The sequence below is a fragment of the Heterodontus francisci genome, chromosome 4 (assembly GCF_036365525.1).
Source record: "Heterodontus francisci isolate sHetFra1 chromosome 4, sHetFra1.hap1, whole genome shotgun sequence".
NCBI lineage: Eukaryota > Metazoa > Chordata > Chondrichthyes > Heterodontiformes > Heterodontidae > Heterodontus > Heterodontus francisci.
In genome coordinates this window covers 202,220,959-202,509,316 of record NC_090374.1, presented here as the reverse complement: position 1 = coordinate 202,509,316, position 288,358 = coordinate 202,220,959, and the positions used below count along the sequence as shown (strand labels likewise).

The 288,358-nt window shown below is 44.2% G+C and overlaps 2 protein-coding genes across 4 annotated transcripts in view; both read left to right on the top strand.

Annotated features, from left to right (window-relative positions):
- The window catches only part of frem1a (Fras1 related extracellular matrix 1a), a 356,873-nt gene extending 344,795 nt beyond the window's left edge, over nucleotides 1–12,078 (top strand). Inside the window, exon 36 of the mRNA XM_068030756.1 lies at nucleotides 11,879–12,078. Coding sequence (XP_067886857.1) covers nucleotides 11,879–12,078 — 200 coding nt within the window. The remainder of the gene's footprint in view (nucleotides 1–11,878) is intronic.
- A 40,146-nt stretch (nucleotides 12,079–52,224) lies between these two features.
- On the top strand, nucleotides 52,225–281,303 carry zdhhc21 (zinc finger DHHC-type palmitoyltransferase 21). Of its 3 annotated transcripts, none has more exons than XM_068028972.1 (8): nucleotides 52,225–52,305; nucleotides 77,198–77,415; nucleotides 79,382–79,480; nucleotides 155,753–155,864; nucleotides 174,517–174,655; nucleotides 200,012–200,128; nucleotides 251,218–251,261; nucleotides 278,510–281,302. In XM_068028972.1, the coding sequence occupies exons 2-8, from the start codon at nucleotides 77,262–77,264 to the stop codon at nucleotides 278,640–278,642; spliced, it is 798 nt and encodes a 265-aa protein (XP_067885073.1). In that variant the 5' UTR covers nucleotides 52,225–52,305; nucleotides 77,198–77,261; the 3' UTR covers nucleotides 278,643–281,302. The 3 variants fall into 3 exon arrangements, with proteins under 3 accessions (XP_067885073.1, XP_067885075.1, XP_067885076.1); XM_068028974.1 differs by lacking the exon at nucleotides 52,225–52,305 and adding an exon at nucleotides 57,698–57,787; XM_068028975.1 differs by lacking the exons at nucleotides 52,225–52,305; nucleotides 77,198–77,415 and having other exon boundaries at nucleotides 79,392–79,480; nucleotides 155,757–155,864; nucleotides 278,510–281,303.
- Nucleotides 281,304–288,358: the final 7,055 nt, after the last annotated feature.

Below are 288,358 nucleotides of genomic sequence, written 5' to 3'. Positions count from 1 at the left end.
GACTTGTCTTCTGTGCCTAGTGCCCAGCTTATCCACTTGCTGTGGCACATCTGAGACACTTACCAAAGGAGGGTTGTGCATATACTGGTAGCCCAATAAGGGAGCAAGGGGGAAGGCAACATCTCATAATACAGGCATGAAAGAATAGCGTAAACTGCAATATTAATTGTGAAATAGATGTGAACTGCAATAATGATAGAACTTCATAACACAAAACAAATGGCAAATGTAAAACACCTGTGAAACCCTAAGTGTGTCTGTGCTTTTCTTCACACATTTTCAAGTGATTGTATGAGGTCTGACCCCAGCACTAGCAGCTGTGCTGGAGGTAGGTTGCTGATCAGGCTGACCCTTGGCCTGTGATGACTTTGGCAGGTGTCCTCTATCTGCTTGAGGCCTGGAAGGCCCCGGCTACCTAAGGGTGTGCTGCATTGGTCAGGCGTCGCAGCTACTGGAGCTGGGCTCACAGGCAAAGGGGCTGAGGAGCCGGTGTCCACACTCAGGGTGCCCTGAGGGGAGTCCCCAGATGTGGAGGTCAGTCTTTCCTCCTCCCTTTCAAGGCTCACTTGAACCTCCCTGCTGATCAGACTCCAGGCCTTGCCACTGCTACATTGAGCTCATGGCCAGGGCGATGGTGTGCAGCTCTGTACACATCTGTGGGATCTAGTTCTCCATGAGAGTTGCCAACCTCTCAATAGAGGAGCTATATGCTCACACCCTGAGACATACATCAGTCATGGCATCAATGGACTGCTCCATTGTCCGCTCATGTCTGCACATGGCCTCTGGCATCTCTGCCAGATGTTGCTTTACCTCTCTTTACAACTAGTGCTGTCAACACCAGAGGCTCATCATCACTTTGGGGCTCAGCATGGGCCTGGCTACCCACAGTTCTATGCCTGTCAAAGGCCTCAGCTGTCTCAGCCTCAGTCAGCTGCTTGGTGCTCTCACCAGCTTGTGACCCTGATTCTGAAAGTGAGTGGAATCCCATCGAGGTGAGAGTATCTGCGCTGGTAGAAGGTACAGGAGAGTCATGTGATGGTGCATACTCTGACTGTGGTTCCTCCTCAGAGATTGACAGCTGCCCCCCTTCTGTTGAAGATGCCAACCTGCATGAGAGAACATAAACATCTGTGCGTAAAGCAGTGCAGATCTTGTCATACCACCCATGTGTTATGAGGATATCCAGAAGTGCTGTGGATGTCGAATGATGACAGTCGGCACTCCAGCCTCACAATCCAATATTGAGCGGCTGCCCTGGGTCCCCACTAACTCCAGAGCCTCCTCCTCAGCCTTTGGCAGAGGCCGTATGTTTGGAATTCCTCCACCAGTCCGTGAGGTCTCCGTGTCGTTATGTGCCCACTTGTCCTGCAAGTGGAAAGAGGGAAATAGTAAGAGCAAGAGAACAGTTCTGCTAGTGGCAGCCCCTCATCCCCTGCTGGGGTTTCCTGTATGGCTTTTCCCCACGTTTGCTCTCAGGGAGCGTAACGGGGGTGAAGTGTGAACGAAGGTGGCCTGTGGTGAGATGCAGCCATGCATCTGGCAGGATGTAGGGATGCCTAGCCAGTGCTTTTGTTGTCACTCCCTCCCCATGTCACACTGTCCCCCCCCCCCCACCCCGGCATATTCACATGCAAGCTCCAAAGAGATATGGAGCACTCACCTTGACAGTCTGAAAGAGGTTGTTGACTCTCTTCCTGCACTGCACCCATGTTTGGGGGGTGGGGGGGATGGGGGATTACGGGCTGACCCTCATGGTTGCTGACCTCCTCTGCGATCTCCTTCGAGATTGCTTGGTCAGGTGAGTGATCCTTTTGTTGCCAGTGCTGGGGAGGAGGACCTCCCGCCTTTCCCTTGCAGTCTGGAGGAGAATCTCCAGGGAGGCATCACTAAAATATGGGGCCACCCGGAGTCTTGCTCTGTCATAGTGCCCCCTTCTTCTCTGGGTGGGGTGTTCCAACCGTTTCTACCACAGCGGGTCCAACAACAATCGGCAAACAGGCAATCTCTCAAAGGCCACAATGCCTGCAGAGATTTAAATATGGCAGCAGCATCTGCTCTGGAATCATCTGATGCCACAATCAGCACCTCAGTGCTTGCCCCCATCGCATAATTGGATAGGCCTGCACTTCCAATATGGTAAGTGCCCCTCCCCCCCCCCACCGCCGCATATTCATGGTTGGCCAGCCGCAAACATGATGGGAGCACTAAGTTCAGCCCAGAGCTTCTCATAGATTGGTAGACTAACTGTTCCTGTCACTGTCTGGCTGCTGTGTCATTAAATACTGAATCCAGTAAATTCAGCTCATCAGATATTTATGGGGAGGTGGGGAGGGAGAGGGTGAGACTGAAAGCAGCCAAAGAATCCATTAGGCTGGCGACATGGAGCTCCTGCCGAATTTAACAGCAGGATCTTTTTATCATTTCTTTCATCTGACCGGCTGTCCAGCTGACAGAAAAAACAGCAGCAGTAGGCTGTTGCCGGGGAATCTTGAGCAGGGACCCTGACAATTGAGAGAGGAGCAGGCTGCAGAACAGGGCTTTGGGTGGGGTGTCAGTGTCAAATGTGATCACAGGAGGAGATCAGGCTGCAGATTGGGGCTGGTGAAAGTGGATGGGAGGTCAGTAATCACGGTATTCTACATTGTGCATCCATTCTTCTGGTGGCTGAAGCCCAGTGGAGGCAGGGTCATTGAATATTTTTAAGGCTGCGTTAGATAGATTCTCCGAGAAATACAATGTTCCTCGGACTGCTATTCTAGCCGCATCCTGAGATCCACACTCAGTGCTATGCGCCGCTACATGTACACACTGAACCTCTCTCTCCAGCAGCACCGCCTCACCTTATCTCAAAGCTGTTCTACTCCGCAGTTTCATTTCATCCTTCTTCTTATCCGACACATTAACAAAAAACATTTTTTCTTCCTTTCAGGTATTAAGGAACGTGAGCTCTCGCGGCTGTTGGTGACTAATGCCCCTCCAGATCCTTCGTCCCCTTCACTTCCCTCTGACCTCACCACTTCTGATCTGACCCCTTGCCGTGTATTCACTATACCCTCTGACCTTCCCATTTCTGACGCTGAACGATCTGTACTTAACAAAGGACTCAGTTTTATCTCTTTATGCCCCCACCTCAATGAATTTTGCACTCGGCATGACGTTGAGCTCTTCTTCCGTCGCCTCCGCCTCTGGGCTCACTTCTTTGACCAGGAGTCCTCCCCCTGACCAGCGGACCCATTCACCTGCCTCCAGCATTCTCCGTCTACCTGGACCCCTCCCTCTGGCCTCTTACCCACTCTTGATCTTTTCACTGAAAACTGTCAGCGAGACATTGATCATCTCAATTTCTCTGCCCCCCTCACTCACTCTAACCTGTCCCGCTCTGAACTTGATGCACTCCGTACTCTCAGGTCTAACCCCGACATTGTGATCAAACCTGCAGACAAGGGTGGTGCTGTTGTTGTATGGCGTACCGACCTCTACCTTGCAGAGGCTCAGTGCCAACTCTCAGACACTTCTTCCTACCTCCACCTGGACCATGACCCCACCATCGAACATCAAGCTACTGTCCACAGAAATGTCAATGACCTCATCTGCTCTGGAGATCCTCCCTCTACAGCTTCCAACTTCATAGTCCCACAACCCCAGACAGACCACTTCTATCTCATTCCTAAAATCCACAAACAGGACTGTCCTGTTTCAGCCTGTTCCTGCCCCACTGAATTGATTTCTTCCTATCTTGACTCTTATCTTTTCTCCCCTGGTCCAGTCTCTTCCCACCTACATCTGTGACTCTTCTGACACCCTACGTCATTTTGACAATTTCCAGTTTCCTGGCCCCAACCGCCTCCTCTTCACTATGGACATCCAATCTCTCTACACCTCCATCCCCCACCAGGACAGTTTGAGGGCTCTCCGCTTCTTCCTTGAACAGAGGCCCAACCAGTCCCCATCCACCACCACCCTCCTCCGCCTGGCTGAACTTGTTCTCACATTGAACAACTTCTCCTTCAACTCCACTCACCTCCTTAAAATAAAAGGTGTTGCTCTGGGTACCCGCATGGGACTTAGTTATGCCTGTCTGTTTGTGGGATATGTTGGACATTCCTTGTTCCAGTCCTACTCAGGCCCCCTCCCCCAACTCTTTTTCTGGTACATTGATGACTGTATCAGTGCCGTTTCCTGCTCCCGCCCTGAACTGGAAAACTTTATCAACTTTGCTTCTAATTTCCACCCTTCTCTCACCTTTACATGCTCCATCTCTGACACTTCCCTTCCCTTCCTCGACTTCTCTGTCTCCATCTCTGGGGATAGGCTGTCTACTAATATTCAACGACACCCATAGCTACCCCGACTACACTTCACACCCTGCCTCCTGTAAGGACTCCATTCCATTCTCCCAGTTTCTCTGTCTCTGATGCATCTTCTCTGATGATACAACCTTCCATGACAACGCTTCTGAAATGTCTTCTTTTTTCCTCAACCGAGGATTCCCCCCCACTGTGGTTGACAGGGCCCTCAACCGTGTCCGGCCCATTTCCCGCACCTCTACCCTCACCCCTTCCCCTCCCTCCCAGAACCATGACAGGCTACCCCTGGTCCTCACTTTCCACCCCATCAGTCTCCATATCCAAAGGATCATCCTCCGCCATTTCTGCCGCATCTAGCGTGATGCCACTACCAAACGCATCTTCCCCTCCCTTTCCCTGTCAGCATTCCGAAGGGATCATTCCCTCTGTGACACCCTGGTCCACTCCTCCATTACCCCCACCACCTCATCCCCTTCCCACGGCACCTCCCCTTGCAATCGCAGGAAGTATAATACCTGCCCATTTACCTCCTCTTTCCTTACTATCCAAGGCCCCAAACACTCCTTTCAGGTGAAGCAGCGATTTACTTGTACTTCTTTCAATGTAGTATACTGTATTCGCTGCTCACAGTGTGGTCTCCTCTACATTGGGGAGACCAAACGCAGACTGGGTGATCACTTTGCGGAACACCTCCGCTCAGTCCGAAAGCCTGACCCCGAGCTTCCGGTTGCTTGCCATTGCAACACTCCGCCCTGCTCTCATGCTCACATATCTGTCCTGAGCATCAACGCAAGCTCGAGGAACAGCATCTCATTTATAGCTTGCCGGATTGAACATTGAGATCAATAATTTCAGAGCTTGACGAGTGCCCTTTTTATTTTTAGTTATTCTTTTTTTTTAATTTTTATTTTATTTTGTTTCATCATTCATTTTTATTTACCATGCACCTGCCTTCCCACTGTTTTTATTCATGTTTGTGCTTTGGGCCAGGGCTGTTCGTTTTTCTGTCAATTAACACCCTCTCTGCACTAACGCTTTGTCTTTCAGCACACCATTAACACACCCTTTGCCTTTGCTCCATGAACTTCGGGTCAGTTATTCTCTGTGACACTCTGTCCTATCAACACCTTCACTTTTGTTATGTCTTGCCCCACCCCTGCTTTATTTGCTTAAAACCTATTACATTTCTAACCTTTGCCAGTTCTGATGAAAGGTCACTGACCTGAAACTTTGGGCTGAATTTTACGCCGACCCAGTGGGTCAGATGGTGGCGTGGGGGTGCCGCAAAATTGAGTGGGAGGCTCCGTTGGCCTACCCGCCCTGCTCCCACCTCCGGTCAAGTTTACAGCGTCGGCCAGTGGGGGGAAACAGCCCGCCTGCCTGAGGCCAATCAAGGCCCTTAAGTGGCCACTGAAGGGCCCTCGCCCACCTCCACGGGTATTTTACCCATGATAAGCAGGCATGCTGGGGACGTGAAAGGCTGTCCAACGATAGCTGCCAGCCGTTCTGCATGCTGGGGGGTGGGGTGGGGGGGGGGTGCCATGGCAGTCAGGCACAGGCTGCCCCCGCCTCCCAACCCACCCCTGGGCCAAATTAAAAAGCAGAACCACAAAGGTGGTAATCTCCGGATTACTACCTGAGCCACGTGCAAATTGGCATAGGATAAATAAGATTAGAGAGGTAAATGTGTGGGTCAAAGATTGGCGTGGGAGAAATGGGTTATGATTCATGGGGCACTGGCACCAGTACTGGGGAAAGAGAGAGCTGTTCCATTGGGATGGGCTTCACTTGAACCATGCTGGGACCAGTGTCCTGGCGAATTGTATAACTAGGGTTGTAGACAAGGCTTTAAATTAAATAGTGGGGAGTGGGTTCAATTAAAGGGAAGTTTAAAAAGTCGAATAGTAACAAGAGAGCAAAGGTGCAGGATAGTGAAGCAGCATACATTAATCAGAAAGTGACAGGAAGGGACAGAGAATACAAGCACAAGAGTACAGCCGAATTTAGAACCAGAGTAGGTTAAAAAGTCAAAGCTTAAGGCTCTTTATCTGAATGCACGTAGCATTTGTAACAAGATAGATGAGTTGACGGCATAGATAGAAATAAATGAATATGACTTGATAGCTATCACTGAGACATAGTTGCAGGATGACCAGGACTGGAAACTCAATGTTCAAGGATATTCAATATTCCAGAAGAATAGGCAGAAAGGAAAAGGAGGTGGGGTAGCTTTGTTATTAAAGGAAGGGATCAGTGCAGTTGTGAGTAATGATATAGGTGTAATAGATCGTGATGTAGAATCAGTTTGGGTGGAAATAAGGAATAGCAAGGGAAAGAAATCACGGGTGGGAGCGGTCTATAGGCCCCCGAAGAGTAGCCTCTCTGTCGGACAAGATATTAATCAGGAAATAATGGAAGAGCGTAAGAAGGGCACTGCAATTATCATGGGTGATTTTAATCTGCATATAGACTGGACAAATCAAATTGGCAAGGGTAACATGGAAGACAAATTTGTAGAGTGCCTCAGGGATTGTTACTTACAGCAATACGTTGCAGAACCTACCAGGGAACAGGCTGTTTTAGATTTGGTATTGTGTAATGAGGTAGGATTAATAAGTGATCTCATAGTTAAGGATCCTTTAGGGGGAAGCGATCATAACATGGTAGAATTTCAAATTCAGTTTTAGGGAGAGCAACATGGGTCTCAAACCAGTGTCTTCAACTTAAACAAGGGCAATTACAGAGGTATGAAGAAAGAGTTGTCGAATGTGAGCTGGGAAAATAAACGACAGGGAAGTCAGTGGATGAGCAGTGGCAGACTATTAAGCAGATATTTCATAATACTCAGCAAAGATTTATTCCAGTCAGAAGGAAGGACTCAAAGAGAATGATGAACCACCCAAGGATAACAAAGGAAGTTAAGGAGAGTATCAAATCAAAAACAAAGGCGTACAATGCTGTGAAAATGAACGGTAGGCCAGAGGACTGGGAATTTTTTCGAAACCAGCAGCGGATGACTAAAAAAGTAATAAATAGGGAGAAAATTGATGATGAGAGTAAATTGGCAAGAAATACAAAAACAAACAGTAAGAGCTTCTACAGGTATATTAAAAAGGACGAGAGTAGCTAAAGTAAGTGTGGGACCCTTCAAGGATGAGACTGGGAAATTAATAACAGGAAATCGGGAAATAGCGGATAATTTAAACCAATATTTTGCATCGGTCTTCACGGTGGAGGACACTATAAACATCCCAACAATAATAGATGAGCAAGGTGTAAATGGGAGGAACTTGTAACAATCAATCACGAGGGAAAAGGTGCTGGACAAACTGATGGGACTAAAGGCAGACAAGTCGCCAGGACCTGATGGCCTGCATCCAAGGGTTTTAAAAGCAGAGATAGTGGAGGCATTGGTCATGATATACCAAAACTCACTGGATTCCAGTAGGATACCAGCGGATTGGAAAACCGCTAATGTGACACCCCTATTCAAGAAAGGAGGGAGACAGAAAGCAGGAAACTTTAGACCAGTTAACTTAACATCAGTCATTGTGAAAATGCTAGAGTCCATTATTAAGGAAGAAATAGCAGGACATTTAGAAAAACATAACGCAATCAAATAGAATCAACATGATTTTATGAAAGGGAAATCATGTTTGACAAATTTGTTAGAGTTCTTTGAGGATATAACAAGCAGAGTGGAGAAAGGGGAAGAATCGGTAGATGTGGTGTATTTGGATTTTCAGAAGGCGTTTGATAAGGTGCAACATAAAAGGTTATTGCACAAAATAAGAACTCAGGGTATTGGGGGTAATGTGTTGGCATGGATTGAGGATTGGCTAACACTCAGAAGGCAGAGAGTCAGGATAATTGGGTCCTTTTCAGGTTGGAAAGCTGTAACTAGTGGGGTGCCACAAGGATCGATCCTAGGGCCTCAACTATTTACTATCCATATTAATGACTTAGAGGAAAGGACAGAGTGTAGTGTATCCAAATTTGCTGACAATACAAAAATAGGTGGGAAGGACACAAAGAATCTGCAAAGGGATATAGATAGGTTAAGTGAGTGGGCAAAAACTTGGCAGATGGTGTTCAATGTGGGAAAGTGTGAGGTCATCCACTTTGGTAGGAAGAATAAAAAAGCAGATTATTATTTAGATGGAGAAAGACTACAAAATACGGCAGTACAGAGGGATCTGGGTGTTCTTGTACATGAAACACAAAAGGTTAGCATGCAGGTGCAGCAAGTAATTATGAAGGCAAATGGAATTTTGGCCTTTATTGCTAGGGGGTTAGAGTTTAGAAATAGGGAAGTCTTGTTACAACTGTACAGCATGTTGGTGAGGCCACACCTGGAGTACTGCGTACAGTTTTGGTCCCCGTATTTAAAGAAGGATATACTAGCATTGGAGACAGTTCAGAAAAGGCTGATTCCTGGGATGAAGGGGTTGTCTTATCAAGAACAGCTAACCAGGTTAGGCCTTTATTCATTGGAGTTTAGAAGAATGAGAGGTGATCTTATTGAAACATATCAGATTCTGAGGGGGCTTGACAGCGTAGATGTTGAGAAGATGCTTCCACAAGTGGGGGAATCTCAAACTAAGGGACATAGTTACAGAATAAGGGGCACACATTTAAAACTGAGATGTGAAGGAATTTCCTCTCTCAGAGGGTGGTGAATCTCTGGAATTCTCTGCGTCAGAGAGTTGTGGAAGCTGAGTCACTAAATGTACTTAAGGATGAGGTAGATAGATTTTTGAAATCTCGGGGAGTCGAGGGTTAGGCATAGCAGGCCCGAAAGAGGAGTTGAGGCCTGAGACAGATCGGCCATGATCTTATTGAATGGTGGGGCAGAACTGAGGGGCTGAATGGCCTACTCCTGCTCCTATTTCTTATGTTCCCCCAAACGGCCACTCCAGCCTCACCAGGGAAGGACCGATCCCCCTGGTGAGGCAAGCCCAACTTACCTAGACTCCTGACTCCATCAGGTGGGCTGGACTGCAGTCCCAGCAGCAGTGGCGCTGATTGGCCGGCAGCTCAATGAGGCAGGACTTCCTCTCTCAAGTGGGTGGAAGTCCCGCCTTGGGACAATTTAAGCCCGGGACTCGTAAAATGCGGGATGGATCCCTGGGCACGGTGGAAGCAGATTCCCGTCCGCCTAAGGTAAAATCCAGCCCGTTAACTCTGCTTTTCTCTCCACAGATGCTGCCAGACCTGTTGAGTATTTCCAGCTTTTTTTGTTTTTATTTCAGATTTCCAGCATCTGCAGTATTTTGCTTTTATTATATTAGATAGATTCTTGATAGACAAGGGAGTCAAAGGGTACAGGGGGCAGGCACGAATGTAGAGGTGTGGCCACAATCAGATCAGCCATGATCTTATCAAATGGTGGAACAGACTCAAGGAGCTAAATGGATTACTGCTGCTTCTAATATGTATGTTCATATGCTGAAATAAATCTGCAATGGAGCCATTGTGACCCCTGTCAGCTCCTGTTAAATCGAGATCCTTCTATTGACAGTTGCAGGATATCTTTCCCACCCTCACTCTGTGACTGGTCAGAAAACCCATTAAACAGCCAGAGCAAAGCCCCCTCCATTCGAAATCAGGTTCCCAACCTGCTGCCCGCCCTCAATCCCCTGCTGCAAGCAGGTCAGTTCCATTAAAATTCTGCCCGTCATGAGGCCCTGTTAATGTTTTGTGTTAGAGACACACTGTATGTTGTTCCTTTTCTGTCAGTGTTGAATTTATGTGGTAAGGTATTGCTCTTGCAAAAGGAATTGTAAGTGCCTTCTGCGAGAACAGTGACAAGTATACCTGAAATGATTATTCCAGAAGAGGTTTAGGAACTATTTGTTCAGGTGACATTCATAGCCTATTTGGGTTTCACTCTTATAGTTTACCCTCCCTTCATAACCCTTCAATATTTAACTGTCTTTCCACAAGCATCAATTATCCTATCATTTATTCTGAAAGCTGACTTGGACATCACTCACCTGATACCAAAGGTCTATACTGGTTTTGAGTGCACAATGAGAATGTGGATGAGAATGTGGATGTGGATGCACTCCGAAGTGATATCAAGCACTCTTCCACAGAACTCCCAATGTCTCTTTGGGACTTTAGGAAAGATGTGAGGGCGTTGGAGAGAGTACAGGAAAGATTCACAAGAATGGTTCCAGGGATGAGGAACTTCAGTTATGAAGATAGATTGGAGAAGTTGGGAGTGTTTTCCTTGGAGAAGAGAAGGCTGAGAGGTGATTTGATAGAGGTATTCAAAATCATGAGGGGTCTGGACAGAGTAGATAGAGAGAAACTGTTCCCATTGTGAAAGGATCGAGAACAAGAGGACACAGAGAAAAAGTATTTGGGGAGAGACAAAAAAGTAACATGAGGAAAAACATTTTCATGCAGCGAGTGGTTAAGGTGTGGAATGTACTGCCTGGGAACGTGGTGGAGGCAGGTTCAAGGAGGAAGCATTCAAAAAGGAACTATACTGTTATATGAAAAGGAAGAATGTGCAGGGTTACGGAGAGAAGGCGGGGGAATGGAACTGAGTGAATTGCTCTTTCGGAGAGCTGGTGCAGAAACGATGGGCAAAATGGCCTCCTTCTGCACTGTAATGATTCTGTGATGCTTGTTTACTGCAGTGTGATTCCAGCACAGTCTGACTGAATAATTCCGGCACAGTCTGACTGACTGATTCCGGCACAGTCTGACTGACTGATTCCGGCACAGTCTGACTGACTGATTCCGGCACAGTCTGACTGACTGATTCCGGCACAGTCTGACTGACTGATTCCGGCACAGTCTGACTGAGTGATTCCGGCACAGTCTGACTGAGTGATTCCGGCACAGTCTGACTGAGTGATTCCATCACAGTCTGACTGAGTGATTCCATCACAGTCTAAATGAGTGATTCCATCACAGTCTGACTGAGTGATTCCATCACAGTCTGACTGAGTGATTCCGGCACAGTCTGACTGAGTGATTCCATCACAGTCTGACTGAGTGATTCCAGCACAGTCTGACTGCTGCACAATACAGGTCTGTCTGGTATTTAGCTGCGTGTCAATGTGGTTGAATGCTGTCCGCCACACTCTGGCTGAAGACATGACACGTTCATGTTCCTCTACTGTTCCATTGCAACTTTTTTAATGTCCTGCGTAAGGGTTTTGATATTTACAGAAAAACAAATTGAACTGCAGAATGTGTTCCCAAAGCACTCATAAAAATGTTGACATCCATAAGTTAATCTTGAAGCAGTAACTTTAATTAAATCAAGGCTGTTAGTTGTACATTGCTTTTAATTAACAGCTTTTTTGAAGCTGTTTGTGGTCCATGTGACCACAGTTCAGTTCAAAAAGTCAATTCATTGCATGAAGCATTTTGAGGTATTTTGACAATGTGATAAGTCTGCATATAAATGTATTTCTTTCATTATTTGTGTATAATGTATACATTATATGTGTCTAATGTGTGCATTTTACGCATTTAATAGGAATTGGTCTATCAGGATGTGTACAACCTGTTCACTGTGAGTTGCTTGGTTTCCTTCAAACACTCAGGCCTCAACGATAGGATCAGTCCGGGAAAGTGGGATTGGGCTGGAGGAGAAAATGTGTCCTTCACAAATTGGAAGCGAGGCCCCCCTCCTGCTTCGAGGAAGAAAGGCAAGAACTGCGTTCTGGTGAGGAGAAGAGGAAAGTGGCAGGTGAAAAATTGCAAGCGGGGCAAGCCACACTTTTACATGTGCTCCATTCGTTAATAAATACAAGAATATTCACATTGATGTCAACGTGTACATGTTGTAGTACTGCAATATTTCTTTACAATATTTGGAAGTGCACCGATACACTTTTTATGTTTTTTTGCCCACTCTTACTGGTCACTGCATGGATCTTTGTGAAGTTGTGGCATGATGCAGAAGTGGACTTCTCCAAATAGGTGGAAGAGATTCAGATAGTCATAACCAATCAAAATGCACTATACTGTGAATCTCACAGCAATAATCAACTGTTTGAAATATTTCTAAATCAAAGGTGACATTTATCAAGAGAACGCCTTAAATATTTGTTGACGTTCAAACACTATTTTATACTCATTTAGGCAAGATGTACTTAAGTGTCTAAAATAAAGAGCAGAACTCTCATGGATTGTAAAAGACACCAGGAGAGAAATTTGGGAATACCCCTTTATGGGTGTCTCATCCACACAGTTAACAGCCTGCGCTCAAATCAAAAGGTCAGGAAAGCCCGTGATTTGGGGCCTCAGATCTCCTCATGATGTAGACATGGCTGAGATAAAAGCCCACACAGGTTAGTGCTTCAATTCCCAGGTAAGAGATTGGGTTGGATCGTGGGTGTCTGGAGGAGGAATGGGTGGGCCTCAGAGTGCTTGATTGGGATACGATAGTGGATTGAGTAGGAATGTTGCAAGCCTCAGGGTACTATTACGGGGTCAGGAGTACTGTTGAGGGGCTAGGACATCAATGCTGGGGTGGGGGGGAGATGGTGGGGTGTCTGGTGATTGGGTTCGGGATGGGGATCGGAGATCTCAGGAACAGGAGCAACGGTGATTATAGGAAGTGTTTGCCTTTCTTACTAACGTGGTGTTTAGAGCTAGTTTTCCTGTGGGCAGACAGCGCTGGCACAATGGACTAGCTGCCTCAGGGTCAACCAAATTTGCAGCAGGGACCAGAAACATGCTGTAGGCCCTTTCTTTGCATATGCAAATGATTGCTTCAGATGTGCGTGAAGGACACCTGTTGTTTGTCACTTACCAAAGTGGTGTCCTGTGCATTCCCATTGGAAGTGTGTGCAAACATCTGGATTACATTTTCAACATGACCTTACATGACTCATAGCACCGAAAATACAGGTGCTGCATGACCCAATTTAGCCCCTACTGTCTTTTTATCTTTTATTTATTTAGAGATACAGCACTGAAACAGGCCCTTCGGCCCACCGTCTGTGCCGACCAAGAACCACCCATTTTTATACTAACCCTACAGTAATCCCATATTCCCTACCACCTACCTATACTAGGGGCAATTTACAATGGCCAATTTACCTATCCCCTACAAGTCTTTGGCTGTGGGAGGAAACCGGAGCACCCGGCGAAAACCCACATGGTCACAGGGAGAACTTGCAAACTCCGTACAGGCAGTACCCAGAATCGAACCCGGGTCACTGGAGCTGTGAGGCTGCGGTGCTAGCCATTGTGCCACTGTGAAGAACGTTTGGCAAATTTGTTTTTGGTTTGCCAAATAATGAGGTGAAACAATTGGCAGGAAAGCACAATAAGAAAAACATGCCTTTTTTAACAAATACTTTTTTACATTGCCAATTTGCATGCTGGGCTGTTTTCATCTCCATAATAATGTTTTTGGAAAATCCTTCTATTGTGTTTCTCAATTAAGAGCCAAGGATAGAGTTCACTTTTCTGTATGTCTGGCATCGTGACTGTGTCCGTGAGACTGTGGGATCCATTTTCATTTTCACTGCCTGGGCGCTAATCAGGTGGAGTGAATAAGCTGTTGGTTTCAACAAGTTCTGTAGATGGTCACCTCCACTAGATTACCACTCAGGAGGTAAGGACATAAATTTATCCTGGTGACTCAACCTCCATCTCCCCCAGTAATGATTGCATTCAGCTTTCTTTTGAAGGAGTGATCACGCATGATCCAGCACAGATGGGGAGCTACTTCCTTCCTGTGGTTGGAAAAGAAATTACCAACGATTTTGTTTTCTTAGAGCGTATTGATTCAACCTCTGAATAAACCATCCAATTCTTCATCGTGTTTCACCAACATGCCACCCTTTAATAACAATAACAACTTGCATTTAAATAGCATATTTAATGTAGGCCCAAGGCACTTCACAGCTGTGTTATCAAACAAAATTTGATACCAAGCCACATAAGGAGATATTAGGACAGGTGACCAAAAACATGGTCAAAGAGGTAGGTTTAAAAATAGAAAGAGAAGAAAAGAGGCAGGAGAGCCTTTCAGAGCTCAGGCCATAGGCAGCTGAAAACACGGCCACTAATTCAGCGATTAAAATCAGGGATGTGCAGAAGGCCAGAAGTGGAGGAGTACAGAGATCTCGGAAGGTTATAGGACTGGAGGGGGTTGCAGGGGCAAGGCCATGGAGGGATCGGAAAACAATGATAGGAATTTTAATATCTTCCAATGAAAAGACTATGGGGTAATTTGGGTCAGGTGGGTAGTACACATTCTTAAAGTACAAAAGCAAGGAAATTACGATGGACCTGTACAAAACACTGGTTTGACCTCAACTGGAGTATTGTGTCTTCAGTTAAGCAGATGAGATGAGAGAAGTTGGGACTGTTTTCCTTGGAGAACACAAGGCTGAGAGGTGATTTGATAGAGGTATTCAAAATCATGAGAGGTCTGGACAGAGTAGATGGAGAGAAACTATTCCCACTTGTGAAAGGATCGAGAATGAGAGGGCACAGATTTAAAGTAATTGGCAAAAAGAAACAATGGTGACATGAGGAAAAACCTTTTCACACAGTGAGTGGTTAGAATCTGGAATGCACTGCCTGAGAGTGTGGTGCAGGCAGATTCAATTGAGGCATTGAAGAAAGAATTGGATTATTATCTGAAAATAAAGAATGTGCAAGGCTATGGGGAGAAGGCAGGGGAATGGCACTAAGTAAACTGCTCCTTCGGAGAGCCAGTGCTGACACAATGGACCAAATGGCCTCCTCCTGTTCTGTAACAATTCTGTGATTTTGTGAATTGTGGGCACCACACCTTAGGAAGGATGTGAAGGCATTGGAGAGGATGCAGAAAAGATTGATGGGCATGGGAGACATCAGTAGATTGGCAAAGCTGGAGCTGTTCTCAGAGAAGATTGAGAAGAGATTTGAGAGAGATATTCAAAATCATGAGGGCACTGGACTGAGCGGATAGGGAGAAACTGTTCCCGTTGGTGGAAGGGTCGCGAACGAGAGGACACAGATTTAAAGTAATTGGTAAATAAAGCAATGGCAGCATGAGAAAAAAACTTTTTCATACAGCGAGTGGTTAGGAGCTGGAATGCACTGCCTGAGAGTGTGGTGGAGGCAGGTTCAATCATGGCTTTCAAAAGGGAATTGGATAAGCACCTGGAAAGAAAGAAAATGCAGCCTATGGGGAAAGGGTGGGAGAGTGGGATTAACTTGAGTTGCTCTTGCAGAGAGCCGGCACAGACGTGAGAGGCTGAATGGCCTCGTCTGTACTCTAACCATTCTATGATCCCTGCTTGGAACATTGTGGCTCGGAGACATTAATGTTGACCCTCTGTTTGAGATATGAATGAGTTATCCATCAAGCATAATCACAGAATCATAGAATAACACAGCATAGAAGGAGGTCAGCACCCCTGCAATTTCTAGACACATAACGGCATATAAGGAGCAATCCAGCCCATCGAGTCCATGCCAGCTCTCTGTGGAGCAATCCAGTCAGTTCCATTGCCCATCTCTATCCCCACAGCCCTGTAACTTTATTTCCCTCAAGTGCCCATCCAATTTCCTTTTGAAGTCATTCATTGTCTCCGCTTGCACCACCCTCGTAGGCATCGAGTTCCAGGTCATTACCACTGGCTGATTAAAAAGTTTTCTTCACATCCCCCCTGCATCTCTTGCCCAAAACTTCAAATCTGTGTCCCCTAGTCCTTGTACCATCAGTTAATGGGAATAACTTTTCTTTCTCTACCCTATCTAAACCTGCCAGAAATTGTACACCTCTATCAAATCTCTCCTCAATCTCCATTACTCCAAAGAGAACAACCCCAGCTTCTCCAACCTAACCTTGTCGCTAAAATCCCTCATCCCTGGAACCATTCTGGTAAATCTTCTCTGCAACCTCTCAAGGACCCTCACATCTTTCCTAAAGTGTGGTGACCAAAACTGGACGCAATACTCTAATTGTGGCCTAGCCAGCGCTTTATAAAAGTTCAGCATAACTTCCCTGCTTTTGTACTCAATACAGCTATATATGAAGTTCAAGATCCCATATGCTTTGCTAACTACTCTCTCAATATGTCCTGCCACCTTCAAAGATCTATGCGCATGAACACCCAGGTCCCTCTGTCTCTGTATACTCTTTAGAACTGTACCATTCAGTCTATATTACCTATCCCTTTTGCTAAAATACATTACCTCACATTTCTTTATTTTAAATACTATCTGCCACTTGTCTGCCCATTCTGCTAGCCTATCTATGGTTGACACAGCAGCAAAGTGGTTAGCACTGCCGCCTCAGAGCTCCAGCGACCTGGGTTCTGGGTACTGCCTGTGCGGAGTTTGCAAGTTCTCCCTGTGACCGTGTGGGTTTCCGCTGGGTGGTCTGGTTTTGTCCCACAGCCAAAAGACTTGCAGGTTGATATGTAAATTGGCCATTGTAAATTGCCCCTAGTGTAGGTAGGCAGTAGGAGAATTGAGGGAAGGTGGCGATGTGGTAGGGAATATGGGATCAATTAAGGATTAGTATAAATGGGGTGGTTGTTGGTCAGCACTGATTCAGTGGGCCGAAGGGCCTGTTTCAGTGCTTTATCACTCTATGTTCTGTTGCAGTCAATTGGTATCATTGTTTGCCACATCTCTAAGTTTAGTATCATCAGCAAATTTTGAAATTTTACTCTGTATTCCAATATCCAAATCATTTATAGATTTCAAAAAAGCAGTGGTCCTAGCACTGAACCTTGGGGAACACCACTGTCTACCATCCTCCAGTCTGAAAAACAACCATTTACCACGACTCGCTGTTTTCTTTCCTTAAGCCTAGGATGCATCATATCTGGACAGGATGACTTATCCACTTTAGGTACTGCCAGCCTTTAGTACGTTGCCGTTAACACTAAAAGTGTAAGTTTGTCCAATAGCCTTCTATGTGGTTCTTTATCATATGTTTTGGATGACATGGTAAAAATGTTAATAGGAATATCATCATTCCCATAGTGCAGCAAAGAGACAGGGACATCATAGATCCTTCTATTTGCGTTATGGCCAAATGCATTTGTTGAACAAAATGTATCACAAATACATTTCTCCTAGAGGCACATGAAGTAGAAGTCAGTCTAGAAAATTTCCTTAGATCTCACATTTCAATTCATTTGGTGGCTGCATATTTGACCCTGTAGAACCTCAAGTGTTCAAATGACTTGAGGCCTTGAGTTCACCTCGAAGGCAACTCTACCTGGCCTACTTCAGTCGGTGAATACTGTACGTTTAAGGCTGGTCTATTTATCAAAGTGCCACAGCCAAGTATGGTCCTGTATATTGAAAGGAAGAAAAACTGAATATTGAATAAATCAAAATCTGATTATGGCCACTTTTCCCAAATTTACAGCCCAGCGTTCCGCTTAGAAGACACAAAGTGGCAATTAACCAATCACAGAAGAAAGTAGGAGAAAAAATAAACTTAAAAGCAAACCTCAAACTGTTAATAATTTTGTTGTAATAGATCCTGTTTCCACACAGGGTGTCTTAATGCCATCTGACATGTGAGGCAGTGCTACAAGGAAAACCTGTAAAATCAGATTGCAGAGACAGGATGTAATGAGACCAGTAAAATTGCATCACTTTTATTTCCCTTTGGTTCCAAATAAGTGACAAAAAGTGGAACTTTTTATTACGTGACTGAAAGGAATTTATGATGTTATACAATGCAATCAATTTTTTTGTTTGTTTCACTGCACTACTGAATTGTATTTTCATGCTGTAATAGGCTTTGATCACCTAATTTGGTAACCTGCACCATTGAAACAGAGTGTCTGTAATTACTAATGCAGCAACTGAAATACGCAATAGATCGCTTACATTTCAGAACAGCAGTATTTTTGTTTAATGTGATATTCTCAGATGTTCAATGAAGCAGAAATTCTACATAGTGCATAAATTAGAACCTAAGAATAAAGCCTCCTCCTGCTTTACAATTTAGTAGTGCAGCAAAACAAACAAAATAATTGATTGCATTGTATAACATCACAAATTCCTTTCAGTCACGTAATAAAAAGACTTCTTAGGAACTCACAACTCTGAAGCTGAGAAATATTCAATATTTCATACCATGTCATATATTTTTGATTTCTAAGCTGTTGGTATTTGGAAATCAAGCTACAGTAATCTTGTTTAATGGTTATGTTAATGAACATGTTTAATAGTTAACGTAAATCACCTAGAGAACAGGGAAACACAATGATGAGACTATGATATAAAAAGAAAATGGAAAGCACATCAGGGAGCATCTAAATGAAGATCTATTAGCAATTCAGGTGGCTCTCTTTACAGATGTTCACATTTAAGGTAGAACCCCATCATTTTCTGAAAGAAAGCAAAGAGTAGATTTATGTCCTCAGTCTCTGTGCATTGTGATGCATGAGAACAGCGTAAATGAAAAATGTGCTGGTAACAGAACCCATCTGATTTTCCTTCCATTAAAGCTAAAATCAGGCTGGTTCTATAACAGGCGTATGATTCTCCTCCCCAGTGGAATTTTCTTCTACACCCTGCTGAAGCGATGGTAAAGGTGGAAATACACCCCCAACTGTTACATTTTTATAATCTAGAATGCACTGCTTGAAAGGGTGGAGTAAGCAGATTTTATTGTAACCTTCAAAAAGGAATGGGATAAATACTTGACAAGGAAACATTTGCAGGGCTGTGGAAATGGGGAGTGGAACTAATTGGATATCTAGCGTGATGCCCTGAAAGGCCTCCTTCTGCACTGTATGATTCTATGAACTGACTGACTGCACAATCCCAGCAGTTTCTGGAAGGTTGATCATATCAGTGCACTAAGGATGATTGCCAGAGAAGGAACTCATACTTCAGGAACTAAGTTTGAGAAGCTATAATAACACACAAGCAATTTGACTAATATGTTTGTTAGTTACTGTGATTGGTAATTGACTGGCAGAGTGTTGGTGTTTCTCAACGACTTCTTGTATCTGGCACCAAGTTGTGATGCATTCCCATCCCATCACTAGCTGGGCTGGTGCCAAGAGTACATTCCACAAAACAATTACAATACAGGGATTAGCAATGAGGCGTATGTTCTGATAAAGGAAACTGATTCTCCAAACTATTTTCTGAGAGTGCCTGTTCTCTGACTACAATGAGTATCTATGTTGTGCTGTTAACAGTCTCCACGTTTTTAAGCAAAATGGTTTTAATCTGTATACTTATGCCAATGTGATCAGATTTGATTCTGTTATTATTTTAATATTTCCCTTTATGCTATCAGCTATATTTAAATAAAAATTTAATGAACATTACAGTGTCTTTCTGAGGTAACTCAGTATTGTTGAATCTGTTACTAACCATTTTTATGGAAATTTAGGATTTTGGGTGGGGCTACTTGGATTAAAATCTCCTGTGTAGAGTTGTCAACTCTGGAGGTATTACTGGAGGTTCGATCCCATGATGTCTGATCAACATGATGCCTGCAAATATTATTGCAGTTACCTTATAAAGATTGTATCCTGTGCAGTTGAGTCCTTGAGTTATACAGGACAGAAACAAACCCTTTGGCCCATCGTGACCGTGCCAGCCATCAAGCACCTATCGAGTATTTTTCCTTGTGGTTTCATAGCAGCTGCTGTTGTGAAAGTAGTTCTGAGATACACAGATGACACAGATTAATAAGGCCATAAACAAAGCACTGGAGTTCACTTCCAGAGGGATAGAACTGAAAGGTAGAGAAGTTATGTTAAACTTATATAGATTTTTTTTTTGATGGGTGGCACAGTGGTTAGCACCGCAGCCTCACAGCTCCAGCAACCCAGGTTCGGTTCTGGGTACTGCCTGTGCGGAGTTTGCAAGTTCTCCCTGTGATCGTGTGGGTTTCCGCCAGGTGCTCCAGTTTCCTCCCATGGACAAAGACTTGCAGGTTGATAGGTAAATTGCCCCTAGTGTAGGTAGGTGGTAGGAGAATTGAGGGAAGGTGGGGATGTGGTAGGGCATATGGGATTAGTATAAATGGGTGGTTGATGGTCAGCACAGTCTCGGTGGGCCGAAGGGCCTGTTTCAGTGCTGTATCTCTCTATGATGTAAGTTGAACCTTGGTGAGACTAGATTTGGAGTACTTTGAACCATTCTGGTTTATATATTATAAAAAGATGCACTGGACAAGGTGCAAAAAAAAAGCTAGAATGATCCTAGAATTGAGAGGTTGTAGCTATCAGGAAAAATTGATCAGGCTGTTTTCTCCAGAAAAGAGAAGACTGAATGGTCTTCAAGTTTATGAAAGAGTTTGATAGGGTAGGTGTAGGGAGGATATTTCTATTTGCGGGTGAGACCAGAATTAGGGACAATAAATATTAGATAATCAGTATAAGTCCAATAAGGAGAAACTTCTTTATCCAAAGAGTAGTTAGAATGTGGAACTCACTACCACAGGAGTGGTTGAGGTGAATAGTATTGATGCATTCAAGGGGAAGCTGGATAAGCACATGAAGATGAAAGGTTTGGAAGAGTGTGCTGATAGGGTCAGATGAAGAGGGGTGTGAGGAGGCTCATGTGTAGCATAAACACTGACATGGCCCAGTTGGGTTGAATGGCCTATTTCTGTTCTGTAAATACTTTGTAGCTTTATAATACTTTGTAATCAGAAGGCCACCTGTAAGCAGTGGCTGAGGGGAAACCGAGAGTAAGAGATTCGCTAGCAGGAGGAGCTTTGATTCGACCAATAACTAAAAGTAATTCACTTAACTTGTACCAACAAATAATGGTAACAGACAGAATTTGCTTGTAACCAACAGTGTGCAATAACTTACTGATAATCTGTATGTAATTGGTAATAATAGGTATAATGCCCCATTATCCTATCTGTAACCAGCAGTAATCCTATAAATTATTGATACCCTGAAACAACAGCCAGAATCTCCCTGCACAGCACAGACTCCCCAGCCTATACCACTTTTAACAGGCCCCATTGCTCTCCCTATCTTCTTGGATTCTGACTTGGACTCAGTTTGTGTGTGAAGATGACAATGCTGAACTGGGAGAGCCCAGACAGAGCCTAAATGTGTACCTTGACTTCACACATCAAAACCAGGTGGCACAGACTGACCTGCACTAAACTGAGGGATCGTTCAAAGGGCAGTGCGCTCAATGTTTGGGAAATTCTCACACGGGACATCCTCCTAAACTCAGCTCAGTGCCAACATTTCTAGGCAGGGGGGCAGGTGATGCCACCAATGTGGAGGTTTGCATGAGGCTGCAACCACCGCCAGGAGCCAGGGCAGGGAGGTGGGGGATTGAGCAGGGGATAGGATAGCGCAGGTTCCAACCCACTGGAGGTCACACACTAATTCTGCTGCAGAGGAGTCAGGTGAGGATTTGATGGGCCAGGCTACAGAAGAAGGCTGATAGGAATACAGAACAAAGTGCTTGGTGCACTATAAAGCGTTCCAGAAAGCCTGTGCTCAATGTCAAGGAACATGGAGGTGTCCAGCATTAACTAGGCACACGCCCATGTGCAGAGCTTGGAGCCCATCTTTTTCAACCTGTAGAACCCACCATGATGCAGCATTCAGTATTTAGGAAGAACAGACAAAAAGCAAAAGGCAGTGGAGTTGCATTGCTGGTTAAAGAGGAAATTAATGCAATAGTGAGGAAATATTTTAGCTCTGATGATGTGGAATCTGTATGGGTAGAGCTGAGAAACACTAAGGGGCAAAAAACGTCAGTGGGGATTGTATATAGACTGTAGTGGTGATGTTAGGAATGGCATTAAACAGGAAATTAGAGACGCATGCGATAAAGGAATCTGCATGTAGATTGGACAAATCAAATTAGTCACAATACCATAGAGGAGGAATTCTTGGATTGTATTTGGGATGTTTTTTCTGGACCAATATATTGAGGAACCAACTAGAGAACAGACCATCCCAGACTGGGTATTGTGTAATGAGAGAGGAATAATTGACAATCGAGTTGTGCGAGACCCCAAGGGGATGAAAGACCATAATATGATAGAATTCTTCATGAAGATGGAGAGTGACGTTGATTCTGAGACTAGGATCCTGAATCTCAGTAAAGGAAACTACGAAGGTATGAAGCGCGAGTTGGCTATGACAGATTGGGAAACGTTTCCATGGATGAACTGCAACAATTGTTTATCCCTGTCTGGCGCAAAAGTAAAATTGTGAAGGTAGCCAAACCATGGCTTACAAGGGAAATTAGAGATAGCATTAGATCCAAGGAAGAGGCATATAAATCTACCAGAAAAAAACAACAGACCTGAGGATTGGGAGCAGTTTAGAATTCAGCAAAGGAGGACCTAGGGATTGATTAGTAAGGGGAAAATAGAGTACGAGAGTAAGCTTGCGGGGAACATAAAAACTGACTGTAAAAGTTTCTATAGGTTTGTGAAGAGAAAAAGATTGGTGAAGACAAATGTAGGTCCCTTACAGTCAGAAACAGGGGAATTTATTATGGGGAACAAAGAACTGGCTGACCAACTAAATGCATACTTTGGTTCTGTCTTCACAAAGGAGGACACAAATATCATACCAGAAATGTTGGGGAACACAGGGCTTAGTGAGATAGAGGAACTGAAAGAAATCAGTATTAGTAGAGAAATGGTGTTGGGGAAATTGATGGGATTGAAGGCTAATAAATCCCCAGGGCCTGATGGTATGCATCCCAGAGTACTTAAGGGCGTGGCCCTAGAAATAGTGGATGCATTGGTGGTCATCTTCCAAGATTCTATAGTCTCTGGAACAGTTCCTACAGATTGGAGGGTAGCTAATGTAACCCCACTATTTAAAAAGGGAGGTAGAGAGAAAGCAGGGAATTATAGACCAGTCAGCCTGACGTCGGTAGGGGGGGAAGATTCTAGAGTCCATTATCAAAGATTTTATAGCAGAGCACTTGGAGAACAGTGGTAGAATTGGGCAGAGTCAGCACAGATTTATGAAAGGGAAATCATGCTATACAAATCTACTAGAATTCTTCGAGGATGTAACTAGTAGAGTTGATGAGGGGGAGCCAGTGGATGTGGTTTATTTGGACTTTCAGAATGCTTTCGACAAAGTCCCACATAAGAGATTAGCGTGTAAAATTAAAGTGCATGGGATTGGGGGTAGTGTATTGCGATGGATAGAAAATTGGTTGGTGGACAGGAAACAAAGAGTAGGGATAAATGGGTCTTTTTCCGAATGGCAGGCAGTGACTAGTGGGGTACCACAGGGATCGGTGCTAGGACCCCAGCTATTCACAATATATATTAATGATTTAGATAAGGGAACTAAATGAAATATGTCCAAATTTGCAGATGACACAAAATTGGGTGGGAGGGTGAGTTGTGAGGAGGATGCAGAGAGGCTTCAGGGTGATTTGGACAAGTTGAGTGAGTGGGCAAATGCATGGTAGATGCAGTATAATATGGATAAATGTGAGGTTATCCACTTTGGTAGCAAAAACAGAAAGGCAGATTATTATCTGAATGGCTATAAACTGAGAGAGGGGAATGTGCAGCGAGACCTGGGTGTTCTCATACACCAGTCGCTGAAGGTAAGCATGCAGGTCCAACAGGTGGTAAAAAGGGCAAATGGTATGATGGCCTTCATAGTGAGAGGATTCGAGTACAGGAGCAGGGATGTCTTGCTGCAATTATAAAAGGCCTTGGTGAGGCCACACCTGGAATATTGTGTGCAGTTTTGGTCTCCTTATCTGAGGAAGGATGTTCTTGCTATAGAGGGAGTGCAGCGAAGGTTTACCAGACTGATTCCTGGGATGGCGGGACTGACATATGAGGCGAGATTGAGTCGGTTAGGATTATTTTCGCTGGAGTTCAGAAGAGTGAGGGGAGATCTCATAGAAACCTATAAAATTCTAACAGGACATGACAGGGTAGATGCAGGAAGGATGTTCCCAATGGTGGGGGAATCCAGTACCGGGGGTCATAGTCTAAGGATATGCGTAAACCTTTCAGGACTGAGATGAGGAGAAATTTCTTCACCCAGAGAGTGGTGATCCTGTGGAATTCGTTACCACAGAAAGTAGTTGAGGCCAAAACATTGTATGTTTTCAAAAAGGAGTTAGATATTGCTCCTGGGTCTAAAGGGATCAAAGGGTATGGGGCGAAAGCAGGAACAGGTTACTTAGTTGGATGATCAGCCATGATCATAATGAATGGCGGAGCAGGCTCAAAGGGACGAATGACCTACTCCTGCTCCTATTTTCTATGTTTCTATGTTTCTATCTGATGGCCAATGTCACAGCTTCCATTGCAGCATAAACAGCTTCTATTACAGGTCTGAGTTCTGCAGCGGAAGCTCAAACTGCTGCCATCTTGGCTCTCAATACCTTTATTCAATGAGGCCACCAAGGCATTACAGCAGTCCATCGATCTGTTCTCCAACAGTTTGAGGGGATTGCTGAGGTATTGTTTCCAAGAGAGTGGCAGCAGCAAAGCTTCTTGCTTTCATCTCACTGGAGTGCTTATGTTGTTGCTTGCTGTAGTCCAGGCTAAGATGTTGCAGTCTGAATCTGGTCATTCTTGACCCAAAACCCCTCAAGTTCACCCTCCTCTTCAATTGAATTTCAGTAGCCTTTCACCACTCATGCTGTAGCCACTGGAAAGCATCTTTTTTTTATTCATTCATGAGATGTAGGTGTCACTGGCAAGGTCAGCATTTTGTTGCCCATCCGTAATTGCCCTTTACACCTGAATGGCTTGTTCAGCCATTTCAGAGGCCATTTAAGAGTCAACCACATTGCTGTGGGTCTGGAGTCACATGTAGGCCAGACCAAGTAAGGACAGCAGATTTCCTTCTCTAAAGGACATTAGTGAACCAGAGGAGTTTTTCCAACAATTGACTAGCTTTTAATTCCATATTTTTATTAATTAATTGAATTTAAATTCCACCAGCTGCTGTGGTCCGATTTGAACCTGTGTCCCCAGAGCATTAGCCTGGGCCTCTCAATTACTGGTTCAGTGACATTGTCACTGTCACTATGCCACTGTCTCCCCCAAATCGCAAGGGTACTTGGATTAACAAGGCACATGGAAGACAGGCACTTCAAGACTGCACAAGGGTGGTTCATTTAATTTTGTACACATTCTGTAAAGATTAAATTCATTAAAGTGGATTGGATTGTGCATTTTCTCGTGGTTTTATTTTTATGTTGTTGGAAAGAGGATGATGTGATGGTCAGTGATAAAGGAAAGGTAAGTTTCATGGGACTGTTGGTGAATGGGAACTGGTATCGCCCATGAATAGCTTATCATGGGAAGAAAGGAGCTCTCCACATTGTAGCCTCACTTACTCTTCCTGATTCCCCACTTCCTGTTATACTTTCTCCTTCTCCAATTCCTCCTCCTCAACGTTATGCTTGATATACAACAGCAAGGGCTAATCCCTCATAATGGCAATGTTCTGCAGCATACTACTACAAATGGTGATACTTGCTCAGCTGAATACTACAGGGCTCCTTCAGAGTGGTCTAGACATAGAAGCTTTGCTTGAGGATAGCAATGGTGTTTGCTATATAAGTTTGGTAGCATGGCTTCATTGTAGGTCTGCTGTGCATGTGTGTGTGAGTTCCAGACTGGTGTTGTGAGCCTTGTCGTGAGTGGATGACCCACATCGCTGAGTAACCAGACTTTCACTTGTGATGGTGGGTCAAATGCAGGTGCCACAGAGGACGACCATAGAATGAAGGAATTGTGACTGCTGCCAGGATTACAGGCATTCACCTTCATGATGCACTGCCTGTGGTCACACACGAGCTGCATATCGAGGGAGTATCCTCAAAATGGAAGAATTCACATAGAAACAGAAAATTTATAACATAGATAATGTCAGGCAAACCCCACCTGCCAAGACTGAGGCACACATTATTTCACCACATAAGCATTAGAACTTTAAAATTTGCAATGTCTGACTGGAAGGACATTTGCATAGTACCAGACAATGTGGAAAGTGAGCCAATCCCTGTTCCTCCAATACACAGAAGTGGTCAAACCAGTTTTAGTCACATGACTGACTGGCTGTTACAAAGTTTTTGAACTCCCAACAAAGGATTAGAACAGAGACAAAGCTGTGTGCTCATGGACTGAAGACTTGCTCCTGGGATTGAGAAGATCTCGTCTGCCTGCCTGTCTCCTGTCTGCCTGCCTTCATCTTTTCCCACGGAAGTGAATCTTGTGAAAACACGTTAAACTCAAAGAGAGAAAGATTTCGTACATGAACAAGGTTTAAGACTAATACTGAGCCTCAATGAACCGTAAAACCATATCTTCAATCAAGGAATACAGCAAGCTCGAGAAACAGTAACAAGATATTGCCTCAAACTGTTCTACTTATCTTTTCTTCTATTCTTTTCTATGACTATCTGTATGTTTATATCACGTGTGCATGCTAGTGTGAGCATGTTGTATATCCGTAAGCGTGAACCCTATTAAAGTTTAAGTTTTAAGGTTTTAATAAATTTAATATTTCTGCTTTAAACCAAAGAAAGCCTGTTTGTGCTCAGTTATTTGCCTGATAACTGGAAACTGTGAACAAGGATTCACAAAGGGGAGCTCAAAACACAGTGTGTTTAAAATTAAACCCTGTTACAATAAGACCAGATAAAGACAGCAAAAGACCCCTAGATATTGCTTACCTGGTCATAACAATGGCCATTCACCCCATTGTATTGATGGTAGCTGAAAAACAGCTACCAGCCTAATCCCGCCTTCCAGCTCTTGGTCTGTAGCCCTGCAGGTTATAGCACCTCAAGCATTTAAGCAATATCTAAGCATTTTTAAATGCAATGAGGATTTCTGCCTCTACTACCCTTTAGGACAGTGAGTTCCAGACCCCCACCAGCTGAAAATAAATTCTCCTCAGCTCCCCTATAATCCTTCTCCAATTACTGTAAATAGGTGCCCTGTGGTTATTGATTTCTCCACTAAGAGAAATAGGTCCCTCCTATACATTATATCTCAGCCTCTCAGAAACTTGTACACCTCAATTAAATCTCCCCTCCGCCTCCAGTGTTCCAAGGAAAACACCTCCAGCCTATCCAATATTTCCTTAAAGCTAAAATTCTCTAGTGCTGGCAACATCCTCATAAATCTCCTCTTTATCTACTGTGATCACAGCCCTCCTGCAATGTGATGACCAGAACTATATGCAGTACTCAGCTGTGTTTTATACAGTTCCTGCAGTCTACGGGTTTTTCCTCACTATTAACTACTCAGCCAATATTTTGTATCATCTGCAAACTTCTTAATTATGCCCCCTACATGCAAGTCTAAATCATTGATATAAACCATGAAAAGCAAGGGACCCACTAGAAACAGACTTCAAGTCATAAAAGCACCCATGTTACGATCAGATGAGAAAGGTGTCCAGGGTTCCCTCTCAGCCTTCACCTGGGCTTACCATAACAAGGTTTAATTTTTAAAACACCGTGTGTTTTTAGCTCCCCCTTGGTGAATCCTTGTTCACCACTTTCCAATTATAAGGCAAAGAAACCCACACAAACAGCCTTTCCTAGGATTAAAGAAGAAAGGTGAAATTTTATTAAACTTAAACTCTAATTCGGTTGACACCTACGGATGCACGACACACCCACGCTACCATGCAAAAGCGATATACACATGCAAATAGAGACAGAAAAGAGCAGAAGAAAAATAAAGTGGACAGTATTGAGGCAATATCCGAAGAGTTTTTGTTACGGGTCTTCGAGCTCACTGTAGAGTCCTTGATTGGAGGTGGATCTTGCTTTTTATTGGGGCCCAGTATTCATCTTAAACCTTGTTCGCTGTAGGAGACTTTTCTCTCTTGGATTCATGTGTCTTCAGTGGATTCGGAAGATTGTGAGAAAGAGATGGGAACAGGCAAACAGGAGAGGCTGTGGCAAGCCAGTCGGGAGAGAATTTCTTAGTCCAGGAGCAAACAGACTTTCTGCCCAAACTGTTGGTACAAATTCAAAAAACTCAGGTTGCCCAGCAGGTTAGTCATGTGACTAGCTGGTTTGACCAGGTCCGTTTGTGTATTCGGCCATCTTAGCAGTCAACCTGGAATGCAAGCTCCCCCACCTTCAATGTCTGGTGATCAAAAGTCCATTGTGGGTTGAATGTCAGGAAATGGCTGCTTCATCCTTCCAAACACTGTCTGTTAATATGCAAATGTCATTTCAGCCATGACTGATCTGTTCAACAATTCCTTTCTTCACTTCAGTAACAGTTTAAAATCAATGTTAATGACAAAATTAATGTGCCTCATTCTTGGCAGGTGTGGGCCTAGCATGACACCCATCAACCATGATCCTTTGCTTCCTGCCACTGAGACACATTTGGTTCCAATTTTCCATTGCCCTTCCCCATGAGCATTTAATTTCCTGGCCAGTCTGCAATGTGGGACATTGCCAAAAGCCTTCTTCAAATTCATGTAGGCTACATTGAATGAACTACCCTCATTAACCCTCCATGTTACTTCCTCAAAAAATTCAATGAAGTTAGTCAGACACCCTTAGCAAATCCATGCTGACTTTCCTTGAGTAATTAGTGCTTTTCTAAATGGCAACTTACACTCTCTATCAGAAGCTTTTCTAATAATTTTTCTACCACCGACATCAGGCTGACTAGTCTGTAATTATTCAGTCTACCCCTCTCACCCTTTTTTAAACAGTGGTATTTTAGCAGTCCTCCAATCCTCTGGCACCATGCCTGCAGCCAGAGAGGACTGGAAAATGATGGTCAGAGACTCAAGTATTTCCTCCCCTGCTTCCCTTAGCAGCCTGGGATATATTTCATCTGGGCCTGGTAGTTAATCTTCATTCATAGATGCTAAACACTTTCACTACATTTATCCGATCAAATATTTCACACTCCTCCTCCTTAACAGCAATATCTGCATCGTCCTCCACTTTTGTGAAGACCAACGCAGAGGAAGGAATTTTATTCTCTCCCCTGCGGCGGGTTTGGAAATGAGGAGGGCATAAAATGGGGCGGGATAGTGGCGGGGGGTGGGGTGCTGCCACCATCCCGCCTCCACTAATATTTAGTCCAGAGTGGGAAGGCCTGGCCTTCCTGCCCCGCCACCAATTGAGGCCTTTAATTGGGTGATTAACTGAAAGTAAGGGCCCCCTTCCTATTATAGCTGCAATTACCTGGGCGGCAGGTGGCCCTGTCACCGCACAGGAAGCATGGTAGGAAAAATCATGCCAGCTGCTTCTTGGCTCCGTGGGGGTTGGGTCCCTGATTCAAAGGCGCTTAGTGCCTGAACAAGGGACCCAGCATTGGGAAGAGAGGACCAGCTGAGTGCCATCCCCTGCCCTTTTTGCCAACACCCCTCCCACAAGCCCCCTTCCTGCAAGGCCCCTCCCACCCTGACCTACTTGAGGCCTGGCTCCAGGGACACACCTGGTGGTGTAGTGATAATGTCCTGGACTAGTAATCTAGAGATGCAGGCCAGTACTCTGGGAACATGGGTTCAAATGGCAGCTGGTGAAATTTAAATAAGCTTAATTAATAAATTCAATTTATAGGGCGGCACAGTGGCGCAGTGGTTAGCACCGCAGCCTCACAGCTCCAGCGACCCGGGTTCAATTCTGGGTACTGCCTGTGCAGAGTTTGCAAGTTCTCCCTGTGTCTGCATGGGTTTCCTCCGGGTGCTCCGGTTTCTTCCCACATGCCAAAGACTTGCAGGTTGATAGGTAAATTGGCTGTTATAAATTGCCCCTAGTATAGGTAGGTGGTAGGGAAATATAGGGGGATGTGGTAGGAATATGGAATTAGTGTAGGATTAGTATAAATGGGTAGTTGATGGTTGGCACAGACTCGGTGGGCCGAAGGGCCTGTTTCAGTGCTGTATCTCTAAAACTAAAAAAACTAAAACCTCGGCGTCCGGTAGGTGCAGCAATGGCAGCTGCCACTGCCTCCTCAGTGGCACTGCAGCTGCCTGTCTCTGATTGGCCAGCAGCTCTCCAAGAGCAGGAATTCCAGCGACAGGGTCCTAAATTCTATGGAAGGCCTGTTGCTTTCCACCTAAGTGCCTGATTGGCACTAGGTTCGGCAGGCCTTCTGGAAAAGAGGCGACATGGGAATCTTGGCATTGGTTTCTCCCAATGTCAAGTCCCCTGCCGCCAGCATAAAATTTCCCCCCATAGTATTCATTGAGAAGCCCATGTCTTCTGCCTCCACACACTTGTACTTTTGGTCTCCAATTGGCCCTACACTTTCCTTAGTTTTCCTAGTCATAGAGTCATGATGGCACAGAAGGAGGCCATTCAGCCGGCGAGTGTCTGTCAAGCAATCCAGTCAGTCCTATTGCACTACTCTATCCCGGTAGCCCTGCAAGTGTATTTCTCTCAAGTGCCCATCCCATTGCCTTTTGAAATCATTCATTGTCTCCGCTTCCACCACCCTTGTAAGCAGCAAGTTCCAGGTCATTACCATTTGCTGTGCAAAAAAGTTCTTACTCACTGCGCCCCTGCATCTCTTATCCAAATCCTTAAATCTGTGTCCCTAGTCCTTGTACCATCAATGAATGGGAACAACTATTCTTTGTCTACCTTATCTAAACCTGCCATAATTTTGTACACCTCTATCAAATCTCCCCTTCGATCTCCTTTGCTGAAGGAGAACAGCATTCGCTTCTCCAACGTAACCTTGAAGCTAAAATCCTCCATCTCTGGAGCCATTCTGGTAAATCTCCTCTGCACCCTCTCAAGGACCCAAAGTGTGAAGACTAGGACTAGATGCAATGCTCCAGTTGTGGCCTAACCAGAACTTTATAACAGTTCTACGTAACTTCTTTGTTTTTGTACTCAATACCTCCATTTATGAAGCCAATGATCTCATATGTTTTTCTAACCACTCTCTCAATACATCCTGCCACCTTCAAAGATCTATGCACATGAACCCCAAGGTCCCTCTGTTCCTGCACACTCTTTAGAATGGTACCATTTAGTCTATGTTGCCTCATCCTATCCCTTCTGCCAAAATGCATCACCACACATTTCTCTATTAAATTTCATCTGCCACTTCTCTGCCCATTCTGCTAGTCTGTTTATGTTCTGTTGGAGTTGATTGGCATCACCCTCACTCTCTACCACATCTCCAAGTTGAATATCAAAGAAACATTTTGAAATTTTACTCTGTTTTCCAATATCCAAGTCACTTATATATAATTCAAAAAAGTAGTGGCTCCAGCACAGAACCTTGGGGAACACCACAGTCCACCATCCTCCAATCTGTAAAACAGCCATTTACTCACTGTTTTCTGTCCTTAAGTCAACTTTTTATCCAAGCTGACGCCGAACCTGATATTCCATGAGCTCAATTTTATTAACAATTTTGTTTCTTTATGTGGTACTTTGTCATAAGCTTTCTTAAAATCCATTTCGATAACATCCATTGTCTTTCCTTCATCAACCTTCCGTTACTTCAGCAAAAAATTCAATTAGATTAGTCAAGTGTGAATTGCCTTTTACAAATCCATGCTGGCTCTCCTTAATTAACTCAAACCTCTCCAAGTGCCTGTTGATTTTTTCCGTGATTACTGTTTCTAAAACTTTACCCACCACTGATGTTAAACTGATCTGCCTGTGTAATTACTAGAAATGTCCTTCCTCCCTTTATTAAATAAGGAAACTCTCCAATCCTTTGGCATCTCCCCCATATCTAGAGAAGATTAGAAGATTATGGCAAGCTGTTCGGTTATCTCCACTCCCATTTTCTTTAGCATCCTGGGATGCAAGCCATCCAGACTAGCTGAGGTATCCACTCTAAGTATAGCCAACCTTTCCAGGACATCTTTCCTATCAAGGTTCACCCCATCCATCTCGGCTTCTATTGATATTTTGTCAGCATTCTCTTCTTTAGTAAACACCAATGCAAAGTACTCATTAAGTATCCTTGAATATTAAACACCCAGTCCTCACCATTTTTAAGTCTGAAAAGGTGTCGGAAAGCTGGCCTTCGCACCAGCCCCACCCCCCACCCACCACGAGAGTGATCCTCCGGTCTTTTTAAAATCAATGTTTCAGGAGGCGGGATTCCCGGCCTTAAAGGACCAATCAGAGGGGCAGCAGCTCAACAGTATCGGCAGACCCACTGGGAGCGTGGCCACTGTCGGTACTGCAGAGGCCTTGGAGCCAAGCCCAGTGCTGGAGACCCGGACCCAAGGCAATTGAGACAGGGTCACCGGGCCAGTCCAGAAGACTCTGGCAAGGGGGATGGGGGAATGGTCATGCAGTCCAGGGGGAGGGGTGTCCTGGGGGGTAAACTGGTTCCTGGTGGGGGTCTTCCGTGGGCCACAAATTACCCATGGATGAGGGCCCCCTCCCTCAAGCCCGCAGGGAGGGTGCCTCATTTTACAAGGCATTCTCCCCATGTGGCAGAGGCACCCCCCGCCACTGATAAGATCCCAGCATCAGCGGGAAGAGGCTCTTAATTGGCTGTTAATAGGCCACTTAAGGGCCACAATTGGCCTCTGGGCGGGAAGGCCGTCTGGACCTAGTCTGTTTGTATCTAATATGGGACTACGTCCTTCTCTTGTACAATCCAAAACTCTCACTCCCTTACGCACCATAGCCTGAAAGTGTTTTTTCACCATGTCTTTTTTTGTCTTTAATGAAAACAGCTTGTAGCTGTTAACAGGTTACTTTAACTCAAAAACCCTTTTGGCCTTTGCAATGCATGCTGGTCAGGTTCAGTCAGTTTTCTCTCCACCGACACACAGCATCCTGTATTTCATTTAAAGTATCCATGCTCCTGGGTTGGATAGACTTACAAGCCTCAACCACAAATTTTATTTTGATTGAAGATAATATGACCATTTCTTACAGTCCCCTCAAAATGGCCGTGCATCCCAAAAATTACTGGCACCAAACACTTATCCTGAGGTATGGTCATCCTTGTCGTGTATCTCCGGTAGTAGTTTAATCCGTTTTCACTGCTTGCACTACCTGTTGAGATGGCAGTTTATCATTAATAATGACAGTACAATCACTAGTTGAACAATGATCAGAATATGGGAGACAATCCTTATCCATGGATGGATCTCAAGATTCATATCAAAAACCGACCAGGATGAATCATTCCCAACCTTGTGTATTTCTTTCCTCATTTTACAATTCCATTGATCCAGAATATAATAGTTCTTCTGAGACAGATTAATATGCTTCATTAATTCTACCAGGTGCTTGGGCAATGGTGATGTGTTATACCCAAAACTTGTAGCGTATTTGTGCAACTGCTCTTTTAACTCATCCTCTACATCAATACTCACTTGCTTGGCCAGTGAGGTTACATTTGTGACCTTCCAATCTGCAGGACCTGTTCTAGAATCTATACAATTTTGGAAGATGACCACCAATGCATTCATGATCTCTACAGCCATCTCTTTCAACACTCTAGGATGTAGATCATCATCAGGTCCACAGGATTTATCAACTTTCAGTTCCATTAATTTCTCCAGTACAACTTTCTTACTAATACTAAATTCTTTCAGTTCCTTATTCTCGCCAGTCCCTTTTTCCCACAGTATTCCTGGGAGGTTTTTTATGTCTTCCTCTGTGAAGTATTTGTTTAGTTTCTCTACCATTTCCCTATTCCCCATTATAGATTCTCCTGTCTCTGACTGTAGTGGGCCCACATTTATCTTTGCTAATCTTTTCCTTTTTACATACCCACAGAAGCTTTTACAGTCTGTTTTCATGTTTCCCACTAGTTTACTTTCATATTCTATTTTCTCATTCTTTATCAGTTTCTTGGTCCTCCTTTGCTGAATTCTGAAATGCTCCCAATCCTCAGGCTTACTATTTTTTTTTGACAACTTTATAAGCCTCTTCCTTTGATCTAATATAATCTTTAACTTCTCATAGCTATGGTTGGATCATCTTTCCTGCTGGGTTTTTGTGCCTCAAAGGAATGTAAATGATGTAGCGAGGCAGAGATTTCAGATAGACGTCCATCTTTTAAAAGTGATCATGATCTTTCTCTCTTCCCCTCTATCTGTATCCATTTCCCTCCCACCTCTCTGTGTCCAACCCCCTCTCCCGCCTCTCTGAGTCCACCCCCTATTCCCACCTCTGTGTCCATTCCCCTTTCCAACTCTCATATCCAACCCCCTCTCCATTTCCCCCCCGCCGTGCCCATCCTCCCCACCCCCCGTGTCTGTCCCCCTCTCCCCGTCCCCCTCTCTCTGGGCTGATGCTTGTTTAAAAGGCTGCCTGACTCTCAGCATGCTTCCACTGCACCACACCTCTGGCTGTGTGGCTGGCTCGCTTCCTGCTCTCCTCTCAGCCTCTCTCTCCATCTCCCCCCCACAGTAGCCATTCCCACTCACTCCCTGAACTGCAAAATAATGGCAGGAGCAGCCGATCCCAGCATGTGGCGAATCACCAATCAGCGCTATTCCTGCCCAGTGACCAATCACAGACTGGCATCTGCCGTCCGTCAGACGCAGGTCTTGCCTCCACCTGACATACACTTTAATAGGAGAGCCATCAATCAAAGCTGAGCCACAGGCAACCAGATGTCCATCAGAGGATTGGTGGGCCGGTTGGAAACCAAAGACCCTACAATTTTTTACCACTGACACTGGTGTTCATGTATGGACATGTTGCTGACCCCTACTTACAACATACTAAGTGACTAACTCATCCACAGGTTTCCTTTTGGGATTTGGGTATGTCCTTATTCTCATTCATGTTGCACGTTCAAGCACCAATTAATGTAGGATGTAACATTTTACTCTTGATTGGTTCCGCTAACGTTCGAACGCAAGAATTATGGGAAATAAGGAGTACACAGAACACAAGAAATAGGAGCAGGAGTAGATCATATGACCCATCGAGCCTGCTCTGACATTCAATGGCTGATCCTCGGCCTCAACTCCACTTTCCCGCCTGCTCACCATATGCCTTGATTCCCTGAGAGATCAAAAATCTGTCTAACCCAGCTGTCACGAAGACCCCACCTGCCAAGAATGAGGCATATTAATTTTGTCATAGGAAATGTTAATTTTAAACTGTTGCTGGCCTGAAGAGATCAGCAATGTCTGGAAAAATTTGCATACTAAGATACAGTTGCTTGGAGAGACAATAGAATGGCTCCCTGCTCCAATTAACCCAAATGGATTTTGATCACCAGACATTGAATGTGGAACAAGCCAGCATTCCATTCTCCCCACCACCATCACCACCCCCCCCACCCAACATCACTGCGGGAGTCTACTAAGCTGAAAGGAATCCACAGAAACGCAGGTGAGTTTGTTAAAAAAAACAGCTAGTCGCATGACTAATCTGCTGGCCCAGGTTTGGTTTTGAACTGCTCACAGAACAGTTTGGGTCAGACTGCAACTGGACTTGAAGAAAGATCCTCTCTCCTGCCTGGCTCTCTCTCTCTCTCTCTCTTTCATGAATTTCCAGATCTACTGAAGACACTTCACAGAATTATTACAGTGCAGAAGGAGGCCATTCAGCCCATCATGTCCGCACCGGCTCTCTGAAAGAGCAATTCCCTCAGTTCCATTCCCCTGCCTTCTCCCCATAACCCTGCACATTCTTTCTTTCCATATAACTGTCGAATTCCTTTTTGAACGCTTGAACCTCAATAGAAAAGATTTCAACATCGAAACAAGTTTAGAAACATAGAAACATAGAAAATAGGTCCAGGAGTAGGCCATTCGGCCCTTCGAGCCTGCTCCGCCATTCATTATGATCATGGCTGATCATCCAACTCAGTAACCTGTTCCCGCTTTTGCCCCATGTCCTTTGATACCTTTAAACCCAAGAGCTAAATCTAACTCCTTCTTGAAAACATACAATGTTTTGGCCTCAACTGCTTTCTGTGGTAGCGAATTCCACAGGCTCACCACTCTCTGGGTGAAGAAATTTCTCCTCATCTCAGTCCTGAAAGGTTTACCCCATATCCTTAGACCATGACCCCTGGTTTTGGACTCCCCCACCATCGGGAACATCCTTCCTGCATTTACCCTGTCAAGCCCTGTTAGAATTTTATAGGTTTCTATGAGATCCCCCCTCACTCTTCTGAACTACAGTGAATATAATACTAACCGACTCAATCTCTCCTCATACGTCAGTCTTGCCATCCCAGGAATCAGTCTGGTGAACCTTCTCTGCACTCCCTCTCTAGCAAGAACATCCTTCCTCAGATAAGGAGACCAAAACTGCACACAATATTCCAGGTGTGGCCTCACCAAGGCCCTGTATAATTGCAGCAAGATATCCCTGCGCCTGTACTTGAATTCTCTCGCTATGAAGGACAACATACCATTTTCCTTTTTTACCGCCTGTTGGACCTGCATGCTTACCTTCAGCGACTGGTGTACGAGAACACCCAGGTCTCGTTGCATATTCCCCTCTCTCAGTTTATAGCCGTTCAGATAATAATCTGCCTTCCTGTTTTTGCTACAAAGTGGATAACCTCACATTTATCCACATTATACTGCATCTGCCATGCATTAGCCCACTCACTCAACTTGTCCAAATCATCCTGAAGCCTCTCTGCATCCTCCTCACAACTCACCCTCCCACCCAGTATTGTGTCATCTGCAAATTTGGAGATATTACATTTAGTTCCCTCATCTAAATCATTAATATATATAGTAAATAGCTGGGGTCCTAGCACCGATCCCTGCGGTACCCCACTAGTCACTGCCTGCCATTCGGAAAAAGACCCATTTATCCCTACAGTTTTTTTCCTGTCTGCCAGACAATTTTCTATCCATCGCAATACACTATCCCAATCCCATGCGCTTTAATTTTACATGCTAATCTCTTATGTGGGACTTTGTCGTAAGCCTTCTGAAAGTTCAAATCATCCGCTGGTTCCCCCTCACCAACTCTACTAGTTACATCCTTGAAGAATTCTAGTAGATTTCCCTTTCGTAAATCCAAGCTGACTCTGTCTGATTCTACCACTGTTCTCTCAGTGCTCTGCTATAAAATCTTTGATAATGGACTCTCAAATCTTCCTCACTGCCGACATCAGGCTGACTGGTTTATAATTCCCTGCTTTCTCTCTCCCTCCCTTTTTAAAGAGTGGGGTTACATTAGCTACCCTCCAATCTGTAGGAACTGTTCCAGAGTCTATAGAATCTTGGATGATGACCACCAATTTTTAGGGCCACTTCCTTAAGTACTCTGGTATGCAGACCATCATTCCCTGGGGATTTATTTGCTTTCAATCCCATAAATTTCTCCAACACCATTTCTCTACCAATACTAATTTCCTTCAGTTCTTCTCTCTCACTAAACCCTGTGTTCCCCAACATTTCTGGTATGATAGGCCTGCCCGTGGTGGGCCGAAGGACCTGTCTCTATGCTGTACAACTCTATGACTCTATTTGTGTCATTCTTTGTGAAGACAGAAGCAAAGTATGTACTTAGTTGGTCAGCCATTTCTTTATTCCCCATAATAAATTCCCCTGTTTCTGACTGTCAGGGACCTACATTTGTCTTCACTAATCTTTTTCTCTTTACATACCTATAGAAACTTTTACAGTCAGTTTTTATGTTCCCCGCAACTTGCTCTCGTACTCGATTTTCCCCTTCTTAATCAATCCCTTGGTCCTCCTTTGCTGAATTCTAAACTGCTCCCAATCCTCAGGTCTGTTGTTTTTTCTGGCGAATTTATATGCCTCTTCTTTGGATCTAATGCTATCTCTAATTGCCCTTGTAAGCCATGGTTTGGCTACTTTTCCCATTTTACTTTTGCTCCAGAGAGGAATAAACAATTGTTGCAGTTCATCCATGCGCTCTTTGAATATTTGTCATTGTCTTTGCACCATCATCCCTTTAAGTAACATTTCCCAATCTGTCATAGCCAACTCGTGCCTCACACTGTCGTAGTTTCCTTTACTAAGATTCAGGATCCTTGTCTCAGAATCAACTACGTCACTCTGCATCTTGATGAAGAATTTTATCATATTATGGTCGCTCATCCCCAAGAGGTCTCGCACTACTAGATTGTCAATTATTCCTCTCTCATTACACAATACCCAGTCTAGGATGGCCTGTTCTCTAGTTGGTTCCTCAATGTACTGGTCCAGAAAACCATCCCATATACACTCCAAGAATTCCTCCTCTACGGTATTGTGACTAATTTGATTTGCCCAATCTATATGCAGATTAAAATCACCCATAATTACAGATGTTCCTTTATCGCATGTATCTCTAATTTCCTGTTTAATGCCACTCCCAACATCACCACTACAGTTTGGGGGTTTATATACAACCCCTACTAATGTTTTTGCCCCTTAGTGTTTCTCAGCTCTACCCATACAGATTCCACATCTTCAGAGCTAAAATCTTTTCCTGGTCTGGAAACGTGACTGGAAAATTTTAGTAATACAACATGGGAATCAAACCATAAAAGCACATTGTTCGTGGGTAATAGGGATGCATTATGAATTTTCGAACACAGGAGAAGGTGATTATCATGAGGCACTATGTACATCGCATACCCATGCTTTCTGAGATTTTTTGAACCAGAGAGGCAGGATCTGAGATCAAGAAATAGATATCGATACATGTACTTTTCAGCAAGAACAAAAAGAAGTCATCTCCTCCAATTCTGCACCCTCAATTTTTTTTATCCTTATCTCTGGCGATAGCTCTTCAGTCGCCCAAAGTCGGTTCCTGGGTTGTGTACTGACCAGCAGGGTCTGATAACTGGAGGGAGGCTATGATAGTTGGGCGAGCAGGGAAGTCTACAGGCAAATACAAAAACTGGTTAAATGCCCAAGAAGTGAAGGCCATGGATTGGCAAACACGAGTTCAAGAATGGAGAATGAGAAAACGTAGCTCGGTTCAGATAATGATTCAGGAGATGCGTCTGGGAGGAGGAAAAGATTGCATACAGTGGAAAGGACCTCTAGTAAACATTTTGACGGATAGTCCAGAGAGCTCAACGTGAGGCGATGGTGTAGCCCGGATAGTGGAGAACCTTCTCTGGATAAGGTCAGAAGCAGAAGTCCCTGTGATCGGGAAGCGTTTGTAGCAACTAACGGGTTAGAAGATAGGGCGATAAGAGAGGCTAAACTGAGAGAGTTAGAGTTGGAAAGAATTTGAGGTATATTCAGAGGTTGTGGATGGGGGAGCAACCTGCTCAATCACACAGATGGATCTGTACAGAAAATGTCCTGCCAGATGGGACCTATAAGACCAAGGCTCTGTTGGTGGCCAGAGGTTTTGAGGAGTGCTTGGAGGATAAAGATATCTGGGTAGACTCTCTCACAATGGGAAAGGAGATTTTTGAGTCTTTCTGGCTATTTTAGCAACCTAATCTAGGAGGTGAAAGTCCATAGATATCAAAGCGGCTTTCCTTCAGGGTGACTTGCTTCAGAGGGAAGTGTTTCTCCAGCTTCCAAAGGAGGCATCAGACATAGAAGGGAAACTCTGGAAGTTAAATAAATGTGTTTATGGGTTGAATGACTCTTCCCGGGTATGGTATTTTTCGGTGAGGGCAGTTCTGTTCGTTAGGGTGTTCACAACTGCAGGTGGACCCTGCAATGTTTTATTGGCACTATAATGGAAAACGTTTGGGTATTTTATGATGTATGTAGATGATTTTTTTTTGTGTGGGGTGGCACTAATGAGTTTGAAAAGAATGTTATTCATCAAATTATGGAAGAATTTAAAATTTCCAGTCAAACTTCTGGGGCTTTTAAATATGAGAAAGACACAGCTGCATGTAAGGATGAAATGGAATTTCCGAAGAGTTTTGTCAGACAGCTCAATTGGTTAGCCTCACAGATGAGACCAGATGCAAGTTTTGATGTGATAGAACTTCGTCTTGTGATGAAACATCCTGAGGAAGAACAAAACTTTAAAAAAATTAAAAATAGAGAAGTGTATGCTGAAGTTCCCTGCTTTTGGTGATCCCAAAACTGTGAAATTAATCGTTTTTAGTGATGCCTTGCATGCAAACCTTGGTGATGGATTTTCCAGTGCAGGAGAGTTTGTGATATACCTTGGAGAGAATGGGGAAAGTTACCTATTGACATGGGAGGCCAAGAAAGTAAGAGTGGTGAAGAGCATACTAGCTGCTGAAACTCTTGCACTCGTGGATGCTGTTGATATGGTGTTATATATGTCCAAGATCTTGGAAGAAATGTTATATAAAAGAGAGACTGAAAAGACAATACAAATTGAATGTTACATAATCTATCTCTGTGGAATAATATACTGAAACTGAACTGGAGTAGTCATATAAATATCGTGGCTACAAGAGCAGGTCAGAGGCTAGGAATCCTGCGGCGAGTAACTCACCTCCTGACTCCCCAAAGCCTGTCCACCATCTACGAGGCACAAGTCAGGAGTGTGATGGAATACTCTCCACTTGCCTGGGTGGGTGCAGCTCCAACAACACTCAAGAAGCTTGACACCATCCAGAACAAAGCAGCCCACTTGATTGGCACCCCATCCACAAACATTCACTCCCTCCACCACCGACGCACAGTGTGTACCATCTACAAGATGCACTGTAGCAATGTACCAAGGCTCCTTCGACAGCACCTTCCAAACCCACGACCTCTACCACCTCGAAGGACAAGAGCAGCAGATACATGGGAACATCACCACCTGCAAGTTCCCGTCCTGACTTCCCACACACCATCCTGACTTGGAACTATATCGTCGTTCCTTCACTGTCGCTGGGTCAAAATCCTGAACTCCCTTCCTAACAGCACTGTGGGTGTACCTATACCACATTGACTGCAGCGGTTCAAGAAGGCAGCTCACCACCACCTTCTCAAGGGCAATTAGGGATGGGCAATAAATGCTGGCATATCCCATAAATTAATTTTTAAAAATTCGACTCAAAGCATAAATTAAAGGCTAAGGATAGACATAGCCAGTTTAAAGTTGATGTTGGAAAGGAAAGAAATCTCGAAGCTAAGATGGATAAATTCTAGTCACCAGCTATCAGACTGTTTCACAAAGAGGAATGCCTCTACTGAAAATTTGTTGACGGTTCTAGAAGGAAGATATCTCGCTATGTAACGTTTGGGAATCTAATTTTTTTTATTTTATTTATATATTATATCTATATTAACTATAATTTTATTTCTACTTATCTGTAAATGTTTTTTTTCTTTTTAGGAAGGGAATCTGACAATATTGAAAATGCTGGTCCCTTTAATTGAACAGAACTCATTTCAATGTTAATAGAAAGCAGGTGATGCTCATGATGTTTTGTATTTAAGGGCTGAATAGAGCTGGGGCTTGTTCATAGTAGAACCCATTGAAAATCAATAACTTTAAACCTTACAGGTTAGTGACTGCCATTCTCAGGGGGTCTCCTTTTAATCTGGCAGCTATATTGCAGTTGGTAGCACTCTTGCCTCTGAATCAAGAAGATTGTGGGTTCAAGTCCCACTTGAGCACAAAAATCTCAGCTGACACTCCAGTGTTGTTATGAATGCTGGACTTTGTAGCATGATTTATGCTTTAAAAACATTTTTTTTAAACTGTAGTATAAGAAGGATCTTTTGATGCAGTGACCTCACACCAAGTCTGCCCAGAAACAAGACAGGAATCTTGGTTACCAGGACAACAAGGTACCCAGATCAAAGACCCTTTTGAAAAGCAGAATGCAAGGTAGCAACACCTGATGGACAATGGGTTTTGCTTTCCCAGACTCTTAAATCGTAAACAAGGAGCCAGTGGCTCTGAAAATGCAAATGCGTGTCACAATTGTTAATGCCTAGAAACAAAGGAAGGCCTGGGTGGTTCTGCTGTGGCCAGATTTGTGGGCTCTGCAAATTGTTAAAGCAAATGACTTTTGACCTTTTTAATTCTGGATAAATTCTACAGACTGAGGAGTCTGGCAGGAGGTAAAGAAGACTGAATGACAAAGACCAGTGCTGGCAACCTCAGAAGAGAGAGGGAACAATTACTGTCAGAACACTGATACAGCAAAAGGCTGCAAAGATTTAAATCTGATTTGAAAGTTGAGGTTTGCAGAGGAGAAAAAAGACCAACCTGGTCTCCGAAAAGTGCCTTATCACGGACGTCCAGGTCGAAAGTGCTTAGACGTGAGCAAAAAGGACATTGACTTTGAGAAAGGGCTGGGCCATTAATCCCATTGCAACTGAGAGGTGCTTGGGACTTTTAGCTGCAATGATTTCACTTCGAGGAGGACTGTAACGTATAAATGTGGTGAGGTTTTTCAAGTATTTTAATAAGTGAAGGAAAATACCTTTTTTTGTAACTTGCAGTAGTAGTTACTTACGAAGTACTGCTTAGTTAATAGAGATTTTTTGATTTAGTAATAAGTCTTAAATTGTGAAATATTGTCATGTAATCTTATGAATTGATAGATGGAGTTCATATTTTGTGTTTGAATGTTGACAGCCTCACTGAGATAGTAACTTGGGTGGATGTAAAAGATCCAATGGCACTGTTCTGAAGAAGAGCAGGGGAGTTATTCCTGGTGTCTTAGCTAATATTTATCCTGCAATCAACATCACAAACAGGTCATTATCATCTGGTCATTATCACAATGCTGTTTGTGGGAATTTGCTGTTTGCTATATTTTAACAGAAACACTTCATTGGCTGTAAAGCATTTTGGGATGTCTTGTGGTCATGAAAGGTGCTGTATAAATGCAAGTCTTTTTCTGGTTGTTGGATGATCTAGGCAGAGGCAGACCTACTTCCCTGAAGGGGCTTGTGATTCTTTAGGATTCCGGTGGAAAGTAGAGGGAAGTGTAGATAACATTGTGCTATGGAAGTGTTCACAGCACCATTCAGGAGATCTCCCAATTTCCTATATGGCCAGTACACCCCTGAATACAGGAAACTTCAATTGGCCAATGCTAAAATGTTTGGCTGTGATTAAAGGTATTGGTTTAAATGTAAAGTCATCAAATTAATCAGAATTTGCTGATTTTCTGCTTTTATATTTTGTGCAACTTTAATCTGCATAATGTTGCTAAAGGAGATGGTGAGTGTGGGGGAAATACATTTTGTTCAAAACATTCTTTGTTTATTAAAAAAAAAAGTGTATGAATTCTCCTTGATATTTTTGATACCATATCAACTTTATGGTCCTCTGGAGTTCTTTGAGTCAGATCCCCATACCATCGTTCTTGCACATTTTTTTCCCCAATGAACCATTATGTGAAGACCCCTTCTCTCGTTTAGTCTTTAAAGCACACTTGGCCCCAATATTTGAGCTGGTGCTTGAGAAATTGAGTGAAACTGCATCATCAGGCTTCTTCTTGCAGAGGTATGTCTGTATCTGTAGCACATGAACTGAAAGACAGGAACAAGGAGCATTTACTGTGAAGGGACAGCAAAGTGGTTGATGAAGCCATCTGTAGTTTGTCATACAGAATGTGTTGGGTGAGATAAAATAAGGGGAAAAAAAGAGGATAAGCTGTGAAGAACCTGATGTGACATGTCCTCCCAGTATTTCCAGTCATCACATCCATGAATCTGGCTCTGTCCTTGACAGCCAGTGTGCTTTCTTCAAGGAGGGACAGGGAGTGCAGGCAGGCTTTGTCTTCTCAGTTTGCAGACTGTCTGGAAATTTGGCAATCTTTTCCTGCAAGTAGGGAGTGTATTAGTGACAGCCTTGTGAGTTGTTTACAGAATTTCTTTCTTTTGGGCCTCCTTATCTCGAGAGACAATGGATACGCGCCTGGAGGTGGTCAGTGGTTTGTGAAGCAGCGCCTGGAGTGGCTATAAAGGCCAATTCTGGAGTGACAGGCTCTTCCACAGGTGCTGCAGAGAAATTTGTTTGTTGGGGCTGTTGCACAGTTGGCTCTCCCCTTGCGCCTCTGTCTTTTTTCCTGCCAACTACTAAGTCTCTTCGACTCGCCACAATTTAGCCCTGTCTTTATGGCTGCCCGCCAGCTCTGGCGAATGCTGGCAACTGACTCCCACGACTTGTGATCAATGTCACACGATTTCATGTCGCGTTTGCAGACGTCTTTATAACGGAGACATGGACGGCCGGTGGGTCTGATACCAGTGGCGAGCTCGCTGTACAATGTGTCTTTGGGGATCCTGCCATCTTCCATGCGGCTCACATGGCCAAGCCATGTTTACAGAATATGTCTATCATAATGGAATAACGCCTATATCAGATATGAAATGTGGGAAAGTGAGGGTGGAAAAAGTGGTGAGTCTGAGGAGGGTGTCGTGAAGTGCAGTGATTATAGGAGAGGGAATGGAGGTGTGGTAGGTGAGTACTGTTGTGTATGATTGCCTTTTAAGAGTGATGCCCCTTTAAGATTTTAGGATGCTGATGAGCTAAGTGCCAGGACATCGGCATGTGACTTGAAGCCTGAATAACTCTAACTGTAACACTAAGGTTCTGTACTGTAAAATTGTTTAGCTGTAATAAACATGTTTGAGATCTTCAACCAACTGGACTCAACACATCTCATTTATGTTGCATCAGACAACATAAAAGAACCCATTACATGGTGGCAGTTGTGGTGAGAAGACAAATTGCAAGTTGAAGACAATGGGCAAAACAGTTTTAAAAACTACCCTTCCTACGAGAGTGAAAGTTTAAAAAAAAAAATGGCTCAAACAGTTGTGAGTGCTTCTATTTTTCTTTGCAAAAAGTGCTTTAAGAGCTGATATTTGAATTGTGGACTGAGTGAGGTGTGCACAGACTGCAAGGCACCTGTTTTCACGCAGCTGAACAGGGAAATGATAGGAAGATTTATGACTGTCACATGACTTGATTGTGGGTTTAAGTTTCACTTTGCATTGTGAAAGAACTGTAGGCTGGACTAGCAGCATGCAGTGAGACCTGGCTGGGACCTTTTTGCAGACAACAGAAAAAGACCTACATACACTCTGTAAACGGAGACTTGCTTCTCTTGGGGGGCGGAAATCCTACATTTGAGGTGTGGCTGTGATCTGCCTGGTGAGAGAAAAGACCCAGTAAAAGAGGAAGCCCTGCATTTTTTTGTAAAGGTAGCAGATTCTTATTGCCTTCAGTCTCTGAGGAATCCCTGCCTCGAGAGTGATTCCTATTGCCTCTTGTGTTTTGGGAGATCCAGAAATCTCAAAGCTTCTATTGCTAGACCGAAGCAGACCTGTTAGACCCTTTGCTGAAAGACTGGTACGATACTTGCTGCAGACAAATTACTTTGAAAGTTTACCCATCACAGACTGTTCATCAACCTTGTCTGGAGAGACATCAAGTGGCATCTGATTATTTGACTCCAGGACACCTTGCCAACCTGGAACTATCCTAACAAACTGACAACCCAATTATTTTATTACTAAAAAGTTGTAAACCAAAAAAGCCTTCTCCTCCTCTTCCCCCTCCCCCCCACCCCCCGCCCCCCAGTTAACCAGTTTTTTTTAATGTATGTGTGTATGCATGAGGGTTAGGAAGAATAAGTTTTAATATCTTTTTCATATGTAGGTTAATTTCATTATTTAAGATTTGGCTTATTCACAAATTTTTAGTTTTTTAAAGAAAACTAGTTTGATGTGCTTTATTTTGGGTGACAAATGTTTAATTTGGCTACTTTCCAGTAGGTGGGAAACTTTTTACTAAAATGTTGTGACCTGTGGAGTAGTGAGACTGAATTAACAGTGCACTAACTCCTGCCTTGGTCATAATTGAGGTAATTTTTTTTTTAACTGTAGCAGAGCTCAGATCAACAGGCTGCAAGTAAATCGGGTGAGTCAGTGTGCTGATGGTCAAGGGATACTGTTTTTAAAAAAAAAAAAAAGAGCCTTGAAGTGCTTAAAGGATTGATCTTTTCCTGAAGGCTCTATGGAAAAAAGAAAGAGGAAGACCCAACTCCTTTCTCGGACTGATTTGAGGTCAGTGACAATACAGGAGGCATCCAATAGCAAAAAGCATGGAAAAACCCTGATCACTGCAGAATATCATCCATGTAGCCAAAGTTTAAAAAATACATTAAACCACTCAAGTGTGAATCCGCTTCCATTTGGGAAACCACAGTAAAAAGACTCATAAAACTACTCGAGCATGAACATAAACTCTAGCAAAAAAAACCCCACTGAACTGCTATTGAACAGGTGTGTAAACAGAACAAACTTCAGTGCTGGAAGCAAGATAAACACAGCACCAGCAAACTCCTGTTCCTATCAATCAAAGCAGCTAGTTGCAGAGCCACAGAACAAGACTTAAAGCAAATTTTAAGCAAAGGAACATGGATACCAAATTTTCCAGCATGAACTGGAAAGCCTTAGATATCCTATCTGAGTTCCAACTGCTCAAACAAAGAATGGGTTATGCTTTACAGACCAAGTGATTACTGAACCAGAAAAACAGGCTGTAAAAATACTAATAGCAATTGGAAATAAGGGATTACAAAGAATCAATACCTCAGGCTTATCTGAAGAGGACTAGAAAAATCTCAAAGATACGGAAAGTGCTCGAAGATCAACTCTGATTAAGAGTGAATTTTAGAATTCACCACCAGGAATCAATAAACCAGATCGTCAGTAGATGCTGTAGAAGGGCAATGAATGTGATTTCTCAGAAACTGAGAGGTCAGAGCACCTAATGGAGCTGATGATTGTATCAACACCCATTGAAGCATTTCAGAAAGACCTCTGAGCGGGGGGCGGGGCGGGGGGTGGGGGGCAGAAGGTCACTGCATTGGCGCACTGCTTGAAGATGGCAGGAAGTATAAAGCCATTGTAGCTGGACAACAGTGCCTGCAAGCACTAAGTGCAGCCAAAAGTATCAGCACGATAAGCAGGTCGAAAAGCGAACACAAGCTGTGTGGTAGGTATGGTTTGCTCCACTCACAGCCAAGTTGTCCTGCATTTCGAGACCTGCACAAGGCATGCAATGCAAAAGAACACTGGGCCCGCCTATACAAGAAAGTAGCTGAGCCTTTGGAGCCAGAAGTTACAGAAGGACACAAACAAATGGACGACCGGTGCAGCAAGGAAAGCACCAGAGACCTGCATAAATGCAAGCCAATGCACTAAGTCCACAGCAAAATATACCTGAGGCAAAGCTCAAATATTTCTCAGACAGAATACAAACCAATATTCCACATTGTGAACCTGACACATCATTTTGGTGAAGACAAACAACTTGAAGCTTTCGCCACTATTAACGTGCCCAAAGAAAACTGACAAATAAACACTCAGTTAAGACTGGCACCGGTGATAGTGCAAATATCCTACCAGTCCGAATTCTGAAAGAGATGTACCGGAGTCACTGGAAATAAATGATACAACTGACAAACTATCTGCATACAACGGATCACTTATTCCTTGCAGTGGCACATTAACAATATAATGCAGCTATGGCAAGTCGGCATGGAAACCACAAACGTCCCACTTAGTAGACATGAGCGGACCAGCAATAGCAGGAATACCAGCGTGTAAGGACCTCAACATCATAACCATCCACGAGGTTACCAAGGTTCCCATTACAGCAGGTCCACGACCTATAAAAACTGTACCTGGACAGGTTTGATACCATAGATTTCAAAGGCAATGCTGCATTGCACCTCCTGAGAGAATGCAATTCCATCCGTCGACCCTCATAGAAAGTGCAGCATGCACATACAAGATAAGCCTAAGTGCGAGTTGGATGACATGGAATGCAATCGCATCATCCGTCGTATGCGTCACACAGACTGGTGCAGCTCAATTACATGCATACTGAAGAAGGATGGAGCAATCAGGGTATGTCTAGATCCGAGGCGTCTAAACCTTTCCCTAAACCGATCCACGAGATTTCAATATTAGAGGAGTTGAATCCCAAGTTTGCAGCATCCAAATTCTTCAAGTTGGATGCTAAAGACAGATATTGGTCAATACACCTAGCTAAGCAATCTCAAGAAGTCACCACCTTCAGGATCTCAGTAGTTCTGGTTTAGAGAGTATCAGCCCTTTCTCAAACACCAGCACCTGAGTTTGGATCTTCATTCTCTTGGTGTGAACATCCTTTGTCAACAAGCAGTGTTTCCTCATGCTTCAGCGACTCAGGCATTGATCTTACCAATGAGAAGCAAAGGCTGACAGTGGGGAACATTGCTAAGGGGAAATCTTCAAGCACTGGAGCCTGCTTGCAGACTCCAGCCAGCATCAAATGGTGCAGTCTGGAAATCCAGCAACAGCACAACTGTACTGTGCCTTCACTTCTGTTCTCTAGAACACTACCAGCACCACAAGGAGCCAACAGGTACCATCATGAGGCCAAGTACTCTACTTTGAGTTTCAGGCATGGAGGATGAGGAGAGGTGACGGACATGTAATGCCCTGAGGAGGAATGAGTTGAAGCATTTTCTGTTGGTTTTTCGAGATGAGGTGCCAGAACTTTCCAAGAATGACGAGACCTCAAACGTGGTCATCTTGAGAAAAGCAACAGAGTATGTTAGCAGGCTGAAGGCAGAGCAACATAAACTGAATGCTGAGAGGGAGAAACTTCAGAAAGAACAGCAACAGCTGAGATACAATCTCTCTGAGCAAGAGTTGTCAAACCACCAAAACGATTATATGGACTTTTAAACCTATTCATGTGTAAAGTTCATATCTATCCCTGTGTAAATTTTTTATATTTAATTGTATGTATTTTTACTTTGTGTACGAGACTTCCCTTTGGAAAGAGGGGGATGTTGTGTGATTGCCTTTAAGAGTGATGTGCCATTTAAGATCTTGGTATGCTAATGAGCTAAGTGCCAGGACATAGTCATGTGACTCAAAGTCTGCATCACTCTGCAACTGTAATACCCAGAGTAAGGTTCTGTAAATAGTTAGCCCTGCACTGTACAATAGTTTAGCTGTAATAAAACTGTTTGAGATCTTCAACCAACTGGACTCCATGCATCTCATTTATGTTGTCTGATGCAACATAAATAACTCATTACAAGTACTGTCAGACTGGAGGTGAAGGTATGAGAAGAAAGTAAGTGAGCAGTATTTTTACTTTGAGGGCTCTTATGAGAATATAAGCTTCTTTCAGCATTGCAGCCATGTGCTGTGGGCTAAGCTCCTGACATTGGCCTCCTCTGTGATGTCTACCCACAAAAGGGATAATTAGAGGGCTTTCTTTTCTGGAGTCCGATTGTTGGTGAGGGGGAGGGGTGCTCCCTCCCTCTCTTGGCCAGTGACTGGGCCCAGGCTCCAAAGCAGTGTCATGATCTGGCAGCTATCTTCCTCCTCAAGTGTTTCTTTGGTGTCTGCAGTCAGAATATACCTCACCTTAGCAGTGTTGGCTGTCTTTTTAAGTGGTTTCAGAGACGTCTGATTTCCAGCCTGCATGCAGCCAATTGAATAGTGTGACTGGCACAGGCCAAATACCTGAGTCAGAATGATGTGCACGCAACAGGAATATTGTGTGCTGCCTTCGACAGCGCAGAGAGACGCGAGGAGTGTGCGCCCGCTTTTTTTGGCATGATTGAATTTCTCTTTGTGTCGGCTAGTTTTAATGTCATTAAGATATAACAAAAAATTTTACATATTTCCTTCAGCTGTATTAATAACACAAAGCGGAGTGACAGACAGACTTCCAACTACAAATTTTGTTTTGTAAAGCACAATTGCTGGTGTCCAAGCCCATAGTAAAACTGCCTTAGAACAATTGAATGGAAATAAAAAGGGAGAGATGAGAAACGGATGGCGGAGTTCGCCAGTCCCGGTGTAAAGGGATGCTAATTACATTTTAATAAGACCTATCTTTGTCAAAGAACGTTAAGGGCTCAGGAAGGAAACATTGGCAAATGCTGAAGAGGCATTTCCAGCAGTCCTTGTCCGCGATTCCAACATCTCCATATTTCTACAACTATCCTAATGTATGTGTGTGTGATTGTCGGTGTACATCAATACCTGGAGGAAGGCAAGTAAACTAGAATAGTGCTGACCATAAAATAACCGCACGTCTCATCGCCATCTCAGAATATTCTTTTCCCTCCAAGTAAATGAGCACGTACAATCACAAAAATCTCTGGATTTGGAGAGCCGAATACCCCGCTGGGTTTTCGCTTTACTCTGTAATACCCCCCTGGGGTATTTTGCCCTCCGCAATGCCCCGCTGGGGTATTTTGCCCTCCGCAATGCCCCGCTGGGGTATTTTGCCCTCCGCAATGCCCCGCTGGGGTATTTTGCCCTCCGCAATGCCCCGCTGGGGTATTTTGCCCTCCGCAATGCCCCGCTGGGGTATTTTGCCCTCCGCAATGCCCCGCTGGGGTATTTTGCCCTCCGCAATGCCCCGCTGGGGTATTTTGCCCTCCGCAATGCCCCGCTGGGGTATTTTGTCCTCCGCAATGCCCCGCTGGGGTATTTTGCCCTCCGCAATGCCCCGCTGGGGTATTTTGCCCTCCGCAAAGCCCCGCTGGGGTATTTTGTCCTCCGCAATGCCCCGCTGGGGCATTTTGTCCTCCGCAATGCCCCGCTGGGGCATTTTGTCCTCCGCAATGCCCCGCTGGGGTATTTTGTCCTCCGCAATGCCCCGCTGGGGTATTTTGTCCTCTGCAATGCCCCGCTGGGGTATTTTGTCCTCTGCAATGCCCCGCTGGGGTATTTTGTCCTCCGCAATGCCCCGCTGGGGTAATCTGTCCTCCGCAATGCCCCGCTGGGGTATTTTGTCCTCCGCAATGCCCCGCTGGGGTATTTTGTCCTCCGCAATGCCCCGCTGGGGTATTTTGCCCTCCGCAATGCCCCGCTGGGGTATTTTGTCCTCCGCAATGCCCCGCTGGGGTATTTTGTCCTCCGCAATGTCCCGCTGGGGTATTTTGTCCTCCGCAATGCCCCGCTGGGGTATTTTGTCCTCCGCAATGCCCCGCTGGGGTATTTTGCCCTCCGCAATGCCCCGCTGGGGTATTTTGTCCTCCGCAATGCCCCTCTGGGGTATTTTGCCCTCCGCAATGCCCCGCTGGGGTATTTTGTCCTCTGCAATGCCCTGCTGGGGTATTTTGTCCTCTGCAATGCCCCGCTGGGGTATTTTGTCCTCCGCAATGCCCCGCTGGGGCATTTTGTCCTCCGCAATGCCCCGCTGGGGCATTTTGTCCTCCGCAATGCCCCGCTGGGGTATTTTGCCCTCCGCAATGCCCCGCTGGGGTATTTTGTCCTCCGCAATGCCCCGCTGGGGTATTTTGCCCTCCGCAATGCCCCGCTGGGGTAATTTGTCCTCCGCAATGCCCCGCTGGGGTAATTTGTCCTCCGCAATGCCCCGCTGGGGTATTTTGTCCTCCGCAATGCCCCGCTGGGGTATTTTGTCCTCCGCAATGCCCCGCTGGGGTATTTTGTCCTCCGCAATGCCCCGCTGGGGTAATCTGTCCTCCGCAATGCCCCGCTGGGGTATTTTGTCCTCCGCAATGCCCCGCTGGGGTATTTTGTCCTCCGCAATGCCCCGCTGGGGTATTTTGCCCTCCGCAATGCCCCGCTGGGGTATTTTGCCCTCCGCAATGCCCCTCTGGGGTATTTTGCCCTCCGCAATGCCCCGCTGGGGTATTTTGTCCTCTGCAATGCCCCGCTGGGGTATTTTGTCCTCTGCAATGCCCCGCTGGGGTATTTTGTCCTCCGCAATGCCCCGCTGGGGTATTTTGCCCTCCGCAATGCCCCGCTGGGGTATTTTGTCCTCTGCAATGCCCCGATGGGGTATTTTGTCCTCTGCAATGCCCCGCTGGGGTATTTTGTCCTCTGCAATGCCCCGCTGGGGTATTTTGTCCTCTGCAATGCCCCGCTGGGGTATTTTGTCCTCTGCAATGCCCCGCTGGGGTATTTTGCCCTCCGCAATGCCCCGCTGGGGTATTTTGTCCTCTGCAATGCCCCGCTGGGGTATTTTGTCCTCTGCAATGCCCCGCTGGGGTATTTTGTCCTCTGCAATGCCCCGCTGGGGTATTTTGCCCTCTGCAATGCCCCGCTGGGGTATTTTGCCCACAGTATTGGTCCTGGTTGTGTTTGGGGTCTGGGTGAGAGCCGTGCGCCTCCTGCCGGGGCTTTGGCCGCCGCTGCTGACACTCAGTTTTATTGTTGAGTTCCGATCCCGGAAGCGGTGTGTGTGCGATGTGGCGCCGGGCGCGCTGAGGAGAGGGTAGGAGGTAAGAGGGGGATGAGGCAGAGACGGGGGGATGAGGATGAGGGGAGAGGGTCTCTGCGGGCAGGGATATCTGCTACTGTGTGCGGTGTTGCTGAGTGAGTGAGAGAAGCTGGGAAGCGGTGCCTGCACCGACAATGCTGCAGTGGCTCCCGGCCACAGAGCCCCATCGCCTGAGACTGCAGCCGGTTGTCGCTCGGTATTGGGATCAGGGCCGGCCACCAGCAGCCGTTCCCGGTCCCCAGCTCCCACCCTCTCAAGTCTGAGAACAGCAGCTCCATTGAGCCGCTTCATTGAGCAAGGAGCTCCCAGCCAGAGCCATGGAAGGCGGAAGCAGGACAGACTGAGGTGGAGCAGCTCTGAGTGTCACTATCAGTCAGTCTGTGTGTGTCAACAGTCAATGGAAAGCATTGCACTATCCTGTGTCAGCACTCATCTACTGACACTGGCTGTGTTGTCCGGGTTATTCTATAGGCGCAGTTTTTCAATGGTTAATCTGTACAGAAAAGACACAATGATATTGGGTGATCGGGCCCGATTTTAATCTGTGAAAGTGAATGGATTTTTGAACGGGTTAAAATCGGGCCCGAGCTCATTTTTTCGCTGTTTAATGCGCTGTCCATTTTCCATAAACGGCTAGAACCAAATCCATATCCTGCACATTCTTTAAATCAGTTTAGTTAAATGTTATTATGTCATTTTTGAATACTCTGAAAATCAGCAGTTGAATGGGGAACTTTTTTTTAAATGAATAGGGCAGATTGTGCCTTAGATTACATTTCGAGGGGAGAGTTTGGGTTTCAGATCTCAGAATAAACAATAGAGTTATATGTGATTCTAATGTGAATGCAGAAGCATTAGTTGAATAATGTTTCAGTGAATGTACTAGAGAAGATTAAATTCACATATCCAGTCTGGCCGCAGAACTCCTTTAAAACCAAAGAGGCTGTTTTGAAATTATTGCAAGAAATAAATTCAAATAAAGCTCTGGGTCTAGATGAACCACCTCACTGGATCTTAAAGTTAGCAGCTGATGCACTGGCTCCAATATTGACCAATCAACATTGGCTAGTTACCAGGCCGATGGAGACGAGTTAACATTAATGGCATATTCAAAAAAGGGGATAGAAACATTGAAAATGGGAGCAGGAGTAGGCCATTCGGCCCTTCGAGCCTGCTGCACTATTCATTTAAGGTCATGGCTGATCATCCAACTCAGTAACCTGTTCCTGCTTTCCCCCCATCTTCTTTGACCCCTTTCGCCCCAAGAGCTATATCTAACTCCTTCTTGAAAACATACAATGTTTTGGCCTCAACTGCTTTCTGTGGTAACGAATTCCACAGGCTCACCACTCTCTGGGTGAAGAAATTTCTCCTCATCTCAGTCCTGAAAGGTTTACCCTGTATCCTTAGACTATGACCCCTGGTTTTGGACTCCCCCACCATCAGGAACATCCTTCCTGCATCTACCCTGTCAAGTCCTGTTATAATTTTATAGGTTTCTATGAGATCTCCCCTCACTCTTCTGAACTCCAGTGAATATAATCCTAACCGACTCAATCTCTCCTCATACATCAGTCCCACCATCCCAGGAATCAGTCTGGTAAACCTTCACTGCACTCCCTCTATAGCAAGAACATCCTTCCTCAGATAAGGAGACCAAAACTGCACACAATATTCCAGGTGTGGCCTCACCAAGGCCTTGTATAATTGCAGCAAGACATCCCTGCTCCTGTACTCAAATCCTCTTGCTATGAAGGTCAAAATATCATTTGCCCTTTTTACCACCTGTTGGATCTGCATGCTTACCTTCAGCAACTGGTGTACGGGAACACCCAGGTCTCGCTGCACATTCCCCTCTCTCAGTTTATAGCCGTTCAGATAATAATCTTCCTAACTGGTTTTGCTACCAAAGTGGAAAACCTCACATTTATCTACATTATATTGCATCTGTCATGCATTTGCCCACTCACTCAACTTGTCCAAATCACCCCGAAGCCTCTTTGCATCCTCCTCACAACTTACCCTCCCACCCAGTTTTGTGTCATCTTCTTCAAATTTGGAGATATTACATTTAGTTCCCTCATCTAAATCATTAATATATATTGTGAATAGCTGGGGTCCTAGCACCAATCGCTGCCGTACCCAACTAGTCACTGCCTGCCATTCAGAAAAAGACCCATTTATTCCTACTCTTTGTTTCCTGTCTGCCAATCAATTTTCTATCCATCACAATACACTACCCCCAATCCCATGCGCTTTAATTTTACTCTTTGCTAATCTCTTATGTGGGACTTTGTCGAAAGCCTTCTGTCCAAATAAACCACATCCACTGGCTCCCCCTCATCAACTCTGCTAGTTACATCCTTGAAGAATTCTAGTAGATTTGTCAAGCATAATTTCCCTTTCGTAAATCCATGCTGACTCTGTCTGATTCTACCACTGTTTTCTAAGTGCTCTGCTATAAAATCTTTTATAAGAAGTCAGCCAGGAACATACAGATCAGTATTTCTCACCAGCATGTTTGCAAATTGCTTGAGCATATCGTTCATTCTCATGTCATGAAGCATTTTGAAGCTCACAATATCCTGGTATAGATAGTCAGCATGATTTTCAGTCAAAAAGATCTACTGAAACACGGCTTTTACAAACTGTCAATGACCTAGCTTCACATCTCGAAAGAGATTGAATTACTCACATGGCAGTGCTGGATTTCTCAAAAGCCTTTGACAAAGTTCCTCATGAAAAGCTCTTGATTAACTTCACGACTATGGAGTCAGAGACATTACAAAATTGGATTCGGCACTTCCTAACCAACAGAAGACAGAGTGGTGTGGCCTGGAGATGTGCTCTCCAGAGTGCCCCAGGGAACAGTGTTGGGACCCTTACTCTTCCTGACAGACATAAACAATCTTCCCAACAGCTTTCAAAAACAGGGTGCAGATGACAGCATGATCTATGCATCAGGGAAAACTCAAGATCGTATCAACTCAGTGCAAAAATGGCATAACCAATGGTAGATGGCATTCAAAGCCAAAATCATACTATGTCATGTGCATCACCAACACAAAGGACCCACCAACAGACAGCTTTATGTTCTGTAATCAAATTCTCCAACAGGTTGCTACATAACCATATCTGGGAGCTCATCTTCAATAGGGATTCCAGATTCAGCAGATAACATCCAAAGCAAACAGGGTCCTTGGATTTCTGAGGTGGAATCTTTTGGTATTGCAACAAAAATATTAGAGTTACAGTTCATCCAATCCTGGAGTATGCAAGTTCTGTGTGGGATCCTTTATATGGCAAGAGATATAAATAAGCTTGAAGTGATCCAAAGACATGCGGCACAATTCTGCATGAATCTGTCTGGGAAATACACCAGTGCCACATCTTTGATCAAAGATTTAGAATGGGAATGACTAGAGCAAAGGAGGGAAAAAAGTAGACTGGCCATAAAATATGGAATGAACTGGTGGGAATTGACAGAAACTAGTACCAGTGCCCTCTGTCAATGACAAAACATGAGGTAGCCATCCACATCAACTACAAAGACCATTTGTTTCCAAGACAGTGTATCAACAATCTTTCTTTCCAAGGATAATCCCACCGTGGAACAAGCTGCTAAAGGAAATAGTCACAGCCCCATTACTTGAAATCTTCAAGTCTCATCTTTAAATCACCTCCATTTATAAGTTTTCCATTATCATGCCTACTTTAGCAGTGGGTCATGTCTGGTTTAGCTAGCACTAACCACATACATAATGTTGGCGGAATATGGATCTGTGATGCCGACACAACCAAAGCAGAAACAGAAGTAAGAGAAGTTCTGAGTGAAGGTGACTGATACAATAGGGGGATATTTTATCATGGAAGAGCATATGGAATTGGCTGCGGATTGGAGGGTTAAATGGGCATGTGTGACAGTAAACGGCTCCAACCTTCTGACTTCTAGGGTTTACTGAGGCGGGACAAGAGGCAGGCTGTCAATCTTCTCCCAGGAGTTGGTTTGGTATTTTAATTACATTAATGAGGCATTGAGGATGAATTCCTCTGATTTAACCTGCTTTGCAGGTTTAACAGGCCAGCTCACTGGCTGGATTTTCCCAAGCCTCAGGCGGCCTGGCAGCTGCGGTGAGGTGAAGAGAGCCTCAGGGCACTCAAAGCACTCCTCATGGACCAGGAAGAGCAGGAGTGTTTCCTTCCACCTCCCCCCACCATCAGACCACCCCCCTTTCAACCCTGTCCACCCTGGGATTGGACCCCCGGGTTGGGGACCATAACCACCCCCCCCCCCCCCACCCCCATACAAACCCTCCCACCAAGGTGGGGGTTGGACAGCCTCCATCTTGGATTGAAGCTGGGAATCTGACCTACCTGGTCTTGTGGCCTCTTTTGGTGTTCCCCCTGCCCTACTGGATACCAATCGGACCATTTAGCCCATCGCACCTGTGCCGGCTTTGTGAAAGAGCTATCCAATTAGTTTCATTCCCCTGCCTTTTCCTACAGCCCTTCAAGTATTTATCCAATTCCCTTTTGAAAGTTATTATTGAATCTGCTTCCACTGCCCTCTCAGGCAGCGCATTCCAGATCATAACAACCCGGAGCATTAAAAAAAAACTCTCTGCCTCTCCTCTGGTTCATTTGACAATTAACTTAAATCTGTGCTGTCTGGTTACTGACCCTTTTGCCACAGGAAACATTTTCTGCTTGGTTACTTTACCAAAATCCTTCATGATTTTGAACATCTCTATGAAATCTCCTCTTAATCTTTTCTGCTCTAAGGAGAACAATCCCAGCTTCTGTAGTCTCTTTATGCAGCTGAAGTTCTGCATCCCTGGTACCATTTGGCCAAATCTCCTCTGCACTGACTCTAAAACATTGTCATTCTTACTAAAGTGTGCCCAGAATTGGGCACAATACCCCTGCTGGGGCCTAACTGGTGTTTTATAAAGATTTTGCACTCTATGCCTCTGTTTATAAAGCTAAGCATTCTGGATGCACTTTTAACAGCTTTCTCAACTGCTCCGCCCCCTCTCTCTTCCTGTACCCACTTTAAAATTGCATCATTTAGTTTATATCGTCTCTCCTCACTTTTCCTACCAATACACATCACTTCACACTTTGCATCTGCCAAGTGTCTGTCCATATCAAAGATTAATAGTTATTAAAAAGGAGAGGTGGTGATGGGGGAGTTGTTCTGTACAATCTATAATACAAGCTGTTTTGAGTAGCATCATCTTTTTCACTGGTCCCAAGGGTTCAGTTGTCGTTTCCTTTGTGCAGCTGGAGTCCTGTAAGTCTTGTACTTATCTGTCACAGGCCTGTAATGTTGATTGGCAATTCAGTGAGCCAACCCCCCTCATCATCCTCCACTCACAGATTTAAAGCAGAGGGCAGAGATCTCCCTCTCTGTCTCTCATGCAGATACCTACTGCTTGCACTGCTTGGAGGCAGCAACAGAAAATTACCTGCATTTTAAAAAGGTTTGAATCAGCTCACTTTCAGTAGCTTGGCTGGCGAAGTGAACCTTTATTTCTTTAAAGCGTCGGTATGTTGGATCTTTGCAGAGACGAGGAGTGCAGAAATGTAATTGTTTTTATTGTGAAAACTGTATATTTTTCATTGAATTTTATACAAAAAGGTCTGCAGTTGTGCATGTCTCAATATCATGCTTTTCAGTTGATCTTCTGTAATGAGAGGCAAACATACATTGTGGCATGTGTGATATTTCAGTCGTTGATATATGCAGTAAATATTCTGTTAACAATCTTTGGCTTGTGCTATTTTTAACTGGATATTGGCCAGCAAAAGGTAATTTTTGATTCAGTGGATGTGAAGTCCAATTATGGTGATGCTCGAGAGAATATCTAGATGAAAATCTTTAAAAAATCTATCCTTTTTATTTACACACACACACACACACACACACACGGAATGCAGTGCATTTGGTGAGGATGGCAGTTGGGTGGATGCATCATCAGTGTGGCACTGGCATGTATTTGAGGAATGTGTTGATGCCAGTTGAGGATGTTTGGTGAGAATCAGGGGAGCTGAATGTGCTGGTATTCAAATACATGTCGATTGGGGTGACTGGCAGTAATTGTGGGAGGTGAGGATGAGAGAATTTAACCAGGGCATTAGGTATTGATGAACGTGGGTCTGAGGTGTGCTGTGAATGCAGTACACTTGACAAGACAGCGTGAGAGGGGGTGCACTACAAATATAGATGCATTTCGGACCTTGCTCACCTTTCCTGTGTTCCAACCCACAAACCTTATCCACTCACCCCTGAACTGGTCCTTTAAATGGTTGAGAGAAAATCGTTTCATGTGGTTCTGTGTGAGTCACGCTCACTTACACGCAGTGGAGGCCTGAAACCCAGAAGTAAACTGATAAAGCAACTCTGTTGAAATCGGACATTCCTACCTATTCAATGAAGTTGCACATCAGTTGCCTGCTTTTGGCTATTCTCCGATATTGGGCCAGTGTGTTTACACTGTGGATGTGTTTTTCAGGTCTTAACATATTGGGGCAAGTTTGAATGTTTATAGCGTTTAGTGTGTTATGTTTATTATAAAATTCTAAACAAATAAATATTCATTTTTTGGCAAGCCTCTCTCCTCCTTTTCATGGCCACAGACCTGAGCCCTGATTATAACCTAGCCCTCACCCCACTCCCCCTGCAGAAATGAGGGAGATTTAGAGCGGACACCCATTTTACACCCACCTGATTACCATTGTAGTTGGAGCTTTGGATTTGCAAATATCATCTTTTGGCAACTATCAATATACAAATTTGTGCAGTGGCAGTAGTTTCAGTTCTGCTGCAGATAGTCTGAAATCTGCTTAGCAATGTGAGCTGTATAAATTCAAGAAGACCAGATTGTTTCTAGTGGATGTGAGTCAATGAAGTAATTGGCCGGGGGGTCCAAATGTGCAGGTGATCTGTCAGAACGCAAGTGTGTAAGGGAAGCAGAGAATAGGAATGAACTGGTCATTTTCTGGTTTGTAAGTGGTTGATATTGGGGTGCTACAGCTACTTGCAATCTATGTTCATGTCTTAGATGAAGGAACCGAAAGTAATGTTTCCACGTTTGCTGATGATACAAAACTAGATGGGAAAGTAAACTGTGAAGAGGGCACAAGGAGTCTGCAATGGGATAAGACAGGTCAAGTGACAAGAAGGTGGCAGGTGCACTATAATGTGCAGAAATGTGAGCTTATTCACTTTGGTAGGAAGAATAGACAACAACTTGTATTTATATAGCACCTTTTAACATAATAAATAGCCCAAGGTGGCTAAAGAATAGAATATTTTTAAATGGTGAGAAGCTATTAGATGTTAGTGTTCAGAGGGATTTGGGTATCTTTGTACACAAAACACAGAAAGTGAACATTCAAGCTTAGAAAGTCAAATGGTATGTTGGCCTTTATTGCAGGAGGGTTGCAGTACAAAAGTAGGGGCTTTAGTGTGACCACTCGTGAAATGATGTGTACAGTTTTGGTCTCCTTTATCTAAGGAAGGATGTCTTTGCTTTGGAGGCAGTGCAGCAGCATTCACAAGATTGATTCCTGGAATGACAGGCTTGTGCTGTGGGAGAGATTGAGTAGAGTGGGCCTCTATTCTCTCGAGTTTAGAAGAATGAGAGATGATCTCATTGAAACATAAAGGATTCTAAGAGGGCTTGACCGGGTACACATGGAGGGGCTGTTTCCCCTGACTGAGTGTAGGGCATAACCTCATAATTGGGGTAGGCAATTTAGGAGTGAGATGAGAATTTCTTTTCACTGAGGTTTGTGAATCTTTGGAATTTTCTACTCCAGAGGGCTGTGGATGCTCAATTGTTAAATATATTCAAGGCTGAGATCAATAAACTTTTGGACTCTAAGGGATATGGAGATTGGACAGAAAAGTGGAGTTGAAGTCAAAGATCAGCCACAATCCTATTGAATGAAGAAGCAGACTCAAAGGTGCATATAGCCTACTCCTCTTCCTATTTCTCATGTTTGTTATATTATTTTCAGATAATAAAGGAGATAAATTAATTTCCAGAAAATTTACCAAACGACAGCAGGTGCATTTATATAGTGCCTTTACTGCAGTAAAACCTCCCAAAGCGTTTCACAGGAGTGCTTTCTGAAAGAATTTGACACCCAGCCACATAAGGAGATATTAGGACAGGCAACTAAAAGCTTGGTCGTAGTGGTTGGCTTTAAGGAGTATCTTAAAGGAGGAGAGAGAGGTAGAGAGGTGAGAAATTTAGGGAGGGAATTCCAGAACTTCCAGCTTTGACAGCTGAAAACATGGCTGTCAATGATGGGGGCAAAGGAAACTGAGGAGACACAAGAGACCAGAATTGGAGGAATGCAGAGTTCTCAGGGTTGTTGGGCTGGAGGAATTTAGAGATGGGGAGGGGTCAGGTCAAGGAGGGATTTGAACTCAAGGATGAGAATTTTAAATTTGTAGGTTTGCTCAATGTAGATCAGTGAGTACAGGGGTGATGGGTGAACTGTACTTGGTGATATGGGAAGTGGGCCAGGTGAGCATTCAAATAATTGAGTCCAGAGCAATATTCACTCTAACTTCTCTCTCTACCGTGCTCTGCCTGTTTGTTCTACTGCACAGTACCTTTCAGAAGATAGATTGGAGAAGTTGGGACTGTTTTCCTTGGACAAGAGAAGGCTGAGAGGTGATTTGATAGAGGTATTCAAAATCATGAGGGATCTGGACAGAGTAGCTACAGAGAAACTGTTCCCATTCGTGAAAGGATCAAGAACGAGAGGGCACAGATTTAAAATAATTGGCAACAGAAGTAATGGTGACATGAGGAAAAACTTTTTCACACAGCGAGTGGTTAAGGTCTGGAATGCACTGCCTGAGAATGTGGTGGAGGCAGGTTCAATCCACACATTCAGAAGAGAATTGGATAGTTACCTGAAAAGGAAGAATGTGCAGGGTTTTGGGGAGGAGGCTGGGGAGTGGCACTAGGTGAATTGCTCATTCGGCGAGCCTGTGCAGACATAATGGGCTGAATGGCCTCCTTCTGCACTGTAAAATTCTGTGATGCGCAGTTGTGCATCTTAAAGGGAGCTTTGGTTGTGCAAAGCCTATTTGCTCCCTGCATGGTAAGTTCTAGACTGCTGCATGGCTGCACACTCATGCAGCTAAGAGTGAACATTGGTCCAGAAATAACAAAAGCATGGATACTGGATTCAACAGCTGATGGGCTGTGCTGGGGGACGGGAGGGGGGGGTGGGTGGGGTGCGGGTGGAGAGGGGCGATATTACTGAAGTGGAAGTAGGTGGTCTTGGTGATGGAGGGCATATTGGGACAGAAGCTCAGCTTAGGGTCAAATTGGGTGCTGAGGTTGTGATCAACCTGGTTCGGCCTCCAATGGTGGCCAGCGAGGGGGATGGAAGGGAACGGAGTTGATGGCAGAGACTAAAGGCAATGGCTTCAGTCTTCTCGTTATTCAATTAGAGGAAGTTTCTGCTCATTCAATACAGGATGTCAGACAATCAGTGTAACAAGTCATAGGCAGTAGAGGGGTCGAGAGAGGTGCTGGTGATGTAGAGCTGGGTGTTGTCAGCATGTACGTGAAGTCTGATATATTTTCAGGTAATGCTGCTGAGGGACAGCATGTAGATGGAAAATAGGTGGGGGCCTGAGCAGGTGCAGCAGAGTTTACATTGTATCTTTCATGACCTTGTGTTGTCCAAAACACTTTATAGCCAATTAGATACTTTTGAAGTGTACTCACTACTGTAATGTAGGAAGCAGCAGCTAATTTGCACACAACAAGGTCTTACAAACAGCAATGTGATAACCACTAGATAATCTGTTTAGTAATATAGATTGGAAGATAAATATTGGCAGGACACCAGCAGAATTTGCCCAGCTCCTCTTCAGATAGTGTCATGTCCACATGAGAGGGCAGATGAACTTTGGTTTGATGTCTAATCTGAAAGATAGCACCTCTGACCATGCAGCAGTCCCTCTGTGCTGCACTGTAGTATCAGCCTAGATTATGTGTTCGATTCTCTTGGAACGGGTCTTGAACTTACAACCTACCACCTCAGAGGCAGGAGTGCTGCCAAATTGGCCAGACACAATGCCCAAATTTCCCGCATGTCCTCACCCCTCCCTATCTCTGTCATCTCCAGCCCTTTTTAAATAGAAGTTGCTGTTGGCTGAGACTGTTAGTCCTGGGAAAAAACCCAAGATAAGGTTATTAAACTGTTCTATTTCTGTTCTTCAGATTGAATAAAATGTCCCACTGTATTGAGACTGTCTAAACTTTTGGAAAACTGGGTAATGGAGTCAGGAATATAATCTATATCTTAGGCAATTTTGTACTATTTTCCAAATCTGAGCTTGTGTTGCATGTAAACTATATGGGATTGGATAGTACTTTTGTGAAAATGATTTAAAGAAAAGTTAGATGTTTGGAGTTGGCATTTTATCTTCATGAATTGCACAGTCAGGGCAGAATTTTATGGACCCCCCGGATATGAGAAGGGAGGTGGGGGGGCCCCATAAAATAGCTACCGAAGGCAGCGGTCGGAATGTCTGTCACCTTCCCATCACCTTAGGATTAAGTCGGGGTGGGAAAGGCTGAAGACTGCCTTCCGGCCCAGAGTCCCAGTGGGGCCGGTTAGTAGCTACTTAAGGGCCCCTTCCCGCCACCGCTGGAATTGCAAACAAGTGGGCCTCCCTGCGGGCTTGGGGAGGGCAGGGTGGGGGTGGGGATGGGGGGTGGGGTGGGGCCATGGAGGGCCCCATTGGTATCGGCCGCCCCTCTGCGAACATCCCTCCTCTGCCCCCCTTGCCAGGGCCTGCCCAACTGGCCCTGGCGACACCGCCACATTTACCTGGAGTCCAGGGCTCCAGCGATGTGCCTGGTCCCAGGCCTGGTGTAGTACTGGCAGTGGTCACCGCTCTTCAATTGGCCAGCAGCTCTTGGCGACAGGATCCCTGTCCTTAAAGGGACAAGGACCCTGGTGCCAGGCAGTTAACTGCCCGAGTGCCATTAAATTGTGCCATGGAGGCTCCAAAGGGCCAAGTTGGGGTTCCCCTTGCCTTTTTGGCCCTGCATTGGGACCTCCACCGGGTCCACTAAATTCAGCCCTCAGTCAAACCACACAGAGCTGAAGGTACTCCCATGTAGTTTTAACGTGTGCTTGAGTTCGATGATCTCATGGTAGAAGTGTCCATGGAGGGACTAAAACAGTTGGGTTGCTGCAGTTGTCTTTGATGCTTCTAGAGTAGAGAAAATTCAGCTAGGTTCACATTTCTGGTGACGATCCAGATACTGCTGCAGAAGTGTGTATGTGTGGACTTCAGATCAGATTCCGGATTCAGTTCAGTAGAATTTAGGTACATGTGAAAAAATGGCCACTTGTCCAAAGTACTGTTGGTTCCCACCCCCTCCCCACTGTCACACTTTCTGTTAAAACCGTAAGTGGGCAGGTTGGAGGTGGGTTGAGCTCAAGTTGGAGATTTTTAAAAATATTAGCATCCCGCCTGACCCCCTTGGTGTCCACATGAATGGCGTTCCAAAAGAATGGGCCCAAGATTAGCACCAGAAATCGGAAATCCAAACAGCAGAAATATGTCAGTAACCCAGTTCTGACCATGGAATCTTTCCTAAAACATTTTTGATGACCAATCTGCTGCGTATTTTCAACATTTTCGTTTTTTTTTTTAATTGTAGGTTGAAATTCATGATATGCTTTTTTTCAGATGGTCCTTTTTTATGCCATGCTCAATATCAGTATATTACTGTTCCCCTCTCTCAGCATCATTTCTTGCCACAAACGTACGGAAGCAGGCTGCTTTATTGTTCACTGTGGGTAAAGCATACGATCAGCACTTGCCCCACATGACACTGCCAATGGTGTGAACATTTGAAAGTTGAAGAGTTACTCTCAGATGATGAAAGTTACAATACTTCATGCAGTTCAGCCTCACTCTGGTTAGTTGCACTGGAGCATAAGTTTGATAACTTCAGTTTGTGTGAGACTTGCAGATTGCAACTGAAAAGTATCTAAAATAAAAGTTCTGTTCTTTTTCCCTATCCGTTTCCCTTTGACCTTTCGTATTACAGGACATTCTGTTTAATTTTGTAATTAAATGGAATTAGTTGGCTTGGTCTGTTTTGAGAAGTTGTGCCTTGTGCAAAACTGCCTGTGTTCACATAATGGAAACTGCTTCTGTAAACTCATCACACTGTAGTTACACAATTGTGCAAGTGGTGACACAGCGCTGCCTCAAATTTGTGTCTCCCATTCCTCAGCCTCGACTGTAGAGAAATCCCTGTCATCCAACCAACTCTACTACTATGCTTCCCACATTGCCTTCTATTTTGGGATTTAATATTTGAATTTTATATCATTTACAGTGAGACAAAAATAGTCGAATATACAGGGGAATTTTAACCTCCCCAGGACAGACGAGAGAGGGATAAGAACATAGAAATAGGAACAGGAGTAGAGCTTACGGTCCTTTTGAGACTGCTGAACCATTCAATATGATCATGGCTGATCTGCCTCAACTCCACTTTCCCACCTGCTCCCCATATCCCTCCATTCCCTGAGAGACCAAAAATCTGTATCTCGCTCTTAAATATATTCGTGATGGAGCAACCTAAAGATTCACAGCCCTTTGAGTGAACAAGTTTCTCCTCATCTCAGTCCTAAGTGTTTGGCCCCTTATCCTGAGACTTGCCCCAGTGTTTTAAATTCCTCAGCAAAGGGAAACAACCTCTGTGTCTAACCTGTCAAGTCCCTTCAGAATCTTGCATGCTTCAATGAGATCACTTATTATTCTAAACGCCAGAGTATATAGGCCCTATTTACGCAACCTTTCATCATAGGATAACCCTCTCATTCAGGAACTAATCCAGTGAACCTTCACTGTACTGCCTCCAATGCAAGTATATCCTTCCTTAAATATGGAGACCTGAACTGTACACAGTACTCCAGGTGTGATTTCATGAAAGACCTGTATAAGACCTCTTTATTCCTGTACTCCAATCCCCTTGCAATAAAGGTCAACATGCCATTCGCCTTCTTAGTTGCTTGCTGTACCTGCATGCTAACTTCCTGTGTTCCTTGAATGAGTACACCTCAGTGACTCTGACCATCAACATTTATTAATTTTATTTTTATTTAGAGATACAGCACTGAAACAGGCCCTTCGGCCCACCGAGTCTGTGCCGACCATCAACCACCCATTTATACTAATCCCATATTCCTACCACATCCCCACCTGTCCCTATATTCTCCTACCACCTACCTATACTAGGGGCAATTTATAATGGCCAATTTACCTATCAACATGCAAGTCTTTTGGTTGTGGGAGGAAACCGGAGTACCCGGCGAAAACCCACGCAGACACAGGGAGAACTTGCAAACTCCACACAGGCAGTACCCAGAACTGAACCCGGGTCGCTGGAGCTGTGAGGTTGCGGTGCTAACCACCGCGCCACTGTGCCGCCATTATAGTGGAAGTTTAACGCCTTTTGAAAAATGTTCTTCTTCTCTATTCTTACTACCAAAGTGAATAACCTCACACTTCCCCACATTATACTCCATCTGCCACATTGTTATCCACTTACTTAACCTGCCGATATCTCTTTGTATCCTCTCTGTGTCTTCCTCACAGCTTACATTCCCGTAGTTTACTATTGTCAGCAAACTTAGATACATTTTCTCTGTCTGTTCGTCTAAGTTGTTAATGTGGATTGCAAATAGCTGAGATCCCAGCACTGATCCTTGTGGCACTCCACTAGTCACGGCCTGCCAACTTGAAATTGCCCTGTATATCCTTACTCTTTGCTTCCTGTCCGTTAACCAATTCACTACACGTGCTGATGTATTACCCCAACTCCATGAGTCCTGATCTTGTATATTAGCCTTTTGTGTGGCACCTTATCAAATGCCTTTTGGAAATCCAAGTAAACTACATCCACTGGTTCCCCTTTACCTACCCGACTAGTTACACCCTCAAAACAAACTAATAAATTTGTCAAACACAATTTCCCTTTCATAAAACCATGCTGACTTTGTTTTGCCATACTGTGATTTTCTAAGTGCATTGTTAAGACTTCCTGAATAATAAATCCCAGCATTTTTCCGATGACTCACAGGCTAACTGGCCTGTAGCTCCCTGTTTTCGCTCTTCTTCCTTTCTTGAATAGTGGTGGGTAGGGGGTTAACTTCTGAAACCTGACCCCAACCTGGTGCCAAAGTGCCTACTTCGGTTTAACCAAGGCAGATTGGGGGTGGGCGAGTATCCTGGTCCGATTTTAGCAGCATTTTAGATTCCAGAGCAATGTAACATAGAAACAGGAATGTGCTACTCAGCACCTTGAACCTGTTCTGCCATTCAGTGAGATTATGACTGATCTTGATCCAAACTCCATCCACCTGCTTTGACTCTATAACCCTCAATACCCTTGGCTAGCAAATATTTATTGATCTCATTTTATTGTTATTAATGAAACAAGCATCTACTGTTTTTTCTGGGAAATAATTCCATACTTTTACCACCCTTTGCATAAAGAACTCTTTCCTAACTTTCCTCCTCAATGACCAGTCTCTGATCTTAAGGTTATGGCCCCTTGTTTTAGACCTTCCTGAACAGCGGTTAAGGTTGCTTTCTAACCATCCTCTAAATTCCTTACAAATTCCTAAAAGCCTCAAAGTTTTAACCTTCTATATTCTAGGGAATATACATTTAGTTTATGAAATATTTCCCCACAATAAACCCAAACTTGAAGGACCTGGCTGGTGCGGCCTCCTACCGCAGAGCTGGTTTCAAGATGATGAGGCTCAATATTCGGTGACCCTTGGACATGATCATGGGGAAGTAACGCTACACGGTGGAGGAACTCCGAAATTAACCCCTTGTTGCAATAGGAATTGTGGGTCCAATTAACAAATCGCAGTTCCACTATCATGGGTGGAATGTGGAAGGGAGTGGATGAATGAATGAAGTGGTGGACTGACTAATCAATAAGACTGAGCAGAAGGTTGGGCTGTGGGTAAGTTGGGTGTTGTGGAACTGGATTTGCGATGGATAAGGAAGTGGGCGGTGGGGGCGGGGTGGATGTGGACTCGGACAGCGGAGAGAGATGCAATGGTGTGTAAGTCTGAGGCTGTGAAGAACCTGGGGAGACAGGTGAATCTGAGCAGTGAGGGAAGTCGAGTGGGTTTGCAGAGTCTGGGAGAAGTGGGTTTGGGATTGGGGGCGGGGGTGGGGGGGTTGGTGCCCCTGATAGAATTGATGTGCTTTTGCAAAAGTTAAAATAAGAAATAAAGTGCTTCAGAAGCTGTTGCTTTGGAGATTACGGGTTGGATTTTACTAGCAGCCCCCCCGGGATGTTGGGGTTCGTGGTGGGGGAACCCGGAAAATACCTCCAGGAAAGGCCTGCCACGACTCCCGACACTGGGAAGGCCCCGCCACTTTGTACTGGCGATGGCGAGGCCTTGGTGTGGTGGGCCTTCATTTCAATATACAAATAAGATTAAAATTAAAGAATAATTACCTACCTGGTAACGACGGCTGTCCCACACCGATATTCCGGCCACTAGCTGAAACTTCCACGCCATCGGAACTCTATTTGGTTGTAACTATTGTAATTGGTTGTGGGAATGATGGGAAGGGGTTGATGGTCAAAGATTCTGAAGTTAGGAGGGAAAGTTCATGAAATGAAAAGGTGCTTTTTTAGGAGGATATATCATTGTAATAAGTGAGAACTCTGTGGGGGAGGGGGTGGGGGAGGTGCTGTTAGTGTGGGAGAGGGGAATCGAAGTTGAAATAAAAGTGTTTGGCAGGTTCTGGTGAAGCGGCACCTTTAATTATTGAAATGAGATTGAAGGGCCTGAAGCCTTTTAAAAATGGCGCCCATGCGCAAAATATCACGGGTGCTCAGCAATGGCCCATCCACATGGAAAGGCCACCGAGATTACAGCACATGCTGCAATTTGCGTCACACTCAAATTTCAGCCCTACATTTCTGGAAAAGGGAAAAGACCAATTAGTGTCAAAAATTAAATATGATGCATGAAATGAGAAGATTTGAGGTACAGGAAATGCATATGTGTGGGGCATTACTTTGCTGGAAGCTGATCAGTGACGTCGTCCTGTGTGGTAAAGCGATGGGAAGTGAGGTTAGGCATTTGGAGGAACAGCGGCAGAGATTAGAATAAGAGCCATTCAATTGGGTGAGATGGATTGAGAGGTGGTAGGAGCTGATACCTGAGAGTGAGAGGAGTTGCTGGGAGCATTTGAGTAGAGCTGCAGTGCTACATTGAATTTGTTTTAATCAAGGTCACCCATGGCAATGTTGCCAGCAAAGTGCTGGTGGGGAGCAGAGGCAAGAATAGAGAGTAGAAATTTAGGGGTTGGTGGAAATGGGAAGAATCAGGCCAGAGTTTCAGGCTCGCTGTGGGAAGTAACAAAGTTGAGGCTGCGTGCAGAGTGGGAAAGTTGCTAATGAAGTAAGGAGGTCGGAGTTGAGCATGGAGTAGCAGAGGTGGGAACTCATCAGCTGCTCGATGATTGCCTAGAAGAAAACATGACAAAAGTAGTGTAACAATAATGTGTGATGTGCTATTTTCAAATGCATTATACTCAGACATCTTTTAGGATTTTGCTCACGGTAAACGGGATGATTTTTATAATAACAAGAGTAATATACAATATAATGCACAATGCTTCTGCTACTGTAGTGGATCTGTGTTTTTAATGGCAGGTTCTCTTCATACCATAAAGTCCAATTGAAAATGATAAACATAAGCTGAGCAACACTACGTTTAATTGTTTTGTCAAAAAACTTTTCATATTGACACGTGATTATCATTTTCAGGCTGTAGGTCAAACACCATGCCTTTTAAGATTTTCTTTGCATCTGTAGGAGGACATAGGTAAATTAGGAGAATGGGTAAGTAGGTGGCAGTTGCAATTCACTGTGGGGAAAATGTGAAATTATACATTTTGGAGAGATTTCAAATAAAGTAGAGGAGCGGATGGACTTGTGCAGATACACAGGTCGGTAAAGGTTGCCGTTCAGGTAGGTCAGGCAATAAAAATGGTGTGGATTGTGAGTTAATAAAAACAAGATGGTATAAGAAATTATACGACATTTGGAATATTGTGCAGACTATAGTTTTGGGTACCACATTATGGGAAGGATGTAAAATGAATGGAAAGGGTGAGGTGAGAGTGACTGCCCTTGACATCAAGGCAGCATTTGACCGAGTATGCCATCAAGGAGCCCTAGCAAACTGGAGTCAATGGGAATCGGGGAAAGCTCTCTGCTAGCTGGAGTCCTACCTAGCACAAAGGAAGATGGAGGTCAATCATCTCCGCTCTAGGACATCACTGCAGGAGTTCCTCAGGTCTTAGGCCCAACCATCTTCAGCTGCTTCAGCAATGACCTTCCTTCAATCGTAAGGTCAGAAGTAGAATGTTCACTGATGATTGCACAATGTTCAGCACCATTTGTGACTCCTCAGATACTGAAGCAGTCCATGTAGAAATGCAGCAAGACCTGGACAATATCCAGGCTTGGGCTGAGAAGTGGCAAGTAACATACACGCCACACAAGTGCCAGGCAATGACCATCTCCAACAAGAGAGAATCTAACCATCTCCCCTTCACATTCAATGGCATTACCATCGCTGAATACCCCACCATCAACAACCTGGGGGTTACCATTGAGCAGAAACTGAACTGGAGAAATCATATAAATATTGTGGCTACAACAGCAGGTCGGAGGCTAGGAATCCTGTGGCGGGTAACTCACCTCCTGACTCCCCAAAGTCTGTCCACCATCTATAAGGCACAAGTAAGGAATGTGATGGAATACTCTCCACTTGCCTGGATGGGTGCAGCTCCAACAACACAAGAAGCTCAACACCATCCATGACAAAGCAGCCCGCTTGATTGGCACCCCATCCACCAGCATCCACTCCCTCCACCACCGACGCACAGTTGCAGCAGTATGTACCATCTACAAGATGCACTGTAGCAACGCTCCAAGGCTCCTTAGACAACATCTTCCAAACCCGCGACCTCTACCAACTAAAAGGACAAGGGCAGCAGATGCGTGGGAACACCACCACCTGCAAATTCCCCTTCAAGTCACACACCATCCTGACTTGGAACTGTATCGCCGTTCCTTCACTGTCGCTGGATCAAAATCCTGGAACTCCCTTCCTAACAGCACTGTGGGTGTACCTACCTCACATGGACTGCAGCGGTTCAAGAAGGCAGCTCATCACCACCTTCTCAAGGGGAATCCGGGAAGGGCAATAAATGCTGGCCTGGCCAGTGATGCCCACATCCCGTGAACGAATAAAAAAAAAAACTTGGATTCCTAGGATGTCACCAATTACAAGAGATTTGAGAAGTTAGAGCTGAGAAAGATATAATGTCAGACTTTCAGACTGAAGGGTATGATCAAGAAAATAGTTGTAGATTGTGTTCCAGGTCAGCAAAATCACAATGAGAGGACAGAAGATTAAGAGGATTTGAAAAAAAGGGAGATTTGAAAAAAAATTGCAAGTGGGTGGTTCAAGTGTACAACAGCTTTTTGAAGGAGATTCTATAAATCCTACTAGAAAGGAGCTAGTTTGAAAAAGAGTGACATTAAAGGGTATGGGGAGTGAACAGGAAAGTGGAATTAGACTCATAGGCTGCAAAATTGGATAACCCCTGAAAACTGCCGTGGGGATCGTGATGCAAGATTAACTTGTGCCCTTTGCAGCATGCAAAGCTCATGCAATCTGCAAGTTTAAAAATTATTGTAGCGTGCAGCCAGTCCAAACACCACTGTCAAGTGGTTGCACACCTGAGCAAGGTGTGCAAAATTGTGATAGGCTAGCACGAGTTAAAGACAGCTTAAGTTACTTAAAACCAGTCTGCCTCTCTAAAGGAGAGATACATTTTGGCTGCAGCAAGTGCTGGAATTCATTCTAAAAATTATTTTGAGGTGGGAAAGGCACAAAAGTGGTACAACACGGCAGAGAGTGAGCTGCAGGATTTTCCAATGCTGCACTGGAAGCCTTGGTGCAGGAGGAGGAGAGATGTCATGTATCTACAGGAGGCCTTGAGACAAACTTTGTGAAGGCAATGGGAGCAGATAGCCATGGTGGTCATTGTGAAGAGTCCAGCCATGAGGACCTGGATGCAGTTCTGCAAAAAGCTCAATGACCTCACCTTGAGTAGTCAAGGTCAGTGAATGTATCTTCGAATGTTGTATCCTACCAATCCCACCAATCACTAGCCTCACACATTGTTCAATGTATCACAGCCCCATCACTCACCAAAAGTCTGCAGTAAACATGACTCATACTTTACATTGATAGCTTCAGTGTTCAGCACCATTCGCAACTCCATGTAGAAATGCAGCAAGAACTGGACAATATCCAGGCTTGGGCTGATAAGTGGCAAGTAACATTCATGCCACACAAGTGCCAGGCAATGATGATCTCCAACAAGAGTGAATCTAACCATCTCCGCTTGATATTCAATGGCATTACCATCGCTGAATCCCCCACTATCAACATCCTAGGGGCTACCATTGACCAGAAACAGGAGTAGCCATATAAATACCGTGGCTACAAGAGCAGGTCAGAGGCTAGGAATCCTGAGGCAAGTAACTCACCTCCTGACTCCGCAAAACCTGTCCACCATGTACAAAGCACAAGTCAGGAGTGTGATGGAATACTCTCCACTTGCCTGGATGGGTGCAGCTCCAACAACACTCAAGAAGCTCGCCACCATCCAGGACAAAGTAGCCCGCTTGATTGACATCCCATCCACAAACATTCACTCCCTCCACCACCAATGCACAGTGGCAGCAGTGTGTACCATCTGCAAGATGCACTACGGCAATGCACCAAGGCTCATTAGACAGCACCTTCCAAACCCGCGACCTCTACCAACTAGAAGGACAAGGGCAGCAGATGCATGGGAACATCACAACCTGCAAGTTCCCCTCCAAGTCACACACCATCCTGACTTGGAACTATATCGCCGTTCCTTCACTGTCGTTGGGTCAAAATCCTGGAACTCCCTTCCTAACAGCACTGTGGGCGTACTTACCCCGAATGGACTGCAGCGGTTCAAGAAGGCAGCTCACCACCACCTTCTGAAGGGCAATTAGGGATGGGCAATAAGTGGGTGTCACTGGCCTGGCCAGTGACACCCACATCCCATGAATGAATAAAAACAAAAAAATTAAATGGTACAAGGACTAGGGGACACACATTGAAAGTTTTGAGTAAAAGATGCAGGGGAAATATGAGGAAGGAATTTTTTACACAGTGGGTGCTAATGACCTGGAACTCACTGCTCACAAGGGTAGTGGAAGCAGAGATGATCAATAACTTCAAGAGGAAGTTGGATGGCCGCCTGAGAGAAATAGACTTGCAGGGCTACAGGGATCGAGCCGGGGAGTGAGAGCGACAGCGTAGCTCTGTGGAGAGCTGGTATGGACTTGATGGGCCGAATGGCCTCCTTCTGTGCCATAAATGACTGGCTGGAATTTTATGCCCCTCAAAAGAGCGAGGGGGGCGGGCCTCCTCATCGGGCACTCTGTGCCCCATGCAGGGCCGTCCTGAAGCCCCAACAGCCCCAAATGCACAACTCGCCCCCACCCCACCCTGCCAAGTGACCCCCCCCCCCCCCTTGCCTTGTCGGGGCCCGACCGATTTGTCCCTGGCAAGGCCCTAAAACTTACCTTATATCTGGAGCCATCCGTCATCTTCCTCCTGTAGCTGGGTGTCGTCCCAGCAGTGGCCACCGCTCCCAGTGGTGCTGCTGGAACTAAGAGCTGCCGGCCAATCAGCGGGTCTTAAAGGTGGAAGCCCCCTCAAGACCAATTAAGAGCCTGGGGAGCGTAAAATCAGGCCTGGATCGCCAGGCCCGACAGAGGTGGGATCACCACCGACCTTTGAGCTGGTGGATGGATCTCCACCCCCACCCACCATAAAATTCCAGCCTATAACTCGCTAATTGAGGATTGGGGTTGTATTTACTGATATCGAGTCAGATTAGGCAGTCAAACAGACATACAGACAGCTGGTGGAAAGAGGCAGTGTTGGTTGCCTCCTCCTCTTCTTCATCTTCCTTCTCTTTTTCCTCCTCCTCTTTCACCTTCTCTTCACTTTATTCTTTCATGGGATGTGAGCAACCTGGCAAGGTTAGCGTTCGTTGCCCTTGAGAAGTTGGTGAGCTACCATCTTGAACTGCTGCAGTCCTCATCTTCCTCTTGCTCTTCCTCCTCCTTATCTAGTTATCATATAGTTGGTGCAAGGGCTGCGCCCTCATGATGGCAAAGTTTTTTGCTGCATGCAGCAGACCATCACAGATGTTGACATCTGCTCTGCTGAATTCTACAGGGCTTGTCGAGGGTGATGCAGGCAACAGAAGCATTGTTTAAACACTAAAGTGGTCTGCTGCATCACACTTCATGTAACAGGATGACTTTAGTTATATATTGCTGCTCATGTGTGTATGGGTTGCGCGTCAAAGTCATGAGCCATGTCTCCCAGTGACCGCCCTCTTGTTTGTTGTGGATCAAATGCAGATGTACTGCCGCAGAATGAAGCCATCATGACTGCTGCCAGGATACTGGGCATTCACCTGCATGAAACACTGCATGTGGTGGATGTTGAGGGAGTGCAATCCCTTTTGGTGTGATACTTCTCAAAGTTGACATGCCCCACCCACAAAGCAATGTGTGTGCAGTCAGTGGCACCCTACATCATGGGGAAGTCTGCAATCTTCACAAGGCTACGTGCTCACAAGAGCACAAGAAATAGGAGCAGGAGTGGACCATATGGCCCATCGAGCCTGCTCCGCCATTTAATATGATCATGGCTGATCTTAGTCTTCAACTTCACTTTGCCACCCACTCCCATATCCCTTGATTCTAAGAGACCAAAAATCTATCTATCCCAACCTTAAATATATTCAATGATGGAGCATCCACAACCCTCTGGGGTAAAGAATTCCAAAGATTCACAACCCTTTGAGTGAAGTAATTTCCCCTCATCTCAGTCCTGAATGATCGGCCCCTTATCTCATTCTGCCTGCAAGAGAGAATGAAATTCACTCTTGGAATACAGAGCCTCAGTAAACTTCCTTATGCAACAGTGGACTGCAACTTTGATATGTTGCAAATATTATCTGCTCCAGCCTGGAAGGAGCTCGATGTATAAAAGTTCATAGCCACTGTCACTTTCACAGCCACCATCCTTGCCCTACTTGGAGGCTACAGTTGTGGCTGCAACAGGTGGTAGATTTCAGAGACGTTGCCCTTAGTAAAGCAGAGATATCTGACACAGTCTTCCTCACTGAGGTACAGGTCGGAGGGTTGCTCCCTGAGTTGATGTGGCCTCCTACGCAGAGCACTTCTCTCCCTCCTCCTCCTCCCCCCTCTTCTGTCAGCTTGCCATGTTCTGTCACCTCTGCTCATACTCTGTCATGCTGTCGGCCAAAGGAGATGCATACTACTGCACTCGTGTGAGAGCAAGTAGTTTATTCAGAATTCTTCAAGTCAGGACCAAGTCCTGCAGCATGTGCCACACCACTCCCTGTAGACCACAGAAACTTTAAGGAACTCTGGAAACCACCGAACACTCTTACAATTGCAGCAAGAGCCAGTAGAAATCAATCAGCAATTAACCTGAAAGCAGTTGATGATCCGTTTAAATAGTGCTGGGTAGGGTTCTCCTTGCTGCTGAATGTGTGTTTGAGACAGCATTATCTGGTGCACTGAGCTCCAAAATGGCAGCGCTGATGTCAAATCAGCATTACACACTGACGTCACAATCTCCCTATTCTGCATACTTTTGGCGGACACTCCCTGCGGCATGCTAACGACTTCATCAACATGACATCTGATACATTTGGCATCAAAAGTGTATGTATGTGCTATTTTGGAGGCAAAACAGCACTCATACCTCTGGAAGAAAAAGGATGCTATGAAGCCAAATTTTGCAGTCATAAACATGTGGACTAAAATAGTGATGCAGACTTAATGGGCTGAATGACTGGTTTCTGTTCTGGAACATTCTATAACTGTATCATCTGTTTATTAAAAAGAAGCACGGTGACTGGTTAGATATCTCTTGGTAATGAAAAATGGACACGAGACTGAATTTCATTAAAATTGTTTCTGAAATATTTTCAACCTAATGCACTTGAATTTTAAGGCTAAGTACTAAAGTTGATTTTGTAGCTGTTGTGCGGAAGAATTTTCGTAATTTTTTTTCCCCGTTATGCAGATGTCAGTTATAGAGTCATGGGGTTTGATTTTCAGCCACTTCCCGGGCTGGGAACCGAGGCCAGCGGGCGATAAAAATAGCCCTGACCGTCTCCATGCTGCTTAACCAAGTTCCATCCAATTTTCCCGGAGATGGGATTGGGAGTGGGGGGTTTGGGGTGGGGAGTGATTGTGGCAGGGCTACCCGCTCGCACATGGCTAATTAAGGGCCTATTAAAGTCTGTTAACAGAGGATGACAAATTTCTCTGTTGGCAGCTAGTTTCCCGTGGACGAGGGGGCTAGTTTAACTGACTGGAGGCAACCTTGCACTGATAAACCAGGACTGGGGGTGTGGGGGCGGGGGTGGGGGTAGGGGGTGGAAATGCTCCAGACACGCTTAGAGGCCCTCTCTGCCTGGGTGGAGCAGCAGCCACAGGCCACCCTGTAGAGGGGTTTCCCTCTCACACCCCTTCCCCCACAGTGGTAGCCTGGCCGCAGAAGCCATTTTTTATTTTAAGCATTGGAGAGAGATCACCTCCATTTTGATGCACCCTCTCCCTCACTTGCAATGACATTCTGTTGCTGAATTCAAGCTGGAAAGCCTCTGGCCGTCCAGCATTGAGAGCCCACCCACTGTCCTTAACTGGATGGTGAGCGCCCTCTGGCCATTAATTGACTGCTCTGGGGAAAATCACATTGAGCGACTGCTTCCCACACACTGGGCTGGATTTTGTTCTCTTACACTCATTCTTAAACAAGGGTGTCACATTATCATTTTCCAATCCTGTATCTAGGGAAGATGATGGTAACCCTTCCACTATCTCCACCCTCACCTCCCTTAGATTCAAGCCATCCAAGCCAGCTCACTTATCTACCCTCAGCATAGTCAGCCTTTCCAGTACATCCTGCCTATCAAATTTTACGCCATCCATTACCTCTTAGGTAATTTGAGATTGCGGGGGGTGGTCGTCCCTGCCCTTTTGCGCGTCACCCCAGGCCCAGGTAAGGGTCCTATGCTCAGGGTTATGAGCCATGACCAATGGCAGAACCAGTGAATTTTCTGTGGTGATGACAGAAGAGCTTAGAACCCCAAGGGACAACAGCTGCTGACAGGCGGAGGAGAATCCTTCGGGAAGAGGACTTGTTTCCTTTAAAGCACCATTGATGAAGGCAATGGGAAACCATTTCGTGTACTTTTTCCTTAGTCATATTGCTCATTTCTCATGGATGTTAAAAAATGAGAGGCCCTTACTAGCAACTGAAAAGGAAAGTGCCAGACCGTGAGGTGTGGGGAAATGAGCAGAGGACCTGCCCTCGGGCAGATTACCAATACTATGACATTATCTCTATCATCTCCCCTTCAACCAATACTGTCAGCATCCTCTACCTTCATAAACACCAATACAAAATACTCAGTAAAAACATTCTAGCCTTGCCCTGCGCCTGTAAGCATATATTCCTTCTCTGTCTGCTCTTTGTGCCCGTAATGAAAGGACCAGGTATAAGAGATATCTCATGCTGAGTAATGAGAATCTTCGTGCAAATAAATTAGCATTCATTTCTGTGCAGTTAGCAAATGTTTTGATTTATTTTTACATTTTTTTTTCTAGGACCAGGGCACAAAATATAATTCATGAAATTTGAACTGGCAGCCACTGAGGCAACCTTTCGGAGATGGGGCTTCACATTCACTTAGTCTATGACCCTCAGGGCTGGTTTTGTGTCAGCATTATCACCTTCGTTTGGCTTTATAATACTTTCTACATTCCCAAACTTATACTCTTCCCTCACTATGAAGAGGAACATATTCCAGCTGCAATGATCATGCGTAAGTAACAATGGTTTCTTTTTCCCCTGTATATCACTAGTATTGCAGTTTAATTAGAAACTTACAGGATAACAGTAAATGTTAAACAGAAGTAAGTTACAATATGGCATCCTTCTATTGAGGTAGGTCCTGTGTATGGGGCTTATTCATTTTTAAGCATCTGTATTAGAAATGACCGGACCCAGTTTCTGGGGAGAATTGACTTGGATTATTTATCTTTTTAATTTTTTTTTAATTTTAGAGATACAGCACTGAAACAGGCCCTTTGGCCCACCGACTCTGTGCCGTCCATCAACCACCCATTTATACTAATCCTACATTAATCCCATATTCCTACCACATCCCCAACTTTCCTCAATTACCCTACCACCTACCTACACTCGGGGTAATTTACAATGGCCAATTTACCTATCAACCTGCAAATCTTTGGCTGTGGGAGGAAACCGGAGCACCTGGCGAAAACCCACATGGTCACAGGGAGAACTTGCAAACTCTGCACAGGCAGTACCAAGAATCGAACCCGGGCCCCTGGAGCCGTCAGACTGCAGTGCTAACCACTTTTTTGATTAGCTGATTTTCAAGTGTGATTAATCTCTAGGAGAAAGTACATATCTGTTTGGTAATGCAGCAGGTTTCTGACCACATTGGAGCATTGGTGAAATGCAACCTAGAATGTTGAGTTTTTTTCTTGCCTCTTTGCTAATCATTTTTCAAGAAAAGCCACACTAATGGGGATAAACTACATTAAAATTAAAATTTTAAAGAAGCAGCCTTTTACTTAGCATTAATTGCTTGCTTTTGGATCTTTGCCAGCTCAGGAACACTAAATCAGCACAATTCTGTTGCCTTGCACTGTCATCATCTTGCCAAAGATATGGGACAGAACTGATAGTCTAGTCACTGTGACTGTGCCAGGGCTGTGTAAATGCCAGGGTAAATTGACAAACTTGGGTACTTTTTTTTTTAAAGACACACGCTGTCAGAGCTTTTCATCTTGCACTTATCAGGTCAGGTGCAAGAATGCCAAATTTCAAAGGCAGCGACTAATTTTACTGCATGAGAAAAGGGTGCTTATTGGTTGATAATTCAACTCTGGTCGAGGCGTTGACAGAAAGAATACATCAGGGAACTATTATCTCCCACACTTTTGTTTAGTTCAAAAAAGGCACAATGATTGGACATGTTCCCTTTGCCTGCAGAGGACAGGTCCCTGCATAGGAATATATGTAGCTTCTAGCAAGCGCAAGTGAGCCACATTGCAGACCCGACTGATAATCTTAAATTGGTTGTTAGTGTAATTCTTAGCATTCTCGGGATTGTTCAGCAAGTACTGTTCAATCGCGGAATCACATCCAAGTTTTGCAAGTACGGACTGCTTGAGTACGGTCAGTACACTGCCTATTGTGAACAGCGAAAGAGCGTGCTGTTTGATACGATCAGTCAGATGTTGGGACGTATTAGGTACATAGGCCATACGCAGGAACCTGTCCTCTGCAGGCAAAAGGAACATGTCCAATCATTGTGCCTTTTTTGAACTAAACAAAAGTATGGGGACAGTAGTTCCCTGGTGCATTCTTCATGGCAATGCCTTGACCAATCAGCACCCTTTTCTCATGCAGTATAAATTGTTGCTCCCTTTGAAATTTGGCATTCCTGTGTCTGGCCTGATGAGTGCAAGATGAAAAGCTTTGACAACATGTCTCTTTTTTTCAGCAATACTCAAATCCTGTATTACCAAACAACTATTTATATGCCAGAAAGAAGTAGCAATGTATATTCTATCTCTAATAACTTCCACAGTCATGTTTTTACAAAATAATTTTTTAAAATAGCTGTGATTGTCAATGGGAAGAGTCTTATCTATAAGAGGGATGTGACCAGTTCAGAGTTAAAATGTCTCACCTAATATGTAAAAAAAAAAGCATTGTACTTGAAACAATTTTGAAATGGGTAACTTTGTTTTTAGTTTATTACTTGGTGTCACTCTGCTGTGTAACATCTCTGGTGAGAGCCTCCATTGCTGACCCAGGGCAGCTGCCACAGAACCCAGAAATACCACATTCAGGTAGGACATGTAATGTAGTTTTTATAGTAAGCACACTTATCTAATGAGGTAGTATGCATTTTACACAATGTACCATGATCCTTGTGAGAATATTGCTTTGAACCCACTGCATGTTGCTCATGTATAATTCACATTGCTTCTATAATGTTGCTTCCATCTTTTTCGCCTCCCCATCCCCTCCCACTGCCCTAGAAAAGTGGTTTGAGATATTTTTAGTTACCTTGCAGTTTTATTCTTTCTCTGATCATTTGACAGTGAGTGGCAGCACAGCTAACTTCTGACATGTGTTGTGAAAAATGTGCTATATGATGTGCTGTAGATTGTGTAGATACGAGGTACACGCACAGAATTTAATGTGCATTTATTTTACGTACTTGTGTCTTAAGCTGTTCCCAGTTTTAACAAAACTGCAGTGATTTACTAAAATCAAATTGTTAGTAATCACATAAATTGAACAAAAACTATGAACAATTTTTGACAATGACACAAAGTGAGCAATTTGACCTTGGGAAAGATTGGAACAAGAGTACGTGATCATCTTAGTCTGTTCTCCTTATTGATCTCTAGTCTTGTTCCCATTCAGATAATTATCCAACTTCTTTTTGAAGAAATGATTGAACTCCACCCAACTGGTTTTGCTGGGATGCTGTTCTGTGGAGGCGGTGGCGTAGTGGTAATGTCACTGGACTGGTAATCCAGAGACCAGGTTACTGCTGTGGGGACGTGGGTTTGAATCCCACCATGGCAGATGGTGAAATCTGAATGCAATTAATCTAGGCATTAAAAAGCGAGTCTAATGGTGACCATGAAACCATTGTCGATTGTTATAAAACCCATCTGGTTCACTATTGTCCTTTAGGGAAGGAAATATGCCGTCCTTAACTGATCTGGCCTACAATGTGACTCCCCATGCAGGTTGGCTCTTAAAAATGGCCTAGCAAGCCACTCAGTTCAAGGTCAATTAGGGATGGGCAATAAATGCTGGCCTAGCCAGCAACACCCACATCCCATTAAATAAATATATACACTGCTCTGGGCATTGAGGAGTGGAAAAATATGGGCCCCTAATCCTTCTGTCAGTTTTACAAATTTGACATCTGTGCCCTCTAGTTCCTTGTTTCAGTCCAAGTCTTTGGCTGACATTAGCCATGCTTCTCATTTTATACATCAGAATCTATTTTTACCACCTGGATCTTTTCTTCTCCAATGTAAGCTGGTACATTTTCTAAAATTTTCACATAGCTTAGAGCTGTAAATCTCAAATCATCCCAGACCCTCTGAGCCCTCACTACTGTCCTTCTGAAGGTAGGTGCCAGGAATTGCACATTATTCCACATGTGGGCTTGAATTTCTACTTCGGCTGCCGATTGGGGCAGCGGATGAAAACAACAGGGTCCGGCTGCGCAGGCTGCACTTCGCGGAGCCACTGCAATATTAAGCGCGGCGGCTCAATTAAATAGCCCGGGCAGACTGCCCACTCCGATGACGTGGAGGGGGCGGGTGGTCCATCCCTGGCAATGGTACCAGTCGCCTTTGCGCAGTCTCTGACATCATTTTTAAAGGGCTTTGAGCCCTACATTTCAATTTAAATATTTAAAGACAGAGTGATCTGAAAAAATTAAATAAAGTGATCTGGCCCCTCTCCCACTCACCCCAAATAACCATAGGTTTAATTACCTGCCTTCTCCCCCCTCAAAACACTTACTTTGTGCACCTGACCTTCCCCCCTACAAAGGGCATCAACTTTACACTTTACCCCTTCCCACCATCCCCTACACCACTGAGATGACTGTGACCCTCCTCCCCCACCTCACCTCCCCCAAAGATACATACCTGCTCCCCACCTCCCCAGCAGTATTCCACTTCAGTACCCCATATAGGGATCCGAAGGAGCACGTGTGTCGGCCACCGGCACCAATGAGAGTCTTTTTCCTCGGATGATGATGGCAAACACGAGGGGACATAGCTTTAAGTTGAGGGGTGATAGATATAGGACAGATGTCAGAGGTAGTTTCTTTACGCAGAGAGTAGTAGGGGCGTGGAACGCCCTGCCTGCAACAGTAGTAGACTCGCCAACTTTAAGGGCATTTAAGTGGTCATTGGATAGACATATGGATGAAAATGGAATAGTGTAGGTCAGATGGTCGGCGCAACATCGAGGGCCGAAGGGCCTGTACTGCGCTGTAATGTTCTAATTCTAATGTCACACTGGGACAGATGGCGGGAGTGAGAAGGTAATTTATTTGTTTATTTAAATTGGGCTCCCATTGCCAAGTGGCTGGGGGCAGGGGGTGGTGGGTGGGGGTTGCCGCCACTGGCAATATCGGGCTGGGCCTTCCCGGCATTGCGTTCTGTGGTGGGCCTCTTCCAGAAGCATTTCTGACCCCCGATGTTGGGGGTCTGTAAAATTCAACCCGTGGTCTCACCCCATGATTTATACAAAGTTCGAGTAACCAATTTTGGTTAAGCAGGGATTGTAGTGTTTGATTAGCTTTGAGAGACACTACACATTGACTTGAATATAGTATAAAAGGTAAGTGGAGATAAATATTCTATTGAATATGATGGTTTCTATGCTGATGCTGTATTTTTGGAAAGCTCACATTAGGAAAGTGTCTGCTTTTTAAAAATTCGTTCATGGGATGTGGGTGTCGCTGGCCAGGCCAGCATTTATTGCCCATCCCTAATTGCCCTTGAGAAGGTGGTGCTGAGCTGCCTTCTTGAACCGCTGCAGTCCATTTGGGGTAGGTAGACCCACAGTGCTGTTAGGAAGGGAGTTCCAGGATTTTGACCCAGCAACAGTGAAGGAACGGCGATATAGTTCCAAGTCAGGATGGTGTGTGACTTGGAGGGAACTTGCAGGTGGTGATGTTCCCATGCATTTGCTGCCCTTGTCCTTCTTGTTGGTAGAGGTCACGGGTTTGGAAGGTGCTGCCTGAGGAGCCTTGGTACATTGCTGCAGTGCATCTTATAGATGGTACACACTGCTGCCACTGTGCGTCGGTGGTGGAGGGAGTGAATGTTTGTAGATGGTGTGCCATTCAAGCGGGCTGCTTTGTCCTGGATGGTGTCGAGCTTCTTGAGTGTTGTTGGAGCTGCACCCATCCAGGCAAGTGGAGAGTATTCCATCACACTCCTGACTTGTGCCTTGTAGATGGTGGACAGGCTTTGGGGAGTCAGGAGGCGGGTTACTCACCTCAGGATTCCTAGCCTCTGATCTGCTCTTGTAGCCACAGTATTTATGTGGCTACTCCAGTTCAGTTTCTGCTCAATGGTAGCCCCTAGGATGTTGATAGGGGGGATTCAGCGATGGTAATGCCATTGAATGTCAAGGGGAGATGGTTAGATTCTCTCTTGTTGGAGATGGTCATTGCCTGGCACTTGTGTGGCACGAATGTTACTTGCCACTTATCAGCCCAAGCCTGGATATTGTCCAGGTCAACATCCCCACTTCTGACCTTATGACTGAAGGAAGGTCATTGATGAAGCAGCTGAAGATTGATGGGCCGAGGACACTACCTCGAGTAACTCCTGCCGTGATGTCCTGGAGCTCAGCTGATTGACCTCCAACAACCACAACCATCTTCCTTTGTGCTAGGTATGACTCCAGCCAGCGGAGGGTTTTCCCCATAATTCCCATTGACCTCAGTTTTGCTAGGGCTCCTTGATGCCATACTCGGTCAAATGCTGCCTTGATGTCAAGGGCAGTCACTCTCACCTCACCTCTTGAGTTCAGCTCTTTTGTCCATGTTTGAACCAAGGCTGTAATGAGATCAGGAGCTGAGTGGCCCTGGCGGAACCCAAACTGAGTATCACTGAGCAGGTTATTGCTGAGCAAGTGCTGCTTGATGGCACTGTTGATGACACCTTCCATCACTTTACTGATGATTGAGAGTAGGCTGATGCTTCAGCTAGTTGAGGCTCAGGCATGGGGGGCCTATTAATCAGCCCCCATGCAGTGTTGCTCGTGTCCGCATAGTTCCAGTCAGGACAGGAATGAACTGATCTTGCCCAATAACAAGGCCAACCTATTTATGTATTGGTAGTTGGGGCTGGATTTTGAAATGCTGAAAATTTGCCTTGCCAAGGAAAGAGGGAATTAAATGGGGAGGGGATGGAGAAGACCACTGGAATAAAAATAATCACTACTTGCATGTCCGCCACCAAGCCCATGTCACAGTGGGACTGGGCAGCTGGAACACCTCTTAGATGTTCCTGTTAAATTGTGGGGAGGTCTCCATCTCTCAGTATATTTTGGTGCCTCAAAGAACCTTTGGATACAGATTTTACACTTGGTCTCAGCATAGGTTCTAAGCATCCTTCTGCTTTGGTTGCCTACAATTGGGATAGGTTGTGTGTCTCTGGTGTTATGATTCTTAGGCCTCCATTATTTGCTGTGCCCACAATCAATTCATGGTCCTGGACAAAAACAGCATAAAAATCTGGCTGATGATATCCATGTTTTCATGGGGTCCATCCTACCTTCATTAGGTCATTGCGACAGAAATTCTCATGATTTTGGAAGATTACAACCAAAACCTCTACTCTCTCTGCGCCACTTCTTTTAAGACCCGAGGATACAAGCCATCTGATCCTGGGGACTTGTCAGCCTTCAGGTGTAATAGTTTTCCCAGCACCTTTTACCTCGTGCTGGTGATTGTTACCCAGTAAAGTCTCCACCTCCAGAATCTCCTCCCCCTACCATCCCACCACTGATCTCTCACCAACCTTCCCGTGAACATCGCCACCACACTCTGATCAGAGAGTCATTTATGACAAAGAAGGAGGCCATTCAGTCCTTTGAGTCGATGCTGGCTTTCTGTAGAGCAGTCAGTCCCATTCCCTCTCTCTATCCCCAAAGCCCTGCAAGTTTATTTCCTTCAAGTGCCATCCAATTTCCTTTTGAAATCATTTGATGTTCTCCGCTTCCACCACCCTCATAAGCAGTGAGTTCCAGGTCATTACCACTTGCTGCGTAAAAAAAGTTCTTCCTCATATCCCCCTGCATCTCTTGCCCAAAACCTTAAATCTGTGTCTCCATATAGTCCTTGTACCTTCGGCTAATGGGAACTTTTCTTTGTCTACCTTATCTAAACCTGTCATTATCTTGTACACCTTTATCAAATTTTCCCTCAATCTCCTTTGCTTCAAGGAGAACAATCCCAGTTTCTCCAACCTAACCTTGTAGCTAAAATCCCTCATCCCTGTAACTACTCCGGTAAACCTTCTCTGTACCCTCTCAAAGACCCTCACATCCTTTCTAAAATGTGGTGACTAGAACTGGACACCATACTCTAGTTATGGCCTAACCAGAGCTTTTTAAAGGTTCAGAATAACTTGCCCGCTTTTGTACTCAATGCCTCTATTTATGAATCCCAGGATCCATGGGCTTTACTGACTAGTCTCTCAATATGTCCTGTAACCTTCAAAGATCTATGCACATGCATCCCCAGATCCCTGTGCCTCTGCACACTATTTAGAACTGTGCCATTAACTTACCTTCCGGGAGAGCAGCGGAGATGAGCGGACCTGCGGGAAGAACATAAATAAAGCCCAAGGATCATAACCTAGAGCACTTGCCTTCCGGGAGAGCAGCGGAGAGGAGTGGACCTGCAGGAAGAACAAGGAGCGGATGGATAGAGCCAGAGGATCACAGCCTACAGCACTTGCCTTCTGGGAGAGCAGTGGAGATGAGTCCAGGCGCACAAAAGTTTGAAAACAAAGTGAACAATGACATCACAGGAAAGCTGCAAGATAATTGGTTGGTGAGTAACTGCTCTTAGGGAACAACTCTAAATAGCTGGGTTAGTACATTACTGTCAGGGTGAGTGTATAAATAGCTTAATAAGGAACAAGTGAGTAGCTGGTATTTTTTTGAGTAAGGTTTATTTTAACCAGTGAACTGTACTGATTTTAGTAGGATTTATCAGTACTAGTAAGGCGTTATTAATAATTCTAAGCTGTTGTAGTATTGGTAAGTTTTTTTTAAGCAGTAGCAAAGGGTCAACTAATAAATAGAGATATGGCAGGGTTGCTTCAACCTCAGGAGTGAACCTCCTGTGCTATGTGGGAACTCCAAGATACTTCCTGCATTCTGGAGAACCATTTTTGCAGGAAGTGTTGTCAATTGCAGCAGCTTAAGCTCCGGACTTTGGAGCCTGAGCAGCAGCTGGCGACACTGCAGTGCATTCATGAGGATGAGAGCTATGTAGATAGCATGTTTATAGATGTGGTCACCTCACAGTTTAATGGTATTTAGGGACAGAGGGAATGGGTGACTACCAGATAGTCAAAAGGAATCAGGCAGGTAGTGCAGGAGACCCTAGAGTGCATCTCGCTCTCCAACAGGTATTCAGTTCTGAATACTGAGGAAAGTGATGCTTCACCTGGGGAGTGCAGCCAGAGCCAAGTCCATGGCATCGGGGGTGGCACAGCTGCACAGAGGGGTACAGGGAAGACTGGAAGAGCCATAGTGATAGGTGATTCAATAGTCAGGGGAACAGACAGGCATTTCTGTGGCCGTAGGCGTGAATCCAGGATAGTGAGTTTCCTCCCTGGTGCCTAGGCCAAGGATATCACTGAGTGGCTGCAGTGCATCCGGAAGGGGGAGGGTGAACAGCCAGCAGTCGTGGTCTATATCGGAACCAATGACATAGGTAGAAAGAGAGATGTGGTCTTGCGGTCAGAATTTAGGGAGCAAGGTAAGAAATTATCAAGCAGCACCTCAAAAATAGAAATCTCCGGATTACTCCCAATGCCACGCGCAAGTGAGTTTAGAAATAGAAGGATAAGACAGATGAATGTGTGGCTGGAAAGATGGTGCAGGAGGGAGGGCTTCATATTCCTGGGACATTGGGACCAGCTCTGGGAGAGATGGAACCTGTACAGACCGGACGGGTTGCACCTGAACAGAGCCGGGACTGAGTTCCTTGCGGAACGTTTTGCTAGTGTTGTTGGGCAGGGTTTAAACTAGTTTGGCAGGGGGATGGGGACCTGAGGGTAGACTTAGCTGGGACAACATCAGAAAGTAAAATGGAAGGTGGAAAATTAATGGATGAGTCTGGAAGACAGAGGAAACAAAGGTTAGAAAATAAAAAAAGGTTTGGCAGTGCTCAAGGGTATCTATTTCAATGTAAGCAGTATAGTAAATAAAGCAGGTGAGCTGAGGGCACAGATAGATACATGGCAGTATGATATCATAGCTATTACAGAGAAGTGGCAGTTCAACGTTCCTGGTTACAGGGTTTTCAGACATGATAGGGAGGGGGATAAGGGGGGTGGGGAGGGAGTGGCAATTTTGGTCAAGGAAACTATTATAGCTGTGAGGAGGGATGATATGTTGGAAGGTTCATATCAAATGAGGCCATATGGATTGAGCTAAGGAACAAAAAAGGGGCAATCACACTGCTGGGAGTGTACTACAGACCCCCAAACAGTCAGAGGGAGATAGAAGAGCAGATATGTAGGCAAATCTCTGAGAAGTGCAAGAACAATACGGCAGTAATAGTAGGGGATTTTAACTACCCCAATATTAACTGGGATAGTTTTAGTGTGAAAGGAATTGAGGGAGCAGAATTCTTGAGGTGCATTCAGGAGAACCTTTTTGCCCAGTATGTAGCAAGTCCAACAAGAGAGGGTGCAGTTTTGGACTTAGTTTTAGGAAATGAAGATGGGCAGGTGGAAGGAGAGCAGTTTGGTGGTAGTGATCATAATTCAGTCAGTTTTAACATAATTATGGAAGAGAACAGTGATAGAACAGGAGTTAGAGTTCTTCCCCTTCCCACGGCACCTTCCCCTGCGATCGCAGGAGGTGTAATACCTGCCCATTTACCTCCACTCTCCTCACTATCCCAGGCCCCACACACTCATTTCAGGTGAAGCAGTGATTTACTTGTACTTTCAATGTAGTATACTGTATTTCCTGCTCACAATGTGGTCTCCTCTACATTGGGGAGACCAAACGCAGACTGGGTGACCGCTTTGTGGAACACCTCCGTTCAGTCCGATAGCATGACCCCCGAGCTTCCAGTTGCTGGCCATTTCAACACCCCCCCCCGCCCCCATTCTCATGCTCACATCTCTGTCCTGGGATTGCTGCAGTGTTATAGTGAACATCAACGCAAGCTCGAGGAATAGCACCTCTTTTACCGATTAGGCACACTACAGCCTGCCGGACTGAACATTGAGTTCAATAATTTCAGCGCATGACAGGCCCCCCCCCTTTATATTTTTAGTTATTTTTTCTTTGTGTTCATTTTATTTTAGTTTGTTTAGTTTGTTTCTACTGTGCTTACCCACTTTTTTCATGTTTGTGCTTGGGGCCAGGGCTGTTCAATTTTCTATCAATTAACATCCTCTCTGTACTAATGCTTTGTCTTTCACCACACCATTAACATACCGGTTGCCTTTGCTCCATGATCTTCTGGTCAGTTATCCTGTGACCTTGTCCTATCAACACCTCCTCTTGTTATCTCTTGCCCCACCCCCGCTTTACTTGCTTAAAACCTATTACATTTCTAGCCTCTGTCAGTTCTGATGAAGGGTCACTGATCTAAAATGTTAATTCTGCTTCTCTCTCCACAGATGCTGCCAGACCTGCTGAGTATTTTATTTGAAGTTAGAGCTCTCAATTGGGGAAAGGCTAATTTTGCTAAACTGAGGAGTACTTTAGCAAAGGTGGATTGGAAACAGCTACTTGAAGGTTAATCAATGTCAGAACAGTGGGAGGCATTCAAAGGGGTTCAGAGTAAACATGTTCCCACAAAGGAAAAGGGTGAGGCAGCCAAATCTAGAGCCACATGGCTGTCGAGGAGCCTACAGTGTAAGATAAGGCAAAAAAGGAAAGCTTATGTCCGACACAGAGAACTCAATACTACAGAAAGCCGAGAGGAGTATAGAAAGTGGAGGGTGAAATCAAAAAGGAAATTGGGAAAGCAAAGAGGGCATAAAAGAATAATTGTCCAGCAAAATCAAGGTGAACCCAAAGATGTTTTATCAATACATTAAGAGTAAGAAGATAACTAAGGAGAGAGTAGGGCCCCATAAAAGATCAAAAAGGTAACCTACGTGTAGGAGCGGAAGATATTGGTATGGTTCTTAATGAATACTTTGTGTCTGTCTTCACAAAAGCGGGGGACGATGCAGATATTGTAATTGAGGAAGAGTGTGAAGTATTGGATGTGATAAACATAGGGAGAGAGGCAGTATTAATGGGATTAGCATCCTTGAAAGTTGATACATCAGCAGGGGCAGATGAAATGTATCTTGGTTCTTAAAAGAAGCAAGAGAGGAAATAGCAGGGGGTCTGACCATCATTTTTCAGAACTCACTGGATACATGTGTGGTGCCAGAGGATTGGAGAATTGCTAACATTGTATCTCTGTTTAAAAAGGGAGCGAAGGATAGACCGAATAATTACAGGCCAGTCAGTCTAACCTCACTAGTGGGCAAATTATTGGAATCTATTCTGAGAGACAGGATAAACTGTCACTTAGAAAGGCACAGCTTAATCAAGGATAGTTTTTTTTTTATTCATTCATGGGATGTGGGCATCACTGGCTATGCCAGCATTTATTGCCCATCCCTAATTGCCCTTGAGAAGATGGTGGTGAGCTGCCTTCTTGAACGCTGCAGTCCATTTGGGGTAGGTACACCCACAGTGCTGTTAGGAAGGGAGTTCCAGGATTTTGACCCAGCGACTGTGAAGGAACGGCGATATAGTTCCAAGTCAGGATAGTGTGTGACTTGGAGGGGAACTTGCAGGTGCCCTTGTCCTTCTAGTTGGTAGATGTCGCGGGTTTGGAAGGTGCTGTCTAAGCAGCCTTGGTGCATTGCTGCAGTGCATCTTGTAGATGGTACACACTGCTGCCACTGTGCGTCGGTGGTGGAGGGAGTGAATGTTTGTAGATGGTGTGCCAATCAAGCAGGCTTTGTCCTGGATGGTGTTGAGCTTCTTGAGTGTTGTTGGAACTGCACCCATCCATGCAAGTGGAGAGTATTCCATCACACTCCTGACTTGTGCCTTGTAGATGGTGGACAGGCTTTGGGGAGTCAAGAGGTGAGTTACTCGCCTCAGGATTCCTAGCCTCTGACCTGCTCTTGTAGCCACGGTATTTATATGGCTACTCCAGTTCAGTTTCTGGTCAATGGTAGCCCCTAGGATGTTGATAGTGGGGGGATTCAGCGATGGTAATACCGTTGAATGTCAAGGGGAGATGGTTAGATTCTTTCTTTCTTGTTGGAGATGGTCATTGCCTGGCACTTGTGTGGCGCGAATGTTACTTGCCACTTCTCAGCCCAAGCCTGGATATTGTCCAGTTCTTGCTGCGTGTCTACATGGACTGCTTCAGTATCTGAGGAGTCACGAATGGTCAGCATGGATTTGTTAAGGGAAGATCTTGTTTGACCAATTTGATCAAATTTTTTGAAGTAACAAGGAAGATAGATGAGGGTAGTGCAGTTGATGTGGTCTACATGGATTTTAGCAAGGCAGACTGCTTAAAAAATTAAATCCCATGGGATTCAGGGATATGCAGCAAGGTGGATCCAAAATTGGCTCTGTGGTAGGAAACAAAGGGTAATTGTTGACAGGTGTTTTAGCGACTGGAGGGCTGTTTCCAGTGGCGTTCCGCAGGGCTCAGTACTGGATCCCTGCTTTTTGTGGTGTACATTAATGATTTGGATGTAAATGTATGGGGCATGATCAAGAAGTTTGCGGATGGCACAAAGATTGGCTGTGTGGTAGATAGGGAGGAGGATAACTGTAGGCTGCAGGAAGATATTGATGGTCTGGTCAGATGGACAGAAAAGTGGCAAATGGAATTCAGCGTGGAGATGTGTGAGGTGATGGAGTTGGGGAGGTCAAACAAGGCAAAGGAATACATGATTAATGGGAAAATACTGAAAGATGTGGAGGAAGTGAGGGAACTTGGAGTGAATGTCCACAGATCCCTGAAGGTAGCTGGACAGGTCGATAAGGTGGTTAAGAAGGCATATGGAATCCTTTCCTTTACTAGCTGAGGTATAGAATACAAGAGCAGGGAGGTTATGCTGGAACTGTATAACTTATTGGTTAGGCCACAACTTGAGTACTGTGTGCAGTTCTGGTCACCTCATGGGTGGCACTGTGGTTAACACCGTAGCCTCACAGCTCCAACGACCCGGGTTCGGTTCTGGGTACTGCCTGTGCGGAGTTTGCAAGTTCTCCCTGTGACCGTGTGGGTTTCTGCCAGGTGCTCCAGTTTCCTCCCACAGCCAAAGACTTGCAGGTTGATAGGTAAATTGGCCATTGTAAATTGCCCCTAGTGTAGGTAGGTGGTAGGAGAATTCAGGGAAGGTTGGGGATGTGGTAGGGAATATGGGATTAATGTAGGATTAGTATAAATGGGTGGTTGATGGTTGGCACAGACTCAGTGGGCCGAAGGGTCTGTTTCAGTGCTGTATCTCTCTCTCTATGACTGGAAAATTGCAGCCATGAGGAAAGATTGGATAGGCTGGGGTTGTTCTCCTTGGAACAGAGAAGGCTGAGGGGAGATCTGATTGAAATGTACAAAATTTTGAGGGGCCAGGATAGAGTGAAGGTGAAGGGTCTGTTCACCTTAGCAGAGAGGTCAGTGACGAGGGGGCATAGTTTTAAAGTGATTGGTAGAAAAATTAGAGGGGACATGAGGAATATCTTTTCACCCAAAGAGTGGTGATGGTCTGGAACTCACTGCCTGAAAGGGTAGTTGAGGCAGAGACCCTCAACTCATTCAAACGGAGTCTGGATATGCACCTCAAGTGCTGTAATCTGCAGGGCTATGGAACAAATGCTGGAAGGTGGGATTAGAATAGGTGGATCGTTTTTTGGCCGGCACAGAGACAATGGGCCAAGTGGCCTCTTTCTCTCCCTTAAACTTTCAATGATTCTATGACTAAGTCTATATTGCCTCTCCCTATTCATTCTGCCAAAATGCATTACCTCACACTTCTCTATGAAATTCCATTTGCCACTTGTCTGCCCATTCTGCTAGTCAATCTATGTCCTGTTGCAGTCGAGTGGCATCATCCTCACTCTTTGCCATACCTCCAAGTTTGGTATTGTTGGCAAATTGAGATTCTACTTTGTATTACCTCGATCATATCAACTTCTCCCATTATTTTGTCAGATTTCTTTTCCTTAATAAACACTGATACAAAGTACTCCTCAAGTATTCTAGTCCTGCCTTGTGTCTATATCACCCTCTTTGTCCCTAGTCGGCCCCACCCACCACAGCACCTTCGCCATGATTTCTTCCAGCATCAGTCATCCTACCTGATCCTTGATTGTAGTCTTGTGCTTGACAGTCAGTCGAAATTGCAGGGCGATCGGAAACACCCATACTTCTGGGTTCTGCATCCATTATTTCTTTCCCCTGCTCTGAATGGGCGCCTCGGTAAAAGATTGTGGTCAATGATTCACCAGTTGAAAGATTCAAGAAGGACCTGTCAAGAAGTTTTGGAACTTCTCAAAAGGAATGAGATGTGTGTTTCTGTGTAATTATTTCATTTGTGAAATAATTCAAATGTTTGCGTTAGCTTGAGCAATCTGCCTACGTGATATTTACACTCTTTCAACGTCCACAGGGTACCATGGTAGGAAACTCACATAGCCTCCAATGAAAAATACTGTGGTAAAAGGGTGATGTAACATTGCCCATCTCTGCCTTTCCCTCTGCCAATCTGCTGCTGAAACCCTTACCCATGTCTTTGATGCTTCAACTATTCCAATGCTCTGCTGGTTGGCCTTCCACCTTCCGTAATCTTGAGCTCTGCTGTCCATATCTTAACTCGCAGCATGTCTTGTTCACTCATTGTCCCTGGGCTCATTGACCTACATTAGCTCCTGGTCTGCAACACCTTCATTTTAAAATTCTCATTGTGATCAAATTCCTCCATGGCCTTGCCCATCCCTGTCTCCCATAACCTCCTCCATCCCCTCTGAGATCTCTACATTCCTCCAGTTCTGGCCTCTTGTGAATCCCAGTTTTCTTGGTGAATTGAGTGGGCCCCAATATTTACTCAATACTAGGAAGACTGCAGAGGTGGCAGGATTTTCAAATGGGAAACTCTGAGATGTGGGTGGGGCGGGGGGAGGGGGGTGTTGTTCCTGAATGTTCTGAAGAGATTAACTGCAGGAGGTCTTTTAAATAGGCAGCCAGCCTGGCAATCAGACTATCGGGCAGGAAAGCAGCTGGGCAGCTGATGAGAGGTAAATCTGAGATTGCGGGGATGTGGAGGTTGCAGGAGGGCGTGGGGGCAATAAATCTTAGATGGGTGAGGCCAGTCGGACTTTGGGGGGGAGCTGGGTCACAGATTGCAAAGACATGGATATTGTGGGGTAGTTGGACATCATGAGGGTGTGGGATTGGGGGATAGAATTGAACATTGGGGGTGAGGGCCTGCCGATTGCGGGAGGCATGGACATCTCATGGAGTGGGAATCAGTGGATTGTGAACATGGCGGTGGGGAGTGAGGGTCGGCAGATAGTGCGGGAGCTAGACATTGCTGGGGCTGAGGGGAGAATTGGACATTGCTGGGTGTGAGGCTGGTTGTGAGGCTGGGGGTCAGTTAATCGAGGGTCCAATCCACGGAGATAAGCTTGTTGGACTTTCTCCTCCTGACTCAGGCAGTGCAGTAAAGGCACTTACTGATAGATCCTTTTCATCTCATCTCCTTTTACCTGCTTGGTTCTTAAGGCCAGGAAATCACGGGGCTGAACTTTATGCCACCCCAGTGGGTCGGATGGTGGTGTGGGGACTACCCGCCCCACTTCCGCCTCTGGCCAAGCTTACGGCATCAGGCAGGGGGTGGGAAACGGCCTGCCCGCCCGAGGCCAATCAAGGCCCTTAAGTGGCCACTTAAGGGTCCTCACTTGCCTCCATGGGTATTTTTCCTGTGGCAAATGGGTGTGCTAGGAACGTGAAAGGCCGCCCAGCAATAGCGGCTTGCCTTTCCGCTCCCCGGGGTGGGGGGGGCATGGCAATCAGGCACAGGGTGACCGATTGAGGGCCGCCCCTGCCTCCCAACCCACCCCCGGGACCCAAGACACCCCCTCTCTCCAAACGACCACTCCAGCCTCACCAAGAAAGGACCGATCCCCTGGTGAGGCATGCCCCTACTTACCTTCCCTCCTGGATCCATGGCTTCGGCTGGGCTGCAGTCCCTGCAGCGGCCACCGCTTCCAGTGGCACTGCTGAGGCTAAGAGCTGCCAGCCCACTGATTGACCGGTGGCTCACTGAGGCGGGACTTCCTCTCTCAACTGGGTGGAAATCCCGGCTTGGAACAATTAAAGCCCAGGGAACCCGTAAAATGAGGGACGGCTCCCCGGGCTAGGCGGAAGTGGGTTCGCCATCGACTAAGCTAAATTCCAGCCCATAGTTTGTGTTAAAAATTAAAATCCCATTAAAATAGAGGCATACCTTAAAAGATTTCAGTGGCCGACCCGCATCCTGAGAGTGGGTCGGTTGCCTCTACTCCCTGCCTCAGTTAAAACCGGAAGGAGGGATATTGGAGGCAGGTTGGTGTTGGGTTTAAAATTCTTAACTTCCCACCTGTACTTGGGAGTTCAGAATTTCCCTGTAGTGAATGCATACAAGTAAATATGGGTGTGTGGTAGTTTATAGTGGATAGAGGACTTTGCGCTTTTTTGTTTTTGATATTTAACCACAAATGAACATTTGTACTGCTCCAAGCCCCCTTATCACTGACCTCCCTAAGGACAAGTGTTGTTGAATTAACTCTTACACAGAAAAATAGTACCAATGAAATCCAACTCTTTTGTACACAAGGTATTTTTACATTGTAGAGTTTTAATTGGCTTGCATGACAATGAAATAACCTTTTTCCTGCTGCCAATTTCCTCCTTTCTCAACTCTCCTGAAAGCAGATCTGATTCCACAGCTCTGAGCAGTTATCTTATTTCATGCTTATATGGTCATTATTTATGTGATCCTTGAGTGTGAGGGATGGGGGAGTTGTTGTGATTTTAACCTTACCCATCTGATGTTGGGCAGAGTGTAAATTTGGGTGGCCGACCAATCCTGTCAGTGTCCGATGGGGCAGGTTAGGTTAGAATTGCTTCTCGAGTCTTATCACAATGGGGTGAGGCAACCAATCTTGTGTCCCAGCATGGGTCAGTGAATAATAATGGGTGAAGACGGAGAGGAGGAGAAATTTCTTCACCCAGAGAGTGGTGAGCCTGTGGAATTCACTACCACAGAAAGCAGTTGAGGCCAAAACATTGTATGTTTTCAAGAAGGAGTTAGATATAGCTCTTGGGGCGAAAGGGATCAAAGGATATGGGGCGAAAGCGGGAGCAGGTTACTGAGTTGGATGGTCAACCATGATCAGAATGAATGGTGAAGCAGGCTTGAAGGGCTGAATGGCCTACTGTTGCTCCTATTTTCTGTGTTTCTATGTTTACAACTTTTTTTCTTCGACACTACTCCTGAGACATAGTTAGTCTAACAACTGCACCCCTACTACTGTCCCAGCTGAGAAAACCTAACTCAGCTCAGAGCTGCAGTCATTCTGATATCTTCCTGTGATGCATGATTTAATTACTATCCTTTTGTACCCAGCTGCACCATGGAGGGAGTCACATGCTTTGATTAAATGTAAACATTGGTTAAATGGCAAGCTTCAAATGACAGCATATGAAATGTTTTAAATTTTACACTTTGGTGCTGTCCTGCATAAAATGTAAAACGCTAAGTTGTCCCTGTAGAATGGGGGAAGTCGATTGACATCACTTTAAAACACTGGACAAAAAAAAAGTATAAAACTGACATTTGCACTGCAACATCAGTTATATAGATAACCCTCCTTGAATGATATGTTGTCGTGAGTTTGTCATGACCATATTTTCCTGAGTGCTTTAGGCAATGAGCGGAGTTGGATATTAAATTTTTACAGTGCCCTGGCATTATTGGAAGAATGTTTCTGAAGCCTAGATTTGGCCAGTATTTGAAAACCTGACAGTGTACTCTGATTAGTTTTATTTCTCATACATGTGCTGTCAGTTTTTCCAATTATTTAAATATCTCTAGGAACACCAAACTAATGAGAAACATACAGCAAATTCTCAGAACTTCTGAAAATCCTTATGATTTATTTTCAAAATGGGACAAAAAATGCCGAAACATTATACTAGCCTGAAGAAATATACTGGTGGCTCTGGAAAACTCTTGTTTTTCTTTCTTATTTTGGTAAGAATGGACAATGCAGAGATTTTCACTTGATCGGTCCTTGAAACTACAGATGGCCAGGTTCTTTGTGAGCATATCGTCCATGTTTCATGAATGTAACATTCAATGCAGATCCTCAACTACTGCAGCCAGGGTGTTTGAAACCTTCAGGAGTGTTATGATGTGTAGTTGTTGAAGGTGATGCTCTTAAGCTGTAGTAGATGAATGATTTGATGAATAGGGTTGCCTGCTGTTTGATTTGCTGGTGAGATCAGAGAGCTGATTCTGTACTTCTGGTCAACAGCCTTGACTGCTAGGAATGCAATTGTGTGTTGAGTTCACCCAGATTTCTGATATATTCTCCTGATGGAGGAAGGCCCTGTCGGAGCACAAAATTGGAACATTACTCCTTAGATCTAAACCTGTAGAATATTGAACTATTGCAAAAGATTATAAGTTAGAAGGTAAATGGCGTTTGTGTTTAGAATTATCTTACTCCTGAAACCTGTTTAGTATTTCCTTTGCATAAGCAAAAATAGCTATGGCTGATCAGCCCTCAAGTGTGGATATGATAGTAACTTTGAGGAGCAGTTATATGAAAGTGCCTGGTCTCAATACCGGTGTCTGTAGAAATCCCAGCAGGTGCTGGTTATGCTGCCCACTGTGCCTTTCACTAAGTTTATTGACAAAGGAACAATGCTTCCTCTGCAGCTAATTTAACACTGAGCATTCAATTTCTTTTATTAAAAATTAAGTTGCTCAAGGTCTGGTAGGTCCAGTAGTACTTGGGGAATTTATTATACGTGGCATCTCTATGACTTGAAGTTGTACTTGACCTTGCACAACTCCAAGCAATGAGATTGTCTTTGTGATTGATTCATGGTACTTTGAGTGACGTTGCTGACCTGACTGCCACATAATATGGCTGCATTTCCACTCAGCACCTGAAACTGCGAGATAATGATGCAGAATTTTCGGTATAACGGCGACATTACTACCCTATAATTGTATGACATGGGGTGGGGGGTGTTGCTTCCTGTTTATTTTGTAATTTGTAAACTTTTATGAAGTTATTGTGCTCCATTCTGTTGTAAAATGTTAATTCGCAGAGAGACACGTCACAAATTAATCAGTGGCAAATATCATTCAGTATGGATTAATGCAAGATACTGCATATTGAAGACGAAATAGGAGACAGACACTTTTTAATGGGTGAATTAGGATGGGTTTGGAATTTTGAAAGGACTTCATTATCTGAACCAATATTGTAAACTTTTTTTTTAAAACCATGTGCCAGTCTTAAACTTGTTTTTCCCATTTTTGCTTTTGGATAGAGATGTTCATTATTTTGCCATTAATACTCTCTGGTCAAATGCTTTGTCTTTTACTACAACTATCACCACTCCCTTTGCTTTTTGTTCCATTACATATTTGTCATTTAATCTCTCCTACCCTATCACAGAACTTCCTTTTTGTTGGTCTTCTTCCCACCTCGCCCCTTTCACTTGCTCAAAACCTATTACATTTATAACCTTTGTCAGTTGTGATGAAAGGTCACAGACCTGAAATGCCAACTCTTTCTTTCTCCAAAGATGCTGCCATGTCTGTTGAGTATTTCCAGCATTTTCTGTTTTTATTTCGGATTTCCAGCATCTGCAGTATTTTACTTTTAATTGTAAACTCTCCAGTTTTCTGAATGGTGTTGTTTTTCATTTATGTATCTAAAGGTATGTTCATAAGAAGCAAAAGTAGAATTAATTTTACTCAAGGCTATGATTAAAAAAAGAAGCAGTGCAGATACTCCATACCCCATTGAAGTCTCAACACTGACTGAAATATTTGAAACATTGCGATTTCATTAAAACTTTTCATGCCAGTAATGTTTTAAAAGCTCTTAAATAGGATCGTCTGATGTGAAGCATTCCTCCAAAAATCTCATTATTTTGGAATTATACTTTTCAGGAGCTTGGCAGTTCTTTGGAAATGTTACCAGTCCCATAAATTCTTAAAAAGATGTGATGGCAACCTATTAGTGTAAATGAGGATTGAGTGTTCTGACATGAAGAGGAGCAGTTGGAGAGAAGGGAATGACATTGGCACAAGGATTTGATTTACAATTAATGGGAGCAAGATTAGCGCAGGTGACTATGGAATTTTTTTCTGGACGATCTTTTTTCTGGGTGCCGGGCAGATTAAGAAAGTGATTAATAAAGCATATGGGATCCTGACCTTTTTAAACAGACACAGAGAACAAAAGCAAGAAAGTTATGGTGAACCTTTACAAAATATTTGGACACAACTGGAGTACTGTGTTCATTTGGTGGGCAGACAGGAAACAAAGAGTAGGGATAAATGGGTCTTTTTCCGAATGGCAGGCAGTGACTAGTGGGGTACCGCAGGGATCGGTGCTAGGACCCCAGCTATTCACAATATATATTAATGATTTAGATGAGGGAACTAAAATGCAGTATCTCCAAATTTGCAGATGATGCAAAACTGGGTGCGAGGGTGAGTTGTGAGGAGGATGCGGAGAGGCTTCAGGGTGATTTAGACAAGTTGAGTGAGTGGGCAAATTCATGGCAGATGCAGTATAATGTGGATAAATGTGAGGTTATCCAATTTGGTAGCAAAAACAGGAAGGCAGATTATCTAAATGTCTATAAACTGAGAGGGGGATATGCAGCGAGTCCTGGGTGTTCTTGTGCACCAGTCGCTGAAGGTAAGCATGCAGGTCCAAAAGGCGGTAAAAAAGGCAAATAGTATGTTGGCCTTCATAGCGAGAGGATTTGAGTACAGGAGCAGGGATGTCTTGCTGCAATTATACAGGGCCTTGATGAGGCCACACCTGGAATATTGTGTGCAGTTTTGGTCTCCTGATCTGAGGAAGAATGTTCTTGCTATAGAGGGAGTGCAGCGAAGGTTTACCAGACTTATTCCTGGGATGGTGGGACTGACGCATGAGGAGAGATTGAGTCGGTTAGGATTATATTCACTGGAGTTCAGAAGAGTGAGGGTGAGATCTCATAGAAAACTATAAAATTCTAACAGGAATTGACAGGGTAGATGCAGGAAGGATGTTCCCAATGGTGGGGGAGTCCAGAACCAGGGATCATAGTCTAAGGATATGGGGTAAACCTTTCAGGACTGAGATGAGGAGAAATTACTTCACCCAGAGAGTGGTGAACCTGTGGAATTTGCTACCGCAGAAAGTAGTAAAGGCCAAATTATTGTATGTTTTCAAGAAAGAGTTAGATATAGCTCTTGGGTCTAAAGGGATCAAAGGATATGGGGCGAAAGCGGGAACAGGTTACTGAGTTGGATGATCAGCCATGATCATGATGAATGGTGCAGCAGGCTCGAAGGGCCGAATGGCCTACTCCTGCTCATATTTTCTATGTTAATTCTGAGCACCACACTTTAGGAAGGATCTGAAGGCTTTAGAGAGGGTGCAAAAAGATTTACCAGAATGTTTCTTGGCAAAAGGGACTTCAATTATGTGGATCAATTGGAGAAGCTGGGATTCTTCTCATTAGAGAAGGTTGAGAGGAGATTTGATAGGTGTTCAAAATCATGAGTATTCTGGACAGAGTAGATAGAGAGAAACTGTTCCCAATGGCAGAAGGTTCGAGAACTAGAGGACACCGAGATAATGTGATCGGCAAAAGAAGCAATGGTGGCTTGATGAAAATCTTTTTTACACAGTGAGGGTCTTGGGGGCACATGTGGATAAAAAATGTCTCCAGCTACTTGAGCTCGAGTCAAAATTTCTGAGCTCGAGGGGCAGCTGGAGTCACTGCGGAGCATCAGGGAGCAGGCAAGTTTCCTGGATCATACGTTCCAGGAGGTGGCCACCCCATAGGCAGAGAGTTCAAGATAGCAGACGGATGGTCATCTGGAAGAGCAGGAGTCTTTTGAGGTGTGTGCCATTCTCAAATCAGTACTTGGTTTTGGAGATTGATGGGAGTGAATGAGTGCGGGCCATACCATGGCAGTAACAGGTAAGGGACCACACAGGAGGGAACAGCAATGAGTAGCAATGCAGTCATTCTAGGAGGTTCCATATTTATGGGGACAGACAGGCATTTCTGTAATAGTCATATTGAGTCCCGCATGGTGTTTCCCCTCCCTGGTGCCAGGGTAAAGGACATCATGGAGAGGGTGCAAGATATTCTGCAGGGGGAAGGGAGTGAGCCAGAAGTTGTGGTACAGGTCAATACCAATGACAGAGAGAGCAGGTATTGAAGTCCTACAGTTAGACTGTCATTATCTATCCCCCAGCTCAAGAGTTTGACAGAGGGTAGTAATGTCTGAATTACTCCCAGTGCAACACACTAGAGAGAGTCGAAATAGGAAGATAGGGAGGAGCAATGCATGGCTTGAGGCATGGTGTAGGAGGGAGGGCTTCAGATTCTTGGGGCATTGGGACCAGTTCTGGGGCAGGAGGCACTTTATTGAGACAGGAACAATCATCATGGGGAAATAGGAAATGGCAGAGGCATTGAACAAATATTTTTTGCCTGAGTTCACAGTAGAAGACACAAGTTTCATACCAAAAATAGATGGTAACCTGGGGGCTAAAAGGAGTGAGGAAATTAAGGAAATTAATGTCAGCGGAGAACAAAGTATTGGAGAAACTTAAGGGACTAAAATCTGACAATTTCCAGGACCTGATGACCTACACCCTAGGGTTCTAAAAGAGATAGCTGCAGATATAGTGGATACGCTAGCTATGATTTTCTAAAATTCCTTAGATTTGGAAATGGTCCCATCAGATTAGAAGTTGGCAAACATAATATTGCTTCTCAAAAAAGGAGAGAGAACGGGGAACTACAGGCCAATTAGCTTAATGTCAGTTGTTGGGAAAACTATAAAGTCATGGAATAATAGAAATTTACAGTACAGAAGGAGGCCATTCAGCCCATCGTGTCCATGCCAGTATAATGCTGGAATCTATTATTGAAGAAGTCTTAATGCATTTAGAAAAGCACAGTATGATTCAAACAAGTCAACATGGCTTTACTAAAGGAAAATCATGTTTGACAAATTTATTAGAGTTTTTTGTGGATGTAACTAGTAGGGTAGAAAAAGGGGAACCAGTGATGTAGTATACCTGGATTTTCAGAAGGCATTCACCAGGCATACCCAACAATGAGATGTCAGTCTGGTGAAGCTACAACACAGGACTATATGCACGCCAAACTGCAGAAGCAGCATGCGCTAGACTGGGCTAAACAGTCCCACAACCAACAGATCAGATCTAAGCTCTGTAGTCCTGCCACATCCAGTCATGAATGGTGGTGGATAATTAAACAACTAACTGGAGGAGGAGGGTCCACAAACATCCCCATTCACAATGATGGGGGAGCCCAGCACATCAGTGCAAAGGACAAGGCTGAAGCATTTGCATCTATCTTCAGCCAGAAGTGCCGAGTGGATGATCCATCTCAGCCTCCTCCTGAGGTCCCCAGCATCACAGATGCCAGTCTTCAGCCAATCAGATTCACTCCACATGATCTCAAGAAATGGCTGAAGGCACTGGATACTGCAAAGGTTATGGGCCCTGACAACATTCCGGCAATAGTACTGAAGACTTGTGTTGCAGAACTAACCGTGCCCCTAGCCAAGCTGTCCCAGCACAGCCACAACACTGGCACCTACCCGGCAATGTGGAAAATTGCCCAGGTATGACCTGTCCACAAAAAAAGCAGGACAAATACAACCCAGCCTATTACAGCCCAACAGTCTACTCTTGATCATCAGAAAAGCGATGGAAGAGGTTGCTGATAGTGCTATCAAGCAGCACTTGCTCAGCAACGCTCAGTTTGGGTTCCGCCAGGGACACTCAGCTCCTGACCTCATTACAGCTTTGGACCAAACATGGACATGAGAGCTGAAGTCCAGAAATGAGGTGAGAGTGACTGCCCTTGACATCAAGGCAGCATTTGACAGAGTATAGCATCAAAGAGTCCTAGCAAAACTGAGGTCAATGGGAATCAGGGGGAAAACTTTCTGCTGGTGGAGTCATACCTAGCACAAAAGGAAGATAGATGGTTGTGGTTGTTGGAGGTCAATCATCTCAGCTCCAGGACATCACTGCAGGAGTTCCTCAGGTAGTGTCCTAGGTCCAACCATTTAAAAAAAAATTCATTTGTGGGATGTGGGAGTCGTTGGCTTGGCCAGCATTTATTGCCCATCCCTATTTACCCTGAACTGAGTAACTTGCTAGGCTATTTCAGAGGGCATTTAAGAGTCAACCACATTCTGTGGGTCTAGAGTAACATGTAGGCCAGACCAGGTAAGGACGGCAGATTTCTTTCCCTAAAAGGAAATGAGCGAACCAGATGAGTTTTTACAACAATCGACAATGGTTTCATGGCTACCAATAGACTAGCTTTTAATTCCAGATTTTTATAATTTGAATTCAAATTTCACCATCTGCCGTGGTGGGATTTGAACCCATGTCCCCAGAGCATTAGCCTGGGCTCTGGATTACTAGTCCAGTGACATTACCATTACGCCACTGCCACCAGACTTCAGCTGCTTCATTAACGACATTACCTCCATCATAAGGTCAAATGTGGGGATGTTGGCTGATGATTTCACAATGTTCAGCACCATTTGTGATGTCTCAGATACCAAAGGAGCCCATGTCCATATGCAGCAAGACCTGGACAATATCCAGGCTTGGGCTGATAAGTAGAAAGTAACATTCATGCCACACAAGTGCCAGACAATGGCCATCTCAAACAAAAGGGAATCTAACCATCTCCCCTTGATGTTCAATGGCATTATGATTGCTGCATCTCCCGCTATAAACATTCTGGGGTTACCATTGACCAGAAACTGAACTGGACCAGCCACATAAATACCGTGGCTACAAGAACAAGTCAGAGGCTGGGAATTCTGCAGCGCTGTAACTCACCACCTGTTTCCCCAATACCTGTCCATCATCTACAAGGCACAAGTCAGGAGTGTGATGGAATACTCTCCACTTGCCTGGATGGGTGCAGCTCCAACACTTGAAGCTCGACACCATCCAGGACAAAGCAGTCCACTTAATTGGCACCCCAACCACCACCTTCAACCTTCGCTCCCTTCACGACCGATGCACAGTGGCAGCAGTGTGTACTATCTACAAGATGCACTGCAGCAACTCACCAAGGCTCCTTTGACAGCACCTTCCAAACCCGCAACCTCTACTACCTAGAAGGACAAGAGCAGCAGATGCATGGGAACACCACCACCTGCAAGCTCCCCTCCAAGTCACACACCATCCTGACTTGGAACTATATCACCGTTCCTTCACTGCCACTTGGTCAAAATCCTGGAACTCCCTTCCTAACAGCACTGTTGGTGTACCCACACCCCAAGGACTGCAATGGTTCAAGAAGGCAGCTCACCACTACCTTCTCAAGGGCAATTAGGGATGGGCAATAAATGCTGGCATAGCCAGGGACACCCACATCCCATGAATGAATAAAAAAAAAGGTGCGCACAAAAGGTTAATGGACAAGATAACGGCTCATGGAGGGGTGTAATATATTAGCACGGATCAAGGATTGGTAACGGACAGGAAGCAAAGAATGGGCATAAGCGGGGCATTTTCATGTTGGCAGGCAGTAAATAGTGGAATGCTGCAAGGATCAGTGCTGGGGCCTCAGATATTTACAATCTATGTTAATTAATTAGATATATTACTTTTTGTTTTTCTAAGTTTGCTGATGATACAAAAGTAGGTGGAAAGGTAAGCTATGGGGAGGATACAGAGAGGCTGCAAAGAGATATAGACACATTAAGTGAGTGGGCAACAAGATGGCAGATGGAGTATAATGTAGAGAAGTGTGAAGTTATTCACTTTGGTCATAAGAATAGGAAAGCAGAACATTTTTTGAAAAGCTGTTAAGCTTGTAAGTGTTGATGTTCTTGACTTGGCCGTGCTTGTACAAGGAAAGCAAGATAGCTTGCAGATACGGCAAGCAATTAGGAAGGTGATTGGCATTTTGGCCTTTATGGCAAGGGGATTGGAGTACAGGAATAAAGAAATCTTGCTGCAATTGTACAGGGTTTTGGGGAGATCGCACCTGGAGTACTGTGTGCAGTTTTGGTCTCGATATTTAAGATAGGATATATTGTATTGGAGGCAGTGCAGCAAAGGTTCACTGGATTGGTCCCTGGGATGAGGGAGTTGTTCTATGATCAGAGGCTGAGCAAATTCAACCTATATTCTCTGGAGTTCAGTAGAATGAGAGGCAATCTTATTGAAACATGCAAGATTAAGGGTCTGGATCAGGAGATTGTTGAGTGATTGTTTCTGCTGGTCAAGAAATCTAAAACATGGAGACACAGTCTCAGGATAAAGGGCTGATCATTTAGGACTGAGATGAGGAGAAATTACTTCACTCAAAGGGTTGTGAATCAGATAGATTTTTGGTCTCAGGAAATCAAGGGATATGGGAAGCGGGCAGGAAAGTGGAGTTGAAGCCCAAGATCAGCCATGATTATATTGAATGTCGGAGCAGGTTTGATGGGCCGTATGGTCTACTCGTGCTCCTATTCCTTGTGTTCTTGTGTTTAACAGAGATGGGTTACACCTCTCAATTGGACTGGGGCCGATGTGCCCCAGGGTTGAAACTAAATTGCAGCAGGATGGGCAGCAGCATATAGAAGTAGAAAAGAGGAATAAAGGAGTGAGAATGTTAGATAATACTAGAGAAGGAAGTAAAGTAGTTCCATACAAGATAGAAAACAGAAGGAATCTGAAGAATACAAGGGCAGGTTTAGAATGCATGTATGTAAAAGTACAAAGTGAAGGGAATAAGGTTGGTGAGCTACAAGCACAAATAGCCATGTGGTAATATGATGTAGTGGCAATAATGGGAATGTGGCTTAAAAATAGTGGGGACTGGGCGATTTAATATTCATGGATACAATGTCTTCAGAAAGGAAAGGGAATGTTTAGTTTAGTTTAGAGATACAGCACTGAAACAGGCCCTTCGGCCCACCGAGTCTGTGCCGACCATCAACCACCCATTTATACTAATCCTACACTAATTCCATATTCCTACCACATCCCCACCTGTCCCTATATTTCCCTACCACCTACCTATACTAGGGACAATTGCTAATGGCCAATTTACCTATCAACCTGCAAGTCTTTGGCATGTGGGAGGAGACCGGAGCACCCGGAGGAAACCCACGCAGACACAGGGAGAACTTGCAAACTCCACACAGGCAGTACCCGGAATTGAACCCGGGTCGCTGGAGCTGTGAGGCTGCAGTGCTAACCACTGCGCCACTGTGCCGCCCATGAGGAAAGGGAGTTGGGATGGTAGCACTGGTTAGAGAAGCCATTGCAACCTTGAAACGAGAGGATGTCCTTGAGGGGACAAAGACAGAATCCATTTTGTTACAATGAAGAAAAAAGGGTACAATCTCACTACTTGGGATATTCTATCGACCTCCAAATATCAGAGGTGCAAGAACCATAGAGTGGAAATATTGGGGGACTTTAATTACCAAATGTCGACTAGGCTAATGTTCAGGTAAAGAGCCAGAGAAAAGTTATGGCACAGAAGGAGGCTATTCAGCCCATCGTGTCTGCGCCAGCCAAAAATACAAGCCACCCAATCTAATCCCACCTTCCAGCACCTAGTCCATAACCTTGCTGTTTACAGCACTTCAGGTGCAGTCTAGGTACTTTTTAAATGAGTTGAAGGTTTCTGCCTCCACCACTGATCCTGACAGTGAATTTCAGACACCCACCACCCTCTGTGTGAAAAGGTTTTTCCTCATGTCCCCTCCAATCCTTCTACCAATCACCTTAAATCTGTGCCCCCTGGTAATTGACCTCTCCACTAGGGGAAACAGGTCCTTCCAGTTTACTCTATCTCGGCCCCTCAATTTTGTACACCTCTACTAAATCACCCCTCAGCCTCCTCTGTTCTAAGGAAAACAGCCCTAGCCTATCCAATCTTTCCTCATAGCTGCGACTTTCAAGCCCTGGCAACATTCTTGTAAATCTCCTCTGTACTCTATCCAGAGTAATTATGTCCTTCCTGTAATAGTGACCAGAACTGTACACAATACTCCAACTGTGGACTAACCAGTGGACTAACGGTTTTATACAGTTCCAGCATTACATCCCTGCTTTTATAATTCTATACCTTGGCCAGTAAAGGAAAGTATTTCATATGCCTTATTCACCATTTTATCTACCTGTCCTGCCACCTTCAGGGACCTGTGGACATGCACTCCAAGGTCTCATTTCTTCTACCCCTCTCAATATCCTCCTGTTTATTGTGTATTCTCTCACTTTATTTGCCCTCACCAAATTGAATCTCCAGATTGAATTCCATTTTCCACTTTTCCGCCCACTCAACCAAACCATTGATATCATTCTGACTATCCCTGATTAATCCTTGCCTCTCCAAGTCGAGATTAATCCTATCCCTCAGTGGTAGGGAAACTATTGTAACTTAAGGCTTTCCTCCTCACTTTTATGACACCAATTTTCATGTCATCTGTGAACTTATTGATCAAGCCTCCTATATTCATGTCTAAATCATTAATGTACACTACAAACAGCAAGGGTCCCAGCACCGATCCTGTGGTACACCACTGGTCACAGGCTTCCAATCGCAAAAACAACCCTCGACCATCACCCTTTGCCTCCTACCACGAAGGTAATTTTGGATCCACTTTGCCAAGTTGCCCTGGATCCCATAGCTCTTACCTTCTTAACCGATCTTCCAGGCAGGACCTTATCAAAAGCCTTACTGAAGTCCATGTAGACTACATCAACTGCTTTACCCTCATCTACACATCTAGGCACCTCCTCGAAAAATTCAATCAAGTTTGTTAGACACAATCTCTCCCTGACAAAGCTATGCTGACTATCCCTGATTAATCCCTGCCTCTCCAAGTGGAGATTAATCCTGTCCCTCAGAATTTTTTCCAATAGTTTCCCTACCACTGATGTTAGACTCACTGGCCTGTAATTACCTGGTTTATCCATGCTACCCTTCTTGAATAATGGTACCACATTCGCTGTCCTCCAATCCTCTGGTACCTCTCCTGTGGCCAGAGCGGATTTGAAAATTTGAGTCAAAGGCACTGCTACCTCCTCCCTTGCCTCACATAGCAGCCTGGGATACATCTCATCTGGGCCTTGGGATTTATTCACTTTTAAGCCTGCTAAAAACAGCTAATACTTCCTCCCTTTCAATGTTAATATGTTCAAGTATATCACAATCCCCCTCCCTGATCTCTACATCGTCCTTCTCCATGAACACAGATGAAAAGCAATCAATAAAAACCTCACCCATGTCCTCCAGCTCGACACACAGATTGCCACTTTGGTCCCTAAGGAGTCCTACTCTATCCCTGGTTATCCTCTTGCCCTTAATATACTTATTAAATGTTTTGGGATATTCCTTCATCTTGCCCGCCAGTGTTTTCATTCCCCCACCTTCGCTCTAATTACTTTAAGTACCCCCCCTACACATTCTATACTCCTCTCGGGCCTCAGCGGTTTTCAGTACTGTGGTGAACAAAAGAAGTTAAAGATTGCATTAAATCAAAGGAAGTGGCTTATAAAGGTGACCCGAAAAAGTGATAAGCCCAAAAGATTGGGAGCAATTTAGAATCCAGCAAAGGAGGATCAAGAAACTGATAAAGAAAGGGGAACGGGAATATGAATGGAAGCTTGCAAGAAACGTAAAGGTAGACTGTAAAAGCTTCTTTAGGTATGTGAAAGGAAAAGATTAACAAGGACAAGTGTGGGTCTATTACAGGCAGCAAATAGGGAAATGGCTGAAAGATTAAACAATTACTTTGTCTTCATGGAGGAAGATACAGAAAATTTCCCAGAAATACAAGGGAACAATAAATGTGAAAATGAGGAACTGAGAGAAATTAGTATCAATAAATTAGTACTTGAAAAGTTAATTGAATTAAAAGTTAATAAATCCCCTGGACCGGATGAGCTATACCCCAGAGCATTGAAGGAAGTGGCTATAGAGGATGCATTGGGTGGTTATCTTTCAAAATTCTATAGATTCTGGAAGGGTTCCTGCAGACTGGAAAGTAGCAAATGTAACCTCACTATCAAAAAAGGGAGCGAGAGAGAAAATGGAGAACCCTACAGACCTGTTAGATTCTAACATTTTCCCTACAACTGATGTTAGACTATCAAGGATGTGATAACTGGACACCTGGAAAATAAGGATATGATTGGGCAGAGTCAACATGGATTTGTGAGAGGGAATTCATATTTGACAAACCTGTTGGAGTTTTTTTTTTGAAGATCGTACTTGTAGCATAGATAAAAGGAGAACCAGTGGATGTGGTGCATTTGGATTTTCTGAAGGCTTTCGATGTGATTCCACATCGGAGGTTAGCAAACAAAATTAAAGCACATGGGATTGAGGGTAATATACTGCAGTGGATTGAGAATTGGTTAACAGACAGAAAATAGAGAATAGGAATAAACGGGTTAGTCTCAGGATGGCAGGCTGTTACTAGTGGGGTAACACAAGGATCAGTGCTTGGGCCACAGCTGTTCACAATCTATATAAATGAGTTGGATGTGGGGACCAAATGTAATATTTCCAAATTTGCTGATGACACAAAACTAGGTGGAAACAAAAGTTGTGAGGCAGATGCAAGGAGGCTTCAAGGGGATTTGGACAGGCTTAGTGAATGGGAAAGAATATGGAAGAAGGAATATAATGTGAATAAGTGTGAAGTTATCTACTTCGGTAGAAAAAACAAAGACAGAGTATTTCTTAAATGGTGAGCGGTTGGGAAGTGTTGATGTCCAAAGGGACTTGGGTGTCCTTGTTCATGAATGATTGAAAGCTAACATGCAGGTGCATCAAGCAATTAGGAAGACAAATAGTATGTTGGCCTTTATTGCAAAGGGTTGCGAGTACAGGAATAAAGAAGCATACAGCCTTGGTAAGACTGCACCTGGAGTATTGTATAAAGTTTTGGTCTCCTTATCTAAAGAAATATATACTTGCCATAGAGAGAGAGTTCAACGGAGTTTCACCAGACTAATTCCTGGGACGGTGGGATTATCTTATGAGGAGAGATTGAGGAAACTGGGCATGTATTCTCTAGAGTTTTAAAGAATGAGAAGTGATCGCATTGAAACTTAAATTTCTTACAGAGCATGACAGGGTAGATATGGATAGGATGTTTCCCCTGGCTGGTGAGTCTAGAACAAGGGGACATAGTCTCAGAATAAGGGGGCAGCCATTTAAGACTGAGACGAGGAGAAATTTCTTCACTCAGAGGGTGGTGAATCTGTGGAATTGAGTACCCCAGAAGACTGTGGAAGCTCAATCATTGAGCATGTTCAAGACAGAAATCGATAGATTTCTGGATACCAATGACATCAAGGGATATGGGGATAGTGGGGAAAAATGGCATAGAGGTAGATGATCAGCCATGATCTGTTTGAATGGCGGAGTAGGTTTGACAGACTGAATAGCCTATTCCTGCTTCCGTTTCCTATGTTCACAAGCACCACACCAGTGTCGTGTGCAAATGACTATTTTCCTAGGCTGGAGGATGAGAGTGAGATGATGCAAGAAGTCAAGTGGCAGAAATAGTATTGCATCATGCCTAAAAAGGGAAATTGCTGTAAAATGTTGTTGTTCCTATTACTTTAAATAGAAGGATGTGAATTTAACATTGATTTTGATTAACTGGCTGACAGTTTCCCTTCCCCTTCCCCATCTTATCAAGAGACTAAATCTTCAAACTCTATTCAACTGAATCTCCTCATTTCAAGAGGGCCCTCTGGCTAAGCCAGTTCCTCATTATGACATTGTTGAATATATTCTTCAGCTCATTTTAAGAGTTAATAAATTACCTTGTGTTTGGAATGTTAAATGTAGTTATATCAGATATTCTGAAGAGAAAAAGACGTAACAGGTCGTCTGCTGTGTATACCTTATCTACTTAATTGGTTGGAAAGATAATCTGCCTGACATTCAAAAAGAATCTGTTTAATCTTCAGGAGAAATATAATTTTGGCATTCCCCAAATTAATATGAGCTTAGGGGGCAGGGCTTCCTTGGAATTTAGTTGAATTGTTGATTCCAGCAGAGGCAAGGAAAATAAGTTCCATGAAGTTAATTAATCTGCTATCATTACCCCCAACCCCTCAAAAAAAAAACTAACTAACCCTTCACTCATCCATCCTTGCAACTACCACCCCATCTCCAACTTCCTTTCCTCCAGGTTCTTAAATGTTCTGTCATCACACCCCAAATCTGTGTCGATCTTTCCCGAAATGTCATGTTTGAATCGGCACAGTGGCGCAGTGGTTAGCACCGCAGCCTCACAGCTCCAGCGACCCGGGTTCGATTCCGGGTACTGCCTGTGTGGAGTTTGCAAGTTCTCCCTGTGTCTGTGTGGGTTTCCTCCGGGTGCTCCGGTTTCCTCCCACATGCCAAAGACTTGCAGGTTGACAGGTAAATTGGCCATTAGCAATTGCCCCTAGTATAGGTAGGTGGTAGGGAAAATATAGGGACAGGTGGGGATGTGGTAGGAATATGGAATTAGTGTAGGATTAGTATAAAATGGGTGGTTGATGGTCGGCACAGACTCGGTGGGCTGAAGGGCCTGTTTCAGTGCTGTATCTCTAAACAATCAGGCTTCTGCCCCTGCTGCAGTACCAAAGTGAGCCTTATCAAAGTCACAAGTAATGTCCTCTGTGACTGGGGTAAATTATCCCTCTTCATCCTTCCTGACCTGTCCACAGCCTTTGACATGGTTCACCACATCATCTTCCTCCTACACCTCTCCACCGTCATCCAGCTGGATGGGACTGCACTCACCTGGTTACATTATCTATCCAGTCGTAGGCACTGGTAGCAGTATCTTCTCATCCAATTTAGAGCCATAATAGCACAGAAGGAGGCCATTCATCCCATCGAGTCTATGCTGGCTCTTCGTAGCACAATCCAGTCAGTACCATTTCCCCACTTTATCCCTGTACCCCTGCAATTTATTTACCTTAAATGCCCATCCATTTTCTTTTTGAAATCATTTATCATGTCTGCTTTCACCACCCTCGTAGGCAACAAGTTCCAGGTCATTACCACTCGCTGTGTAAAAAAAGTTCTTCCTCATATCCTCCTTGTATGTCTTTTTTTTTAATAGAGATACAGCACTGAAACAGGCCCTTCGGCCCACCGAGTCTGTGCTGACCAACAACCACCCATTTGTACTAACCCTACATTAACCCCATAGTTTCTACCACATCCCCACCATTCTCCTACCACCTACCTATTTGACCCCGAGTTGAGCTTCCTACCACTTATCCGTGATAGCACTGACTGCCTGTTTTCACCTCCATAACATCACCTGACTGCGTGCTTACATCAGCTTATCTGCTGCTGAAACACTCATCCGTGCCTTTGTTATCTCTAGACGTGACTATTCTAATGGCCTCCCATTTTCTATCCTCAAACTTGAAATCATTGAAAACTCTCCTGCCTGTGTTTCTTACTTGCACCACATCCCAATCACTCATCCCCCTTGTGCTCCTGGATCAACACTGGCAGCTGATCAATCAGCATCTTGATTTTAAAATTCTCATCCTTGTTTTCAGATCTCTCCATTGCCTCTCCCCTCCTCTCTAAGCTCGTTCAGCCCTATAGCCTCCCTGGACCTCTACACTCCACCAATTCTGGCTTCTTAAGCATTTCTGATTTTAATCACTCCACTATTGATGGCTGCGCCTTCACCTTAGCCCTAAACTTTGGATTCCCCTCCCTATATCTTGCTCTCTCTGTCTCTCTCTCTCTCTGTCTCTCTCTCTCTCTGTCTCTCTCTCTCTCTGTTCTCCACCCCCCCCCCCCCCCCCCCACCTTTCCCTTTTAAGACATTTCTCAAATCCTACTTCTTTGACCAGGCTTTTGGTCATCTGGCCCGATATCTCCTTATGCTGCTGGTTTTCAAATTTCGTTCTGTAAACCACTTTGGGATGTTTTATTACATTAGAGTCATAGAGTTATGCAGCACAGAAACAGGCCCTTCGGCCCACCGTGTCTGTGCCGGCCATCAAACCTATCTATTCAAATTCCATTTTCCAGCACTTGGCCCATAGCCTCTTATGCCATGGCGTTTCAAGTGCTCATCTAAATACTAATTAAAGGCACTATAATAATGCAAGTTGTTATTTTTGAATGGTATAGCATAATAATGTAATATTTACTGCTTTTTGAAGGAGTAGTGTACACAGCCCACTTAATTTTCAGTACAAAATACTACGCTAAAAGGGTAATTGATGGCCTTTGTACATCTCACCTTGTTCCATCTTTTCACCTTTTACAAAATCTGTTCTCTACTGCCTACTTAAGTACCAAGCCATGTTTTTCTTTCTCTAGTTTCTTTCCTAATACCTGAGCCCTGAGCTCATTTCGTCCAAGAGTCCCACCTCCTGCTTACTCAACCCTATTCCTACCCAACTGCTGATCCACCAACTTCCCTTCCTGGCCCGCTGATAGCTGGTATTGTTAATGATTCCCTGTCCTCGGGTACTGTTCCTCTTCCCTTCAAATCTGCCATCCTCACCCCACTCCTCAAAAAACAAACTACCTTGACCTCTTTGTCCATGTCAACAAGCAGCCGTCGACAACCACTCCCCACCTCTGCTCTCGCTGACGTGCATTAGCTCTTGGTCCATCAGTGCCTCGATTTTTAAAATTCTCATCCACATTTTCAAATTATTTCCATGGCTTCGCCCCTCCCTATTTTTGTAACCTTTTCCAGCTTTATAGCCCTCTGAAGTATGGATTCTTCCAATACTGGCCTCTTGTGCATCCCTGATTTCCATCACTGGTGGCAATGCCTCCAGCTATGCAGAGCATAAACTCTTGAATTCCCTCCATAAACCTCTCCTCTTCTCTACCTCTTTCTCCACCTGTGAGACATTCCTTATAACCTACCTCTTTGACCAAGATTTTGGTCAACAGTCGTAATATCTCAAGTAACTTGATGTTCAAAAGGCGGTGGAAGCAGAGTCTTTAAATATTTTTAAGGCAGAGGGAGATAAATTCTTGATAAGCAAGGGGGTAAAAGGTTATCAGGGGTAGGTGGGAATGTGAAGTCTAGGTTGCAATCAGATCAGCCATGATCTTATTGAATGGCAGAGCAGGCTCGAAGGGCCGAGTGGCCGACTCAATGCTCTTGATTCGCATGTTCATATATTTGTATGTTTGAATGTCAAATTTTATTAGAAATGCTACTGAAAAGTGCATTCGGGCATTTTACTATCCTAAAGGCACCATATAAATACAAGTCTATCCCATTAATGTTTCAAATAAAATTGTCATTTTCAGTTGAGTGGTGAAACAGATCAGATTATGGAAACTGCCCTTTTGCCCTAAGCAGGGGATAAGAGTGCTGCAAGAGAGGTCCAATAGTAAAAGGTCAGAAATTAATCCAGTATGCAACTGGTAGCGTTGTAGTTGAGGACCTCAATTAATCTCCTTTCATCTGTTGGAGACACAGACAGACACAGTGCAGTGTTTTTTTTTATCCTTATTGGTGCTGTCAAGCCTTGTTTGCTGAGTAAACACAATGAGGGAAATTTGCGGGTTTGAGTTGGGTGGAATGTTAAAATGTTAAAAATCTGAATCCCAATCCCAACCTACCCACTCCCAGTTTTAATGGAAAGGGACTGGGGTGCAGGCAACCAACTCATTCCCAAGAGGCGGGTTGGCAATTTAAATATTATAATGAGGCTGCCTGCCTCATTTAGCTAACATTTTAAATTTAACCCAGGCTGGTAGAGTTTTCCAGGCATTCAGAAACCCAGCAGCTAAAGGGAGGAGAGACGACTGGATCCACCAGGTAAGTGCACGCACTGTGATTGGACACACCACTCCCAACCCCTTCCAGTCCTCCCCTGACTTAATCTGGGCTGGAATTTTACAGGATCTTTGGAGATGGGCTCAGAGGTGGGAAGGCTGGCAAAATGGCACGGGAAGGCGTTTGGTCGCATGTCCGATGCTTTCCTGCCACCATGCCATTTTGCCAATGGCAGGAAAGGTAGAAGATGGCCCGTCCCTTCCTGGAGCCCAGTTGAGCCACTTAAGTAGCCAATTAAGGGCCTCTTCCAGGCTCCGCTGGCATTTTACCAGGAACAGGGTGGGGGTGGGGGCCTTAAACGGTGTGGGGATATGGACTTCCAGCAGGTTCTGGGATGGGGGAGGGGGGAGAGAGAGGAGGAATGTTGAGGCCCTCCTTATTGGGCGCACTTTGGTGCCCCCAGACCCCATTTGTTTGATTGTGAGGCCTCATGCTCATTGATGCAACCTAGTCATCCAGATGCAGCCAGCAGGGGCCACAGCTTAATAGGACGGCAGGCCCGTTGACAGCCACTTAATCGACTGCCATCCGTAAAATGCAGCCCTGTGCTTTTGGCCCCGGCTGTAGGACCCCTGCCAGCCCTGATCTCTCCCCTCACCCCAGCAACTCTTCAAATCTCTCCCCTCCTGTCTCTTCTAATCTCACCCTCTGGACTCTTGATCTCTTCCCCCTTGCCTCTTCCAAAGCCTCTGATCACTCCCTCCCTCCTCTCCCCAACTGCAGCCTGGTGGCAAAGGCCTCCCTGTCAGTCAGTCAGTCAGCCAGCCTTGCAACCTGGCTAGTTGTAGCCAGAAAATGGAGACCAAATATGCTAATCAGTTTCTGCTGTTAAATTCAGCAGGACCTGAGGGTAACCTTTTTGTACAGGTTTCTGGACTTGAAATCAGCACCCCCCACCCACCCCCCCCCCCCCAACCAACCCTGACCTCCCCACCCCCGTTTTGCTGTCCCTGCCTCCAAGTTACTATCCAGCCCATTATTTCCTGGAGCACAAGAAATTGATCAACACAGACCCATTTGTAGTAGTTCTGTATCCAATAAACATGCTCACCTTCTGAACTGGGTGATCACATTAGTTGTAGTATTTGCCTTGAAAGCCTCTGATTTATTTTCAGAATTCCAGGTTAGCTTCAGACAAAACATTAGCCAGGGAACCTTTTACACTGCGCTGCTCATTGTACACAGATGCTTTAATAAATTAACCGTTAGACTGCTGCAATCCATCTACTCAAATTTGAGCCAGCCTATTCCACATACTATAGCGGTATGTGGGATACAGTGGAAAACTTTCAGGGAAAGGGATATGTGAAAAGGTGATTTGGAGACAAACAAGGGAAAGCTGTGAGGGGTGTAGAGAGAGAGGAAGAAAGTAGGAGACAAACAAATTGTTAAGAAGCAGCAAGACAGAAGGAGTGGAGTGACAAAATTGATTACTCTGAACAACATTGTGGGAGATTCATTTTTTTTTTAAATATCAAAAGTACTCAATTGGTACACTTGCAGAAACAGCATTCGAACAGGAACATAACATTTTAGCATCAACCATAACCTCAATTCTAATTGAGCTTGTTTATTAACGAACAAAAATAAAACAAAAACTGTAAATGTAGTAAACATTCTCTCAGCAAGTGCTTTTCTACAATTTCCACTTACCAGGTACTGATTTTTCACTGAATTGCACCTGAGCTTTCAGATCCTAACACTAAATTTGATGAAAATTTGATGGCCGATTTGAGCATCAAAAACGATTAAGTGCTGGAGCATTCCCAAGAATTAATGATGCCAGTAATTGTTGGCTTAACAGCTTAATCTACTGAATTTTTGTCTTTTATATTGGAAACAAAAATGATACCAAGCCTGAGAGTGCTGAGAACATGATTAATTCATGGCCGACAGGAAGGACGAATGCACAAGAACATAGGAACACAAGGACTAGGAGCAGGAGTAGACAATTCAGCCCCTCAAGCCTGCTCTGTCATTCAATACGATCATGGCTGATCTCATCTCGGCCTCAACTCCACTTTCCTGCCCATTCTCCATAACCTTTCAACCCATCTCTAATTAAAAATCTGTCTATCTCCTCAAATTTACCCAATGTCCCGGCATCCACCGCACTCTGGGGAAGTGAATTCACAGACTCACGACCCTTTGAGAGAAGTAATTTCTCCTCATCAGTTTTAAATCTGCTACCCCTTCTCCTAAAACTATAACCTCTATATTGCTCCACCAGAGGAAACATCCTCTCTACGTCTACTTTGTCAATCCCCTTAATCATCTTATATACCTCAATTAGATCTCTTCTCGTTCTTCTAAACTCTAGAGAGTAAAGGCCTAAACTGCTCAATCTCTCTTCATAAGACAAACCCCTCATCTCTGGAATCAACCTTGTGAACCTCCTGTGAACTGCCTCCAAATGTGACTACATCCTTCTTCAAATAAGGCGACCAAAACTGTACGCAATATGTGTCACACCACTTTTTTTGTTTTTTGTCCCCCTTTATTGTAAGGTAGTGACTCCCCTGGATTGCAATTCCATGGGCATTCACTGCCCTCTCCAAAGGTGTTTCTTAATATGTGAACAAACTATTCAACTGTAGAGTACATCACTTCTAAGTCAGTGCTGCCCTAACTTGACATCCATGCATGGACAATCTAGAACAGGAGATACTGCACAGTGATCAGGAACAGAAATCTTAATAGATTTCTCTTTTTCTCCCCAACTCATCCTAGTCCGGAGTCCCCAAGATCAATTACACTGCCTTACCTGAGATTGGAGTTCAAACTTCAGTACATCATTACCTTAGTATCATGTCAGCTTGTGCACTTAACTCAGAATCATCAGAAGAATCTGCAAAACCTTTTTAAAAAAGGAAAAATTTAAATTACATTAATTTTATCTGCCATGTTTTACTCGGATTATAATTCGGACCTTTATAAAACCCAGAAACCATATAACTTCAGGGAGATTGGCAGTAAAAGCTGAGAGTGGTGATCGAAACATCCTTGTTTTTTTTCTCTGCATTGAGATGGAAGATGGAGCTGAGTACGGTTATCCTATCTACTGTATAAGTTCTATTTCGTCAATGAAATCCTTGCCCGAGCATCTGCTGCTTAGGGACAACGTGAGAATGGTGAACGTGTAGATTTCCTAACTCTGCCAATGAGTCATAATTTGGGTTTATTTCAAGTTGCTTTTTATTGCTTTTTTTTTTTCCATCCTGCTTTTTCTGAATCCTAGTAGAGAGGATAGAGTTCCTCATGAGCTCTGCTATTACTACAATATTGATGTTGGAACATTTGCCTGGTTCTATTCTATTTTATTTTGAAAGTGGCAATATTTAATCTGTGACTAATGCACCCCTGTGGCAGTATGGTTTGATCAGGAGTTTACTGCAGCAGTTTTGTGGTTGCACCTCACATTGGAGCTGCCTCCAGTCCTTATTTCAAAACTACATTGTGCAATTGGTCACTAAATATATATCCCGCTAATACAAAATATTATGTTATTTTGTAACAGGTTAATATAATTTATGATGTAATTTAATGTCTGATGTCTATTGCTAGAGGCACTAGTTCATACGATTTCACATAATTATCACTTTTCTGGATTCCTTTTGACCTTTCTGAAACAATGCATGCCAGAATGTCATGGGTTTGATTCCCATTCATTATGGAGTACAGGAGCAGGGTTTTTTTTGTAAAAAATTCATTCATGGGATGTGGGCGTCACTGGCTAGGCCAGCATTTATTGCCCATCCCGAATTGTCCTCGAGAAGGTGGTGGTGAGCTGCTTGAACCGCTGCAGTCTATGCGGGCTAGGTATACCCACAGTGCTGTTAGGAAGGGAGTTCCAAGATTTTGACCCAGCGACAGTGAAGGAAGGCCGATATAGTTCCAAGTCAGGATGGTGTGTGACTTGGAGGGGAACTTGCAGATAGTGATGTTCCCATGCATTTGCTGTCCTTGTCCTTCCAGGTGGTTCGAGGTCACGGGTTTGGAAGGTGCTGTCTAAGGAGCCTCGGTGCATTGCTGCAGTGCATCTTGTAGATGGTACACACTGCTGCCACTGTGCGGTGGTGGAGGGAGTGAATGCTCGTGGATGGGGTGCCAATCAAGCAGGCTGCTTTATTCTGAATGGTTTGGAGCTGCACTCATCCAGGCAAGTGGAGAGTATTCCATCACACTCCTGACTTGTGCTTTGTAGATTGTGGACAGGTTTTGGGGAGTCAGGAGGGGAGTTACTTGCCACAGGATTCCTAGCCTCTGACCTGCTCTTGTGGCCATGGTATTTATATGGCTACTCCAGTTCAGTTTCTGGAAAATGGTAGCCCCTAGGATGTTGATAGTGGGGATTCAGCGAATGTCAAGGAGAGATGGTTAGATTTGCTCTTGTTGGAGAGAGTCATTGCCTGGCACTTGTGTGGCACAAATGTTACTTGCCACTTCTCAGCCCAAGCCTGAATTTTGTCCCGGTCTTGCTGCATTTCTACACAGACTGCTTCAGTATCTGAGGAGTTGCGCATGGTGCTGAACATTGTGCAAATCATCAGCGAACATCCCCATTTCTGACCTTGTGATTGAAGGAAGGTCATTGATGAAGCAGCTGACGATGGTTGGGCCTAAGACACTACCCTGAGGAACTCCTGCAGTGATGTCCTGGAGCTCAGATGATTGACCTCCAACAACCACAACCATCTTCCTTTGTGCTAGGTATGACTCCAGCCAGCAGAGGGTTTTCCCCTGATTCCCATTGACTCCAGTTTTCCTAGGGCTCCTTGATGCTATACTCGGTCAAATGCTGCCTTGATGTCAAGGGCAGTCACTCTCACCTCACCTCTTGAGTTCAGCTCTTTTGTCCATGTTTGAACAAAAGCTGTAATGACATCAGGAGTTGATTGGCCCTGGCAGAACCCAAACTGAGCATCACTGAGCAGGTTATTGCTAAGCACGTGCTGCTTGATGGCACTGTTGATGACCCCTTCCATCGCTTTACTGATGAATGAGAGTAGACTGATGGGGCAGTAATTAGCCAGGTTGGACTTGTCCTGTTTTTTGTGTACAGGACATACTTGGGCAATTTTCCACATTACCAGGTAGATGCCAGTGTTGTAGTTATATTGGAACAGCTTTGCTATGGGTGCGGCAAGTTCTGGAACACAGATCTTCAGTACTATTGTCGGAATATTGTCAGGGCCCATAGCTTTTGCAGTATCCAGTGCCTTCAGTTGTTTCTTGATATCACGCAGAGTGCATCGAATTGGCTGAAATCTGGCATCTGTAATGCTGGGGACCTCAGGAGGAGGCAGTGATGGATCATCAACTGACACTTCTGGCTGAAGATTGTTGCAAATGCTTCGGCCTTATCTTTTGCACTGATGTGCTGGGTTCCCCCATCATTGAGGATGGGGGTATTTGTGGAGCCATCTCCTCCAGTTAGTTGTTTAATTGTCCACCATCATTAACAACTGGATGTGGCAGGACTGCAGAGCTTAGATCTGATTTGTTGGTTATGGGATTGCTTAGCTCTGTGTTGCATGCTGCTTATGCAGTTTGGCATGCAAGTAGTCCTGGGTTGAAGTTCACCAGGTTGACACCTCATTGAGGTATACCTGGTGCTGCTCCTGGCATGCCCTCCTACACTCTTAATTAAACCAGGGTTGGTCTCCTGGCTTGATGGTAATGGTAGAGTGGGGGATATGCCAGGCCATGAGGTTACAGATTGTGGTCAAGCACAATTCTGCTGCTGATGGCCCACAGCCCCTCATGGATGCCCAGTTTTGCATTGCTAGATCTGTTCGAAATCTATCCCATTTAGCACGGTGATATGCCGCACAACACGACGGACGGTATCCTCAGTGTGAAGGCGGGACCTAGTCTCCACAAGGACTGTGCGGTGGTCACTCCTACCAATATAGTCATGGACAGAAGCCTCTGCGGCAGGCAGATTGGTGAGGACAAGGTCAAGTATGTTTTTGCCTCGTGTTGGTTCCTCCACCACCTGCCATGGACCCAGTCTAACAGCTATGTCCTTTAGTACTCGGCCAGCTCGGTCAGTCGTGGTGCTCCTGAGCCACTCTTGGTGATGGACATTGAAGTCCCCCACCCAGAGTGCATTTTGTACCCTTGCCACCCTCAGTGCTTCCTCCAAATGGTGTTCAACATGGAGGAGTACTGACTCATCAGCTGAGGGAGGGCGGTAAGTGGTAATCAGAAGGAGGTTTCCTTGCCCATGTTTGACCTGATGCCATGAGACTTCATGGGGTCTGGAGTCGATGTTGAGGACTCCCAGGGCGACTCCCTCCCTACTGTATACCACTGTGCCACCACCTCTGCTGGGTCTGTCCTGCTGGTGGGACAGGACATACTCAGGGGATGGTGATGGCAGTGTTTGGGACATTGTTTGTAAGGTATGATTCTGTGAGTATTACTACGTCAGGCTGTTGCTTGACTAGTCTGTGGGACAGCTCTCCCAACTTTGGCACAAGCCCCCAGATGTTAGTAAGGCAGACTTTGCAGGGTTGACAGGGCTGGGTTTGCTCTTGTCATTTTCGGTGCCTAGGTCGATGCTGGGTGGTCCGTCCGGATGTCTTGCTGCAATTATACAGGGACTTGGTGAGGCCACACCTGAAATATAGTGTGGAGTTTTGGTCTCCTTATCTGAGGAAGGATGTTCTTGCTAGAGGGAATGCAGTGAAGGTTTACCAGACTGATTCCTGGGATGGCAGGAGGGACGTATGATGAGAGAGATAGAGTCAGTTAGGATTATATTTGCTGGAGTTCAGAAGAGTGAGGGGGGAATCTCAGAAACCTATAAAATTCTAACAGTACTTGACAGGGTAGATGCAGGAAGGATGTTCCCGATGGTGGGGGAGTCCAGAAACAGGGGTCATAGTCTACAAATATGGGGTAAATCTTTCAGGACTGAGATGAGAACATTTGTTTCACCCAGAGAGTGGTGAAACTGTGGAATTCGCTACCATAGAAAGCAGTTGAGGCCAAAACATTGTGTGTTTTCAAGAAGGGGTTAGATATAGCTCTTGGGTCTAAAGGGATCAAAGGGTATGGGGCGAAAGCGGGAACTGGTTACTGAGTTGCATGATCAGCCATGATCATAATGAATGGCAGAGCAGGCTCCAAGGGCCGAATGGTCCACTCCTGCTCCTATTTTCTATGTTTCTATTGATTTTTCTCCCTCTCTCCTTTTGGGCCTCTCCTATTCCAGTCCCACTGTTATATAGATGGGAACCTTGCCTTCAGTGCTGCTCTCCAGTGCTGTCCCTGACATTGGCTGTCTCAGGGCAAATGAATCTTGGAGGGATCAGGTATTATTCTCCATATTTGCAGATGTAAAGATCCTAATACCTGCTTCACTTGTGAGTAAAAGAATAATTAGGCACTTTACAGTCTTCCAGATTCATTGCATTCAACAATTCTAGAACATTAATTCTGCTTCCATTTTTTGTTTTTTTTTGGATGGCAGCTTTTGGGAATGATTCTGCTTTCCTATTCACATCTTCTGTTTCTTTACTTGTCTCATTTTTCCTCATGCCAACACTTCCGTCATTTCGAGCTGAATATTTCCTGCAGGGGCAGGGAACGGAAGTCGGGATCATTTCTAAGTTCCAAACCTGTGTCCTGGGCTGACAGTCATCAGCCCCAGGTTTCATGGGGATGCCCTCTTAATTGGTGTGGAGATGGGCTTGGTGGCCACAGGGGCAGGAGCAGAGGTGGGGCTGCTCAAGTGTGGGCCTGATTTACCACAGCAGCTGTCGCTGCCATTTGAGTGCTGTAGCTTCAGAAAAGGTCACAGACTTGAAATGCTAGCTGTGTTTCTCTCGCCACAGATGTTGCCTGATCTGCTGAGTAATTCCAGCACTTACTGTTTTTAATTCCATCATAGCCTTCCTTTTTTGAATCAATGTGCCCATAAAATATTTCATGGTTTTGTTTTATGTTCTTGATAATTAATTTCATGGTTCCTCTTTGCTTTCCTAATTTTCTTTTGACTTCTGTCCCAATCTCATCATGCACTCCTCTGCTCTCTGTATATTTAAGGTATGCCTCTTTCCTAATCTCCAACTGTCCACATATTCATCCATGGAGTCTCACTTGTGTTTAGTTTATTATTTCCTTTTACTGGAAGGTATTTTTCCTGCATTCTCTGTTTTTAAATGTTTCCCATTGTTGTACTACGTCGTTGTTTGCCAATATGGTTATCCATTTTATTTTCCCAAGTTCTATTCTCAGCGCCTCAAAATCAGCAGGAGATTATCTGGCTATGGCTGGTTAGATAGGTAAGAAATTAGGTGAGGGTAATTTCACTCAGCTGGATAATGGAAGAGGGGATATGAAGGAGATTTGTGTTCAATGGTATCAAAGGCTGTGGACGGAGAGGGAGAGGTCACCAACATCATAGTTGCATAGGATGTCATTCATAAATTCAATGAGAGCTGCTTCAGTGCTGTGGTATGGGTCAATTAGTAGTAGTCCACCATCATCTGTGGAAACACTCCAGCATCCTTTATCCTGGTTTGCTTTCTCTTGTTGTCCATGTTCACTGAACTGAATATAAACAGGTGTGGGTGATCTGGACTGGTTCCAGCATTGAGAATGAGGTGTGAATTCAGCACAACAAGTTAAACTACCCAGCCACAATAATTTGAAGAAATGGTTTACTCAAAAATACATATTTACTCTTATCCGATTGGATGGGTTCAAACTTGAAGTTGTGGATCCAAGATCCACAGTGGGGTCTACTGCACCAATTAAAATTTCTTAAAGCAGCTATCCTGTGGTCCTGGAGAAAGTCTGTTAATTTAATACCAAATTAGTTCAGCATTGTGTTGTGGGTCCATGTCCATTTGGCTGAGACGGACTTAAAGTAATTTGAAGTTGTTGTGCGGAGAAGAGAGATTTTCACTTTGGGTGAGAGTCAAATCTTGGTGTTAGAGATGAAACCAATGTGTGCTCGTTTACTGTGCAACTCATCGCCCAGTCCCCAATGTGCATCATTCATTTTCCATATCAACAAGTTAATTGCAGGTGCTTGCTGTGGCATAAATATGAGAGAACTTTACTGCAGGCAGGGAGGTGATTTGGGCTATCACATCTGTGCTGGCTCTTTCCTACAAAGTATTGTCAACTAAGAAATCATCAAATTACTTGTCAAATGGGAGAAAAACAGGGAATGCTGTGCTTGGTGTTATCACACAAGCTCAGGCACAGAAAACAATTCATTTCTTCACTGTATTCACTAATATTCATTAATAAAATCAGTTCAGATTTCCACATGTCATCCTTCATAAGGAAGAATGATCTTGCTATTTTATTGGAAGGTGCCTATTTTGTTGATCTTCTCTAGGTGTTCTACAATGTGTTACTTTTATTTTTAGATTTTTTTTTGTGAAGAGGCCAACAGCTGCATTTTGCTGCCTGAATGGAGACTGACAAATAATTGTTCACTGGGGTATCGTTGTTTTTGTGTAGGATGCTAAATTCTTGCATTGCAAACATAAAGATAAAACATGCATAAATATGTGTTTGCATTTTACTTGCTGTACTTGTATTCTGTGTTGAGACTTGGAAGTTCCCAACTCTAAAGTATAAACTATATTTTTGGGTAAACCATTATTTCAAATTATTGTGCTCAGGTAGTTTATCTTGGTGTGCTCAATTCACACCTCATTCTCAATGCTGGAACCTGTTTAGACTACCCACACCCATTTATATTCAGTTCAGTGAACATCATTGACAAGAGAAAGCAAACGAGGGTGAAGGAGTGTCTTCACAGATGATGGACTACTACTACGAATTGACTGTCACTCTTAAGCATTTCCTTTTGACGTCAGGACCGCTCTTGCCTATTGAGTTTATAAATTTTGGTTTTGGGAGAAAAGGAAAAAGCCACCTCTGAAAAGAGGAAGATAGAAAATTAACTACTCTCTAACAACTGCACTGCCTGCCTCCACCCCATCCCACCACCTCCAGCATTATATATAATCAAGTGAATGATCCCATACTGTTCCTGGACTTGTTAACCAACAGGATAAACATACTCTATTTCCAAGTAACTGAAGTCACATTAGGAGGAAAGGAATGAAAATGTCAGGGGTACAAATGGATGAGTGTTGTGATTAAAGTAGGCATCATAATTCAATCAATTCCACAGAGGGCAGAATGCAGCTTAATGCATGATTATTTGGGTGATAGGCCCAAATTGTTCATTTGAATGCACTCATGAGCAGTTACTATAGAAGTGTACAGCAGAGAAGAAAGTCACTTATCCCATTGTCTGTGCTAGCTCTTTGCTAGAGAAATCCAGAATTAATTCCATACTCACCCAATATCTCAATTGGAGTCAAATATTAACCAGGTCTTCCCTTAAAAGATATGATGGTCTCTGCCTCTACCACTCCCTGTGGTAAAACATTCCATGCTCTAACAAGTCTGCATATGAAATTGGAAAGAGGGAAATAAACATTTTTGTGATAAGTTAAAATTGATGATCCCCTTGTCACTTACTTTCAAACCAGAGAATGTTTTTTCCTTGTTTACCTTACTGAAGCTATACATAAATTTTAAAATCCTCTACCATATCTCCTCTTTCTCTGCTCTAGTAGAAATAGTTCCCGATCATAAATCTCTTCCCATAACTATAGTTTCTCATCCCCATCATCATCCTATTCAATCAACACTGCAAGGTGATCAGAACAGCACATGGTACTCTTAACTGACACCACTGTGTCTGCTAATGCATGGGAGGATGGACATAATTTATGGCAGGCCTTTGAGTAGTCTATTTTACAGCAGTCTATTTAAAAACTGAATTACAGCAAACAGTCCATTTGAATAGTGCACTACAGCAAACAGTTATAGTAATATAGGAACATGTAGGCCATTCAGCCCATTGAGTCTACTCTGCTATTCAATTAGATCTTGGCTGATCATTTACCTCAATCCCACTTTCCTGCACTATCCCCATATCCATTGATGTCATTAGTCTCCAGAAAATTGATCCATTTCTGTCTTGAACATGCTCAATGATTGAGCTTCCACAGCCCTCTGCGGTAGAGAATTCCAAAGATTCATCACCCTCCAAGTAAAGAAGTTCCTTCTCATCTCACTCTTAAATGGCTTCCCCCTTATTCTGAGACTTTGGCCCCTGGTTCTAGACTCACCAGCCAGGGAAACATTGCAACATCCACCCTGTCACAGCCTGTAAGAATTTTGTAAGTTTCAATGAGATCGCCTCTCATTCTTCAAAACTCTAGACAGATTGAGGAAATTGAGCCTGTATTCTCCTCATCAGAGAATCCTGCCATCTGGGATCAGTCTGGTGAACTTCTGTTGCACTCCCTCTAAGGCAAATATAGCTTTCCTTCGATAAGACTATACACAATACTCCAGGTAGTCTCACTAAGGCTCTGTACATTGCAGAAAAACATCTTTACTTCTATACTGCAATCCCCTTGCGATGAAGGGGAATTTACAATTTGCCTTGCTTATTGATTGTTGCACCTGCATGCTAGCTTTTAATGACTTATGAACAAGGACACTCAGGTTGTTTTGGACATCAACATTTCCCAACCTCTCACTATTTAAGACGTATTCTGTTTATTTTCTACCCAAGTGGATAACTTCAGTTTTTAACATTATATCCCATCTGCCATGTTTTTGCCCATTCATTTAGCCTGCCCAAGTCTGCTTCAAGCCTCCTTGCATCTGCCTCAAACTTATATTCCCACCTAGTTTTGTGTCATCAGCAAATTTGGAAATATTACATTTGGTCCCCACATCCAAATCATTTATATAGATTGTGAACAGCTGTGGCCCAAGCACTGATCCTTGCGGTACCCCACGAGTAACAGCCTGCCATCCTGAGAATGACCCATTTATTCCTGTGCTGTGCTTTCAGTCTGTTAACCAATTTTCAATCCATACCAGTATATTACCCCCAATACCATGCACTGTTTACTAATCTCCTGTTGGACCTTATCAAAAGCCTTCTGATGGAGCAAATATACCACATCCAGTGGTTCTCCTTTATCTATGCTACAAGTAACATCCTCAAAAAACACCAGCAGGTTTTTCAAACCTGATTTCCTTTTCATAAATCCATGTTGACTGCCCAATTTTATGATTTTCTAAGTGTCCAGTTATCACATTCTTGCTAATCGATTCTAACATTTTCCCTACTACTGGCATTAAACTAACAGGTCTGTAGTTCTCCATCATCCCTCCTTTCTTTAATAGTGTAGGCCCTGAAAGGTTGGTCAAGTAACACTTTATACCCAGCATGCTCTAAGGCAGCTAAAGAGCAGCGCAGAACTTGCTGAAGTAAGCTAACAGACATGTCGAAGCTTATGGTTAGGGATATGTGACTATTAGACTAGAATGTTGAACAAGAATAGATAAAAGAGAAACAGATATAGCGGAATGAATGGTGGTTATTGTAAAGAAGTCTGGACTTCTGTCCAGGTGGCTAAATGGCGAATGCTTGCCAAAGAGGAGATAATTCTTGAAGATTTGTGCAAAAGGATCATGAGAGTCATGGGTTGAGCAAGGAGCCTTCAAAGAATACAAGGGTATTCTCGGCGAGAACCTGGGAACAACTCTTGAAGGCAGGACCCTGGGTCCGGAGGCTCAGTGATCAACCTTGACACGAGACTGATCACCTGTGTTGACAGGTAGTATCTTGTACAAGAAGTGAGACTTGTACTTATTTGGTGTCTAAATAAAACTGTTGTAAGCATTTGTATGCTTTAAGTGATTTTAGTACTAATAAAGTGAAGTTATGAGACTTTGGTTTTCGTGTTTCCTTGTCTGTCACGTCAGTTGATACCCTGCAGAGAAAAAGGGTCAACAGAATCATAGAGCGTTCATGGCACAGAAAGAGGCCACTTGGCCCATCATGTCTGTTCCAGCCAGTAAAAAGCCACCCAGCCTAATCCCACTTTCCAGCATTTGGTCCGTAGCCCTGCAGGTTACAGCACTTCAGGTGAACATCCAGGCCCCTTTTAAATGAGATGAGATTTTCTGCCTCTACCACCCTTTCAGAGGGTGAGTTCCAGAACCCCACCACCCTCTGGGTAAAAAAAAAAAACTTTCCTCGTCTCCCCTTTAATCCTTCTGCCAATCACTTTAAATCCATGCCCTAGTCACTGACCCTTCTGCTAAGGCCCTTCCCATCCGCTCTATCTTGGCCCCTCACAATTTTGTACATCTCAATCAAATCTCCCCTCAGCCTCCTCTGTTCCAAGGAGAACAACTCCAGTCTATTCAATCTTTCCCCATTGCTGCAATTTACCAGTTCCGGCAACATCCTTGTAAATCTTCTCTGTACCCTCTCTAATGCAATTACATACTTTCTGTAATGCAGTGACCAGAACTGCACACAGTACTCCAGTTGTGGCCTAACCAATGATTTATATAGTTCCAGCATAACCTCCCTGCTCTTGTATTCTATATCTCAGCTAATAAAAGGAAAGGATTCCATATGCCTTCTTAACCACCTTATCGACCTGTCCAGCTATCTTCAGGGATCTGTGGACATTCACTCCAAGGTCCCTCACTTCCTCTACACCTCTCAGTAACATCCTTTTTATTGTACACAAGAACACAAGAAATAGGAACAGGAGTAGACCATATGGCCCATTGAGCCTGCTCCGCCATTCAATATGATCCTGGCTGATCTTGGGCTTCAAATTCACTTTCCTGCCCACTCCCCATATTCCTCGATTCCCTGCAAGATTGTATATTCCTTTGCCTTGTTTGACCTCCCCAAATGTATCACTTCACACTTCTCTGGGTTAAATTCCATTTACCACTTTTCTGCCTACCTGACCAGTCCATTGATATTTTCCTACAATTTCAAAATGAGGAGGGGAAGCCACTTAGGACAGAGATGAGGAGAAATATCTTTACTCAGAGGGTTGTGAATCTTTGGAATTCTCTGCCCCAGAGGGCTGTGGAAGCTCAGTCATTGAGTGTGTTTAAAGCAGAGATTGACAGATTTCTAAATACAAATGACAAAGGGATGTGAAGATAATGTGGGAAAAAGGCATTGAAATGGATGATCAGCCATGTTGAATGACAGGAGGCTCGATGGGCTGAATGGCCTACTCCTGCTTCTATATTACTATGCAATCTATAGTTATCCTTCTGACTATCAATCACGCAGTCAATTTTTGTGTCATCTGCAAACTTCTTGATTATTCCTCCTACATTGTCACCCAAATCATTTATATACCACAAAAAAACAGTGGAGCCAGTACAGGAAACAGCCTTCCAGTCACAAAAACACCCATCAGCAATTATCCTTTGTTTCCTGCCACCCGAGCCAATGTTGTATCCAGCTTGCTATGTTCCTCTCGATCCCATGGGATTTCTTTTTTTTTTTAAAAACCAGTCTGCCATGTGGGACCTTGTCAAAAGCCTTGCTAAAATCCATGTAGACCTCATCAACTGCACTATCCTCATCAATCCTTCTTGTTACTTTCTCAAAAAATTCAGTCAATTTAGTCAGACATGACTTTCCCTTAACAAATCCATGCTGACTATCCCTGATTAATACATGCCTTCCTAAGTGACAGTTTATCTTGTGTCTCAGAATTGATTCCAATAATTTGTCTGCTACCAAGGTTAGAATGATTGGCCTGTATTTGTTCTATCCCTCGCTTCCTTTTTAAAAGGAAAGGAAGTAGTTTAGCAGACCTCCAATCTTCAGGAACCACATCAGTGTCCAGTGAGGATTGGAAAATGGTCAGACCTTCCGCTATTTCCTTGCTGGCTTCTGTTAACAGCCTGGGGTACATTTCATCCAGCTCTGGTGATTCATCAACTTTCAAAGGATACTAATCCCATTAATACTTCCTCTGTCCTTATGTTTATCACATCCAATACTTCACACTCCTCCTCAACTACAGTGTCTGCATCACCCCACCCCCCACTCCTCTTTTGTGAAGACAGGTACAAAGGATTCATTCACAGCCATACCCACACCTTCAGCCTCCACACAGAGGTTATATTTTTGGTCTTTTATGGGCCCTCATCTTTCCATAGTTATCCTCTTACTCTTAATGCATTGTGTTACGAGTAGGTAGTTAATTTAATTTTTTCCCTCTGATCAAATTTCCCTGTTTGTCCAACCACCTGTCCGTGAATAGATTTGAGATTGAATTTCTTTCCCCTCCCTTAAACCTTAATAAATGACTGCTTCAACAACACGGATTTTAAAAGTTCAAACAAAGAAGTAGGGTTTATTAACATACTCCTAAACTCTGGAAGGGGTTTAACTTTGCCACACACGTTTACAAACAAAAACATTCAGGGAAAGGTTACAGGCATAAAAAAGGCAAGGACATTTATTAAGTAGAAACTTAAGTACTAGCCAATATGGATTTCATTTAAAACTAGTGTCCATGAAAATTTTTAAAAAGTGTCCAAAAATTGCAGATCACCAATTAGAAATGTCAAATAGGGGAGGACCTGTTGGAGATATCTCTTCAGTTGCAAATTTTTTTCTTTGCACTCTCAAAGGTAGTAATGGAGACAGCTAAATTGCTAAAGTCACCTTATTTTAGCCAGAGAGGAAACAGGTAGAAAATCAGTCCTTTTCTGCTGCTACTGCAGCTCGTCTTCGAGTTAGTTTGTTTCTTGCTGGATTTTTCAAAGTGTGGCTTCTCTAACTTTTTGTTGAAAAGGTCGGAGAGAGAAAAGTCAATGCAGCTTGAGGATCGGCTATGGCTTCTTGTAGGGAGATGTGTCTCTAGTACATTCTTTGGCCTCCTTATCTCGAGAGACAATGGGTAAGCGCCTGGAGGTGGTCAGTGGTGTGTGGAGCAGCACCTGGCGTATCTCTAGTACATGGCAGCTGTATAATATCATACAGGCTGTACCTTAAACTGTTACAATGTCATGTCTAGGCAGGTTGAATAAGAGATCTCCTGAGTCTAAAGCTCTACTCTTTGTAAGTTGCTGTCCTACCTGACATCTTTCCTCCATTTTGACAATCAGAACACAAGTACAAACTTAAAACATGCTGTATAAAATGGCAGTGGACATTAATACTCAAATGCACAATATAATTTACAAGGGGATTTGCATCCATTTGTGACAATTGACAAAACATCTTTGCATTCTCCTTCATTTTACATGCCTATATTCTCTTAGCTTTCCTAATTTCCTTTTTGATTTCACCCCTCCACTTTTTATATCCTGCTTGGCTTTCTGTAGTATTGAGTTTTCGGTGTCTATTAAAAAGAGTCAAGAAACTACAGCAAACAGAACTCATGACCAAAGCTACAAAGTCTCCTGATAAGAGCAGGGTTATTTCTCCAGAAATATGTACTGAGTGGAGGTTAGCTCCATCATACAAATAATGCATATAAAAATCAATTCCAGTGACATACAGCAGTGAGGTCGCAAGGTGCATTTGAGAAGAAAGTTACCAATGACTTCCATTCTGCTGGGAATCATGGTGTCAGTATATCACAGAATCCTTACAGTGCAGAAGGGGGGGGGGGGGGGTGGCATTTGGCCCATTGTGTCCACACTGGCTCGCCGAAAAAGCAATTCACTCAGTTGCATTCTCCTGCCTTCTCCCCATAACCCTGCACATTCTTCCTTTTCATATAACTAATTCCTTTTTGAATGCTTCAATTGAACTGGCCTCGACCACATTCTCAGGCAGAGCATTCCAGACCTTAACCACTCGCTGAAAGAAAAAGTTCATGTCACTTTTGCTTCTGTTATCAAATACTTCAAATCTATGCCCTCTCGTTCTTGATCCTTTCATGAGTGGGAACAGTTTCTCTCTATCTCCCCTGTCCAGACCCCTCATGATTTTGAACACCTGTATCAAATCACCTTTCAGCCTTCTCTTCTCCAAGGAAAACAGTCCTAACTTCTCCAATCACTCTTCATAACTGAAATTCCTCATCCCTGGAACCATTCTCCTGAATCTTCTCTGTACTCTCTCCAATGCCCTCACGTCTTTTCTAAAGTGCGGTGCCCAGAACTGGACGCAATACTCCAGCTGAGGCTGAACTGGTGTCTCAAACAAGTTCAACATAACTTCCTTGCTCTTGTACACTATGCCCCTATTAATAAAGTCCAGGATACTGTATGCTGTATTAACTGCTCTCTCATCTTGTCCTGCCACCTTCAATGACTTATGCATATGTACAACTAGGTCCCTCCACTCCTACTCCGCTTTTAGAATTGTGACCTTTATTCTATATTGTCTGTTCAAGTTCTTCCTATCAAATGAAATCAACTCATTCCTCTGCATTGAACTTCATCTGCCACCTTCTGCCCATTCTACCAACTTGTCCATGCCCTTTTGAAGTTCTACACCATCCTCCTCACAGTTCACAATGCTTCCAAGTTTCATATCATCTGCAAACTTTGAAATTGTGTCCTGTATGCAAAGATCTCGGTCATTAATATACATCAGGAAAAACAAGGGTCCCAACACTGATCCCTGGGGAACTCCACTACAAACATTCCTCCAGCCCAAAAAACATCTATTAACCATTACTTGGTTTCCTGTCTCAGCCAGTTTCGTATCCGTTGCTACTGTCTCTTTTATTCTATGAGCTACAAGCTTGCTCACAAGTCTGTTGTGTGGCAGTGTATCAAACACCTTTTGAAAGTCCCTGGACACCACATCAAATAGCATTGCCCTCATCAACCCTCTGTTCCCTCCTCAAAGAATTGCAGCAAGTTCGTAAAGCATGATTTTCCTTTAAGAAATCCATGCTGGCTTTCCTGAATTAACTTGCACTTATCCATATGACTATTGATTTTGTCACAAATTATTTTTTGTAGAAACTTTCCCACCACTGAAGTTAAACTGACTGGCCTGCAGTTGCTGGGCTTATTTTTTTCCACCCTTTTTTAAACAAGGTGTAATGTTTGCAATTCTCCAGTCCTCCGGCACCACCCGTGAGTCTAAGGAAGACTGAAAAATTATGGCCAGTGCCTCTGCAATTTCCACCCTCACTTCCCTCAATATTTTTGAATGCATCTCATCCAGTCCTGGTGCTTTATCCACTTTAAGTACAGACAGCCTATCGAATACTTCCTCTTTATCAATTTTAAACCCCTCACATATCAGACTTACCTCCTCTTTCAACATTACTTTACCAAGGAAGAAGATGCAACCCAGGCAAAGTATTCATTTAATACATCAGCTATGCCCTCCGCAACCATGTGCAAGTCCCTTTCTGGTCCATAATCAGTCCCACTCCTTTTATCACCCTTTTACTATTTATACACTTATAGAAAACTTTGGGATTTCCTTTAATATTAGCTGCCAGTCATTTTTCAAGCTCTCTTTGTTTCTCTTATTTGCTTTTTGACATCCTCTTTGGACCTTCTATATTCAGCCTGATTGTCAATAGTATTTCCTACCTGGCATCCATCATAAGCACACTTTTTCTTCTCTATCTTAATCTCTACCTCTTTTATCATCCAGGGAGCTCTGGATTTGTTTGCCTGCTTTTCCCCTTTGAGGGAACATACCTTGACTGTACCCAAACAATCTCTTCTTAGAAGGTAGCCTGTTGTTCATTTACCAGTTTTCCTGCAAGCTTTTGACTCCAATTTATTCACCCCAGCTCCATTCTTACCCCATTAAGGTTGACCATCCCTCAGTTTATTATTCTTACACTGGATTGCTCTTTGTCCTTTTCTATAGTCAGCCTAAACCTTATGATACAATGATCACTATCCCCAAAATGCTGTCGGACTGATACTTGATCCACTTGGCCCACCTCATTCCCAAGAACCAGGTATGGCAGTGCCTCCTTTCTTGTTGGACTAGCAACATACCAGTTCAGGAAAATTTTCTACAACACACTCTAGGAACTCTTGCCCCTCACTGCCCTTTACACTATATCCCAGTCTATGAAAACTTGAAAAACATTAAGGCAACTTGAAAAACATCAAGGTAGACAAGTCCCCAGGGCCTGATGGGATCTACCCCAGAATACTGAGGGAGGCAAGGGAGGAAATTGCTGGGGCCTTGACAGAAATCTTTGTATCCTCATTGGCTACAGGTGAGGTCCCAGAGTACTGGAAAATAGCCAATGTTGTTCCTTTGTTTAAGAAGGGTAGCAAGGATAATCCAGGAAATTATAGGCCGGTGAGTCTTATGTCAGTGGTAGGGAAATTATTAGAGAGGATCCTTCGGGACAGGATTTACTCCCATTTGGAAACAAATGAACTTATTAGCGAGAGGCAGCATGGTTTTGTGAAGGGGAGGTCGTGTCTCACTAACTTGATCAGTTTTTTGAGGAAGTGACAAAGATGATTGATGAAGGAAGGGCAGTGGATGTTGTCTATGTGGACTTCAGTAAAGCCTTTGACAAGGTCCCTCATGGCAGACTGGTACAAAAGGTGAAGTCACACAGGATCAGAGGTGAGCTGGCAAGATGGATACAGAACTGGCTTAGTCATAGAAGACAGAGGGTAGCAGTGGGTGGGTGCTTTTCTGAATGGAGGGCTGTGACTAGTGGTGTTCTGCAGGGATCAGTGCTGGGACCTTTACTGTTTGTAGTATATATAAATGATTTGGAGGAAAATGTAGCTGGTCTGATTAGTAAGTTTGCGGACGACACAAAGGTTGGTGGAGTTGCGGATAGTGATGAGGATTGTCTGAGGATACAGCAGGATATAGAACGGTTGGAACCTTGGGCGGAGAAATGGCAGATGGAGTTTAATCTGTACAAATGTGAGGTAATGCATTTTAGAAGGTCTAATACAGGTGGGAAGTATACAGTAAATGGCAGAACCCTTAGGAGTATTGACAGGCAGAGAGATCTTGACGTACAGGTCCACAGATCACTGAAAGTGGCAATGCAAGTGGATAAGGTAGTCAAGAAGGCATATGTAATGCATGCCTTCAGTCAGGGCATAGGGTATAAAAATTGGCAAGTCATGCTGCAGCTGTACAGAACCTTAGTTAGGCCACACTTGGAATATTACGTACAATTCTGGTCACCACACTACCAGAAGGATGTGGAGGCTTTGGAGGAGGTGCAAAATTTACCAGGATGTTGCCTGATCTGGAGGGCATTAGCTATGAGGAGAGGTTGGAAAAACTCGGATTGTTTTCACTGGAACGACGGAGGTGGAGGGGCGACATGATAGAGGTTTACAAAGTTATGAGTGGCATGGACAGAGTGGGTAGTCAGAAGCTTTTTCCCAGGGTGGAAGAGTCAGTTACTAGGGGACATAGGTTGAAGGTGCGAGGGGCAAAGTTTAGAGGGGATGTGCGAAGCAAGTTTTTTTTTTTTACAGAGGGTGGTGAGCGCCTGGAACTTGCTGCCGGGGGAGGTGGTGGAAGCAGGTACAATAGCGACGTTTAAGAGGCCTCTTGACAAATACATGAATAGGATGGGAATGGAGGGATACGGACCCCGAAAGTGCAGAAGGTTTTAATTTAAACAGGCATCATGATCGGCGCAGGCTTGGAGGGCCGAATGGCCTGTTCCTGTGCTGTACTGTTCTTTGTTCTATGTTTGGATAATTAAAGTCCTCATCATAACTTCGCTATAATTTTTGCACCTAATTTCCTTACTTCACCAGTCTTATTAACCACACTCCATGCATTTACATACATGCACATTAATCCTGATTCAAACTTTATTACTTTCTCCCTTACTCTGACCCCATCTAATACATACTATTCCCTACTCGCGTGTTATCCATCTCCCCGAATATTCTTTGCACCTTGGTATTCCTCTCTGATACTTGCTCCTGGTTCCCATCCCCCTGACAAGTTACCCGTTTTTCTTCCCTCCAATGAGCTCCCTCTCAGGTTCCCATCCCCCTGACAATTTAGTTTAAACCCTCCCCAACAGCACTAGCAAATCTCCATGCAAGGATATTAATCCCAGTCCTGCTAAGATGCAACCTGTCCATCCTGTACAGGTCCCACCTGCCCCTGAACCAGTCCCAATGGATCAGAAATCTGATGCCCTCCCTCCTGCACCAGTTCTCCAGCCATGTGTTCAATCACTCAATTCTCCTATTCCTTTGCTCACATGCACACAGGACTGGGAGTAATCTGGAGATTACTGCTTTTAATCTTGTTCCTAGCTCCCTAAAATCTGCTTTCAGGTCCTTATCCCCCCTTTCTTACCTATGTCATTGGTATCAATGTAGACTATGGCCTCTGGCTGTTTACCCTCCTCCAGAAGAATGTCCTGCAGCCTCTCAGTGAGATCATTGACCCTGGCACCAGGGAGGCAACACACCATCCTTGAGTCACGTTTACTTTCGCAGAAATGCCTGTCTGTTCCCCTAACTAATAAATCTCCTGTCACTTCTACTCTTCCACTCTTCTTCCTGCCCTCCTGTGCAGCTGGTCCACCAGTGGTGCCACAAACTTGGCTCTGACTGCACTCCTCTGAGGAACCATCATCCTCATCAGTATCCAAAATAGAAAATCAATTAGCGAGTGAGATCATATCAGGGAACTCCTGCACTGCCTGCCTGGTTCTCCTAGACTGCCTGGCAGTCACCCATTCCCTATCTGCCTGCATGCTCCTAACCTGTGGTGTGACCACCTCCCTAAACGTGCTATCCACATAGTCCTCCACCTCGTAGACGCGGAACAGTGACTCCAGCCGCCGCCGCTTGAGTTCTGAAACCAGAGCTCAAGCTTCTGCGGCCGATAGCACTTCCTACAGATGTGTTTGTCTAGGACATGTGGTGCGTCCATGACTTCCCATGTTCCACAGGCTGTACATTTCACTCGGCAGAGCTGTCCTGCCGAACCTTAACTTTACAGACTATTTATTATAAGTAGAATAGTTCACCAGGTACTCACCAAACAGCTCCTGCCACTGCACCGAAGCAAGAACCAAATATTGGAGCACCTGCTTCCCCTTCACTGCACTCATTAACCTCAATTCTCTACACTGAATTTGAACTCTGTTTTCAGGCTGCACCCAGACCTCTGCATTTATACCTTTTGAAGCTGAAATTACAGCAACCAGATTAGACTGGTCAGCTACTTAACTAATCAGCTACTCTGCAGTAGAGCCTGTTAATCCCTGGTTAATATTTTAAGGAACTGACTTTACTTTCTTAACCCTACTTTAACTAGAGGGTAAATCCCAGTTAAATGCTAACTGAAGACCAGACTTTTATAAAGATAACGCTTAAAATACCCACTCACCAAGCTGGAATTTCCACATTCAGCTTGCAATCTGCACACCATATGTAGCAAATAACTATTAAAGTGCTCCAGGTGTGCCTGTAATTGTGACCTCTCTAATGTTAATCACCCCAGAGGATTCATTTCCTAGTGGCGACTCTTCAATTTACCAACAGGATCTATTCACACATATTGGAAATTATCTGAGGTGGATGTGGGAAAGATCTGCAATTGCTGGATAGAACAGTTGCCAATGTTTTGTATTTCTGCACACCGATTCCTTTCTAAAGCCCAACAGCTCCTGAGGAGTTGATCTCTTCCATCAGCTACTAAGAGCAGACTGTATCTCAGCAGCCAGTTAGTAGAAAAAAGAAAAACTTGCATTTATATAGCACTTTTCATGACAACCAGACATCTCAAAGTGCTTTACAGCCAATGAAATACTGTTAAAGTGTAGTCACTGTTGTAATGTAGAAAACATAGCAGCCAATTTGCACACGGTGAAGTCCCACAAACAGCAATGTGATAACGACCAGATAATCTGTTTTTGTGATGTTGGTTGAGGGATAAATATTGGCCAAGACACCGGGGAGAACTCCCCTGCTCTTCTTCCAAATATTGCCATAGAATCTTTTATGCCTTCTTGAGATGGCAGACAGGGCCTCAGTTTAACATCTCATCCAAATGACAGCACAGCATAGCATACTCTCACTACTGCTTTGAAGTGCCTGTCTTGATTTTTTTTGTGCGTGCTCAAATCTTAAAGTGGGTCTTGAACCCAAACTTTCTGGCTTAGAGGCAAGAATGCTACCAACTGAGCCTGCGATATGACAGAGACCAGTGCATTGCAGAAAATCACTGGCTGTTTGGCATGATCATATGTCATGTCAGCTATGACCCAAGTATACAGTGATGCATATACCTTGACTTTGTTGTAGAATTTCCTTTTTATTTCTTAGGTTACAGTTATCATTTCCGATGCAGTCATGCTTAATTTTTCAATATCCAATTAAGATTCGAGTTTGGAGGCTGAATTTTGAAGGCCAAGGAAAATTGGGATTGTTCCAATTTTTGTGAATGACAAAGTTTTGGGATTTTCAAAATATGTCTAACTATGTGTTAAGTAAAAGGGAAGAAGGATATTGTAATCATGTAATATATTCTTTAAAAAGGTTTGAGTTATTTTTCTTTGTTTTGAAGTGATTTCACTGAGATTGCGATCATGTAAAACAGGTGATAGTGAGTTGGCAGCCTTTTTTTTTACATCTCTTTTGATTGAAGTCAATGGAAATAAAAATTAACAGAAAAGTAAAATGGTTCTGCTACGTCTCTATTGCCAGTTTTCCCCTATCGCATAAAGTCAAGATCTATCCCACTGTCCTCTGATGAGGAATCTACAGTATGTGGCTGTGTCTTTCTTTGTGTATGTGATCTGAGTGGACTGTTTTGTTTAGGTACATGTCTATGTTGAATGCTGCACGCAAAAACTCAGAATTGGAAATACACTCGCTGTTGTTCAAATTCTGTTTTCTTTTTCCACTTTGACTTATTCTGTGGAAATTTTATTTGCATTGTGTCAGGACCTAAGAGTCCTGAAATTATGTCCTGAGAGTTTGATTTGCTGACTGTTAATCTTTTTGCAAAAAAAAGCTACATTTTTTTGCATTCTTTACTCAATTTTAACTGCAGGAATTTCACTCTCTAAATTCTTGTATGGCACACTTGTGGACTGAAAATGTTGTTCTGGTTTGTTAATATTGATCACTTTGGCCACTGATTTTATTCTGTCCCATTCCATGACCTTATGACAGTATTGGTTTTCAAACTGGCTCACAGCCCCGAGTGAATCCCATGGGGTTTCTGCAGTCACATATCTGATTTTTTTTTTCTGTACGAGGCTTGCAAGCATATTATTTCTGTTGCTATATACATATAAATATTTTTTTCTTATGTATCTCACACTGCCTTTTAGAAGTTAGGGCACAGGGTTGCCCCCTGAAAAGAAGTTTGAAAGTCACAAATCTGAACGTCCACATGGCTGCAAGCATGTTAGAGACTGTAGCCCTAGATACGGAATTAATCATATCTTAGAAATGATTAGGAAAGCTTAGGAAAGATCATGCTGCAGAACTCTGCACTTGGGTCACTTAAAGTCGTGCAGACACACTGAATATGTTGAAAGAACACACAAGCTTTATTGGCAGATTTTGTCACCTCTGTCACTGACTCAAAGGTTGTGGGTTTGAACTTAATCCAGACTCCAGGCTGTCAGTTCTACTGCAGTACTGAAAGTGTGCTATCCTTCAGGTGAGATATTAAAGTGAAGCCCTGTCTGTTTGTTCATTGGTTCTGATGGGCATTTAAGATACTGCCGTAGTACGGTATTCTGGCCTTTACTCGTTGCACTTTAGTAACGCCACCAGAAATGATTAACTGGCCATCAAACTTTTTGCTGTTTGGGGGATCATGAGATAGCAAAATTTTCAATCTATCATTCCAGATTGGATTCAAAACTATGCCTAGAGATGATGGAACACTTTCGTAGGTCAAGGACAGAAAGGTCAGAGTGGGAGCAAGGTGGATGCTGCCAGACCTGCTGAGTGTTTCAGCATTTTCTGCTTTTATTTCAGATTTCCAGTATCCACAGTATTTTGATTTTGTAAGCGAGGGGGTAGTTCTTCATTTTGTTTTAGGAAATGAAGCTGGGAAAGTGGAAAGTGTATCAGTGGGACAGCAAGTTGCTGGTAGCAATCCTAATTCAGTTCGATATAGTGTAGTTATGGAAAAAGACAAAGGCAGACCAAAAGTAAAAGTTTTAATTTGGGGAAAGGCCAATTTTACTAAGCTGTGATGTTATTTGGGTACAAAGAACAGTACAGCACAGGAACAGGCCATTCGGCCCTCCAAGTCTGCGCTGATCTTGATGCCTGTCTAAACTAAAACCTTCTGCACTTCTGGGGTTCGTATCCCTCTATTCCCATCCTATTCATGTATTTGTCAAAATGCCTCTTAAACTTCGCTATCGTGCCTGCTTCCACCACCTCCCCCGGCAGCAAGTTCCAGGCACTCACCACCCTCTGTGTAAAGAGCTTGCCTCACACATCCCCTCTAAACTTTGCCCCTCGCATCATAAACCTATGTCCCCTAGTAACTGACTCTTCCACCCTGGGAAAAAGCTTCTGACTATCCACTCTGTCCATGCCACTCATAACTTTGTAAACCTCTATCAGGTCGCCCCTCCACCTCCGTCGTTCCAGTGAAAACAATCCGAGGTTATCCAACCTCTGGACTGAAAACAGCTACTTGAAGGTAAATCAGTGTCAGAGCGGTGGGAGACATTCAAGAGGGAGATAGAGATGGTCCAGATGAAATGTGGTCCCACAAAGCAAAAGGGTGGGATTCCTAACACCACTTTCCCTCCAAATGTCAAAGAGCATGCAGTGTATGATAGGCAAAAAAAAGGAAACATGTCAGATACTGATAGCTCAATACTACAGAAAGCCAAGAGGAGTATAGAAAGTGCAGAGCTGAAATTAAAAAGGAAGTTAAGAAAGCAAAAAGAGGGCATGACAAAATATTGGCAAGTGAAATCAAGGAAAACCCACTGGGGTTCCGCAGGGCTCTGGACAAGGTCCCTCTCTTTTTGTGGTATATGTCAATGATTTGAACTTGAATGTTGGGAGTATGATTAAGAAGTTTGCAGACGATACAAAAATTGGCTGTGTCGTTGACAATGAAGAAGAACGCTGTAGACTGCAGAAAAATATCAATGAACTAGTCAGGTAGGCAGAACAGTGGCAAATGGAGTTCAATCCATGAAGTGTGAGGTAATGCATTTGGGGAGGGCTAACAAGACAAGGGAATACACAATAAATGGTAGGATACTGAGAACTGTGCAGGAACAGAGGGACCTTAGAGTGCATTTCCACTCTCAAGGTGGCTGGACAGGAAGATGAGGTGGTCAAGAAGGCATTTGGCATACTTGCTTTTATTAGCCAAGGCATAGAATACAGGCTGGGAGGTTATGCTGGAACTGTATGAAACACTAGTTAGGCCACAGCTGGAGTACTGTGTGTAGTTCTGGTCACCGGACTATAGGAAAGATGTGATTGCATTAGAGAGGGTACAGAGGAGATATACAAGGATGTTGCCTGGATTGGAGAATTTTAGTTATGAGGAAAGATTGGATAGGCTAGGGTTGTTTTCTTTGGAACAGAGGAGGCTGAGGGGAGACTGAATTTTAGTGTATAAAATTATCAGGAATCTTGATACAGTGAATAGGAAGGCCCTATTCCCCTTGGTTGAGGGGTCCATAACCAGGGGACATAGATTTAGGGTAAGAGGTTGGAGGTTTAAAGGGGATTTCAGGGGAATTTCTTTTTACCCAGAGGGTGGTGGGGATCTGGAACTCACTGCCTGAAAGGGTGGTGGAGGCAGAAACACTCATAACATTTAAAAAGTACTTGGATTTGCACTTGAAATGGTGTAACCCACAAGGCTACAGACCAAGAGCTGAAAAGTGGGACTAGGCTGGATGGCTACTTGTCGGCCGACGTGGAAATGATGGGCCAAATGGCCTCCTTCTTTGTTGTAAATTTCTATGATGTCATGAAATACTTAAAGAGCAAGAGAATGGCTAAGGAGAGAGTAGGGCTGATTAAGGCCAGAAAGGTAACCTGTGTGTGGATGTGGAGGCCATGGGCATGGTTGTGAATGAATACTTTGCACCTGTCTTTGCAAAAGAGGGGGACCGTTCAGATATTGTAGTTAAGGAGGAGGAGTGTGAAATATTGGATGGTATAAACATGGTGAGAGTGGAAATATAGATGTGTTTAGCATTTTTGAAAATGGATAAGTCACCAGGCCCAGGTGAAATGTATCCCAGGCTGCTAGAGCAGCAAGGGAGAAAATAGCAGAGGTTCTGACCATGTTTACGACCAGGTGAGAAAGGGGTCTAGGGGTTCCCTCTCAGCCTTTGCCTGGTTTAACCGTAACAGGGTTTAATTTTAAAAACACCATGTTTTTAGCTCCCCCTCAGTGAGTCCTTGTTCACTACTTTCCAATTGTAAGGCAAAGAAATCAATCAGACAGGTTTTCTTCGATTTAAACAAGAATGGTGGAAGTTTATGAATCTTAAACTCTAATTTGGTTAACGGCTATGAATATGTGACACGACCACGCTAGCATGCATATGCGAGAAACACAGACACAGATAAGATCATAGGAAATAGGAGCAGGAGTAGGCCATTCAGCCCATCGAGCCTGCTCCACCATTCAAACAGATCATGGCTGATCATCTACCTCTATACCATTTTCCCCTGCAATCCCCATATCCCTTGATGTCATTAGTATTCAGATATCTATCGATTTACGATCCTCCATATTGGCCATGCTTTCACTGGGGTTACTCTGTCGCCCCCCCCCCAAGTTAACTCATTACCTCAAGCTGCCTCAACTCTCTCTCCTCGCATTCCTTCTCGAAGGCTCTTGCTTTCTCCCTCTCCTCCCTTTTTCTTCATGTTCCTTCTGAAAGGTTCTTTCTCTCCTCTCTTTTTCTTTCTCCTGTCTCTCTCTTTCTCTTTGCTCATGTTCCTCTGGAAGGCTCTTTCTTTCTCTCTCTCCTGTCTCTCTCTTTCTCTTTCCCTTTCCGTGTCTTCTAATTTAAATTTCCTCTGTTCCAATTGTATCTTTGCTCGCAATACCCTGTTGGAGTCTATTTCTAACCCTGTTTCTGCTTCTTCAGATTTGAGGGAAAAATGGTTGACCACTAGTCTCAGGAGTTCGGATTTCCTAGTCTTGGCATGGACAGTGATCCCACACTGTTCAGCCATTTTCTTCAACTGCTCCATAGACAGTGCTTTTAACTTATCCCAAGTTACTTCACCCTGGCTTGGGGAATTATTGGCTTCAGTCACAGACATGTTAGTATTCAATTACACACAACCACAAGAAAACGTGTATTGAAATCTTTTCTCTTTTTGATTGGGATCAATTTGGCTTCCCACTTCCAATTTCTCATTTGTCTGTCGGTCAAACCCCGGATGCTAGCACCCAACTTTCTGTTATGACCAGGTGAGAAAGGGATCTAGGGATTCCCTCTCAGCCTTTGCTTGGTTTAACCTTAATGGGGTTTAATTTTAAAAACACCGTGTTTTAGCTTCCCCTCAGTAAATCCTTGTTCGCTGCTTTCCAATTGTAAGGCAAAGAAATCAATCACAGGTTTTCTTAGATTTAAACAAGAAAGGTGGAAGTTTATTAATCTTAAACTCAAATTCGGTTAACAACAACGAGTATGTGACACGACCACACTAGTACGCATACGCAAGAAACACACATGCAGATTGAGACAGAAAAAGGTAGAAAGAATAAAGGGGAAAAGTTTGAGGCAATATCTGGGAATTATTTACAGTCCTTTAAGTTTGTGGTAGAGTCTTTGGTTGCAGTAAGTCTTGCTGTTTCATTGGGGCCCAGTGCACGCTTTAAAACCTATTTCAATGTAGGAGTCTTTTCTTTCTTGAGGTTTAAGTGGATCTGGAGATTGGTGTGAGAGGGAGAGAGAGAGAACCAGACAGGAGAGAGGCTCTTGTTCCAAGTTCTGCAGTCTGACCCAAGCTGTCCTGTAATCAGTTCAAAACCAGACCTGGGTCAGCAGGTTAGTCATGTGACTTGCTTTTTTAAATAAACTCCTGCGTTTGTGGATTCCAAAGCTCTTGGTGGTGGGGGAGGGGGCGGAGTGTGTAGTGCTGTCTCTGACAAGATGTGGATCACCATTGCCCAGACCAACCTCTGTTACTTGAATCAGTGAGCAGTTCCCATTGTCTTTTCAAGCACTGTCTCTTATTATGTAAATACTTTCCAGCCACTGCTGATCTCTTTAACCAAGTCATCTCTTCACTACAGCAACAGTTTAAAATTAATGTTCATGTAATGAAATTAATATGCCTCATTCTTGGGCAGGTGGGGGTTTTCATGACACCATCATTTCCCAACCCTCTTTGGCTGCAAGCACAGCACTGGAGAATTACCAAAGTTGTATCATTGTTTAAAAAAGGATGAAGGGATAGACCGAGTAATTACAGGCCAGTCAACCTAACCTCAGTGGTGGGAAAATTATTGGAAGAAATTCTGAGGGACAGGATAAATCATCATTTAGAAAGATATGGATTCACCAAGGATAGTCAGCATGGATTTAAGATAAGCCTGTGTCCAACTAACTTAACTGAATATTTTGAGGAGGTAACAAATAGGATTGATGACAGTAACACATTTGATCTAGTTTATATGGATTTTAACAAGGCTTTTGACAAGGTCCCACATGGTAGTCTAGTCAGAAAAGTAACAGCCCACACGATCCAAGGAAAAATGGCAAGTTGGATCCAAAATTGGCTCAAGGCAGGAAGCAAAAGCTAATGGTTGATGGGTGTGTTTGTGACTAGAAGGGTGTTTTCACTGGTGTTCTGCAGGGCTCAGTTTTAGGTCCATTGCCTATCTTATATCAGTGATTTAAACTTAAATATAGGGGGCATGATTAAGAAGTTTGCAGATGATACAAAAATTGGTCGTGTGTTTGATAGAGAAGAAGAAAGCTGTAAACTGTATGAAGATGTCAATAGATTGGTCAGGTGAGCAGAAAAGTGGCCAATAGAATTCAATCCAGAAAACTGTGATGTGGTGCATTTGCAGAGGGCAAACAGGGCAAAGGAATAAACAATAAATGGTAGAATACTGAAGTGTCGAGAAACATAGAGGCGTTGGAGTGTATGTACACAGGTCCCTGAAGTTGCAGGGCAGGCAGATAAGGCAATTAAGGAGGCATATAAGATACCTTCCTTTATTAACTAAGGCATAGAATATAAGAATGGGGAGGCTTTGGTGGAACTGTATAAAACACTAGTTAGGCCAGAGCTGGAGCTCTAGCCAAACACGATGGGTGTCTGGAACTCACTGGCTGAAAGGGTGGTAGAGGTAGAAACTCTCATCAATTTATAAAATACTTAGATATGCCATAATCTACAGCGCTACAGACCTAGAGCTGGGATGTGTGATTAGGCTGGATAACTCTTTCTCAGTTGGCACATACATGATGGGCCAAGTGGTCTCCTTCTGTGTCATAAACTTTCTATATTTCTATGTTTTATTGCCTTTGATTCCTGATGCAAATTTCACTTCATAGCCATTGACTCTGTCCCTCTCCCTGGGGACTGTCTGAGGCTGAACCAAACTGTTTGCGACCCCGAGTTGAGTTTCTGACTACATATTCATGCAATCACTAAGACGGCCTATTTTCACCTCCGTAACATCCTCCTACTCTGCCCCTGCCTTAGTTCATCTACTGAAAGCCTCACTCGTGCCTTTGTTATCTAGAATTGACTATTTCAATGCACTTCTGGCCAGCCTCCCATCTTCCACCTTCCATCAACTTGAGGTCTCCCAAAACTCTGTCAATGTCTTAACTTGCAGCAAAAGCCCCGTTCTCCCATGACTCCTGTGCTCGCTGAGCTACATTGGCTCCCAGTTAAGCAATGCCTCAATTTTAAAATTCTTGTCCTTGTTTGCAAATCCCTCCTTGGCCTCACCTCCTCCCTCCCTCCTCCAGCCCTACAATCCTCTGAGATATCTGCACTCCTCTTTAGCATCCCTGGTTTTACTCGCTCCACCATTGGTGGCCTTGTCTTCAGCTGCCGAGGCCCGAAGCTATGGAATTCCCTCCTTAATTCTCTCCACCTCTTTATCTCTGTTTCCTCTTATAAGATGCTTGTTAAAAGCTACCTCTTTGACCTGATAGCTTATCTGCCCTAATATCTCCCCCTGTGGCTCAGCATCAAGTATGCTTGATAGTGCTGCTGTGAAAGGCCTTGGGACATTTTACTATATTAATGGTGATATATAAATGCAAGTTGTTGTTGCTGTTGGTGTCAGCCGTGACTCAGTTGGTAGCACTCTTGCTTCTGAGTCCGAAGGTTCTGGTTTCAAGTCCTACTCCAGGGCTTGAACAAAATAAAATCTAGGATAATGCTCCAGTCTAGCACTGCATCAACAGGTGCTGTCTTTTGGATGAGATAGTAAACCAAGGCCCTGTCTGCCCTCTGAGGTAGATAAAAGATCTTTGTGGCACCACTTCAAAGAAGAGCAGGGGAGTTCTCCCTGGTGTCCTGGTCAATAATTATCCCTTAATTAACATTGCAAAGATTATCTGTTGGTTATTACACTGCTGTTGGTGGGAGTCTGCTGTGTGCAAATTAACTGCCGTGTTTTGAACACTACTCCCATGTGACTACGCTTCAAAAGTACTTCATTGACTGTAAAGTGCTTTGGGGCATTTGGGGGTTGTAAAAGGTGCAACATAATTACAAGTCTTTCATTAATGTTAGTATTCAGAGGCATCCTTGTATATGAATCACAGAAAGTTAACAATGCAGGTAACAGCAAGCAATTAGGCAAGAAAACAGTATGTTCGCCTTTATTGCAAGGGAGACTTGGAGTATAACAGTAAGCAAGTCTTTCTGGAATTATATTATGTTTTCATGATACCACATCTGGAGTACTGTGTACAGTTTTGCTCTCTGTAACTAAGGAAGGATACACTTACCTCAGAGAGGATGCAAAACCTTTTGCTGGATTAATTCTTCATCCTGGGATAAGAGGGTTGTCCAATGAGGAGAGATTGAGTAGAATGGGCCTAGATTCCCTGAAGTTTAGAAGAACCTCATTGAGACATATAACATTCTTAAAAGTCTTGACAGGATAAATGTTGAGATGCTATTTCCCCTGGCCGGAGACTCGAGAACTAGACGTCATAGTTTCAGGATAAGGGGATGGTCATTTAGGACTAAGTTGAGGAGAAATCTCTTCACTCAAAGGGTTGTGAGTCTTTGGAATTTTCTAACCCAAAGGGCTGTGGATGCTCAGTCATTGAGTATGTTTGAGGCTGAGATTAATAGATTTCTGGATTCTAAGGGAATCAATGGAGATGGGAATTGGCTGGGAAAATGGAGTTGAGTTAGAAGATCAGCTATTATTTTATTGAATGTTCTTATCTAAAATGCCTCTTGATTTCACTCCTAAATGGTTGAGATCTAACTTTAAGATTGTGCCTTTTTTGTTCTGGATTCTCTCAGCAGAGGAGATAGTTTCTCTGAATCTATCCTATCAAATCCGTTAATCGTTTTAAATACCACTCCTCAACCTTCTAAACTCAAGGAAATAAAAGCCAAGTTTATGTCACCTATGTTAATTGAACCCTTTTGAGCCCTGGTGTCATTCTGGTTTGTGCCTTCGAAGGCCAATATATCCTGCCTGAGAGTCGGTGCCCAAAAATATGGGGTCTCACCAAGGCTCTGTACAGCTGTGCATCACTTCTTCACTTTTGAATTCCCATTCCCTAAAGGACAACATTCCAGTAACTGTTTGTTACTTTTTGTACCTGTCTATTAGTTTTTAGTGATTTGCATATCTGAGTGCTGTAATCCATTTGCTCCTCCATAGCTTCTAGTCTGTTTTCCAAAGTGGATGACCTCACACTTTCCTACATTTAACTCTATTTGCCATAACTTTGCCCACTCATGTAGTCTGTGTCCCTTTGCAACTTGCTGCTCCAGCTTATTGTGCCTCCTAAATTACTGTCATTTGCAAACCTGCATTTACATCTCTTTCTTCCTTCAAGTCATTAACAGATATAATGAAATGCTGAAGTCCCAATACAGATACCTGAGCCGTCACTTGTCTTGTCAATCAGAGAATGCTGCTTTTATCCCTATCCCTGATTCTTAACTCTGAATTGATTACAAATTTCACAAAGTTATGTCCTATTCTATGTATTCTCATTTTTCATAGGATCATAGGAAATCGGAGCAGGAGTAAGGGATTCTGCCCATCTGTCAATTTCTGTCTTGCACATGCTCAATGATTGAGCTTCCACAGCCCTCTGGGGTAGAGGATTCCACAGATTCACCACCCTCTGAGTAAAGAAAATCCTCCTCATCTCAGTCTTAAATGGCCTGCCATTTATATAGACAGTGAGCAACTGTGGCCCCAGCACTGATCCTTGCTGTACCCCACTAGTAACAGCCTGCCATCCTGAGAATGACCCATTTATTCCTACTCTCTGCTTTCTGTCTGTTAACTCATTCTCAATCCATTGCAGTATATTACCCCCAACCACATGTGCTCTAATTTTGCTTATTGACCTCCTTTTTGGGACCTTATCAAAGCTGTCTGAAAATCCAAATACACCACATCACTGGTTCTCCTTTATCTATGCTACAAGTAACATCCTCAAAAAACTCCAACAGGTTTGTCAAACATGATTTCCCTTTCACAATGTGCCCAATCGTATCATTATTTTCCAAGTGTTCAGTTATCTCATCCTTTATAATAGATTTTAACATTTTCCCTACTACTGATGTCAAACTAACAGGTCTGTAGTTCTCCATTTTCTCTCTTGCTCCTTTCTTAAATAATAGGATTACATTTGCTGTTTTCCAGTCTGCAAGAACCGTTCCAGAATCTGTAGAATCATCCACTATCTCTATAGCCACCACCTTCAATACTGTGGAATGTAGTTCATCTGGTCCAGGGGATTTATCAACTTTCAATCCAATGAATTTTTCAAGTACTACCTCTTTATTGATACTAATTACTCTCCATTCCTCGTTTTTACAAGTCCCTTGGTTCCCTAGTATTTCTGGGAGATTTTCTGTGTCTTCCTCGGTGAAGACAGACACAAAGTAATTGTTTAGTCTCTCTGCCATTTCCTCATTCTCCACCACAACCCCCCCTGTCTCTGCCTGCAATAGACCCACATTTGTCCTTGCTAATCATTTCCTTTTCACATACCTAAAGAAGCTTTTACAGTCTGCCTTTATGTTTATAGCTAGCTTGCATTCATATTCTCTTTTATCAATTACTTGGTCCTCCTTTCTTGGACTCTAAATTGCTCCCAAAGCTCTATCTTACCACTTTTTCTGGTGACCTTATAAGCTACTTCCTTTGACCTAATGCAATCTTTAACTTTTTTTAAATTTTGCTAATAATCTCTTGTGATAATCTTAACAGATACCTTCTGGAGGTCCAGATAGATTTCATCCATGATCCTTCCCTATCCACCAGGCTAGTGACCTCAAAAAGTTAACAGTTTATTCAGACATAGCCTACCCATCACAAATCTATGCCGACTGTTTGATCAATTGATACCTCTCCATTATTAGCCTTTAAGCTTCCATTGTGTGTACATTCATGCATGTAATTTTATACGTGAAGATATGCTACATGGCCCACTATGTGTGTTTGCATGTTTTTCTATTGGATACTTTCTGCTATTTATGACCTTTCTTCTTCCTCCTGTTCTCTGCTATACCACAGGCTTTTGAAAATGTATGTAACTGCTGATCCTAATTAAAAGTAGCACTGCTGCTGGTGCCGCCAGAAGCCACCATGTTTTATGACCATCTGCAAGTCGATCAGCTCAGCAAAGGCAGTGCAAAATCACAAACCCATGCGAGCCTTGTCTAGCCATTGATACCATGTCATGAAGGTCGACTTAAACAGCTGTGGAATCCATCCTGTATTATAACTTCAACATCCCACTCCAGAACCAGTATTGCAGAACTTATACAATATAAACATAGTTTGTTGATGGCTTTGTTTCTATATTGTTCTCTCTTTAGGTATTATGGTGATATGGTTTATTACACATTTTAGTGTAACTGCCACAGATCTCAAGATAATTATTTCAAAAAATGTTGCCATATGTTGCAGACAGGTGCTGGAAAGTATGTTGAGATCAAAGTGACTGCAAAAACAAGAAGCAGTCTCCGTGAGTTCTTACACCATATCGGAAGTAATATTTATATTTGCCAAGAAGTTTCTAATAGGTGTGAAATTCATTTGCTTTGATTACATTTTGCGCTATTGATTGTTGGAGGAATGTTTTGCAATGTGTGGAGTGTAAAAATCTCCACCATTTAGGGAGATTTGTTTTAGACCAGCACAGCTCTGCATATTTTTAAGATAGCTGCTTCACCTCTCAGTTGCACACAGTCTTACACTGTAGAAATAGTTCTGTGATTTACAGTTACAGTAAATAAACTGAGGTGTGCTTGAGTAAAGCAGGGTGATTTACTCATGCTTTTCCATTTCCTGTGGGAACAGCAGGGTGTTGCTTAGCAGCTTTCCCTAATGACACAACCAGCCAAAAATGTGCTGCACAGTACAACCCCTGCCCAATGGGTGTGGGGATCAGTTCTGGTTACAGTGGGCACGTTGAATTTGTGCTGTCTGCTGATTTACATGATTGGTTTGTGCAGCTCGATCTACCTGCGCTGTTCATTGGCTGCAGCATCAGCAGTGAGTATGATCCCAAGAGTAGCTAGCATTGCATAAAGGAGGTAGATCGTGGCTGGAAGAAGTAGTGGGAATTCTTAGTGAACTGAACTTGTGCGTAATGCTTTGAAAAATAGTTGCACATGCAAGAGTGTGTTTTCTGAAGGTGCACTGGAGGCCTTGGTGCAGGAGGTGGAGAGAAGGAAAGACATGTTTATGTTGTGGTGGTGACCCCGCCTACTGACTAAAAAATCAGGGGTAAACTCATCTCCGCTGGGCCTGGATGCTGCGCAGCGATTTTGCATGGCCCAGGCCCTAAATTGGCCTCAGTCGGGACATCCGCCCCTCAGAGGCAGAAGTCCTGCCTCCAAGAGCTGCCAGCCAATTAGCGGGCTGGCAGCTCCTTAGTCACAGCAGTGCTACCAGGAGCAGTGGCCACTGCTGGAACTGCACCCAGCAAGAAGAGGACGATGAACATCGCCTTTCAAGAAGATAAGTGAGGTTTAGGCTTTGCTGGGGACATTCGGCTGGGCCCAGGCAAGGGGGGTGTTAAAATACCAGTGGCAATTAATTGGCCACTTAAGGGCCTCAATTGGCTTGTGGAAGTCAGACCATTTGTCACCTCCCTCACCACTGGTGAAGCAGCAGTGGGGGTGGGTAGATGAAGGGATTGGTGACCGCCCCCACTCAATTTTATGCAGCACCCCCCCCGCCCCCCCAGCCCACTTCCGGGTTGGAAGGGGTGGCTGGAGGCTTCTGTACCTGCAGGGGTTGGGGCGGGTTGTGCGGGGTGGCCAGAGGCTCTCAAGACATATTCTCAGGAGGCAATGGGTGGAAGTAGTGGTAGAGATCAATGCCAGGAATATGGTACAATACATGAAGACATTTAATAATCTGGCAAGAGTTGTCAAGGTGAGTGAGTTCAGTCTTCAAATGCGATACCCAAGCAGGTTAACTAGCCTAAATTACTGTTCTATACACAACACCACATTGCCTACCCACAAACAATCTATATCAATCAGCACTCAACCCTTCAATTCATATGCTTGGCCATGTGAGCCGCATGGAAGATGGCAGGATCCCCAAGGACACATTGTACAGCGAGCTCGCCACTGGTATCAGACCCATCGGCTGTCCATCTCTCCACTTTAAAGACGTCTGCAAACGCGACATGAAGTCCTGTGACATTGATCACAAGTTGTGGAAGTCAGTTGCCAACGATCGCCAGAGTTGGCGGGCAACCATAAAGGCGGGTCTAAATTGTGGCGAGTCGAAGAGACTTAGCAGTTGGCAGGAAAAAAGACAGAAGCGCAAGGGGAGAGCCAACTGTGTAACAGCCCCAACAAACAAATTTATCTGCAGCACCTGTGGAAGAGTCTGTCACTCTGGTATTGGCCTTTATAGCCACTCCAGGCGCTGTTCCACAAACCACTGACCACCTGCAGGCACTTACCCATTGTCTCCCGAGACAAGGAGGCTAAAGAAGAAGAAGACGACCTCACCCTTACACAATTAGCATGGTTGCAAACCTCATACTCACAACTCACCACTTACGGTCAACATTGACGGTCACAGCAGCCAGATATCGAGCAAGGTACTCATTGCAGGATATGACGGTCCATAACTACAGGAAGCAGGACAAAGCTGGAGGAGGACAAAACCACCTGCATGTTTTAATTTCCCTGGAGGAGACATGCTGTCCATCATAGGAATGAGAATCGTTGAGGCTTTGGACACTCAGGCTGGAAGGATTGATGATGAAGGTATCTGCATTCCTAATCCTTCTCTCTTCTGACTTCTCAAGCTGCAGACAGTGTAAGCAAACACTACTTACTTTTTTCCTCTCCCCTCACCACAATCCAATCCTTGTCTCTTTTTCATTCCACATACCAGGAACTGGAACCTTCTCAGTCGGAGGAGGAAGAGAAAAGAGACTGTCCCTCAATCTTACATTTGTAGCCTCCAGCTCAGAGACTGAAACTGTGTGTACTTTACAGGATAGGATAGAGGAGGGATCGGCACATGGTGAGACACTGAGTACAAGTGTGCAGGAACTAAGACAGGGAGAAGGACACCACAGATGCCAGCTCGCTGGAGGGTGAGGTTGAACTTAAAATCTGCTGCAAAGGAACCAGATGAGAATATTGAGGGCCCAGGCTACAGAGGAAGGTTGATTAGCAAAACTACCAAATGCCTGGTGCATTGGAAAGGGCTATGCATAATGTCAAGTAGCAAGGAGGAGTCCACCTCCAATTTGATACAGTGCTTTGTGCAGACCTTGGAGCCCATCCTTTCCAGTGTGGAAGGATGTGTATATGTATGGTGAGATACTGTACAAGGAACAGACCACCTCACCTTAGCAGAAAAACAACATTTGTTGACACCTGTTGTTTACCTCTATTTGCACACCTGTGGAAACCACCATGCTGTCTGATGACTAATGCTATAATGCCACAGCTTCCACCTAAGCTTTGACTGCTAGCAGTCCAGCAATCTGTGCTTCAACAGGTTATCAGAATTGCTGAGGCACTGCTCCGTGGCAGTGGCTTGATGGAACATGAACTTGCTGTCCTCTCTTAGGATGGCAGCCTCACTTCCCCTTGATGTTCAACCACATTACCATCACTGAATCTCCCAACATCAACATCCTGGGGGTTGCCATTGACCACAAACTGAACTGGACCAGCCATATAAATACTGTGGCTACAAGAGCAGGTCAGAGGCTGGGAATTCATAAGATCATAAGATCATAAGAACTAGGAGCAGGAGTAGGCCGTCCGGCCCCTCGAGCCTGCTCCGCCATTCAATAAGATCATGGCTGATCTTTTCGTGGACTCAGATCCACTTACCCGCACTCCCACCGTATCCCTTAATTCCTTTATTGTTCAAAAAGATATCTACCTCAGCTTTAAAGACGTTTACTGAAGAAGCGTCAACTACTTCACTGGGCAAGGAATTCCATAGATTAACAACCCTCTGGGTGAAGAAGTTCCTTCTTAATTCAGTCCTAAATCTGCTCCCTCTAATCTTGAGGCTATGCCCTCTTGTCCTAGCTTCACCTGCCAGTGGAAACATCCTCTCTACTTGTATCTTATCCATTCCCTTCATGATTTTATATGTTTCTATAAGATCCCCCCTCATTCTTCTGAACTCCACTGAATATAATCCCAATCTACTCAGTCTCTCCTCATAAGCCAACCCCCTCAACTCCGGAATCAACCCAGTGAACCTCCTCTGCACCCTCTCCAGTGCCAGTACATCCTTTCTCAAGTAAGGAGACCAAAACTGCACACAGTACTCCAGGTGCAGCCTCACCAGTACCTTATACAGCTGCAACATAACCTCTCTGCTTTTAAACTCAATCCCTTTAGCAATGAAGGACAAAATTCCATTTGCCTTCCTAATTACTTGCTGTACCTGCAGACCAACCTTCTGCGATTCATGCACAAGGACACCTAGGTCCCTCTGCATAGCAGCATTCTGCAACTTTTTACCATTCAAGTAATAATCCTTTTTCCTGTTACTCCTACCGAAATGAATGACTTCACATTTATTAACATTGTATTCCATCTGCCAGACCTTTGCCCACTCACTCAATGTATCTATGTTCCTCTGCAAAGTTTCACAGTCATCTGCACACTTTGCTCTGCCACTCATCTTAGTGTCATCTGCAAATTTTGACACCCTACACGTGGTCCCCAATTCCAAATCATCTATATAAATTGTAAATAATTGCGGTCCCAACACCGATCCCTGAGGCACACTACTAGTGACTGATTGCCAACCAGAATAGCACTCCTTTATCCCCGCTCTCTACTTCCTGTTAGTCAACCAATCCTCTATCCATGCTAATACTTTACCCCTGACGCCATGCATCCTTATCTTATGCAGCAGTCTCTTGTGCGGCACCTTGTCGAAGGCCTTTTGGAAATCTAGGTACACCACATCCACTGGGTCCCAAAGCCTGTCCAGCATCTACAAGGCACAAGTCAGGAGTGTGATGGAATACTCTCCACTTGCCTGGATGGGTGCAGCTCCAACAGCATTGAAGAATCTCAACACCACATCTAGGACAAAGCAGCCCGCTTGATTGGCACCCCATTCACCACCCTCAACATTCACTCCCTCCACCACCAATGCACAGTAGCAGCAGTGTGTACCATCTACAAGATGCACTGCAGCAACTCACCAAGGCTCCTTGAACGACACCTTCAAACCCACGACCTGTTCCACCTAGAAGGCCAAAGGCAGTAGATGCATGGGAACACCACCACCTGCAAGTTCCCCTCCAAATCACACACCATCCTGACTTGGAAATATGTCGCTGTTCCTTCACTGTCACTGAGTCAAAATCTTGGAACTCCCTTCCGAACAGCTTGGTGGGTGTACTTGCACCACATGGACTGCAGCGGTTCAAGAAGACGTCTCACTAACACCTTCTCAAAGGCAATTAGGGATGGGCAATAAATGCTGGCCTGGCCAGTGACACTCTCACCACATGAACGAATAAAAAAAAGAGCATTCTTAGTCCTACTCCTGCCACTCTGCTAGTGCCCTTGCTGTTGTCTATCAGCCAGCCAACCCAGGCGGCTGCAGTCTGAGGCCAGGCACTCTAGGCTCAGAGCTGCTCTAAGTCATCCTCCAGGGCCATCTGCTGTCTCCTCCATTAAAATGGTCAGCAGCCTTCCCCCTCACATACTGCAGTCACTGGGGAATCACCTCATAGCAGTACTAAGAAAAGCAAAGGCACTAAAGGAATGAACAAGGGTGATTGGTTTCATTTTGTACTTACTATTTAGTGATAGTTTTGATAAATTTGGACTTGCCTTTGTATGTGATGTTGGTTATTATGTTCCCAGTGAACTGAAAGCAATGTCTTGTTTGAAAGAAAATGATGTGATGGTGAGTGGGAGATGAATGGTAAAGAAGGTGGGACTGCTGCTACGTGGGGAGGTGTAGTTGAGTTTACTGGTTTTTCTCATAAATAAACTGATCACGCAGATCGTTGGCAAAGAAGGGCTGGCTACATTTTAGCCTTCCTTCCTCCCTTCCTCCTCCTCCTCCTATTCCACTTCCTTCTCCTCGTGCTTCTCCTCAGTTTGCTGCCTGATAGGTGATGCCAAGGGTTGTTCCCTCATAACAGCCAGTGTGCGCAGCACGTAGCACACCACCACAAATATCAATACTCACTCAGTAGAGTGCTGTGGGGCTCCTCCAGGTATGGAAGCATTGTTTGAGGACGCTGATTGTCTGCTCTCGTGTTCCTTGAGGCAGCATGATTCTCAATGCAGGCTTGTTGTATCGGACCAGAGTTATGAGCCATGTCACAAGTGGTGAAAGCTTTTCATCCAGGGGCTAGCCTTTGACTTACCACGCTGACTCAAATAAAGGTGGAACAGAGGATTGCCACAGGATGAAAGAATCATTATTGCTGCCAAGATAATGGGCATTTACTTGCACACTGCCTTTGCTTGCAGACCAGCTGCACAGTGACGGAGTGGAATCCCTCTCTGTTGATGAATATGGCTGAGTTCACATGAGGAGCATGCATGTGGTCAAGGGCACCCTGCACCATGGGGAAACCTACAGAGCATGCAAAAACTTGTTCCCACTCCTCCTGCTTGTCTCTGCAAGTGGGAATGAAATGTAAGTGTTTCTCATCATGCAGAGAGCCTCAATGACAGCAATGCAGTGCAAACTGTGAATCATGGCCTAAATCTCCAGTTAGAAATTAAGAAACATGGTCACCTTGACAGCCACAGGCAATTCTGTCTTTAGCCTAAACTGAGGTTGTAGTTGTGGCTGCAGCATTTGGCAGATTTTAGTGACGATCTCCTTTGTGATGGCCCCTCATGCACTGGTCCTTGTTGAAGTTGAGTTCAGAAAATTGCTCTGTGAAGACCCTCCGCACATGTGGCCTCCTGCTGAGAGCCCTGCTCTCCCTCCTTCTCTAATTGCTCATCCTGCTGTGTTTGGCCTCTTTCATTCTCCCAGGCACATTCAATTCCCAAAGGATTTCCCAGACACCTATGTCTGGTAGGAACTTCTTTCACCAGCATATTTTAAATGGCACAAAAAGCACTGCAAGACTAGGCGGCCAGTCCTATAAGAGTACTAAAACTTTAACCAAGTCTAGAAATCCTCCAAAAATGCATAAAATTACACCAATAGCCAGAAGAAATAATCTAGCAACAAACATGCTCAGGCACGAACCATTTACCAAGATGGTGCACTGTGCCCTTCCAATCAGAAATGTGCACGTGCATCTCTGACCTCATTTTGAAACCTTAGATGACCATGTGGCATCTATAAAACAGGCGCTATGTAGCCCAATCTAACCCGCTGCCCAGCACTTTTATATTTTGTCGGGGATGAGCAGGGGAATGGGACTGTCTGGATTGCTGCGTGGAGAGCTGGCATGGACTCGATGGGCCAAATGGCCTCCTCCTGTGCCATAAATGACCCTATGACTCTAAGTATTGATGAAATTTCAAAGAATCCATGGGTTGGTAACTTTTAAAAAAATATGTTGCATCATGTCACTCCCTAATGTTTGTTGGTAAATGAATCTTCTTCCGATTGGTTCAGCATTTGGGTTCCTTGAAAATATCTTTTTTGAGGAAGTAGTAGGTTCTTGTAGTTGATCATTTGGATTTTTAAAAAAAAATCATATCTGTTTGTTGTTCCAGAAAGACAGCATTGGGAAACATGTAATAAATGTAACAAGATGAGGCCAAAGCGATCTCACCACTGCAGTCGGTGTGGGCACTGTGTTCGGAAAATGGATCACCATTGTCCATGGTAAGCTTTCTTAAGCTTTTAATCCTGACGCTGAAAAGAAATATAACATATAGAGACATATACATACCTTGTTTTATTTCACATTTAGTGTAAGGTTTGTTATGTAGAGCAACTGTCTGTTTCGAAAATGGATACAGTACAGGGACTGGGTATACTGACTCAGACCCCCCCACCCACCCTGTTAAATACACAGAGATGGTCTCTACCCAGTTTTTCAGGGCTTAATGTTGTGGAGCCGGTGCAGGGGGTGGGGGGGGTCCCAACGTCAGCCTAAAAGGTGAAGAGAACCTCGCCTCGGCCCTTTGGAGACCCACCCCGCCACCGGTTCTATTTAACGGCACTAGGGCAATTAACTGCCTAGTATCGTGGTCCCAATCTCTTTAAGGATGGGGATTCCCACCCCCACCCATAGCTGCCGGCCAATCAGAGGGATGGCAGCTCAGTCGTCTCAGTAGCGCCATGGAGCGATGGCCACTGCCGGTACTACAAGAGGCCCGGGACCAGGCTCATCGCTAGAGCCCCGGACTCCAGCGAAGTGTGGCAGGATGGCCCTGGCGATGTGCGGGGGAGGGGGAGGAGGGGTTGCCGTTGAGGGCGGGGTGGAGCTGTTTGTGGAGGGACGGCCTTTGCTGCCCAGGGCCCTCTGTGGACACAGATTGTCCAGCAAGGAGACCATACCACCCCCCCTGCAACCCTGCCAAGTCTGTAGGGAGGCTGCCTTGTTGCCTTGTTTTACTGGGCAACTACCCCACGTGGCACATGGCCCTGTCCCCTCTCTGCAACACACCCCCACCTCCCCCCACCCCCCCACCTGAACCAACCACTTGTAGAATACCAGCAGCAGCGGGAAGAGGATCTTAAGTGTCCTTTCCCACCCCTGCACTCCATCTGCCGCCTACCCTCACTGTATTATGGGCCCCCCTGCCACCGGGGGCTCATAAAATTCTGGCCTCAATGTCAGACTTCCACAGAACAAAACTGCCCATCATATGGTGACTTCACTCAGGTGATAAGATCGAGAACTGTGGAAATTAAAAATGCCAGATTTGTAAATTATTGAAGCAGAGTAAAGAGAGCTTTGTTGGGCAACTAACCTAGAAGTGCTGATTCCTGATACTGGAATAATGGCAAAAAGGCTTTCGTCCCCGACAATTATGTATCTTGTCTTGTTGAGCACAATACTAACTGGAACTGTAATTCAGTTAGCTTCTGATGAAGGGTCACTGACCTGAAACGTTAACTCTGCTTCTCTCTCCACAGATGCTGCCAGACCTGCTGAGTATTTCCAGCATTTCTTGTTTTTATTTCAGTTAGCTTAACATTGGTGCTGGGAAAAATATGGAATCTTTACTCAGATATAATAGAAAAAGATTTAAAACCTAAATAATAATGAAGAGTAGACAGAATGGATTTCAAAGGGAAAGGTCATGCTTGACCAACCTTATTGAATTCTTTGAAAAAGTAACGGAAAGAATAGACAGGGGTAATGCAGTGCATGGAATATACACAGACTTTCAAAATGCATTCAGTAAGGTAGCAGATAGTGGACTTATTGTTTGTTTAGCTGTTGGATGGCCTTTTTGATCTCATGTCAGGCTGGGATTGTGCTGAGGTCATGGTGGGTAGCACGCTGTGGAATGTAGTCGAGGGCACTTGCATCAAGGACTGAGTCGTGATTGAGGAGATCTTCGAAGTGCTTCTTCCAATGAGTGCTGACTGCCTCTCTGTCCTTGATCAGTGTCACTCCATCCTCTGCTGTCAGTGGGGTAGGTCCTTGGGCTCTAAATGGTCTTGACTGTACTGAAGAATCCACATATGTTGTGGCTGTCAGTGAGTTGCTGTACTTCCTGTGCTCTTTCAACCCACCAGCCATTCTTTAGGTCACAGTTTTTTTGTGAACCTCAGCCTTCAGTTGTCTGTATACCTGTTTTTTTTCCCTCGAACTTTGGTGATGCTTTCAGTTCAGGATGAGTTCAGATCAGTGAACTTATGACTAAGGACAGACCAGGTGGAGTCAGGGGACAAGTGGCACAATGGATAGATAGCAAGCTGGCTACAAAACAGAAAACAAAGAATAGTGATCAAGGGTAGCTAAGGCAAAAGATAGGAAGTGATGTACCAGAAAGATTGGTGCTGACACCACTATTGTTAACCATTTTGAATTTGGTATCTATAATGCATTATGGTAGGAAGATTAAGCAGGCTACATTGCTGCTTGGAAGATACGAATTTAAATAGAGAATCTAAATGTAAATCTAAAAGGGATCCACAGGTACTGATACTAAAACTAGTGACACAGGGTAAATAAGACACTTAAAAAAGTAAACCAAGCAGTTGGGTTCATTTGTGGAGGGTTAGGATTGAAAAGCAGAGCAGTTATGTTAAACTTGTATAGAACATTGGTTGGACCACACTCAAAGTACCATGAACCGTTCTGGTCTCAGATTATAAAAAAGGATGTGGAGGCCCTGGAGGAGGTTTAAAAAAAGATCGGCAAAGATGATACCAAAACTAAGAGTTGATATCTATCAAGTAGCAGTACGATATCATAGCTATTACAGAAACAGGAGTGGCAGCTCAACATTCCTGGTCACAGGGTTTTCAGACGCGATGGAGGGTGGGGGGGGGAATAAGAAAGGAGGGAGAATGGCAATTTTGATCAAGGAAACTATTAGAGCTGTGAGGAGGGATGATATGTTGGAAGGTTCATCAAATGAGGCCATATGGATTGAGCTAAGGAACAAAACAGGGGCAATCACACTGCTGGGAGTGTACTACAGACCCCCAAACAGTCAGAGGGAGATAGAAGAGCAGATATGCAGGCAAATCTCTGAGAAGTGCAAGAACAATAGGGCAGTAATAGTCAGGGATTTTAATTACCTGAATATTAACTGGGATAGTTTTAGTGTGAAAGGAATTGAGGGAGCAGAAATCTTGAGGTGCATTCAGGAGAACTTTTTTGCCCAGTGTGTAGCAAGTCCAACAAGCAATTTTAGACTGACTTTTAGGAAATGAAGACAGGCAGGTGGAAGGGGTGGCAATGGGGGAGCATTTTGGTGGTAGTGATCATAATTCAGTCAGTTTTAACATAATTACGGAAAAGGACAGAGATAGAACAGGAGTTAGAGTTCTCAACTGGGGCAAGGCCAATTTTACTAAACTGAGGAGGGATTTAGTGAAAGTGGACTGGAAACAGCTGCTTGAAGGTAAATCAGTGTCAGAGCAGTGGAAGGCATTCAAAGGGGAGATTCAAGGGGTTCAGGGTAAACATGTTCCCACAAAGAAAAAGGGTGAGACAGCCAAATGTACAGCCCCATGGATGGCAAGGAGCCGACAGTGTAAGAAAAGGCAGAAAAGGAAAGCTTATGTCTGAAACCGAGAACTCAATACTGCAGAAAGACGAGAGGAGTATAGAAAGTGGAGGGGTGAAATCAAAAAGCAAATTAGGAAAGCAAAGAGAAGGCATGAAAGAATATTGGCAAGCAAAAACAAGGTGATGTTTTATCAATACATTAAGAGTAAGAGGATAACTAAGGAGAGAGTAGGGCCCATAAAAGACTAAAAAGGTAACCTATGTGTAGAGGCAGAAGATTTTGGTATGGTTCTTAATAAATACTTTGCGACCGTCTTCACAAAAGAGGGGGACGATGCAGATATTGTAGTTAAGGAGGAGGAGTGTGAAGTATTGAATGGGATAAACATAGGGAGAAAGGAAGTATTAATGGGATTAGCATCCATGAAATGACCAGATGAAATGTATCCTAGGCTGTTAAAAGAGTAAATAGCAGAGGGTCTGACCATCATTTTCCAGTCTTCACTGGATACAGGTATGATGCCAGAGGATTGGAGAATTGCTAATGTTGTACCTCTGTTTAAAAAGGGAGCGAAGGATAGACCGAATAATTACAGGCCAGTCAGTCTAACCTCAGTAGTGGGCAAATTATTGGAATCTATTCTGAGAGACAGGATAAACTATCACTTAGAAAGGCACAGGTTAATCAAGGATAGTCAGCATGGATTTGTTAAGGGGAGATCTTGTTTGACCAACCTAATCAAATGTTTTGAAGAAGTAACAAGGAAGATAGGTGAGGGTAGTGTAGTTGATGTGGTCTGCATGGATTTTAGCAAAGCTTTTGACAAGGTCCCACATGGCAGTCATTAAAAAAATAAAAACCCATGGGATCCAGGGAAATACAGCACGGTGGATACAAAATTGGCTCAGTGGCAGGTAACAAAATGCGATTGTTGACAGGTGTTTTAGCGACTGGAGGGCTGTTTCCTGTGGCATTCCGATGGGCTCAGTACTGGGCCCCCTGCTTTTTGTGGTATGTATTAACGATTCGGACATAGTGTAGGGGGAATGATCAGGAAGTTTGGAGACGACACAAAGATTGGCTGTGAGGCGGATAGCTATAGGCTGCAGGAAGATATTGATGGACTGTTCAGATGGGCAGAAATGTGGCAAATGGAATTCAACCCAGAGAAGTGTGAGGTGATGCATTTGGGGAGGTCAAACAAGGCAAAGGAATACACAATTATGGGAAAATACTGAGAAGTGTAGAGGAAGTGAGAGACCTTGGAGTGAATGTCCACAGATCCCTGAAGGGAGGAGGACAGGTCGATAAGGTGGTTAAGGAATCCTTTCCTTTATTAGCCGAGGTGTAGAATATAAGAGCAGGGAGGTTATGCTGGAACTGTATAAACTCATTCGTTAGGCCACAATTTGAGTACTGTGTGCAGTTCTGGTCACCTCATTACAGAAAGGATGTAATTGCACTCAAGAGGGTACAGAGGAGATTTACGAGGATGTTGCCGGTACTGGAATGCAGCTATGAGGAGAGATTGGATAGGCTGGGGTTGTTCTCCTTGGAACAGAGAAGGCTGAGGGGCGATCTTATTGAAATGTACAAAATTTTGAGGGGCCTGTACAGAGTGGAGGTGAAGGGTCTATTCACCTTAGCAGAGAGGTCAGTGACGAGGGGGCATAGATTTAAAGTGATTGGTAGAAAAATTAGAGGGGAGATGAGGAAAAACTTTTTCACCCAGTGGGTGGTGGGGGGCTGAAACTCACTGCCTGAAAGGGTAGTTGAGGCAGAGACCCTCAACTCATTCAAAAGGAGTCTGGATATGCACCTCAAGTGCTGTAATCTGCAGGGCTACGGATCAAATGCTGGAAGGTGGGATTAGAAGAGGTGGATCTTTTTTCGGCTGGCACAGACACGATGGACCAAGTGGCCTCTTTCTGTGTCTTAAACTTTGTCTGATTCTATGAAGTAATAGTGAACAGGCTGGGGTCCTTCTCCCTAGAAATGGAAGGCTGAGGGGACACCTGATAGAGGTCATTAAGATTATTTAAAGAGTTTGAGAGGGTAGACATAGAAATGTTTCTCCTTGTACAATGGCACAGTGGTTAGCACCGCAGCCTCACAGCTCCAGCGACCCGGGTTCAGTTCTGGGTACTGCCAGTGTGGAGTTTGCAAGTTCTCCCTGTGACCGTGTGGGTTTCCGCCGGGTGCTCTGGTTTCCTCCCACAGACAAAGACTTGCAGGTTGATAGGTAAATTGGCCGTTATAAATTGCCCCTAGTGTAGGTAGGTGGTAGGGGATTTGAATGAAGGTGGGGATGTGGTAGGAATATGGGATTAATGTAGGATTAGTATAAATAGGTGGTTGATGGTCGGCACAGACTTGGTGGGCCAAAGGGCCTGTTTCAGTGCTGTATCTCTAAAAAAATAAAATAAAAAATAAATTGTAGGGGAGACCAAAACTAGGGGCCACAATTATAAGATAGTCACAAATAAATCCAGTCGGGAATTCAGGAGAAGCTGCTTTACCATGAGAGTTCTAATAATGTGGAAATCACTGCTGCAAGGAGTAGTTGAAGCAAAGAGTGTAGATGCATTTAAGACACAGCTAGATAAACACAGTGGAGAAAGGAATTGAGGGCTATGCTAATAGGGTTAGATGAAGAAGGATGGGAAGAGGCGCATGTGGAGCATAAATACCAGTGTAGATCTGTTTCTCTGCTGTAGTTTCTATGTAATTCTATGTAACCACAAACAATATATATTTTTGAAGACAGATAGCATCCAGTGACATTACCTCAATCTTTCTTTGCCATCTGTAATGTTAAATCATGTGGATGAAATAACAGTAACAAAGGCAATGTTCCTTTTACTTTCTGGCAGTGTTCCTCATATCTTCAGCTCAAAGACAGAAGATTGATTTTTTTCAAGGCCATGCAATGAAATCTTGGTCGTTCTTACATAGTTTTTGCATAGATAAATAGCATTTAATCTGCTACTGTAGAAAGATATTATTATAGTACTGTGTTTTATGATTACACTATTTTGATATTGGACATTTTAAAAAAATAAACTCACTCACAGATATTCAACTTGTTCATCCTTGGAGAAAATAACTGCAATAATACATATAAGCCCTTAACAAGAAGCGTTCATGGTGAAACAGCACCTTAATAAAACACTTCTACCCCCTGGTGGTCAAGGCCCACATCCACATTGAGTGTAAGAAAACCTAACCCAATTCCTGAATATTATTCATGTTACAAAAACAGGAAATGCTGGCAAAACACAGTTAGCCTGTCAGTATCTGAAAAGAGAAAAGTTAGGGCTTAATACTTCAGATAGAGCTTCTTTGTCAGAACTCAGTTATCCTATCTAAATGCTGATTCCAGCATTTCACAGTTTTCTTCTTTTTATCTGTATTATAAGATGCTAATGATCTAAAAAGATACAGTGATGTAATTAGAAGTCTTGCATATAGCATGCCACAATAATTCTGAGAAAAAAGTGATACTTTTTTCGTAAGATCAAATAATCAACTTGAAGATACAGATTTTGTGATTGATCTCTATGACGTTATCTTTGTTCCTCTATTTCTGCCTTACAGAGTAGCTGCCCTCAAAATTAATTATGTAGAATGTGCAGCATGGACACAGACTGTTCGGCACAACTCGTCTGTGTTGCTGTTTATACATCTCATGAGTCTCCTCCCATTCCATCTACCTCATCTCAGCCTTTCAGCATGTCTTTCTCACATCTACTCATCTCGCTCTCTTTCGAAAGTATTTAATGTATTTGCTTCAATCACATTCTCACCATGCTGAGTAAAGAAATTTCTCCTGATTTCCCTATTGGATTTATTAGTAACTATCTGGTGCAGATGAATGCATGGCTGGAAAGATGGTGCAGGAGGGAGGGCTTTAGATCTCTGGAGCACTGGGACCAGTTCTGGAGAAGGTGGGACCTGTACAGGCCAGGCGGGTTGGACCTGAACAGAACTGGGGCAAATTTCCTTGTGGGGCTATTGAGGAGGGTTCAAACTAACTTGTCAGGGGTGTGGAAACCAGGAGAGGCATACTAAGGTGCACAGAATACTGGGAGAGATAGATAGCACTAGAGTAGAGACTAGTATGTTATTAGGTGGGGTCAGAGTAAGGGAGAAAATAATAAACTCTAAATCAGGAGTAATGTGCGTGTATGTGAATGCATGGAGTTGTTAATAAAATTGGTGAGTTACAGGCGCAGATTGACATGTGGGAATATGATGTTGTGGCTATAACAGAAACCTGGCTCAAAGAAGGGCAAGACTGGGTATTAAATATTCCTGGATACAAGGTGTTCGGGAAAGATAGGAAAGGGAAAAAAGGGGGAGGGGTGGCAGTATTGATTAAGGAAAGCATTGCAGTGCTGCAGGAAAAGGATGTCCCAGAGGGGTCGAGGACATAATCTATTTGGCTAGAGCTAAGGAAAAAAAAAGGTGTGGCTACATTGCTCGGTGTTGTTTATCGGCCACAATCTATTGGGAAGTATGTAGAGGAAGAAATTTGCAAGGAAATTGCAGAGAGGTGCAAAAATTATAGGGTAGTTATAATGGGGGACTTTAATTATCCAAACATAGACTGGGATAATAGTAGTGTAAAGGGAAGTGAGGGGCAAGAGTTCCTAGAGTGTGTTCAGGAAAATTTTCTACAATAGTATGTTTCTAGTCCAATGAGAAAGGAGGCACTGCTAGACCTGGTTCTTGGGAATGAGGTGGGCCAAGTGGATCAAGTATCAGGAGAGCATTTAGGGGACAGTGATCATTGTATCATTAGATTTAGGCTGACTATGGAAAAGGACAAAGAAAAATCCAGAGTAAGTATAATAACTGGGGAAAAGCCAACTTCAATGGCTAAGAAGATATCTGGGATGATTAAATTGGAGTCAAAGGTTGGCAGGAGAAATGGTAGCTGAACAATGGGCTACCTTCAAAGAAGAGAGAGTTTGGGCACAGTCAAGGTATGTTCGAAGGGGAAAGGTAGGGTAAACAAATCTAGAGTTCTCTGGATGACAAAAGGGATAGAGATTAAGATAAAGAAAAAAAAGTGTGCTTATGACAGGTGCCACATAGAGAATACCATTGAGAACCAGGCTGAATATCGAAGGTTCAGAGGAGATGTGTAAAAGCAAATAGCAGAAGCAAAGAGAGAGCATGAACAGAGACTGGCAGCTAACATAAAAGGGAATCTCAAAATTTTCTATAGACATATAAATAGTAAAAGGGTGGTAAAAGAAGGTGTAGGGCGAATTAGGGACCAGAAAGGGGATTTGCACATGGAGACAGAGGGCATAGCTGAGGTATTAAATAAATAGTTTGCATCTGTCTCAAGGAAGAAGATGCAATCCAGGAAATGGCAAAAAAAGGAGGTAATTCAGACACGAGAAAGGTTTAAAATTGATTAGGAGGTGTTGGATTAGCTTTGTGTACTTCAAGTGGTTAGATAATGCACTAGGACTTGGATGAGTACTGAGGGAAGTGCGAGTGGAAATTGCAGAGGCATTGGCCATAATTTTTCGGTCTTCCTTAGACTCGGGTGGTGCCAGAGGACTGGAGAATTGCAAATGTTACACCCTTGTTCAAAAAAGATAAGCCCAGCAATTACAGGCCAGTCAGTTTATCTTCGGTGGTGGGGAAACAGCTACAAAGATTAATTTGGGACAAAATTAATAGTCACATGGACAAATGCAGGATAATTAAAGAAAGTTAGCATGGATTTCTTAAGGGAAAATCATGTTGAACTAATTTTCTGGAGCTTTTTGAAGAGGTTACAGAGAGGGTTGATGAGGGCAATGCTGTTGATGTGGTATACGTGGACTTTCAAAAGACAGTCTTGTGAGCAGTTATAACTCATGGAATAAACAGGATAGTAGCAACATGGATAAGGAAGTGGTTGAGTGACAGGAACAAAGAGTATTGGTTAATAGATGTTTTTCGGGCTGAAGGAAGGTTTGTACTGGAGTTCCCTAGGGGTCAGTGTTGGGACCCTTTTCCTGATATATATTAATGACTTTGATGTTGGTGGACAGGGCACAATTTCAAAATTTGCGGATGATGCAAAACTTGGAAGTATTGTGTACTTTGAGGAGGATAGTGTAGAACTTAAAAAGGACAGACAGGTTGGTGGAATGGGCAGACAGGTGGTCAATGAAGTTCAATGCGGTGAAGTGATACGTTTTGGTAGGAAAAGCATGGAGAGACAATATAAAATCAAGGGTACAATTCTAAAGTGGGTGCAAGAGCAGAGGGACCTAGGTGTATATGTGCATAAATAATTAAAGGTGGCGGGACAGGTTGAGAGAGCAGTTAATAAAGCATACAGTATCCTGGGCTTTATTAATAGGGGCATAGAGTATAAGAACAAGGAGGTTATGTTGAACTTATATAAGACACTAGTTCCGCCTCAGCTGGAGTATTGCATGTTCTGGGCTTACACTTTAGGAAGGATGTGAAGGCGTTAGGCAGAGTGCAGAACAGATTCACGAGAATGGTTTCAGGGATTAGGAACTTCAGTTATAAAGATAGATTGGAGAGGTTAGGATTGTTTTCCTTGGATAATAGAAGGCTGAGAGGTGATCTGATAGAGGTATTCAAAATCATGAGGGGACTGGACAGAGTAGATAGGGAGATACTGTTCCCACTCATGAAAGGATCGAGAACAAGAGGGCACAGATTTAACGTAATTGGTAAAAGAAGCAAAAGTAACATGAGGAAAAACTTTTTCATGCTGTGAGTGGTTAAGGTCTGGAATGCGCTGCTTGAGAGTGTGGAGGCAGGATGAACTGAAGCAGTCAAAAGGGAATTAGACAGTTATATGAAAAGGAAAAATGTGCAGGTTTACAGGGAGTGGCACTTGGTGAATTGCCCATTCAAAGAGCTGATGCAGACACGATGGGCCGAATGGGCCATCTGTAACAATCTTGTGATTCTGTGATCTTGTATTTATGGCCCCTTGTTTTGGGTTCTCCTATAAGTGGAAACATTCTCTCCACATCTACCCTGTCCAAGCCATTTATAATTTTAAAGACTTCTATCTGGACTCCTCCAAGACTTTTATTTTCTAAAGAAAAAAGCCCCAACCTGATCAATCTTTTCTGATAGCTGTGATCTCTCAGTTCTGGTACCACCCCTGTAAATCTTTTTTGCACTTTCTCCAGTGCTTCTATGTCCTTTCGTATCGTATGGAGACCACATCTGTGCAGTGTATTCTATGTGCAACTTGAGCAGGGTCCAATAAAAGTTTATCCTAACTTCACTGCTCCCTTTGAAATAAATCCCAGTGCTTTGTTCGCGTATTAATTGCTTTGTTGGCCTGAAATGCTGCTTTTAATGATTTGTTCACTTATTTTTATTTGTTAATGAGAGGTGGGTGTTGCTGGAAAGGCGAGCATTTATTGCCCTTACCTAATTGCCTTCAGAAGGTGGTGAGTTGCCTTCTTGAACAGCTGCAGCCCATGTGGTGAAGATGCTCCCACAGTGTTTGGTAGGGAGTTCCCGGATCAAATCATTAATGTAAATTATGAATAATAGTGGTCCCAGCATTTTCTACCTTTCTACAATCTGAATAACTACACTTTACCCCTACCACCTCCTTTTTTTTTAACCTATTTTCTATTCATTCAGCTTTTTGACCCCTGACTCCACAAGCTCCAACTATTGTCGTGAACTTACCGTGTGGTACCTTATCAATGGCCACTTGAAAATCAAAGTATATGACTTACCTTTGTCAGACTTTTTCATTATTCTTCAAACAATTTTCCAGATTAGTTAACTGTGACTTAGCCTTTCGGAATCCATGCTGACTATTTTTTATCTCGTTTTCTGCATCTAGATGCACTTCTATCACTTTGTTTAGTATAGGTGATCTCATGGAGATTTTCAAATGGTGAGAGGTTGTGGTAAAGCAGATTGAGAAAAATTATTCCCTCTGACGAGTTAGTCAATAACTAGAGGCTGTAGGTGCAAAACCATTGGCAAAAGATCTGGAGAGAGAACTTTTTTCTCAGGAATGCCCGACCTGAAAATGCGGTGGAAGCTGATTCTATAAATAATTTTTAAAGGGAGATGAACAGGTATTTCAGGATGAGGGACTTAGAGAGTTCAAGACAAAACATAGGGACGTGGGACTAAGCACGGCTGCTCTTTCAAAGAGCCAGCACAGGCACAATGGGCTGAATGGCCTCCTTCTGTGCTGTAGGTTTCTATGATTCCAGTGTCTTTCCTGTCACTGTAGTTAAACTGCATGGTCTGTAGTTTCCAGGTTTTGTTCTGTCTCCTTTTTTGTATATAGGAACAACATTCGCTGTCTGTTAGTTCTCTGGCACTATGCATTCTTTCGTAGAACTTTTGTGTATACAAACTAGTGCCTCTGCTATCTGCTCCCTAGTTTCCTTCAGTATGCATTCCAGACCTGGTTTAACATTCTCTTGGTTTTGCTACTTTCTTTCTTTCTGTCCTTACTGGATTGAAGTTCTTTTTAAGCTCATTTGTTGGTAAAGTGGCATCTTTAGTAAAAAAAAACTGAGGTAAAGCACTCACTTAATAGTTCTGCCATTTCTCTGTCACCACGTGTGAGTTTATACTTGTTAATCTTAACCCTACTTTAATTTTCATTTTGTTATTTATGTGTTTATGGAACACTTTATTATTTATTTTTATATTCCTTGATAATTTGATTTTGGAATTTCTCTTTGCTTTTTTGATAGCTGTTTTAAGCTCATCTCCTACGTTCGTTGTCTTACCTTTTGTCCTCTCCTTTAGAATCTAAGTACTTCTTAGATGTCTTTTTCTTTTGATTAAATTTCCCATTAGTTCTTTATCCATACACAATACCTCATTATTAGTTTTCTTGTTCTTTGCTTTTAGTGGAATACATTTCTCGAATTCTTCTGATTACTTTTTTCCAGAATTCCCACTGTTTTCGGTCCCTTTGTATTTCGAGATGTTCTCCCAGTTTACCTTCTTTAATTCTACGCTCATTTCCTTGTGATTTACTATTTGCCTACACATGTCATTCTCAATCCTAATCTTGAACCTTACTATGCTCTGATCACTACTACTAAGATGCTGTTCTCCCCTTCCTTCTCCGATCTGTAGGGTAGCAAGGATAATCCAGGACATTATAGGCCAGTGAGCCTTACGTCAGTGGTAGGGAAATTATTAGAGAGGATTCTTCGGGACAGGATTTACTCCCATTTGGAAACAAATGGACTTATTATCGAGAGGCAGCATGGTTTTGTAAAGGGGAGGTCGTGTCTCACTAACTTGATTGAGTTTTTTGAGGAAGTGACAAAGATGATTGATGAAGGAAGGGCAGTGGATGTTGTCTACAAGGACTTCAGTAAAGCCTTTGGCAAGTTCCCTCATGGCAGACTGGTACAAAAGGTGAAGTCACACAGGATCAGAGGTGAGCTGGCAAGATGGATACAGAACTGGCTCGGTCATAGAAGACAGAGGGTAGCAGTGGAAGGGTGCTTTTCTGAATGGAGGGATGTGACTAGTGGTGTACTGCAGGGATCAGTGCTGGGACCTTTGCTGTTTGTAGTATATATAAATAATTTGGAGGAAAATGTAGCTGGTCTGATTAGTAAGTTTGCGGACGACACAAAGGTTGGTGGAGTTGCGGTTAGTGATGAGGATTGTCAGAGGATACAGCAGGATATAGATCGGTTGGAGACTTGGGCGGAGAAATGGCAGATGGAGTTTAATCCGGACAAATGTGAGGTAATGCATTTTGGAAGGTCGAATACAGGTGGGAAGTATACAGTAAATGGCAGAACCCTTAGGAGTATTGACAGACAGAGAGATCTGGGTGTACAGGTCCATAGATCACTGAAAGTGGCAACGCAGGTGGATAAGGTAGTCAAGAAGGCATATGTCATGCTTGTCTTCATTGATCGGGGCATAGAGTATAAAAATTGGCAAGTCATGCTGCAGCTGTACAGAACCTTAGTTAGGCCACACTTGGAATATTGCGTACAATTCTGGTCGCCACACTACCAGAAGGATGTGGAGGCTTTGGAGAGGGTACAGAAGAGGTTTACCAGGATGTTGCCTGGCCTGAAAGGTATTAGCTGCGAGGAGAGGTTGGATAAACTCGGATTGTTTTCACTGGAACGACGGAGGTGGAGGGGTGGCATGATAGATATGGGTGGCGTGGTCAGAGTGGATAGTCAGAAGCTTTTTCCCAGGGTGGAAGAGTCAGTTACTAGGGGACATAGGTTTAAGGCGCGAGGGGCAAAGTTTAGAGGGGATGTGCGAGGCAAGTTCTTTCCACAGAGGGTGGTGAGTGCCTGGAACTTGCTGCTGGGGGAGGTGGTGGAAGCAGGTACGAAAGCGACGTTTAAGAGGCATCTTGACAAATACATGAATAGGATGGGAATAGAGGGATACGGTCCCCGGAAGTGCAGAAGGTTTTAGTTTAGACAGGCATCAAGATCAGCGCAGGCTTGGAGGGCCGAATGGCCTGTTCCTGTGCTGTACTGTTCTTTGTTCTTTGAGTCCTATATGTATTGTAAAGATTTGATTCCCTTTTCTCCTTTCACTCCTTCTTCCTGCCAGTTTATTTGTAGTTTAAATATCCCATGATTATTATTCAACAGCTGCTACTCGCGTCATAGATTTGCCTACATATTTCTTCCTACAATTACCCTCCACTATTTGACAGACTATATTATGCCTCTAGCAGGTTGATGTATCTCTTGTCTTTTAACTCAGTCCATATGGATTCAGTATCTACGTTGCTAGTTATAACTTTTTTCTTTGATGGCCATTATTTATATTCAACTAGTACAGATACTCCATCTCACCTCCTTCCATCCCTTTCCTTTCTAAATGTGTTATATCTGGCAATAGTTAGTTGCCAATCCTGTTCTCTATGTAGTCATGTTACAGCTATTTGACTGATTATGGCACCAAGAAGCCCGAACAGGACTGAAGTGAATGGGAGTCACTTTGCTTGTGTCGCCTCCTACCTTAGCATTGCTTTGATGATGAGGTTCAAGGCCCATAATCCGGGGCTGCTCAGACCTCACCATTTGTGCATGGAGGAGTATTGCAAAACACTCAGTATAAATTTTAGTTGAATGGAAATTGAAACTTGTCCTCTAACATTACTTTAAATAATTTGGGAAACATTTGAGGCAGAAACGGCTAGGAGCCAGGGAAGAATATCTCATTCCAGCTGACTGATACTGATGTGTCTTGGGAAATTAGATACACTGCATGCACCCAGACCGCACAATCCAAACACAGTTCCGAGCCATGGCTTTGGGCAAAAATATCTAGTTTGAACCCAGGCTTTTGAGAGTGGCTGAGCTACTCCAGTAAAAACTTAAATGCATCTTATTATTTTAAACTGCTGCTTGGAGCTTTAGAAATTTCAGTTACAGAAGGGGAAAATGGCAATTGAAGAAGAAATTCAAAAGGATTTTGAAGAATTAGTGGGAAACCCAGTGGCCAGATAAAATAATCACAGAGTTATGTGTCTATAGGCAAAATCTATTATGAATACAGACAGAAGCTTGTGATTAGAATTTAAGAATCAGAATTAGAACATTACAGCACAGTACAGGCTCTTCGGCCCTCGATGTTGCGCCGACCTGTGAAACCATCTGACCTACACTATTCCATTTTCAACCATATGTCTATCCAATGACCACTTAAATGCCCTGAAAGTTGGCGAGTCTACTACTGTTGCAGGCAGGGTGTTCCACGCCTTATGATAGCCTCGTGATTGTGCTGCATCCCAGAAGTCATAATTTCAAATTCCAGCAAGGTGTGAAATTGAATTTAATATAGAACCAGAGGAATGACTTTAAGAACTACTGGGTTGTCATTAAAAAAAACCCAATGGGTCATTCATATCTTTTGAAGAAAGGAACCAGCCACCTCTATGTTAGGTGATTGATTCTTAATGGCTTGAAGTGGCTCAGCAAGCCAAACAAGTGTTATTGGCAATTCCAGTGTTATTCACATCTTATGAACAAATAAATGCTTAAAAAAATTATAATGGAAAACGTTGGTGCAAAATTGTAAGAAAAAAGGGACAACAGGAAATAAGATTTTGTAGACAGCAAGTATATTTTTCATATATTATGCATTTGCTGAGTTTTGATATGGCAAATATTGGAATGCTGCTGAAGCCTGTAACAATCCCATATTAAAACAAATTGATTCCAATAATCCATATTCTCCAGGATAAGAGATGACAATAGTTGGAGGGTGTAACTACAATGTGACAAGTTTACATAAAACAGCTTCCATCATTAATTTGAATGTAGGAATTTAGAAAGGAAATAAGAACAGTATTACTTTAAAATGGAAACTGAATTAGTTTACAGCCCTGGTCCAATGCCCACCCCTGCTTTCTAACCCTGCTTCACCATTCCCATGTTCAGTGACATAATAGATTGACTAGTATCTTACTTAAATGGCTTATGTATGTATACTCTGAGATAATTATCTCTGATCTTCACATGAACAACAACTTGTATTTATATAGCAACTTTAACCTAATAAAATGTCCAAGGCACTTCACAGGAGCATTATAAAACAAAATATGACACTGAGCCACCTAGGAGACATTAGGTTAGATGATCAAAACTTGGTCAAAGAGATGGGTTTTACGAAGTGTCTTAAAGGAGGAATGTGAGGTAGAGAGACAGATGTGTAGGGAGGGAATTCCAAAGCTTAGGGCCGAGGCAGCTGAAGGCATGGCCTTCAGTGGTGGAGCGATTAAAATTGGGATGCTCAAGCAGCCAGAATTCGAGGAGTACAGATATCTTGGTGGGTTGTGGGCTGGAGGAGATTATAGAGATAGGGAGGGGTGAGGCCATGGAGTGATTTGAAAACAAGGATGACAATTTTAAAATCAAGACATTGTTTGACCGAGAGCCGATGTAGGTCAGTGAGCACAGGGGGGAATTGGTAAATGGGATTTGGTGCAAGTTATGACAGGGGCAGCAGTTTTGGATGACCTGACTGCTTATCCAACCTCAAGTTTACAGAGGGTAGAATGTGGGCAACAAGCCAGGAGTACGTTGGAATTGTCAAGTTTAGAGGTAACAAAGGCATGAATGAGGGTTTCAGGAGTAGGGAGCTGAGACAGGGCGAAGTCGGGCAATGTTACGGAGGTGGAAATGGGCGATATTAGCGATGGTATGAATGAAGTCGGAAGTTCATCTCGGGGTCAAACATGATACCAGGATTGCGAACAGACTGGCTTAACCTCAGACTTGCCAGTGAGAGGGATGGAATCAGAAGCTAGAGAATGGAGCTTGGATCGGGGACTGAAAACAATGGCTTCAGTCCTTCCAATATTTAATTGGAAGAGATTTTTGCTCATCCAGTACTGAATGTCGGATAAGCAGTCTGATAATTTAGCAACAGTGGAAGAGTCGAGAGAGGTGGTGGTAAAGTAGAGCTGGGTGTCGTCAGCATACATGTGAAAATTAACGCTGTGCTTTTGGATGGTATCGCTGAGGCTCAACATGTAGATGAGAAATAGAAGGAGGCCATGGATAGATCCTTGGGAAACACCAGAGGTAACGGTGTAAGAGCAGGAAGAGAAGCCATTGCAAGTGATTCTCTGACTATGATTGGATAGATAAGAATGGAAACAGGTGTGAGCAGTCGCGCCTAGCTGGATGACAATGGAGAGGTGATGGAGGAAAATGGTGTGGTCATTTGTGTCAAAGGTTGCAGATGGGAGAAGGACGATGAGGGAAAGATTACCTTTATCACAGTCACGTAGGACGAAGACTGCATTTACTCTTGATTCCTTTTGTGCAATGCCACGAGAGATCAACTAGTGTGTGTGTGTGTGTTTTTCCATGTGTGCACATAAACCTCACATATAATAAGCATGTATATCAGAGATGTAGAACAGTTAACTGTGCACAATGACAACTGGAAATGGCCATCTGGATTGCTCATTTCCTTTTGTTACTACCTGAGTAATTTCATCTCTTTTCCTCCCCTTCTCCCAGTCCTTCCTAAAGAAAATCAAAAAGCTAAACAATTGACTTCCCAATGCCACCCCTGATCTAATAGACTGTCCACATTCTTTCTCTCCTCATATTGCGTGCAGTTTTTCAGATCTGTTACTGAAACTAATTTTTCCACATTTGCATTAATAATTAGGGAGAGTAACATTTTCCAACAAACAACATCAGAAAGAAAGAAGAAAAAGGTTGCATTTATATAGCACCTTTCATGAAATCAGGATCTCCCAAAGCACTTCCCAGCCAATGAAGTATTTTAGAAATGCAGTCACTGTTTTAATGTTGGAAAAGCACAGCTGGTTTGCACCCAGCAAGGGCTCACAAATAGCAATGGAATAAATGAACAGAGCAGGCGTGACATGAAGGCTCTAAATGTTGACTATCACATCTGGGAGTCACTAGCTGGTGAAAGAGGGAAATGCCGACACATTCTGTGGACTGGTGTGCACTACCACGACGACCAGTGGCTACAGCAGTTTGACAACAGGCACCAACGTCAAAAACAACAACTCACACCGTCACTTGGCAGCTTCATGTGCAGCACTTGTGGCAGAACCTGCCTGGAAAGATGCCAACCAACCAAATGAACAGATGATCTGTTTCAGTGGTGCTGGTTGAGGCAGAAATATTAGCCAGAACACTGGAAGAACTTTCTTGCTCTTTTTCAAAAAGCACTATGTGATCTTTTACATCTACCTTAAATAACAAATCGAGTGCTGTTTAGTGTCTTATCTGAAAGTGTCAATCTACATTATGTGTTCAAGGCTCTGGAGTGGAACTTAACCCCACAACTGTCTGAACATCACTTCCAGCTGCAAAGTATTTATCTTCATACCCTCCCTTCATGTAGTGCTTAGACGCTGAGTGGGACCAGCTGAAATCTGACCTGTACATCTAAATTGAGTGCTGATTTATTGATGTTTTTGTTTCAACCCACTTTAGGGATAAGGTTTCATGCTGATACCTTACGAGCCATGCATTAATATGAGCTGTAGTCATGCTGCACTGTGTCATCAATTGCCTTCTATTTGGCCATTGTCTCTCTGAATGAAAGCTGTAGGTCACTAAATAGAGATGGTGGTCAGAGAAGAACATTAATTGCAAGGGATTTATCTGAAATCCAGGATCCAATTGAAGAATTCATTGATCAGAAACTATATCAATCAAATTGCATTAAGATTTTTGGTTCAGATTAACTTTTTTGAATTTACTGATCTTATTTGTATTATTGTGAATGCAAGAGTTTAAATTTATTTTTCCACTTCCTCCCCCTCCCTCAAACATATGTGCAAAACCGTTTCTTTACAGGATAAATAATTGTGTTGGAGAGGACAATCACTGGCTGTTCCTACTGCTATGTTTCTACACAGAGTTCTTGAGTTTCCTCACATTAGTTCTCAATTTCTGCCAGTATTACTACCTCCAGCCTCTAACAAAAGTAAAAGAGGTAAGAAAATTGGTTCAGTTTTCTATTGATGACTTGTGGTGATGTTAAATTTCAAATGCACCTGCCTTGCCCCAAAAGCAGTTACCAAAATGTAGTATGTTACATTATTTGAACTGTTGTACAGGTCACCAAGCCATGTAGCAATTCCACTCTCGGCATTTTTGTAAAACATTTATCTTATTTGTGTTTTCTATAGAAATTAATGATGCCACTTACCAAAATAGGCCAAGAGAGTGGGTTGGCAACCAACTCTCAGGATGCCTGGGTGATGTTTTTCCTCATGATTTTTCTCTCACTCAAAATGGCACATTTTGCAGTCACCCTTCCAGCTTCAGAAAATGGCCTTACAATAGTTTTCCAATATTCAGTTGATGGAAGTGCATGTACACACCATACTGCAAATATGATCCAAGATTTTCTTTTAAGATTTCCAGAAAAAGACGCATGTATTAGGAATTGTTGGTTTATCGCCAAACTGTAATTACAGCTTGCAACCTGGAGTATTTGTCAAAATGTTTCTGAATTGTTGAAATAACAATTTAAGGGTAGAATTTCAGCAGATTTCCACTAGTTTTGTGCCCAGATTCTAGTGTGATCTGGGCAGAGTCGACCGAACAATTGCAAAAGGTCAGAAAATTTAAAACATAAGTGAGTTACGCCCAAAGCCACTTGGCTCATGTTTCCCGTGATCTTTTATGCTGGTTCACGATTCAATTTGCCCGAATTAGGCCCTGCCAGCAAAATCGGCCACGCCCACCCCCAAATCAAGATTGCGAGATTCTGCTGATTGTGCTAGTTTGAGGAGGCTTTTCAAATTGTGCTCATTTTCTTAGGCACACAGGCACCATAAGGCACATTTTAAAAGTTTTTTCAAATGAAAAGTGATTTAAGTTGCTGACCAATGACACTATTAAATGATTCTGGATTTTTTAAAATTGTTTTCAGCGATTGTAAATCAGGTTGCTCACCTGACTGGACACCCTTCTTAAAAATGCTTATTTTTGATGATAAACCCATTTTCAGATGTATTAATAAAACTGCTCTTAAAGACATCAAGGAATACTTTTTAATGGAAAGAAAAGGAACTATTATGTTGTCTGATTGTACTAGTTCATTGAAGATTTAACGTTTGTGATTATGCAAATGAATTTTAGCAGAAAATTGAAGTGTAACTTTAATCAATGCAATTTCAAGTGCATTTTGGGCTCCATTTCTCAGTTGTGCCCAAACCAGAAACTCTACCCCTTATTGTTTTCTGCATTTGGACTCGAGCAGTAATACCTTGCAAGAAGCCCTCTCATGTCTGTCAGTTTGTATAATGTTATACAAAATCTTGTCCTTTTAGAAAAAAAAGCCTCACTTTGACCTACTCTTTATATATTTTTTTAGATTAGATTAGATTAGATTAGAGATACAGCACTGAAACAGGCCCTTCGGCCCACCAAGTCTGTGCCGACCATCAACCACCCATTTATACTAATCCTACACTAATCCCATATTCCTACCAAACATCCCCACCTGTCCCTATATTTCCCTACCACCTACCTATACTAGTGACAATTTATAATGGTCAATTTACCTACCAACCTGCAAGTCTTTTGGCTTGTGGGAGGAAACCGGAGCACCCGGAGAAAACCCACGCAGAGAGAACTTGCAAACTCCACACAGACAGTACCCTGAATCAAACCCGGGTCCCTGGAGCTGTGAGGCTGCAGTGCTAACCACTGCGCCACTGTGCCGCCCATATCACTGAGGATTGTTCCTCATCTCCCTGGTTGCAACATTGAACAACTTTTTCAGTAATTTTCTCTAACTACACCAGCAGTTACTTGCTGCTGAAACAAAATTTAAACACTTAATGTTGCAATATCAATGCAAGTGTAATTATACAATTACATTACATTATCCATTGGGAAGCAACAATGGCACAGTTTTCACTGGTACCTGAAATTAGGCAATGTAATTCTGTGATTTGATTACCCGACCCGGAGCCAGCAGGAGCGAATTGTGTAGCAGTGTTGACACAGTGACTTTTATTAATGTTTGTATTTTTCTGTGATTTATGTTATCCATAGGCGTGTTTGTTTTGTGACATGAACCTAGGAGCTTGCAGTTTTTTTCACACTTTGTACTAAGGAGTAGAAGCTGCTTGAAGGGGAATTTTCAAAAAGGGATATTATTGGAGAAATTTTCTACATTCCCTTCACACATCTAGTCCTGTTCTGTCCACTTCATTTAGAAAGTTAAATGGAGTTAAGCCAGAAAATAGACAAGGCTTTCCTATTGGAATGAGTTTCAAGTATGACTACAGTTGTGTATTTAAAGTTAAAACAAGCTATTGGACAATTTTTCCCTTGGAAGAGACTGGAGAAACTGAAATTCCAGTAATATGTGCAGAATAGGTTTCCTTTCACAAGGATGAGGGTTATTGATGTGTAACCCACCTTTATATATTAAGTAAACACAATTGCTTAAAAATGCAATAACAGTCAGGCCCTTTTTTAGATTAGTATTGACCAGTACAGATTTAAAAATGTGTTAACCAATTATGTTCTTCCAAATGCAAAATACAGATGCTGGAAATCTGAAATAAAAACAGAAAATACTGTAAATAAGTAGCAGGTCTGGCAGCAGCTGCGGAGAGAGAAACAGAGTTAACATCAGACAACAGGTCATCCACCTGCAATGTCAAATCTGTTTCTCTCTCCATAGATGCTGCCAGAACTGCTGAGTATTTACATATTTTCTGTTTTTATTTTCTTCCAAGACATTTTAAACCCTTCTCCCCTGCCCTCTCCACCCTCATGCCCAATAATAAGTGGGAGAAGCTCATGGACTGCTTGTCGTTAAGATTGAGCACATTTCATTGAGTCATTACGGCACAGAAGGAGGCCATTCGGCCCATCAAGTCCATGCCAACTCTCTGTAGAACAATACAGTCAGTTCTATTCTCCTGCTCTATCCCTGTGGCCCTGCAGGTTTATTTCTCTTAATGCCTATCCAATTTCCTTTTGAAATCATTCATCGTATCTGCTCCCACCACCCTCGTAGGCAGCGAGTTCCAGGCCATTACCACTTAAGAGATGCAGGGGGAATGTGAGGAAGAATTTTTGTATGCAGTGAGTGGTAATGACCTGGAACTCACTGTCCACGCGGGTGGCAGAAGCAGAGACAATCAATGATTTCAAAAAGAAATGGGATGGACACATGAATAAAATACACTTGCAGGTCTACAGGGATCGAGTGGGGAAGTGGGACTGACTGGATTGCTCCGTGGAGAGCTGGCGTGGACTCAGTGGGCCAAATCGCCTCCTTCTGTGCTGTAAATGACTCTATGACTCCTGGTATACAAAACTTCTTCCTCACATCCCCCCATATCTCTTTCTCAAAGCCTTAAATCTGTGTCCCCTAGTCCTTGTATCATCAGCTAATGAGAACAGCTTTTCTTGTCTACCTTCTCTAAACCGGTCATATTCTTGTACACCTCTATCAAATCTCCCTCCAACCTCTTTCGCTCCAAGGAGACCAACCCTAGTTTCTCCAACCTAGCCTTGTAGCTAAATTCCCTGAAGTGTGATTACCAGAACTGGATGCAATACTCTTGTCGTGGACTAACCAGAGTTTTATAAAGGTTTAGCATAACTTCTTTGCTTTTGCACGCAATACCTCTATTTATGAAGCCAAAGATCGCAAATGTTTTGCTAACTACACCCTCAATATATCTTGCCACATTCAAAGATTTATGCATCCCAGGTCCCTTTGTCCTGCACACTTCTTTAGAACTGTGGCATTAAGTATATATTGCTTCTCCCAATCCCTTCTGCCAAACTGCATCACCTCACACTTCACATTATTAAATTCCATCTGCCACTTGTCTGACCATTTTGCTTGCCTGTCTGTGTGCTGTTACAGTTGATTGGTGTCATCTTCTCTGCGACACCACCAAGTTTGGTATCAACTGCAAATTTTGAAATTTTACTCTGTATTCCAGTATCCAAGTCATTTATATATATCAAAACAAAAGCAGTGGTCCTTGGGGAACACCACTATCTACCATCCTCCAGTCTGAAAAACAACCATTTACCCTGTTGTGCTGTTTTCTTAAGCCAATTTTTTATCCACTCTGACACTGACCCTTGTATTCATTGAACCTCAATTTTGTTAACCAGCCTTTTATGAACTATGTTGTCAAATGATTTCTTAAAATCTATAGAGACAATATCCACAGCATTCCCTTCATTAATATTCTTTGTTACTTCATCAACAAGTTCGATTAGATTAGTCAAGCATGATCTGCCTTTTACAAATGCATGCTGACTCTCCTTAGTGAACACAAACCTCTCCAAGTGCCTGTGCATTTTTTTTCCTGATTATTGTTTCCAAAACCTTACCCACCACTGATGTTAAACTAACTGGCCTGCTGTTGCTAGGAATGTCCTTACACTCTTTCTTGAACAACGGTGTCACATTTGCCACCTGACCCCCGTATCTAGGGAAGATTAGAAGATTATGGCAAGCCCCTGCACTATCTCCACCCTGGGATGCAAGCCATCCAGACCAGGTGACTTATCCACACTAAGCTTAGCAAGTCTTTCCAGTACATGCTGCCTATCGATTTTTACCTCATTTATTAATTACCTCTACATCACCGCTTATACCAATAATTTGTCAGCATGCTTTTCCATATGTATATAAATATAAAGTACTCATTAAGTATTCAAGCCTTGCCTTGTCCCTCTAAGCATATATCACCCCCTTTGTCCTTAATAGGACCCACCCCACCTCTTAATAGCTGCTTACTATTTACATGCTGAGAGAAGATTTTTGGGTTCCCTTTTATGTTAGCAGCCATTCTATTCTCAGATTCTCTCTTTGCCAGTCTTACTGCCCTCTTGACTTCTCCTCTCACCTTACGAACATACAAATTAGGAGCAAGAGTAGGCCATTGGGCTCTTCGAGCCTGCTCCGCCATTCAATAAGATGATGGCTGATCTGTTTGTAACCTCAACTTCACATCCCCACGTACCTCCGATAACCTTTCACCCCCTTACTTATCAAGAATCTATCTACCTCTACCTTAAAAATATTCAAAGACTCTGCTTCCACCACCTTTTGAGGAAGAGAGTTCCAAAGACTCACAACCCTCTGAGAGAAAAGATTTCTCCTCATCTCTGTCATAAATGGGCGACCCCTTATTTCTAAACAGTTCGAGATTCTCCCACAAGGGGAAACATCATTTCCACATCCACCCTGTCAAGACCCCTCAGGAACTTATATGCTTCAATCCAGTCACCTCTTACTCTTCTAAGCCCCAGCGGATACAAACCGAGCTTGTCCAACCTTTCCTCATAAGAAAACCCACCCATTCCAGGTAATAGTCTAGTAAACCTTCTATGAACTGCTTCCAATGCATTTACATCAGTCCTTAAATAAGGAGACCAATACTGTATACAGTACTCCAGATGTGGTCTCACCAATGTCCTGCATAGCTGAAGCATAACCTCCCAACTTTTGTATTCAATTCCCTTCGCAATAAATGATAACATTCTATTAGCTTTCCTAATTGCTTGCTGTACCTACATACTAACCTTTTGCGTTCATGCACGAGGACACCCAGATCTCTCTGCAGCTCAGAGCTCTGCAATCTCTCACCATTTAGATAATGTGCTTCTTTATTTTTCCTGCCAAAATGGACAATTTCACATTTTTCCACATTATACTCCATTTGCCAGATCTTTGCCAATTCACTTAACCTATCTATATCCCTTTGTAGCCTCCTTATGTCCTCTTCACAACTTACTTTCCTCCCTATCTTTGTGTGATCAGCAAATTTAACAACTGTACCTTTGGTCCCTTCATCCCAGTTATTTATATAAATTGTAAAAAGTTGAGGCCCCAGCACTGATCCCTGTGGCACACCACTCGTTACATCTTGCCAACCAGCAAACGACTCCCTGTTTCCTGTTCGCTAGACAATCTTCTGCCCATGCCAAAATGTTATCCCCCATAACATGAGCTTTTATTTTCAGCAATAACCTTTGATGTGTCACCTTATCAGATGCCTTCTGGAAATCTAAGTACAATACATCCACTGGTTTCCCTTTATCCACAGCACATGTAACTCCCTCAAAGAATTCCAATAATTTGGTTAAACATGATTTCCCTTTCACAAAACCATGTTGACTCTGCCTGATTACCTTTAATTTTTCTAAGTGACCTGCGATAACATCTCTAATAATAGCTTCTAATATATTCCCTATGTCAGATGTTAAGCCAACTGGCCTGTAGTTTCCTGCTTTCTGTCTCCCTCCCTTTTTGAATAGAGGAGTTACATTCGCTATTTTCCAGTCTAATGGAGCCTCCCCCAAATCTAGGGAATTTTGGAAAATCAAAACCAACGCATCAACTATCTCATTATCCACGTCTTTTAAGATGAAGTCCATCGGGGCCCGGGGACTTGTCAGTCCGCAGCTCCAACAATTTTCTCAGTACAATTTCCCTGGTGATTGTAATTTTCTTGAGTTCTTCCCTGTCTTCCATTTCTTGATTTACAGCTATTTCTGGAATGTTACTTGTATCCTCTATGGTGAAGACCGATATCTGTTCAATTCATCTGCCATCTCCTTATTTTCCCTTATTAATTCCCCACACTCACTTTCTATAGGACCAACTCTCACTTTGTTAAGTCTTTTTTAAAATATCTATCTTGATTGCCAGCTTTCTCTCGTACTCTAATTTTTCCCTCCATATTAATCTTTCAGTCATTTTTTGCTGCTTTTTATATTCTGTCCAATCTTCTGACCTGCCTCCCATCTTTGCGCAATTATATGCTTTTACTTTAACTTTGATACTATCTTTAACTTTTTCAGTTAACCACGGATGGTGGGCCCTCCCCTCGGAATTTTTCTTTCTCGTTGGAATGTATCTATTCTGTGAATTCTGAAATATCTCCTTAAATGTCTGTCACTGCATCTCTATTGACCTATCCTTAACCTACTTTGCCAGTTCACTTTTGCTAGTTCTGCTTTCCTGCCCTCATAATTCCCCTTATTTAAGTTTAAAATACAAGTCTTAGACCCACTCTTCTCTCCCTCAATCTGAATGTAAAATTCAATCATATGATGATCAAGACTGTCTAGAGGCGCCTTCACTATGAGGTCATTGTGTAATGAGAGAGGAATAATTGACAATCTAGTTGTGCAGGACCCCTTGGGGATGGGTGACCATAATATGACAGAACTCTTCACCAAGATGGAGAGTGACGTAGTTGATTCTGAGACGAGGGTCCTGAATCTTAATAAAGGAAATTATGAAGATATGAGGCACGAGTTGGCTATGATGGATTGGGAAACGTTACTTAAAGGGATGATGGTGAATAGGCAATGGCAAACATTCAAAGAGCGCATGGATGAACTGCAACAATTGTCTATTCCTGTCTGGCGCAAAAGTAAAATGGGAAAGGTGCCAAACCATGGCTTACCAGGGAAATTAGAGATAGCATCAGATGCAAGGAAGAGGCATACAAATTCACCAGAAAAGCAACAGACCTGAGAATTGGGAGCAGGTTAAAATTCAGCAAAGGAGGACCAAGGGGATTGATTAAGAAGGGGAAAATAGAGTACGAGAGTAAGCTTGCGGGGAACGTAAAAACTGACTGTAAAAGTTTCTATAGGTATGTGAAGATTGGTGAAGACAAATGTAGGTCCCTTACAGTCAGAAACAGGGGAATTTATTATGGGGAACAAAGAAATGGCTGACCAACGAAATGCATGCTTTGGTTCTGTCTTCACAAAGGAGGACACAAATAACATACCAGAAATGTTGGGGAACACAGGGCTTTGTGAGAGGGAGGAACTGAAGGAAATCAGTATTAGTAGAGAAATAGTGTTGGGGAAATTGATGGGATTGAAGGCCGATAAATCCCCAGGGCCTGATGGTCTGCATCCCACAGTACTTAAGGAAGTGGCCCTAGAAATAGTGGATGCATTGGTGGTCATCTTTCAAGATTCTATAGACTCTGGAACAGTTCCTACAGATTGGAGGGTAGCTAATGTAACCCCACTATTTAAAAAGGGAGTTAGAGAGAAAGCAGGGAATTATAGACCAGTCAGCCTGACGTCAGTGGGGAAAATTCTAGAGTCCATTATCCAAGATTTTATAGCAGAGCACTTGGAGAACAGTGGTAGAATCCAACAGAGTCAGCATGGATTTACGAAAGGGAAATCATGCTTGACAAATCTACTAGAATTCTTCGAGGATGTAACTAGTAGAGTTGATGAGGGGGAGCCAGTGGATGTGGTTTATTTGGACTTTCAGAAGGCTTTCGACAAAGTCCCACATAAGAGATTAGTGTGTAAAACTAAAGCGCATGGGATTGGGGGTAGTGTATTGCGATGGATAAAAAATTGATTGGCAGACAGGAAACAAAGAGTAGGGATAAATGGGTCTTTTTCTGAATGGCAGGCAGTGAGTAGTGGTGTACCGCAGCGATTGGTGCTAGGACCCCAGCTATTCACAATATATATTAATGATTTAGATGAGGGAACTAAATGTAATATCTCCAGATTTGCAAATGACACAAAACTGGGTGGGAGGGTGAGTTGTAAGGAAGATGCAAAGAGGCTTCAGGGTGATTTGGATAAGTTGTGTGAGCGGGCAAATGCATGGCAGATGCAGTATAATGTGGATAAATGTGAGGTTATCCACTTTGGTAGCAAAAACAGGAAGGCAGATTATTATCTGAACGGCTATAAACTGAGAGGGGAATATGCAGCGAGACCTGGGTGTTCTCGTACACCAGTCACTGAAGGTAACCATGCAGGTGCAACAGGCGGTAAAAAGGGCAAATGGTATGTTGTCCTTCACAGTGAGAGGATTCGACTACAGGAGCAGGGATGTCTTGCTGCAATTATACGGGGCCTTGGTGAGGCTACACCTGGAATATTGTGTGCCGTTTTGGTCTCCTTATTTGAGGAAGGATGTTCTTGCTATAGAGGGAGTGCAGCAAAGGTTTACCAGACTGATTCCTGGGATGGCGGGACTGACATATGAGGAGAGATTGAGTCGGTTAGGATTGTATTCGCTGGAGTTCAGAAGAGTGAGGGGGGATCTCATAGAAACCTATAAAATTCTAACAGGATTTGACAGGGTAGATGCAGGAAGGATGTTCCCGATGGTGGGGGAGTCCAGAACCAGGGGTCATAGTCTAAGGATACGGGGTAAACCTTTCAGGACTGAGATGAGGAGAAACTTCTTCACCCAGAGAGTGGTGAGCCTGTGGAATTCACTACCACAGAAAGCAGTTGAGGCCAAAACATTGTATGTTTTCAAGAAGGAGTTAGATATAGCTCTTAGGTCTAAAGGGATGAAAGGATATGGGGGGAAAGCGGGAACAGGTTACTGAGTTGGATGATCAGCCATGATCATGATGAATGGTGGAGCAGGCTCGAAGGGCAGAATGGCCTACTCCTGTTCCTATTTTCTGTTTCTGTGTTTCTATTAATTAAACCTATCTTGTTGCGCAATACCAGGTCTAGTACAGCCTGCTCTCTGATTGGCTCCAAAGTGTTCTGTTCTAAGAAACCATCCCAAAACATTCCACAAACTCCTCATCTATGCCATCTTTGTCCATTTGATTTTTCCAATCCATATGTAGATTTAAAATCCCCCATGATTTATGCCGTACCTTTTTGACAAGCTCCCATTATTTCTTTCTTTATACTCTGTCCTATCATGTGGTTACTGTTAGGTGGCCTGTACACCACTCCCACAAGTGACTTCTTGCCTTTATCATTTCTCATCTCGACCCAAACTGCTTCTACATCCCGGTTTCCTGAACTTAGGTCATCCCTCTCTATTGTGCTCATATCTGTATTAAATAAAAGAGCCATCCCTACACCTTTTTCCAGCTTCTGTCCTTCCCAAATGCCATGTACCCTTCAATATTCAGGTCCTAATCAATGCCATTCTGCAGCCATGTCTCTGTAATGGCTATCAAATCGTACTTATTTATTTCTATTTACGCTATCAGTTCATCTATTCTGTTTCGAATGCTATGTGCATTCAGAGACAGAGCCTTTAGTTTTGTCCTTTTATTATTTTTGTAACCTCTAGCTTTATGTGCTGATTTACTGTTAGGGCTGAATTTTATGCCGCCCCAGCGGGTTGGATGGTGGCATGGGGGAGGATGGGGGCAGCGTAAAATTGAGCGGGCAGCACTGGGAGGTCTTCCTGTCCCACTCCCGCCTCTGGCCAACTTTACAGCGGTGGGGGGTGGGGGGGGGGTGCAGGGGGGGTGGGAAACGGCCTGCCTGACCGAGGCCAATCAAGGCCCTTATGTGCCCACTTAACAGCTACTTAAGGGCCCTCACCCGCCTCCGTGGGGACTTTACCTGTGGCAAGCGGGTGTGCTGGGGACTTGAAAGGCTGCCCAGCAATAACTGCCGGCCCTTCCGGTCATCAGGGTGTTTTCTATGTTTCCACTTGTCTGGATGGGTGCAGCTCCAACAACACTCAAGAAGCTCGACACCATCCAGGACAAAGCACCCTTTCCACAAACATTCACTCCCTCCACCACTGACGCACAGTGGGAACAGTGCTACTATCTACAAGATACACTGCAGCAATGCACTAAGGCTCCTTAGACAGCGTGTTCCAAACCCACGACCTCTATCACCTGGAAGGACAAGAGCAGCAGATGCATGGGAACATCACCAGCTGCAAGTTCCTCTCCAAACCATACACCATCCTGACTTGGAACGATATTGATGTTCCTTCACTGTCTCTGGTTCAAAATACTGGCTCTCGTGTACCTACTCCATATGGACTGCAGCAGTTCAAGAAGGCAGCTCACCACCACCTTCTCAAGGGCAATTAGGGATGGGCAATAAATGCTGACCTCGCCAGCAATGTCCACATCCCATGAAGGAATTAAAAAAAAACAGAAACTAGACTTTAGAGAGATTAACCGTTTTAATCCACTCACTTACCACACTCCCTTCTTCACACTCTTTGCCCTCCAGCAGCACTCAGTGCAGACATATTGTATTTGGCCTGGTTCTCACTTAAAGAATTCGCCTAACATGCTTCATACACCATTTTGTTTCATCATATTGTCCATCTCCCTCGTTATGCAAGGAGCCCTGTCTTTGGTTCCCCTGCCTTTCCCCCTCATTGGAATATACTTAGCTTGTACCTGAAATATTTGTTCCTTACAGATCACCCCCATTGCTCCATTACAGTTTTTCCCGTCAAACTTTGGTTTCATTTTACCCTGGCTAAATCCCCTCTCATCCCATCGAAGTTAGATTGTTCCTTGCTCTTCTGCATTGCTAATTTAAACTTATGAACGCTCTTAACCAAATGTTCCCTCAGAGACACTTGGTCCACTTGGCCCATCTCATTCGCCAGTACCAGATCCAGCAATGCCTCCTTCCTAGTTCTCCTGAACACTTTTCAGAAATTCCTCCCCCTCCTTTCCCTTTACTCATGACATTATTCCGGTCGATATTTGGGTAACTAAAGTCCCCCAATATTACCACTCTATAGTTCTTGCACATCTTGTGACTTTCCAGCAGATTTACTCCTCTCTCTCTCTCTCAGTATTTGGAGGCCTATAGATCATACCCTTTTTTGCTTCTCAACTCTAATGAAATGGATTCTGTTCTTACCCCTCATGGACATCTTTTTTCCCCACACTACAGTCTGTTCAGTGGCCTTGCACATCTTTCCCTTCCCCGAATGCATAAATGCAAGCTTCCCACAGAGTGCACCCTACCCGACCCCTGAATTTGTGGCTTTCTCTAATTTCTCTCCAATCTCACCTAAAGCCCCCTTCAAGCTCAACTTGTCCATGGGACCCACCTCCTGCTGTGTCGACCCGATTGCCGCAAAACTGTTGACTATGCAGCTACCCTTCTTAGCCCCATGCAAGCTGATACTATTAATGGTACTTCCCCCACTTCCTTTCAAATCTGCTATCATCAACCCCTCCTAAAAAAAAACACTCTTGATCTCTCTGTCCTCGTAAACTACTGCTCCACTTGAGGGAAACCACTTGCAATCTGATTTAGAAAATTTTATTTTTGATTTCTAAAAATAAATTGGAAGGAACTGTAATGGTCTAGTTATATTTAAGTGTTATGAGCTCATTGTATTTTCTTGGAGGAGTTGGTAGAAGTTGTTTATAGGCCACCAATCAGTCGTGGTAGTGTGGGGCAGGGTATTAATCAAGAGATTACAGAAGCATGTAGCATGGGTAATGCAGTAATCATGGGTGAATTCTATCTGCATATAAACTGGGTAAACCTAATTAGCACTAATGCTTTGGAGGATGAGTTTCTGGAGTATGATAGGGATGGTTTTCAAGAGTACTATGGTGAAGAACCGACTGGAGACCAGGCAATTTAAGATCTAATATTATGTAATGAGAAAGGGCTAATTAATATTCTTGTTGGAAAAGAACCCTTAGGGATGAGTGACCATAATATGCTAGAAATTTACTTTGTTTGCAAGTGAAGTAGTTCAATCTGAAGCCAGGGTGTTAAATTTGAACAAAGGAAATTATGAAGGTATGAGGGGCACATTAGCTGAGGTGGATTGGGAAAATACAGTAAAAGGTATGACAGTGCATAGGCAATTGATAGTCTTCAAAGAATTATTACATAGTTTACAGCTACTATACTTTTCTTCGAGGCACAAAAACCCCAAAAGAAAAGGCAGTCGACCGTGGCTCATAAAGGAAGTTAAGAATTGTATAAGATTTTAAAAAAGTCCTATAAATTTGCCAGAAGTAGTAGTAAACCTGAGAATTGGGAGGATTTTAGAATACAACAAAGGAGGGCCAAGAAACTGATAAAGAAAGGGAGAATAGAATATTGTTACGACCATGTGAGAAAGGTGTCTAGGGGTCCCTTTTAGCCTTCAATTGGTCTTATTGTAACAGGATTTAATTTTTAAACACTGTGTTTTGAACTCCCCCTTTGGTGAATCCTTGTTCACCACTTTTCAATTGTAAGGCAAAGAAATGAGCATAAACAGGCTTTCTTAGGTTTAATGAAGAAAAGTGAAATTTATTAAACTTACTTAAACTCTAATTCGGTTAACGCCTATGGATACACGCCTCGCCCCATACCAGCATGCACACGCAATACGCACTTGCAAATAAAGACAGAAAAGAGAAGAAAAATAAAATGGAGAGGTTTGAGACAATCTCTGAAGAGGGTTTTTTCACTGTGCTTCGAGCTCGCAGTAGGGTCCTTGATTGTGGGAAGTCTTTTCATTGGGGCCCAGTATTCTTCTTAAACCTTGTTCATGTAGGAGACTTTTCTCTATTTATGTGTTTTCAATGGTTTCCAGCGCTGGTGAGAGTGAGATGAGATCAGACAAGAGAGAGGTGTTCTCAGTCCAGGAGCAAACAGCTTTCTGATTTCAAATTCCTTGTCGGAAATTCTAATTCAAAAAACTCCAACAGTCAGTCATGTGACCCAAACCGGTCCGACCACGTCTGTTTGTGTATTCAGCCATTTTAGCAGTTAACCCGGAACGCTAGCCTTTTCACCTTAATGTCTGATAATCCATTGTGGATTAGATTGTCCTTTGAAGTACTGTCTGTTGATATGCTAATGTCTCTCTCCCCAGCCAAAGTCTACAATTGTTTTTTAAAGCAAGTTCTTTCTTCACCAACGACAGTCCAAAATCAATGTTCACGTGGTGAAATTAATTTTCCTCATCCTTAGCAGGTAGGGGGCTTGCCTGACATCTCCACATCCAGGGGAATGAAATGTGATTTGAAAAAAAAGGCGCATTTCATTACAGGGTTTGAGAGAAATATAAGATGCAGAAAGAAATGCCATGCATTTCTCTCATTCATTTCCATTCATTCACCAATCTTAAAGCTTACTAAAAATGGTCTTTTCGGGGCTGCTTTAATTTCCCCTCTTTTTTCTCGGGAGAATTAGCAGTGGGCGAATCTAACCTGAACTGTCTGAGTCATGCAAAGACTTTTGACTTCGGGGGATGGGTGGTTCCCTTTTCCTTTGACTGTGGGGGAGGATTCTTTGTTGCTCTCCCCTTTGCTCTCTGGGACACTCCCACCAGCAGGTACTTGTGCAGACTTGATTGCACTCTCCTGTGACACTTTGACTAGGTGAGGCATCACCCTCACGGTTTCTGTGCCCCCTAGAGGTCTCTCTTTGTCTCTACAGGTTCCTGTAAATGCTGTTTGTAACTCTGGTGGGGTGCTTCTAGTGTCAGCATTTACATAGGAGAATGTGGGGTCTAGCAGTAAGGGCTTTCATCCGGGTTTCCTCCCAGACTTCCTTTAACCTGCCCTCTTGGTCACTTTTTCCCCTCTCTTTCTAAACATTTGCCAACCGTGTGCCTGCCTATCCCCTTTTGTTCTTGGTGGGCGTCCCTTATAGTTCACTAGCCCTCTGCGGAGGGTCCTCCTAACACCAGTACAGGTTTCACTGTAGGATGGGGTTTCCCCTCAACATGGCACATGTGGCAACTCCTGCAGTACTCCACCACATCTTTGTGGAGTTTTGGCCAGTCAAACTGCTGTCTTATGCGGGCTTTGGACTTTCATATACCGGCATGTACAGCTACTGTAGTCTTGTGGGCCCTTCTTAATATTTCTCCCCGGTATCTCTGGAGCACCACTAACTGGTGAACTACTGCCCACTCCTTGCTCCCAGGTCTGTGAGGAGAACTCCATTTCCTCATCAGTACCTCATTCTTTAAATAGTAGCAGTCAGGGATCCCCTCTACTTCACTTTCAGACTGGGCAGCCTGTGCTGACTCTCGCAATACTGGGTCGGCTCGCTGAGCCTCAGCTAGGGAAAATCCATTTAATTCACTCCCTGGGTCTCCTAACTTTCCAAAGACAGTCTCAGACAGACAGACCTCGTGGTCAATTGCCTGCAGTGCCAATGCAGTCTCCTCTGGAGGAGCAGGTTTTATCATGGCTTGAACCAGTACACATTCAGTGACTCTGCAGGGGTCCATCTCCTACCACTGCCCTGTCTCTCTGATCTCCTGTGGTCTTTCTTTCACTGCTGGGGGGGCTGCCATCTTCACCCCGGCCACATCGTTACCTAGGAGCAGGTCAACTCCGTCCACAGGCAAACTAGGGACAATCCCTACGGTCACCGGTCCTGAAACTAGTTCACATTCCAGGTGCAGCTGGTGTAAAGGTACAGGCATACACTGCCCTCCAGTACCATTCACCACCATTCTGGTGTTCACTGCACTTTCTGGGGGAAAAGTCAGGCCTTCTCCCAGTAAAAGGGATCTGGTGGCCCTTGTGTCCCTGAGAATTACTATGGATTTGCTTGCCCCACTCGAGGGGTATGGGGTTACTCTCCCTTCAGACACAAAACCCTGATTACCTTCAGGAATCCTATTAACTTTTCCTGCACTGGCTATACTAAGCTTCCTGGGTGACACTCTTACTGCAGTTAAAGCCACAGCTTGTTCTGTATTTTCCATCAGAGTCCCATCTTGACTGAGATGGTGTGTCCTGATTACCCCGACCAGTTTTCCCTTTAGTTTCCAACAGTCAGCTTTTAAATGCCCTGTCTTATTACAATGGTAGCACACAGGGTCTCAATCTTGCTCACAGGCTGGAGGAAACATAGAAAACATAGAAAAATAGGAGCAGGAGTAGGCCATTCGGCCCTTCGAGCCTGCTCCGCCATTCAATTCGATCATGGCTGATCATCCAACTCAGTAACCTGTTCCCACTTTGTCCCGATATCCCTTGATTCCATTCGCCCTAAGAACTGTATTTAACTCTTCCTTGAATATATTTAATGATTTGGCCTCAACTGCTTTCCGTGGTAGAGAATTCCACAGGTTCACCACTCTCTGGGTGAAGAAATCTCTCCTCATCTCAGTCCTAAATGGCTTACCCCTTATCCTTAGACTGTGACCCCAAGTCCTGGACTCCCCCATCATCAGGAACATCCTTCCTGCATCTAGTCTGTCCAGTCCTGTTAGAATTTTGTAGGTTTCTATGAGATCCCCTCTCACTCTTCTAAACTTACTGTGGGGCGGCGCAGTGGTTAGCACCGCAGCCTCACAGCTCCAGCGACCCGGGTTCAATTCTGGGTGCTGCCTGTGTGGAGTTTGCAAGTTCTCCCTGTGTCTGCGTGGGTTTTCTCCGGGTGCTCCGGTTTCCTCTCACATGCCAAAGACTTGCAGGTTGATAGGTAAGTTGGCCATTATAAATTGCCCCTAGTATAGGTAGGTGGTAGGAAAATATAGGGACAGGTGGGGATGTGGTAGGAATATGGAATTCGTGTAGGATTAGTGTAAGTGGGTGGTTGATGGTCGGCACAGACTCGGTGGGCCGAAGGGCCTGTTTCAGTGCTGTATCTCTAAATAAAATAAAATAAATAAACTCTGGTGAATACAAGCCTAATTGACCCAATCGCTCTTCATACGTCAGTCCTGCCATCCCAGGAATCAGTCTGGTGAACCTTCGCTGCACTCCTTCCATATCAAGAACATCCTTCCTCAGATAAGGAGACCAAAACTGCACACGATACACCAGATGTGGTCTCACCAAGGCCTTGTATAATTGCAGCAAGACATCCTTGCTCCTGTACTCGAATCCTCTCGCTATAAAGGCCAACATACCATTTGCCTTCTTAACTGCCTGCTACACCTGCATGCTTACTTTCAGCAACTGGTGCACAAGGACACCCAGGTCTCACTGCATCTCCCCCTTTCCCAATCGATTGCCTTTCTCTCCCCGGACTGCCTGGACTCCTATCACCTTCCAACCCTTTGCCCTGTTCGGATTTGTGGGGGTGATTGGGAAAGGTTCTCCCCTGGGAAACCGACTTATAAATTAAAGCAAACTCATTGGCCAGAACGGCTGCTTGCCGGGCTCCTGTACCCACTGTTCCTCGACATGTGTGTTTATTAAGAATGGGAGAGTGTTTTTCAATTCCTTTAACAGAATTACTTCTCTGAGAGGTTCATAGCTGAGCTGTATTTTTAAAACCCTCAGCCACTGGGCAAAAGCCAGCTTCTTATTTCTTTCAAACTCCAGATAAGTTTGATTAGCTTGCTTTTTGAAGGTTCTAAACTTTTGGCGATAGGCTTCGGGTACTAATTCATATGCCCCGAGGATAGCATTTTTGGTCAGTTCATAATTTGATGAACTCTCATCTGGCAACAAGGAATAAACCTCACGGGCTTTTCCAGTAAGTTTGCTTTGCAATAAGAGAGACCAGGTCTCAGCTGGCCATTTTAGCTGCCTTGTCAGTTTCTTGAAAGACACAAAAAACCGCGTCCACATCTTCCTCATTGAATTTTGGAATTAAATGAGCGAGTTTTAGCAATTTTGTACCCAGCCCTGAATTCTGCTCCTCCATATTGGCCATGTTTTCACTGGGGTTAGAGGACTGCTTTAGGTCCGGAAAAAGAACCACAGTGGACCCGAGCCCGACCCGGCCCGAGTCCCTCCGATTTTTCCCTGAGCCCGACCCGACCCGAACCTGCCATTACTTGGCCCGATCCGACCATCACCTTACCTTCCTGACATCGAACCTACAAGAAGCTGCAGCGCATGTGTGAGATGTCATAGTGACATCACTCGCTCACTGCGCAGACTCAGTTTTGTCCCGAACTCCCAGCTCAGGTAAGTTTTTTTTATTTTTAATGCTTACCAGCAGAGCACTTACCGTGTGTGTCCGGCCCGACCCGACCTGACTCGATCTGGACTAGGCCCGACCCGACCCGACCCGAGCCCAAAAGCCGGCCCCGGAAGATGGACCTGACCCCGACACGTTGTCAGGTCCTGTCGTGTTCGTGTCAGGTAGCAGGCCTCTAACTGGGGTTACTCTGTCACCCCCTAGTTAACTCAAGGTGCTTCAGCTCTCCCTGTTCGGTATCTTTCTGGAATATTCTTTCTCTCTCTCTCTCCTCTCTCTCAGTCCTTCTCCTGTCTTTCATTTTCTTCATGTTCCTTTTGGAAGGCTCTCTTTCTCTTATATAAAAGCAAAATACTGTGGATGCTGGAAATCTGAAATAAAAACAAGAAATGCTGTAAAATACGCAGCAGGTCTGGCAGCATCTGTGGAGAGAGAAGCAGAGTTAACGTTTCAGGTCAGTGACCCTTCATCAGAACTCTCTTTCTCTTCCCATTCCTTCTGGAAGGCTCTCTCTTTCTCCTTCTCCTGCCTCTCTCTCTCTTTCTCTTTCCCTATCTTCGAATTCAAGTTTCCTCTGTTCCAATTGTATCTTTGCTAACAATACTCTGTTTCTAACATTGCTTCTGCAACTTCAGATTCAAGGGAAAAATGGTTGACTACTAGCCTTTGGAGTTTGGATTTCCTAGCCTTGCCACGTACAGTGATCCCACACTGCTAACCATTTTCCTCAACTCCTCCATAGACAGTACTTTTAACTTATCCCAAGTTACTTCACCCTGGCTTGGAGAGCTCCTCGCTTCAGCTGCAGACATGTTAGTATTCAAGCACACACAACCACAAGAAAACCTGTAATAATCTTGCCATTTTTTTTGATTGGGAACAATTTGGCTTCCAACTTCCAATTTCTGACATTTGTCTGTGGGTAAAATTCCGGGCGCCAGCACCCAAATTTCTGTTACGACCAGGTGAGAAAGGTATCGAGGGATCCCTTTTAGCCTTCACCTGGTCTTATGTAACAAGGTTTAATTTTTAAACACACACTGTTTTGAGCTCCCCCTTTGTGAATTTTGTTCACCGCTTTCCAATTATAAGACAAAGAAATGAGCAGAAACAGGCTTTCTTAGGTTTAAAGAAAAGTGAAATTTATTAAATTTACTTAAACTCTAATTCAGTTAACGCCTATGAATGTACGAAGCACCCCATGCTAGAATGCATATGTGATATGCACATGCAAATAGAGACAGAAAAGAGAAGAAAAATAAAATGAAGAGGTTTGAGGCAATCTCTGAAGAGGGTTTTTATACTGGTCTTCGAGCTCGCTGTAGGGTCCTTGATTGTAGGTTGTCTTGCTTTTCGTTGGGGCCCAGTATTCTTCGTAAACCTTGCTCACGTCGGAGACGTTTCTCTCTTTGAGTTGATGTGTCTTCAATGGTTTCCTAAACTGTTGAGAGCGAGCTGAGAACAGACAAGAGGGAGGTGTTCTCAGTCCTGGAGCAAACAGCTTCCTGATTTCAAGTACTTTGTTGGAAATTCAAATTCACAAAACTCCAACAGACAGTTAGCCATGTGACCCAAACCGGTCTGACCACGTCTGCGTATTCTGCCATTTTAGCAGTTAATCTGGAATGCTAGCCTTTCCACCTTCAACGTGGCCGTTTCCCTCAACAACAGGTATACCGTTTTGGATATTGTTGCGGGGGACGGCTTACCAGGGGTAAGCAATGGGGTACAGGTCTCTGGCACACAGTCTATCCCTGTTGCTCAGAAGGGAAGGGGGAAGAGGAGCAGAGCATTAGTCATTGGAGACTCCATAGTTAGGGGAACAGATAGGAGGTTCTGTGGAAACGAGAGAGACTCACAGTTGGTGTGTTGCCTCCCAGGTGCCAGGGTTCGTGATGTCTCGGATCGTGTTTTTGGGATCCTTAAGTGGGGGGGGGGGAAGCAGCCCCAAGTCGTGGTCCACATAGGCACCAACAACATAGGTAGGAAGAGAGATGGGGATTTAAGGCAGAAATTTAGGGAGCTAGGGTGGAAGCTTAGAGCGAGAACAAACAGAGTTGTTATCTCTGGGTTGTTGCCCGTGCCACGTGCTAGCGAAGCGAGGAATAGGGAGAGAGAGGAGTTGAACACGTGGCTGCAGGGATGGTGTAGCAGGGAGGGTTTTGGTTTCCTGGATAATTGGGGCTCTTACTGGGGTAGGTGGGACCTCTACAAACAGGATGGTCTTCACGTGAACCAGAGGGGTACCAATATCCTGGGGGGGAGATTTGCTAGTGCTTTAGATGGGTCAGTTTTTGTCCAGTGTGTGCAGGAGGGTTTTCTGACACAGTATGTAGACAGGCCAACCAGGGGCGATGCCACATTGGATTTGGTACTGGGTAATGAACCCGGCCAGGTGTTAGATTTAGATGTAGGTGAGCACTTTGGTGATAGTGATCACAATTCGGTTAGGTTTACCTTAGCAATGGGCAGGGACAGGTATATACCGCAGGGCAAGAATTATAGCTGGGGGAAAGGAAATTATGATGCGATTAGGCAAGATTTAGGATGCGTAGGATGGGGAAGGAAACTACAGGGGATGGGCACAATAGAAATGTGGAGCTTATTCAAGGAGCAGCTACTGCGTGTCCTTGATAAGTATGTACCTGTCAGGCAGGGAGGAAGTTGTCGAGCGAGGGAGCCGTGGTTTACTAAAGAAGTTGAAGCGCTTGTCAAGAGGAAGAAGAAGGCTTATGTTAGGATGAGACGTGAAGGCTCAGTTAGGGTGCTTGAGAGTTACAAACTAGCCAGGAAAGATCTAAAGGGAGAGCTAAGAAGAGCGAGGAGAGGACACGAGAAGTCATTGGCGGATAGGATCAGGGAAAACCCTAAGGCTTTCTATAGGTATATCAGGAATAAAAGAATGACTAGAATTAGATTAGGGCCAATCAAGGATAGTAGTGGGAAGTTGTGTGTGGAATCAGAGGAGATAGGGGAAGCGTTAAATGAATATTTTTCGTCAGTATTTACAGTAGAGAAAGAAAATGTTGTCGAGGAGAATACTGAGATACAGACTACTAGGCTAGATGGGATTGAGGTTCACAAGGAGGAGGTGTTAGCAATTTTGGAAAGTGTGAAAATAGATAAGTCCCCTGGGCCAGATGGGATTTACCCTAGGATTCTCTGGGAAGCCGGGGAGGAGATTGCAGAGCCTTTGTCCTTGATCTTTATGTCGTCATTGTCGACAGGAATAGTGCCGGAAGACTGGAGGATAGCAAATGTTGTCCCCTTGTTCAAGAAGGGGAGTAGAGACAGCCCTGGTAATTATAGACCTGTGAGCCTTACTTCGGTTGTGGGTAAAATGTTGGAAAAGGTTATAAGAGATAGGATTTATAATCATCTTGAAAAGAATAAGTTCATTAGCGATAGTCAGCACGGTTTTGTGAAGGGTAGGTCGTGCCTCACAAACCTTATTGAGTTTTTCGAGAAGGTGACCAAACAGGTGGATGAGGGTAAAGCCGTGGATGTGGTGCATATGGATTTCAGTAAGGCGTTTGATAAGGTTCCCCACGGTAGGCTATTGCAGAAAATACGGAAGTATGGGATTGAAGGTGATTTAGAGCTTTGGATCGGAAATTGGCTAGCTGAAAGAAGACAGAGGGTGGTGGTTGATGGCAAATGTTCATCCTGGAGTTTAGTTACTAGTGGTGTACCGCAAGGATCTGTTTTGGGGCCACTGCTGTTTGTCATTTTTATAAATGACCTGGATGAGAGTGTAGAAGGGTAGGTTAGTAAATTTGCGGATGACACGAAGGTCGGTGGAGTTGTGGATAGTGCCGAAGGATGTTGTAGGTTACAGAGGGACATAGATAGGCTGCAGAGCTGGGCTGAGAGATGGCAAATGGAGTTTAATGCGGAAAAGTGTGAGGTGATTCACTTTGGAAGGAGTAACAGGAATGCAGAGTACTGGGCTAATGGGTAGATTCTTGGTAGTGTAGATGAGCAGAGAGATCTTGGTGTCCAGGTACATAAATCCCTGAAAGTTGCCACCCAGGTTAATAGGGCTGTTAAGAAGGCATATGGTGTGTTAGCTTTTATTAGTAGGGGGATCGAGTTTCGGAGCCACGAGCTCATGCTGCAGCTGTACAAAACTCTGGTGCGGCCGCACCTGGAGTATTGCGTGCAGTTCTGGTCACCGCATTATAGGAAGGATGTGGAAGCTTTGGAAAGGGTGCAGAGGAGATTTACTAGGATGTTGCCTGGTATGGAGGGAAGGTCTTACGAGGAAAGGCTGAGGGACTTGAGGTTGTTTTCGTTAGAGAGAAGGAGGAGGAGAGGTGACTTAATAGAGACATATAAGATAATCAGTGGGTTAGATAGGGTGGATAGTGAGAGTCTATTTCCCCGGATGGTGATGACAAACACGAGGGGACATAGCTTTAAGTTGAGGGGTGAAAGATATAGGACAGATGTCAGAGGTAGTTTCTTTACTCAGAGAGTAGTCGGGGCGTGGAACGCCCTGCCTGCAACAGTAGTGGACTCGCCAACTTTAAGGGCATTTAAGTGGTCATTGGATAGACATATGGATGAAAATGGAATAGTGTAGGTCAGATGGTTTCACAGGTTGGCGCAACATCGAGGGCCGAAGGGCCTGTACTGCGCTGTAATGTTTCTATGTTCTATGTTCTGACGTCTGGTAATCAAAAGTCCATTGTGGATTAAATTGGAGCAGGGAATAGCCCCTTTGTCCTTTGAAGTACTGTCTGTTGATATGTTAATGTCTCTCTCTCCAGCCAAAGTCTCCAGTTGTTTGTTCAACCAAGTTCTTTCTTCACCAACAACAGCCCAAAATCAATGTTCATGTGGTGAAATTAATTTTCCCCATTCTTGGCAGGTGCAGGGGGTGGAGGTGCTTGCCTGACAATATGAATGTAACTAATAAAAAACATAAAAACGGATGGTAAAAGCTTTTATAGGTACATAAAAAGGAAACATTTGGCTAAGACAAATGTGGATCCATTACAGGCAGAATCAGGAGAATTTATAATGGGGGATAGAGAAATGGCAGAGACGCTAAATGATTCCTTTGTGTCTGTCTTCACTGAGGAAGACACTAGGAATCTCCCAGAATGAGAGATCCAAGGGACTAGGGAGAATGAGGAATTGAAGGAATAGTATTAGTAAGAAGGTTGTATTGGAGAAGTTAATGGGGCTGAAGGCTATTAAATCCCTGGGACCTGATATTCTACATCCCAGAGTGTTGAAAGAGGTAGCTTTGGAGATAGTAGATGCATTTGTGATCATCTTCCAAAATTCTATAAATTCTGGAACGGTTCCTGCAGATTGAAAAGTAGCAAGTGTCACCCCATCTCATTTAAGAAGAGAGGGAGAGAGAAAACTAGGAACTACAGACCTGTTAACCTTACATCAGTCGTAGGGAAAATGCTAGAATCTATTCTAAAGGATGTGATAAACGGAAACTTAGAAAATAATGGTGGGATTGGGCATAGTTAACATGGATTTATGAATGGGAAATCATGTTTGATGAACCTGTTGGAGTTTTTTGAGGATATTACTAACAGAATTGTTAAAGGGGAATCGGTGGATGTAGTATACTTGGATTTTCAGAAGGTTTTTTAATAAAGTCCCCCACAGGAGATTGGTTAGCAAATTAAAGCACATGGGAAAGGAGGTAATATACTGGCATGGATTCAGGATTGGTTAACAGGCAGAAAACAGAGTAGAAATAAACAAGTCATTCTTGCGTTCGCAGGCAGTCAGTAGTGGGGTAGCGCCAACATCTGTACTTAGGCCCTAGCTGTTCACAATATATATCAATGATTTGCTTGTGGGGTTATACTTCCAAGATGGCGGATGACACAAAACTAGGTGGGAATGTGTGTTGTGAGAAAGGTGCAAAGCAGCTTCAAGGGATTTGTACAGACTTAGTGAGTGGGCAAGAACACGGCAGATGGAATATAATGTGGACAAATGTGAGGTTATCCACTTTGGTAGGAGGAATAGATGTGCAGAGTATTTCTTAAATGGTAAGAGATTAGAAAGTGTAGATGTACAAAGGGACCTGGGTGTCCTTGTCAATAAGTCACTGAAAGCTAACATGCAGGTGCAAAAAGCAATTAGGAAGGTTAATGGTATGTTAACCTTTATCGCAAGAGGATTTGAGTACAGGAGTAGTGAAGTCTTGCTTCAATTGTATAGAACCTTGGTTAGACTGCACCTGGAGTACTCTGTACAATTTTGGTCCCCTTACCTTAGGAAGGATATTATTGCCATAGAGGGAGTGCAACGAAGGTTCACCAGACTTGTTCTCAGGATGGCGGGACTGTCCTGTGAAGAGAGAGTGGGGGAAACTGGGCCTGAATTCTTTAGCGTTTCGAAGAATGCAAGGTGATCTCATTAAAGCCTACAAAATACTTAAAGGGATAGACAGGGCAGATGCAGCTAAGATGTTTTCCCTGGTTGGGGAGTCTGGAACCAGGGGACACAATTTTATAAAAGCAAAATACTTCAGATGCTGGAAATCTGAAACAAAAACAAAAAGCGCTGGAAAAACTCAGCAGGTCTAGCAGCATCTGTGGAGAGAGAAGCAAAGTTAACGTTTCAGGTCTGTGACCTTTCATTAGGGACACAATTTCATAATAAGGAGGAAGCCACTTTAGACAGAGATGAGGAGAAATTTCTTTACTCAGTGGGTTGTGAATCTTTGGAATTCTCTACCCCAGAGGGCTGTGGAAGCTCAGTCATTGAATATGTTTAAAGCAGAAATTGACAGATTTCTAAATACCTATGACATAAGGGGATATGAGGATAGTATGGGAAAAAGGCATTGAAGTGGATGATTAGCCATAATTGTATTGAATGGTGGAACAGGCTCGATGGGCTGAATGGCCAACTCCTGTTCCTATGTTCCTATATTACAGTGTTACTATGTATTGGGAGGCAGGTGGGTGCGGAACTGATGGAAGGGTGGAAAAAGGAAAGGAGAAAGGGAGAAGAATGGAGAATTATTTTGATTGAAACCTTGTTGGTCTTTATCCCTGATGCCTCAGTGAATAATTCATTGCCCAGTGTGATAGTGAGTCATAATGATCAGGATAAACCACTTTCCTCCCTCCACACACAAAGGCAATATTTTCACTCATCAATAATGCTCTGTGTTCAATGTATTCGGAAATTTTACATCTTATAATAATTCATTATGAGCTCTGTTGCAAAAGAATTTTCTGTCTCTGTATGCTTTGGATTGAATATGCAGAAATGTTTTTTTTTAGTACATTGATCCTCATTATGTAGGACAGGACCATATATAAAAGAATAATTTTTAAAACCAACAAGACTGGGTAAAATTTACAAGGTTTTAAAGGTGCATAGTTTGCAGAACATGAACTGAAACTGCATTAATTTGAACTCAATAAAAGTGATATCTTTTCATTAAAAGCAAAACCAAATTGCATGCTGATGTGAGTTAAGAAATTGATTTTAATTTTGGTCACCGAAGGGATTTTCATGACTTGTTTTATGTTCTTTGTTCTGAGTAACGTATTTCAGAAAGATTTAGTCTCTTAAAACTCTATTAGATATTGTAATCAAATGAAACTGACATCTCCATTGAATCTTATTATAATGATCATCTTTCAAAGCCATATCCTTAATAGTGAGAGTTAAGCTGTAATTATTTTTTCCTTCCCAAAAGGAACTGTTTGTGTTTCGGCATGAGTTGGCCTTGTTAAGGATATCTACCTTCATGGGCATAGTGATGTTTGGAGGGATGTTCGGCCTCTTTTACGGTCAGCTGACAAACATTCTGACAGTAAGTATGGTTCCTGTTGTCTTAACATTGAATCATTTTGCCTTGAACTCTTATGTAAAAGCTATTACGATTTGATATAATCCAAATCCTTACTGAAGTTTTCTGTCTTTGCAAACAAAACTCTCAATATGAACTTATGTTTATTGTTGTAACCTATTAAAATTAAAAATTTCTGTGTATCACAGAAATTTCCTAAATAAAAACAGAAAATGCTGGAGATACTCAGCAGGTCAGGCAACATCAGTGGAGAGAGAGGCAGAGTTAACAGCTGGAATATTACACTCTGCGGGCAGGGGGAGGGGGTGCCATTCCTGTCGCCTTCTCGCTCTGCTGCAATTTTTTGAGCAGCAGGGTAGGTGACAAATGGCCCGCCTGCCCCAGAGCCCATTTGTGGCCAATTAATTGCCATTAAGGGCTTCTTCCTGCCACTGCTGACATTTTACCCGCAGCGGGTATCCATCCCACTGCCTCAGTGGGGACAATCGGCTGGGCCCTGTCGAGGCCCCATACACACCTCAATTCCAGAGCCTTCCCCATTGCAGCTCCTCTCGCTGGGTGCAGTCCCAGCAGTGGCCACAACACCCAGTGACGCTGTTGGTACTGAGGAGCTGCCAGCCTTCTGATTGGCCAGCAGCTCTTGGAGGTGGGACTTCCTGCCTCAGGGGTGGAAGTCCCGCCTGAGGCCAATTATGGACTTGGGCTTCCAGGCCCGGTGGAGGCGGGCTCGCCCTCGACTTTCTGGCCATTGGGCTGGGCCTCAACCCTGATGTAAAATGCCGGCCACGTTTCAGGTCGATGACATTCATCAGATCAGAAATCTCCCATTTGCTTTTGTCTAAATTTTGTACTAAATGCTGTGTGTATGTTAAATAACATGTTGAGCTGAAGATCCCTTATTCTGTTTCATATTTAACACTGGCAATATACATTAAATTATTTTCACAAATCTAAAAAGTGTGTTTTATGAATCATCTCTGATCTTCAGTACTCTACCCAGCAGCAGGGAATCAAATTCGAATATATGGCCAAGTGAAAGTTTTTGTTTTAACTAAATGCATATCCTGGATAAAATTGATCTAATAAGTGTCCAGAACGGTAACGTTTGCCATTATATACCTATGGCTTTATTTAGATGCCTTTTTTTTAAAAAAAGGGAAAAGCATTAATAGGCAATTAGTGAGCAAATGTATAAACACCTAATCAATGCAGCAAAGTCACATATTTTAATGAAAAAGATATAGAGAAGAAAAACAACAGAGGCAAATTAGATTAATTAGCAGCCAAGCAGACATGGTTAGAACAGGGGAATGAGACTGACTGGATTGATGTACAGAGAGCCAGCCTGGACTTGATGTGTCATATTGACTCTATGACTAATGGATAGAACATTCAGCTGACTTGAGCCCAGCAGTTCCGATGGTAATTTTTGGAGGGGGCTTGAGCAAATCTAGCTCTTGGAATAGCATGTTGTGAACTATAGAAATGTGTTTTTTGTGCAGATTTCTCAGTGATCTGTTGAAACGTGTTACCTCACAGTTAGTGACACCGCTGTGTTATGCCTCCAATTGCACTGAGCTGCAATTTTTTGTGACAATCTTCAAAATTACGAAGACTGCCATCTTCCTTCAAAATCGGCTTTCTTTAAAAGGAACATTTTTTCCCCCTAACAGTGCTGATTTTAGTAAAGTAAGTTCATCATTGCTGCGTGCAATATGGAAGATTGGAATACATTTTAAGAATCTTTCACTGAGGCTCCGATCTCCTGAGATGAATTAGTTTGTTCCGTTCAAGTCTTAAAATTTGGAAACCCAGGAAATTTTAGAAAACCAAATTCTGGAGCTCAATTCAACTCTTCTGATTGCATTTCAGAATGAGACAATTATTATTTCTAATGGGTTACAGTGCCGTCAGAAAGACAATGGCTTTAGTATTGGGCTGTACCCTGCTCTCTTTTACAAATGCTGATCAAAGAGGACTCAATCAGAGTAAAGGAGTGCACCGGTCTTAATGGCCTGGATTTGACAGTAGTAATGGCAGTGAAACTGTCAGCGTTGAGTATCATTACTCCACTGAAACTGACAGCAACTTCTGGAACAAAAACAAGAAATGCTGGAACCACTCAGCAGGTCTGGCAGCATCTGTGGAAAGAGAAGCAGAGTTAACGTTTCAGGTCAGTGACCCTTCTTCAGAACAAGCAACTTCTGGAATCCTTACATACACAGAATAATGCGGAAATCCAGAAGTTGCTGTCAGTGATTCTATGCTTCCCTATAAGGAGAGGACGAGGCAAGAAAGCAAGGTAGCAATAATCTGAGTGTGGCAAGAAGGGACAGAGCGTACAAACCTAAGAGAGTGTCAGCAGAGATAAGGCTAGAGGTTGTGTGTTGCAACTAGGTGAGAAAGGTGTCTAGGGGTCCCTTTTAGCCTTCACCTGGTCTTATTGTAACTGAGTTTGATTTTTAAACACTGTGTTTTGAACTCCCCTTTGGTGAATCCTTGTTCACCGCTTTCTAATTATAAGGCAAAAAATGAGCACAAACAGGCTTTCTTAGGTTTGAAGAAGAAAAGTGAAATTTATTAAAATTTAAACTCTAATTTGGTTAATGCCTACGGATACACGTCGTGCATGCATACGCGATATGCACATGCAAATAGAGACAGAAGAGAGCAGAAGGAAAATCGTGGAGAGGTTTGAGGCAATCTCTGAAGAGGGGTTTTTGTTACTGTGCTTCGAGCTCGCTGTAGAGTCCTTGATTGAAGACATGTTCTTGCTTTTCATTGGGGCCCAGTGTTCTTCTTAAATCTTTTTCACTGCAGGAGACTTTTCTCTCTCTTGGGGTTCATGTGTCTTCAGTGGTTTTCAGTTCCATGAGAAACATAGAAACATAGAAAATAGGAGCAGGAGGAGGCCAATTCAGCCCTTCGAGCCTGCTCCGCCATTCATTATGATCATGGCTGATCATCCAACTCAGTAACCTGTTCCCGCTTTCCCCCCATATTCTTTGATCCCTTTTGCCCCAAGAGCTATATCTAACTCCTTCTTGAAAACATACAATGTTTTGGCCTCAACTGCTTTCTGTGGTAGCGAATTCCACAGGCTCACCACTCTCTGGGTGAAGTAATTGCTCCTCATCTCAGTCCTGAAAGGTTTAACCTGTATCCTTAGACTATGACCCCTGGTTCTGGACTCCCCCACCATCGGGAACATCCTTCCTGTATCTACCCTGTCAAGTCCTGTTAGAGTTTTATAGGTTCTATGAGATCCCCCCTCATTCTTCTGAACTCCAGCGAATATAATCCTAACCGACTCAATCGCTCCTCATACATCAGTCCCACCATCCCAGGAATCAGTCTTGTAAACCTTCACTGCACTCCCTCTATAGTAAGAACATCCTTCCTCAGATAAGGACACCAAAACTGCACACAATATTCCAGGTGTGGCCTCACCAAGGCCCTGTATAATTGCAGCAAGATATCCCTGCCCCTGTACTCGAATCCTCTCGCTATGAAGGCCAACATACCATTTGCCTTTTTTACCGCCTGTTGGACCTGAATGCTTACCTTCAGTGACTTGTATATGAGAACACCCAGGTCTCTCAGTTTATAGCCGTTCAGATAACAATCTGCCTTCCTGTTTTTGCTACCAAAGTGGATAACCTCTCATATAATCCACATTATACTGCATCTGCCAGGCATTTGCCCACTCACTCAACATGTCCAAATCACCCTGAAGTCTCTCTGCATCCTCCTCACAACTCACCCTCCCACCCAGTTTTGTGTCATCTGCAAATTTGGAGATATTACATTTAGTTCCCTCATCTAAATCATTAATATATATTGTGAATAGCTGGGGTCCTATCACCGATCCCTGCAGTACCCCACTAGTCACTGCCTGCCATTCGGAAAAAGACCTGTTTATTCCTACTCTTTGTTTCCTGTCTGCCAATCAATTTTCTATCCATCGCATTACACTACCTCCAATCCCATGCGCTTTAATTTTACACACTAATCTCTTATGTGTGACTTTGCCGAAAGTGACTTCTGGAAGTCACAGAATCACAGAATAATACAGTGCAGAAGAGGCCCTTCGGCCCATCGAGTCTGCACCGATGCATTAAAACACCTGACCTGTCTACCTAATCCCATTTGCCAGCACTTGGCCCATAGCCTTGAATGTTATAACGTGCCAAGTGCTCATCCAGGTACTTTTTAAAGGATGTGAGGCAACCTGCATCTACCACCCTCCCAAGCAGGGCATTCCAGACCGTCACTACCCTCTGGGTAAAAAAGTTCTTCCTCATGTTCCCCTTATACCTCCCGCCCCTCACCTTAAACTTGTGACCCCTCATAACTGACCCTTCAACTAAGGGGAACAGCTGCTCCCTATCCATCCTGTCCATGCCCCTCATAATCTTGTACACCTCGATCAGGTCACCCTTCTGTCTTCTCTGCTCCAGCGAAAACAACCCAAGCCTATCCAACCTCTCTTCATAGCTTAAATGTTCTTTACAAATAAACCACATCCACTGGCTATCCTTCATCAACTCTACTAGTTACATCCTCAAAGAATCCTAGTAGATTTTTCAAGCATGATTTCCCTTTCACAAATCCATGCTGACTCTTTCCAATTCGACCACTGTTGTCCAAGTGCTCTGCTATAAAATCTTTGATAATGGACTCTAGAATTTTCCCCACTACCGACATCAGGCTGACTGGTCTATAATTCCCTATTTTCTCTCTACCTCCCTTTTTAAAGAAGAAAGAAATGGAAGCAGACAGGAGAGAGATGTTCTCAATCCAGGAGTCAGGAGCTTTCTGTTTTCAAATTCTCTGTGGCCAATTTAAAACTCCCTGAGTTGGCCAGCAGGTGGTCACATGATTGACTGGTTTGACCAGGTCTCTTCTGTGTACTGGGGCAGGGACTGGTTTCTTTGTTCCAGCACTCTCTGCCAGTATGGAAAAAAATGTCTTTCCAGTCAGGGGCTTGGCAACCCCTTGTAATAGGCCTACTTTTTTTCCCAGCGACAATTTTAAAATTTAATGTCCTTGTGGCAAAATATATGTGCCTCATCCTTGGCAGGCGGGGGCCTGCAAGACATTGTGAAAATAATAAAAAGACAAAATTAAAGGCACTCTATCTGAATGCACACAGAATTTGCAGCTAGACAGATGAATTGACAGCACAAATAGCAGCAAACAGGTCTGATCTAATTCCCATTGCAGAGACATGGCTACAGAGTGACCAAGGATGGGAACTGAATGTTCAAGGATATTCAACATTTAGGAAGGATAGGCAAAAAGGAAAAGGAGGTGGGGTAGTGCTGTCAATAAAAGATGAGATCAGTACATTTGTGAAAGAGGATCTTAGTCGAAGGATCAAGATGTAGGGCTGGACTTCAAGGAGTACTCAATGTCGTGATCCGTGGCAGGGGGTCCTGATGATGGCTTCGGATGAGGCCCGCCATGGACCTCGGCGCTGGGAGGGCCTGGCCCGGTCCTCCCACTGGCAGCAAGGCTCCTTGGCGGCCCACCTGCCACTGGGTGATGGGACCACAACTTAAATATGCAAATGAATAAAATTAATGAATTGACATACGCTTACCTCCAATCTTGAGGGCCGGCACTCCTGCGTCTTCTGATGCCCATCCGGGGAAACACTGGCAGACAGTAGACAGGCAATGGCTAGAATTTAAAGAATTAATACACACATTGTGCCTGTTTCAGCTAAACAAAATAAGTGACAGCTGGTTCATTCTTCAGGGAAATGCATTGACCAATCAAAGTCAAGCTGCCTGGTTTAAATTTCAAACAAAGCTTGGCAGTTAACTGTCAGTCACCGTAAACTGGTGCATTCTCCACGGCAACGCCTCTACCAATCAGAGTCCACTTGCCAACCAAAGAGAGAAGCACTCTCTTCTCATACAATATAAATTTGTTGCTTCCCTTGTGAATTGTCATGATGAGTGCAAGACGAGAAGCTTCGACAAAATGTCTCAGTTTTCAGCGATTCTGGAATGGTTTCTGTAGATTGGAAGGTAGCAAATGTAACTCCACTATTGAAGAAAGGAGGGTAAGAGAAAACGGGGAACTACAGATCTGTTAGCCTTATATCAATATGAATTTGGCCTAACCATCAGCCTCAAGAAAACGAACATCATGGGGCAGGACGTCAGAAATGCTCCATCCATCAATATTGGCGACCACGCTCTGGAAGTGGTTCAAGAGTTCACCTACCTAGGCTCAACTATCGCCAGTAACCTGTCTCTAGATGCAGAAATCAACAAGCGCATGGATAAGGCTTCCACTGCTATGTCCAGACTGGCCAAGAGAGTGTGGGAAAATGGCGCACTGACACGGAACACAAAAGTCCGAGTGTATCAGACCTATGTCCTCAGTACCTTGCTCTACGGCAGCGAGGCCTGGACAACGTATGCCAGCCAAGAGCGACGTCTCAATTCATTCCATCTTCGCTGCCTTCGGAGAATACTTGGCATCAGGTGGCAGGACTATATCTCCAACACAGAAGTCCTTGAAACGGCCAACACCCCCAGCTTATACACACTACTGAGTCAGCGGCGCTTGAGATGGCTTGGCCATGTGAGCCGCATGGAAGATGGCAGGATCCCCAAAGACACATTGTACAGCGAGCTCGCCACTGGTATCAGACCCACCGGCCGTCCATGTCTCCGCTATAAAGACGTCTGCAAACGCGACATGAAATCGTGTGACATTGATCACAAGTCGTGGGAGTCAGTTGCCAGCATTCGCCAGAGCTGGCGGGCAGCCACAAAGACAGGGCTAAATTGTGGCGAGTCGAAGAGACTTAGTAGTTGGCAGGAAAAAAGACAGAGGCGCAAGGGGAGAGCCAACTGTGCAACAACCCCGACAAACAAATTTCTCTGCAGCACCTGTGGAAGAGCCTGTCACTCCAGAATTGGCCTTTATAGCCACTCCAGGCGCTGCTTCACAAACCACTGACCACCTCCAGGCGCATATCCATTGTCTCTCGAGATAAGGAGGCCCAAAAGGATATCAATAGTAGGGAAAATGCTAGAATCTATTCTAAAGGATGTGATAACTGGACACTTGGAAAGTAATGGTAGGATTGGGCAGAGTCAAGAGGGATTTATGAAAGAGAAATCATGTTAGACAAACCTGTTGGAGTTTTTTGAGGACATAAATAGCAGAATAGATAAGCGGGAACCAGTGGATGTGGTGTATTTCGATAAAGTCCCACGCAGAAGGTTAGTAAGCAAAATTAGAACACATGGGATTGGGGGTAATATACTGGTATGGATTGAGAATTGGCTAAGGGACAGAACGCAGAGAGTAGGAATAAACGGGTCATTCTCAGGATGGCAAGCCGTGACAATTGCGGTACTGCAAGGATCAGTGTTTGGGCCCCAGCTATTCACAATCTATATCAATGATTTGGCTATGGGAACCAATTGTAATATTTCTAAGTTTGCTGAGAGGGAGTGCAATGAAGGTTCACCAGACTGATTCCTGGGATGGCGGGATTGTCCTATGAGAAGAGATTGACGAGACTGGGCCTGTATTCTCTAGGATTTAGAAGAATTAGAGGTGATCGCATTGAAACATACAAAATTATTATAGGGCTCGACAAGGTTGATACAGGAAGGATATTTCCTGTTTGGGGGGGGATCTAGAACCAGGGGACACAGTCTCAGAATAAGAGGTTTATTAGGACTGAGATGAGGAGGAATGTCTTCACTCAGAGGGTGGTGAATTTGTGAAATTCTCTACCTCAGAGGGCAGTGGAGGCTCAGTCATTGAGTATGCTCTGAACGGGAGATCGATAGCTTTCTAGATATTAAAGATATCAAAGGATATAGGGATAGTGTGGGAAAATGGCATTGAGGTAGATGATCGGCCACTATCTAATTGAATGGTGGAGCAGGCTTGAGGGGCCAAATGGCCTACTGCTGCTCCTATTTCCTGTGTTCCGGCTGCGAGAGTAAAAGTTTCTTTCAATATCTATCTGTAAAATTGTGGCCTTTATTCCAGTGCTGCATATGGCTAACTGGGTGATTCTTCTAATCTTTCTTTCTTGGGAGGGTTAAGATAATATTCAACCTAAAATATTTTGGTTGCAAAATTCGGTTCTGTAGCAGCCGTATCACTTCCAGTGCGGCCTACGTGACGCACCATGATTTTAAGGATGCTCGCGCGGGCATGCCATGCATGCATTGAAGGCATGTGGGCAGATCACTGAACTGTGCCACTTTTGACCTGCAGCTGCATAACAGGGCGATGCTGCCAGGTGCCATCAAGGTCACTGTGTGGCCCTCAGTTTCTATGCCAGTGGATCTTTCCTCCAGGAGCAGGTGATATTGCCACCATCTCGGTTTGCCATGCTTCGCTGCATTAGGGTGTTGACAGAGGCCCTGCACACCAAGGGGAGTTTGTAGTCTTCTTTCTTACCAGATAAAAGCAGGAGGTGTTGGCTTATGGCTTTGCAAGGGTATCAGGTTTCCCAATGGTGCAGGGAGCCAGCAACTGCATACACATGGCTCTGTGGAATCACATCTTAATGGGGAGATGTACCGCAATCACAAGGGCCATAACCTCTTGATTTGGTGTGCAACCATGCACAGAAGATCCGAGACTTGGATGTACAGGGCATAATTTCAGAATTTACAGATGGCACAAAATTTGGAAGTAGTGTTAACGTAAGGAGGCTAGTGATAAACTTCAAGAGGACATAAAATGGTGGAATTACAGACACATGGCAGATGAAATTTAATGCAGAAAAACATTGAAACATAGAAAATAGGAGCAGGAGTAGGCCATTCGGCCCTTCGAGTCTGCTCCGCCATTCATTATGATCATGGCTGATCATCCGACTCAGTAACCTGTTCCCGCTTTGGCCCCATACCCTTTAATCCCTTTCGCCCCAAAAGCTATATCTAACTCCTTCTTGAAAACATACAATGTTTTGACCTCAACTGCTTTCTGCAGTAGCGAATTCCACAGCTCACCACTCTCTGGGTGAAGAAATTTCTCCTCAAAAAAAAGCAAGGAAGTTATGCTGAACCTATATAAAACCCTGGTTCGGTCTTAACTGGAGTATTGTGTCCAATTCTGGACACTGCACTTTAGGAAGGATGTGAAGACTTTCGAGAAGGTGCAAAAAAGATTTACAAGAAGGTTCCAAGGATGTGGGACTTCAATTATGTGGATAGGTTGGAGAAGCTGGGATTAATCTCCTTAGAGAAGAGATGTTTGAGAGGAGATATAATAGAGGTGTTCAAAATCATGAGGGGTCTGGACAGAGTAGGTAGAGAGAAACTATTCTCATTGGCAGAAAGGTCAAGAATCAGATGACACCGGTGGAAGGTGATTGGCAAAAGAACCAACAGTTACACGAGAAAAACTTTTTTACGCATTTTCTTGGCCAACATTCTGAAATAAAAGAGATCACGAAAAAAATTCCATAATAACTTTATCCGGCCACACTTCCAGTAATACATGCAAAACTGAACTCTTCATCTTTGTGCATGCCCTTCTTGCCTATCTTACAGATGCTTTTGCTTCTGGTGCTCCTCTACTGTGCGTCAAGAATAACAATATGCCAAATGAGGAATTTTGATTCATCGGTTGGAAACTTACATTAAACTTTCTCTGGAAAAAAATCTTGCAGTAACTTTTTTAAAAACTGGCAGGCAAGATGACCACCACAATTTGCATCTAAAATACTTCTTCACATTCCGAGGCCTCCAACAGGAGACAGAGGTCTAAGGAGCATGGGCCCAGAACAATGGCTTGCTCTAAGTGATTGAATTACCTAAGATTGCTTCATTAGCATGGTATTCAAGGCAATCCTGACAAGAGCAAACCCCACCAAGTGCAAATATTGGCATCCTGGGGCCTAGGGAGACAATTCCGAAACTTGAATCTCATTAGAAGATTCCAGAGAATACACTGAGGCAGTCATGTGACTGTCCATCTCTGTGAAAGCTGCGAGTTCCCTTGAACAAAGACAGACAAGCAGTAACTCAGACTGTGCAGTGACAGGAAGGCTGTGTGCCTCTCTTTCTCTCCCCAGATAACACCACAATTTGGATAACAGTCTGCTACTGTGGACCCTCCAATCCGACAGATTGCGACAGACAGAGACCAGGGGAAGAGAGCCACCTACAAGTCTGCTTCCAAGAAAACTCTGAACCAAGCAGGCCAGCCACAAAGTGCACTGTGAACAGCCAAAGACTTTAAGAACACAACTTCAGCCAGAAGAACACAGATTCATCCAACCTCACAGACTGTGTATTTGACTTTTATTTATTCTGGACTCTAATCCAACCACAAAATCTACTTTTCACTCTGTAACCTATTTGTGTGTGTGTGTGATTCTCATGTGAATAGGCGTGAATGTGTAACATATTTTTTTTAAGATCCGGTTTAGATTGTTAAATATAATAAACTCACCTCTTTCTTGTTTAAACTCAAGAAAACCTGTCCAATTGGTTCATTCACAATCACATTAAAAGTACAAAGTAAAATACTCAGTGAGGTGGTAAGCACAATCTCTGTTTAAAAAGGAATAAACTCTGTTGCAGTCAAATAACAGGAAGGGCAAGAAGGGAGCCTTGTGACACCTTCCTCATGTGGCCATAACAAGTGCTACCTGTTGGCTGCAGCATAGCTAGTGGAAGGCTGCTGACTTTGATTGGGGGAGGCTGCAGGTGATCTTGTAGGACGACCTCGAGCACCTCTAGGCTTTCAGGCCCAGCTTCAAACAGCACCACCTCGGCCTTGGTGGCAGCAGTCTGGGCCAAAAAGCAATATCAGGGACACTGGCAGAGTGGCAGTGTCGGGAGCACAAATGCCCTCATTCTGGAAGAGGACAGCAGGTTCGTGCACCATGGAGCCACTGCCACTCCCCGGGGTGGCACCTCAGCAATTCCAGCAATCTGCCAGAGCACAGACTGTTGGATTGCTGTAAGAGCCTGCAAGCCTCTTTGAGCACTGGTATTCATAGCCATGATGGCAGCAGTCTGAGTCTGCATGCCATCAAGCTGGGCTTGTATGGCAACAAGCATGAATTTAATGACCTCAGTGTGAGCTTTCACTACAGCGCTGAGATGTACAGCCTTTTGTGTGTGCTGCAATGGAAGCTGAGATATCAGCCACCAGACTCTGCACCACTGCTGTGTCTGCAAATGCTGTCATGTCACCACTTCCACACTGGAAAGGATGGGCTTCAAGCTGCACCCAAAATCCTCTGACAAGTTGGAGCCAGACTCCTTCCTCCTTCTTGACAGTGACAGCAGGCTCTCTGGCTGGCCAGCCAATGCACCAAGCATCTCTGTGTGCATGCCCATCAGCATTCTTCTGCATGCCGTCCCATCAAAATACTCACCTGAGTCGTCTGTAGCGGAACTCGTCTGCCACCTCACCCTCCGATGAGCTGGCACACACACTATCCTTTCTCCACCCCCCCCCCCCAAGCCTAGCTGCAGGCCCCTCCTGCCCAGTGACTCATGAAGTACTGATTCCACATCTATACTGTCTTCTAGCGTACGTGCAGTGCCAGTATCTAAGCTGCTGGTTGCGAGTGTTGGATCAAGTGGCAGTCACGCTTCATCACACACGCCCTTTATGGTGAGGCTGCACTGGCTGGCCAGGTGACATGTCTTGGTATCTGGAAGTAAAAATGCAGAAGGGATGTGTTGGGTTGTGGAAAGGGGGTTGGGTGGAAAGCAAGAGGTCCAAGGTCACACCATCTGCACCTTGTACTTCACGTCTGGTAGCAGGATGAGGGGGAAATAGGATTTGAGAAGCTGCATAAGGCAGGAACATATCACCATCCTGAATATTCTCAGCAATGCCAGATGTAACGGCCTCAGTGACTGCCTGTTGGCCCTGTAATGCAGAGCACTGTTACCTCCGTAGGGCACAGTTGTCACAGGGACGCATCGCCCTTCCCCATTCTCCATTGCTCTCTGCAGCTATGTGTAGCCTTGTCCTGCAAGAGAGAGGGAAGATGTCAGTTTTTGTGTTTGGGTGATATGTCTGTCATAGCAGTATAGCTAGAAGTATGTGGAAGCTGTGAGAAGTGTGTGCGGCTGGCAGCATTGTTAAGTATGTAAGGGTGAGGTGGAGCATCTGAATGTTAGCCTTGAATCCTTATTGCTGATGGGTGAGTGATGGGGCACGTGGCACATTGAGAAGCGTGTGATGTTGGTGGTGCAGTGGGTAGAACATGCCATTGGAAGATGCATTCTCTGGTTTTGACCAGGTAAGTTTATTGAGCTTTTTACAGCATTGCAGCCAGGTCCTTGGGGTCAGACTCTGGAAATTGACCTCTGTTGCCACCTGCCTTCAGAGGGTATGTCTTGAGGGTCTCCTAGCCCCTTGTGGAAACATCACCTCTCTCTTCCTGTCGACCTGGGAGCCCTTGCTCCACTTGCAGTTTCCTTCCATCAAACACTTTCCCAACACAGTTTCAGCAGCTGCTGTAGCATGAGTGCACCTCCCCTTTAAGAGGTGCAGACTGCCTTTAAGAAGTGCAAGCGAGCTGCATGTCCTGCTAGCCAGGCAGACTCCTTGGCCCCCTGCTGAGTATGCAGCCAGTCGGTAGCATGTTTCATGCTGAATGTCATGTCTCTATCATTGAAATGAGCAAATGAACGCATGTGAAAGCAGCAGGGAGAAGAAAATCCCAAAAAGTGTAGGTGCGAGAACACAGCCCTGTTTCACGCCACTCAGGATAGGAAAGGGCTCTGATGAGGAGCCACCATGTTGAATTGTGCCTTTCATATTGTCATGGAATGAGGTGATGATACTTAGTAGCTTTGGTGGGCATCCAATCTTTTCTCGTAGTCTGAAGAGACCACGTCTGCTGACGAGGTCAAAGGCTTTGGTGAGATCAATGAAAGCAATGTAGAGGGGCAACTGTTGTTCACGGCATTTCTCCTGTCTCTGACGAAGGGAGAACAGCATGTCAACGGTCGATCTCTCTGCACGAAAGCCACACTGTGCCTCAGGGTAGACGCGCTCGGCCAGCTTCTGGAGCCTGTTCAGAGCGACTCGAGCAAAGACTTTCCCCACTATGCTGAGCAGGGAGATTCCACAGTAGTTGTTGCAGTCACCGCGGTCACCTTTGTTTTGATAGAGGGTGATGATATTGGCACCGCGCATGTTCTGGGGTACTGCTCCCTCGTCCCAGCACAGGCATAGCAGTTCATGTAGTGCTGAGAGTATAGCAGGCTTGGCACTCTTGATTATTTCAGGAGTAATGCTGTCCTTCCCAGGGGCTTTCTCGCTGGCTAGAGAATCAATGGCATCACTGAGTTCCGATTTGGTTGGCTGTATGTCCAGCTCATCCATGACTGGTAGAGGCTGGGCTGCATTGAGGGCAGTCTCAGTGACAGCATTCTCCCTGGAGTACAGTTCTAGGTAGTGCTCAACCCAGCGGTCCATTTGTTTGTGTTGGTCAGTGATTATGTCCCCTGATTTAGATTTGAGGGGGGCGATCTTCTTGATGGTTGGCCCAAGAGCTCTCTTAATGCCATCATACATTCCTCTGATGTTTCCGGTGTCTGAGGCCAGCTGAATATGACTGCATAGGTGTTGCCAGTAGTCGTTTGCGCAGCGCCTAGCTGTTCTTTGTGCAGTGCAGAAACCAAGAGTATAATCACGAGTAGTCAGCACAAATTACAAAAGGAAGGGCCATGTTTGGCCAACCATATTGAATTATTTGAAGAAATAACAGAAGAGACAAGGGTAATGTTGTAGCTGAAATACATTTGGAATTTCAAAAGGCCTTTGATAAAGTACCACAGAGTAGACTCGTGACTCAGGTCAGAGCATATGGAGTCAGGGGACAAGTAACAGAATGGATGACAACATAAGAAGGTAAGAAATAGGAGCAGGAGTAGGCCACTTGGACCCTCGAGCCTGCTCCGCCATTTAATAAGGATTATGGCTGATATGATTATGGCCTTAACTCCACTTTCCTGCCTATTGGCAAGCCTGCTACAAAACAGAAAGCAGAGAGTAGGGGTTAAGGGTAGTTACTCAGGTGGGAAGTGTGGTTCCACAAAGATCAGTGCTGGGATCACTGTTTTCACCATTTGTATAAACAATTTGGACTCAGGAATCAGAAATACAATTTCAAAATTTGTGGATGACACCAAATTGGATGGGTGGGGGCTTTATTTAGTACTGAGGAAGACGGTGACAAAATACAAGAAGACATTAATAAACTTGCAGAAAGGATGTGCAGATACATGTAATGTGATACATTTTCGAGACCACATCCTCTTTGGAAAGTAAGAGTCTAAATGGGCCAGAGAAGCAAAGGGATCAAGAGGTACAGATGCACAAATCAAATAAAGCACTGGGGTTCATTTCTAGAAGGATAGAAATGATAAGCACAAAAGTTCTGTTAAACTTGTATCAAACCTTAGTTAGACCACACTTGGAGTACTGTGCATATTCTGGTCCTCCTTATAACAAGGTTAGAGAGGCACTTTAGAAGGTGCAAAAACAAATGACATGCTGATTCCAGAACTGAGAGGTGATACCGATCTGGAAAGACTGAGTCTCTTTTTTCCTAGAAAAAATAAGTCTGAAGGGAGAACTGATAAAGGTCTTTCAAGTTATGAAAGGGATTGACAGGGCAGATGTAGAAAATATGTTTCCATTTGTGGGGACGACCAAAACTATGGGCCATGATTTTATGATAATCACTTATAAATCCAATTAAGAATTCAGAATAAACCTCTTTGCTCAGAGAGTGATTATAATGTGAAACTCACTTCTGCAATGAGTAGTTGTGGCAAATAGCATAGATGAATTTAAGAGGAAGTTAGATAAACAGATGAGGAGTAAAGCTTTGGAAGGATATGTTGGTGATTTTAGATTATGTAGGGTATGAAGTGGGTCATGTCGAATATAAACACAGTGCCAGACCTATTGGGCCGAATAGCTGGTTCAGTGCTGTACATTTGATTCAATTATCCTTGGTGATTTCAACCACCATCTAAACTCACTATGCCCTCTGTCCTAAGTTCACTGCCTTCTTATCCTCCCTTAGTCTCTCTTTTCATATAAACTTGCAAACCCATATTTACAGCTACACCCTCAACTTTGTTCCACTCCCCTGTGTCAATCACAGATAAGGTCTGCGATTACTTACTTGTCTCCCTCATATCCCAACCCTGCTTCCTTCTGTGTCTGCCATTGAAAAATCCTCTTCCTCAAGTCACTTACAGCAGCACTTTAAATTTCCAACTGTCTGGTCTTTGACATTCTATTGACCACATCATTTCTGTAGCTCAATGTGCTCAATCACATCTACTTCTAATGCCCTTGACCCATTAAAACCATTAGTTTCTCTCTCTCATCTTGGTCATTCCACAATATGGTCCTCATCTCCACTCCCTTAAGTCCAAGGGACGGAGACTTGAACGGTTTTGGTGGACAACTGGTTTCAGCCATTATCACCAGACTTGTTTGGACCACATAGAGCCCTATTGGTTCCTGCTCTCCTCTGCTAAAATTTCTCACAATTCCAGGATCAACTTGAGCTGCCTGTATCCTAACTCTCATTGAGTCCATGTGCTTCCTAACCTACATTGCGGTCCAGTGACACCTCGATCACTCTTGTTTTCAAATCCCTTCACCAATTCTGGCCTCTTGTCCATCCCCGATATCATTGCTGTACCACTAGTGGCCATGCCTTCTGCTGCCAAGGCCCTAAGCTCTGGAATTCTCTCCCGAAACCTTTTCTCCTTTTAAGATGCTCTTTAAAAACCATCTCTTTGACCAAACATTTGGTCAACAGTCCGAACATTTCCTGATGTGGCTTAGTGTCAGCTCCTGTGAAGTGCTTTGGGATGCTTTACAAAGTTAAAGGTGTGATTATATATGCAAGTTATTGCTGTTTGATCTGAATTTAAGCATTTAATTTGATGGCAACAGCTCTATAAATTATCTAAATTTCCTCTGAGGCACGAATAGTCTAAAAAATCCAAAAGAGCCCTTGTGTAGGATTTTGCAGCCAATATTAATAAATACTCTAACTTATGTAGTGTTTTTCACTTCGAAACCTCCCAAAAGTTTTCATGCAATTATTTCTGAAGTGCATTAGCTATTGCAATGCAGTTATAAACAGTGAAAGCCAGATGAATTTTGGGCTTTCTGTGAGAAGGCCATTTCCCAATTTGGATTCTGGCTTGCTGGTTATTTACAATGGTAAATGATGGATCTTAGTGAAGTCTGATGTGCCAGGTCTCAGTTCAGTATTTATAGTTGGAGAACTTTTCAAAGTAGTTTCCAATTTGAGAGACTTGTTTATATCAGTAGTGTCTCTCCTGTAACTGCCACCACAACAGATGATTGAAGAGTGGACTTTCTGGGTGGGGAATGCTATGTACTTATCCCTCTTGTGCAATACGTTATCTCACTGTTTCATGTTGGCATCTATACTGTTATTTACCAGTGATGTAAAGGATCTGTTTTGACTACTTAGTTATATCTATCAGCAATTCTGTGACTTATTTCATATACAGTTCCATGTGGAGGGATTTTTAAAATTTGCTATTGAAATTCTAAACAGAATGTAGATGTTAATGGTGGATGTTTAAAGTCAGAGATGCAGAGCGATCTGGGTGTCCTGGTGCATGAATCGCAAAAAGTTAGTATGCAGGTACAGCACGTAATTAGGAAAGCTAATAGAATGCTATCGTTTATCGTGAGGGGAATTGAATACAAAAGTCGGGAGATTGTGCTTCAGCTATACAGGGCATTGGTGAGACCGTGTCTGGAGTAATGTGCACAGTACTGGTCTCCTTATTTAAGAAAGGATGTAAATGCGTTGGCGGCAGTACAGAGAAGGTTTACTAGACTAATATCTGGAATGGGTGGACTATCTTTCGAGGAAAAATTGGATAGGGTAGGCTTGTATCCGCTGGAATTTAGAAGAGTAAGAGGCGACTTGATTGAAACATACAAGATCCTGAGGGATCTTGACAGGGTGGATGTGGAAAGGATGTTTCCCCTTGTGGGAGAATCTGGAACTAGGTGTCACTGTATAAAAATAAGGGGTCGCCCATTTAAGACAGAGATGAGGAGAATTTTGTTCTCTCAGGGTGTCGTGAGTCTTTGGAACTCTCTTCCTCAAAAGGCAGTGGAAGCAGAGTCTTTGAATATTTTTAAGGCAGAGGTAGATAGATTCTTGATAAGCAAGGGGGTGGAAGGTTATCGGGGGTAGGTGGAAATGTGGAGTAATCAGTTCAGGTCTTCAGGTTTTAGTCCTAAATTGGGGGAAGGCTAATTTCGATGGCATCAGACAGGAACTCTCAAAAGTTGAATGGGAGAGGCTGTTTACAGGTAAAGGGATGTCTGGCAAGTGGGTGGCTTTTAAAAGTGAGATAGGAAGAGTTCAGGGCCGGCATGTTCCTGTTAGATGGAAGGGCAAGGCTGGCAAGTTTATGGAACCTTGGTTGACGAGGGATATTGAGGGTCTGGTCATGACAAAGAAGGAGGCATATGTCAGGGATAGGCAGCTGGGATCAAGCGAGTCACTCGAGGAGTATAGGGGATGTAGGATGACACTTGAGAAGGAAATTAGGAGGGCGAAAAAGGACCATGAGATTTCCCTGGCAGATAAGATAAAAGAGAATCCTAATAGATTCTATAAGTATATTAAGAGTGAAAGGTAGCTAGGGAGAGAGTAGGTCCCCTTAAGGATCAGTGTGGTAATCTATGTGTGGAGCCACTGGAAATGGGCAAGGTCTTAAATGAATACTACTTGTCTGTATTTACCGTGGAGAAGGTCATGGAAGCTAGTGAGTTCAAGGGAGGGAACAGCGATATCAACATTACAAAGGAGGAGGTGTTGGAGGTGTTGAAGCGCATTAAGGTGGATAAATTCCCAGTGCCTGACCAGGTGTACCCTAGGATGCTTTGGGAAGCAAGGGAGGAGTTTGCTGGGGCCCTGGCAGAGATTTTTGTATCATTGTTAGCCACGGGTGAGGTACCGGAAGACTGGAGGATAGCTAATGTTGTGCCTTTATTTAAGAAAGGCAGCAGGGATAAGCCAGGGAACTACAGGCCGGTGAGCCATACATCAGTGGTGGGAAAGTTATTGGAAGGGATTCTGCGAGACAGGATTTATATGCATCTGGAAAGGCATGGTCTGATAGTCAGTATGGCGTTGTGTGTGGCAAATCATGTCTCACAAATTTGGTTGAGTTTTTCGAGGAGGTGACCAAGAGGATTGATGAGGGCAGGGCAATGGATGTTGTGTACATGGACTTTAGCAAGGCCTTTGACAAGGTCCCGCATGGTAGGCTGGTTCAGAAGGTTCGAACACATGGGATCCAGGGTGAGCTAGCAAATTGGATACAAAATTGGCTTGGTGATAGGAGGCAGAGGGTGGTAGTGGAGGGTTGTTTATCAGATTGGAGGCCGGTGACTAGTGGTGTGCCGCAGGGATCGGTGCTGGGCCCTCTGTTGTTTGTCATATATATTAATGACTTGGATGTGAATGTAAGGGGCATGATTAGTAAGTTTGCAGATGACACCAAAATTGGTGGTATAGTGGACAGTGAAGAAGGTTGTCTAAGGTTACAACAGGATATAGATCAACTGGGAAAGTGGGCAAGGGAGTGGCAAATGGAATTTAATGCAGACAAGTGTGAAGTGATGCATTTTGGGAAGTTAAACCAGGGCAGGACATATACAGTGAATGACAGGGCCCTGGGGTGTGTTGTTGAGCAGAGAGACCTTGGGGTGCAAGTACATAGTTCCCTGAAAGTGGCAACACAGGTAGACAGGGTGGTGAAGAAGGCGTATGGCATGCTTGCCTTCATCGGCCAAGGCATTGAGTACAAGAGTTGGGACGTCATGTTACAGTTGTACATAACGTTGGTTAGGCCGCATTTGGAGTACTGTGTGCAGTTCTGGTCGCCGCACTACAGGAAAGATGTGATTAAGCTCGAGAGGGTGCAGTAAAGATTCACAAGGATGTTGCCTGGTTTGGAGGGCTTGAGTATTAAAGAGAGATTGGATAGGCTGGGTCTGTTTTCCCTGGAGCGAAGGAGGCTGAGAGGGGACATGATAGAGGTATATAAAATTATGAGAGGCACAGATAGGGTAGATAGCCAGAGTCTGTTTCCCATGGTAGGGGTAACTAAAACTAGAGGGCATAGATTTAAGGTGAGAGGGAGGAGGTTTAAAGCAGATCAAAGGGGTAATTTTTTCACACAAAGAATAGTGGGTATCTGGAATCAGCTGCCTGAGGAGGTGGTGGAGGCAGGAACAGTAGCAACATTTAAGAGGCATCTGGACAGGTACTTGAATGAGCAAGGCATAGAGGAATATGGAATTAATGCAGGCAGGTGGGATTAGTATAGATAGGCATTATGGTCGGCATGGACGCGGTGGGCTGAAGGGCCTGTTTCTATGCTGTACGACTCTATGACTATGAACTTATTGAATGGCGGGGCAGACTCAAAGGGTCGAGTGGCCTACTCCTGCTCCTAATTCATATGTTCGTATGTCAGGATCACTATCTCAAATCTACAATGTATAAAATTCTAGGAAGAGTAAATTATTGTACACTGCTACATCATCTTTTTGCATTTTTTCGAAAACTTCCACAAAGTTTCAAAAAAAGTTCCTCCTTTTCTTTTAAATAATCTGCATGGAAATTGATGAATTAGATGTATGAAATAAAGACACTAACAAAAATAAAAATTAATTAAGCAAAGCAAAGAATTTTAGGAGAAAAGAACACTTCTAACGTAAGATTTTAGTATGTTTAAAAAGGATTGAAAATACATTACTGCTCAGATTTTGTAGTTTACTTCCCCCTCCTCATCTTTTAGAAACATGGACTATCAGGGTATGGTTCCTTGTGGAGCAATTGTCTTCAGCCATCTCATGCAAGTATATATTATTTACTTGTGAGTCCTGACTTGCAAGTTTTTGAAAGTTATTCAATTGTAAAAAACATTAATGCTGAGCCTACTCCTTATATCATGCTAGATCTATGCATGTCATTCTGGGAGAGATCACCTTGATAGAAACCAGAGATTGTCCTGTCCCTAACCCAAGAGTCCTGCAGCTAATTATTGCTTCTTTATAACTGGCATGAACTAACTTGGTGCAGAATGATGATTGAACTTGGAATCTTCCTGACCTCTATGATTGAGAATCAGAGATTTGGCCTTGTTAGTAACCCCCTCCCAAACAGCAGGGGGTGGAGGTGGAGGTGAAGATGGGGTGGGAGTGGGTGTGGGGTTAGGGGGGATGGAATTGAAATGTAAAATTTGAATTACTAGACTCCAACCTGCTGCAGTTTGTCAGGTGTGGCTCAGTGGGTAGCATTCTTGCCTTTGAGTTCAAAGGTTGTGGGTTCAAGTCCCACTTCAGGATTTGCACACAAAAATCAAAGCTGATGCTCCAGTGCAGTGTTGAAGGAGTGCTGCATTGTTGGAGGTGCTGTCATCTGTGAAGTCTGATTGATCCTCTGTCTGCCCTCTCAAGTGGAGGTAAAAGATTCCATGGCACTATTTTGAAGAAGAGCAAATGAGGTGTCCTGGCCAATATTTATCCCTCAATCAACATCACAAAACAAATTACCATCTGGTCACATTGCTGTTTGTGGGAGTTTGCTGTGCAATAATTAGCTACTGTTTTTCTTACAGTGACTACACTTCAAAAGTACTTCATTGGCTGTCAAGTGCTTTAAGATGTTTGATGGTCATGAAAGGTACTTTATAAATGAAAATCATTTTCGAGAGGCTAATTAATATTCCTAAATTGGGGTCCTATACTGCAATTGGGATCCAAAATTGAACTTAAACTAGTGTAGCACAGGTCCCAAGGTTCGAAAAGTTGCTCGTGAACATAGGAACGAACATAAGAAATAGGAGCAGGAGTAGAGAATATGGCCCCTTGAGCCTGCTCCGTCATTCAATCTGATCATGGCTGATTTTCTGCCTCAACTCCACTTTCTCACCCGCTCCCCATTTCCCTTCATTCCCTGAGACACCAAAAATCTGTCTATCTCTGCCTTAAATATACACATTGGCCTGGTGAAAGCACAAAGCCCAGCTGTGGGAGTTCAGATGGGAACAGGCTACTCCAAAATTGGACAGAGCAGCCAGGATGAACGGCAGCAGGTGCAACCCTCTGGACAGCAGGAGGCCAGAGGAGCACAGCGGGGTGACTGCAAGGGGAAGAAAATGCTACCCAAGACATTGGGTCTTCTGCCCTCGAGTCAGCTACCTGTAAATAACAGAGTACCAGTGCTGTAGGGGGATGCACCTATCCAGGCAGATGGTCTTGGATCTTTGTGCTTTGATCCACAATGACCTGAGACCTCGCAGCACCCATGAGAGTCCCGTACCTGCAGCGTCAAGGTCACCGTCGCCCTGAATTTTTATGCAACCAGGTCGTGACAGGGATCAGCTTCAGACCTAATGGCTCTCACAGTCGGCAGCTCATCACACTATCAGGCAAATCACGGATGCCATATTCCGTAGGGCATGGAACTACATCCACTTTGACATACATGGGCCTTCGCAGGCACAGAGGGAATTGGGTTTTCCGCCATCAATGGATGAGGTCAGTGCATTTCCCACACCATTGCCTCATGTGATGACGACCTGAAAATCTTGACACCTGGGACTGCCTTAGTATGTAGGTGTTGTGGCAACTTCCCCAAAATCTTGCACAAATCTGAAGAATCCATTTGCGGTAGTCGCAGAGCAGTTGCACATTAAGGGAGTGGAAGCTGTTGCTGTTTGGATTCTGCCAGGGCCACTCAGCACCTGACCTCATTACAGCCTTGGTTCAAACATTAGCAAAAGAGCTGACCTCAGCACGTGAGTTGAGAGTAACTGCCCGTGACATCAAGGCAGCATTTGACCGAGTATGGCACCAAGGAGCTGTTGAAAAACTGGAGTCAATGGGAATCGGGGAAAACTTGCTGCTGGTTGGAGTTATACCTAGTGCAAAAGAAGATAGTTGTGGTTGTTGGAGATCAATCATCCCAGCTCAGGACATCACTGCAGGAGTTCCTCAGGGTAATGTCCTAGACCGAACCATCTTCAGCTGCTTCATCAATGACCTTCCTTCAATCATAAGGTCAGAAGTGGGTTATGTTCCCTGATGATTGCAGTATGTGCAGTACCATTCGCGACTCCTCAGATACTGAAGCAGTCCGTGCCCATATGCAGCAAGACCTGGACAACATTCAGTCTTGTGTGGTGTGATTGTTACTTGCCACTTATCAGCACAAGTGCCAAGCAATGACCATCTCCAACAAGAGAGAATTTAACCATCTCCCCTTGATGTTCAATGGCACTGCCATCGCTGAATCCCACTATCAACATCTAGGGATTACCATTGACCAGAAACTGAACTGGACCAGCCACATAAATACTGTGGCAACAAGAGCAGGTCAGAAGCTGGAAATTCTGCGTCAAGTAATTCACCTCCTGACTCACCAAAGCCTGTCCACCATCTACAAGGTACAAGTCAGGAGTGTGATGGAATACTCTCCACTGACCTGGATGGGTGCAGCTCCAACAGCACTCAGGAAGCTCAACACCATCCAGGAAAAAGTAGCCCACTTGATTGGCACCCATTCACCATCTTCAACATTCACTCCCGCCACCACCGATGCACAGTGGCAGCAGTGTATACCATCAACAAGATGCACTACAGCAATGCATCAAGGCTCCTACGACTGTACCTTTCAAACCCGTGACCTCTACCTCCTAGAAGGATAAGGACAGCAGATGCATCGGAACACCACCACCTGCAAGTTCCCCTCCAAGCCACACATCATCCTGACTTGGAACTATATCACCATTCCTTCACTGTTGCTGGGTCAAAATCCTGGAACTCCCTAACAGCAGTGTGGGTATACCTACACCCCAAGGACTGCAGTGATTCAAGAAGGCAGCTCACCACCACCTTCTCTAGGGCAATTAGGGACGGACAATAAATACTGGCCTAGCCAGTGACACCCACATCCCATGAATGAATAAAAAAAAATGAGCCTCAGACTGAGAGATGCCACAGGTATCTCCAGAAGTCCACTGGAATGATCCTGAGGCTTAGAAACACAGTGCTATGGTCATCTTCGATGCTACAGGCATTGGGTGCCTGCCACTTCCCATAGGGCTTAGCTCCTCCTCCACAATGGAGCACACTTTGATGATCACCTTCCTGGAGTGGCGCAGTCTTTGGCGACATTGCTACTGCAACTGCAGTAAGCTGAGCTTCTGATGGTAGACTCTCTTTGGTGGGTAGCATCGTCTGCACACAAGAGGCTGGTTGTATGCCCCTCTGTGACCTCCTCATCCGTTTCCTTTTCCAGGCTCTTAATCCCGATGTCCCTCTGGACCTCTCACTTGCTGTCTTCATCAACATTTATCAAAAGCTCACTGCCTCCAATGACGACTTGGATTACATTTCTTCTTATCTCTCATCCTTTAAGGGCCTGTTGCTGCAGCTCTCTTCCTCTCTGACCCTCCTCCGCCTCACCGGAGGTCTCGAAGCCTGAGTGAATGAGGCCCATAGCAAATAGCTGCACTCAGTTCTCAGGGCCTCCCACCTCCACATCACCCTTACTCTTTGTGCTGACCAAGTTTGTCTTTGCTCCAGATTGATACTGCCGCTGTTTACTCAGTTTCACCCTCCCTACCAAGCCATGCTACCTCTTGCAATTCCTGCCACCTGCAGCCAACACTGACCTTCTGCTGATCTTCCACCTTGTTATAGCTAGCAAGGCTCTGAAGCTCCGTTGTTCCCACATGCCTTCGTAAAATGGAACAAAAGCTAGTAAAATTGTAGTTAATTGCCTGTTTAAAAGGCTTCATTACCATCCTGTCACATTCCAGTGCAACCTCCTCCTGCCAGCCTGGTCCCCTTCGGTAATATGCAGTCACGATATAAACACATCAGACTTCCCTCCCACCGCTTTTCGCTGCCATTTTACCACCCTTCTCACCTCCCATCCCGTCTCCAATGGAGTGGTAAAATCCCAGCCTAAGAAAGGTCAAAAAAACCTGGTCGAAAATAAAATGTGAAAAATAGTCAGTTCTTACTTTGGAAGTGATGCAGTTGCCCCACAAGATGGTGCCATTTAATTCTCAGTGTAGTTCCACTGCAGTATTATTCTACGTCCTTGCCAACTGTTTTACAAAAGGGAACTGTAGGCCTTTTCATATCTGGAAGTACCTGTCATGGGTGTGTTGAAAGGGGTGGGGCACGGGGGACATTTGATTAGATGTCAATAAAAAGGAAAAGTTGTAAATGCTAGAAATCTGAAATAAAAATAGAATATCCTGAAAACATCCAACAGGTCAATGAGCATCTGTGCATAGAATAGACTAGCAATGTTTGAGCTGTTACAGTTACTAGAGCTATAAAAATAATTAAAGATCAACACCATTTAACAGAACAGAAAAATGGGGAGGGGTATAAAAGAAAACATGAGGGAAAAAGGATACACAGAATGAACTATAAAGTGGTTGGAAGGAAAATAAGTGGTGGTTAAATGATTGGAGTGATATTAATAAGATGATAGAGAGAAAGAGACACTCAGAATTTGGGAATAATTCAGGCAATGAGAGGTGAGGTAAGTACCTGAAATGAAAACACCACTTACAGAACAAATGAAGGTGGTAATGTAAAGTGATCCCTTAATCTGTGTGCATTTCTTCCCAATAATGTTTGAGCAGCAATATGGTGATATTAGGAAGTGCACGTCAATTGTTTTGATAGAAACAGTGCTTGGAGCCTTAGCCAGTTGTGAATGGGCAAGCATGACATCTGTTGTGTATTGTTCTAGCGTAGATCGAGTGTTGGCTACAGAAGTCTCAGAGTCTTTATTTCTGTTACGACCAGGTGAGAAAGGCATCTAGGGGTCTGTTACTATTTTCACCTGGTCTTATTGTAACAGGGTTTTATTTTAAACACACCGTGTCTTGAGCTCCCCTTTGTGAATCCTTGTTCACAACTTTCCAATTATAAGGCAAAGAAATGAGCACAAACAGGAGTTCTTTGATTTAAAGAAGAAAGATGAAATTTATTAAACCTTAAACTTAAACTCTAATACGGTTTACGCCTACAGATATCTGCGAGCCTGCGCTAGCATGCACATGCGATATAAATCTGCAGATAGGGGCAGAAAAGAGGAGAGAAAAATATAGTGGAGAGGGGTTTGAGGCAATATCTTGTTATGGTAGTCCTTTTGCAAGTAGTCTTGCTTTTCATTGGGGCCCGGTAGTCTTCTAAAAACCTTGTTGACGTAGGAAACTTTTCTCTCTTTGAGTTTCATGTGTTTTCACAAGATTCAGTTCTCTGGGAAGGCGATGGAGGAAGGCAGACAGGAGAGGAGATAATTCTTGCTTCAGTTCCAGGAGCGATCTTCACTCCATGAGCACACGGCTTTGTCTGCGTTCAAATCCTTCGTTGAAAGTTCAAATTCTCTGCAACAGCCAGTTAGTCATGTGACTAAAACTAGTCTGACCACTTGTGTATTGGGGAAGCAACGACTGGGTCCCCATTGCTCCAACATGGCTAGTAGTACACAAATGTCCTTCCAGTCAGGGGCTTGCAATTTTAAGTTTTAATGTTCATGTGGCGAAATAATGTGTGCCTCAGTCTTGGCAGGCGGGGGGTGGGGGGGGGGTGTGGGGGTTGCGGTTTGCCTGACAATAGAGCTAAAGAATAATTCATTTATTGTATACAGATATAACTATTCACACTCTCCACAAGCTTGTTTAGCTAGCACACCTCGTGCTGCTTCTGGCTTCTTCCAAGCCTAATACCCATGTGACTATTATATCATCAGTGGGATGGGTTTATTCTCACTGTCTCAAACATTAACCCTTTCAAGCCCTTATACTACATCTCCCCCCAAGGTCTTTGGCCCTATCTATTTTTTGATATATTTTTGATATATTCATTCATTTTGATATATTTTTGATATATTCATTCATTTTGACTTTACATACTATTCCATCTCCCCCTAGTCTCTGACATCACAAATTCAGCCTCCAGAAGGCTTCACGACCAATACCCCCCCACCCCCCCGTCGGGTTCAGAAGATTGGTAGTCTTGCTTGAAAGTCTTTTTGGATAACTTGGATGGCATTGACCAATGTTTGTAGTATCCTGTTGACTCTGAGTTTCTTGATCATCATCTACTCTGTCCAGATAAATGATTGATTATTGCTTCTGTGGAATAGGGATAATGTTTCTGTTATTTCATTGTATAAAGAACAAAGAACAAAGAAAATTACAGCACAGGAACAGGCCCTTCGGCCCTCCAAGCCTGCGCCGATCCAGATCCTCTATCTAAACATGTCGCCTATTTTCTAAGGGTCTGTATCTCTTTTCTTCCTGCCCATTCATGTATCTGTCTAGATACATCTTAAAAGACGCCATCGTACCCGCATCTACCACCTCCGCTGGCAATGCGTTCCAGGCACCCACCACCCTCTGCGTAAAGAACTTTCCACGCATATCCCCCCTAAACTTTTCCCCTTTCACTTTGAACTCGTATAGTACTCTCTGCCATGTGTACTAGATACAATCTCTGATAATTTTCATCTTTTTGGATGACAACACCTTCCCATTCTAGGGCCAGAATTTTACGCCACCCAACGAGCCACATGGAGGTGGCATAAAATGGAGCCTTCCTGACAGGCTGCCCATTTTATATAGGGGGGGGCGGGGTGACGAGAAACGGCCTGCCCGCCCCAGGCTGATCAGGGCCCTTAAGTTGCTGATTAACGGCCACTCAAGGGCCTTCGCTTGCCTTCACGTGGATTTTACACGTGGCGAGCGGGCATCCTGGAACCAGGAAAGCTTTCGGCCTCTCTGTGCCCCGGGGGTGAGCCCTGACAGTTGGGCACAGGGTGCCCGATTGAGGGCCGCCCCCCCCCCCTTCCCCAACCACCCCCAGGACCCAAGACGCCCCCCCCCCTTCCCCCCAAAAGACCACCCTTGCCTCGTCGGTGCCCGACCGATGACCCACGGCGAGGCAACCCAAACGTACCTGGACTCCTGGCACTGCGTCCTCGGCTGGGCTGCAGTCACAGCAGTGACCACCGCTCCCGGTGGCGCCGCTGGGACAAAGAACTGGCGGCCCACTGATTGGTGGAAGTCCCGCATCGGAACAATTAAAGCCTGGGGACCCGTAAAATGCGGGACGGATCCCCAGGCCAGGTGGAAGCAGGTTCGCCACCGACTTTTACATCGCTAGCCAGCTCCCATTCGCCCACCGTAAAATCCAGTCCTAGGTCTCATATCCATGCCTTCTCACCTTCCTTTAGCTGAGGTAAGTTTCTGGTACGAAACCTTTTGTTGTAGTTGTGAGCTTGTCGGTTCCTGTAGTACCTCTCGATCTTAGACTTTTTGGTAGTCTTTGACGTCGAATGCTGGAAGTAGTTTCCTTGGCAAAATGAGAAGTTGGGTTTTTATCTTCCTCCCCATCAACAGCTCAGAAAGTCCACACAATAATATAGTAGATTGATAGTTAATCAATGCGGTTGGAAGATCTTCGTTGTTGTTCAACAACCCCTTTATGGTTCCTACTCCTCTTTCTGCCTCGCTGTTCAACTGTGGATATGGTGGTGAACTCGTAAGATGTTCAAATCCCCATTTTCTTGCAAATTGTGTGAAGTATTCATTTGCGAACTGTGGTTCATTGACACGATTTTGTCAGGGATACCGTGCATCGCAAAGGTCCCCTGCAAATTTCAGATAACAGATTCTCTTGTTGTTGAGAACAACCTTTTCACTTCAATCTATCGTGAGAAATAATCAATCACAATCATACAGGATTTTCTCTTGTACATAAGTAAATCCATCCCGAGCCATTCCCACGGTCTGGTTGGGAATTTTGTTGTAATCAGAGGTTCTCTCTGTTCCGGTCTATGTATTGCACATACTTAGCAGTTCCGGACCATGTTTTCTATGCCTTTGTATATTCCTGGCCACCACATTGATGACTGAGCCTGTGTTTGACGCTTCGTTATGCCCATGTGGCCCTGATGTAGACGTTCCAAGATATCCGATCTGAGTGAACTCGGAATGACTTGTCAATGAATGTGAAGTGTATTCTGAATTCGTAGAAAGTTTTCATGATCTTACCCCTAGGACATTCTTGAGGCCAACCCTATGTGCAGTACATACGAACATACGAATTAGGAGCAGGAGTAGGCCACTCGGCCTTTCGAGCCTGCTTCACCAATCAATAAGATCATAGCTGAACTGATTATCCCACATTTCCACCTACCCCTGATAACTTTTCACCACTTGCTTATCTAGAATCTATCTACCTCTGCCTTAAAAATATTCAAAGACTCTGCTTTCACTGCCTTTTGAGGAAAAGAATTCCAAAGACTCACAACCCTCTGAGAGAAAACAATTCTGTATACTTGCAGACCACTGTTGTGCAGTATATTGTGAACATTACTCTATGTCGTCCACAAGGTTCACATCCTGTTGAGTCAGATGGTGTACCATTGCTCTTGATAGCACATCAGTAGAAGTTTGCATCTTTCCCTGAACATTAAACAGTCTCGTACGTATATTGCATCAATCATAACCAGAACCTCTGAATTGTTGAAGGCATGTTTGCGATCTGCTTCTCATCCAGTCAGGAAACTAATAGTTTTTGGTCTGTTTCAATGATGACTTTCAATCCCATAATGTACTCAGAGAACTTCTCGGAAGCCCACGTGACTGCGAGTGCCTCTTTTTCAATGACCACATATCTGGTCTCTGTCTCGGACAAAGCTCTTAATGCATAGTATATTGGTCATTGACTACCATCAGACTGTCCTTGGAAAAGGACTGTGGATGCTAGGGATGAAGCGTCTGCAGTGATCGTGTTGGTAGTGCAGGATTATAGTGTGATTAGATGTCAGGTGATTTGAGCATTTTTTGAATCTTTCAAAATGCCTGCTCTTGATGTGATGTGAACTCCAACACCACACTTGATCTTTTTTTCAAGAGTTGTCTTAATCGCTGAGTTACCTGTGCCAGATGAGGTAAAAATTTGGCTAATTGACTCACCCACCATTCCAAGAAATGTTTGGAGCTGTTGACAGACATTGGAGTTGGAAACTCATTAATGACTCTCATCTTTTGAGGGTCTGCCATTATTCCGTTTTTACTTCCTATGTGTCCCAAGAAATGGATGGACGTCTTGGAGAATTCACACTTGTCGTTAAGCGTGAGCCCTTCTTCCTGAAGATGACTTAAGACCACTTTGACACTCTGGTCATTTTCTTCAATGGGACTCCATGCTCCAGGATGTCACCCATGTTGCAAGTCACCCCTTTGAAGAATGTTGGTCATGGTCCTTTGGAAGATTTCAGAGTGGACGTTATCCCAAATGGAAGACGATTGAAGCAAAATCTTCCAAATGGTGTGATAAATGTTGTGAGTAATCTTGACTTCTCGTCCAAAGGAACTTGCCAAAAGCCACTGATCGCGTCAAGTTTAGTGAAGATTATGCTTTTGGAGAGCTTTGCCAGGCTGTCATCTACCAATGAAATAGCATGAATTTTCCTGTTCACTGCTTTGTTAAGCTGCGTTAAATCCACACAGATATGAAGAGTAACATTTGGTTTCGGAATTGGAAGCACAGGTGAACACCACTCTGTTAGTTTCATAACAGGAGAAACAACGCCCATTCTCGTCATCTCTTCCAGCTGATTTTGTACTTGGTTCATCAACAGGTGTGGTATCTTTCTGGGTGTAAAGATACATACTGGTCTGGCATCTTCTTTTAGTGTAATTCTATACTCTGTCTTCAGCCTTCCTAAATCTGAAAACAGTTTGGGATAGTCTGCCTGAAAGTGACTGTTTGGCTCTGGCAGTATGACTCCATCCCCCTTTTTGAGTAGATGTAGGTCTAAGCACACATTTCTGCTTAACAAGGAAAATTCTTGGTTTTTCAAACCGTAAAGGGTTTTCATAATCTGTCTTCCTTTATATTGGAGAGTTGCTTGACGATTACCCTTCACCTTCAATTGGATCCCTCCTGGACCATATAACTGTGTGTCTGCTGGTTGGAATCAATGCCTCGTCAACCACGGCTCTTGGTCTGACTGAACTGTGACACTTTCACCTGTGTCCAATTTGAAATGAGTAATATGTCCATTGACATCACTGTCTGCCATCCAAAATCCTTGATTGGGCTCATTAATTTCCCCTCGGAAGTCTCCTGGTTTATCTTCCACTGGAAGTTGTTCCATCTCATTCACCGCTCTATGTGTGAAGGCTTTTTTTGTACATTTGAGAAAAGAGGTCTCACTCTGGCACATCTTTCTGAAGTGGCCTGTCTTTTTCAGTTAAATTATTCCTCTTTATTGACAGGACACTGATCACATCTGTGGGTCTTTCTGGCTTCACAGCGCTGGCAAGATTCCATGGTGTCTTGGACCCTCTCAGCCGTGTGTCCCTTTTTATACGGGGATAGCTTTTCCATCCTGGGCTTTCGGAACTGAACCATCATCTGATTTTTTCTGATCCAAGGCCTCTCTTCAGGCCTCAGAGTAGCTCTGATTTGTCTTCTGTCGCACCAGCTGAATCGCTTTCTCGAGTGTGAGATTGTCTTTGGACTGTCAGAGGTCTGACAAGGACTCGTCAGCTATTCCCACTACTATTTGGTCCCTTATCAACTTCTCCATGCTTGCATCCCTCAGTCAATCTGTACAAATCATTAATGAAACATCCACCGGTTTGCCTATCTTCTGGACTCTCATTACATTTTGCTATTTCCAGAATCTTATTACTTCCCAAATTAAAATATTTGTTGATTGCTTGTAATGCATCTTCAAATTTGTCTGAAGCTCATTTATGCCTTGCCTTACGATCACTTCATCAACAATGGCAGCCACGGAGTATAAACAAGTATTAACTTGCTCAGCCTCTGATTTAGTGTGTAGCTGAGAAGCTATTCTAAATAATAGAAATCTTTCTCTCTATATTGACCAATTCTGTATCTGATTGGGTCCTTCCCAATTCTGGGATCTTTCAGGCATCATACATTTCAAATCCATTTTCTGCTAAAGTTTATTATTTTCTTCAGGGTGGTTATCTTTCTTTAAGAATTTATTTTCTTTTTAGGCTTGCTTGCTCTAATAGAGGTGTCGGCACTTTTTCAAGGATTTCCTGCTCTTTGGCAGCTCTTGCCCTTTTCTCAGGGGTTTCCCACTCTTCGGCAGTTCTCGTGCTTTATTGAGGGTTTCCTGCTCTTCAGTTCCCACCCTTTATCAGGGTTTACCCATTCTTCACCGTCGCGTTCATCCCGCCTTCTGGATTTGTTTTTTTTTCCCCTTTTATTCTGTGCACAATGCCGTTAGAAAATTACTGCAACCTTTTCAGAAAGCTTCTTACCCGAACCCCGACCTTTGGTAGCATGACTCATCCCATCACTGGATTCTTCTTGCAGGCCACCACACTTCTGTGGTGCAGCCTGTATTTCAGTGCACCGTCCATGTCGGAGCAGCTCCGGAGTGCTTCACAGCCTCTTCTGCAGGTAAGCAGTTTTCTTCAATTTTCAGGATGTACTGTGCCAGCAAATTTTTTTTTCAAATTCTGAGGTTATTTACCACTGCCACCATGTTGTGTATTATTGTTGCATAGATCGAGTGTTGTTGACAGAAGTCTGAGTCTTTATAGAGCTAAAGAATAATACATTTATTATATACAGATATAACTATTTATACTCTCCACAAGCCTGTGTAGCCAGCACTCCTTGTGCTGCTTCTAGCTTCTTCCAAACCGAATACGCAAGTGACTATTACATCATCATCACGACAGTGGGAGGGGTTCACTCTGTCTCAACATTAACCCTTTCAGGCCCTTATACTACATCTCCTGCACTTGGACAGGAAGATACCAAGGGAGAAGCAGCAGGTGTTGGCCATTGTGGAAGAGTGAACCAGGGTGTCGTGGACGGAAGCGTTCCTTCAAAAAGCAGGGAGGGTAAGATTTAATTGGTGGGATCATGTTGGAGATGGCAGAAATGGTAGACTAATGAACACAGAGGTTGGTGGATTGGAAGGTGAGAGGAACTCTATCATAGTTAGGCAATTGAGGGTTACAGAGGTGAGATTGGAAGCAGTGATAATGAGGTAAGTCTAGTTGAAGGTTCTGTCGATCACAGTGGAGGGGGCACATGGCTGAAGAAAGGAAGAATTTCAAAATCTCTGGTAGGGAAGGTGGTATTGTCAGAGCAGATGGACCAGCAAAGGAGAAATAGGGAGGAAGGCCCTTGCATGATGTGAGGTGGGAAGAAATATAATCTAAGTAGTCACTGGAGTCAGTGGATTTTATAATAAAAGTCGATGGAAAGCCTTTTCCTGGAGATAGCAAGTGAGACGTCCAGAGAGGGGCACCCAGTCAGAATCACTTACAGGTAAGAGAGGAGTGAGACTTTGAGGTATATTTAATAAATTCTCTGGATCGATGAAAGCAGAAAGCAGCACTGAGACAGCCATGGAAAAAGATATCAGGGAATGAAGTGGAAATGGAACCAAAGTATGTTCAATAAGTCCTACAAAAGCACAAGGAGCTGGGATACCTTTTATCAGGAACAAGTGAGTGGAATAATGAGAAGTTGTTCAAGTTGCATATAATTACAGACAAGGGCAGGAGGTTGGTGGTGGCTCGTGACTGGCTGGTCTGCTGTTCAAAGAAGAGGCAAAGAGCCTGCACTATCTTCATGGGTGATAGCAGCGTAGTGAAAAGGAAATAGTCGGGGCCAGAGGTAGTGGAGGACTTCAGAAGATAGGATTGAGGGAAAGTGAAGAGGAATGAGGTTCAGCAGTTAAACAGGCATGCAAGAGTTCTTGCTGCCTGAAAAGATGAAAAATAGATAGTTGTTGAAGCATTGAATGAGACAAAGGATGCACTCGAATTGAGGACCAGCTTTTTCCTCAGCTGAGGATTCCCCTCCTCTGTGGGAGATAGGACATTGCAGTGATTCTCATGTACTTCCTGCAACATAGTGAACTGCTCAAAGTGTGGTCTCCTCTGCAGTGGGGCGATCAGGTGCTGAATTTTCAATTACAGGGGGCAGTGAACAGGGATATGGACGTACAGTGAGAATTGCATTCCCAGAGGGTGTCTACGAATCCTGACCTTTCCAGAAGGCAACACTGTTTCCAAAGGGAGGACAGGAGGGGGCAACCAGGAACCCGCACACCTCCAACTGACGGTGCATTGAGCTCCTTGAGGAGTTTGTTAACAGGCTGGGGTGGGCCAGGAGGTGATTTTCAAGTTGGGAATTGCCAAACCCGAACAGGCTGGTGCACAGAGTGACCATCGCCTTCCCCTCATCCTGCAATTAAGTCAGGGACAGGAAAGGCCGAAGACAGCCTTCCCACCCAGAAGCCATTTGAGACCCTTCAGTGGCCAATTGATAGTCACTTACAGCCTCTTCCCGCCTCTGCTGGAATTAAACTAGTGGTGGGTGGGGGAGAGTGGGGGCCTCAGCCATGTGGGGAAGTCACCCAGTAAAACAAGGTGGCCTCCCTGAGGGCTTGGGGGTTTTGAGAGTCTCCTCCGTGGGCAATCTGTGGCCCTGGTGACCCCACCACACTTACCTGAGGTCCGGGCTCCAGCACTGGGCCTGGTCCCAAACCTCTTGTAGTACAGGCAGTGGCCACCACTCCCAGTGGTGCTGCTGGTACTACTGAGCTGCTGTGCCTCTGATTGGCCAGCAGCTCTGGGGGATCAGATCCCTGTCCTTAAAGGGACCGGGACCCCGGCACCGGGCAGTTAATTGCTCGAGCGCCATTTTATTGGGCCAGGGGGTTTTCAAAGGGCCGTGGTGGGGTATCCCTTGCCTTTTCAGCCCAGCGTCTGGACTCCTGTTGACTCCACAAAATTCAACCCTTGGAGTGTTTTTTCATGGAATTAACAAGTGTGTTATTGAAAGCAGGGAGAAACAAGCTTAATTGGGCTCCTTGCTACTAGGGTGTTTTGTTAAAATAACCAGCAGAAGTAATGGAGTTGCAATTTTTGAGTGACCAATGAGCTGATCCTGAATCATGTGATATGAGAAAAACATGCTGCATGTTTTTCTGAGTAAAATGAGTTGTGGACAGTCTTGCAAGCTGATTTTAGGAAATCACTGGGAAGGTTTACTGTGCTGTCTTGTTGTCTACAATAGCTTTATAAGTTATCCTGTTTGGGCAGAGTTCTTTTTACTAACTTTGTCAAAGAAGGCAAGAAAAACTTGCAGTTTAACCATGTCAAAATTATTTTTATAAAATTGCATTTCTAAAACTCCTGATTTTACACTGCTCTGTAAACATTTTTAGCTTTTCCCATTGGCTTTTCACCTTTGAGACCTATACTTGATTTAATCTGAAACTGAGGTGGAAAATATAAGGAAAAGTGGAAATCCAGCAGACTGGGAGAGCTATCAAAAGCAACAGAGGAATAGAAAGAAAGTCAGAAGAGGTGCAAAAAAAAACCAACAAACAGCATTTATGTAACGCTTTTAATGCTGTAAAGCGTCTCAAGGCACTTGACAGGAGACTTGTCAAAACAAAATTTGACACCAATCCACACAAGGTGATATTAGGACAAACAACCAAAAGCTTGATCAAAGCCAAAGGTTTTAAGGATTATCTTTAAAGCAGGAAAGAGAGGTTTCGGGAAGGAATTACAGAGCTTAGGGCTGTGGCTGCTGAAGGCATGGACACCAATGATGAAGCAATTAAGATCAGGGATGTGCAAGAGGGAAGAATGAGAGGAGTGAAGATATCTCAGATGGTTGAAGTGCTGGAGGAAGTTACAAAGAAAGGGACAGGTGAAGCCATGGAGGGATTTGAAAACAAGGATGAGAATTTTAAAATTGGGGTGTTGCTTGCCTAGAAACCAATATAGGTCAGCAAGCACAGGGGTGATGAGTGAACAGCATATGGTGCAAGTTATAACACAGACAGCAGAGGTTTGGATGTCCTTAAGTTTGTGGAAGATGGAAAACGTGAGGCCAGCATTGGAATAGTCAAGTCAAGTCTAGGATAACAGAGGCCTGGACGAGGGTTTCAGCAGCAGATGAGCTGAGACAGGGGCGGTGTCAGAGGCAATGTTATGGAGGTGGAAGTAGATGGTGTTAGTGATGGAACAGATATGTGGTCTGAAGCTCATCTCAGGTTATGAACAGTCTGGTTCAGAATCAGACAGTTGCCAGAGAGAGGGCTGGAGCCACTGGCCAGCGAGTGGAGTTTGCAACAGGGACTGAAGACAATGGCTTAACTTTCAATGAATATGAAAGATGCCAGTAAATATGTTTATAAATATATTGAGAGAAAGAGAGTGGTATGGGGTATATGGCCCAAATCTTTGAGGAAGTAACAAGTAAGGTGGATAAGGGGGAACCAGTAGCTGTAGTGTATTTGGATTTCCAAAAGGCATTAGATAAGGTGCCATATAAAAGGTTACGACACAAGATAAGAGCTCATGGTGTTGGGAGTGATATAGAAAGATGGATAGAGCACTGGCAAACTAACAGGAATCGGAGAGTCGGGATAAATGGGACATTTTCAGGTTGGCAAACTGTGACTAGTGGAGTTCCACAGGGATCAGTGCTGGGCCCTCAACTATTTACAATCTTTATTCATGACTTGGATGAAAGGACCGACTGTATTGCAGCCAGACTTGCTGACGATATAAAGATAAATCGGAAAGCAAGTTGTGAGGAGGACATAAAGAGGGATATGGATAGGGTAAGTGAGTGGACAAAAAATTGGTAAATGGAGTATAATGTGCAAAAATGTGAGGTTGTCCACTTTGGTGGGAAGAATAGAAAAGTAGAATATTATTTAAATGGAGAGAGGCTGAAGAATGCTGCGGTACAGAGGGACTTGGGTGTCCTTGTACATGAAATGCAAAAAGTTAGCATGCAGGTACATCAAGTAATTAGGAAGGCAAATGGAATGTTGGCATTTATTGCAAGGGGGATGGAGTATAAAAGTAGGGAAGCCTTGCAACAACTGTACAGGGCATTGGTGAGACCGCACCTAGAGTACTGTGTACAGTTTTGGTCTGCTTACTTAAGCAGGGGCATACTTGCATTGGAAGCAGTTTGGAAAGGGTTCTGAAGAAAGGTCACTGACCTGAAACGTTAACTCTGTTTCTCTCTCCACAGATGCTGCCAGACCTGCTGAGTATTTCCAGCATTTCTTGTTTTTATTTCAGAGAAGGTTCACTTGGCTGATTCCTGAAATGAAGGGGTTGTCTTCTGAGGGAAAGTTGGTCCTATACTCATTGAAGTTTGGGATTATAGGTGATCCTATTGAAACATATAAGGTTCTGAGGGAGCTTGACACGGTAGAGGATGAAAGGATGTTTCCCTTCGTTGGGAAATCTAGAACAGGGGGCACAGTTTCAAAATTAGTGGTCTCCCTTTTACGACAGAGATGAGGAATTTCTTCTCTGAAGGTCGTTCATCTTTGGAATTCTCTTCCCCAGAGAGCAGTGGAGGTTGGGTCATTGAATGTATTTAAGGGTGAGTTAGACAGATTTTTGATCTACAACGGAGTCGATGGTTATGGGCGGCAGGAAGGAAAGTGAAGTTAAGGCCACAATGAGATCAGCCATGATCTTATTGAATGGCGGAGCAGACACAAGGGGCCGAGTGGCCTACTCCTGTTACTATTTCTTATGATTTTGAGAAGACAGATGCATGTGAATAGACAATAAAGAAATTCTAAACTTGTGAAATGAATATTTTGTTCTAATTTAAACAGTGGAGGAACAGGACAAAATACCAGTGGTACCAGGAAACTTAAAATAAGTCAAGTCGAAGAACTTACTGAAGTTGACATAAGTTAAAGAAAAAGTCTATGGAGAAAATCATGGGACTTAAGAATTTTTTTTTTAGAATTAGAATTAGAACATTACAGCGCAGTACAGGCCCTTCGGCCCTCGATGTTGCGCCGACCATCTGACCTACACGATTCCATTTTCATCCTTATGTCTATCCAATGACCACTTAAATGCCCTTAAAGTTGGCGAGTCTACTACTGTTGCAGGCAGGGCGTTCCACGCCCCTACTACTCTCTGCGTAAAGAAACTACCTCTGACATCTGTCCTATATCTTTCACCCCTCAACTTAAAGCTATGTCCCCTCGTGTTTGCCATCATCATCCGAGGAAAAAGACTCTCACTATCCACCCTATCTAACCCTCTGATTATCTTGTATGTCTCTATTAAGTCACCTCTCCTCCTCCTTCTCTCTAATGAAAACAACCCCAAGTCCCTCAGCCTTTCCTCGTAAGACCTTCCCTCCATACCAGGCAACATCCTAGTAAATCTCCTCTGCACCCTTTCCAAAGCTTCCACATCCTTCCTATAATGCGGTGACCAGAACTGCACGCAATACTCAAAGTGCGGCCTCACCAGAGTTTTGTACAGCTGCATCATGACCTCGTGGCTCCGAAACTCGATCCCCCTACTAATAAAAGCTAACACACCATATGCCTTCTTAACAGCCTATTAACCTGGGTAGCAACTTTCAGGGATTTATGTACCTGGACACCAAGATCTCTCTGCTCATCAACACTACCAAGAATCTTCCCATGAGCCCAGTACTCTGCATTGCTGTTACTCCTTCCAAAGTGAATCACCTCACACGTCTCCGCATTAAACTCCATTTGCCATCTGTCAGCCCAGCTCTGCAGCCTATCTATGTCCCTCTGTACCCTACAACACCCACAACTATCCACAACTCCACCGACCTTCGTGTCATCCGCAAATTTACTAACCCACCCTTCTACACCCTCATCCAGGTCATTTATTAAAATGACAAACAGCAGTGGCCCCAAAACAGAACCTTGCGGTACACCACTAGTAACTAAACTCCAGGATGAACATTTGCCATCAACCACCACCCTCTGTCTTCTTTCAGCTAGCCAATTTCTGATCCAAAGCTCTAAATCACCTTCAACCCCAGACTTCCGTATTTTCTGCAATAGCCTACCGTGGGGAACCTTATCAAACGCCTTACTGAAATCCATATACACCACATCCATGGCTTTACCCTCATCCACCTGTTTGGTCACCTTCTCGAAAAACTCAATAAGGTTTGTGAGGCACGACCTACCTTTCACAAAACCGTGCTGACTATCGCAAATGAACTTATTCTTTTCAAGATGATTATAAATCCTATCTCTTATAACCATTTCCAACATTTTACCCACAACCGAAGTAAGGCTCACAGGTCTATAATTACCAGGGCTGTCTCTACTCCCCTTCTTGAACAAGGGGACAACATTTGCTATCCTCCAGTCTTCCGGCACTACTCCTGTCGACAATGCCGACATAAAGATCAACAACAACGGCTCTGCAATCTCCTCCCTGGCTTCCCAGAGAATCCTAGGATAAATCCCATCTGGCCCAGGGGACTTATCTATTTTCACTCTTTCCAAAATTGCTAACACCTCCTCCTTGTGAATCTCAATCCCATCTAGCCTAGTAGGCTGTATCTCAGTAATCTCCTCGGCAACATTTTCTTTCTCTACTGTAAATACTGACGAAAAATATTCATTTAACGCTTCCCCTATCTCCTCTGATTCCGCACACAACTTCCCACTACTATCCTTGATTGGCCCTGTTCTAACTCTTATCATTCTTTTATTCCTGATATACCTATAGAAAGCCTTAGGGTTTTCTTTGATCCTATCCGCCAATGACTTCTCGTGTCCTCTCCTTGCTCTTCTTTGCCCTCCCTTTAGATCCTTCCTGGCTAGCTTGTAACTCTCAAGCGCCCTAAATGAGCCTTCACGTCTCATCCTAACATAAGCCGCCCTCTTCCTCTTGACAAGCGCTTCAACTTCTTGAGTAAACCACGGCTCCCTCGCTCGACAACTTCCTCCCTGCCTGACAGGTACATACTTATCAAGGACACGCATTAGCTGCTCCTTGAATAAGCTCCACATTTCGTTTGTGCCCATCCCCTGCAGTTTCCTTCCCCATCCTACACATCCTAAATCTTGCCTAATCGCGTCATAATTTCCTTTCCCCCAGCTATAATTCGTGCCCTGCGGTATATACCTGTCCCTGCCCATCGCTAAGGTAAACCTAACCGAATTGTGATCACTATCGCCAAAGTGCTCACCTACATCTAAATCGAACACCTGGCCGGGTTCATTACCCAGTACCAAATCCAATGTGGCATCGCCCCTGGTTGGCCTGTCCACATACTGTGTCATAAAACCCTCCTGCACACACTGGACAAAAACAGACCCATCTAAAGTACTCGAACTATAGTATTTCCAGTCAATATTTGGAAAGTTAAAGTCCCCCATAACCACTACCCTGTTACTCTCGCTCCTGTCGAGAATCATCTTCGCTATCCTTTCCTCTACATCTCTGGAACTATTCGGAGGTCTATAGAAAACTCCCAACAGGGTGACCTCTCCTCTCCTGTTTCTAACCTCGGCCCATACTACCTCAGTAGACGAGTCCTCAAATGTCCTTTCTGTCGCTGTAATACTCTCCTTGATTAACAATGCCACCCCCCCCCCCCTCTTTTACCCTCTTCTCTGTTCTTACTGAAACATCTAAATCCCGGAACCTGCAACATCCATTCCTGCCCCTGCTCTACCCATGTCTCTGAAATGGCCACAACATCAGGATCCCAGGTCCCAACCCATGCTGCAAGCTCACCCACCTTATTCCGGATGCTCCTGGCGTTGAAGTAGACACACTTTAAACCAAGTTCTTGCTTGCCAGTGCCCTCTTGCGTCCCTGTAACCTTATCCCCTACCTCACTACTCTCAACAGCCTGTACACTGGAACTACAATTTAGGTTCCCATTCCCCTGCTGATTTAGTTTAAACCCCCCCGAAGAGCACTAACAAATCTCCCCCCCAGGATATTGGTACCCCTCTGGTTCAGGTGAAGACCATCCTGTTTGTAGAGGTCCCACCTACCCCAGAAAGAGCCCCAATTATCCAGGAAACCAAAACCCTCCCTCCTACACCATCCCTGCAAATAGCCAAATCACCCAGAGGGTGATGGTTTTGACTGCAGTGTGTTGGAAGATGATAAGCAAATTGCAAGTTCCTTAGTCATATATTACCAAGCCCTCTAGATTCCGGAAGAATTTGGATTTAAAAATTGCAAATGCCGTTCCACTATTCAAGAAGGGAATCATTGAATTGTCGAATGATTACAGCACAGAGGAGGCCATTCGACACATCGTGTCCATAAATCTACAGACCTGTCAGTTTAACATCAATTGCCGGGAATGTACTAGAATCAGTAAAGAGTGATTGAGAATTTAGTTAAGCCTGAGCTGAGAGTCCACGTGCATTTGTAAAGGGTAGGTCAAGTCTGACTAGTTTAGTTGAATTGTTTGAGGATGTTACTAAATGGTGGATTGGGGAGTCCCTATGGATGTTGTCAATATGGACTTCCGCAAGACATTTCATAAGGTTCTGAACAAGATATTAGCAAAAATAAAAGCCCATAGAATTGGAGGTAATCTCGTGACATGAGTTGATAATTTGTTAGTATGCAGGGAACAGAGAATAGGGCTAAAGGGAATGTATTTCGATTGGTGGAATGTGACATGTGGTGTTCCCCAGGTACTAGCCCCTCAGCTTTTCACCACTTAGATCAATGACGATGAAAAGAATAAAGAGTTCTATAACCAGGTTGGAAAAGGCCCTATGTTAGGAGGCACACAGTAAGTTGTGTAGATGGAAGCAGGAAGTTACAAAAGGACATAAACAGGTGGTGAGTGGGCAAACCTCTGGTAGAAGGAGTTTAATCGGGAGAAGTGTGAGCTGATCCACTTTGCATCTGAGAAAGACAAATCGGAATGTATTTTATTGGTGAGAAACTTGGCACTGCAGAGGAGCAAAGAGTGTCCAGGTACATAAATCTCTAAAAGCTAGTTCACAAATACAAAGCATAATCAAAAGGCTAATGAAATGTTGGCCTTTACCTCAAAATATCTAGAATACAAAGTCAGTGGTCCAGACCCTTGGTCAGACATATCTGGAGCATTGAACTCAGTTTTGGGAACTGTACCTTAGGAAGGATGCATTGACTTCAGAGAGAGTACAGTGCAGGTTTACCAAAATTATATTGAGACTTGAAAGGGTAAATTAGGAGCATAAACTTATCTTGCAATCCCTGAGGTTAGATGGTTCAGCAGTGATCAAATTGAGATGTTTAAACTGATAAAGAGAATATTGGGTAAGATATCCAGGGCTATGGAGCAAAGATGGGCAAACGGAGTTGAGGTACAGATCAGGCATGATTTAACTGATTGGAGGAACAGGTTTGAGGGGCTGAATGGCCTACTCTTCTTCCTCTGTTCGTTTTCTTCCTGCCAGTAACAATAAGCAATAACTGGGCAACCTCAGCTCAATTCCTGCTGGAATAAGTTTACAGCACAGAAACTACTCCAAATTCACCATTAATTGGTGGCATTGAAGGAAGGGCCTTTAAGGAACATTGATTTCTGTTTTTCCACAGAAACTACCTGACTGGAGGAGAATTCCCAGTCTTTTTCTGTTTTTGTTTTCAGATTTTCAGCATCTGCAGTTTTCTGTTTCTTGTTTAACTCCCCCTCCTGCTAGACCGTACGACCACCCCACCCCCGGCCCCCACAGCCCCTCTCAACGAGTCCTTCCGGACTGGCCCCGGAGACCCTGCCTCATTTACCTGGGGTCCGGGGTTCCAGCGCTGGGCCTGGGTCCAAGGCCTCTGCAGTACCAGCAGTGGCCACCGCTCCTGGTGGTGCTGCCGATAACGCTGAGCTGCCAGCTCTGTGATTGGCCGGCTGCTCTTCGAGGCAGGGATCCAGGCTCGTGAAACTTTAGATTTAAAAGGACCGGAGGATTGCTCTGGGTGGACACGAAAAGACAGAGGCGGGCTTTCCCTGGCCTTTTCAGCCTGGTGTCGGGAGCCCTGCCGCCTTCACAAAATCCTGGCCATTGTGTGGGAAACAGTCGCTGATTTTGATTTTCCCCAGGATGGCCAGTTAATGGCCTGAGGACAGGCACGCTGTCTAATTAAGGACACTGGAGGGCTGTCGAAGCTGAAGGGCCATTAGGAGGCCTTCCAGCTTGAAAGGAGCAGCAGGCTGTAATGGAAGATAAGTAAGGGAGAGGGTGCTTCAAAATGGAGGTGCTCTCATTCCAAATCTTTTACACTTAAATTTAAAAATTACTTTTGCAGCCAGGCCACCACTGTAGAGAGGGTTGGGTGGGGAGGTGGTGGCTGGAAATCCCCTCTACAGGGCAGCCTGAAGCTGCTGCAGCACCCAGGCAGACAGGCCTCTAGGCCTGCCTGGAGCCCAGGCCTCTTGGCCGCCGCCCGTGAGAACCTGGAGGTCAACTGAAAAATCCCCGTTGGCCTCCTTTCATTGCCCTTAATGAGCCGTATTGGCTACCCAGCTCTACCAGCCCCCCGCAAAAATGGCCCAGGGCTGGGATGAAGCCAGAGCCTAAAAGTCAAGTCCATTGAAATATTAGGACAGGTGACCAAAAGTGTGGTCAGAGAGATAGGATTTAAGAAATGTCTTAAAAGGACGGAGAGATTTAGGGAGGAAATTCCAGAATTTGGGACCTAGGCAGCTGCAGGCAAGGCAGCCAATGGTGAAGTGATGGGAATCGGGGATGCACAAGAGGCCACAATTCTGTATATTAGCCATCAAAACTAGGTGTTCCATTTCTTTACAATTTTTAGTTCAGCAAATTTTCAAAACTAATTTTGAAAATGCTGTTACGACCAAGGCGGGGGGAGTGCACTGTTTATTCTAGTTCCACTTCTCCACAGGTCACAATCTATATTTACATTTACCCACTTACTGATACGGTCAGTCATATACTTTATTTTTCCCAGAATAAAACACACCAACCAGGTTTCTTTAATAAACAACAAAATTATCAGTTTATTATAAAACAAGTCTTAACCAGTAATGAAGTAAAGCAGAAACACACAGATTGAAATTTTAAAGTTCCCTTTTTACCTTAGCCCCTCACACACACACACACACACACACACACACACACACACACACACACACACACACACAGCAGTTAACTGGAAAAAATAAGAGAATTTTGCTTTAGAGCTGTGTTGCAAAAAAAAAGACAAAAAAAAACACTTGCAGTGGCACAGTGGTTAGCACCGCAGCCTCACAGCTCCAGCGACCCGGGTTCAGTTCTGGGTACTGCCTGTGCAGAGTTTGCAAGTTCTGCCTGTGACTGCGTGGGTTTCTGCCGGGTGCTCTGGTTTCCTTCCACAGCCAAAGACTTGCAGGTTGATAGGTAAATTGGCCATTGTAAATTGCCCCTAGTGTAGGTAGGTGGTAGGAGAATTAAGGGAAGATGGGGATGTGGTAGGAAATATGGGATTAATGTAGGATTAGTATAAATGGGTGGTTGATGGTTGGCACAGACTCAGTGCTGTGACTCTATGACTTGGGCTGAATACTTGCTCATTCTTGAAGAAAACAGCAGATGAAATATGTTGTGTTCCAAAATTGACATAGAGTGGCCTCCGAGTACACATCGATGGGTCACTGGGATCTTTTCAAACAGTTCTTTTCAGGTGGCATTGAGAATTAATTTAGCAGGCTTTTCTTCAAAGACAGGAGACAAGATGAGTTGACACAGTGGACTTCTCAGGGTCTTTTAGAGAGGTGCTGGAAAGCTGAGCTGGGTTGTGGTCTTCTCTCATTCGTTGGGAATTCTCTTCTCTCCTTGGAAGTTCTCTCTCCCTTCTGCAGGCTTTTTAAAGAGATGGAACAGGCTGGCCTGAACTGTGCCTTCTGTCCTCCAGTTTTATTTTTAAAAACTCCAACACCTTTTAAACAGTTCATTCCCAACTCCAAACAATTCAAAAGTGAAGCCAGAAGCAGGAAGTCACTTCTCTGCACACATCTTCCCCTGTTACTAGGGTTTCTGTTCTAGTTTTAACTTGAGTCATGTGACAACCAGTAGATGATGTTGTCAAACAAGTCTTTTCAGTGTTCTCTTGATGACTCTCTTGGAAAAAGAACTGGTCCAACATCTCTTCAGTTTGACTATGAATTCTATCAAATATATATTTAACAAAAACAGAAGCACTTTCCTAACAATACCCGTTGTATAAATGGACTTGGTCTTCAACTTAGCAGCTCTTTTGCTTGAGGGACACGTATTGGGTTTTATTGTTTTTTAAAATGCAAAATGACACTGACATCACCTGCCACTGGACAAATTTAAAAATATACTGAGGTGGGAAGTAGAAAAAGGAAAAGGCATAACAAACAGGAGATTGGGAAAATCACTACCACTGAACTTGGCTGTAAAATGATGACTGATTGGGCAGAGATTAATGGGGGATGGAAAGTCTTTAATAAATACAATTTTTGAAGCCATAGGAAATATATTGTGGGGCGAAGTCAGGAAGTTAATGAACAATTGAAGGAAGCTGACAACTAGCAGGAGAATTGGAAAAGATTGGGGGTTTTAAAACACTTTTAAATAAAAATTAAATTGGTACAAAAGTATCTCTACAGTTAAAATAAACCGAATTGAATTGGGTGCTTCAATTGGAGAGGCTACAGATAGTTGCGTTGATAATGATTTTACCTCATATTTTCTTCCACTCCAGCTGCTGGTTGAGTATATGCCATATTTTATATTTGATGTGCAGCAGAGATAGCTATCACATAAAAAAGGAAACACGGACAGTCGTTTTCAAACTACTAGGGTTTAGAAACAAAATTAACAGCTTAAGTGTGATAAGAAAAGTGAATTGTAGCACTAGAGGTTACGGTGTCCTCTCTTCCCACAGCTGCAGACATACATGGTTTGATCATGTTGGTAGGAATTTGAATTCACTTGAATCCAGTATAATCATTTTTAGTGTATCCATTTGAATATGGAAATAGCAGAATAAATCTTTTCTCTATTATTTGCAGATGACAGAGCTTTTGAGGTGGGACGTAGTTGCACATTATTTAATATTTAATAAGGTCTAGATGATAAAGATGGAACAGTTAAATTAGACACAAGAATGTAGCTTGCTGATGCAGAACCGAAACTTCACAATCGGATTGAAACTCAAATCTCCAGAACATGGGTGATCTGAGGGGTCTCCGATCATCAGATTTCTGTATTTATTGACTTATGAATTAATTGTTTCGATACATTAATAAAAAAAATCAACAATAGTGACACAGTAATCTTTTGAGTAACTGGCACCAGCATGCTTCCAGGTCATAAAAAGCATTGATCTGAAAAGGCAATTTGTTACAATAAATGGGCACATAAGAAGTATCATATGTAATCCAGACTTTCAGATTATTCAGATTAAAACTGTGAATTGATTTTACTGTACTTCTGAAGACAGCGAGCTCTACCTCTCTACCACTTTTTCGACCCTTCCAAAGCCTTTATGATGTTAGTACGATATCCAGTCTTGGATGAGTTGCAGTTTCCTCCACTTAAACCTTGGAAAGTCCAAAGCCATTGGCTTCAGCCCCTGCTACAAACTCCTTGCCACCAGTTCCATTTCCCTCCAAGACTACTACCTTAGTTTAAAACAGACTGTTCGCAACCTTTGTGTCCTAATCAACCTTTGTGTCCTAATCAACCTTTGTGTCCTAATCAACCTTGAGCTTCCAAGTCCTTACCCTGTACGTCACAAAGACTGCCTACTTCCATCTCCGTAACATCACCCACCTCTGCCACTGTCTGAACCCATCTGCTATTAAAAACCGCATCCATGCCTTTATCACCTGCAAGTGTGACTATTCCGATGGTCTACTGGCCAGTTTCCCATCTTCTCTGAGCTTCCGCTCATACAAAACTCTGCTACCCTTATCCTAACACATGCCAACTCCCTGCTCAACCTACACTTGCTCTTGGTCATCCAATGGTTCCAATTTAAAATTCTTATCCTTGCATCTGAATCTTTTCATGGCCTTGCCATCCCTATCTCGGTAGCCTCCCCCACCAGAACTCTCCATTCTTCCGACTTTGGCCTCTTTTACATCCCCTCTTCCTTCCCAACCATTGGCTGCTGTGCCTGTAGGCATCCAGACCCCACATGCATAATCCCTGCCTAAACTTCACCACTTCCATCTCCTTTAAATTGGAAAAACCAGTGCTTAAACCAAGCTTTTGGTCAATCCTCCTGTACTAGGCCCAGTTTCTTAAGGTTTTTGGGGATGATTAGAAAAACTGAGATTAGCAGCTGTGGAATGCCAAAGAACAACAGATTTGTGGCAACAAAATCAGTTCAGTGCAACGAATGGATTAACAACCAGTCACTTGGCAGCAGAAGAGCAATGCTAAAAATGAACTGAGGCCTGGCTGCACGAGAGTGAGGTATTTTGTTCAAGCCAATGACATTTGATGATTTCCTGCATTTTAATTCTCTGCGGCAGTCCCAGAAGACTTTTTATCTTTGTTTTTCGAGAGGGGAATTCACTAGCAACTCCGTAGCTGTAGCTAAATCATTTTTTTAAAGCAATAATAATAATGAGGGTGAAAATAAAATGATGCAAATGTGAAACAAATACACAAAAAACTTGGAAACACAGCAGATCCGTCAGCATCTGTGATGAGGACAGCCACATCAGCATTTCAGATTGGGCATTCAGAATGGAGAAAGAGATGAACAAGGAATCTAATAGAATCAGAGGAACAAGCAGATAAACACTAACAGAGGGAGTATTGGCAGAATGACTATTGAATGATGTAACAGATTATCTCGGTCAAATAAAGGATAGCAGTGTTAAAGAAGCAACAATTTTCTGAATAGCTATGACAGGGAGCAGCCTGCCCAAGGAAAACAGGAGAGATGGAGAATTTAAAAAAAAAATTGAGGATCAGATTGGAAATTAAAAACAAAGATGCTGGCAGTGTAGGGAGGGTCCACCAACTACAAAGAAAAAGAACATGCCAGTGCCAAGGGTGCAACACCCCTTCTGCTAATCTGTTCTAAGAAGGGATCTATTTTCTTCCATCTCCACCCTGACACTGCCCCACCCCCACCCCAGCAACTGCTATACCAACTAGTCTCTATTCTTCCCTCCCCTGGACACTGACAGACCCGATTTATTCTGCCATATAATTTCCCAGTTATCGAAGGAAATGTGTGGCTGAATAAATTTACTCTCAGAACTGTGGTTTTCTGATTCTAGGAACATAAGAAAGTTAGGAACAAATAAAAAGCCAACTTGTCCTAAAACGAATGTTTTTTTTTCTGGTTGAGCTCACAATCGCCACCTTCTTACCATATCCCAATCCCCTCTCCTGTTGAAAATTGTCTTCAATAGTCTTCCCTTGTAACTTACTCCATATGTTGAATACTCTTTGTGTGAAATAGGTCTCCTTGAATAACCCATTATTTCTCATTTTAAAAATAGGTCCCCAAACTGTTGATCTCTTTGTACAGTGAAAACAACTTATCCGGATCTCCATTATTCATTTGATAATGGAAGAAAAGAACTTGTGGCAGTTTTAAATTCAAGAATTGTTTTCTCAATGTAATGTTTGCCAAAGTTGTTACCCATCACATACTTCAATTTTGTAATTTTGCCCCAACTCCAACTTTTTTCTGTTTCTCTCTCTTTACTTTTATGTCTCCATCAAAAATTGGGGAGATTAGGACAGATCATCCTTTACAAATCTCTGTACATCTCACTGGTTTCTGTCCCAGCAGAAGAATGTTATCTTGATGCACAAAAATGTAAAATGAGAAATCTCTCTGTAGATGTGAGCACAAGTTACAGATTTGCTCTGGTAAACTTCAACTGTATTTTGCAAATTTGAAGAAATTAGAAACGTTAAATAAAACTGATTTCTGCAGTATGCTCTATTTTGTTGCCTTAGTGTCTAATGCGTTATTCACCTCTAGATGGAGCTAATAGTAATGGTTTGCTTTGTTGGAATATTCCAGCTCTGCAGCACAGTTTTCACGAACAGACCAGCAAATGACTAAAATAGTTTATCTCATGGCTTACATGTTTTTTTTGTATTCTTACATTTTCTCTTTCTGTTATTTGCCATGTGTTCCTCATTTTGAAGGGGACTACATCTACATTGATCAGTATGTGTCACTCACTTTGCACAGCCTTTCTGGTGGCAGATATATTAGTTAGAGAGTAGATGGGAATGGTGAGTAAAACAATGGTACAGTGGAGTAAAGGCTGCCGACAATACACACAGCAGATTTGGATTATATAAATTATGAGAGTAATGTCTGCAGCCAAAACCTGATCTGCAAGAATATGTTGCACTAGCATATACTCCTGCTCATTTTTACATCCTCCTGATTTTCCACCATTAGGGAATGATGATGGGAAGACATATTGTCAGCATATTCAAATGAGGGAAATATGTCATCTGGTGTTATTTGTGTCTTTGCAATACTGGGACCCCAGGGACAATGGTTGATCCCTGATATCCCTAACTGCAACAGTGTTTTTTTTTTATTCATTCAGGGGTGTGGAAGTCGCTGGCTAGGCCAGCATTTGTGGCCCATCCCTAATTGCCCTTGAGAAGATGGTGGTGAGCTGCCTTCTTGAACCGCTGCAGTTCATTTGGGGTAGGTATACCCACAGTGCTGTTAGGAAGGGAGTTCCAGGATTTTGACCCAGCGACAGTGAAGGAACAACGATATAGTTCCAACTCAGGATGGTGTGTGACTTGGAGGGGAACTTGCAGGTGGTGATGTTCCCATGCATTTGCTGCCCTTGTCCTTCTAGTTGGTAGAGGTCGCGGGTTTGGAAGGTGCTGTCTAAGGAGCCTTGGTGCGTTGCTACAGTGCATCTTGTAGATGTCACACATTGCTGTGTGGAGGGAGTGAATGTTTGTAGATGGGGTGCCAATCAAGCGGGCTGCTTTGTCCTGGATGGTGTCGAGCTTCTTGAGTTTTGTTGGAGCTGCACCCATCCAGGCAAGTGGAGAGTATTCCATCACACTCCTGACTTGTGCCTTGCAGATGGTGGACAGGCTTTGGGGAGTCAGGAGGTGAGTTATTCACCTCAGGATTCCTAGCCTCGGACCTGCTGTTGTAGCCATGGTATTTATATGGCTACTCCAGTTCAGTTTCTGGTCAATGGTAACCCCATGGATGTTGATAGTGGGGGATTCAGTGATGGTATTGCCCCGTTGAATGTCAAGGGGAGATGGTTAGATTCTCTCTTGTTGGAGATGGTCATTGCCTGGCACTTGTGTGGCGCGAATGTTACTTGCCACTTATCAGCCCAAGCCTGGATATTGTCCAAGTCTTGCTGCATTTCTACACGGACTGCTTCAGTATCTGAGGAGTCACGAATGGTGCTGAACATTGTGCAATCAGCAGCGAACATCCCCACTTCTGACCTTATGATTGAAGGAAGGTCATTGATGAAGCAGCTGAAGATGGTCGGGCCTAGGACACTACCCTGAGGAACTCCTGCAGTGATGACCTGGAGCTCAGATGATTGACCTCCAACAACCACAACCTTTGCGCTTGGTATGACTCCAGCCAGCAGAGGGTTTTCCCCCTGATTCCCATTGACCTCAGTTTTGCTAGGGCTCCTTGATGCCATACTCGGTCAAATGCTGTCTTGATGTCAAGGGCAGTCATTCTCACCTCACCTCTTGAGTTCAGCTCTTTTGTCCATTTTTGAACCAAGGCTGTCATGAGGTCAGGAGCTGAGTGGCCCTGGCGGAACCCAAACTGAGCGTCACTGAGCAGGTTATTGCTAAGCAAGTGCCGCTTGATGGCACTGTTGATGACACCTTCCATCACTTTACTGATGATTGAGAGTAGGCTGATGGGGAGGTAATTGGCCGGGTTGGACTTGTCCTTTTTGTGTACAGGACATACCTGGGCAATTTTCCACATTGCAGGGTAGATGCCAGTGTTGTAGCTGTACTGGAACAGCTTGGCTAGGGGCGCGGCAATTTCTGGAGCACAGGTCTTCAGTACTATTGCCGGAATATTGTCAGGGCCCATAGCTTTTGCAGTATCCAATGCCTTCAGTCGTTTCTTGATATCACGCGGAGTGAATCGAATTGGCTGAAATCTGGTATCTGTAATGCTGGGGACTTCAAGAGGAGGCCGAGATGGATCATCACCTCGGCACTTCTGGCTGAAGATTGTTGCAAATGCTTCAGCCTTATCTTTCGCACTGATGTGCTGGGTTCCCCCATCATTGAGGATGGGGATATTTGTGGAGCCACCTCCTCCAGTTAGTTGTTTAATTGTCCACCACCATTCATGGCTGGATGTGGCAGGACTGCAGATCTTAGATCTGATCCGTTGGTTATGAGATCGCTTAGCTCTGTCTATCGCATGCTGCTTACGCAGTTTGGCACGCAGATAGTCCTGTGTTGTAGCTTCACCAGGTTGACACCTCATTTTGAGGTATGCCTGGTGCTGCTCCTGGCATGCCCTCCTGCACTCTTCATTGAAGCAGGGTTGGTCTCCTGGCTTGATGGTAATGGTAGAGTGGGGGATATGCTGGGCCATGAGGTTACAGATTGTGGTTGAGTACAGTTCTGCTGGGTGGAGGGAGAGCACATTTAATTTTTAAAACCTAGAACACAAGTGGCTTCATTCACAGGCCAGTGGGAGAAATTAAAGTTTTACCAGAAGGTTAGCGACCACCGGCTCCATTCCAGCTGAACAAAAGGCAGAAAGCTCAGCAAAGATGTATTAGCAATCCTAAGGACGGAAGTTCAGTTAGTGTCTGAGACGTCCCCTTGCGATGGGCGGAGACCTTTCTTTCATCGATCTAATACCTACATACATTTCATAGATTTAATACCGACAGCACAGAATGGACTTATCACTCGAAATTACTCGAAGGTGATTTTCATTTCAGTTCCATTTCTCGTAATGGTTTTATGCTGCAAGTTGAACACTTTGAAAGCAGAATGTTCAGAATATAAACAATATAGTTCTTTCAAATATATAAAAGTTGTTCACTGTATATTTCTCTCTATTTACTATACTTATTCAAATCATTGTTTTAAAATATTGCATCTGGAATATATGCTGAAAGCCTGAACTGTTTATTAATATTGTACTTAATATATTTGCCAACAGGATATGACAACGATAGAAAGAATGTCAAGCTGCCTTGATGAGACGTGAGTACTGAAGGGGACTGAATGGAGTTGCTCTCCCTTTATACCAAGGGAAAATAGTATTGCATTGGTAGAAGTATTAAAATATTGAAGTTGTTTATTTAATTTAATTCCAGTGATTTGATAATTGAATTTTCAGCACCATATTCCCATTTCAATTACTTTGTTTAAGTCACATTTTTGTGAAATTGGTAATATGGTGCTGAAAATTGAGTTATCAAAATATTTAAATTAAACAAATTCGAAATAACATTTTTGCAAAATTCAAGCTACACAAAATCAACTTCAACTTAATCAGTAATAGACTGCACCAGGGAATAAGCAAAACACTTGACATAATACTGAAATAATGAGCTGGATTTTGGTGTCTTGCCGCCAGGAGTGGCGGCGGGTGCGGAGAATGGTGGCGACACCGCATGGGACCCACGCTGCCGCGATTGTGCGAAGGGCGGCCACTTCGCATAGTCACGGCAGCCGACCCCTAATCATGACGGTGGCGGCATTGGCACCACCTGATGTGGAAGCAGGTGCTGGAGCCATTTTTCAAAAGCTGTCAGCCCTGGAGAGAGTTCAAAAAAATGCAGATATCACACCTTCCCCACCTTCCCTATACAAATACTGCAGAATTTACCACTTCCCCACCTTCCCTATACAAATACTGCAGAGTTTACCCCTTCCCCACCTTCCCGATACAAATACTGCAGAGTTTACCCCTTCCCCACCTTCCCGATACAAATACTGCAGAGTTTACACCTTCCCCATCTTCCCTATACAAATACTTCAGAATTTACCACTTCCCCACCTTCCCTATACAAATACTGCAGAGTTTACCCCTTCCCCACCTTCCCGATACAAATACTGCAGAGTTTACCCCTTCCCCACCTTCCCTATACAAATACTGCAGAATTTACCACTTCCCCACCTTCCCTATACAAATACTGCAGAGTTTACCCCTTCCCCACCTTCCCGATACAAATACTGCAGAGTTTACCCCTTCCCCACCTTCCCTATACAAATACTGCAGAATTTACCACTTCCCCACCTTCCCTATACAAATACTGCAGAGTTTACCCCTTCCCCACCTTCCCTATACAAATACTGCAGAGTTTACCCCTTCCCCACCTTCCCCACACAAATGCTGCAGAATTTACCGCACTCCCCATCTTCCCTATACAAATACTGCAGAGTTTACCCCTTTCCCACCTTCCCTATACAAATACTGCAGAGTTTACCCCTTTCCCACCTTCCCTATACAAATACTGCAGAGTTTACCCCTTCCCCATCTTCCCTATACAAATACTGCAGAGTTTAGCCTTTCCCCACCTTCCCGAGACAAATACTGCAGAGTTTCCCCTTTCCCCACCTTCCCTACACAAATACTGCAGAGTTTACCCCTTCCCCACCTACCCTCTCCAAATACTGCAGAGTTTACCCCTTCCCCACCTTCTCTATACAAATACTGCAACGTTTACCCCTTCCCCACCTTCTCTATACAAATACTGCAGACTTTACCTCTTCCCCACCTTCCCGATACAAATACTGCAGAGTTTACCACTTCCCCACCTTCCCTATACAAATATCTCAGAGTTTACCCCTTCTCCACCTTCCCTGTACAAATACTGCAGAGTTAACCCCTTCCCCACCTTTCCTTTACAGATACTGTAGAATTTACCCCTTCCCCACCTTCCCTTTACAAATACTGCAGAGTTTACCCATTCCCCTCCTTCCTTATACAAATACTGCAGAATTTACCCCTTCCCCACCTTCCCTCTGCAAATACTGCAGAGTTTACCCCTTCCCCAACTTCTCTATACAAATACTGCAGAATTTACCCCTTTCCCACCTTCCTAATCCAAGTACTACAGAGTTTACCCCTTCCCCACCTTCCCCAAACAAATAATGCAGAGTTTACCCCTTCCCCACCTTCCCTATACAAATACTGCAGACTTTACCCCTTTCCCAGCTTCCCAACACAAATACTGCAGAGTTTACCCCTTCCCCACCTTCCCTATACAAATAATGCAGAGCTAACCCCTTCCCCACCTTCCCTATACAAATACTGCAGACTTACCCCCTTCCCCAGCTTCCCTATACAAATACTGCAGAGTTTGCCCCTTTCCCACCTTCCCTATACAAATACTGCAGAGTTTACCCCTTCCCCACCTTCCCTATACAAATACTGCAGAGATTACCCCTTCCCCAGCTTCCCTATACAAATACTGCAGATTTTACCCCTTCCACACCTTCCCTATACAAATAATGCAGAGTTTACCCCTTCCCCACCTTCCCTACACAAATACTGCAGACTTACCCCCTTCCCCAGCTTCCCTATACAAATACTGCAGAGTTTACCCCTTTCCCACATTCCCTACACAAATAATGCAGAGTTTACCCATTCCCCACCTTCCCTATACAAATACTGCAGAGTTTACCCCTTCCCCATCTTCCCTATACAAATACTGCAGAGTTTACCCTTCCCCACCTTACCCATACAAATAATGCAGAGTTTACCCCTTCCCCACCTTCCCGATGCAAATACTGCAGAGTTTACCCCTTCCCCACATTTCCTATCCAAATACTGCAGAGTTTACCCCTTCCCCACCTTCCCTATACAAATACTACAAAGTTTACCCCTTCCCACTTCCCTTTTCAAATACAGCAGCGTTTCCTCATTCCCCAACTTCCCTATACAAATACTGCAGAGTTTACCCCTTCCCCACCTTCCCTATACAAATACTGCAGAGTTTACCCCTTCCCCACCTTCCCGATACAAATACTGCAGAGTTTACCCCTTCCCCACCTTCCCTATACAAATACTGCAGAGTTTACCCCTTCCCCACCTTCCCGATACAAATACTGCAGAGTTTACCCCTTCCCCACCTTCCCGATACAAATACTGCAGAGTTTACCCCTTCCCCACCATTCCAATACAAATACAGCAGAGTTTACCCCTTCCCCACATTTCCTATCCAAATACTGCAGAGTTTACCCCTTCCCCACCTTCCCTATACAAATACTACAAAGTTTACCCCTTCCCACTTCCCTTTTCAAATATTGCAGCGTTTCCTCATTCCCCACCTTCCCTTTACAAATACTGCAGAGATTACCCCTTCCCCACCATTCCAATACAAATAATGCAGAGTTTACCCCTTCCCCACCTTCCCTATTCAGATACTGCAGACTTTACCCCTTCCCCATCTTCCCAAAACAAATATTGCAGAGTTTACCCCTTCCCCGCCTTCCCAATACAAATACTGCACAGTTTACCCCTTCCCCATCTTCCCTATACAAATACTGCAGAGTTTACCCCTTCCCCACCTTCCCTATACAAATACTGCAGACTTTACCCCTTCCCCACCTTCCCTAGACAAATACTGCAATTGATACCACATCCGCACCTTCCCTATACAAATACTGCTGAGCTTACCCCTTCCCCACCTTCCCTACAGAAATACTGCAGAGTTTACCCCTTCCCCACCTTCCCTATACAAATACTGCAGAGTTTACTCCTTCCCCACCTTCCCTGGACAAATGCTACAGAGTTTACCCCTTCCCCATCTTCCCTATACAAATACTGCAGAGTTTACCCCTTCCCCACCTTCCCTATGCAAATACTGCAGAGTTTATCCCTTCCCCACCTTCCCCACACAAATGCTGCAGAATTTACCGCACTCCCCATCTTCCCTATACAAATACTGCAGAGTTTACCCCTTTCCCACCTTCCCTATACAAATACTGCAGAGTTTACCCCTTTCCCACCTTCCCTATACAAATACTGCAGAGTTTACCCCTTCCCCATCTTCCCTATACAAATACTGCAGAGTTTAGCCTTTCCCCACCTTCCCGAGACAAATACTGCAGAGTTTCCCCTTTCCCCACCTTCCCTACACAAATACTGCAGAGTTTACCCCTTCCCCACCTACCCTCTCCAAATACTGCAGAGTTTACCCCTTCCCCACCTTCTCTATACAAATACTGCAACGTTTACCCCTTCCCCACCTTTTCTATACAAATACTGCAACGTTTACCCCTTCCCCACCTTCTCTATACAAATACTGCAGACTTTACCTCTTCCCCACCTTCCCTATACAAATACTGCAGAGTTTACCACTTCCCCACCTTCCCTATACAAATATCTCAGAGTTTACCCCTTCTCCACCTTCCCTGTACAAATACTGCAGAGTTAACCCCTTCCCCACCTTTCCTTTACAGATACTGTAGAATTTACCCCTTCCCCACCTTCCCTTGACAAATACTGCAGAGTTTACCCATTCCCCTCCTTCCTTATACAAATACTGCAGAATTTACCCCTTCCCCACCTTCCCTCTGCAAATACTGCAGAGTTTACCCCTTCCCCAACTTCTCTATACAAATACTGCAGAATTTACCCCTTTCCCACCTTCCTAATCCAAGTACTACAGAGTTTACCCCTTCCCCACCTTCCCCAAACAAATAATGCAGAGTTTACCCCTTCCCCACCTTCCCTATACAAATACTGCAGACTTTACCCCTTTCCCAGCTTCCCAACACAAATACTGCAGAGTTTACCCCTTCCCCACCTTCCCTATACAAATAATGCAGAGCTAACCCCTTCCCCACCTTCCCTATACAAATACTGCAGACTTACCCCCTTCCCCAGCTTCCCTATACAAATACTGCAGAGTTTGCCCCTTTCCCACCTTCCCTATACAAATACTGCAGAGATTACCCCTTCCCCACCTTCCCTATACAAATAATGCAGAGCTAACCCCTTCCCCACCTTCCCTATACAAATACTGCAGAGATTACCCCTTCCCCAGCTTCCCTATACAAATACTGCAGATTTTACCCCTTCCACACCTTCCCTATACAAATAATGCAGAGTTTACCCCTTCCCCACCTTCCCTACACAAATACTGCAGACTTACCCCCTTCCCCAGCTTCCCTATACAAATACTGCAGAGTTTACCCCTTTCCCACATTCCCTACACAAATAATGCAGAGTTTACCCATTCCCCACCTTCCCTATACAAATACTGCAGAGTTTACCCCTTCCCCATCTTCCCTATACAAATACTGCAGAGTTTACCCTTCCCCACCTTACCCATACAAATAATGCAGAGTTTACCCCTTCCCCACCTTCCCGATGCAAATACTGCAGAGTTTACCCCTTCCCCACATTTCCTATCCAAATACTGCAGAGTTTACCCCTTCCCCACCTTCCCTATACAAATACTACAAAGTTTACCCCTTCCCACTTCCCTTTTCAAATACAGCAGCGTTTCCTCATTCCCCAACTTCCCTATACAAATACTGCAGAGTTTACCCCTTCCCCACCTTCCCTATACAAATACTGCAGAGTTTACCCCTTCCCCACCTTCCCGATACAAATACTGCAGAGTTTACCCCTTCCCCACCTTCCCTATACAAATACTGCAGAGTTTACCCCTTCCCCACCTTCCCGATACAAATACTGCAGAGTTTACCCCTTCCCCACCTTCCCGATACAAATACTGCAGAGTTTACCCCTTCCCCACCATTCCAATACAAATACAGCAGAGTTTACCCCTTCCCCACATTTCCTATCCAAATACTGCAGAGTTTACCCCTTCCCCACCTTCCCTATACAAATACTACAAAGTTTACCCCTTCCCACTTCCCTTTTCAAATATTGCAGCGTTTCCTCATTCCCCACCTTCCCTTTACAAATACTGCAGAGATTACCCCTTCCCCACCATTCCAATACAAATAATGCAGAGTTTACCCCTTCCCCACCTTCCCTATTCAGATACTGCAGACTTTACCCCTTCCCCATCTTCCCAAAACAAATATTGCAGAGTTTACCCCTTCCCCGCCTTCCCAATACAAATACTGCACAGTTTACCCCTTCCCCATCTTCCCTATACAAATACTGCAGAGTTTACCCCTTCCCCACCTTCCCTATACAAATACTGCAGACTTTACCCCTTCCCCACCTTCCCTAGACAAATACTGCAATTGATACCACATCCGCACCTTCCCTATACAAATACTGCTGAGCTTACCCCTTCCCCACCTTCCCTACAGAAATACTGCAGAGTTTACCCCTTCCCCACCTTCCCTATACAAATACTGCAGAGTTTACTCCTTCCCCACCTTCCCTGGACAAATGCTACAGAGTTTACCCCTTCCCCATCTTCCCTATACAAATACTGCAGAGTTTACCCCTTCCCCACCTTCCCTATGCAAATACTGCAGAGTTTATCCCTTCCCCACCTTCCCCACACAAATGCTGCAGAATTTACCGCACTCCCCATCTTCCCTATACAAATACTGCAGAGTTTACCCCTTTCCCACCTTCCCTATACAAATACTGCAGAGTTTACCCCTTTCCCACCTTCCCTATACAAATACTGCAGAGTTTACCCCTTCCCCATCTTCCCTATACAAATACTGCAGAGTTTAGCCTTTCCCCACCTTCCCGAGACAAATACTGCAGAGTTTCCCCTTTCCCCACCTTCCCTACACAAATACTGCAGAGTTTACCCCTTCCCCACCTACCCTCTCCAAATACTGCAGAGTTTACCCCTTCCCCACCTTCTCTATACAAATACTGCAACGTTTACCCCTTCCCCACCTTCTCTATACAAATACTGCAGACTTTACCTCTTCCCCACCTTCCCTATACAAATACTGCAACGTTTACCCCTTCCCCACCTTCTCTATACAAATACTGCAGACTTTACCTCTTCCCCACCTTCCCTATACAAATACTGCAGAGTTTACCACTTCCCCACCTTCCCTATACAAATATCTCAGAGTTTACCCCTTCTCCACCTTCCCTGTACAAATACTGCAGAGTTAACCCCTTCCCCACCTTCCCTTTCCAAATACTGCAGAGTTTACCCATTCCCCTCCTTCCTTATACAAATACTGCAGAATTTACCCCTTCCCCACCTTCCCTCTGCAAATACTGCAGAGTTTACCCCTTCCCCAACTTCTCTATACAAATACTGCAGAATTTACCCCTTTCCCACCTTCCTAATCCAAGTACTACAGAGTTTACCCCTTCCCCACCTTCCCCAAACAAATAATGCAGAGTTTACCCCTTCCCCACCTTCCCTATACAAATACTGCAGACTTTACCCCTTTCCCAGCTTCCCAACACAAATACTGCAGAGTTTACCCCTTCCCCACCTTCCCTATACAAATAATGCAGAGCTAACCCCTTCCCCACCTTCCCTATACAAATACTGCAGACTTACCCCCTTCCCCAGCTTCCCTATACAAATACTGCAGAGTTTGCCCCTTTCCCACCTTCCCTATACAAATACTGCAGAGTTTACCCCTTCCCCACCTTCCCTATACAAATACTGCAGAGATTACCCCTTCCCCAGCTTCCCTATACAAATACTGCAGATTTTACCCCTTCCACACCTTCCCTATACAAATAATGCAGAGTTTACCCCTTCCCCACCTTCCCTACACAAATACTGCAGACTTACCCCCTTCCCCAGCTTCCCTATACAAATACTGCAGAGTTTACCCCTTTCCCACATTCCCTACACAAATAATGCAGAGTTTACCCATTCCCCACCTTCCCTATACAAATACTGCAGAGTTTACCCCTTCCCCATCTTCCCTATACAAATACTGCAGAGTTTACCCTTCCCCACCTTACCCATACAAATAATGCAGAGTTTACCCCTTCCCCACCTTCCCTATGCAAATACTGCAGAGTTTATCCCTTCCCCACCTTCCCTATACTAATGCTGCAGAATTTACCGCATTCCCCATCTTCCCTATACAAATACTGCAGAGTTTACCCCTTCCCCATCTTCCCGATACAAATACTGCAGAGTTTACCCCTTCCCCATCTTCCCGATACAAATACTGCAGAGTTTACCCCTTCCCCAGCTTCCCTATACAAATACTGCAGATTTTACCCCTTTCCCACCTTCCCTATCTAAATACTGCAGAGTTTACCCCTTCCCCACCTTCCCTACACAAATACTGCAGAGTTTACCCCTTCCCCATCTTACCTACATAAGTACTGCAGAGTTTACCCTTTCCCCACCTTCCCTACACAAATACTGCAGAGTTTAGCCCTTCCCCACCTTCCCTATACAAATAATGCAGAGTTTACCCCTTCCCCACCTTCACTATACAAATACAGCAGACTTTACCCCTTTCCCAGCTTCCCTATACAAATACTGCAGAGTTTACCCCTTCCCCACCTTTCCTATACAAATAATGCAGAGTTTACTCCTTCCCCACCTTCCCTGTGCAAATGCTGCAGAGTTTACCCCTTCCCCATCCTCCCTATACAAATACTGCAGAGTTTAACCCTTCCCCACCTTCCCTATACAAATACTGCAGAGTTTACCCCTTTCCCAACTTCCCTGTACAAATGCTGCAGAGCTTACCCCTCCCCACCTTCCCTGTACAAATACTGCAGACTTACCCCCTTCCCCAGCTTCCCTCTACAAATACTGCAGAGTTTACCCCTTTCCCACCTTCCCTATACAAATAATTCAGAGTTTACCCCTTCCCCACCTTCCCGATACAAATAATGCAGAGTTTACCCCTTCCCCACCTTCCCTATACAGATACTGCAGAGTTTACCCCTTCCCCACCTTCCCTATACATATACTGCAGAGTTTACCCCTTCCCCACCTTCCCTATACAAATACTGCAGAGTTTACCCCTTCCCCACCTTCCCTACACAAATACTGTAGAGTTTACCCCTTCCCCACCTACCCGATAGAAATACTGCAGAGTTTACCCCTTCCCCACCTTCCCTGTACAAATACTGCAGACTTACCCCCTTCCCCAGCTTCCCTATACAAATACTGCAGAGTTTACCCCTTTCCCACCTTCCCTATACAAATAATTCAGAGTTTACCCCTTCCCCACCTTCCCGATACAAATAATGCAGAGTTTACCCCTTCCCCACCTTCCCTATACAAATACTGCAGAGTTTACCCCTTCCCCACCTTCCCTATACATATACTGCAGAGTTTACCCCTTCCCCACCTTCCCTATACAAATACTGCAGAGTTTACCCCTTCCCCACCTTCCCTACACAAATACTGTAGAGTTTACCCCTTCCCCACCTTCCCTTTAGAAATACTGCAGAGTTTACCCCTTCCCCAGCTTCCCTAGACAAATGCTGCAGAGTTTACCCCTTCCCCACCTTCCCTATACAAATACTTCAGACTTTACCCCTTCCCCACCTTCCCTTTCCAAATACTGTATAGTTTACCCCTTCTCCACGTTCCCTAAACAAATACTGCAGAGTTTACCCCTTCCCCACGTTCCCTAAACAAATACTGCAGAGTTTACCCCTTCCCCACCTTCCCTATACAAATACTGCAGAGTTTACCACTTCCCCACCTTCCCTACACAAATACTGCAGAGTTTACCCCTTCCCCAACTTCCCTATACAAATACTGCAGAGTTTACCCCTTCCTCACCTTCCCTGTACATATACTGCAGAGTTTCCTCCTTCCCCCTTCCCCTTACAAATACTGCAGAGTTTCCCCATTCCCCACCTTCCCGATACAAATGCTGCAGAGTTTACCCCTTCCCCACCTTCCCTATACAAATACTGCAGAGTTTACCCCTTCCCCACCTTCCCGATACAAATGCTGCAGAGTTTACCCCTTCCCCACCTTCCCTATACAAATACTGCAGACTTACCCCCTTCCCCAGCTTCCCTATACAAATACTGCAGAGTTTACCCCTTTCCCACCTTCCCTATACAAATAATTCAGAGTTTACCCCTTCCCCACCTTCCCGATACAAATAATGCAGAGTTTACCCCTTCCCCACCTTCCCTATACAAATACTGCAGAGTTTACCCCTTCCCCACCTTCCCTATACATATACTGCAGAGTTTACCCCTTCCCGACCTTCCCTATACAAATACTGCAGAGTTTACCCCTTCCCCACCTTCCCTACACAAATACTGTAGAGTTTACCCCTTCCCCACCTACCCTTTAGAAATACTGCAGAGTTTACCCCTTCCCCAGCTTCCCTAGACAAATGCTGCAGAGTTTACCCCTTCCCCACCTTCCCTATACAAATACTTCAGACTTTACCCCTTCCCCACCTTCCCTTTCCAAATACTGTATAGTTTACCCCTTCTCCACGTTCCCTAAACAAATACTGCAGAGTTTACCCCTTCCCCACCTTCCCTATACAAATACTGCAGAGTTTACCACTTCCCCACCTTCCCTACACAAATACTGCAGAGTTTACCCCTTCCCCAACTTCCCTATACAAATACTGCAGAGTTTACCCCTTCCTCACCTTCCCTGTACAAATACTGCAGAGTTTCCTCCTTCCCCCTTCCCTTTACAAATACTGCAGAGTTTACCCCTTCCCCACCTTCCCTATACAAATACTGCAGAGTTTACCCCTTCCCCACCTTCCCTACACAAATACTGTAGAGTTTACCCCTTTCCCACCTACCCTACACAAATACTGCAGAGTTTAGCCCTTCCCCATCTTACCTACATAAATACTGCAGAGGTTACACTTTCCCCACCTTCCCTACACAAATACTGCAGAGTTTAGCCCTTCCCCACCTTCCCTATACAAATATTGCAGAGTTTACCCCTTCCCCACCTTCCCTATACAAATACTGCAGAGTTTACCCCTTCCCCACCTTCCCTATACAAATACTGCAGAGTTTACCCCTTCCCCACCTTCCCTAGACAAATACTGCAGAGTTTACCCCTTCCCCACCTTCCCTACACAAATACTGTAGAGTTTACCCCTTCCCCACCTACCCTATAGAAATACTGCAGAGTTTACCCTTGCCCCAACTTCCCTATACAAATGCTGCTGAGTTTACTCCTTCCCCACCTTCCCTATACAAATACTGCAGAGTTTACCACTTCCCCACCTTCCCTACACAAATACTGTAGAGTTTACCCCTTTCCCACCTACCCTACACAAATACTGCAGAGTTTACCACTTCCCCACCTTCCCTACACAAATACTGTAGAGTTTACCCCTTCCCCAACTTCCCTATACAAATACTGCAGAGTTTCCCCATTCCCCACCTTCCCGATACAAATGCTGCAGAGTTTACCCCTTCCCCACCTTCCCTTTACAAATTCTGTAGAGTGTACCCCTTCCCCACCTTCCCTTTCCAAATACTGCAGAGTTTACCCCTTCCCCACCTTCCCTGTCCAAATACTGCAGAGTTTACTCCTTCCCCCTTCCCTTTTCAAATACTGCAGAGTTTCCCCATTCCCCACCTTCCCGATACAAATGCTGCAGAGTTTACCCCCTCCCCACCTTCCCTATACAAATACTGCAGAGTTTACCCCTTCCCCACCTTCCCTACACAAATACTGTAGAGTTTACCCCTTCCCCACCTACCCTATAGAAATACTGCAGATTTTACCCCTTCCCTTCTTTCCATATACAAAACTGCAGAGTTTACCCCTTCCCCACCTTCCCTCCACAAATACTGTAGAGGTTACCCCTTCCCCACCATCCCTACACAAATACTGCAGAGTTTACCCCTTCCCCACCTTCCCTTTACAAATTCTGTAGAGTGTACCCCTTCCCCACCTTCCTTATCCAAATACTGCAGAGTTTGCCACTTCCCCACCTTCCCTACACAAATATTGTAGAGGTTACCCCTTCCCCACCATCCCTATACAAATACTGCAGAGTTCACCCCTTCCCCACCTTCCCTTTACAAATTCTGTAGAGTTTACCCCTTCCCCACCTTCCCTTTACAAATACTGCAGAGTTTAACCCTTCCCCACCTTCCCTACACAAATAATGCAGAGTTTACCCCTTCCCCACCTTCCCTATACAAGTTCTGCAGAGTTTACCCCTTCCCCAACTTCCCTACACAAATTCTGCAGAGTTTAACCCTTCCCCACCTTCCCTACACAAATTCTGCAGAGTTTACCCCTTCCCCACCTTCCCTAGACAAATACTGCAGAGTTTACCCCTTCCCCACCTTCCCTATACAAATACTGCAGAGTTTACCCGTTCCCCACCTTCCCTACACAAATACTGCAGAGTTTACCCCTTCCCCAATTACCTACATGAATACTGCAGAGTTTACCCTTTCCCCACCTTCCCTGCACAAATACTGCAGAGTTTACCCCTTTCCCAGCTTCCCTATACAAATACTGCAGAGTTTACCCCTTCCCCACCTTCCCTATACAAATAATGCAGAGTTTACCCCTTCCCCACCTTCCCTATACAAATACTGCAGAGTTTACCCCATTCCCCAGCTTCCCTATACAAATACTGCAGAGTTTACCCCTTCCCCACCTTCCCTATACAAATACTGCAGAGTTTACCCCTTCCCCACCTTCCCTACACAAATACTGTAGAGTTTACCCCTTCCCCACCTACCCTATAGAAATACTGCAGAGTTTACCCCTTCCCTTCCTTCCCTATACAAATACTGCAGAGTTTACCCCTTCCCCACCTTCCCTCCACAAATACTGTAGAGGTTACCCCTTCCCCACCTTCCCTAGACAAATACTGCAGAGTTTACCCCTTCCCCACCTTCCCTACACAAATACTGTAGATTTTACCCCTTCCCCACCTACCCTATAGAAATACTGTAGAGTTTACCCCTTCCCCACCTACTCTATAGAAATAATGCAGAGTTTACCCCTTCCCCACCTTCCCTATACAAGTTCTGCAGAGTTTACCCCTTCCCCACCTTCCCTACACAAATACTGTAGAGTTTACCCCTTTCCCACCTACCCTACACAAATACTGCAGAGTTTAGCCCTTCCCCATCTTACCTACATAAATACTGCAGAGGTTACCCTTTCCCCACCTTCCCTACACAAATACTGCAGAGTTTAGCCCTTCCCCACCTTCCCGAAACAAATATTGCAGAGTTTACCCCTTCCCCACCTTCCCTATACAAATACTGCAGAGTTTACCCCTTCCCCACCTTCCCTATACAAATACTGCAGAGTTTACCCCTTCCCCACCTTCCCTAGACAAATACTGCAGAGTTTACCCCTTCCCCACCTTCCCTACACAAATACTGTAGAGTTTACCCCTTCCCCACCTACCCTATAGAAATACTGCAGAGTTTACCCTTGCCCCAACTTCCCTATACAAATGCTGCTGAGTTTACTCCTTCCCCACCTTCCCTATACAAATACTTCAGACTTTACCCCTTCCCCACCTTCCCTTTCCAAATACTGCAGAGTTTACCACTTCCCCACCTTCCCTACACAAATGCTGCAGAGTTTACCCCTTCCCCAACTTCCCTATACAAATACTGCAGAGTTTCCCCATTCCCCACCTTCCCGATACAAATGCTGCAGAGTTTACCCCTTCCCCACCTTCCCTTTACAAATTCTGTAGAGTGTACCCCTTCCCCACCTTCCCTTTCCAAATACTGCAGAGTTTACCCCTTCCCCACCTTCCCTGTCCAAATACTGCAGAGTTTACTCCTTCCCCCTTCCCTTTTCAAATACTGCAGAGTTTCCCCATTCCCCACCTTCCCGATACAAATGCTGCAGAGTTTACCCCCTCCCCACCTTCCCTATACAAATACTGCAGAGTTTACCCCTTCCCCACCTTCCCTACACAAATACTGTAGAGTTTACCCCTTCCCCACCTACCCTATAGAAATACTGCAGATTTTACCCCTTCCCTTCTTTCCATATACAAAACTGCAGAGTTTACCCCTTCCCCACCTTCCCTCCACAAATACTGTAGAGGTTACCCCTTCCCCACCATCCCTACACAAATACTGCAGAGTTTACCCCTTCCCCACCTTCCCTTTACAAATTCTGTAGAGTGTACCCCTTCCCCACCTTCCTTATCCAAATACTGCAGAGTTTGCCACTTCCCCACCTTACCTCCACAAATATTGTAGAGGTTACCCCTTCCCCACCATCCCTATACAAATACTGCAGAGTTCACCCCTTCCCCACCTTCCCTTTACAAATTCTGTAGAGTTTACCCCTTCCCCACCTTCCCTTTACAAATACTGCAGAGTTTAACCCTTCCCCACCTTCCCTACACAAATAATGCAGAGTTTACCCCTTCCCCACCTTCCCTATACAAGTTCTGCAGAGTTTACCCCTTCCCCAACTTCCCTACACAAATTCTGCAGAGTTTAACCCTTCCCCACCTTCCCTACACAAATTCTGCAGAGTTTACCCCTTCCCCACCTTCCCTAGACAAATACTGCAGAGTTTACCCCTTCCCCACCTTCCCTATACAAATACTGCAGAGTTTACCCGTTCCCCACCTTCCCTACACAAATACTGCAGAGTTTACCCCTTCCCCAATTACCTACATGAATACTGCAGTTTACCCTTTCCCCACCTTCCCTGCACAAATACTGCAGAGTTTACCCCTTTCCCAGCTTCCCTATACAAATACTGCAGAGTTTACCCCTTCCCCACCTTCCCTATACAAATAATGCAGAGTTTACCCCTTCCCCACCTTCCCTATACAAATACTGCAGAGTTTACCCCATTCCCCAGCTTCCCTATACAAATACTGCAGAGTTTACCCCTTCCCCACCTTCCCTATACAAATACTGCAGAGTTTACCCCTTCCCCACCTTCCCTACACAAATACTGTAGAGTTTACCCCTTCCCCACCTACCCTATAGAAATACTGCAGAGTTTACCCCTTCCCTTCCTTCCCTATACAAATACTGCAGAGTTTACCCCTTCCCCACCTTCCCTCCACAAATACTGTAGAGGTTACCCCTTCCCCACCTTCCCTATACAAATACTGCAGAGTTTACCCCTTCCCCACCTTCCCTAGACAAATACTGCAGAGTTTACCCCTTCCCCACCTTCCCTAGACAAATACTGCAGAGTTTACCCCTTCCCCACCTTCCCTACACAAATACTGTAGATTTTACCCCTTCCCCACCTACCCTATAGAAATACTGTAGAGTTTACCCCTTCCCCACCTACTCTATAGAAATAATGCAGAGTTTACCCCTTCCCCACCTTCCCTATACAAGTTCTGCAGAGTTTACCCCTTCCCCAACTTCCCTACACAAATTCTGCAGAGTTTACCCCTTCCCCACCTTCCCTACACAAATTCTGCAGAGTTTACCCCTTCCCCACCTTCCCTATACAAGTTCTGCAGAGTTTAACCCTTCCCCACCTTCCCTAGACAAATACTGCAGAGTTTACCCCTTCCCATCTTCCCTATACAAATACTGCAGAGTTTACCCCTTCCCCACCTTCCCAATACAAATACTGCAGAGTTTACCCCTTCCCCACCTTCCCTATACAAATAATGCAGAGTTTACCCCTTCCCCACCTTCCCTATACAAATACTGCAGAGTTTACCCCCTTCCCCACCTTCCCTATACAAATACTGCAGAGTTTACCCCTTCCCCACCTTCCCTACACAAATAATGCAGAGTTTACCCCTTCCCCACCTTCCCTACACAAATACTGTGGAGTTTACCCCTTCCCCACCTTCCCTATACAAATACTGCAGAGTTTACCCCTTCCCCACCTTCCCTCCACAAATACTGTAGAGGTTACCCCTTCCCCACCTTCCCTATACATATACTGCAGAGTTTACCCCTTCCCCACCTTCCCTACACAAATACTGTAGAGTTTACCCCTTCCCCACCTACCCTTATAGAAATACTGCAGATTTTACCCCTTCCCTTCCTTCCATATACAAATACTGCAGAGTTTACCCCTTCCCCACCTTCCCTCCACAAATACTGCAGAGTTTACCCCTTCCCCACCTTCCCTACACAAATACTGTAGAGTTTACCCCTTCCCCACCTACCCGATAGAAATACTGCAGAGTTTACCCCTTCCCTTCCTTCCATATACAAATACTGCAGAGTTTACCCCTTCCCCACCTTCCCTCCACAAATACTGCAGAGTTTACCCCTTCCCCACCTTCCCTATACAAATACTGCAGAGTTTACCCCTTCCCCACCTTCCCTACACAAATACTGTAGAGTTTACCCCTTCCCCACCTACCCTATAGAAATACTGCAGAGTTTACCCCTTCCCCACCTTCCCTACACAAATACTGTAGAGTTTACCCCTTCCCCACCTACCCGATAGAAATACTGCAGAGTTTACCCGTTCCCTTCCTTCCATATACAAATACTGCAGAGTTTACCCCTTCCCCACCTTCCCGCCACAAATACTGTAGAGGTTACCCCTTCCCCACCTTCCCTACACAAATACTGCAGAGTTTACCCCTTCCCCACCTTCCCTTTACAAATTCTGTAGAGTGTACCCCTTCCCCACCTTCCCTTTACAAATACTGCAGAGTTTGCCACTTCCCCACCTTCCCTCCACAAATACTGTAGAGGTTACCCCTTCCCCACCATCCCTATACAAATACTGTAGAGTTTACCCCTTCCCCGCCTTCCCTTTACAAATACTGCAGAGTTTAACCCTTCCCCACCTTCCCTACACAAATAATGCAGAGTTTACCCCTTCCCTTCCTTCCCTATACAAATACTGCAGAGTTTACCCCTTCCCCACCTTCCCTCCACAAATACTGTAGAGGTTACCCCTTCCCCACCTTCCCTATACAAATACTGCAGAGTTTACCCCTTCCCCACCTTCCCTCCACAAATACTGTAGAGGTTACCCCTTCCCCACCTTCCCTATACAAATACTGCAGAGTTTACCCCTTCCCCACCTTCCCTACACAAATACTGTAGAGTTTACCCCTTCCCCACCTACCCGATAGAAATACTGCAGAGTTTACCCCTTCCCCACCTTCCCTACACAAATACTGTAGAGTTTACCCCTTCCCCACCTACCCTATAGAAATACTGCAGAGTTTACCCCTTCCCCACCTTCCCTACACAAATACTGTAGAGTTTACCCCTTCCCCACCTACCCGATAGAAATACTGCAGAGTTTACCCGTTCCCTTCCTTCCATATACAAATACTGCAGAGTTTACCCCTTCCCCACCTTCCCGCCACAAATACTGTAGAGGTTACCCCTTCCCCACCTTCCCTACACAAATACTGCAGAGTTTACCCCTTCCCCACCTTCCCTTTACAAATTCTGTAGAGTGTACCCCTTCCCCACCTTCCCTTTACAAATACTGCAGAGTTTGCCACTTCCCCACCTTCCCTCCACAAATACTGTAGAGGTTACCCCTTCCCCACCATCCCTATACAAATACTGTAGAGTTTACCCCTTCCCCACCTTCCCTTTACAAATACTGCAGAGTTTAACCCTTCCCCACCTTCCCTACACAAATAATGCAGAGTTTACCCCTTCCCTTCCTTCCCTATACAAATACTGCAGAGTTTACCCCTTCCCCACCTTCCCTCCACAAATACTGTAGAGGTTACCCCTTCCCCACCTTCCCTATACAAATACTGCAGAGTTTACCCCTTCCCCACCTTCCCTCCACAAATACTGTAGAGGTTACCCCTTCCCCACCTTCCCTATACAAATACTGCAGAGTTTACCCCTTCCCCACCTTCCCTACACAAATACTGTAGAGTTTACCCCTTCCCCACCTACCCGATAGAAATACTGCAGAGTTTACCCCTTCCCCACCTTCCCTACACAAATACTGTAGAGTTTACCCCTTCCCCACCTACCCTATAGAAATACTGCAGAGTTTACCCGTTCCCTTCCTTCCATATACAAATACTGCAGAGTTTACCCTTTCCCCACCTTCCCTGCACAAATACTGCAGAGTTTACCCCTTTCCCAGCTTCCCTATACAAATACTGCAGAGTTTACCCCTTCCCCACCTTCCCTATACAAATAATGCAGAGTTTACCCCTTCCCCACCTTCCCTATACAAATACTGCAGAGTTTACCCCCTTCCCCAGCTTCCCTATACAAATTCTGCAGAGTTTACCCCTTCCCCACCTTCCCTATACAAATACTGCAGAGTTTACCCCTTCCCCACCTTCCCTACACAAATACTGTAGAGTTTACCCCTTCCCTTCCTTCCCTATACAAATACTGCAGAGTTTACCCCTTCCCCACCTTCCCTCCACAAATACTGTAGAGGTTACCCCTTCCCCACCTTCCCTATACAAATACTGCAGAGTTTACCCCTTCCCCACCTTCCCTACACAAATACTGTAGAGGTTACCCCTTCCCCACCTACCCTATAGAAATACTGCAGAGTTTACCCCTTCCCTTCCTTCCCTATACAAATACTGCAGAGTTTACCCCTTCCCCACCTTCCCTCCACAAATACTGTAGAGGTTACCCCTTCCCCACCTTCCCTATACAAATACTGCAGAGTTTACCCCTTCCCCACCTTCCCTACACAAATACTGTCGAGTTTACCCCTTCCCCACCTACCCTATAGAAATACTGCAGAGTTTACCCCTTCCCTTCCTTCCCTATACAAATACTGCAGAGTTTACCCCTTCCCCACCTTCCCTCCACAAATACTGTAGAGGTTACCCCTTCCCCACCATCCCTATACAAATACTGTAGAGTTTACCCCTTCCCCACCTTCCCTTTACAAATACTGCAGAGTTTAACCCTTCCCCACCTTCCCTACACAAATAATGCAGAGTTTACCCCTTCCCTTCCTTCCCTATACAAATACTGCAGAGTTTACCCCTTCCCCACCTTCCCTCCACAAATACTGTAGAGGTTACCCCTTCCCCACCTTCCCTATACAAATACTGCAGAGTTTACCCCTTCCCCACCTTCCCTCCACAAATACTGTAGAGTTTACCCCTTCCCCACCTTCCCTTTACAAATACTGCAGAGTTTAACCCTTCCCCACCTTCCCTACACAAATAATGCAGAGTTTACCCCTTCCCTTCCTTCCCTATACAAATACTGCAGAGTTTAACCCTTCCCCACCTTCCCTACACAAATAATGCAGAGTTTACCCCTTCCCCACCTTCCCTCCACAAATACTGTAGAGGTTACCCCTTCCCCACCTTCCCTATACAAATACTGCAGAGTTTACCCCTTCCCCACCTTCCCTACACAAATACTGTAGAGTTTACCCCTTCCCCACCTACCCTATAGAAATACTGCAGAGTTTACCCCTTCCCTTCCTTCCCTATACAAATACTGCAGAGTTTACCCCTTCCCCACCTTCCCTCCACAAATACTGTAGAGGTTACCCCATTCCCCACCTTCCCTATACAAATACTGCAGAGTTTACCCGTTCCCCACCTTCCCTACACAAAAACTGTAGAGTTTACCCCTTCCCCACCTACCCTATAGAAATACTGTAGAGTTTACCCCTTCCCCACCTACCCTATAGAAATACTGCAGAGTTTACCCCGTTCCCTTCCTTCCATATACAAATACTGCAGAGTTTACCCCTTCCCCACCTTCCCGCCACAAATACTGTAGAGGTTACCCCTTCCCCACCATCCCTACACAAATACTGCAGAGTTTACCCCTTCCCCACCTTCCCTTTACAAATTCTGCAGAGTTTACCCCTTCCCCACCTTCCCTACACAAATTCTGCAGAGTTTACCCCTTCCCCACCTTCCCTATACAAGTTCTGCAGAGTTTAACCCTTCCCCACCTTCCCTAGACAAATACTGCAGAGTTTACCCCTTCCCATCTTCCCTATACAAATACTGCAGAGTTTACCCCTTCCCCACCTTCCCTATACAAATACTGCAGAGTTTACCCCTTCTCCACCTTCCCTATACAAATAATGCAGAGTTTACCCCTTCCCCACCTTCCCTATACAAATACTGCAGAGTTTACCCCCTTCCCCACCTTCCCTATACAAATACTGCAGAGTTTACCCCTTCCCCACCTTCCCTACACAAATAATGCAGAGTTTACCCCTTCCCCACCTTCCCTACACAAATACTGTAGAGTTTACCCCTTCCCCACCTTCCCTATACAAATACTGCAGAGTTTACCCCTTCCCCAAATTCCCTCCACAAATACTGTAGAGGTTACTCCTTCCCCACCTTCCCTATACAAATACTGCAGAGTTTACCCCTTCCCCACCTTCCCTACACAAATACTGTAGAGTTTACCCCTTCCCCACCTACCCTTATAGAAATACTGCAGATTATACCCCTTCCCTTCCTTCCATATACAAATACTGCAGAGTTTACCCCTTCCCCACCTTCCCTCCACAAATACTGCAGAGGTTACCCCTTCCCCACCTTCCCTACACAAATACTGTAGAGTTTACCCCTTCCCCACCTACCCTATAGAAATACTGCAGATTTTACCCCTTCCCTTCCTTCCATATACAAATACTGCAGAGTTTACCCCTTCCCCACCTTCCCTCCACAAATACTGCAGAGTTTACCCCTTCCCCACCTTCCCTATACAAATACTGCAGAGTTTACCCCTTCCCCACCTTCCCTACACAAATACTGTAGAGTTTACCCCTTCCCCACCTACCCTATAGAAATACTGCAGAGTTTACCCCTTCCCCACCATCCCTACACAAATACTGTAGAGTTTACCCCTTCCCCACCTACCCTATAGAAATACTGCAGAGTTTACCCGTTCCCTTCCTTCCATATACAAATACTGCAGAGTTTACCCCTTCCCCACCTTCCCGCCACAAATACTGTAGAGGTTACCCCTTCCCCACCATCCCTACACAAATACTGCAGAGTTTACCCCTTCCCCACCTTCCCTTTACAAATTCTGTAGAGTGTACCCCTTCCCCATCTTCCCTTTACAAATACTGCAGAGTTTGCCACTTCCCCACCTTCCCTCCACAAATACTGTAGAGGTTACCCCTTCCCCACCATCCCTATACAAATACTGTAGAGTTTACCCCTTCCCCACCTTCCCTTTACAAATACTGCAGAGTTTAACCCTTCCCCACCTTCCCTACACAAATAATGCAGAGTTTACCCCTTCCCCACCTTCCCTATACAAGTTCTGCAGAGTTTACCCCTTCCCCAACTTCCCTACACAAATTCTGCAGAGTTTAACCCTTCCCCACCTTCCCTACACAAATTCTGCAGAGTTTAACCCTTCCCCACCTTCCCTAGACAAATACAGCAGAGTTTACCCCTTCCCATCTTCCCTGTACAAATACTGCAGAGTTTACCCGTTCCCCACCTTCCCTACACAAATACTGCAGAGTTGACCCCTTCCCCATCTTACCTACATAAATTCTGCAGAGTTTACCCCTTCCCCACCTACTCTATAGAAATAGTGCAGAGTTTACCCCTTCCCTTCCTTCCCTATACAAATACTGCAGAGTTTACCCCTTCCCCACCTTCCCGATACAAATAATGCAGAGTTTACCCCTTCCCCAGCTTCCCTATACAAATACTGCAGAGTTTACCCCTTCCCCACCTTCCCTTTACAAATAATGCAGAGTTTACCCCTTCCCCACCTTCCCTATACAAATACTGCAGACTTTATCCCTTTCCCAGCTTCCCAATACAAATACTGCAGAGTTTACCCCTTCCCCTCCTTCCCTATACAAATACTGCAGACTTACCCCCTTCCCCAGCTTCCCTATACAAATACTGCAGAGTTTACCCCTTCCCCACCTTCCCTTTACAAATACTGCAGAGTTTAACCCTTCCCCACCTTCCCTACACAAATAATGCAGAGTTTACCCGTTCCCCAACTTACCTATACAAATACTGCAGAGTTTACCCCTTCCCCACCTTCCCGATACAAATAATGCAGAGTTTACCCCTTCCCCAGCTTCCCTATACAAATACTGCAGAGTTTACCCCTTTCCCAGCTTCCCAATACAAATACTGCAGAGTTTACCCCTTCCCCTCCTTCCCTATACAAATACTGCAGACTTACCCCCTTCCCCAGCTTCCCTATACAAATACTGCAGAGTTTACCCCTTCCCCACCTTCCCTTTACAGATACTGCAGAGTTAACCCTTCCCCACCTTCCCTACACAAATACTGCAGAGTTTAACCCTTCCCCACCTTCCCTACACAAATATTGCAGTGTTTACCCTTTCCCCACCTTCCCTATACAAATACTGCAGAGTTTACCCCTTCCCCACCTTCACTACACAAATACTGCAGAGTTTACCCATTCCCCACCTTCCCTACACAAATACTGCAGAGTTTACCCTTTCCCCACCTTCCCTACACAAATACTGCAGAGTTTAGCCCTTCCCCACGTTCCCTATACAAATAATGCAGAGGTTACCCCTTCCCCACCTTCCCTATACAAATACAGCAGACTTTACCCCTTTCCCAGCTTCCCTATACAAATACTGCAGACTTACCCCCTTCCCCAGCTTCCCTATACAAATACTGCAGAGTTTACCCCTTTCCCACCTTCCCAATACAAATAAATCAGAGTTTACCCCTTCCCCACCTTCGCGATACAAATAATGCAGAGTTTACCCCTTCCCCAGCTTCCCTATACAAATACTGCAGAGTTTACCCCTTCACCACCTTCCCTATACAAATAATGCAGAGTTTACCCCTTCCCCAGCTTCCCTATACAAATACTGCAGAGTTTACCCCTTCCCCACCTTCCCTTTACAAATAATGCAGAGTTTACCCCTTCCCCAGCTTCCCTCTACAAATACTGCAGACTTTACCCCTTTCCCAGCTTCCCTATGCAAATACTGCAGAGTTTACCCCTTCCCCACCTTCCCTTTACAAATAATGCTGAGTTTACCCCTTCCCCACCTTCCCTATACAAATACTGCAGACTTTACCCCTTCCCCAGTTTCCCTATGCAAATACTGCAGAGTTTACCCCTTCCCCTCCTTCCCTATACAAATACTGCAGACTTACCCCCTTCCCCAGCTTCCCTATACAAATACTGCAGAGTTTCCCCCTTCCCCACCTTCCCTTTACAAATACTGCAGAGTTTAACCCTTCCCCACCTTCCCTACACAAATAATGCAGAGTTTACCCCTTCCCCACCTTCCCTACACAAATATTGCAGTGTTTACCCTTTCCCCACCTTCCCTACACAAATTCTGCAGAGTTTAACCCTTCCCCATCTTCCCTGTACAAATACTGCAGAGTTTACCATTTCCCCACCTTCCCTGCACGAATACTGCAGAGTTTAACCCTTCCCCACCTTCCCTACACAAATACTGCAGAGTTTACCCCTTCCCATCTTCCCTATACAAATACTGCAGAGTTTACCCCTTCCCCATCTTCCCTTTACAAATACTGCAGAGTTTACCCCTTCCCCACCTTCCCTATACAAATACTGCAGAGTTTACCCCTTCCCCACCTTCCCTATACAAATACTTCTGAGTTTACCCCTTCCCCACCTTCCCTTTCCAAATACTGTAGAGTTTACCCCTTCTCCACCTTCCCTGTACAAATACTGTAGAGTTTACCCCTTCTCCACATTCCCTACACAAATACTGCAGAGTTTACCACTTCCCCACCTTCCCTACACAAATACTGCAGAGCTCACCACTTCCCCAACTTCCCTCTCCAAATACTGCAGAGTTTACCCCTTCCCCCTTCCCTATACAAATACTACAGAATTTCCCCATTCCCCACCTTCCTGATACAAATGCTGCAGAAGTTACCCCTTCCCCACCTTCCCTATACAAATACTGCAGAGCTAACCCCTTCCCCCTTCCCTTTACAAATACTGCAGAATTTCCCCATTCCCCACCTTCCTGATACAAATGCTGCAGAAGTTACCCCTTCCCCACCTTCCCTATACAAATACTGCAGAGTTTACCCCTTCCCCACCTTCCCTCCACAAATACTGTAGATGTTACCCCTTCCCCTCCATCCCTACACAAATACTGCAGAGTTTACCCCTTCCCCACCTTCCTTATCCAAATACTGCAGAGTTTGCCACTTCCCCACCTTCCCTCCACAAATACTGTAGAGTTTACCCTTTCCCCACCTTCCCTTTACAAATTCTGTAGAGTTTACCCCTTCCCATCTTCCCTATACAAAAACTGCAGAGTTTACCCCTTCCCCATCTTCCCTTTACAAATACTGGAGAGTTTACCCCTTCCCCACCTTCCCTATACAAATACTGCAGAGTTTACCCCTTCCCCACCTTCCCTACACAAATACTGCAGAGTTTACCCCTTCCCCATCTTCCCTACATAAATACTTCAGAGTTTACCCTTTCCCCACCTTCCCTACACAAATACTGCAGAGTTTAGCCCTTCCCCACCTTCCCTATACAAATAATGCAGAGTTTACCCCTTCCCCACCTTCCCTATGCAAATACAGCAGACTTTACCCCTTTCCCAGCTTCCCTATACAAATACTGCAGAGTTTACCCCTTCCCCACCTTCCCTATACAAATAATGCAGAGTTTACCCCTTCCCCACCTTCCCTATACAAATACTGCAGACTTACCCCCTTCCCCAGCTTCCCTATACAAATACTGCAGAGTTTACCCCTTCCCCACCTCCCCGATACAAATACTGCAGAGTTTACCCCTTCCCCACCTTCCCTATACAAATACTGCAGAGTTTACCCCTTCCCCACCTTCCCTATACAAATACTGCAGAGTTTACCACTTCCCCACCTTCCCTACACAAATACTGCAGAGCTTACCACTTCCCCAACTTCCCTATACAAATACTGCAGAGTTTACCCCTTCCCCACCTTCCCTGTACAAATACTGCAGAGTTTACCCCTTCCCCCTTCCCTTTACAAATACTGCAGAATTTCCCCATTCCCCACCTTCCTGATACAAATGCTGCAGCAGTTACCCCTTCCCCACCTTCCCTATACAAATACTGCAGAGTTTACCCCTTCCCCACCTTCCCTCCACAAATACTGTAGAGTTTACCCCTTCCCCACCTTCCCTATACAAATACGGCAGAGTTTACCCCTTCCCCACCTTCCCTGCACAAATACTGCAGAGTTTACCCCTTCCCCATCTTCCCTACATAAATACTTCAGAGTTTACCCTTTCCCCACCTTCCCTACACAAATACTGCAGAGTTTAGCCCTTCCCCACCTTCCCTATACAAATAATGCAGAGTTTACCCCTTCCCCACCTTCCCTATGCAAATACAGCAGACTTTACCCCTTTCCCAGCTTCCCTATACAAATACTGCAGAGTTTACCCCTTCCCCACCTTCCCTATACAAATACTGCAGAGTTTACCCCTTCTCCACCTTCCCTATACAAATACTGCAGACTTTACCCCTTCCCCACCTTCCCTATACAAATACTTCAGAGTTTACCCCTTCCCCACCTTCTCTTTCCAAATACTGTAGAGTTTACCCCTTCTCCACCTTCCCTCTAAAAATACTGTAGAGTTTACACCTTCTCCACGTTCCCTACACAAATACTGCAGAGTTTACCCCTTCCCCACCTTCCCTATGCAAATACTGCAGAGTTTACCACTTCCCCACCTTCCCTGCACAAATACTGCAGAGTTTACCACTTCCCCAACTTCCCTATACAAATACTGCAGAGTTTACCCCTTCCCCCTTCCCTTTACAAATACTGCAGAGTTTCCCCATTCCCCACCTTCCCTATACAAATACTGCAGAGTTTACCCCTTCCCCACCTTCCCTATACAAATACTTCAGAGTTTACCCCTTCCCCACCTTCCCTTTCCAAATACTGTCGAGTTTACCCCTTCTCCACCTTCCCTATACAAATACTGTAGAGTTTACCCCTTCTCCACGTTCCCTACACAAATACTGCAGAGTTTACCCCTTCCCCACCTTCCCTATACAAATACTGCAGAGTTTACCACTTCCCCACCTTCCCTCCACAAATACTGTAGAGGTTACCCCTTCCCCACCATCCCTACACAAATACTGCTGAGTTTACCCCTTCCCCACCTTCCCTTTACAAATTCTGTAGAGTGTCCCCCTTCCCCACCTTCCTTATCCAAATACTGCAGAGTTTGCCACTTCCCCACCTTCCCTCCACAAATACTGTAGAGGTTACCCCTTCCCCACCATCCCTATACAAATACTGCAGAGTTTACCCCTTCCCCACCTTCCCTTTACAAATTCTGTAGAGTTTACCCCTTCCCCACCTTCCCTTTACAAATACTGCAGAGTTTAACCCTTCCCCACCTTCCCTACACAAATAATGCAGAGTTTACCCCTTCCCCACCTTCCCTATACAAGTTCTGCAGAGTTTACCCCTTCCCCACCTTCCCTACACAAATATTGCAGTGTTTACCCTTTCCCCACCTTCCCTGCACAAATTCTGCAGAGTTTAACCCTTCCCCATCTTCCCTGTACAAATACTGCAGAGTTTACCCCTTCCCCACCTTCCCTGCACGAATACTGCAGAGTTTAACCCTTCCCCACCTTCCTTAGACAAATACTGCAGAGTTTACCCCTTCCCATCTTCCCTATACAAATACTGCAGAGTTTACCCCTTCCCCACCTTCCCTACACGAATACTGCAGAGTTTAACCCTTCCCCACCTTCCTTAGACAAATACTGCAGAGTTTACCCCTTCCCATCTTCCCTATACAAATACTGCAGAGTTTACCCCTTCCCCATCTTCCCTTTACAAATACTGCAGAGTTTACCCCTTTCCCACCTTCCTTATCCAAATACTGCAGAGTTTACCCCTTCCCCACCTTCCTTGTACAAATACTGCAGAGTTTACCCCTTTCCCACCTTCCTTATCCAAATACTGCAGAGTTTACCCCTTCCCCACCTTCCTTGTACAAATACTGCAAAGTTTACCCCTTCCCCACCTTCCTTGTACAAATACTGCAAAGTTTACCCCTTCCGAATCTCCTTGGCGCAAGCTTTCCGTGGATTGGAAAGTGCCACACATTGTGTTGAAGATCTGGAATGAAAGGTGAGTTTGCTGCAGGTGACATTTAAATTAATGCAAACATCTAATTAGCATATGGAAAGCTGGGTCCCATCGCAGAGTGGCGGAGGGGCCGACACAGAGTTTCCCCAGCAATCCTGGCGTCAGGTTTCGTGGCGGGCCACTGCCGCTCCTATTCTCTCTCAGCCTCTCTGCCCCGCCCTGCCATGGAACCCGACGTCTGGCTGGGAGTAAAATCCAACCCAATGTGTGGAAGACCCAGTCAAACTGAAGATTTGATGGTAACTGTGAAGATTGCTATTATAATTTGTGTTGGTGGATGCTTCTGCACTTTCCACCATCTTAACAATCTTTAACATGCCCTCAGAAATCAAGTATTTTAAAAAGCCATTGTTTTGAAATATGCAACTGTATCCACTGTGCATTTTTATAGACTAATTCGAAAATATACTGCTTTCAAATTCAATGTTTCATATAAAGAAAATGGAAGACAACCATAGACTTCAGCATGCCTAGTGTTACAAAGCGATTTCAGTCATGATGAGCTAACCGCACCACATGATTCAAACTATTGTTCTTATATGACTGCAATACTCAATGGGAGTGCTGCCTCTTACTAATGCTCTTATCTATAGATTGAAGCCTAGAAAGCCATGGCAGCAGACCTTCTCAGAAGTGTTTGGCACTCGCTGGAAGATCCTGTGGTTCATTCCATTCAGGCAGAGGCAACCACTGCGAGTCTCCTACCACCTCGCCAATCACGTTTAACAGATGGAAGCTGAAAAGACGAGTCCTCCTGTGTCAAAGTACTTAGCAACATTTCCAGTAATACTCCCATCCCCATGTTCAATTTGACACTTGACACTTTTTCTCCTAGCAACAGGAGTGTGTCCCAAGTAACATTCCGAACAAAACTTTTGCCTGTTAATAGGCAGCACAGGCTATGTTTCAGGGCCACAAAAGAGCACTGGATGTAATCCTTTGAAAATACTGCATTTATCTTAGAAACATTCATGAACAATTAATTATCAATGTTAAGAAATGTGAGGATTTCCTTTATTGACTTGTAGCAGAGGGTTATTGTGATGATCTTTTTTTCTGGAAACATCTTCAAATAGCATACCTGAACAGTTTGGTTTGTGAAAGTTTCTAGCAATATTGTAATATCTAATTCATAATCTTGAATACTTCTCACTGTTGACAAATTCTTTTGGATACATCAGCTGCAAATATACAGTGGTGGGAAATATTCAGCCTATTGCAGGTCAGGAAAGAGATGCCAGTCTTTACAATATCACATGTTAGTACAAAGAATGATGCTTAAGAATAATTATTTGGGAGTTTTGAAAGACTTACATTCTGGTTTTGAAATTTATTGCTCCACATGTGGCTCTTCCTTCGTGATTAATTTTTAAAATCTTTTGTACATTCAGTTTCTGCAGTGCATTTATACCAACATTTAACTTTTGTATCAAAATTGTTGATAGGATTAACTACTATTTGTTACTTCAGAGTGTTACAAGACCATTTTCTGTGGAAATGAAGAAAAAAATGATCAATGTCTGCATGCTAGGAATATGAAAATTCTCAGTTGAAGAAGATCTTGGAGTGTCAGATGTACCAGATTGCATGGAGAAATATAATGAATGAAGTTTATTTAAGTGTAGTAAAATTAATGTGGCCAGTCAGGTGGGAAACAGTTTACAGGGTAGCAAATCAAATTGATTTTTTTTTAATCAAGTGCCTATAATTTAGTGACTTTTATTGTGGCTTGTTCTGATCAATTCAGGAACCAAAGATGCTGTATAACTGTTAGGACAAGCTCTCATGATAAGTTCAATAGTGATTTTTGGAAAAATATCTTGCAGTAATTTGTTGCAATAACTTTGTCTTGATTGTCCGACCATAGATTATCCTGATGTCTCCATAGTGACCATGTATATATTTAAAATTTGTGAAAATTGTGGTGAGTCTGTGTCTGCTCTCCCTTTAGGGGATATCCTAACATGTAGTGCACAATGTTAACACAGTTTTATGCACTGCAGCAGTAAATGCTTACCCATCCCTCAATTAGAAAACTCTGGTATGAATCCTTAAGAAATACCTATCACATAAGTGATGGCAAACAAATAGGATTACATCATTGACTGTTAAAGCACGTCAAGATAATTGTAGGAGCTCTGCTCTGTCTTTTTCGTGCTTAGTAATTCTCAGTACAATACTTAATATATGCTGCATAACTTATAAGTTGAAGTAGCATTAATGTTTGAACAAATACATCACAAGCCCACTTTTCTCCCCAATTTTCTCCCTTCTTGTGAAAGTGCGGGTTTATGGAGGTGTACGGTTTATAGGTAGCAGCAACTCTTCCCAATCCCATCCAAATAACCAGTCTTGTTTGTAAACCAAGACAGTGAGTGTCGATAAAACTATTCCCATGGAGAGTATTACAACTGTGTGATCCTTTCCTCATGCACGGACTTTCCAGCAAAGATCACTGGATTTCAATCAGGACCAAGAATGATCCGTTTCCCCTATCTATTTAGACCAGTGTCATGGAGGCCAATTGCAATTACCAGCTGCTAATTTAGTATACATCAGACTAACTCATGAACCGCCTGGTCTACATGGTTCCATGGGAGTTTGGTTTTATATTTACTCGCCTGAGACTTCAGAGGAGTTTACATTATCAGCGGCAGAGTGATTTAGTCAGTGATACAATCGCGTTGTTACTTCATGAATTTCATCTCTTTCTCAAAAAAAAACTGGCACCAAAAAGCAAAGCTTGATTACAAATTTGACATTACAGACGGTAACATATTTTACAATGCAAACTATCCTGGTCAGCCAGTATGGCACTGTTTTGGGGTTTTAAGATTAATCCATTGTTGGGTTTGCCAGGAGCTGAGTTTGTCTGAAAGACCCCCATTGAGATGATAACATTCCTTGAATATTATAATTTATAAATAAACCCAATTTTAATGAACATACTTTGTATGTATAAATTAATTCACCAGAGTATTGTGTTCTGACAAATTGGCTATGACTTATATAATCAAATATATAGGGTAAGTAGCAAAGTTCAGCACCCTTTCTAGATAAATTTATCATTTGTAAATATTGAGCAGTGTGTAATTTGTAACAAGTGGTTTTGGTAATTATAAAATGGTGTTTGTAGAATGCCCTATTTTACCCAGATGTGGAGCATCTCATCAAAAATAAGTAGTAATTTATGGTGAGGGGTGAAAGAAAACAAAGTTTCCAGCATGTCAATTGTAGAGCTTTGTGTTTGGTTTTAATAAAAAAAAGGTATTTTCTTGTAAGTGTTTTTTTTTAGAATCTAATATCTTATGCTGTTCTTTTGTGGAAGTTTACTATTGTTTAAGAACTAATAGTTACGGTTTGACCTTCATTTAGGCCGGAAGTGCTGAAGTTATGAGTTGTTTGTACTGTAACGGTGGGGGTTTACTAGGGTTTTTTTAGATCGATCGGCTTTTTTCTTGTGCACAACTGAGAAAATAATACAAATGATAAAAATTGAATTTCTGGGGTAGCATTATTCAATTTTTTTCTATAGTTTGGTGTATAGGCTTGAAAGGATCATACGACAACAGCAATGTTAATTCTAAACAAAGCAATTCAGTAATAATGAACAAAAATATAAATATATCAGAGGGATTATTATAACACAAATCAAAGCTTTGGGCCCGTCACATATACTGATTGCTGGTTTCTGACCTCTACTTTTCAAGTTTATTCACTGCCTCACTGAAACATTCCTGAAATTTCTCCAAAATCTCCTTATTTAGCTGCTGGATAATTTCAGTGTCTGTGATTGATTCACAACAATCTTGACAGATCTCTGAGGTGAGTTGGCTGTTTACTGGCAGATTCATTAGCAGCTTCTACAGTAGGTCCACTACCTCTGTGGCTTTCTGGGATTGAAGCATGTTTGGCAGCTGCAGAGTTTGGCCGTATTGTCAGCTAGATTAGCCAACTGCAACTGAAACTCCAGCATGGAGAATAACAACATATGATTTACATATAAAGTTCGGATAGATGCAACTGCACTTCAATTTACCTGCCAAAGAAAGTTCACAATCGTATCTGAATGCTAAGGACCACTTTGCACAGTGTTGTAATCATTCTTATTTATTTCTGTGTGGAAGGAAAAGGTTTACCAGTAATGTAATCTAATGGTGAACACTAGCTGCGAAATATGCGAAGCACCTTGTGGAACAGGGGTCTGAAGGGGAGGTGGTGGCATAGTGGTAATGTTGCTGGACTAGTAATCCAGAGGCCCAGGCTCTGGCAACAGGGTTCAAATCCCACCACGGCAAATGGTAAAATTTGAATTCAATTAATAAATCTGGAATTTTTAAAAAAGCCTATCAGTTCAAGGGCAATTAGAGATAGACAATAAATGCTGGCCTCGCTGATGACACCCATGAAAAAATAAAGAAAAATCTTATGGCAGGCTTGGTGGGCTCCATCACCAGAAAAATAATTTCTATTTTTGGCACTTGACAGTGCAGACAACTTGCAGAATATATTAATTCACAATTAGGTTAGCTGGAATAGTATCTTGACCAGCAGCAACAAAGTTTATGGTATGTGCAGGGCAAGTGACATGAACACGGTTATCAGTCTCTTCAGAACATTAGAAAAGCTCTTCTTTGTGTATGAAGCATTATCTGCATCATTAACTATTCTATCTTCAAACTGAATTTCATATTCCATTAAAGCATGAATGGCAACCCATACAAAAGCATCACATGTAACAGAAAACAAAAACTTTGATTCAAGGAGAAATGGATGGATGTACACATCCAGTATTGTCTTTCACTACAGCGCCAGATAAAATGTTAACCTTCAATGACGCACCTTACTGTCTCAGTTATGCTTATCTACCTGCTACCCTTATCTACCCTTGCTTGTCTGTCATATCTGCTCTTTTTCTGCTAAATATGAATCATTCAAATAAGCATTCCTCAGTCTCACTGCAGTCACATCATTTTTGACCTGAGAATGCAGAAATGATCGCATAGAGGATGTTTTACCTTTTCTATTGGAATGTCAGATTCTCACACTGTTCTTATGAAATCCTGTGTGTTTCTCTTCTCCTCTTGTGCCGCATTGATTTCTGGAAGAGACATCACCATCGTACATTGCTTCCTCCTGTTGCCCACATTCTAGAACCTCAGCCTCTCTTCACCTGTGTGTTGAATGGCCTCGTGATGATCAATTTGTGAACACGATCCAACACCACATTATATGATATGCAGGAGAGTTTGCCTTTATCCTTTCAGAGCTTGACACTAACCCTTTTATAGCCGTCGCATGTAGTAATGTCCTTTTCGGTCGGATGGTTTGGACATTTTAACTGACCTATGCTGTGAGCTTCTAAATTTTTTTATGAAGTCATGTTTTTAAAGGGAAAAAAAGTGCTGTTGTACAGCAGGGCTTCTAAAGAAAAAGTTTGTATCTGTGAAAAATGGCTGCCGTCCTTGAGCAAAATAGCAAACAAAAAGAATGCCAGTTTAAACATCTATCTCTGCTTGGGAATTGGAAACTTTTCTAATTTAGGAGCATGGGTAAATTTTAACCCCCACAAACTGGTGGGTTGGGGTCTGATGGGATGTAATTTCTTTTGTTAAATCTCAAACCCACTTCCAACTTGCCCACCTCTAGGTATAATGGAGAGGGATAGGGGGTGGGCATCCAACCAACATGCAGGAGGTGGGTTAGCTATCTAACTAATATAATGAAGCTGGTTAACCTGACCGAGCAGGTTTCTCAGGCCTCAGGAAACTTGGCAGCTAAAGGGAGATGAGGACAGTTTCGGGGAATAGATACGTGCATTTCCAACACTGCGTATGGCCAAGAGTGGTTTCCCCCACCACCTCTGCCACTAGCCTAACCTGCATCCCTCCCCTTAATCTGGCCCCCTGGTGATTAAACTCCCCCCCCCCACCCCCATCTCCAGCCCACCCCACCTTGCAAAATCACCAAACCCCCTCCCCCCCCACCTTGAGATCACCAACGCGAAGAGCAAGAAACCTGCCTACTTCCAGGTTGCAGTGTCTTCTGCAACGTTCCTCACCCGACGATTAGCCAAGCCAAGAATAGAACAACCACCTATGCTATTATACTCCACCATTCCATGTAGTACTGAGTTCCACATTCTAACCACTCTCTGGGTAAGAAAGTTTCTCTTTAATTCAATATTGGATTTAATGGTGACTATATATTTTTGGCACATAGTTTTAGTCTCTACCACAAGTGGAAACTTCTTTTCTATGTCTACCTTATCTGCACAGTGGCGCAGTGGTTTGCACCGCAGCCTCACAGCTCCAGCGACCCGGGTTCAATTCTGGGTACTGCCTGTGTGGAGTTTGCAAGTTCTCCCTGTGTCTGCGTGGGTTTTCTCCGGGTGCTCCGGTTTCCTCCCACAAGCCAAAAGACTTGTTGGTAAGTAAATTGGCCATTATAAATTGCCCCTAGTTTAGGTAGGTGGTAGGGAAATATAGGGACAGGTGGGGATGTGGTAGGAATATGGGATTAGTGTAGGATTAGTATAAATGGGTGGTTGATGGTCGGCACAGACTCGGTGGGCCGAAGGGCCTGTTTCAGTGCTGTATCTCTTTAAAAAAAAAACTATTTCATAATCTTAAATGCCTCCCCTCAAGCCTCTGAGCCTTCTCCTTTCTAGAGAAAAGAGCCCCAGCCAGTTCAAGCTTACCAAATGTGTATAACCTCTCAGTTCTGGCATTACCCTTATAAATCATTTTCATGTTCTCCAGTCCCTCTATGTCCTTTTTATAATACAGAACTGTCATAATACTCCATGCGTGGTCCAACTAAGGTCCTTCACAAGTTTAACATAACTTCCCTACTTTTCAATTCAATCCCTTTCAAATGAACCCCAGTGATTTGATCAATTTTTATGGCCAATTAACCTGTGTTGCTTCTTTTTGTAACTTGTGTATCTCTACCTCTAGATCCTGTTTGCTCCTCGACCCATTTGGATAACTACTTTCCAAGCATTATGTGATGAAAATGTACCACCTCACTTTTTTTCACTCATTTATGGGATGTGAGCATTGATGGCTAGACCAGCATTTATTGCCCATCCCTAATTTCCCTTCAGAAGGCCTTGAGAAGGTGGTGGTGAGTTGCCTTCTTGAACCATTGCCGTCCATCTGGTGTAGTTACACCAAGAGTGCTGTTAGGAAGGGACTTCCAGTATTTTGACCCAGCAACAGTGAAGGAACGGCGATATCATTCCAAGTTAGGATGCTGTGTGGTTTGGAGGGGAACTTGCAGGTGGTGGTGTTCCCATGCATCTGCTGCATAGGTGGTAAAGGTAGTGCTTTGGAAAGTGCTGTCGAAGGAGCCTTGGTGAGTTGCTGCAATGCATCTTGTAGATGGTACACACTGCTGCCAATCAAGTGGGCTGCTTTGTCCTGGATGGTGTCGAGCTACTTGAGTGTTGTTGGAGCTGCACCCATCCAGGCAAGTGGAGAGGATTCCATCACACTCCTGACTTGTGCCTTGTAGATGGCGGACAGGCTTTGGGGAATCAGGAGTTGAGTTACTCGCTGCAGGATTCCTAGCCTCTGACCTGCTGTTGCAGCCACGGTATTTATATGGCTACTCCAGTTCAGTTTCTGGTCAATGGTGACCCCCAGGATGTTGATAGTCGGGGACTCAGTGATCATAATGCCATTGAACATCAAGGGGAGATGGTTAGATTCTCTCTTGTTTGAGATGGTCATTGCCTGGCACTTGTGTGGCATGAATGTTACTTGCCACTTATCAGCCTAGATATTGTCCAGGCAAGTCTTGCTGCATGTGGGCGTGGACTTGTTCACATTTACCTTTATTGAAATTAATTTGCCAAATACTCATCCATTCTGCAAATTTATTCATGTCTTCTTGTATTTTGTCACAGTCTTTCTCCGTCTTAACTATTCCTCCCTCAACCATCCCGACCACCGCCCCCCACCACCAACCCCCCCACCCCCCCCGCCCAATTTGGTGTCATCCGCAAATTTTGAAATTGCACTTCTGATTCCTGGGTGCAAATTGTTTATGCAAATGATGAAAATAATGGTCCCTGCACTGCGCCTTATGGAACAGCTCTTCCCACTTTTACTATCTGTGTAGCTACCCTTAACTGTTACTGTCTGGTTTCTGTTTTATATCCAGCTTGCTATCCATTCTGCTACTTGTCCCCTGACTCCACACGCTCTGACCTTAGTCATGAGTCTACTATGTGCTGCTTTATCAAAAGCCTTTTGAAAATCCAAATCTATTACATGTACTACATTAAACTTGTCTACTCTCTCTGTTACTTCTTCAAAAACTTCAATAGGGTTGGTCAAGCGTTATCTTTTTTTCATAACTATTACTTTGGTCTTTGTCTCACTTATATCTTAATCATTATTTTAAACCTTATTACATTGTATCTTGCAAATGTGAATTTCCAAACTCTGAAGTCTGCAGTGATATATAAATGTGCCTCCTAAAGTAAGCCAGTTTGGATATATCACTGAATACCTCTTTCAGTGTTTGTAAATTTAACTTGAAATTTAATGGATAGAAAATTGGTTGGCAGACAGGAAACAAAGTGTAGGGATAAATGGGTCTTTTTTCGAATGGCAGGCAGTGACTAGTGGGGTACCGCAGGGATCGGTGCTAGGACCCCAGCTATTCACAATATATATTAATGATTTAGATGAGGGAACTAAATGTATTATCTCCAGATTTGCAGATGACAGAAAACTGGGTGGGAGGGTGAGTTGTGAGGAGGATGCAGAGAGGCTTCAGGGTGATTTGGACAAGTTGAGTGAGTGGGCAAATACATGGCAGATGCAGTATAATGTGGATAAATGTGAGGTTATCCACTTTGGTAGCAAAAACAGGAAGGCAGATTATTATCTGAACAGCTATAAACTGAGAGAGGGGAATATGCAACAAGACCTGGGTGTTCTCGTACACCAGTCGCTGAAGGTAAGCATGCAGGTGCAACAGGCGGTAAAAAAGGCAAATGGTATGTTGGCCTTCATAGCGAGAGGATTCGAGTACAGGAGCAGGGATGTCTTGCTGCAATTATACAGGGCCTTGGTGAGGCCACACCTGGAATATTGTGTGCAGTTTTGGTCTCATCTGAGGAAAGATATTCTTGCTATAGAGGGAGTGCAGCGAAGGTTTACCAGACTGATTCCTGGGATGGTGGTACTGATGTATGAGGAGAGATTGAGTCGGTTAGGATTATATTCACTGGAGTTCAGAAGAGTGAGGGGGGAATCTCATAGAAACCTATAAAATTCTTACAGGACTTGACAGGGTAGATGCAGGAAGGATGTTCCTGATGGTGGGGGAGTCCAGAACCAGGGGTCATAGTCTAAGGATACGGGGTAAACCTTTCAGGACTGAGATGAGGAGAAATTTCTTCACCCAGAGAGTGGTGAGCCTGTGGAATTCGCTACCACAGAAAGCAGTTGAGGCCAAAACATTGTATGTTCTCAAGAAGGAGTTAGATATAGCTCTTGGGGCGAAAGGGATCAAAGGCTATGGGGGGAAAGTGGGAACAGGTTACTGAGTTGGATGATCAGCCATGATCATAATGACTGGCCGAGCAGGCTCGAAGGGCCAAATGGCCTACTCCTGCTCCTATTTTCTATGTTTCTATGTTAACAGACAAATTGTTGCAGCAGAGATTCTGAAGTTTTAATAGTCAGTTACATTGTGCACATCTGAATCTATTTTTAAGTTTATGAACATGCTCTCAGGACATTTCTTATTGAGGGATTGGGATTAACCAAAACTGAATTTAGTGCGGCTGTTTGGAGTGAGAATGGCAGCATGTGGGGCGGGGGGGGGGGTGGTGGCGGGGTGCGGGTGGCGACAGAGAATTGCATCAGAAGCGTTCACACGGATATCTGGCGTTGTGATGTCGGTCTGAATTTAAGCACCAAGGCAGAATTGACGCCCCGACACAATGGGAATGTATTTTAAATTGCTGAGCACTTTCAATACATTTGCATCGAATTCATCCGAGTCAATGGGGGGTTTGGGATTAAGTGGATGGTGGGCGGCACTCATGCATCTTTGAATTCCTGACTGTTAAAGCCTGGCAGTACCAAAGAGAGAATTCAGTGCCACAATGGGTAGGCGGCCGTGTCCATAACTGCATAGGGGAAGAGGGAGGAGCAGAGGCCATTGTTGGCCTGCAGTGCTGTGTGCTGTGCAAGTAGGATCAGGTTCTCGGGTGCTCTGCAAGGTTAGGTCGAGGTCTCGGCTGCTCTGCATCGGGGTGGGGGGGGGTGGGGTGGAGTGGTGTTGGCATTTGGGTGGTTGTATCGGATGACGAAACTGTAGTGACATGTTTAGTCGCCCACACTGCTGGGTGAGAGGGTCGACTGTCAGTAAGGGTGGGCAGTGAGGGCTATCAGTGTGTCAAGAGATCAATTGGCAAA

What these genes read in the sequence shown, in the direction of transcription:
- zdhhc21 (XM_068028972.1), top strand. Translation starts at nt 77,262, where the DNA reads ATGGGGCTTCACATTCACTTAGTCTATGACCCTCAGGGCTGGTTTTGT. An exon ending in ATGGATCACCATTGTCCATG is followed by an intron (nt 155,865 to 174,516) that starts GTAAGCTTTCTT and finishes GTTTCTTTACAG; the next exon opens with GATAAATAATTGTGTTGGAG. An exon ending in TCAAGCTGCCTTGATGAGAC is followed by an intron (nt 251,262 to 278,509) that starts GTGAGTACTGAA and finishes TCTTATCTATAG; the next exon opens with ATTGAAGCCTAGAAAGCCAT.